Source organism: Centropristis striata, chromosome 7, assembly GCF_030273125.1.
Source record: "Centropristis striata isolate RG_2023a ecotype Rhode Island chromosome 7, C.striata_1.0, whole genome shotgun sequence".
Taxonomy (NCBI): domain Eukaryota; kingdom Metazoa; phylum Chordata; class Actinopteri; order Perciformes; family Serranidae; genus Centropristis; species Centropristis striata.
The window spans coordinates 29638613-29877748 of NC_081523.1; the positions used below are offsets into that span (position 1 = coordinate 29638613).

The 239136-nt window shown below is 41.0% G+C and overlaps 3 protein-coding genes across 10 annotated transcripts; all 3 read left to right on the forward strand.

Annotated features, from left to right (window-relative positions):
* The first annotated feature begins 43117 nt into the window (after nt 1-43117).
* sema4c (sema domain, immunoglobulin domain (Ig), transmembrane domain (TM) and short cytoplasmic domain, (semaphorin) 4C) lies at nt 43118-154323 on the forward strand. Of its 2 annotated transcripts, XM_059336981.1 has the most exons (17): nt 43118-43645; nt 79532-79658; nt 100067-100275; nt 120565-120719; nt 126573-126635; nt 129627-129725; nt 130188-130284; nt 130848-130970; nt 133510-133661; nt 136669-136844; nt 140483-140627; nt 141217-141430; nt 145045-145160; nt 147253-147410; nt 148468-148559; nt 148789-151361; nt 153120-154323. In XM_059336981.1, the coding sequence occupies exons 3-16, from the start codon at nt 100152-100154 to the stop codon at nt 149682-149684; spliced, it is 2610 nt and encodes an 869-aa protein (XP_059192964.1). In that variant the 5' UTR covers nt 43118-43645; nt 79532-79658; nt 100067-100151; the 3' UTR covers nt 149685-151361; nt 153120-154323. The 2 variants fall into 2 exon arrangements, with proteins under 2 accessions (XP_059192964.1, XP_059192965.1); XM_059336982.1 differs by lacking the exon at nt 79532-79658.
* Nucleotides 154324-157730: 3407 nt separating this feature from the next.
* cdca2 (cell division cycle associated 2) lies at nt 157731-171464 on the forward strand. Of its 5 annotated transcripts, none has more exons than XM_059336217.1 (15): nt 157731-158118; nt 159352-159541; nt 159644-159777; nt 162533-162698; nt 163115-163272; nt 163705-163848; nt 165426-165555; nt 166085-166413; nt 166572-166623; nt 166735-166809; nt 167216-167364; nt 167564-167629; nt 167867-167938; nt 169357-169522; nt 169725-171464. In XM_059336217.1, the coding sequence occupies exons 1-15, from the start codon at nt 157885-157887 to the stop codon at nt 170606-170608; spliced, it is 2949 nt and encodes a 982-aa protein (XP_059192200.1). In that variant the 5' UTR covers nt 157731-157884; the 3' UTR covers nt 170609-171464. The 5 variants fall into 5 exon arrangements, with proteins under 5 accessions (XP_059192200.1, XP_059192202.1, XP_059192203.1 ...); XM_059336219.1 differs by having other exon boundaries at nt 169728-171464; XM_059336220.1 differs by having other exon boundaries at nt 167870-167938.
* A 23903-nt stretch (nt 171465-195367) lies between these two features.
* kat6a (K(lysine) acetyltransferase 6A) lies at nt 195368-229336 on the forward strand. 3 transcript variants are annotated; one of them, XM_059336687.1, is made up of 17 exons: nt 195368-195507; nt 196867-198323; nt 209132-209240; nt 210936-211051; nt 212226-212307; nt 212598-212712; nt 212986-213302; nt 214915-215027; nt 216439-216554; nt 217424-217565; nt 219333-219494; nt 219948-220041; nt 220182-220413; nt 222127-222322; nt 222422-223144; nt 223265-223526; nt 223626-229336. In XM_059336687.1, exons 2-17 carry the CDS (start codon nt 197637-197639, stop codon nt 227000-227002), a joined length of 6843 nt encoding a protein of 2280 aa, XP_059192670.1. In that variant the 5' UTR covers nt 195368-195507; nt 196867-197636; the 3' UTR covers nt 227003-229336. The 3 variants fall into 3 exon arrangements, with proteins under 3 accessions (XP_059192670.1, XP_059192672.1, XP_059192671.1); XM_059336689.1 differs by having other exon boundaries at nt 223268-223526; XM_059336688.1 differs by lacking the exon at nt 195368-195507 and adding an exon at nt 195719-196042.
* Nucleotides 229337-239136: the final 9800 nt, after the last annotated feature.

Here is a 239136-nt window from a genome sequence, read left to right on the forward strand (position 1 = left end):
TGGACAGCACTGACAAAGTATGAATCAAGACTTTTTATTTTCTTTTTTTTTTTTCGGCATCATGCTCTAGTTGTATGTCCGCAACCTTTTGATCCATCTATTGCAATTAAATCACAGCAAAAACGGTTTATTTTGGGTACATAATGACTTAATAGTGTCATACCAGCAGTCATCCAGACACAGTTCGAGAACAAGGTGGTGAATTTCACAGAATGTATCAAATTTAGAATTCAAACTGATTTTTTTTTTTTTTTTACTTTTGTTTTGTTTTTAAATATAGCTACACTGTAAATTCTGAATTTGGTGCATTAGCGTCTCAACTTCCTTGGAATTGGGGTTGAATGTAATCACAACTCCTCACTACGTGTGCAAGCAATTTTCCTGGATATCACTGAAAGTATAGCTCAGCCTTTTTTGAGAATTTGCTTTCTTGCCAATAGGTGGATAGGAAGGTTGATACCATAAGAGCCATAAGGCCGTTAGCTAAGCTAAGCATAAACACTGGAAGCAGGAGGAAATAGCTAGCATAACTATTTTCAAAACTGAAAAAAGACACCTACACTCTCTAAAGCTGCAAAACAGCACATTAAGGGGTGAATTCACAATTCACTGGTGATAGCGCAATGAATTGCACATCATTTGCAACTGCTATCTTCCTCGTCTTAATGACTAGTTCACAAAAGACAAAGCGCTAATGATAATGCGGAACGTCCATAAAGGTTTGCATCTGAGTGTAATTAAAAGTGAAGTATAAATCCCTGAAAATATTCTGATGCGAACACATACTAAAGGTCTTCATGTCAGACCTTTACATTCTAAGTCAATTCGGGCTGGGCTTGTGGTTTTGTTTTTTTTATTGACTGGGCTCAGCTCTTTAAACTGCAGCAGTAACAGTATGTCATAACAGTAAGTTTCATTTTTACCACAAAAAAAAAAAATCAGAAATATAAATCTTGCTTTTGTCTTGTCATCACCAAGAGGTGAGGTAACCAGACACCCGGAGAGGACCTGCTCAGCCTCTGTTGGCTGAGAATCATTTATCACAACTTGTCATTTTGTCAGTTTGCACACAGATCCAACATCCATGTTAATTAGTAAGTTTTTGGTAGATGTAGTTTTGAACTTACGAGAATTTCAGTCTCAGTCCTTCTCCATGTTTCCAGGCAACGTGGTGAAAGCAACAGATTAGCAGCACAGCATCAATCCATTTGTGTTTTGATAGCGCTTAGAAATCAGAACTAAAATTACCATGTTAAACAGAAGAAATATGCTTTAAAAACTGGTAAAAAAAAATGCTTTGGATTGTGACTACTTGCCTAAACTATGAGTCAAACATAAGCTGTTATGCATTCTGTGTACAGACGATTTGATTCTTGAGCACAATCTTGATATGATTGGTCAATGTGAAATATAGCTTGAACCCCTCCTCCCACAGTAGTGTCCTTAACATCTGTTCTGTGGTATAAATTCAGTTTCAATTTAACAGATGACTGATTCATTTATAAGCATCTAACGAGTGTGTTTTTGTATCATATTCTCTTATGATTGTGTAATGATATTTACTGGTAGCATATGTGATGCTGATGGTCTTCCTGATGAAAGAGAAGCTAAATTTATACACACGTTTACATGAATCTTTTGATTTATTGTTCACAGTTAAGTGGGAAGGATTCATGCACAACTTCTCCGGGTAATATATTTAATTTTCTCTTGATGTTTTTTCTTTCGTTTTTTATTGCAGCTCTGCGTTAATTAGCCTGCTTACTTGTCTTTATTGTAAGTATTAGTTTTGCCTCCCTAAGAAGTTTTGCATTTATGTGTGTGTGTGTGTGTCATAATGTGTGTTTGACCTTTGACCCTTTTTTATCTCTTTGCAGCTTTATAAGTCACATGTGAGTTAACAGGCTCCACATCATCCCCCACCCACCATGTGCAGCAGCAGCATATTTCATGACGTGCTAATAGCAGCTCACTGCAGTGGCAGACATGAGACAGTAACACCACTTACAGCCAGCCCTCACAGCTGGCTAACCAGTATCCGCAGTGCTATCATTTCCATGTTGTCACCAGTCATTCATTGTCTAAGCTCTGCTTAAGCAATCGCAGCCGCTCGGCAGAAAGGGCCCGTGGCGACGCGTCCCGCCAGCGCTGCCTGTTAACTCAAATGTAACACGGTGTCCTCCGCCTCACCCCCACCAAGCTGGGACTCGGAGGCAGACACATAAGATGCAGCCGAATGGCTTCAAGAACTGGCAGGTCCTCAGTGGTTTTTCAGCCAGACAGAGAAATGGAGCCAGAGGAAGAATGAAAATGAAGAGAAAGAACTCAGAGGAAAAAGGTGCTGCGGTAAGAGAGTAAAGAACGGTAAAATAAAAAGAAAGAGGACAGTTTGATTAAGAAAGAGTCATGGTAATGAGCGGATCGCCCTTCCCCGGGTTGCCTTGGTGGATAGCTGCCATCTCCACGTGAATAGCCTGGCTGATTAGCCAGACAGACAAATGGGGGAGATCATGTAACGCTACAACTGAAGACGAGGCTCCTAGAGGAGAACTAGCGACCAAGGGTATATGCAAGAGAGATGATAATGTTCAAAGTTGAGTCAGAACCCTGTGGCGCACTCATTTCTTCCTTAATTAGATGGCAGTCTGAGCTAAAGCACCCCCTCTCTGACTGAGGGAATGCCATAGGAGCAGATTCTGAAGGTGTTGATCTTGGATGTGTAGACTAAACAGTATGTGTGTTTGCTGGGCATCATTCTTGAAACATTTGGATGAACAGATTTTAATTTAACTTGTGCGTATGCAAAAATTAAAAGGTTGGTTTTATTGAAATGTTTTTCTCTGGATTCTTTCTCTTCACAAATAGTTTTTGTGAAGAGTAAAGTGCTGCTGATTTAACCATACAATCACAAAAGTAGTTGGTTCCTACCCTTTCAAGAAACCACAGTTTCAGCACCCCTACGGGTAGTAGGAAATAAGCACGTCCTCATCTCAAAACATTCATTCAGTCATTGTTTTAAACACATGGTTAACGTTTTCAAATGGTCGCAGTTTGGCTAAGTTTTGGAAACAAAGTTACATAGTTAGGTTTAGTGGAAAAAATATCATGTTTAGGTTTAGAAAACATTCCATGGTTAAGTTTACTGGAAACAGCTACATGTTTAGGTTTAGGAAACAAAATGATTTAGCACAGTTTGGTGTAAAATAAATACAGCCAGACATGAAGTAGTTGACGAAGTTACATGTACAGTTGAGTTACTTATGTAGGCCATGTCAAATGTGACATCGGTCCTTACATAACTTAAAATAACAATTTTGACCTTTGGTCTCCTGGGTGAAAGCCATGTGTTTGTTTGACCCACAGATCCTCCCACCGTCAGTTTTAGACTGTAATCTCACCTCTGCTTTGGCTTCCATCCTAATTGCTACGGCCTCCAGGGGGCACTGCCTAACAATAAACGTAATGTGGGTCGTAACATTAATTATTCAATACTGCTGTACAAGCAACACGGGAGGTCATTTTCAGAAAGAGGACAGTCTGACATTTAGACAGGTGTCAGCATGCTAACATTTGCTAATTTGCAAAAAAAAAGTACAACTGTGGCTGATGGTAATGGCATTCACTTTACAGATGTTTAGAACTGGACATATTCCCACATCTTGTGGGATCCACTAATGTCTTTACCAAATGTAAAGTCAGTTCATATTGCAAACTTTTACGCTGTACTAAAAATGTTAACCTGCTGATGGCACGAGTGTAAAAGTCAGTGGGTCACTAAAGTCACTGCTGTAGGTTTCATCCTCTGAGAGAAATGTCTACATGAAACAATCCGTCCAATAGTTGCAGAGATGTGTGAGTTTGACACAATGGACTGACTGAGCATCATCGCCATCCCCAGGGCCAAAACACTAGCTTAGATAATTAAAATAGCAGTTAAATCAGGCCTGACTGTATGATTCCAGGATATTAAATTGTCCTAGGAATAACTTTAGACAGAATTTTGAACACAATAGACCGATAATTTAGATGATTACAACATGACTTTGATGTCTGAATAGCAACACACCTGACCTTGATGTCTGCCTGTCTGGAATTGGTAAGTTTCTTTCAGTGCTGATTGGGCCAATGCATAGGAGCACTACTGAATGTACAAATTCTACAATTATCAGTCCAGTGAACACATTGATTTCTGCTCCTCATCTGCCACCACCTCCAGTGGTCTTACAGCCAACAGATGCTATTTATTTCCCTTTTAAACACCATTCCTGGCTTTATTTTGCCTTACAACAGCTTAAAATCTTTAACCCCATTTACATTTTGTCACCTCATGAGTCTTGGGCGGATTAGATAGCAATCTGATCTCAAAAAGGCAAATGCATCACAAGTAACATCCAAGACGGATTAACATCCAGTTGCACGAACCAGCTCCAGAGGTGGTTCTGTCAAATACACTGCAGGGTTCATTTGATCCCTGATCATTTCAACCATTGATCTGTATGCGTCAGAGATCAGAGCGAGCTAGAGGCTGTGAAGAACATAAACTTTTATCTTGAGATCTGTGACCTGGTCAACAGAAATGAAAGTGGCAGAGTGTGAAACTTTTCCTGTTTTTGTGTAAATGGGGCCTTTGGGTCATGTATTAGGAAACGTTCCACTGGGATCTTGCAGAGTTTTGGTGTAATGTTAAAGCTGAAAACATCCACTGACAGTCCCAGAGGGGTTTTGAAGTGCTGGAGACTCAATCTGTTTGGTACCAGTGATTGATTTATGTGGCTTTAATTGCTTGTCTTGACCGTAAGGCAGTAACTGAAACGGTGTGTGCTTCACACTAAGTTATGCTTTATGTTGTCAGTCCTGGCCATATGGTTTACTGTCAGCAGTGAGGAGTCTATAAACAGGGAGCTACACCAAAGTCACCAGTCATGCAAGAATACATACTCTGTACATAAACCTGATATGTGTTTGTGAGTATTGTGTGTGTGTGTGAATGCTTGTCTGTGCACATAGCATTCTCAGGCTCGGCCACTGTGGTAATGATGGTGGGAATCTGGCCGGACAACAGCTTGTCGGTAACAGAGACCCATTCAGAGTTCAGACATCCTTCCCAGAAGCCCCCTGAGAGCTCCACCAAGAGAGAGAAGAAGAAGTCGGAGAAGGGAGGGGGGGCTGGACACAGGAAGTCATTACAATCTGCATAGAGATTGGTTTGACCTCAGCATCCACCCCCTCACCACTCTGCCCAAAGCCTGACTGGACACAACAGATGTTAGAGGAGGTGGAGTCAAGGGATGGAGGGGGGGTAAAATGACAGCTGTACATTGTCTGTCCATTCCAGCCATTGTCTGGAATGGGGGAAAAGGAGAAGAAGAGGAGGAGGGAGAAAAAGAGAGGGAACTGTTGATTACTGGTGTTTGAAACTGCATTTTGTGCAGCACTTTGGCAGAAATGCCAATAATGTGATTGAACTAATGGAAGAATGAAGAGAGATGGAAAAAAAGGAAAATAGGAGAATGAGTGAGGGAAGAAAGGGGAATAAGAAGGAGCCAAACAGCTATTGTGTGGAGTAACTGGCTGCTCTGTGGACGCAAGAGTCCTCAGAAATAATGGAGTCTGAGGCACTTCAAAAAATATTAGAAAACCTTTGTTCTACTGCCCATTGATAATGGAAGGTCAAAACTGCTTCAGAGTTATTTATTAATCTAAACCTGTTTCACCTTACCACATTAAATACTGTTCCTGGCAGAAGGTTAATACAGCAGTCTTGTTTTCGTAAATATTCAGTATAATGGGTACAATTTGACGAAATAGCAGTTGTTGCTGATTTAGAATGGAAGTAAACATGTTTTTGGTTATTTGCATGACTATATACACTGTTATTTGTCAGTAAAAAGGAAAAGGTTTATAGGTATCTAGTTTTCTGTCTGGTAGCTGTGAAAGTAGATTAATAGTGCTCGAAACTGATGAGAATAAAGAAAGAAGGAAGGATTAACAGAGTAAGAGAGACAGAGACAGATGGGCAAGCATACTGGATGGTGGACAGCCAAGGCTGACAACTTGATATAGGACACACAAAAAAACTGCTGGGTCAGACAAGAAACCCCAAAGGCGAATGAGAAAAATCATGACTTTCACATCACATCAGCAATATCAATTTACCAGAAAAAAAAAAGAAAGCAAGGCATGTGGAGAGATAGGGCAAGGAAGTATATGAGGAGTAGGAGGGAGAGTGATAATATTAGAAGAAACCCAAGTGTAGAAATATCTTTTCCAAATGGCCCACTGCTACAGCCAAGACAGGGGAAAAAGCCAGCAGGGCTCCTATCGATGCAGCAGAGGTCTGGAGAGATCGAGTATGACACAGCCAGCCTTCTCCCGAGGGGAAAAAGTGACGAGAGTTGTTCCAAAGTCAGCTGTGCAGACACCAGTTCTTCACCAACACAATTAAAATAAGAGAAATGGCAGGAGTCAGCATGTCCCTTTTACAGAAAATGAAACTGAGAGATTAATGTCAGGTTACGTTACTTTTAGACAGACAAATGTGTGTTGAAAACACAAAACTCAGTCACACACCGAAATGCATACAGAAACACACACACACACACACACACACACACACACACAAAAGCACCACTTCTTACAGCTGCACTCATTTTATTTCTATTTTAACAATCTGTTAAATGCAGCGTTTTCCCAAAGTTTGTGGAAGACTTTTTATATTTTTATATTAAGAATATACAATTTCACATCATACTGGGCCATAGTTATTACCAGATCTGTGTATAAACGTTTGGAAATAAATACAAGCTTGGCTTAAGAAGTCCACTTGGGACCAACTAGAACTACATGTGGAAAAAGTCAGTTAATTTTGATGTTCTTCATATTGATATTACATTCATTTGGCTTTGGTGCTGTGCCTAAGCCAATTAATGCCTGGCTTGGTGTAAGTTGGTTGTAGAGACAGACACAGCTTGCAGTTCCCCTCAGCTCTGTAGAGCATTTAAGCATCTTTCAGCTCATTGTTTTTGTTTCACAGCACGCACTTTACTGGCTTGTTTCACCGTCACTGCTCTTATCAGGCACAAAAATGAACATCATTAACCCATTTTATACTACTTTCCCAGTACCAAACAATAAAGTTAGCCACTACAACCCCAATAAAGAACGTACTCTGTTTAAGAATTTATCAGTTTGCATACGAAATATACTGTTTTTACAGTTTTCATTGGAATATATATCACAAATGATTAGCAAAGTATCGCTACAATTAGAGTTGTAGCTGATGAACAATGTAGCACATTTCCCTCAGAAGTTGTTGGAGAACATAAAGGAGCAAAAAGGTGAGTGAATATTGAATTTTTCTTTTTCAAGTGGACAAAACCATAACTCAAAATAAATGCTAATGTTGCTAAATAAGCATCTGTTGGCATCAACACATTTGTCATATCAGTAATGATTTACCCATCTTGCCAATATACCAAAACAACAAAAGGCTCTTTGGTTGTTGCCTTTCAAAACCAGCCACATGACCATTACACAATGATTCGTACAGGCATTTCTTGGTCTGTCACCTCTGAAGTTGATAAGTGTGTTTCTTAGACAACTGAAAAGATTAAGTTACGGTTTGTATAAGATGAAAAGCATGGTTAAAAGCTTAGCTGGCTGTTGGTTGGAGACTGGATGCAAATGGAAATGTCTGGTGTCAAAGACACACACTTGGTAAGCTACAACCATCCACTCCAGCTTCCCCCTTAAGAGGTTTTGTATCAGTGTTTTTTAAAGTCATGCCCCAGAAAATGTACAATCCTCCACAATTTTCCTGAAAGCTGCTCTTTTGACAATCTCTATGTCTGATTATTTATATAGTCGCTGTCGGGCGGAACCCTCTTATTTTCATTTTTTGCCAATTTAACCACCCTGCCTTAAATAAAGTGCAGTGTACAGCAGAACTGAAAATAAACAGTGACAAGGCAACTTTGACAGGGGTCAAATTCCCAATAAAATGTTTTCAAATTAGCCTTTTCTTAATATCCTGAAAAGTAACAGTTTTGGACATAAAAGGTTTGCACCCAACAGCGATGACATTTGCTCAATAAAATCTTGTCAATCATCAGTTATTGCTCAGCTTTATCTAAAGAAATCCCTCCAGTCAGATATTAGTAGTGTTAAAAGTTCTGGGTGAGACCTTTCCACAGCCTTAGTCAACTTACTGGTCACATCTCTTCCTCGCATTTTATTGCACACTTTATTGAACCATTATGCCTCTGCGCCACAAACAAAATAAATCCAGAGAGAGAGAAAGAGCAATTTTCTAGATTTATTCTCTCCTGCACTTTTCTGTCTCTCACTCTCTTGTCTTCCAGCCAAATGCTGTCCGATGCTGCCCGGTCGTAAGAGTCAGGTGTTCATTTCTGCCTCAGGTCTAATGCAGGGCAACGATTGCGCATGGACAATATTAAATATTTACAACTACACCTTCTCAACCTCTCCAGCCGTCTGTTCTCCAATAGTCTGAGCAAACAGCCCACTAGCACACACATACTTCACACACACACACACACACACGCACACACAGACACACAGACACACCCTCAGACACACACAAACACACATAAAGGATAAAGGAAAGGTTAACTTGTAGTGTACCTCATGTTGTACACCCACATTTACTTGTAACAGTGACAAAACAGGATACGCAAATAACCTGAATTATATTTCAATTTCTATCAAAAAATAAATTATCTGTGTTTATTTTGGTTGTTTAAAAAAAAAGTGAAAATCTAACAAGTGGGGCATTTAATCAACACCTAATTTGCATCTTCTCACCATTTTTCTATTTCATGAGTGGAGCTCTGAACTTTATTTGAGCTGTCAAAATAACAAAAGCACCTTCTTTGCTGTAAACTGTAGTGATAGGGTCCACTTGCAACAGGAATCACAGAAAATTTAGGTATGTAGGGAAATTTAATCTGGGTGAAAATCAGTTTAAACTAATCTGCTTCTTAAAGATGCATTGTGAAATTTTCAGAAATAGGATTATCTGCACGTTAGATGAGAAGATGATACTACTCTCTCATGTGTCCATGAAGTGTTGAACATATGTGACGCGCTCCATCGAAATGAGTCGGAAGTCGCAACCACCCGTTCTTGTAAAAACACGTTTAAACATGAAAAAAGTGATTTTGGGCTGTTTTGGGGTTTTATGCGTTTCTGAATAAATAAAGCATCAGCTTTAAGACAATGTTAACATTAATATGAAATTCAAATGATAAGTATAGTTTTTAAGCTCTTAAACGTAACGTTGTCAGAAAGTTTTTCGCGGCACACAGCTGTTTACAGACAGGCTGGATGACGTGGTTCAGATAGTGGTGAAGATCGCTGGCTTAACTAGATGGATTAATGTGAGGAGAACATTGCAAAACTTTTAAATTTAATCAGAGTCCGATGTGCTACATGTGATGATAACTGGACAGAGTTAATTACGGACTATTTCACCGCACCGGTAGGTGAGGAGAGAGAGAGAGACAGAGACAGCGGGACCTCCGACTAGGACGAGGATGGCCCGGCTAACGTTAGCCAAGATAATGCCGGAGTGATTGAGTTGGAGGAAGATGAGGAGGAAGATATTGCACTGATGGATGAGCCGATGGTAGCATACAATGTCTCTGACTGTAGTTTTCTAAACAAGGACAATGTTAAAGAGACTGCGATAGCTCGGGAGTACAAGTGGAGCCGCAAACTTCACAACAGCGGGCCTGCTAGCTGCTGTTCACCGGAGGAGACATGAGAAGACGCCACCTAGTTAAAGAGATGACTGATGGTAAGTGCTTATAGTTTATCTACGCGATACTCTTTTTCTCTGTTAGTAAGGGCTAATAAAATCACTAGAGCAGGCTAAGGAAGCAGCTAAAAATGCTTGATAACTCAGTACACAGTGTGTAACGTTAGCCCAGGTGTGGGTGTGTGTCTCAGGTGTCTACTGTCTCCTATACATTACATTTATTAACATAATGAGGAAAATCAGTGTTTCATTCACTCAAAAAATTGTTGTTTCTGAACATAATCCAAGCAGTGATTACCTTATCACCGCACAACTGAGGCTAATTATTAAACAGTAATATACAAACGTAATTTGTAGGAGACAGGTTTGCTGTGAGACACAAAGGTGAGGAGATCTTTAGGCTATAACAAAATAAACAGCCAAAAGTATGGTAAAAGTATAGTAAAAGTATTGTTTAAAAGATCTGATACGGTGAATCATAAACTGTATGGTGAATATGTTATGTTATGTATGTCTGAATATGGGGCTGTATTAAATCCTGTGCTGTCTATCAGTGAATGCACTGATCATATTGAAGCAATAATACAGAAATGATCAGACCTCATTCAACAATGATTCAATATGATTTAGCCAGCCCAAAAGGTTTGTGATGATGACTGCATTTTTTATTAATGCTATCTTATTTTATAGATGAAAAACATTTGGTCCATCTCGTGAAGCTCCATGCGACTCTGTCAGAGGATGTAGTGTGAGAAGCAGCAACACCAGGACTGCCTACTTCCTTGATGCATGTGACAGTTTAATTATGAAATAATAATAAATAAATATGAAATAATATAAAATATATTCTGCATTATTATATTAAAAGGGCCATTGTCTGTATATATATTTTTAATTGTATGGATATGCACTTGTAAGTAACTGTAAGTACATGTGTGCACGTGGCTCACTATTTAATATTTTATAAATATTCTTTATATTAATATTTTTAAAGTATTATTATATTTAAATACCCATCATATATTCTGTATTACATCATATGTACAGTATATTTGTTCATATTTTATCATTATTGTATTCCATGTGTTTTGGATACTTATCTACATGGGTTTCTAGGCCTGTATTGTGTTGTGTATGTGCTCGTGCACGAGGTCACGTGCACGTGGTCACATGCACGTGTATGTGTGAGAGTATGAGTAGACTACACATACAGATGTGGGGTATCACCTTTGACCCAAAAATATTGTGTTCATTTGGACTCTAGTCTTAATGAATGTGTTTTAATCCCTGTGAAACATGGCGGAATCTGTATCATTTTCTTTAAAGCCCTTTTTCTCAAAACTAACTTTTGATAACAGTCGAACTTTGGATGAGCATATCTCATGGAATATTTGGCGTAGAAACATAATGTTGGTATTGACATGAAGCTAAGAGTCTCCTCTTTACAGACATATCAAAATCTCAAAATGTGTTTCGGGGTCAATGTGACTCATTTTGATGGAGCAGGTCACATATTGTGGTATGTTGTACCACCAGAGGGTCACTGCTCCCAACCAAACAAGACCCAATTTTTTCAAAATGTAGCACAATATTTTTCCAGGGATTTCCATTTGAAAAAGTAGTGTTCTTATTATTTTGAAATACGCAATGTACATAATCAGATAGAGAAAAGTGACTAGATAAAAAGGTGGGATGAACCTGCACGCAGCAAGTCAGAAAATTAAAACTCATATGGCAAATTTCTAGTCGCTTTGTGACCACTCAAAGCGCTTTACACTACAGACTGCGCTCATTCACCCTTTCACACACACATTCATACTGGTGGCAGAGGCTACCCTAAACGGTCCCACCTGCCACCATTGGGAATTATTTATATGAACACAGCATCGGGAGCAATTTGGGGTTCAGTATCTTGGTCAAGGCTGCGACAGTCAGGGATCGAACCACCAACCCTTCGGTTGGGGGCCAACCAACTCTACCAACTGAGCCACATGTATGGATATGACCCATACAAAATAAAGAAAAGCTAGTTCAGTCATCTGAACCAAAGTAGCATTGATTAACTGCTTTTGGCCGGTCGAGTAAATAAGCTTGAGAATTGCTGTTTTTTTTATTAGGGAAGCACAAGTACACCATTATCTGTATTTATGGCTGTATGTAAGTCAAGGATCCTTCCTTTGGAGTCGTGTCCTGCAGAGACGAGGCCAGAGTCCTTCCTATCACTGGTATAACCATAAATGGAACAGCCATCCCAGTGTGCAGGTGTGCGTCATTGCGTAATTGAACGGTCCTATTTAAATGCAGTGCTGCAATTTCAAAACTAGTTGAATCTCCATACCATTAAGTAAAAGCCACACTGAAAAAAAAAAAAGGGGGGGGGGGGGGGGGGGGGTCTTAAAACAAGATAAAAACACAAAATCTGAGGGAAACTATCTTGCTGCATGGACAAATAATATAAAATAATAATATAAAATAATTTCCGTTGACAAGATTTCTTGAATTAACATTGTTAAATCCAGAAATAAGCATGTTGAACACTTAAAATAAGAAACTAACTCTTAAAACAAGATACATTCTCGAACACTTCTAATCTAAGTTATTTTATCTTGATAAGAAACAAATAATTTGCAGTGCACAAAGTGGATTAAGCCTGAATATTTCAATTATCCTGGCTGAAATTGACCGCTACTTAGTTTCATTAAAGCAGCAGTGCATATAACTCACCATTGAGATGTGTTCTGTTTCTCTTCTTTTAACTTTACAGTACAGTACAATAACAGTTATTTATAAATAACAATAATGGATAATAGAGGACTGTCAGTTCCTGTTGTGTGACACAATAAACGAATAACTTTCTGAATGGCATAGCTGCGTATACACATAGTACATCATCAGACTCACACATATATATGAATTAACGATTAATAACTGTAGCCGATTAAGATGGTATCAACTGCCTTCATTGACAACGTATCAATATGATGTTTATTATCATTTAGTAAATATATGGCTTTTGTTGATGCATATGTTTCGCAGAGGATACACACACGTTGATGAGAAGTTGCTTTATTTCTTTTTTTAATAGAAAAGTTTTTACAGAACAGAGACAGAATTGAGCTTTATTGCAACATTATTGAGATCAAGAGTCAGAAAACTATTTACAGACTATAGCTATTCTCCTTCATCACAAGTACGTTGTAACGGGCTTGACACTTTGAAATGAAGAGGGATCCCAATCAGAGTCATGGCTGACAAGTAATGATTATAGAATAGAAAGAAAAAAGCTCCATCAAACCATACAAAATTATAAAGCAGACAGCAAGTAGCAATGAAATACACATCACCAAAAAACAGTTCAAAACAGTTCACACCCCATCAAGTTCACAACCACACAAAAAAGCCAACTCAAAAGTCCACCCTCCAAATAAATCAGGATACCAGAAGAGAAACAAAGTGTCTGTATTGGCAGTTCAGTAACGGTGATTATTTACAAGACATGCACTGGGAACTTAGTTTACCCACAATCATACAGGCAGGTTTGCAGGGTATAGCTCTGCCAAGAGTTTCCTGGAGAAACTCAAATGAGTTTGCACATCCACTTGAATATTTCTGCTCCTGACACACGCTCCAAAGCTTGGCAACTCCTCTACTGGAGAATCTCTGGGAAATATAACATTTCATCCACCGGATTATTTCTCCTTCTGACACAGTCCAGAGACCAGGCTTGTCAGCTATGATGGTAAAGTTTGTGTTTCTCTCCTTCACTGTGTCTCTGGGACACACTAAGTAACTAACTAATTAATTTCTTAGAGGAATTGTGGGCGCGAGTTGTGTGAAGTATGAATCAACTCTTGACATGTCGGCTGCTGGCAATGGTGATGTAATTCTGACAGCTGGTCCAAACAACAGACATTGACAAAGTTGGATTTCGACCCAACTCTGTTAAAGGCATTCAAGCAGCATCGGTAGCATTGTCTCAGAACCTGCCTCCAGCTGCATGCTGTCCATCTGGAAAGTGTGTCCATGTTTGCAAAGAGGTTGTGGGTTTTGGTATCATGGCTAATGGGATAGTTCACAATTTTGGACATTAAGTTGTATTAAATACTTGCCAGTAGTGTTGTGGATGCAAAGCTAGTAGCTTAGTGTCGGAGTTCTGACCAGCTCCAATCGTAGAATGGAGGGTTCCAGATAGCTGGCAGGACCACGAAACTACAAGCTCTTACTCTACAAAACTACTTGTACACGAAAAGGTCACCCATCCTCATGCGTATCAGAAACCAATTTAATTTTGTTTTCATGAAAAAGACAGTAAATAAAGCCGGTATAGCATACAGGCCAGCTGTACCGCATAGAAATATTACTACGCACCATTGAATTTACTGGCTGCTTCAAGAAATAACAGTGAAACCAACTTCACTAGGCTTTTGATATGCACGACGACCATTGTTTTATGGTGGACTGGGTGACCTTTTAGTGTATATGTAAGGAGTGGGATTTGAAAACAAGAATGAATGAAGGAAATTATCGTTGGGTGCAGGTTCTGAGTGATATCGGGGTAGAGCACGCTGTCGGTAATGTTGATAACAGAGGGCGAAAATCGACAGATGACAGTGCAATACAATCATTTATTACAAGATTCTTTTTGTACACAGGGTCAGCAATGCAACGATAAAAACTCTCTAAACGAGGGTTAAAAAGCTAGCTGCTTAAAAGTCCATTAAAAGAGAAGTCTCTGTTTCTTAAAAGACAGTTGCGGCACATGGGATCCAGAGGAGGAGACTTGCTGTGGCGTCATGTTTCTCTGGTGCCTCGGTTGTTCCAGCGTCCGGCAGCCACCTGGAGAACACAAAATCACTGCCAGTATGGACGTCCAATAAAGCTCAATGCCCTAACGTAGGGATGCATACATAGTGTTACTAATGGCCAGAAGGGGTAATTACAAGCCAGCCAGGGCGATTAAGCTCTTCCGTTTCGCCTTCGACTTCCTCTCTGTGCCTTGTTTCCCGCTCTGTCTTTTTCTGACACCCTCTCCTTTGCCACTCTTCCTTGACGCTATTGTTCATTTCTTTTTCCGGTTCAGACCCCGTCCCTCCACCGTTGATTGGTTCCTGTTGGGGACAAGGGCAGAACTTCCAGGTGCAGAGCATTCAACATTTTACGATGCATTCACAGGCAGTGGGATATTTCTAAAACATGCAATAAAAACTAAAAACACACTGGTGAATAAAAGCATGCAAAAACTCTAAAAATATACAATAAAATATGATTAAAATAACAACAACAATTTACACAATAAAATGATCAATAAATAAACCCAGTCCCAACTGCCATGTGACATATATGTGGTTTTGTGTAGTTTGGTGACCCTGCCAGCTTCCCGTTACTCTATTCTACGATCCGATCCAGACACAACTCCGACAAAGGATGTAAGCAAGTAAGCTAATAGCTTTGCAACCACTACACTACTGGCAGGTATTTCATACAACTTAATCTCCAAAATCCCAAACTGTCACTTTAAGACCAATGAGCTGTCCCTCTTCTCCTGGTTTTGCATCAATCTTCTCATCTAACTTTTTTAGATTGAGCTCATTTCCTAAAATGTCAAAGTATTAGTTTTAAAAACTGCAGGCATCTGTTCAAAATCTCTAATCACAAAAACAATGAACCATAATGACATCTAACTAACATGCTAAAAGGATGCCAACAACATACCGTACAGACATAATTACACGCTCATATTGTGAAGAGAGCTGAAAGGGTCAAACAAGCTAAATCTGTATGCAGCCATTCAAACGGACATACATTTTAACACAGTAACTCACACACACACACACACACATGCACTCCAGAGCCCACAGCTCCCGCCCCGCCCATGTATCCACATCTCGGGGTGCCATTGTGCGCGGCCACTCAAGCAGGTAATTCACTGACAATGAATAAAATGAGATGTAATTATTTTCAAGCAGTCACTTGTTGAGCAAGGCTGAATGGGCTGAGAAACATGTGTTGCTCCCGAACTCCATTATTGTCGTGCGGCCGTGCATTTTACAGTAGCCAGACAGAGGTTAACGCTTCGCAATCAAATTGTATGCCAGCATGTGAGTGAGTGTGTGTGCCACTGAGTGGGAGAGGGGTGGGCAGGAGAGGAGCGATGGAGATGGGAGTGTGGTGGAGTCGGTGATTGGAGGGAGGTGAAAAATAAGCCTCTGGCTATCATCACAGGAAATGGCCTGAGACATCCACTTCTCTGTCTCTCTGCCACCCACCCTCCTCACGCTGTCTATCTCTCGCACTGTAGCTATCTTTCTTGTCCATTCTACCTTTTTCTCTCTCCCTGCCTCTTGAGCTTTCTTTTCCTCTCCATCTCCTCCTCTAGCCGTCTTCCTCTTTCCTAAGATAGCCCTCTCATTCACTTTCCGTCTCTTTCTCTCTCTACGTCTCTCTGCAGCCATTATCTGTTTTTGCTGCTCGTTTCCCTCCCTGTGGCTCCTTCTTCCATCTCTCCAGACCTCCAATTTTTTTCCTTTCTTTTTCCCTCTACATGTGTCTGTTCAAAAATCTTCCTGTCCTTTATCTCCTCCTCACTCTTTTTATCCCCTATTCTCTCATTCGCTCTGTCTCTATATCTCCTATGCTCTCTCTATCTCGCGCTGCTCCCTCCGGTGTACCAGAACAGGTGGAGGACAAGCTGATAAGTCTCAGTCTGACACTTTCTCACCAGCAGCCATCATTTGCTCTCTGATCTTGTGTTAGCTAAAACCCACCTTTACTGTTATCTGTGTGTATATATATGTGGATCCCACCATATCTTTGCATATATGTGGCTGCATTACAGCCGAGAGAGATATACCCACCGCCTTTGAACTGTTCACACAAAGGCTCTGCCTCTCCCACCACACCAAAGGAGCAATTCTAGTCAATTTCATCCAGTCCTGTCTCACTTATTTGCATCCTTTTTCTCAGCTGCTTTCTTTTTTTCCATCTTTTTCTCTCCCTTGGCTTAGTGTCATTCATCTTAAGGCAATGCTCATAATACCCACACATACACAGAACTCCTGTCACAGAGACATCCACAAGCACACACATCACACTCTCATATCTCTTATTGCCTTGGCTGGATAAGGCTGAGCAGGACCCGAGTCAGATCGTTTAACATATTACCGGCTCCCAGGGGTTCCTGTTTATGCCCGCTCACTCCAGAGCAGATGAGTGGGATTCCAGTAGCTGCCGTGCATTTAACAGATCTCTGCAGCTCCAGAGGGCCCCCGAGGGCCTCCAGATGCGAAAAAATGCTCATAGTGCTCAGAAACATTAAAAGATATTCACAAATTTAAGCTTTGGTAGAGATGCAGACACATGCCGACATGCAGATGGCTTGTAAACACATGCATAGTCATGTGCAGTTAGGAGGCAGGCAGACATAATATAGTGAGTTAATGCAGCATGTAAAAAGCCCAGTCCTCAACTGTGTAACCACAAGATAAATCTATGTACATAAATGAGACAGTGAGTTTGACATAGATTAACAAGGTTAAGTCTACAGCCATGGTAGCAGATCAGATCAGACTAAAAGCTCAGTCTGAGGGTGATGCCACAGGAAAGGCCATGATGGTTAAAAAGAAAATGTTTTAACACATTTTAGCCATCAGACTCAGCTTTGTGTCTTCAGATTTGGCCCAACTTTTATTAGTCTAAAATACACGGGACAAAGTTACTCCCCGACATGTAGGCAGGCTGATGTCTTTGTATGTGGCTGCTGCCAGCTTCACTGTGAGCATGTTTAGTTTTGCCAAGTGAAAATGTGTGCAGGGTTTTGTTACAGAATTAATTAACTGGAACATTTTAACTACAGGATCATAGTTACACATTGATCTGATTAATTGATTTTAATATGAAATGTAAAACGCCCACTGTGCTGCAAAGCATTGCTTTTGTACAATGAGGTATTTATTTTAATCATTTTTAAACAGATTGCACTTGTTGGTTTGACACATTTTTACACAGTTAATACCTGCTGGAGGGACATGTGGTCGCACATAAGGACAAAAAAAAGCCAGACGCGTAAAAAATAGAGATTAGCCATGTGAAACTCACATCGGTGCTCTCTGCCTCTGGTGAAACCGCTTAATTTATACATTTATTGGGCAGCATCCTTGTCCCATGTATTTTTCTCCTTGGTGTCACATTTTTATGCACTGGGTGGCCCTATGGTAGCAGGATTTTTAAAAACAAAAACACACAAAGAACGCACATGACAACATATACAGTGCCTTGCAAAAGTATTCATACCCCTTGGAATTTTGACCCTTTTGTTGCTTTTACATATGAAATCAAGGTCGATATAATTTGGCCTTTTTAAAAAGAATTTGCAAAAAAACCCTCTTTAATATCAAAGTGAAAAAAGATTTTTACAAAATAGTATCAATTAATTAAAAATCTATAAGGTAAAATAATTGATTGCATAAGTATTCATACCCCTTAAAGTAACTAACTAATTCAACAAAGTTCCAGCTAGTTGATGCAGCAGTGTCACAGTTAGTGAAATGGAGATCACCTGAGTTCAGTTGATGTGTGTCAAGTGATCGTAGTATAAAAAAACATGTGTCTGGGAGGTCCAGTCTCTGGTCCATCACTATTCCTGCTACAATTGCAACATGAAGACAAAAAAACACTCCAAGCAACTCAGATCATTGTAAAGTATAAGTCAGGAGATTGCAACAAAAAAATTTCAACTCACTGGACATCCCACAGAGTTCAGTTAAACCATCATTAAGAAATGGAAGCAGTATGGCACTTGTTTAAATCTGCCTAGAGCTGGCCGTCCTCACAATCTGAATGACCTGACAAAAAGAAAGAAAGAAAGAAAGAAAGAAAAATAGAAGGTGTTACATCACATTATGTGGATACAGAGCCTTAGAGAAATCAGGTAGCTCATTGTACAAAGTAGAAATAGTCACATCCAAGAGAGGGCACCGGGAGGTTTTCAGTCCACAGTACAACATCCCCTCCATACTAGTTCTGCTGTATTCACAAGGAGGTAGTTTAAAGAAGGTGCCCACATCTTTTCAAAGATCTCCTCATTTCCCTTCGAAACTGAGCTCAAATGCTCCATTGGCAGAATTTTAAAGATCTCCCCATACCACTGGTTGATAGTGGGGGGTCTGGGCTTAATCCATTGAAGTAGAATGCATCTTCTTGCCACTACTGCAGTTTTAAATGCTGCCGTACCATTATTCTGCCACCACAGTGGTCCAACAGCCCAATAGACCAAAGAAGTGATTGTCTTCTAACCCAAAGTGTTTTTTATGCTCATTTTCTAAGTAGCATGTCGACATTCACTGTCTCCAGTGCGTTTTTTTTGTTTTTTTCAAATATGAGGCTGTCTGATGCATGTATCTATGCATCCAACCAAAGGGATGTCGAGCAGTCATGTGGTTAACATCGCAAATTCAAACAAAACAACTTGGTTAAGGTTGGGGGGGAAATCGTGGTTATTAGAGTAAGCATGTTTGCTCTGTAACTTAATGTGATGTATGTTAAGCGATCACCAAAATGTTGATTTTTGGTTTGTCATGTAGTACATGAGACATAAACAGCAGTCTCATGGGTTAAAGTCTGGTGTTTGTTTGACCCATCCAACCAACACATCTCTCTGCGCCAGCTGACTTCCCCCTAGCTCTGAGCACCTGACATGCTGCAGGTTTGAGGGTTTACTTTAGAGATACTCAAAAGCCCAATGCATCCCATACAGACTGTGCCTAGAGAGTGCCTTGCCTTTAGGAATCCATCAAGGGTTCATTTGTGATTCATTTTATAGGTCCTGAAGTGAAAGTGGCAGTGACATTTTGGTGTCACCAGACGCAAAGTCAGAGGATCTCTACTCTATGGACCAATTTAAATTATATCCATTCAGTAGCTTCTGAGGTATTTCATTATGTAACCAAGGTCAGAGAGAGGTTTAAAGGCAGACCAACTGACTGATACCATCCTTATAGAGCTTTGCATAGCTTTAGTCACATGCATGTTTCTTGTCTGATTGCATGCTCAGACTGTTTTTAGTGACAGTCCTGAAAAACTTATCACAGCACTGGAAAGCTGTAGAATTCTTAGATTGTGTTGTTGTTAAGTGTAACTCCCTGTATTAAAAGAGCTGTCAATCAATGTGTGAGAACTTTTTAAAAGGATTGTATTCAACATATATTACAAAACAGTGTAATAAAATACAATACCCTCATCGACTTCAAAAACTACCTTTGTGAAGCTAAGTTTGTTTTGATATGTGTCAGAGAGAGATTGATTCAGCTCTGTTCGAGACGCTGTACTTTAGAAATACAAGGTTTTTGAAAGACCATTTTGACATAGAACTATTTTGTTCTTTGAAATTCTGGCTTTCTAAAGCATATTTTGATATTTCACTTTTATATGTAATATTATGTAAATGTTCTTGTGAGATGTGAATTCTCTATTTTCTGTACAGTTATTATAAAACGCAATTAAGGTGACTGACAGACACATACTGCACTGTAAGTATCTAATATATCCATGCCGTCCCACGCAGAGACATACAGTATGACTGCGTGCAGACACTCACACAAACTCAACTCTGTCAGCGCAGGCCGACCTTGTTACAGTAACGAGTCACATTGCTCACCACACTCAAGTCAGCAGTGCGTTCACATGCTCCTCAGTACAACAAGGCCTCTATGCTGCTGCGTCCGTTGGGAGACGGGGTTCAAAATGTATCCAAAGGGCTCCGGCTGAGACAACAGAGGCCCGTGTTCTCCTGCTGCTGCTGCTCTGCTCCTGGCCTGGTGGAGGGGAGCACAGGGGCTGCTGATGGAGAAGAGTTTCAGATTTCAAAAGGATTTTTTTTGCTCCCCTTTTCTACCCAACTGGATCAGGGCAAAGACAAACAAAACACAGGGGTGTGGGTGTGTGTGTGTGTGTGTGTGTGTGTGTGTGTCTGCATTGCGGTGTGTGTTTATTGTAGCATTTCGAACAGAATTAAACTGTTCACAAAGCGCCCAGTGTGTCTGTGCTGTTAATATCCAGGTCGCATGCTCTGTTCTCATCACCACCTGATCCCACCAGAGTCTGTATGACAGCAGATCGCTGTGCGTCTGAACACGTGTACTTGTGTATACACAGTATGAAAATGTGTATATGCGCATGGTAGAAAAAGTCACATGGAGCCGTTATGTCACACAGTCAAACACACAATTCGTCCCATATGTGCTGTGTTATTCAGGTCTCTGCTCTTTGAGCTACAATAGCAGCCTGCTTTTTGAAAACACCAGCACAATGTGCGTCGGTCACGTGGTGAAACCCAGCCTGGTCAGGGGATAACACCCCAGGGAGTGACGGAGGGGGGATTTAAGTTCAGAACCAGGAAGTGTTTCGATGAAAGCAGCGGGGCCTTGGGGGAAGTTTCTCCACCCCTCCTCCTCCATTTTACTTTCCCTGCCAGCTTAAACACATCTGTCCTGGCCTGACCACCCACTCCACTCCCATATCCCTTCAGCTGGAGCCTCTAGCCAGTGCCAAGTTCAAGTACTTTAACTTAAATAGTGAAATTGGATTTGATGAAACTTATTTGGACATCAGAACAAGGCAAAACAGTGGAATATATGATTGGAAACTGATTGGATATGAAAGTGGGATTAGTAGAGTAGGATAGAGTTTCCTCTGAAGCCTGAGCCTGGTGCTATGTAATGTAAAAAAGCGTAAAGCAAAGAAACCATGGCAACAACTGCCAGTAAAAGTAATTGTTTAATTACAACAGATAAAATGCATCATTATTTGTGGTTTATGGTTCTGAATTCTCAAGGTTCCTGTTCTAACAGCAGTAAAGAGGAGAGGAGCAAATTTCTTACAGAATGTTATCACACATATTTTTCATCGTGAAGGAACAACAAGCTGTGGCTTTTAACTCTTTGTCAGATAAACATGCGTAGGCCGTACTAGGACATGATGTTGGTATAAAGCTCATTTTGTTGAAGGAAATTTTAAAAAGCAGCTTTCAGTAGCTTCAACTGTACAACTACTTTCCTTCTATGCCAATAGGATCCTTGTAGTTGTTCCTCTGCCTTTGTGAATCTATTCAAACCTTTTTTTTGGTTGTGTTTGCAAAAGCACATCGCTGCCCTTATGAACAGCTTGATAGGAAATATTGTCAGCCGAGTATTTTGCATTTTCATGTCATTTATTCAGCACACCCCTAGACTGTAAAGACCTTTGATCTGCCTGTAAATCGTTTTTTTAAAGTTTTTCAAAGTTTTTCAAAGTTAACTGTTAATCTTTGTCTGTATGCATTCTCTCCTAGTAGCGCGTAACACTTACACTCACCCGTTAGCTCAAACATCTAATCAGCCAATCACATGGCAGCAACTCAATGCATTTAGGCATGTAGACATGGTGAAGACGAGCTGCTGGAGTTCAAAGCGAGCATCAGAATGGAGAAGAAATGTGATTTAAGTGACTTTGAACGTGGCATGGTTGTTGGTCTGAGTATTTCCCAAACTGCTGAACGACTGGGATTTGCACACACAACCATCTCTAGGGTTTACAGAGAATGGTCCGAAAAAAGAGGAAATATCCAGTGAGCCAAAATGCCTTGTTCAGGTCAGAGGAGAATGGAAGAAAGGCAACAGTAACTCAAATAACCACTCGTTACAACCAAGGTATGCAGAAGCATCCCTGAACATACAACACATCCAACCTTGAATCAGATGAAGACCCCTACACCACTTTATTAGGTACACCTCGCTAGCTAATAAATTGACCAGTGAGCATGTTAGATGTGTTTGTATTAGACATGTGTACTTGAAATTTACTTTCATAATGTATTATCACAAATTCCATATCCCCACCTACAAATAATAAGGCCCCCAACCAGCCCCAGCAAGAAAATGTTTCTGGCACAGCTGTGCAGAGCAACTGAAGGCAGTAAACTCATAGTGCCTTACCACCTACTAACCATCTCCTATTTCCAAGATTATGCATGCATCTCTGCTGAAAGTGGGACAGGTCTTGCTTTAAAGAGGCCGTTTCTACCTTCAACTGCTCCACATAAACTCTTCCTTACAGCTATAAACATGACTTACAGTGTAACAGCAGTCAAGTCCTTCTGGTTGAAGAGAAATTACACAAGAGCGAAAGTAAACTTAAAACAGCACACAGGCACTTTGGCAACATAGATGATAGAAGTGTGAAAAATACAATTGATGATATGTAATTAAATGAAAAAGGAGACAAAAAATAAGCTTCCTCATACAGTATTTGCCAGGTCCCCTGTTTTATTACTTCCTAAAGGTTACATCTCTGCAGCTCAGGCTACCATATTCAATGTTCTTCTTATGGGCCTGACTTAGAATTACAATATTTCCACCAGCATTTGAAGGCAGCATAATTACTGAAGCGGTGCTACCCAGCTCCCCACACCCCCTGTTTACCCACGGCCCAGCCCTCTCAGGGTCTTACTGGGAGGGTTGTTAGAGAGCTGGTTGTGTTTTCTTTGTGCGGCCAACCCTCGCTATCACATTACTGCACACATGCTGATGCAGCAGCTCCCGCAGCCCCCATCATCCCAACCCCGTCCCAGCCTTTTTCACCGAGCCAGCCAACAATGGAGTGAAACAAATTACTATTTCAATTTAAGTAATGCCACATTACAGTTTCCAATCACAGAAATAAGTCGTTACTTTTGTTATCACCACTTCTAAATATAAGATTAAAGTTGAATTATCCAGGAAATACATCCCACCCCCCAGTCGCCCTGATTAATTTTCATAGAATTAGTCATCGTCCCCCTCACACATCGCGCTGAGCTCAGATGAAAAAAGTTGGCTTTGCCTGGAGGAAATATTCGCTCAACTTTGATTTTTATCACCAACAAGGAGAGGAAGGAAAATTAACTTGAGTCCCACTTTTGTAGGATAAGAGGATGCAACTGACAATTTTATGGCTATAACCACAAGGTAATATAGTGGGGTAAAAATATTTTTCCAAGCAAGCAATAAGCAAATTAATATAGCACTTTTTGAAAGCAGTCCAAGATATTTTGAGTTACATTACCTGGCAGATTAATCACACTCTTCTTTGGCAGTTACTTGCTTTCACTGTCAAAGTGTCCAATAACTCTACTGCCTCTATTGTCGGTATTTAGGGAAACCAAACAGATTTGGCAACCAAAGTTACTGCAATATGTTCACTCAATAAAATTACGGACTGTAGGAAAGATGATTGGAGTGCGCTGAATATTAAGCTGCCAATATGCTTTATCATAACTGCTTGTCAGATGGTCTAACAGCTTAGGAAACCTCCATCTCCCACACCCTTTCAACATCAGACTGGGAGGGTTGTGTACAACAATCCCTGGAACTTTAAGAAACTGGCAATCTGACATTCACAGTAGGGTTGGGCCTGTGTAAAAAAAAATGGTTACGAGTCTTCTCTGAAGGCTAACACTGGACCGTTTTGGTATACCAAATACTACCACTAGGTGTCGCACTTGACTCAACAGCAGATCCCAAGTGAAACATAATAAAACTGAGAGCGTAGTGAATGAGAGTTTTGCGAATTCAGTCTACTTGGTGGCTTTAATGCATCTCTAAGCTGCTTTGCCAACTGCCAATATACACTAAAGAAAGAAGAAGAAGCAGGGAGCCCATGTCTTGTCCTATCCAAGCCCCCAGGAACAAGCAAAGCTTTGAAGCCAATTTGACATAGTGGCCAAATGAAAGAATAACAACAAACTAGATTTCCCAATGACTTGACATTGGGAAAGAGATGTCTGTAAATCAGACACATTTTTTTAGGTAAATTAACTTCAAAGTTTGAATGCTTAAATAGCCCTAAATAGTCCTAAATGTTGATAAGTTCAATATTCACCAAATTCAGATTAAATTTTTTTCTTTGTCTTTGCATTCGAATGAGCCCAAAACTTAGCGGCTGGGAGGTGGGGTTAACAGGAATGCTAGTGTGCTTGCTGTATGGGGCCATAGCGCAGAAAGTCAACTTTCATAGTCATGAATGGGGCCCCGCCTCCAATGCTGTATTTGCTTCTCTTTGTACATCCATGGTCTCATCCCCCAAAAAGACACATGACATTCTAGTAAACACACATCGGATGCCCTGGGCATTTTCCCTCCTACCTCCTGTACTGAAATTTGATCTGCTTCATGATGCCAGCCTCGGCTTGGCTGTAAACTCCACACAGCCTGTCATACAGTGGCTCCAATGGACCATATTTTTAGTGGAGCAAGGCGGAGGGCTGCTTCTGGGCTTCTTCTAAAAGGCACTGCGACAAGTCTGCTGGAGTCACTAACACTGTTTAGAATGGTACCTGTTGGAATCGATCCATTTATGAAATTGTGTTTATCATGTTGAAATATTGCTTCCTACTTACACAATATAGTTAGAGTTGAATCTGATGTTGATGAAGGCTGCTTTTTCATTTGCCAGAACGACTCATAATAACAAATGCAGCTGGTTTGCATATAATAAGTCATGGTTTGAACCCCTCTCTTAAGTTTTTGTCCATTATCCCCGTATTGAAATCATTATTGCATCTCTATGACCACTTTGCCTTGGAATTGGCTTTTTAGTGATAATTTTCGGATCATTTAACCTGGGGACCTTATAATAAAAGCAGTTTCTATTGTAACTGTAGTAGTAAAACTGAAATTGAAGCTGTTTGGATTTGTGACAAGCAGTCTCCCAAGATCCCCCATTTTCTGCCACACTCTGTCGTTGTAGACAGGGAAAAGCTCTTTAACTGTACAAACACATCTGAACTTGACCTTTCCACATGATAAAGATGATAGTGGACAGGACAGGAAAGCCACCAGATCTGGTGGGGAGCTGTAGCTACAGTGGTTCCCTCTGTAGCGCCAGACTGAAGCAAAAGAAAAGGAAAAAGGATCAGTCAGGGTGTTTATTTTTCCTCCCAGCAGAAAAGGCCTTCATTGATGGTTTTGGATACGCTGCCCTTTTGGAGACATAGAGTGGTTTTGACCTGGCCTTTCTTTCCTTTCCCCTCTCTTTCCTCCCCCCTCTCTCTCGCCCAGGAGCTGGAGCTTGTAAAGTCAGCAGCCATACATTGTGTTATAAAAATAATCCAGGTTTTATTGGGATTGCCATGGGAAGGTGGCATAGGGGGGAGTGAGGGTTAAGTGGTTATACTGCATAGTTCACCTTTCTTACTAGAAAGAAGTACACTGTTATAGACTGTACTGACTGCTCCATACACTGGGAGACAGAGGGGCTCTTGGATATAACAGTAGTGATGTCTTAAAGATAGAGCACAAAGGTAGGAGTGTTGACGTGTGTGCGCGTTTCCGTGTGCATGTGAGGAGGCAGTATGTGTGAATCAGCGTGTGGGGGTATTAACAACATGCTGGTATTTAAACTGCTCCTCTAACAATGGGTCTTAAGTCTCCAGCCAGTGCCCACAATCTGTCTGCTAATGGTACCAGTCCACTCACTTACCCAGCAGGATGGAGACACTCCAATGGCTCTATGGCGTGCCAGGAAATGCTAAATATCCCTAAACAATCCTATGGAGCCCCGTATAAATGCCACATCTGCCTGTAAACATCGCATTGCTGCCTGTGCAGGAGTGTCTAATAGAGATTTCCAGGAGCTTGACAAGCTCGATTTGCAACGGGGAAGCAGATATGTCAGGTTGAACTCTGGGAACATCTCACTCAAGGTGGTTTTGGCTAAAGGTCATTGAATAAATGTGTCTGAGCAAGTTCAAACACTGTGCAAGGCATTTTCAGGGCGATACAATCACAGCTGCATGCAGCCAGGCCCACATGCGACACTCGGCTTGAAGGACAAAGGGCTTGAGAAGAAATTGATAGATTAGAAAAGGGCACAGCCAGTCATTTGTCTTTTGTTTTCCCTATCAGAGGCCCTCAGTGTTGCCGTGTTGCCCGGGACAACATTATAAAGCATGAAAGATTGCCTAGCTTATAGGCATTTATGGCAAGTGTAAGTATTTCGACTGTTTTTCACGGCTGAGCGAGTTGCCCTTTAGGATTGCAAAGATGCCTCGGAAAGGCATTCCTACACCCAGGCTCCAGAGAATGCAAGACGTGGCGTAAGGCTGGGGACTTTGGCAGCCAGAGAGAAGCTCAGTGTCTGTCTGTCATTGTCCAGACATCGGAGGGGCCACCCGGGGTCACAGCAGTGGAAAATGCCCTTGCCGGGATGGGTAAGGGTGTGGGAGGCGGTATCGGCTGTCTGTAGAATTCAAACACCGTCAACCCTTCATATCTGTCTCATCCTTAACAAGATGAACCTGTAAAATTAGCCTGCTGAAATGGGTAGTAGTTACGGTGGCAGAGGGAGCGCCGTGACAGGGGTATTTGTCAAGAATTGGATTAAAGCAGATGGCTTTCTGAAACCTCAAACCAGTGTGATTAGATTTTCTCCGTTGAACACTGATTGAAGGATGATTGCATTAGATGACAGTGAAGCGGAAAAATACACACAAAAACAAGCTCGATATGAGCAATGTGGCAGGATCGTAATCCGCTCTGCCCTGTTGCTTGCACATGGATGTCTTTACCAATTGTCCTCAGTGATCAAGAATATATCTCAATGCCATCTGTCAATGTTGCATTTTATTTCCTCCATATGCCACTTGCTACATTTTAGGTGGGGCGCTTGGGATTGCAGTCTCAGCCTGTGGGTCTGTCATTTGTGCCAGACTGAAATACCTCAACTACTGCTGTCAAAATGAACTTAATTTTTTGCATTTTTATAAAAAATATTTCCACGCAAAATAAAATTTCAGAAATAATAAAAGTGACATAACGCATTCCAAAGTTATGCTAAATTCTGGCATGGAAAAATTGGCGTCGCTATTTTCAAAGGGGTCCCTTTCACCTCATGATATCTGAATGAGCATGGCTTCCTTGGCGACTCTCCTCTTTACAGATAAATATCCATTATTACACAAACACACACACACACACACACATATATATATATATATATATATATACAGTACTGGCCAAAAGTTTGGACACACCCATCTCATTCAATGCGTTTTTCTTTATTTTCATGACTATTTACATTGTAGATTCTCACTGAAGGCATCAAAACTATGAATAAACACATATGGAATTATGTACTTAACAAAAAAAGTGTGAAATAACTGAAAACATGTCTTGTATTTTAGATTCCTCAAAGTAGCCACCCTTTGCTTACTAGAATATAAGACATGTTTTCAGTTATTTCACACTTTTTTTTAAGTACATAATTCCACATGTGTTCATTAATAGTTTTGATGAATTTACAATGTCAATAGTCATGAAAATAAAGGAAAAACATTGAATGAGAAGGTGTGTCCAAACTTTTGGCCTGTACTGTATATATACAGTAAACGCATATATACAAAAACCTCCTCAAGCACCATCTGTTCCCCAGGGCTTTTGGACTCAGTTCACTGCCCACTTTTTCTATGCCTATGCCTATTGTAAAGCATCCTTGGGTTTTTTTGAAAGGCGCTATATCAATTTAAGTTATTTTGTGTGCTTGCTTGCAAAAGCAAACTAACTACTATTCACCGGGCTTATTTTGTGTGCTTGCTTGCAAAAGCACACTAACTACTATTCACCGTGTCTATTTTTATTATTCTTCCGTTTCTTCCGTGTTGTTTTTCCGTCGACTACTCCTCCCAGAGTTTTGGTCGCACATACACAAAAAAGGTATCAAATCGACCGGCTCACCCATGACCAGTGTGCTATGACTTTTCTAAGGGTTTCGACGACTTTCAGCGGTTTTCAAATTATTGGGCAAAAACACGTCAAAAAAATCCCCCCAATGCAACCCTATGGAGAGTCTAGAGTGGTGATGTCATCAAACAGAGTGTAGAGGGAGAGAAGAAATTGTCAAAAAATAAATTTGAAAACTGCGCTCCAGGCCGCAAATTTCACTCTACAGAAATAATTTATACATAGAAACGTAGGAAAATTTGTCCTCTCACTCACAATCCTCTGGTAAAGCTGTCAGAGTTTGGGCGCAGGACGCACAGATGCGCCACCAAAACCCAACAACAGCCTCATTGGCTCCCATATTAAAAACGCACGATGATATCTCAAAAAAGGAGTTGTAAGAGTTTTTTTAATTCGCTCTAACAAAGCTATTTTTTCATTTTTCTTAAAAAAAAATATATGTAGACGTTGAGGAAGAACTCAGGACGCTTAAAGTGAAGTCGGATAAGTGATAGGTATTATGGTTTTGCCAAAAATGCTTTCTGTTCAAGGCCAGAATTTTCAGTTTGTCCACCTCTGTCTGCGGAACTGTCTCCAACAGCAGTTAATTTCAGTTGATTGCTCTGCTCTTATTGGTCGACGCCACCTGGTTGCTTAGCTACCAAAGCCTCCCCCCTCCCCCCTCCCTCCTCCAACACAGACATTCTAACTGATAATAACTGTCAGTTTACTCTAAGTGAACAGACTTCATAAAACATGAGACCTTATAACTTGACCATACATTGTCCAATCTTCCTCAAACTTGCCAAGCATGATGATGGTTCATCACTGACCACTTATACGTAACAATGTTTCATAAATTCCCGCCCTTTTTGATTAGCCACGCCCCCTTTCATAACTAATGAACCGTTTCTCCTAGAGACTTGTATGAGGTGTCTGTGAACACAGGACAGAGTCCCTGTTTAACTGCTGATTCAAGCCACACCCCCTTTGAGTGACCACGCCCCCTTTTACTAACTTGTGAACCGTTTGTCCTACAGACTTGTATGAGGTGTCTGTGAACTCAGGACAGAGTCCCAGTTTGACTGTTGATTTAAGCCATGAGAATGATGGTCCAGAGGCAAGCACACAATCAAAATTTCTTCAGAAATTTTCTAGTTTTTATATTTCTTCCGTTTCTTCCGTGTCATTTTTCGGTCGACTACTCCTCCCAGAGTTTTGCTCGCACATACACAAAAACGTTATCAAACCGACCGGCTCGCTCATGACAAGTGTGCTATGACTTTTCTAAGGGTTTCGACAAACGGTTTTCAAATTATTGGGCAAAAACACATCAAAAAATCCCCCCAATGTAACCCTATGGAGAGTCTAGAGTGGTGATGTCATCAAACAGAGTGTAGAGGGAGCAAACGAATTGTCAAAAAATAAATTTGAAAACTGCGCTCCAGGCCGCAAATTTCACTCTACATAAATAATTTATACATAGAGACGTATGAAAATTTGTCCTCTCACTCACAATCCTCTGGTAAAGCTGTCAGAGTTATAGTTTGGGCGTATGACGCAGAGATGCAACACCAACACGCACAAACTGCCTCATTGGCTCCCATATTAAAAACGCACGATGATATCTCAAAAAAGGAGTTGTAAGAGTTTTTTTAATTAGCTCTAACAGAGCTATTTTTAAATTTTTCTTAAAAAAAAAAATATGTAGACGTTGAGGAAGAACTCAGGACGCTCAAAGTGAAGTCGGATCAATGATAGGTATTATGGTTTTGCCAAAAATGCTTTCTGTTCGAGGCCAGAATTTTCAGTTTGTCCACCTCTGTCTGCGGAACTGTCTCCAACAGCAGTTAATTTCAGTTGATTGCTCTGCCCTCACTGGTCGACTCCACCTGGCCACCTGGTTGCTTAGCTACCAAAGCCTCCCCCCTCCCCCCCCTCCAACACAGACATTCTAACTGATAACTGTCAGTTTACTCTAACAGTGCGTTCAGACCGGACGCGTAGCGAATATTCGCGTCGCGTTACTCGCGCGAATTGATACGCGCGAGAATTGAATTTAATTCGCGTCACTCGCGCGAGTAACGCGACGCGAATTTTCGCCCAAGAGACTATTTAGCGCCAAATAATTGCCTCCATTTCATTCTGTCATCAACCATGGCTGACATTACAAGCATAGCGTCCCTGTACCTGCTCTGCCGTCGTGTCTGGGTGAGTGACATCATCCGGAGGCGCACTCAGCACGGAGAGAGGACCGCAGAGTACTTCCACCTTTTTCCTGTCCCTCCTGCCGACCCACTCCTCCTTCCTGCCTCTTTTCTGCTCTCTTTCATGTATGTATCTCGGACACTATCGTCCAGAATCTCAACGCTGATAGGCTGTCCCGACACAGCGTCACGCGAATATTTCGCCAAAGTTGAATTTATTGAACTCACGCGAATTCACGTTGTTTCATTCGCGCCGCGAAATTCGCGTCAATCGCGGCATTCGTGTCGCGCAAACCCGCGATTCGCGTCGCCGGCAAAAATTCGCGTCTATTCGCGTGTTTGCATTGACTTTGTATGTAATCTTGTCGCGCGAAATATTCGCTACGCGTCCGGTCTGAACGCACCGTAAGTGAACAGACTTCATAAAACATGAGACCTTATAACTTGACCATACATTGTCCAATCTTCCTCAAACTTACCAAGCATGATGATGGTTCATCACTGACCACTTATACATAACAATATTTCATAAATTCCCGCCCTTTTTGATTAGCCACGCCCCCTTTCATAACTAATGAACCGTTTGTCCTAGAAACTTGTATAAGGTGTCAGATTACTCGGCATAGAGTCCCTGTTTAACTGGTGATTGATTACCCCGCCCCTTTTGATTAGCCACGCCCCCTTTCATAACTAATGAACCGTTTGTCCTATAGACTTGTATGAGGTGTCTGTGAACTCAGGACAGAGTCCCTTTTTAACTGCTGATTCAAGCCACGCCCCCTTTGAGTGACCACGCCCCCTTTTACTAACTAGTGAACAGTTTGTCCTACAGACTTGTATGAAGTGTCTGTGAACTCAGGACAGAGTCCCTGTTTGACTGTTGATTTGAGCCACGAGAATGATGGTCCAGAGGCAAGCACACAATCAAAATTTCTTTAGAAATTTTCTAGTTATTATTATTATTATTTATATTTTTTATTATCATTATATACAGTAAATACATTCCAGCATATTGTGTCATTAATTAGTTCAATTTTTTTAACCAGCTGACAGCCCTAATCTGAAAAAATATTGGATTATGTTAAAATTTGATATTGATATCCATGGTGCCCACTGGTTGAACACTGCACTTTTTCCATTTGCATTACCAGCAGGTCAGGGTTTTCACATATTTTTCACAAAATTGTAAATACATACATGGTTCCCAGTGTATCCTTATGACTTTGATAATCCTCTAAAAATAACAGCTGTTCATGTCCATTTGTTATGATTAAATTACTTCTTCTAAAAATATCCAGTCGACAAATTTGCTAGCAAAGCAAAAATCAAGAAAACACCAGAAATGGAAAGCCAGATGGAGGTTTACTTATATCCAGCAGCCTCTTTCTCAGCCACTTTTTCTTTTTCTCCACGTTTTCCCCAAAAAGGGTCCTATGTTCCCCTGTAGCAATACATAGCATAGAGAGCATAGGACCCTTTTCCAGAAAAAGGGTCCTATGCTCCCCGCAATCTATCAATCTTTATGGTAGACTCTCAGCATGGCCAGCAGGCCTACCGTCGCATGGCCAACCTTAGCTCAAGCAGCCGAAATCTTAAATTTTCACAGCAGCTACTTTCTGGTTACTTTGCAGTTCATTTTTTTGCTTTTTAAATCTAGGATTACTCGTGTTTGTATATTCCCACCCCTAATCATATTGTCTTGCATCAAGGCTTTTTCCTTTTAGGGCTAGGGTTAGATTATTTGCATATGCACGTCAAACAGCCCAAATAGGCCTACATAGGCCTATTTGCCATGGAATTTGGCAGTAATGGTGGAAAAAGTTACATAGGGTCAACATTGGACCCTTTTTGGGAAACACGGGGAAAAAGGGTCCTATGTTCCCCAGTCTCATACAAAGAGGGGAACATAGGACCCAGGGACACCTTAGTGCACCTTAGGGCTTAGTGTTAGCTTTACTTTAGCAACAAGTAAAGCTTTCTGTTCATTAGGAAACTCCATAATCACAGGAGTCACACAAGAGTCCAGGCAGGCAGAGCAGCCGAAGGACATCTGAGGAAAAAACAGAGAACATTTCTCTCCTTAAAATTTGATCGAGTTTCACCAAAATCTTTGACAGAGTTGGTGGTCTAGAGCCACATCTCCCAGGAGATCGTTCTCAACCACCAAAGTTTAATTGGTGCAGGAACAAACGTTGGGCACCATTTTCCCGATAACAGTTAGTCGGTGTAGCATCAAAAGGAATTTGAAGCTGTAATTTATTGGAATCATACACCCATTATATATACTATGCAAATTGTCTTATAGTGTTGCAATTATAATACTCCAAAAAACATTTGATGTTGCCATGCAATCGTGCAAAACGTGTCATATCGTGCCTGCCAATTACATTTCACAAATAGACATCAAACTGTTTTTCCAAGGATTTTTTGTTCTCTTGGGTGTTCACAAAGCCCTTTTATCACCGCCCACAATTTGTTTTAATTTTCTGCAGCTGTGAGTAGCTTCTCCATTTCCTTTGTGCATCGCATTGTGACAGAATAGTGTCTATTAACAACACACTCAATCACATGAATCAGTTTTTTTTAGTCTGAATACTGACTGTTTTTCTGCTCAGATTTATGTATGGTTGTGTGGGCACTGCTTTAGTGTTGTTGTCTGATCATGTATTCAATGGATAAAAAATGCACAGTCACAGAAACTTTTTCTCAGTGCTGGAATTGGTGGAGCTTGTTGTACTCAACATTCGCAGCAGCTTCCTCCAAGCAAACAAGTGGACACAAATGATGTGCATTCATAGCCAACCCCAAACAAGCCTGAGGCAGAAAATGGCCTTTTAAAAAATGGCTCCATATTGTTAAACCAAGGATTATTTTTTTTATTCAGATGCTGGCCGAACTTTTGGCATCCCAAATGAGAGTATCAAACTGCGGACATAACCAGAGCTATTTTTCTGCAAAGGAACAGAACAGTGTAGGAGTTAGACTGCCCATGTATAATTTCTCTCATGTTTGCCAGTGTGTTTGCATATGCATAACTGCCCAAGAAGATTCATCAGGCACACTTAACAGCAAAGAGAGTGATGGAGTTGTGTGGAAGTGAGGGCGCTCAGTGCTGTTTATTATAGTTAGCCAGCTAGGGGCAGGGGCGCAGCGGAAGATAGAGACGGGAGGAGAGATACAAAGGTCCCAGGGGCCCCAACCCTGCCTCCCTCAGCAGTTTTTCCCACTGCACTGACAGGCGGCACACTCTCGCTTGGGGACTGGTGGATCCCCGCTTTTACAGTTTCCAGTAAAATTTAATAACCTCCTGAAGCCATTCCTCTTTACATAAGATGGTAAATTAGCATGCTGTTAGCCCATCAAGAGAGAAAGAACAGCAGTGAGGCAATCTATGCAGATATCCAAATTAAACAGAGATCCAAGACTGATTTATAGGCTTGGCGACTTTCTGAAATTAAGTGAAAGAAACTTAGGGCTGAACCAGTGGTTTATCTCTGTCATCCAGCTGATCTATCACCCCGACTTTTAAGAAAATTAAGCTTCCCGGTGTGGGAAAAACACTCTAGTGAGCTGAACTACCTTGCTTTGATGAAAGCAGACCCTATTCTCTCCTTTCTAATCAAACACCACAATTTCAACTGCAGGTCAGATAAAAAAAGATGAGGAATGTTTATGAAGCGGTAATGAAAAGCAATTCTCAGACGGTTCATTTTTTATCTCTCTAAAACTGCTCTGATTAAAACCTTGCTTGTCACTTCCGATTGCCCTTTAATGAATATACAAGTTGAATGAAATGATGTTCTGTTGAGCTGTAATTTCCTTCTTCCATCAGGGGAAGGAGGGAGCTACTCATCATATGGGGCATGCTTTAATACACTCATCTCAATAGATATTAACCACCAGGCGATTGCAGAGGCAATGAAACATTTGGGCCATTCATTTCAGATGAAGACAGGAGATTTCTCCACTTCGTTCCACAAATGTTTACCCATGAAATTGCAATGAGATGAAATGTGACAGATCAGCAGCGGCTGAAAGCGGTTTTCTGTCAAAAAGCTAACGTTGCGAAAAGACCTTTAGATTGATTATGACAACTTTGGTTCTCCGCCGTTTAGAATCAAACTGCCACTGCTGGGTGTTAAAACCATTCATTACTTTTCATTTCAATCTCTTTACAATCCAGTTGAAGGTTTAGTATCCTAATTCTGTTATAAGATCAATTCTGCCTACTTTAATTGGACTGATATCTGTCAAGTGCATATCTATTAGATAAAATGTAAATATTTTAAGTGTAACAGGCTCTAAATGTAAGTCTTGCATCTTTAACGTCTTCCGCAAGTGACAATAGAGTTGTGCAACACATCTACCATCCACCTGTTAGGTTGAAAAAGCTGTGAAGTTCTCTGTACTATAAAAAACTCGAGCTGACAATGAAAGGTAACATGAGGTAAATGAGGTAATCGCTCAGAATAACTGTTTCCCAGCTCTAACAGTTCCCCTGTATAAATTTCAGCCAAAGTAAACCCTGAAGTCTCGTAGTGATGGAAAAGAACAAACAGAGCAAGCCAAGAAGAGCGATGCAAGGAGAGCTGAGGCTCACGGGAGGTGACCTGTGTTCTGCCTCATAATGAGACTTTACCCCACTTTCTCACCGCCTGGCCTGCTTTCTACATTTGCCAGACATGTGCTAAATAATGTTCATTTTGCTGCTTGTCACTCATACAACCTTGGTAGCACCAGTTCTGAGACATGTAAGATCTTGAAATGGAGCAAAACAATGATTTGAGTCCACCAGTTGAGGATATATAAAAGGATTTTTTTGTTCTGACTTGAAGCTGAAGCTCTTTAGGGTTTAGTTCCCATCAATACCACCAAAATCTCTTTCTCTGTTGTTGCCGGGCAAGATTGACCTGAATTGTGAATCAGTTAATCCCTCCTACGTTTACTATACGAAGGGCTGGATTTCCCAAGCCCGCCTCATACAGACCATCCTGGAAACTAACAGTGTGGATTAAACTGCACTCTGCATCAGGCTGAAGTCTGCTGCTGCACTCTGGATGTTTCATAATTTGATTCAGTACTGTAACAGGGGACAGGAACAATGAAACTGACAGATTCATATGTAATTAACAAAGAAAAACTTTATACACAATAACACAGCATAGTTTCTACACACACACACACACACACACACACATATATACACACCCCGTGTGTGTGTGTGTGTGTTAAAGGTAGCCTTACTATTATGTTTTTCAGTCTGACTTAAATACCCTGATAAGATGTATATTGGGGAGTGAGAAACTACAGTGTTGAAGTATTCAATGTATGTTGTGGAAATATTTTAGAGTACCTGTTTGGTCTCCTTTCTTATGTGGGAGGGCTGTGATGACCCCTCCCCCTCTGTGTGTTGTGGCATGTTGTATTTGTCTTCCTTTGTAGGAGGGGCCACAGGTCAGGCCACTCCTCCAATCTGCAGAGGCTGGAGGAGGCTGGAAAAGCACACCTGAATCCAGTCTCAATCACTGAGGCTATATAGAGGAGCTGAGGTCTCAGTTCTCCTCTCTCTCTCTCTCCTTCACAGCCACCACCATGGTCTGTTTTAGTTGGTCTGTTTTAGTTTTAGTTACTTTCAGCTTATACACCTGCATTTCAACACATCGCATGCATGCACACACCTCACCACTGATATACTGACTCACATAATTAAGGTTCTTTGTGTTTTCAATTACTTAAATAAACATTATTTTCTTATAACTTGAATACATGTGTGGTCTCCCTTGTTTTGTCGTGGTCTATGAACCGGTTCATGACAGTACCCTGTACCCAGTAACTGCCAAACCCTCCCTAAAATATCTGAAATAATTTAATGGTATTGAGATGGTACAACTCATTTCATTGTTGGTAACAACAAGGGACAAAGAATTTCAGTTAGTGTTCCTTAATTTTCACCTAAATGTCTTAATGGAACAATAATTTTAACAAGTAGTTGCCAAATTTGTGGTACAGAAAAAAAAAGCAACCGCTCTATTTTGATAAAGAGCTACTAATAAGCAGTTATTATAGCCTCAGAACTGCAACTGCAAAGTGGCAAATTATGAGAACAGAGATAATTTAGATAATGTACAGAATAACATAAGATCAAACGGCTTAGTGTCTCTATCATAATGTCAAATACATGATTTGGGGGCATCAGTTTTTTACAAGCCAATCAGAACAGAATGGGCTTTCGCATGTTCTTCCTGTCTCAGCGTGGGAGCATGAATGGTTGTCTGTCTCAATGTGATAGTCTAGTGGGTACATTGCAGCCAGAGGCAGGCTACACCCTGTTCAGGGTGTACCCTCACCCAATGCCCGCTGGGATAGTCTCCAGCACCCCGCTACTGGATAAGCGGCTAAGGATAATGGATGGATGTGTTTGGCTTGTTAAATGCTGTTTTTCCTTTTTTCTGTCATCATCCGATCTGATATGTGGGCATATGTAAGCTTCATTGTTATTGTTAGCTGACAATTAGGTTTTTGTTTCTTTTAAAGCAATGAGTAATGTTTCATACATTACTTTTTTTAACATAATGACCCCAACACTGCTCATGTTCCGGTGTATTAGCCTACTAAAAGCTGTTTTGCTTGAAGGGACTGACAGCCACAGGTATAACTGATGTGCGACTGTCAACAGCTGTAGCATTCAGTCATCGTCCTTCTCACTACTAAATCCATGTGCTGATCATGAACTAATGTATGGCCTGCATTCATATATCATTCTGTAACCATGGTAACACATATGAGGAGCAGTTTGTGGGATTTACATGCATCACATCATTAGGAGAACAGGGGTTATATTATACTATATATTATTAAAGCATGGATGTGTTTCATGGTTGTCCATGGTGTGTCCATTCATTTCAGCAGTTCACCAATTAAAGAAAATTTCAAAAAAAAAAATTCAATTACGCGCCCAATAATGACTGAGTCATCAGAAAAAAATGTATAAATTAGGGTTTTCTGTGTTGCAGCTTAAGTCATAGGGAATGAGAAGAAATGGAGCAAGGACAGTCACCTGTGCTAAATGACCACCCCTGACACGTGGCCCTGTCATCTCATGCTGTGGTCGGTCTGTGAGGTAGTTAATAGAGCCTTACCTGTCCATACAGGGTTATCTTACTGCAGTCTAAGGCACACAAGTTAAGAAACCTATGATTTATTTAAAGTTGCTAGCATGTATTGCAGCTCTTGTAAAGCAAAATGCAAATCTGTATCTTTTTATCCTCTCATATTAATTTAAAAAAAAAAAAAAAACATGCTACTGGAATGCTGTAATTACTCGCATATCCTTGTTATTGTTTATCAGATGCTGTGAAAAACAGAGTAAGCGAGAGCTCCGAGCTGCTGACTCGCTATCAGACGCTATCTTTCTTTGCTGCTCTGTCAGCCATTAGACTATAATTTATGCTTTCACACTCTCAAGGCCGTATGCTCAAAGCAGCGGCATTACTGTATGCGAGAAAGTTTTCGCTTTCAGTCTGTTGATGGTTGTACATTGACTGATAAACAAAAACGCTGACAAATTGAGTGCTCCTTCACACCAACTGCAGGTGTTAGAACAAAAAACAAAAAAATGGAATAAAAAAACTCCCATTGGAGTTGAGGTGCGAATTAAACTGCAGTGCATTTTGCCATGCAACGTGATACAATTTTAAAGGTTAGGGGGGGAAAAAAGAGCCAGACAGACTCTGAATGAATTATGATAGACAGTTCAAACAGACATTTCTGACCATCTCACTAAAAACTGAGGCCAAAGAATGAAGTTAGTGGAGCTGGAGTTGCTTTCTGGACAAATTTAAAGATTCTGAGCATGGCAGAAAGACTGCAATATTGTCCAATCAGCAGCATGGATTTCTAAAGTGAGATCTGAGTGGCTTTCAAAGGCCTGGGGGGCATTAAACTGGCTCAGCATATAGGAAATTGAGAAAGAGAACAAGTAAAGACACAATATAAAGTTGTTGGGCATACTGAAACTCTTATTTATTCCATGCCGGCTGCTGAATAGGCAGCACAGTACATCAATATCAAATTGAACTTGGGGGCAGTCATGGAACTTCACACATGACTGCTTCTTTACATAATACATCTGAAGTCTATTTTATCCAACCTTGGGTGCGAATAATCCGTACAAATTAATTTTCATCACAGTGTTTCATTTTGAAGTGTTATTGACTGGTAGACAGAGGAAAGGTCAAGGTCTCCTTAGGACTCCTTGTTTAAAAATGCTTTCTTTTCATTTTAATTCCTAGAAGACCATATTCACCGTACTAAGCACAACTTTCTAGCACCAAAACCCACATTTTCTCAACAGTGTCTCTTGATGTGGCCTGAGGCCCGTGCTACTTCTCCTTCTCATCACTGAGCTGTTTTTAACACACTGTGGAATGAGAGTCTGACTCCAAATTAGTGTCCCAAATCCAAAGTCATTAACTCTCAAACCAAACAAATCTCTGCCAGAGCGTCTACAACCTGATGTGTGTGTGAGATTATGAGCATTATAATTCAGCCTTGTTTATTTGGTAATCTGTCTGTGTGAGGATTTGGGCAACTTTGTTCACAGCGGTTCCATCAGACGGCGCAGACAGTTTAGCATCAGGCTGCAAGGTGCTAGACACACGCTTACAGACAGCAGTAAACAGCCGATAAAGTGTTTAACGTGGTGTGAATAAAATGACAACGCATACATAGCTGAAGATGTTTAGCCTTGCCTTAAGGAAATCATCTTATTGTCTTATCGTTTTATTGATTTGTGCTGATGTTAAAAGGCCCCATGCTGTCTGCTGCTACATCAATACTTACACTGAGACAAAAATAATGTGCAATATTTTCTGTGCTAATCCATAGGGATTATCATTCTAATATTTGCCTTCTAATCTGCATACTTAATCTCTGGATCATAATCCCATGTCTTGTGCTTTATTTTTATGTTTTGTCTTCTCTGCTCAGGATTATAAATCTTATATCAGATATTTAGTCTCCTCTGTAGAGACTGCACACTCATATTAATAGCAGTTGTTTGCTGAAACAATCAATAAAGACACACTGATAAAAGCATGCTGGCATTGTCTTATTTTATTTTTAAAATTATTCATTCTTGCATTCACACTGAAATGAGTCGTTTGGATGGGTTTACATTGGAGCATCCAAATGTAGGCCTGAAGGGAAGTCTCCCAGCATGCACTGGGGTAACAAACGGACAAATGTCTCATTTTATGTGTGTTCCTGTATTCTTACTAGTGTTTTCACATTATGATCTACAATGTTTCCACAGTTTCTATGTTGTTTACAGTTTTAAGGGGAATTCCACCAATTTCACACTTTTAGTTCAGCTCACAAGACACACCGAGCTGTACTCAGCATGTGAAAACAGTTCAGTACAATGTCTGCAGTGGCTGTGGAAAGAGCTTGAAAAAAAAAACACCATGATGACATCACTAGAGTTATCTCAGCTTGGGCTTCAAAACCCAACATTTAAAGCCTGAAGTACAAACATGACGACATGAAGACATGGCGCGTCTAATGAAAGACACTATTGAGTAACATTATGTAAAATGTAGTATTGACCAATCCTGAGCACTAAAAGTCATTATATTTCAGCCTCTGTTGCTTTGATTTAGAATATCCTTCGTCCACCAAATTAATGAGTGCTATACTAAATCACTGGAGTACCCCTTTAGGAGAACTGAGCAATATATACAGCGTGAGCAATGGTGTGTACATGATTGGTGACTGGCTCCCCAATGTGATTACATATAGTAGAGTGACTTTGGCTCAAGAGTAGAGTGGACATTAATCTCAGAGTTGATAGAAAAAAAGAAAAAGAACCCTGATTCTTCCTGTTATCCTCAGTCAGGACAATGAACATGAGCCATGGGTTTGAAAACATGGAAATAAGAAAATAGGAAGTAGGAATGACCTATCCTAAAACCAGCGCAAAAGCAGCACACCTTAACTGTCATTGCTAGTTTCAGCCTGATACAGTTATTTTCATGCCAACTGCCTACATTGTGAAGGTAGCAAATGTGCTTGCACCAATAAATGCACCCTGGGGCAGTAAGTCTTAAAATGAGGTGAGGCCAGGCACATTGTTGACGCATTGCTATCTTGAGGCAGCAGAAAGTCATTGTGCCATTGACCAACAAGAACCTGGTCTAAAGTCAATGGTGCAGCATTTTCCTGCTACTTAAAGGGCAAATTATTCAGACACAGCTGGCTTTTAAAGAGAGTGGAATGACTCTCTGATTGGTTTAATTAATTACGCAGAAAACAAATCTCTGATTAATTAAGAGACTAAAAACAACCTTATGCTCCATGCACTCATGTGCCCAGGTTATGTACCATTTAACTCGCCAAAGTGGACTAGGACACACCCTAAATGCACTTGTGCCATACACTTAAGACTGTGTGGTATAAATAATTCAAATAGGGCTCCAAGTGTTTTAAGAAACATAAATATTATTTGGTTTAATTATTAATTTGTGTCAGATGTGGTTTTCTCACAAAGAAAGATTGAAATCACATCTACTCCTCTTACCTTGATTCACTGAATATAATTGTCGGTTCACTTCAAGTTTTCACATCACATTTGTGTACTGGACCATAATAGGCTTGTGATGTCACAACAACACTTGCAGGAACATGTTATTCTTTCGTTCTTCAAAAGATGAAAGTGAAAATAGTCTTCTTTTGTCAAACTTTGCACAGTGAAGCTCAAATCCAAGTGAAATTACAAGATTCAAAACACATTTTGAGCAGAGGGGGGCTTTAAGACAACATGATGAATGTGGGACTAACTTGTATTTTAACAGTGTGATATTGCTGCGATTACTCATGAAAGATCTCTCCACTGATATTATATATTTGGTATCTTCTTTCAGGGCCAAACATGTATCATTTTAGCAGAAGATAAGAAGCAATTCATGTTTTGAGATCAAACAATAAACACTGTGTATCATGAAATACATAAACACAGAGATCCCAAATGATGTCATGTCAAAAAGACAGACATGTGACTCTAGTCATTTAGTCTTGAGGTCTTCAGAAATGTAACGTTGCTATCATTTTATTTATCTCAAATTTCTATAATAGTGTATGACTTATGTGTAATGTGTGCCCGCGCACACACACACACACACATAGGAAGATGGAAGAAAGGAGGAAGAAGGGAAAGGAGAAAAGGAAGGAAGGGAAAGGAAAAGGGAAAGAGGAAAGGGAAAAAACCAAGCAGCTTCTCTCTTTTCTCTTTTGTGACTGCTTATTTCTTTTATTAATAAATAAGAGATTGTACATTTTATTTTTTAAATTAACTTGAGTTGTAACAGGGTAGGCGTAATAAGCTATGCTTCAGCCTACGCCTTTTCAGTCCAAATGTCTATTGTCAATTTTCTTTCTCTGTTTACTTATTGTTTACTTTGATTAATGTTTTCTTTTCTGGTTTGTTACTTTACTTTTAATGACATGTATTGACCAAAATAAACGGAAACGAAATGAAACATATGCACACAACAATATGAAATGATGTATTTCTGAACAGGACTTATACTGGTATGAAGTCATTTAATTTCAAGTCAAGTTGCAAGTCAGCATACTTGAGTCATTGTGAATTGCAGTGACTTACAATGACTCAAGCAAAAAGGGGCTTTAAACCACAATCCCTCCATTTATAAACCTGATCATTGATCTTTTTATGAGACAATGAAAACATCAATACAATACAAACTATAAATATTCAATTTGGTGAAAAGCTTTATCTGAAAAGAGATCAAAGATAAAAAAAATAATAATAAAAAAAACAGATGAGTTTTTACTCGTATTACTGTATTTTCAGCTCAGCGCAATAACATAAAGGCATGATAATATCACTGTATTAATGCTGTATTGATCTCTTGTGAAACAGTTTCTCTGCCACAGAAAGGGCAGAGAAACTGTCCCCAGCTGGGGTACTGAGCAGGTTTTGAGCCGGTGCCTTGCTCACTGGCTCTTCTGCAGGACAGGAAGTGGTGAGGAACCAGACCCTCCAGTCTAACAATGCCCCCTTTAAGAGCCCAGCCACCCTGCTCCTCAGCCCCGTTAAAACAGGACCTCTGAGTGTCTCAGGTCAGACTCCAGGTTGGGAAGCACTTTGCCAAAACAGACCTTCACTTTCCACACAATGAAAGTGTCTTAATCAAGCAGTGTAATGGCTGCTGGGGGGCCCCACGTCTGTGTCGGGGCCCTTGTTCACAGAGGCTAATGGGCGGAGACCTGTTTGTGTGCCTTTTTTGAAATCCTCCCAGGTCCCTGCTGTGATGCGTACTGCAGAAGTAGGCTGGGGGCGCACACACGTTGCAGCGCCACACACACACTCTAACACACACACACACACACACACGATTTCCAGTGGAGACTGGCACAGACGCAGCGCCACGAACACTCCGGTTTGTCTGTTTGCTACGGACCGCTGAAACTTCTGCGCAGAGAGGCGGATAGATCCATCCAGCTCGTCCCAGATAGTGGATTAAATTCACGCTTTCTTTTCTTTTTTTTCCTCCTTTCCTCCTCCTCCTCCTCCTCCTCTGGTTTCGTGTTACAAAGCCTTGGGAGGGAGTTGCGCGGAGAGCCAGTTCCTCTGTGTAGAAACTGAATGACAGGATCATATGGCTTGATTTTGCCTTATAGTCCAAGCATTTAAAAAATAGCGGAAATAAGAAAAAGAGAAGAGAGGAAAACGGCGGTCCAATTCATCAGAAATTGATAAGGATGTGGAATAATTTATAACTGAGATTCAAGAACAAATCCGGTATAACGGAGAAAGAAGAGAGGGGAAGAAAAGGATACTGTCGGCGGAGAAAGACGGAGAGGAAAGCGCAGGACGCGTTGCTTGTGATCATCACCACCATCACCGGAATAACAAGGTAAGTTTGGAGCCGTTATTTGCCGTAATGGTGGTTGTGCAGTGCCGTGAGGCGGCTGGATTAAAAGTAGACGAGGGAAGCAGAAGGTAGATCCTGATCCGGAGTCTCTCCGGATCTCCAACTGTTGCCATGAAGCCCCCCTTTTTCTTGGAAATAGGACGCAGTCTGATACAGCGCGTGGTCCACACGGGTCCTTTAGGTGCTGTAGGTTGTGCTTTTTGGGGCTCAATGTGATGCAACTTTATCTCCATTCCGCGCAGTGTAAACACAGCGCACTGCGGTCAGGAGCTGCTGGAAGGGAATCAACTCACTGTAGTCTGTATACCTATACAGTACTGTATACTGATTCACCATCACTACTGTAGTAATCTATGTTAGTGCTGTAGTATGCCATTATTATACATGCATGTCTCCTTAAAGGGGAAAATCTCATATTGTTATTAATTGCCTGCAATATTCCTGCATGTGGAGTGCCTGTGGTGCCCTATAATGAACTTTTTAGTAACATTTATTAGCATAATAGTGCTTTGCATACTCTATGACATCTATATAATGTCCCATTAATACTCCTAACTTACTTTGTAACTTCTGTTGGCAGCCTAAAGACAGACTTTTACACTTAATAGAGTTGTTGTGGGAAATAAAGTGCTCACATAGCATTTTACTAAAAACTAGAGAGATTTTAATGTTTCATATTCACATAGTAGCTATATATGACAGCCCTGATTCACTTCCAGTGCCATAAAAGCAATGAGTCGGTTAAATTGCTGCCTCTTTTTCCCGCTTGCTCAGCTGACACTCAAAAATTAAGCTCTTATGGTGACAATAATCCACTGATTTGAGATATTACTTTGGAGTACTTCTGATTTTTCTCCCCTTAATGAAGTAAGTATTAGCTTCAGTTGAGTGATTATTGTAATTACTGAGGAGGAGGGCAGGCGTCCACACTGGACAGCAAGGATTTGTGTAAAAAGGTGGTGGTTTAGAAGGAGTGGGGGGTCTGCTTGCTTTTTCTTGTCTTTATTTTTTACAAGCTGGATGGTGCCACTGCCAGTTAACTCTCAGACAGTACAGGGGGAGTACATGGTTAAGTTAGTGGAGTCATGTTATTGCCATGTGGGATGGAGGATGACTTTATAAGATCCACTTTCTGCTTTGATATTTGTGTAATATTCTCATGAAGTTTGTCATTGGATTTCTTCTTCATAAGGCTTGTGTGACTGTGTTTGTGCATGTCAGCGTGTCATTTGCAAAGACTAATGAAAGTAATATAGCGCTAGAATTCAATGTTTGAGTTGCAAGTTGACATTTGCAGTGTTAGTGAGGGATGTAGCGGAGGATAATCCTGCCAAAATTCACTTTACTCACCTTTTAATTTGTAAGATAAAGTTCACGGACCTTAAAGACATGTCATAATCCATGATATTAATACATGGGGAAGATTAAACCAGACAGAAGTAGGTTATGCGGAGATAAGGTAAAGAAATTCAAAAAACAAATTGGTTGTTGAAGCATTTCTCCTGACATCTGACATTATTCCCAGTCAGAAAAAAAGCCTTGAAAATCCAGTTTTATCCAGGGCAGTTGCAACAAAGACACACACACACGCACACACACACACACACACACACACACACACGCTGCAGCCCTCTGGCCCCAGATGTTAATGCCTCCATTGAGAGAGCTACAGGACTCCTGCCGACTCGATCTCTTCATTGTCGGACAGACAATGGACTCCACATCCTGACGGCCAGTCTCCTTCCCATCTTCCTTCACACACTTCTCATGCTCCTCTCTCACACACACACACACACACACACACACACGCACGCACGCACACACACACACACACACACGCACACACACACACACAATAAAACAGCATGCAGCCATGCAGACAAAGGACCACATGCATCATACATACATACATACATGCTTTTAGAGTCAAGTTCAGGCACACACGTGGGCAGATTCGCGCACTAAGCAGTTTAATTGAATGGTTTATAATATTCTATTTGGGTACACTTTAGATAAATGTGGATTTTTTATCTCTTATTTACAGTGTGTGTGTGTGTGTGTGTGTGTGTGTGTGTGTGTGTGTGTGTGTGTGTATTTGTGTGTGTTCCCCAGCCATCCACTTCACTACATTGCTGCAACAAATGATTATTTTCATAAAAGACTTCTCTGCTGTGTTTTTTTTTCATTGATTGATTCATTCTTTTATCTATAAAATGTCAAAAAAATAAAGAAAAATTCCCACAAAGAGCTCAAGATGACAACTTCAGATATTTAGTTTTGTCCGACTCAGTCTAAAAGATTTCACTTTCACATAAAAGAAAGAAAAGCTGCAAATCTTTATATCTGAGAAACTGGATCAAGCCATTTTTGGGTATTTGTGTCTGCAAAATGATTTAAATGAATCAGTTATCAAAATAGTTGCTGATTAATTTTCTGATTAATTATGCAATCACATCAACATCAGCTGCGTCAGTGTATGTGTTTGCCCATCATCATGCATGTGTGCACATACGTGACATAACTGTGTTTTGACACCAAAGGGCCAACATTGCATCATAGCCGTTACACCGTCACTGCACCAGATGTCTCCTCTCTGCTGCATGTGTGTTTGTGTGTGTTTAATTGTCATCCACATCAATGCAACGGATCCTGCAGCCCACATGTTGAGCAGCTGAATGCACAGTAAACTCCCGTGATAACACGATGATTTCTGATCATGTAACGCAAAAGATTTGCAGGAACACACACACAGAGCATTCAGGCACACGCTGGCAGTGTTGTTGTAGGAGTGTATAGATCTGAATTTGCTAACGATAATGTATTTCTGATGGTGGGAGAGGTTGTTTTTTTTCACATCCTCCGCTGAGCAACAGTTGATGTGCCAGCTTCCCACAGTAGGCTTTTTCTTTTTAAAATATCCTTTTTCATTCCACCAACGATTTAATTCCTTCTTCATCAGCCTTAAAAGTCTCTTTCAGAAGCAGATTTGCTTTTGTTTTTGCAGTTTCAAACTGCTCTGTGTTTCCTGCTGAGTTGAAGGCAGTTCACATCTCCGGCCGTGCCCCCTCTGTTCTGATGTTGCACAAACACAATCGGCCCAACTAATTTTTTTTGATGCTTCGCAGTGTGTGTGTGTCTGTTTAAATGTGTGTTTGTGTTGAACAGAGATATGGTTCATGGCAGGCCAGATGCAACGTCTGGAGAGCAGAAGCAGATGGGTCGTGTGTGTGTGTGTGTGTGTGTGTGTGTGTGTGTGTGTGTGTGGAGGGGAACACTGGGAGGCGGGGTTGGGGCTGGACATACTGATGTTTAGAGAAGAAGGAAGGGAAGAGGCATGTTTAGAACACCATCAAGGTAAATGGGTTCAGCAGGGTGCGAGGTCAAAGTGATATAAACTCTCTATTTTCATGTTTATGTTATGCTTTCTGTGCCTGTATTAATGCTATCAGTGCATTATTCAGGACCCTATTAGTTATAGAGGCAAGGTAATGTGTATGTGTTGAGAGAAGGTGTGATATGTGCACAGCTGTGTGACACCGGAACGTGAAGTCCGGCTTGCTAAATCACACTCACACACTCTCACATTAAGGATTTTTACACGTTAGCACATCATTGGCACATTGATCATGCTATGTCCTGCCTAATTACCATCATCAACCCCGAAAAGACTGTTAAAGTTTAGCAGTTTTTGTCAAAATTAAGACAAAGAACCATGTTCCTTCCTCTGACCAGGATGTTGCCTCCCAAACCTCCTGTGATGTGCTCTTATTTCTCTTTGTCTTTCCTGCAGAGGATAAATGTGTTGGAAGGCCTTTTTTGGGGGTTGTTTCTTTGACCTCCATCCCCTTCCACCATCTGCTATTTTTGAAAAAGTCTTCCCTCTTCTATGACAGCACTGTCTACTTCTTTTGTGCCTTAAAGCAATCTTTCTTTGTGCTGTAAATTAATAGAGGTGGAAATATGCCGTGGCCAGGATAACACACTGCAGTTTAACGCTTCTTCATTAGAATATTCCTTGGAAAAAACAGCTTTTTAAAATACGGATTCTGAAAGCTGAAGATCTTAGTTTTTCATAACAGTGGTGGAAATATTGGTTGGGGGCTCTCTGGATTAAGGTGAATGAACCAAGAATAGACAGTATAAACTTTAAATGTCAACATCTCTTTTATTGTTGGTTAATCTGTCATAGGTAGACTTCCCTCATTCTGTGACTGAATGCCTGTTCCAGTGTGGCTTGGAGAAACTCTCTGATCACGCTAGCATCAGGGGCTTTGCTAGATCTGCTTTGTGCTTTGCGTTAACATGATTTTTCAGGCTTCAAGTACTCTGACTGTACGGATATTCCTTAATGTGAAAGGTGCACAGAACTCTGCTCCTATCAACAATTCCTTCTGGGCCAAGCAACGTTTCCCCGTCTGCTTCCATCCTGAGACATGCGTTTCATTTTTTTTTTGACACATTATTTTTTTAGTAATTAATTAACTGAAATTAAGGTGTAATTGGCAGCCCGAGACAAAGCGCAAGCAAATTAAGAAACACTTTCAACAATTAGACATAATAACAGGACGTACTGTAGAGAAATACTGCAAGTCATAAACAATATAAACCAAGTGAGTTTTTGGGTGAAACTAAGATTTCAAAGTGCTCTTACTAATATTTGCTTTATATTTAACATTCCATCCATTCTGATATAATTGTACATGTTGGCACTCAGCACACATGTAGCATTAACCTTTTGCTAACTGAGGAGCATGTGGAGTGCCTGAGGGAAGATGGGAAGGAGGCTGGCTGTGGAGTACTATTTCAATCAATCAGTCAATCAATCAATCTATCAATCTATCAATCAAACTGTATTTTATATATCAAAGGGTTTCCCCCAGAAAAGAGGCGGGGTACACCCTGGACAGGTCCCCAGACTATCACAGGACAGACACATAGAGACAGAGCCCCATACACTCTCTCATTCACTTATATGAGCAATTTTAGAGTCACTAAACCTAAGCTGCATGGTTTTGGACTGTGGGAGGAAGCCAGAGAACCCGAAGAGAACCCACGCTGACACAGGGAGAACATGCAAACTCTGGATTTGTACCTGCCATCCCTCTTGCTGTTTCCACTGTAGGTGTAGTTGAAACAACATCCTAAAAATATGTTTTATAAAATCCCTGATGCTTTTACCTGCTGGGGGTCAAATTAAGCCCAATGGGCCACCAGGCCTGCATTACACTGGGGGAAACCCTGAAGTCATACATCAGAATCCAAGTCCAAGTGCAGACCATAAGAAGTGGAAATAGGAGTCATTTAAAAAGAACATGAGTTTAAATAAAAATATAAAAATCATAAATAAAATCTTAATCTGTCTTGCAGTTATCATGCAAAAATGTTGTAAGGCAAAGAGATAGCAAGTGCACATCAAAGGAAATCTATCACAAGGATTTGAAATGTCACTGCTAATTAAACCTCTCAATGAGAAAGTCAATGTTTCCACTGATTTAATACTGTGAGTAGCTTCTCCATTTTCTTTACTGTGGAGTCAGCAGCATATAAAAAAATATCAAGGCCTATTTTCATGCAAAGTAGACACGTGTGACACATTTTGACACATGGATGGAATTATGACACAGCAATGACTTGCAGCATTTCTGTGTCAGGTAGTGCTGTCTGAATTTGCTGAGTGTTTCTTCTTCTGCATGTGTTGTAACATTCCCCAGTTTGTGTTAAACATATGTAGAGCATTTTTTCTAAATTTGACATATATATGTCAAAGCGTTGATGATTTTTCTTAATTTGTGCCGTGAGCTCTTCCGACTCCTCCCGGCTCATTTGTTTACAGGAATGTTTCTAATGTCTCAAATATAATGCAGCTATAATTTATTGATGTTAAAATACTACCGAAGGCTCCATGAATATAGAACACACACACACACACACACACACACACACACATCAGGCTGCACACTGCATAACCTCCAGCCCCCTCTCAGTGGCTTAAGGCCTGTTGAGAAGTTTCCATCAGGCACTGAAGATGGATCCAGAGGGTTTTGGCAGCGGCTGTGATTGCAGTTGTTCCGAGACGAGAAGCTTTTGCTCCTCTGCAACTTAGCCCATCCCTTTGAGCTCTCTCCCTCTCTCATCCTCTGTCTCTCTCACCCACTTACGCATACATATTCTTTCCCTCTTCCTCTCTCTCTCGCTCGTTTCGGCTCAGTTCGAGTAGCATAATGAGGTCATTTTTGCATTGCCAAAGTGTAAGCACTACCACTTATATAGCTCAACTTTAATTGAACAGACAAGTGCATATTCAGCCCATTGTGAATGAAAACTATGCCCGGATAGAGGAAAGTAGTATAATCCTTTTGGTGGCTCTAATAGTAATGCCAGCGCCCGCAACGCCTCGGAAGCAGCCCTTATGGATCTTTCAGCTCAAATCCATTCAGTTAAATTAAATGAAGTCAAAAATTAACAACATTGCAAAAAAGCAATACTCTCAGAATATAGAACACAAGGCAGTAATAAATATTTGTCACAATGTATGAATGATGCAGCCCCCTTTGGGGTGATCAATAAATAAATAAGCCCTGAAGGAAGAGAAGTGTTTCCAGGAAAGTCAGGCTGGTGGAAAATTCAATATGGTGCAAACTGACGTTCCTGGAGGCAAATCTGTAAAGCAAGTACACCACCAACTCTTTTCATTCTTGCAATGTGGAAGCTGTGTTTATCAAAGCTTTTCATTCTGACCTCTAATTTCCCCCCTGCCAGGCAGATCAATGTCATTTTAAAAATGTCAGAATGCAGTGGTGAGAGGCATCAGCCAAATGTAATCACTGCTGTCTGAAACAAATGAAGGAACAGATGGAGAGTAAGCCTGAGCTCCCCGCCATGACATAAAGGTCTGTGCTTTTTCTTCTGCACAACAAACTCTCTATCTGCCTTTATGTGGCTCTGGAGGTCTTTAGAAGAAGCTTGGTGGAGCTTCTCTGGGTGACTTGTGTCCTCTGCATTATTTATGAGCGGTAGAATGGAGGTGGAGGAGAGCCCTGACCTGCTTGTTTGTTACCAGCTGACCACTATTGGCCATCTGCTGTCGCCAGCCCCTCTCTCTCTCTCTCTGTCTCTCTCTCCCTCTCTGTCTATCATTACCTCTCTCTCTCACTGGCTATCTCTGTGTTGCTCTGCTCTCTGTGGATGTGTCTATCAATCACTGGCTTTCCATCCAAGTTTTTATGTAAAACAGAACACAGAGTTAGAGAGGTTAAATTGATTTTTTGCTTACTGGTAAGTGAGCTGGGTTCAGGAAAAATAGTGTCATAAAAGTGATGACGACTCAGTATTTCAATAAATATTACCATTGAGTAGGTTTGACAGTGAGCAGTTGTGAAGGTGCAGGTTAATGCTTTCTGATTTCAATATTATAGTTAATTGAATCGAATATGAAGCTGGAGTGAGGAAACATTTTGGCAAGCTTAGCTAAGCTCAGACTCCAGCTACAAATTTACAATACAGAGTGAGATCAGTCTTCTCATCTAACTCTTGCCATAAACACAAATAAGTCAGAATGTTGAACAATTCCTTTAACCCTTAAATACCCTCATGGATGCATTTTTAGTCTTTCTGGGGCGGAGGCAAGGGGATATTGAGGGGATGATAGCAGGTCAGCAGTATTTGCCACATATAAGTGGTGTACACCATCTGCAAGCTGGAAACCTAAAGCTTAAAGCACTATTATATGTCAAGTTTTTCTTGTCAAAAATCTTTAATAAATATTGTGTGTTTTTGTTAGGCGCCTATTCAAATTCTGACAGTGAGTGTATAAGGGTTTATGACAGGAGTATATGAAGGGCATTTCCATGATCAATTATGTATCATAAGTTATTGCAGCAATTTTTGAGTCAAAATCCTTCCAAAATACCACATAGAGACACCGAGACCTTGAGGAACACATTAGAAAAAATCCATATGATTTGGTATCAAAAACTTAATTTCTACAAGAATTGCATTTTTTGGGATTGGAAGGTACTTCTGTTGTGATGGGAAAGCCAGACATCCTCTTAATACTCTCTAGTTTGTAGTTTTAAAGTTTCATGAGGCTGTGATTATTCTAGAGTTCCCAGCAGCTCATTTTATACAGTGAGGTCAAGTTTCATAAAATGTCTCACTACACTGAAATATTACCATGGGGACTTCACTTGAGCTCACTGAATCACAAGAGTGTCAACTTTCTTGTGATATCCAATTTATGCATTCCAAAATAACACATTTGCACTACATGAAAAAAACTGCAAACTGCATCCGATAAACATAAATTGAGCATGTCTATATAGATGAGTCTTGCAAGTATTTTAAATCAGATACCTTTAGGTCAGAGGTCAAAGTCAAATGTAACTTTGGAGCATCACTTAGCCCTTGTCCCAACAAGCTAGCATGGCATGAGCCCAATACAGCAGTTTTCAAGACAATAAGTCAGCTGAGATCACTGATCCCTCTGGTTTTTATGGGTTAATGAGTTGCAACTGTAGCAGTATAACTTCTTCCTGCTTAGTCATCACAGCATCTACTTGTATACAGTAGTATCTATCCATTTACAGTGTCTTCTAACACTAGTCAGTGACTCAGGGAAAGAAATCTTCAATCATATTTGAAACTTGTCCAGTAATATCCTCTTCAGATAGCAGCTGGACTCCTCTTTCCTGTTTCATCCTGTTTCCTGGGTCTGCCCATCTCTGGCTGCGGTTGAAATTGTAAAGCTGGATTGGGAAGAGATGTTAATATTCCCGGCCAAAAACCTTGTCAGCGAGCCAACTGTGTTTCGGGGGCACGTTGCAAGGTATTTAGTATGTTTTCTGAGGCCCCCGACGCGCCTGTTCGTCGTCTGCTTGTTGTTTTGTTTGTCCCGACTCAGCAGATGTTTTCTGGCTCAGTCGTCTGCACTGTGTTTTGTGTACAGAGGACCGCCGGAATTGTTTTCTTTTTTTGTTATTCTGGTTTTGGTGACACGTCAAAGCTGTTTGGACCCAGTGTGAATGCAGAGGTTCCTATTGTTTACTGTCAGTGGCAGCGGCGCTATGTGTGTGTGTGTGTGTGTGTGTGTGTGTGTAGAGTATATGACTATGCATATTTAGCTCTTGATTCTTGCTGTTTTCATGCATTGTTTCCTGGATAATGTATGCAAATGTGTATAGGCTACCAACAAAAGATAGCAGTAAAAAATAGTGGCTCATGGACTGGATATCTGAGATTGTGTGTGTTAATGTGTGTGTGTGTGTGTGAATAATGATGCAGATGCAGTGGGCAGTAGGGGGTGCGGAGAGGAAAGTAGGCCCCTACCCTCCTTCCCCGTGCTAACCAGAGCGTGGTAGTTTGTTTTTATGACAGCCTTTTTTTGGCATTGTTCTGGTCCGATAGAGCTCACCCTCCCTACCGTGGGACTGGCCGTTAGTGGGCAGGAAGTGCCGGGAGCGCGCAGCATGAGCACACACACACACACACACACACACATACTGTATTGCAGACTCCAGCACACACAGCCCCTCCCAAGCTATCGCCCCACACTCACACATAAAGTTTTGAGAGGACAATAAAAAGTTGCCCTGCGGCTCGCAGGCTGGTAAGCTGCAGCTTATCCAGGAAGGAGCTGCAGCCGGGCTAATGGCCTCTCTCCAGGGTAGGCACTACTGAGGGGCCCAGGCAGGCTTATCGGCAGCAGGAGGGCCCCTACATGGCTGCTCTCTGAGAGTACAGCTGAGCAAGTGTGTGGGAGTAGCTTAGCTTTTTGGTAGTTATTGGGAGATTGAGAGCTCCCCTTGCTTGTGTCTTGATGTGTTTAGGGTCATCTTGGCCTGCAGGAGAGTTAAAGTCAGCCGTTAGCCCCTCCTAGATGAAAACATAGATGTTTTCCTGTAATTGCAAATTCAAAGTTAACTTAGCGTTGCACTTCCTAATGGAAACTCGGCCCATCAAGTCAAGTCTGTGCTACCCTTTATTGTTGAAAAATCAATGCTAGTCCAGTGTAGCTTTTACTACCAAGCAAGTACTTCTTTTTAATACCATGGGGCTCTTTGGCAGGTGTGAAGTGGACGGTGGACAATGTGTGAAATACTGTTCCAGTGGAGATGTCTCAGTAAAGAGCCAGCATGATTTGTAGAAAACGATTGAAAGTGCGATGTAAAGGAGCGAGACGCCTTGCCCCCTGACTAATCAGATTTCGCCTCATGGATCGTATGGTATGATGCCTCCCGCCTGATCTGAGCCCATGAGTCACTGCTCCTTTTCTTCAGCTATAGTGTAACTGGAACTGAGACAGTGTTTACAGCAGCTGCTAACTATGCTGCAGTGAGGTAACCTGTCACTGTTACTGTTGCCTCCTATGAAAGACTTGTTACAACACAACACTTTTTGGCCTTGAATGTAAAGTAAATACAGGCTGTACAGTATCATTTGGATATCCTGAACCTGCTGTTTGTTTATGTTAACGATGCCACCTCCCCACCTACTCATCTGCTGTATTTCTATGATGATCCAACACGATGCCACATACAGTAAACACTGTAATTGGGGAGGTCTGACTGACATATAAGGACAGTATCTTTATACCAGATGGGAACAGTGCTACAATGTCACTGAACCTGATGCCTTCATGACACAAAGCAATGCAAGTTGTTTTGTTATTAAAAAGCTTTTATTATGAAGCAGAAAAATCAGAAAAGGCTGTGTTTTCATCAGCAGTAACACTCCTATCTGAAAGCGAACAACAGACATGGACACAGGAAAGAACCTAAACTTCAAACCAAAGAGATTCAGTTAGAAGCTACTAACATACTGAGAACTGAACACAGAGACTTGAAAGAGCCTTTCTATCGGCTCCCTTGCATAGACATGAATTGAGTCTCACAACACATGCTTAGTTTTGAGAATGAGAAGGCCAGAATTTGTTTCAACTAATTTGCACTTCGAAAGCACTTTTTTTGCCACAATAATTCCGGCAAACGAACGGATTGATAAGATGACAGACATCCTTTTCTTCAAAATGTCGGATGTAGCTCCCATATGATTTGATCATTTTTTAGACTCGCACAGACGACATAATCGTTCAACGTGATGTTTCACTGGGACATCGTGCTTTGTCAATTTGGTTGACATTGCCCAACCCTAGTGTCAGCCTGCCACTGGTGGTACAATTGATGGTAAAAAGTTGACGGCCCAAGAGCTCAAGGGTACCTCAACAATTTTGAGTAGTGAGAAGCCATTCACAGTCAGAGATATGGCATAGAAGGGATTCTACGCATATAGCCACCGCAGCTTTGCAGTACATATACTTCTGTGTAGTGATATCATCAGGGGAAATCCAGTGCTGACCTATAAATATCCATGATATCTGCAGTGGGACTCCCATTGACCCCCTGCACCAGGTATAAATCCAGCTTTATTGATTCACTTTCTCTGGGTCTGTTGCTACATACCTCTATCAAAATATCACTGCTAGCTTGGCACAAAGTTTGATTATTAGTTCTGGTTATTGGCCCCACCTCGAGTCCAGCTCCAGGATCTCCTTTTAGCCCAGCTGTATCAGCAGCTGCAGCTATAATAGTCCTGTTGTTGAGGTGTTGGTCTGGCTTGTGTGCTGGGGAGGGGGGTGGTAGAGGGAGACAGAATCTGTTTTTGCCCCCTCGCCCGCCCCTATCCTGCTCCAGACTCACCTTTGACCCTGACTGGCTGCACTTACCCCCCACCCCCTCTCATGCTGCTCTTTTCCAGTCTACTGCTCTCTGCATGATGTCTGACTGTCTGAGATGGAAAGAGAAACAAGGAAAGAAAGATGCTCAATGGGATGAGGCCACAGTAATATGACAGAAAGGAGATAAAAGTAGAGAAAGGCGAGGATTGGGAAGAATATAAGGGCTGGCAAGAGGGTAAAAATATAGAAAAGTATATGGGTTGCCAGGTTTGGTCCACTCCTAGAGAGAGACAGAGATTGGAAAGCGAAAAAGAAGCCAGCATGCCCAGACAACAGCCCTGAAAAACCAAGATAAGAGCCGACCAGCAGTCAACAATTACACCATCAATTTTCCAACCTGCCTTCACCTTCTTCTCACTCTCTCTTTCAATCTTTCTCATCTTCTCCTTCTTGGTACTCACTCTTATTCTCTTTTCTCCCCTTTAGTCCCCACTGCTGGGCTCCCTGTGTATCTTTGTAATAAACCTCTCCACATGCAGTCTGTCACACACACACACACACACACACACACATTCTGTATAACTCTCTGATACATACATGCACACACACCTTCTTGCTTTCCATGAATTAATTTAATCTACTAAAGCACTATTCTTCAGTACAGTTATGAGGCACTTGTGCTCAAGTAATTTTAATTTTATGCTACTTTTTTGCATACTTTAACTCCACTGCATTTACTGTAAGAGGGAAATTATATATATATATAACTGCTATAGTATTAAAGGGATATTTCTGATGATGTGGGGTTGTATGAGACACTTGGTAGATGGCAGTCGGCAGCTCTGTGCCTGTGAATTTTTGTGAATGTAGTGAAAGAAAATGCATAAAAGATTTGGGGCAGAAACATTGAGCCATTAGTTGTTCTGTGGAAAATGTTTTTAAGTTCAGCTGAAGCCAAGATGATACTTCAGACATCTGGTAATAAACCTACATGTGACTTACAGACTAACTCATGTTGACAATAAATGCGAAGCAAATTTTTGCTTTGTATTACTTATGTTATTTTTACCGTTATTTGTTTACTAATGTAAGATGCACCGGTGCAGAACAACAACAACAACAACGATTCTTTCCGCTATTTCTTTCTTTCATTATGGCTGAAATAACCACTATTGCAGCTTTTTACCCTTGTGGAAGTTCCACATACGTCAGAAGACCAAACACCACCATGTCTTTTTAATGTGATTTAACTGCAATAAATGAATCAAAAGGATGCTGAAATAACTATGGCAGGATGCTGATATGTAAAATGTATGAATTCATGCTTTAGTAGGTCTGTCATTGTAACAACAAGCAACTTTTAAAATACCTATTTTCTGAATGGAGTTCGGATCAATCAGGGCTATGCAGGAGAACAGTGATAGACTTTAACAGCATAGCATCATGAAAATCTGTTGCTCGAGGTGAAAATTTGTCTTGTATGACTACACAAATGACTTGAGTTTCATAGTTGCATCATTCTTGTCGCATAATTTGCACCTTTGCAAGTTTGCTTCACGTAAGGTGTGAAACTTGTGCATGGGCATTTTCTAAACTACAATTCTAAACTTCTATATACTCGTATTCTTCAGTTTATCTAAAAAATTGGAGGCACTTTTATGAGCATAGACAATTTCTGTTTGTTACTTTTACTTTTAGGAAAGGATTTGAATACTTCTTCCAATATTCATGCTTTCACACACACACACACACACACACAAACACACACACACACATGCTCTCTCATAGGCTCTCAACCACACACTCGCAACATCAGACAAATATGGATGACCAAAAGCATTTTCTCACACATTTACCTGTACTAACACATTCACACAATGAGTGTCAAACATTTGCACACACGCACACACACACACACACACGCTCACAAGTTCTCTCTATCTTCTCTCTCACTCTTTTACACACACACACACACACACACACACACGCTCACAAGTTCTCTCTATCTTCTCTCTCACTCTTTTACACACACATACACACACACACACACACACACACACACGCTCACAAGTTCTCTCTATCTTCTCTCTCACTCTTTTACACACACACACACACACACACACACACACACACACACTTGTGGCATATGGAACAGTTTATCTCGCAGTGTTATTTTTTTTCTTCTACCTATTAGGAAAAGTCTTTTTTTAGGAACACCAGGGAGGAGAGAAAGGCAAACTCTTTATTATGATTTTTTCGCCTGAGGTTAGACCAGCCGTGGAGAACAGACACACACACACTCACACACACACACAGAAACTCTGAGCCCCCTCTGCTGCAAGGCGTCAAAAAATCAATAACACGTCTCTTTTAAAAAAAGCCTGAAAACTAATGGAAAGAGACAGTAAGGGAGTGAGAGAGAGAGAGATGCTGATGAACCAAACACACACACTCACACACACACACACACACACACACCCTTTTCGCCATTCTCAATTTCTCTGCTGATTGTGCTTTTTCTTCTCTTCTGTCCATTAGTAGATAGATAGATAGATAGATAGATAGATAGATAGATAGATGGATAGATAGATAGATAGATAGATAGATAGATAGATAGATAGATAGATAGATAGATAGATAGATAGATAGATAGATAGATAGATAGATAGATAGATAGATAGAAGCTATACAGTAAAGCAGGAAAAGCAAGAGGAGTCGTGTCAAATTGAACCGACTTAGTTAAATCGCCTTCCCTTTTTAAAATTCATTGACCGTCCATCCTCCATCCCTCCGCCCCTCCATCCCTCCATCCCTCCATCCATCCTGTCCTCTCATATCTCTGCGGCTGAACAGCTCTGATTTGTGTACCAGGATTAAATTCCTCAAATTTGTCTTTCACTCCCTGTGGGAGAGGACCGTACTTTTTAATTAATTGATTTTGAAATTAAGTTAGCTGTTCTGTGTGCGCGCAGATGGGTGTGTGTCTGTGTGGGGGAAAGGGTGTGTGTGTGTGGTTGTGGCAGAGTGTGTCTTTCTTTCCCCAATGCGTAGCTGGGTAGCAGACGGGTGGAGTTGTGTGTTTTGCTGAGTGTGGGCCTCTATTCGTATATCTGTGCCTTTGTGATTATCTATAATCGGAGAAGCTGAAGAAACAGATTGATGCTAAATTGGAAGTGTAAAAATGAGAATTTGTGGTTTATGGAGAGTTATGTAGGCAACTGGTCTATTACAGTTTCTTTACACTTTGGTTTTCGAATAAATATTGAGCCTTAGACATTCGAGGGGATGGATTTTGTTTTGTTTGGACAGAGCCAGGCTAGCTGTTTCCTCCGTTTCCAGTCTTTATGCTAAGCTAAGCTAATCACCTTTTTTTTAAGAATGAGAGAGAGAGAGACAGACGGGATGACATGCAGCCAGACTCAAACCCAGGCCACTGCAGTAAGGTCTAAATGATAGTGTAAACTACAAGGCTGTGTTAATCTAAATGACTGTTGACTGTTGATTTTCTTTTTTATCTTACTCCTAGCAAGAAAGCCTTTCACAAAATATCAAACCATCCATTAAAAAATCTGCATGCTCTTTATTATTGTGTGCCCTAAAAAAGGGACCTATGAGGTCAGTTAAAATGCCAAGGACACTTAAAAGGGAAGGTGTTCTGTTAACAAAACAAAAGCTCATTACCTTAAATGTACATCCTGGCTTTAAGGTCAGGCAAGGAAATACTAAGGCCTTATAACCGGTTGCTCCACCCAGCAGGGCAGGGCACTACTGCCTGCTGAAAAATGGCACTGGTTTTCTGTTAAGACCAGCCTCTGCCTCTAGAACTTGGTCAATGCAGCAATTAAAGATTTACGATTTAGGATTTTAAAATTAATATTAAATGTGAATAAAAAAAAAGATTTATTTATCACTGCAATACCAATAATATTTGACCCAAAGGGGTTTTCATACTGATTGAAAAAGCCTATGTATAAGCTAACATGATATTTATACACGAACATGCCCTTAAGGTTTGCGCAGAGATTTAAAAAATGCTTATTCAAATTGTTGCCTTTCAATGCATCAGCCTCATAATGACACATCATCACATTTTTGTTGAATATATGCAACAGTCGCAGTTAGGATTATCGGTCTTGTGAACAGATAGAGACTTGACAAACAGTGCTGAGCTGCTGTGATAAACGGTAATCAGATCCAACATGAAAAAAGCTCCCCTCAGTGTAATTACATGCCTCTACATCCCTTCACTTAACCACTCTACCTGTTTGACCCAACTTGCTAAACATGTAGCACCTCCAATAGACTTCTTATTTTTTAACTCCAACTGCTAAACGTTTGTTGTTAATAAGAATTAATGTTAATTCCTGTTCAATTCTACTTAATGAAATTTGATCTTGAAAAGTTACGAAATCATTGAAATCTAAAACAGAAAGCTATACATAGTAAATAGCTAACATGTCAACTAACGCATTAGCTAACATGTTAATTGTCAACAAATGATGGTGTCCTACTAAAAATGTACCACAGCCTTCAGATTAAATTGCATTTACATTTGCATTACAATTTTTTGTAAAGCACAAACACAAGTAGCAAAATATCTTTGTATCCTTTCCCGTTATCTAAATTTGTGTTGTGTAAGCTTAAATTCTACCTAGCTAACAGCAGTATTTGTCTCTAGCCATACTAACCATGTTCGCTAGCTGAATGTGTCAGGAGAGATATGAGAGAAATCACCTTCTGGTATTCTTCCTATTTCCAAAATTTCTAATTAGCATTAGGTGGGATTGACAAACCTTTAGACATATCTGACTGGTCCATACCTTCAACAGAATATACTTTATATAACCTCTTTTTAACCCAATAACACAAGCATTTTTAGACCAATTATTTTATCCTATCGCATAACCAAATGCAACCAGTGGCAGCATGAGATAAACTGTAAAGTTAGAGCCATTACTCTTTCAATTCTGGCACCCAACAACACACCAAGATGACATTTTAAGTAGGTTATGTAGCCTACAGTGATCCGTATTTGCCTCCAGCTTTTCCTTAGTTTTGCCTCCAGCAAACACTGTGACTTAATCCTGACGCTGGCACTAAAACTATCCAATCTGAATGAAATTCTGCAATATAATCACAAGCAGGCAAGTCGAGGGTTGTGCCAGTTAACTTTTAGATGTGTTGGTGTCCATACTCCATAATTATCAGCCAGTGTGAGGGTGTGAGCGCACCACATGCCCTGTGTGTTCAATTGTTAGTTGTCTCTTTTGCAGATGCATAGGCACTTGCTTTGTTCCACATAGCTGCTGTGTTTTTGAACGTTTTGAACATATGAAGCGCAGAAAACCGTCTACTCTAGAGCTGCATTCGCCATCTCAGCATGCTGCCTCAGCGATCCAAGCGTGTGAGGGCTGTGTTGCTCATCAGCGGGCCAATGTCTGCGTCAGTGCGCTGGTGCTGGATCTACTTCATGCTGTCAGGCCCGCGTCGTCTGTCGCAGTGTCTTTTTCTGTGCTTAAGCGTGTGTGTGTGTGTGTGTGTGTGTCTATCAGTTTATTTGTGTCTGTGCCTTTGGCTTTCCCTCTTTGAGTCTGTGTGGCTGTTTCTTTGTGTCTGAGTCTTTGTGAGTGTGTGGTAACCTGTGTGCATCTTTGTCTGTGTGTGTGTGTGTGTGTGTGTGTGTGTGAGAGAGAGAGAGAGAGAGAGAGAGAGGGAGAGAGGGTGTGCCTTTGTCTAAGTGCTTTGTGTCTGTATCTCCTTTAGTCTTATTAATTATATATATATATGCTTGTAAGTGTGTGTGTGTGTGTGTGTGTGTGTGTGTGTGTGTGTTACCACAGCTGTATGACAGACAGAGCTCCTGCTAGACTTTATTAACAACATTAACCAGAAACTGCTGGGTTTGTCTAAGCTGGAAGATTAAGATGTACCACACACACACACACACACACACACACACGCTGACAAGACTGACTCACAAAGGCACCAGGGGTTTTGGAAAGAAGGGAGAGTTGGTGTGTGTGTGTGTGTGTGTGTGTGTGTGTGTGTGTGTGGGCGAGCTTTGCAAAATCAACAAACACATGCGCTGTAGCATTCCAACACATTCATACATGCTGCGTTCTCACATATTCTTGTTCTGTCATACATACTGCGTCACACCTCCTACATGCACACACACATTGAAAAAAAACCCCACACACAGGCAGTTTTTAATTTGCGTTAAAGCATGAAATACTTGTAATTATGATTTATTTATGTGTCTTTTCGCACCTGAGCTGTAGCTTATACCTCATGCACACACATACACACCTGAGAAAGTGCACCAAGGTGTTGTTACCAAACTATGAAGACATCAATGTGTATCTCTGTCACTCTCCGTGTGTGTTTGTGTGTGTGTGTGTGTGTGTGTGTGTCAGCAGTTGGAGTGTCTCTATCGACTTATTGGTTCCAGCACAGGGAACGTTGGATTGGTCAATTCCTCATCGTTCATTTAAATGGAGGGACTGCACAGGTAGACACTATTCAGACCAGAAAGAGAAAAAGACTGAGAGAAACAACATCAACTACTTAAAGGAAGAGTTCAATATTTTGGGGAGAAAATAAAGCTGCAGTCTTGTCATGATTAGCCAAGCTTAGCATGATGAAAGGGATAGAACAAATTCCCTCCAATCTATCAAAGTTTCACTAATTAAAGGGGACATATTATACTTATTTACAGGTTCATACTTTTATTTTGGTTTCCTAATAGAACATGTTTACATGCTTTAAAGTTTGTTTTTGTGCCTGTCTCCTAAAGCCCCCCTCCTGAAATGGCCCAGTCGGCTCTAATTGGTCAGCGATTTGGCATGTCTGCACCTTCATTGCAGCCAGGAAATGACTGTTACAATATATTTATATATATATATATATATATATATATATATATATATATATATATATATGCTAACTGCTATCATCATGCTGCTGTATGTATATATAGCATGGCTTGTTTAAGGCCACAGTTTCTGAATAGGAGCTGTGTGAATTTGTCTGTAGATTGAGAGTTACGAGACTTTGACAGTATTTATATGGCACCTAGAGCTGCTTTTTAATTAAAAACTCACTTTTTACAAGATGTGGCCTTTAAAATGTTGTATCATATTTGTTGTTAAAGAAACAGAAATGTAGAGACAATTCAGTTTCTCAGTTGATAACAGCCCAGTGCAATGATCGTGCCCAAAATTCCACACATTTGTTACTATTTAGGTTGCCAAGTATCTAAAATCTGTGTCCAGCAACCATTTCTGGCAACCCAGGCTATATTCAGAGATGCTGCACAAAAGTATGTGGTGGATGTAAAAAGAAATTGTTGCATGTAACAAAACCAAAAATAGAATAAATTTGGACATTTGAACAAAACACATTTTGGGCATAACTAAAGAATTCCTACGCTCAATATGACATAATTTCGCACAAATGTCTAATAGCATAAAATGATGAAGTGAGGTACTTTAATATCAAAAAGGTCAAAGGTCAAACTCACTGTGATGCCATAATATTTTGCAAATACACGTTCTTTTCTTTCTTTCTTTTTGGGTAACAATCTGGAACAGAGGGGGGGGGTTGTGACCAGATTTCACATTTGGTTGGATACTGAATTGGTGACATAAATCTTGAGTGTCCACCTTGATCTGTTGTGCTGCCAGATTCAAGATATATGTGAAGCATCCACGCTTTAGAATTTGTAAAACCATGAAGTGCTGTCAGATGCTGTAATGACTTTTCAATTTATTCTAAGCTATGCTAAACACAATAAGGTGTATTTCTCAGGAGTATTTCTCATTTTCTCAGGACGTCACTGCTCCTGGACAAGAAGAGTCCAAAGAGTTCTTATACTTATAGTTATAGTCAGGCGAGCTGTTTCCTCCTGCCTTCAGTTCACATGATAAGCTCCATTAACCTTCTCCTGGCTTCAGCTTCATTTTCAGTGTACTGACAAGAGAGAGGTGTCAATCTTTTCATCCGAGTCTCTGGAAGAAAAGTGAAAAAGTGCATTTCGCAAAAAGTCATAAAATTCGGTCAAAGAAAAGTGACTGAATAGAGACAGAGACATAGTGTCAGGCAGCTAAATAGACTGGAAAGAGTAAGAAACAAGGAGGCAGAGCGACAGTCCAATGGTCACAAAAAGAGAGAGAGAAAGTCAGAAAGTGCTAGACAGAGCTGAGAAAGAGAGAAAGTGGAGGCTGAAATAAATGAAAGAATGGAAAAAAAACTCGTATAGAGTGAATGGGAGCCGGAGAAGTGTCTGAGGTGATGAAAGAGAATCAGAAAAAGTGAGATAGAGTGATGCCGACAAGAATAGGAAAGAGGCAAATACTGCAGATAAAAAAGACAAAGGCAGAGTGAGATTGTTGTCGTCAGCAGCTCCCTGACTTCTGCTCGTTGACCACAGGCCTCCTCTGCACTTCATTTATTGTCAGACTTTATTTGATTTCTTTGTACTGCTGTCATTTTCCCCCTCCCTGTTTGCCACCCAGACACCCTGCCGCTTTTGTTTTTCCATTGCAGCAACAAAATGGCCTACTTCTTTCCTCTAACCTTGACTTAAAGAGCCAGGGAACGCTCTGTCACTCTCTCTGGAGGTTTAAGCTTCTGAATATTTTTAATAAAATCATTTAGGAGCTGTTGATCGAAGTGCTGGAGTCATCTTTAAAAGTATTTCTTTTGCATGTGTTTACCTCAGCAACTTTTTAAATTAGTGAATTTTAGAACATGTTTTCCTTTGAGTGTCTCAGTATGTGTCCTCATTTTTAGGAAGTGCAATAGAGAAGAATGATAGATGTGTCTTGAATTTGACACATCCTTTTTAAACACACTAATATGTATTGCATGCTGCCAGTCTGTCTAAACAGTCAGCCCACCACTGGCTTTGGTTATGGGCAGATGTGGCTTCAATTTACCAGACTGAAGACATTTTTTCCATCTCAAATTGACTGCTGAGCTTTTGATTCAAGGGCTGACAGCATGTGTCAGCTACCAGTGAGCTTCACATTTATTCTAAGGCAGGTTTGTTTATGCTGATATTATTGAAAATGGTCTGCAATTAGTGACAGTTGATGGAAAGTTGAAAAAGCTTCCTGGTGACAAAGCTGCATGTGATGACAGTTTGTATGAATAAATTACTGGTTCTAAAAGCTGATCTTTATGTTTTGGTTAGAATAATATCAAGGGGATTTTATTGAGTCTCCATCTGTGATTGTGATGTAGGTGAAGTAATGATTTTTCTCTGCTGCTTCTGGGCTGTCAGCCTGTAAAAAGCCTGTAGTGAAACTTGCATTAAGCTGCTAACCAACCTGAAAAAACTGCGTTTGAATGGTTTTTATTGGATGTCACATGACGGTGCAAAAGCTGCTTCAGAAAGTTACCCTCCCCCGACTAGACTAACTGCAAAGAAAGCACTGAATCCAACTCGTTCTTTTGCAATTTAACACTCAGATTTCTAAATCCTGAATATCGAGCATAAGCGCTAACAATCTACAGCTTCACTCCAAAGATATCAACCTTTAAAAGTCCAAATCGAACTCCATCTCCCCTCCCTAAACTCTTTTTTCTCACTCCAACTTGAAAGAACATTACACGGCGAGCATTCTGCCCATATTGAACGGCCGACAACTGCTTTTAACAGGTAGCATTACACTTTAACACGGTTTCTCACTGTCCATTTCCACACCATTGATTCCAGTTAGGCTCACATTGGAAATGGATAAAATGTAAGTGAGCTGGTGTGAGTGGAGAGCTTCATCTCCTCCACCAGTCTTGACAGTTTAAAGCACATCGAGCACTTGGCCACTGGCCCGCTGTGATCTCATGACGAGGTGATATAATCCTCGTTGGTCATGGTGTCTGGGCTGCCAGTTGTTTACCATTTAGTGAGTCACAGAGCAGCTAGATGAATGTAAATGTCTGTAAATGCGTCAAATCACTTCTATTTCTGAACAATTATTGAATTTGCATCTATACATGTAAATGTTAGAACACGTACAAGCACGTTACAATAGTAAGAGCCCTGGATTTTTGACATGATACTGATTTTAGAGGGTAAAAATTCACAGATTACAGAAAAAGAAAAAATAGACATTTGTAATGTTGTGGACTATTTTTACACTGATATGACTGTGTAAATATACTCAGAAGGCAGATAAAGGTCACATAAGGACACCAACATATTGAAGAACACCAGAAAATTCTTCTGCAAGAACCGTTTTATTTGGCATCGGATGGCAGGCACTTATGTTCTAGAAACTTTTGGGAAAACCCTTTTTTCTTCTTATACCTAGGTACCTAGGAAGGCTATACATCGTCTGAATGCTCTAGGTCTCGTGTGGTTGTAAAGTTTCATGAGGCTCGGATTATCCTAGAGGTCACAGCAGCTCATTTTATACAGTGAGGTCAAATTTCTAAAAATGCTCTCAGCAATGAAATGGCTTCTATGTGGAAGCTAAAACATCACAGATGAAACTTTGAAACTTTGGGAGCATTATTTCACCTCTTCCCAGCAAGGTACCAATAGTTTCCTTTGGTCTTAGTCAGAACGCTTAGGGGTTAAGAATATTTAACATTAATATTCATTATACATACATCGCCAATTGGCGGGCGACTGCTCTACCAACTGAGCCACAGCTGATTGGAAGGTCGGTGGTTCGATCCAGTGTGTGAATGAATTCCTGATGGTGGCAGGTGGCAGCGTTTAGGATAGCCTCGGCCACCAGTATGAATGTGTGTGTGAATGGGTGAATGAGCGCAGTCCGTAGTGTTAAGTGCTTTGGATAAAAGTGCTATATAAGTGCAGTCCGTTTGCCAATCAATTTTAGAAATGGAAACTGAGAAAATAAGCAAATAAAAAATAAATAAAAATTTAATAGATAGCTAAATAAATATCAGTACTTTACATTGAGTATTAATCAATTGTTGTTCATTTAAATAGAAATACATTCAAATAGATAAACATAAATTAATATCTAACACCATTTTTAAATCAGCATGGTTTTCTATATCACATATATATAAAAAAGGTTTTCATAATGGTGCATACCAAACAACATACACACATTAATATACCGATATATTTATGATATGCCTAGAGTAGACTGATAAATTGGTCGGAGGATATTTCAGTTCTTTTTTCCTGTGGAAAAGGAACCACACTGTAGAAACAGTGTTTTGGGATGTCCCAGGGCTTTAGAGTTCTAAACTGTATAACTCGTACCAACAACACAGTGTGCTGAAACTCAGCTGGCAGCGTTCGTGTTTGTTCCCTGTCTCTGACTGTCTTTGCCATCTCTCCGCTTCTCTGCATCCAAAAGAAGCACAAATACCATAAAACAGCTTCGTTGAGGTGGAAAAAGAAATTGCTTTTTAACCGAATGTTAAATGCAGCCTAACCAGAGCGAATGGTGAAATTCACCAGCTGTTCTGCATTTACAGAGCAAGACGATCCTCTGAGGTTGAAATGTGTCACATGCTCTGAACTCCCTTGAAGATCGAGCATGGCTTGTGATTAATCTTGTCACAAGATGTACATTATGTAATATATATCAATTATTACATACAAGAAAAACTTTGTTTAATGGTAGGATTCATTCATATGATAATTTACCACGCCCTTTGCAAACTGACACAGCACAATAGTGATTAAACATATATTCAGTTCATAAAACTTTTACTTGTTTGTTTTACTTGAGCATTGCTGTCGTAAACACCCCGTGTTATGTAATTCATTCCCATGAAGAATCCTCTGGAACAAGCAGCATCATGGGATGTACTGTGTCTTGTATTTGGCAGCAGTAACAGCAGTTTGTTTGGAATAACTAGAAGAGGATGCATCTTGTTTAGCATCAAAGTGACAGCCGTGTGGCTTGAAAAGGAAGAGAGTGCCTCCTACAGAAGCTTAAACTACAACAGAACATCCAAGCAAAAATATATCATTAGCTAATGATATACTAAACAAGATCCAACTTAGACATTAGCGCTGCATGGAAAAACATAGGCTTTTTATTCATTGAAATGAGAACAGTGTTTTGGCACAGCAGGGTCTGGACACAGGAGGCTTCGGCATAAATAGATGAAGGGTCGCCAAGCAAAATAGATGAACCTGGCTCTAACAGACTGTCAAGCTCCTAACCTGAAGGCATTACTCTTGATTTACGAGTGGATTTATGTTCCAGACTTATGCTCAGTAATGTTTGTGTAGAGACAGAACGATTGTTAAATTAACTGCTGAAATTAGTTTACATAGCTCCCTAAATGCATTCATGCCTGGGATCACCTGTTAGGGACGGACATAGGGAGTCTTCAGACAAAACTGTTCTGGGGACTCCCTGAGAGGAACTTCCCACTGGGGAGCTCCCCTGAGAACTGCATACATTCAAGGGCCTTTCTTCAGTTTCTTCATTAGGAACGCGAAAGAGACGAAAAGAGCCAGCTGGTTGTTGTTATCGTAATAATTTGATGAGTCAGAATTGCATTGTAATTTTCCTGTTGCACCTATGATCAGTCAAACCTGGACTTCCTGGACTGGTTTTTCACATGGCTAATTGGTCTTCAACCAAACGATGTACGGCTACGTCACTTAAGGTTCCTCTTTGCTGGGAGAGATCAGCAAAACATTTCTCTGCGGCCCAAAAAGCATTTTTCCCATTGAGCACCATTCTAAAAAAAGACATCAGAAAAACTTTTGACAAGACACCTTGAACTGTAAAGATCAATTATGACTCTATTCATTATTGATTTTTGATCCATGAAGGTTTCATATTTGTAAAATGTTCCTTGCACCAAGAAAGGTCAACAAAAAATGGTGACATTATCGCAATGTCATTTCTAAGGGTCGAACAGAAACTTGCGGGTGGAGCTAGTGCAAGACTGCTGCACAGATTCAGTGGACTGAATACTGTGGAAATAGATCCAGAAGCCAGAAAAGTTTTGCGGCTTATTCACCAGATAAGCAATTCTTATTGGACTGAACCGCACCATCTTTGGGTCCAGTGTCCAGTTCTCGGAAAGAAAAGAAAAAGTGTACCTACTCTAATGAAAAGTCCCTTGAAACAGTGTTCTAAGAACTTCTATCAGTCCTAGATTATTAGGTGCGTAAACAATTAAAAGGCAAGTTCTGTTCTGAGGAAGAAGAAAAAGTTCCTCAGGTTCAAAAAAACAGATTGTATAAATCAAATGCTTGTGATTCTGTTTAGATGCTGTTTTAGATACATGTATGTGTTGTATTCAAGTCACATAACTAGGGCTGCAAATAGATGATCCATGTCGACCCTCACAGACATGGCCAAATGATAACATGTATCTCTTGAATGTATTCATCACCTGGACCCTTAAATCTGCAAGGATGTGGGAAGCATAAATTGGGTTTCAGGGACAGACAATAAGCTCAGACCAACAGAAAGAGCTCAGAGTAGAACTGCTTCTTCGTTGGATTTAAAAAAAGGTCCGGTTGAGGTAGTTCGGGGCAGCTGATTAGGACGCTTGCCTCTTTCTGGAGATGTTCTGGGTACGTCCATCTGTTGAGACCACAGGGCAAATCCAGAACATACTGAAGGGATTATATATCACATATGGATCCATCAAAAAGGAAGGGCTGCAGAAGGGCTGCTTTCCTGCTACCGCCATGACTGGGACCTGGATAATCAGTGGAAAATAGATAGATGGATTGCTCATCATTCGGCAGTGCACTGTGTGCATGCATTGTTTGGCTGTTTGATCAAACCTTTCTTCATCAGGTTTGATCAAAAACACAGCCACCTGTATTGTTTTAAGAGAGCTTTGTTTTTGTCTGAACACCAGCTTGCAAACAAATGAAAATCCACCTGTCCTCATGCTGTTACTCAGAGTTTCTTGCTCAAGGGCACTGCAGCATGCCAGATGACTTGTGCTGCTGATACCACATGAGGCCCTAATGTTCCATCATACGCCCTGCAGGGCACAGCTACACTCAACCCATCACAGAGCAAACAACACACACATACTAAGAAGTGGATTAAATCAATTCCGCACACGTGCAAATTTAAACACATGCTTTCTTAAGCATTAATTCAGATTTTAACTCTCTTCTTCTTCTCTTCCCCCGACTCCCTCACGCACACACACACACACACACACACACACACACACACCTGTCCTCCTCCCTTAGGCATGCCTCATAGAGAACTATCCCTCTACTCTGCTGTCAGTGGGAACAAATGAGCCGGGGCATGTTTCTTAGTGTGTCTGTGCGAGTGTGCCGGGCAAACTTCCTGTCTCTTCAGGCCTTACTCTCTTTTACTTACCCCCAAAACACACACGTACATACACACACACACACACACACACACACACACACACACACACACACACACACACAGACAAACACACACATACACACCTGTTCTGCGCTGTTACCCTTTGACAGATCACTGACATGCCGTCTCTAGGCCATCCTGCATTGTGTGTGTGTGGTTACAGACAACCCCCACCCACTGTGTCAGTCTGGCAATTGCCATTTCTCAAGGAGCTAAGGAAGGGAGGGAGTGTGGGGTAAGGATGAAGGGAGGGCGAGGGCCTTGATGTGAGTGTGTTTGTTGTCAGGGGGTTTATTAATAAAGATGACCTCAGACAGAGCTGCAAAAAGGGTGTGTGTGCGTGTTTTTTTCTTCCTTTCTTTCTTTTTCCTCTCTTTGTGACTCCTTCATCGAGTCAAATTATTAGTACTTTTGAGGATAATAATTCAATTTTTATGTATTCATACATATTTTCAGTGCCGTCTCCTGTCTTCACTCCCTCTCCTTTGTCATTTTGAGGCAACAGTCTGAGCTTGTTGTGCTCTGTCTGCGTCGACTCGTAATGCATCTTTGCGTGCATGCAGACTCATCTGTGTGTATGTGTGTGTGGGTGTAACGGGGATAATCCGTCTTGATATAACTCCTTTGTGTCTCAGCGTGCATGGATGTGATTATGTGCTTCATTATGTCGGGCTAAACAGGTTGAGTCCACTGTGTGCGTGTGTGCAGACGTCAGTCACCTGCTGTGTGTGTGTGGAAGAACAGATGTCCTCACAAGACTAGAAAGATGAGTAATTTCCTTTAAAGTGCCGGGCATTTCTGCCTGTCATCACTCTGAGTATGACTTGGTTAATAGTTAAAGGGTCGGTTCACTCAAATTGTAGAGTCCTATTTTCTCCTCTGTTGGCGTCTGGCCATGGAGACAATTTTGTTTGTTTGATCAGTGATTTCACACAATGATATAAAAGCGAGTCATTTGCGCATTTGCTGCTGTCTGACCAAATCTCTAAAAAGCCCAAAAATGACTGATACTGATGCTGGGAGTATAAGCTGGAAGAGAACAGGCAGTCACTTATATATATATTCTTATATATTATTTTTTTTCTGAATTAATGACATAGTTATCGCAGAATTCTGAGAGATTTCTTTTTTTTTTTTTTTAAACATAATCAAATAATTAAAAAAAACGAGCAGAATTTTTTTATTAAATTAAATTCTGAGGCAATTTTTTTAATTAATTCAGAAAAAGTGAGATAATTATCTCGTTATTTTATTTTTAAAAAGTCAAACATTATGTTTAGTTAAATTTTTTCTCCACTAAACTGCATTATGAGAAAATTATCTCATTCATATAAAGAAAACTCAGATAATTATCAGAAAAACAAAAAAAAATTATATTTAATTTAAAAAGTTTTCTTAGCACTCAAGATAATATCTTACCTCTATAATTCAGAGAAGCAGGGCAAATATTGTTTTCTCAAGCAAATGCATTACATCTCTGTAATACAACACATCTGGTACACTAAAAAGTAGACTTTAAACACACCTGAGAATACCAGAACCTCCAGGTGGTAAAATACAGCACATTTGCGTGCGTTGATTTCAGCCCCTGTTGTGACAGGATTCAAACAGCAGAACTTTAGAGCTGCAGCAATATACTGTATCCCTAGATAGTGTGTTTGTAATTTGAGTGGAGGATTAGCAAAATGAGGCGAGTTTAATAGACTGTATGTGGAGTCAAGTTAGGTTGAGGCAGACATGGTCAATAGTGGGAGGTGATCTCATTTGTTTAGCTGTTGTTGAGCTCCCCTTTGCATCGGTCCCCCAAGGCTGGAGCTGGAGCCTGAGTGGGACAGCCAGCCAAGCAATGGGCCCCCAGGGGTCTTGGCAGTTACCATGGAGAGGGGGGGGCAGCTCTCACTTTGCCCTCTGCCTGCCTCAGCACGTTGAACACAGAGGCCATTAGGGACAGGGTCCTCCTGCAGCCTGGGAGAGCCTCATAATGACATAATTCATGGAACTCACGCTGTTACTGTCACCTACACACACACACAGACACACACACATGCACGTGCAGGGGCAGATGCGCATGTGCACAAACTAAGCTTTGCAAACACTCAGTGGAAATATGCATGTGGTGCAGGAAAACACACACTCACAGGAGTAGATGCATGAATTGATCCACGCTCACATATATTAGTCTTTAACCTTCCTCTCTGCCAATAATCGGCCCATGTAAGGTTCCTTGGCTATTTGCTATTTCAGCTGCGGCTCCGACCCTCAGCCGGTTACATTTTGTTGGACAGACAGCAGCAGCAGTGAGAGGAAAGCTAATGAAACAGGATATCCCTGCCTCTGGTTATTCCACAGGAGAAGAAGAAGAAAAATCACTCTCTCTTTGACCTTGAATGAGTCTATAAAATCACAGACTATGCAGAGAACAACTGTATGTTTACTTATTCACTGGCAGGCGCCATTGTTCTTTAGGGCCCACGCAAGACCTGAAATGTTGCGTACTCCTCCATAATGGTTCAAGGTCTTCTTCAGGGAGACATTGACTCATACCAGTTAGTCTTCTTTGGGGAGTTGAATTGCATATAATGTCAATAATTACAATAGAAATAAGCACTTTTTCAAGAGCACTTTTAATGGATGCTTCTTTTCTGCTGTATGAAAATAAAAATGTTTTCTATTAAAGGCCCAAAGGCCATAAAACTTAGCTGTCACATAAATGAGGGTCAACCTGCAGTTGTATAAGAAAAGAATATGTGTTTGTGTAAGGGTTTAATGACGTAGACATTAAACATAAATGGAAAATGGAGGCTAAAAGAGCAAAGAAAAAGGGGCCACTCTCATATCGTCAAAGTTCCTGCAAGTGTTCTTCATTAAATTAAGAGACAAGACATACAGAATAACAATAGAAGCAACTTATCAAACATTTGATACAGACACACAAGGCACCCTTCAGTGTGAGACACTCTGGGCTTTCCATTAACTCCATTGTAAACCCATCCTCTGCATTATTATACGCTGAGAGTAACAGATTTAGTATAAAGAGCGCAAAGGTCCTTTTAGCACAGGTACACCCACCTGTGGTGGATGTGTCAAAGGTGTGCCCAGGTGCCCAGGCTTTGATCCAGGTGGCTGGTGTTTGTATCCAATGTGAAACAAAGAGTCACTGTACCCTAACCTTAGTCAAGTTTATGAAAGCCAACCGTGAGGGCCGTGACAGCGTCCTAACAAGTTGGGATAAGAATGCGTTGTCTGATCTAACAACAGGTGAGGAAGGGGAACATTGAACAACATTAGCATTCATTGCGGATCATGGTTCTGGCCAGCTGACAAATATAAGTCAGTAGTCACTCTGTAACTCTGTTTTGGTCTCCACCTAAAGACCTAAAGAAACACCTTTAAGCTGATGAACGCTCCACTATATGTTCTCAATAGCTAGTTTTTAACTTTGTCTGCTGTTTGGTGCTGAGAAGAGTAAACCAACATGGTAAAGTTGACGGCAGCACTTTTTCAGCATTTACACCATTATCTGACATTTTACTCAGTGGAAAAGCTGACCTGTGGTTTGACACCCATAAAGAGTGTGTGGTGAGAAAAGCAGAAATCAGAAATGAAAGTGGTCCAGCGAAAAGCCCTGCATGGAGCGTTGCAGGATTTGTCAGAGGGAGCCTCTGCAGGACGGATTTGTTTGGCTTTTCTCCTTTATGAGACAAATATTGGGATAAATCTCTTCACCGCCCTGGGCCTTGTTGTGAAAAGGCCAGGGCCCAAGCCAGTGCTTTGCCATCACATCCTCCCACTTATGTAAACAGATGTCTCATACAACACACTCACACATGCATGCACGCAGAGACCTTCCAACCAATGCACTCACTCCACTCAATTTGCAGGGCTTTCCTCTTCACAGGCACATTATACACCTTAAAACCCAAATATACTAATGCAGCTGAATGAACTGTCTGCCCTTATGAAGTGATTTCAACCCTTTTAACTTTCAAAACAAATCAAACCCTGCGAGGTATGTGCCTGTGAGATAAAGCACTTGTGCGCGTGTTGTGGAGATATTGACAAATGTGAGCATTTTCCCTCTTGCGTGTCCTCCTCAGTTTAGCTCACACACCAGGTGCTGCTCAGTATTTTGTGTCCATGGTGGCGCCTGTGTGTTCTGGCACAGTGAGAATAATAATCACAGCTCCTCAGCTCAAACCAATATCTGCTGCCAAAAGCACCCAACGCAGGCAAACACAGGAAATGAGTGGATGATAGTGGAAAGGTCCCACTTCACTGAAAAAATCGCAATCACTTTATCTGTCGACATCAACAAATGCAGAGGGATTTTTTTTGTTTTTTTGTCACAGTGTAGAGACAATAGGACGTTGAACCCTCTTGTCCACGCTGCCAAAAAGTTGGTTGATGCGTTCTGACCGACTGCAGTGCCAGAGGCTTGATAGCATCTGTGCTGTGGACTGCAGTTATAAGGTTTGAGGCTGAAAAGCGCGTATTTTCCTCTTGTGGTGAAATATAAAGGCGAAAAGTTTACTATCCATCTTAACAATGGGTGCAACCATTCTCAATTTTTTTTTCTAACAGATAGATTTTGGAGAGAAATGAGAAGCTTTGAAGGGCAAATAAGCAACTATACATTTTTTTTTTTTAAGTATTTAATGAGTTTCATGACTAGTTCACACTACACAACTTTATCCAATTTTCCACTGACAGTTTTTGGAGCTCCCTGACAAAAGTCCAAGATCAGAGGCAAATCGGTGTTGACTATGTGTGAACTGTTCAAAGACACGAGCCAAGAGGTTTACCACTGAATCACAGGCGTATTCTAGAACTCTAGCAAGCTAAATATCAGGACCTGTAGCGGAATCAGTTGGAGGGCTACAGCCAATGAGAGCACAAGACGCGAGTGGAGGGGAATCCTGGGCGAGGGGTCTTCTGTAACTATAAGACCTTTACAGTGTTGCATTTGCATTATGGATCAAAGTTGTTGTTGCGCCTATAGTAATAGGAAAGATGCATGGAAACAGAATATTTTATGAACACCTGCCAACCATGCCAACATAAAAAACCATGATGACATAGATTGCGGTGGATTGCTTGACAAAAACTCTTGCCTCATGCATGGTACCTGTTACCGGTCAGTCATGTACAAGCAGAAAACTCTGGGAAAGAATTTAGTCAACCTTTTAGTGTACAAATGGCAATAAAATGTTTCATTGATGGGTTGGCAACACAATGCACTGTGTATTTTCTTTTTAGAACTTTTCCCTTTCCCCAGTGCGTTTTTAGTATTAGTTTTTAATCTAGCGTTAGCTTATACATAGCATCATTCCAGCTCTGAGTCTGTTCTGCAAATGCTCTGGTTGAACAAAAACAATAAAGCGATGGGCTTACGTGGTCATGGTCAAATAGGGTGAAACTACAAGACTTGTGATTAAAAGACAGAAAGTTGTGTAGTGTGATTAGTACAGCCATCTGATAACCTTGTCACATGGTGTGGACTAGACATTAGTCTCACAGTCTCATGAGTCAAAGGCAATATGGCAACCCAAATGTAAAAGTTCTTTTTAATGGCTTATACCTGATGTAAGTTTAGAACATTTCTTATTAACATTAATAAACCTATGAATTATGACTTAAAGAAGTGGTGCCAAATTATCCAATTTAAACTATAAAGAGAATGACATCAACCATCTTTGTTAAATGTCAGTAATAATCTTTAAATCCACATATCTCCTACATCCTATAAAAGGAACAGTAAGAGAGCAGACGCAATATTTCACATACAGGGCAAAGCATGAAGAAGATGAATGCTAAACCGTTAGCTGTATATCAGTCATTTCTACTGCGCACTGAATAATCGATCCTTCAGTGGAATATGGATGGACGGCCCTCATGAGGGATCTCAGTGGGAATTGACGTGCCTCGGTGCTGATAATGGCCCCAGAAAATGGCGGCCACCTCTAATTTTAGCTTGTAAATCACAACCCGCGAGTAATGGGCTGCACTTAGAGGGGTCAGAGTTTACGACCAAATCACTCATCGAGACTGTAAAGTCAAGCTTTGCAGCTGAAGCGCTTTCTTTTTTAAAGGGGTGCGAGTGGTGGTGGTTTTGGAGGTGTGGGCGGGTTGATAAGGGGGTTTGCAGTTGGCATTCATTGCTCTGATCTAACTCTGACCTTGGCCAGATGTCCACTAAGATGGAGTGTGGGTGTGCATATATACGGGTGTATGTGTCGTCAGCCACGTTTTTGGAGAGTGCTCGGCTCTAATAGGGACTGGCAGGCATTTTGTTGGGCTTTATTGCCACATGCCTCTTCCAATCCTGCCACTGATTAGAGCTGCCATTACTGGCACACACACATGCGCGCGCACTCTTCCGAGGCAGACCCACACACTTTGGCACACGCTCAAAGCTCGGTCCTTTGCATGCCATTAGCATCCCATTGCGTTGTCTTGTGCTGCGATCAAACGGAGCACAGAGTTGTCCTCTTGTCGAGGCAGATTGGAGGAAGTGATGGGTACATCGTCACTCCACTTTTATTCTGCTCATCAGGGGGCTGTCAGCTTAGACAATGTCAAATTTGGTGCAAAGCAATTAAAGGCCTGGGCTGTCACAATTGGGCCTGATAGGGAAGGCTCCTATAGTGGCACCACATCAACACATATTCAGTCATGGATCCACATTCTGCTATGCTCATACACGTGTGTATACAACACCTCCACCCACGTGCACACACACATACATATACAATAAGCATGCAGGCGATTAGCTCAGAAAGTGCAGGTTTAAACTGTTAGTCATTGCTGATTCATAAGCGGCTGGCTGGCTTCCACACAGCCACTCACTGTGCTGCCTGTCAAACACACAGGCAGCCAGCAGCTGGAGGTGTGTGTGTGTGTGTGTGTGTGCGTGTGTGTGTGTGTGTGTGTGTGTGTGTGTGTGTGTGTGCGTGTGTGTGCGTGTGTGTGTGTGTGTGCAGGTGTGCTCGAAATCCTGCTTTTTAACCAGAGCCCTCTACTCCCCCTCAACTCCGCCCCTCGTCCTCCTTTTTAGCCTTATGTGTGTCTCTGTGTGTGTGTAAGTGTTTAGGGAGTATTTGTGTGCACATTGGTTTGTGTGTAGACGTGCGTGCATATTTGTGTGTGTATGTGTGTTTGTGTGGAGCCTTGCAGGCTTTTGGCTGCTGTGTTCTCCTGGATGAAGCCAATGGAAAGCTGAGGTCTGGATCACTTACTTATTTAGGAAAAATCCACCAGAGATGGCCAGTATGCTGCTGTGCTGTCACATAGTCGTGTGTGTGTTTGGGTTCATCCAGTCCTGTAGGTAATGCAGCCAGTGGCCTCAGTAGCAGCAGTGTATTTCATTTTTTCGTAGAGATGTTTTTCCTAACAGCCTTTAAAGTTATCCGGCTGCTGTAAAAGTTTCAGCAGACACGCTGCCGGTTCAGCCCCAGGTGGAGACACTCACCGAAGGGTTAAACGCTCTACCAGAAGCAGTTAACACACACACACACACACACTTGCGCTCATATGGTGAGTTACTCACAGCCGTGAGGTTCCTCATTAAAATCTAAATTCACTTTCCAGCCTATTTAATTAAACTAACTTGATTTTGAAGGACTTGGCATCAAATGGAGCTTCAGATTTTTACGTAACCTTTTTATTTTCAAGCAACCATCAAAAGAGGATTTGTCCTGTCTCTTCCTTTCTAAAAGCAAGCCAATAGCACATTTCGTATTGTTCCTGCCATGTAAAATCCATGAAGGATTAAATGATCTTTTATGGGTGGAGAAATGTTTGTACTTCTTTGGATAAATAATCCATTTGAAATCCCATTGGGTTGTCACAAAGATTAAAACAGGTCTGTTTTAGTTGACATTTAGGAGAAACATGGTTTTCACGGAAAACTGAAGAATTTACATTCAGGGGCATTTTAGATTTCTTTTTTGTGAGTGTGGTCAAGGTTTGTGGATTTCCTCGTGTTCAATCAATAAAGTTTGATGAACGTCACAGCTTTTCCAGTCGATATAGTGCAGCACAGTGTGTACAGAGTGTAGCAGAGTTTCCAGTGTCTAGTTTATTGACAGCAGTGAATGAACTATGATGGTGTTAGAGGTGTTGGAGTTGCCTTTGTATGCTCCCTCTGTGTAACACTAGCTGGCCCATACGTTACTGACACTACCTGCTTGGCCACCGGCACTCTCATCGTGATTAGTGAGCCATTGATGTTGACATGAATCTTAGCGTCTTCACACACACACACACACACACACACACACACACGATCCACACACACAGACACTGGCTGAGACTTGGCAGTTAGGTATGTGATCTGCGGTGTGAGTCAATGAATGTGAGCCTTAAGGGTTCAGGTGTGTGTGTAGATGTGTGTAGATGTGTGTAGATGTGCGTCAATGTGTGTAGATGTGCACTTAAATTGGTAACTTTAACTTTCCCATCATGTTCAACTTGTCAGTGAACTTTGCATGAATTCATGCTATTGAGCAACAGCAAGCCTCGTGACAGTTCTGACCTTGAAGAAGCTATCATAGCTTTTAGCTCATTAGCTTGCACGTTGAATCATCCACTTTTATACTGACCTCCTTAATATAATATGCTCCACAAGTGAGGAATGATTTTCAGATAGTTTCAACAGCAACAGGAGTTGATTAGGACTACGTATTTTCAATAAACCGTGTGAACTTAGCAAACAAGCTAGCTAGGTCAGGGTGACTTAGTGACTCTTTTTGCAATGAAATGATGTACAAGCTAGAGGTCAAAATGGCAGGGCCAATGAGTACACAGAGAATAAATGCATAGAACCTCACCTCAGGGTTAGCTTTTGCTCCACTAGCATCTGTAACTCAATGCTATCTCTTATTCACCATGTATTTTATTGTCTGTGTGTATATGTATTGACATCTACTACAGCACCTCATATTTACATTTTAAACCTTCATGCTAAAAGCATTTTACTACTGATGATTGAATTTACGCTCTAAAATCCATAACAGTGGTGTTACTTTGTGAAGATAATCTTGCTAAACAAAGCAGTAAGTATCATACACTTTTGTTTGCCACAGAGCTATTCGGCAATAATACAAAATTCCAATCCCATTGGGTGTATATATGTATAAAAAAAATTAGATACTGCGTTGGAGGTGTGGCCTGGTTTATTCCTATGAAATTTGCTCAATGGTGGATGAAGCCAACATCCATGTATAAAACAGCAAGTGCTCTTGAGACTTCCAGTTAAGAGCTGTGCTTTCCAAATACTATCGGACCAAATATATCAAATTTTGATATTGAAAGGAGTAATCACATAGGTGTTACATAGTATGTTACGCAAAAAAAAATGTACCTGCTGATTTACAGACGTCTCTTTCCCAACGCAAGTCTACAGGGAAAAGTCTTTTTGTGTCCGATGTCGTAATGTGACAGACAGAAGTTGTAATTCCATGGTTTGGCCAGTAGGAAAACTGGCCTCAAAGTCCTGCGCTCCTCCTGGGGGCTGTAGGGAACCAAGGAAATGCTAACTTCCAGGTTGGCCTACAAAAATTCATCACCCCTGCATCTCTCGCTTGTGACCAACTAGGGCTAGCATGTTTCTGTCTGGCTAGCATATTAGTGGCTAGTTTGAAGGCTATAGTAGTTCACCAACTGTCTCTGTACGTCTGAGTAGAACAGTTGTTTGTTGGTGTGCGTGTGTGTTTGTAATTGAATGTGTGCAGATGGCTGCCGGCTGAGAGAAACATTAAAATGATTAAAGCAGCCTTGCCAATCACACATGGACATACATGTGAACACACACAAATACACAAACATCCACCCCCGTCACTCATTACCACTCTCTCTTCTTTTCCACTTCTCCTTCAGACCAATGTGACCTCCATCTCAGTCAAGTGTCTCTATTCAACATTCACGAAGACGAGAGAGGCGAAAAAACTTGAAGGGAAATAAAGAAGAAAGCACACAGACGCACGAGGGAGGAGAAGAAAAACAAGTAAGAAAATAAAAACAGAACAAAGGGTGGAGAAGAAAAACAGCAGCATCTTTTCTGCCTCCTCTGAAATCTTCCTCACCAAACAACACGACTGGCAGAGTGAATGAGAGAGGAAAACAGAGTGAAGAAAAGAGGAAGAATAGGAGGGCATGTAAAATGAGCAAAGAATCAAAAGAAATAAGAAAGTGAATATGAGATGGGAAAGGAAAACCATGCAGGAGGGGGGAGGATGGCGGTTGTCAAAGCAGGATGTGGAAATTACAAGCATTTTCAGGTACTCCTAGAAAGAAATTAGACTGGAGCGAGACAAAGAGAACGTGGAGAGAGATGCATGAGCTGGAAGATAAGAAAAAAGCTAACAAAAACTTGAATTTGAGGAGGATATTGGATTTCAGATTTTAGAGCATTTTGTTAAAAGAGATGCTGGAGGTAATGGGCGTGAGAGTGTGTGTATGTGGGGTGCTCATACCTTTCATTGTGTATGTGAAAGTGAGGCGGCCATATTTTGCCTGAAGGGTAAAAGTGAAAAACAAGGAAGATAGAAAGAGAGGGAAAAAATACATTTATGGATTGCAAAGTGAATATGACTATGCTCAGAATTTAAAGTTAATGTTTACTGAAAAATGGATTTCATGATTTGTGCTTGGTGAACTCAATTATCTTTTCCATCAAAGTCCAAAGTTATAGTCTGATATTACCCTTTATGTTGATGTTTTGATTTAAGATCCCAAAAGACGCTATAGCTGAAAATCAATCAAAAAGATGAAGCAAAGAATCTGTCTCAATTCTGAATGTCTAATACTCATTTTCAACCAATGCTAACCTAGTTCTAGTGCTGGTACTGGTTCTCAGTTGGTTCAACTTGTGAACCTTCTCAGAAACCCTAACCCTGGAAATGGTCAACGCTTGCTACAAAGTGACAGCACCGTTTGCTTTTGGTTATTGCACATACACCTAAAATTAGGTTTTCATTTCTGAAGATGATCTTGCTAAACAAAACTTTTTAAGGATATTTGAAGCATCCTTCATCCTAAAAATGACCATTTGAACCACTCTACCTTGTCTTGTCTTTATTGGGAACGGAGAATTTGGAAAATGGCAGCAAATGTAGTAAATTCCAGGTAAGATTGGGTGAGTAATTGATGTATAAGTAGTCCTTTAAGTAGCATTAACTATTGTTTTCCACACAGCTTATTTTCTGCAATAATCCAAAATCCAATGGAAAAATCCCATTGGCTTTTTGTCGAGGAAACCAACTGTCGGCAGCACTCTATGCCCTTATCAAAACAGGAGGCTGGATATCACCATGTGTGTGATGTGTGTGAGAGCGTGTGTGTAGCCATGTTTGTGTGTGATAAAGGACTCTCATTTACAACCAGTTGTCTGTTTGATCGAGTGACTGGGAGCTCCCCCAGACTTTAGTAAATTGCCGCCAATAAAAAAAGTCATTTGTAAACCGACATCTACCTGCAGAATACAGAGACGCATAGGCCCGAAGAGAGATGCATTTAAACACACACATATACCATGACGACAACAACAATCGAGCCGCGCACACTCACTCACACACATAAACACAGCGGCGTGAAAAAACAGCCTCAGGCAAAAATTCTCAATCCGTATTTTTTCTGCAAGTGTGTGCTTCTCTCTCACACACTGTCACAATGCACTTATCCCTCGTTCTCTCTAATAATTCTGGATGCGTCTCTCTCTTTCTCTCTTTCTATCTATGTCTCTCACAGTGTGTGTTTATCTCAGTGAGGATATTGGTTGCTGATCATAAATAGCTTTTCTCTGACAGGGTGCCATCACAGACAGCGAGAGCTTAGGGAGAAAAGGGGGGGGGGGGTCAGGAGGGAGATGGAGAGCGCGATAGAGGGAGGAAGAGTTGGGGGAAGGAGAGGAAAATGCAAGGAAGATGGAGGTGGAGGTTATGTACATCAAGGTTTTTTGACAGGTGTCAGGTATCCACCGATAAATGTACTGCACTTATATTCACACTCAGTACACACCGAATCACAATGCAGCAGCTGCTGCGTTGATGCACACTAACACAACGCTGCACACAGAGACACATGTAATACAACAAGCAACTGCTGTGAATTCTCAAACAGCAGCCGAGACCTGTACACACGTCAGCTGCAGGAAGAGACAGACCTTTATTCCTAATCTTGCTCTTTTTTTGTATATTTTAACATATTTCCGTGACACAACTCCCTGTGTCCCTGCAATGATGTCCCCTGCAGTACCTCAAAGGACATGCAGTTATCCCTTTCCTTCCTTGTAGGCTTTTAATGTTATGCCCAAAGTGTTGAGTTTCAACCAGCACCAAGGTCTTGGTAGGTGGAATTTAACAGAATTACTTATTCGTAAATATTCCAATCGACCCTTCCTAAGTCCTGCACTTGTTGCTGTGTGCGTCAACAGTTGACCTAGCTCAATTTCTGGCATAACCATGGTGAACTTTCTCCTTTTCTGTTATACTTAGATTTGCCATGTGCTAAGTAAAATTAAATCAAGCTGCAACCCCAAGGCCTGAAAAGTGAAGCCAATGTGGAAGTGCCTTAAACCTGCATTCTTTTTAATGACTAGCAGGGGGCAACCCTATTGGTTGAAAGAAGAAGTCTGTTTGTATGTAAGTCAACAGGAAAATGTCCCTACTTCTTCAATACAGCATGATGCTCATTTTGTAAATTATAATCCCTTTTAGAGTACAATTGACAATAAAGCAGGTATGCTGTGGGGTGTGGCTACCATATGATTGATGGTCACCCTGAAAATGCGTTTTCATTTTAGAACTTCACAGTAGGTTTTTCAGTTCATCCACGTTAATCATAACATTTGGGTCACTTAAAATGTGTTAGTCAGTGTCCAATTGGACCAAGAAACACTAAGGAGTAAGCTGTTCACTTTTTTTGTTTTGTTTTTGTGTTCATTTTTACACTGCTGTCTACTTCCTGCAATGTTTCACATTAAAAGCTTTCCAGCAAATCAACCTTTTAATGTGAAGCATCAGCAGGAAATTCTTTATACCACAAAGTACAAATGTAGAAGAGATCAAATGTATTTAGTGAAAGAGAAATGCATACTGCAGCATATTGATGAGCTAATGTATATGTTATGTTGAGATGCTTTTAAGGTTGTTAATCAAGTTAGCCATGATTTGAGCAATAGTTTGAGTATTACAGTATAATAAATTTGTTGTAGTAAACATTCAGGAGGCCTCTGCTGCCAAATTGCAAGTATATGGACACACACACAAGCAATAAATGATGCTTGCCCGAGTGTCCCGGCACACACAGGTTCCCCTCTGTCAGCTCTGATGAGGTGAACGAGTGTGAGCCTGCCGCATCTCACATTCCTCCATCCTCTCTCTCCACGCAGCAGCAGTCCTTGTCTCTCTATCGATCCCAGCTTATCTTCCCGTAAACCTGGACCCCTTTTCTCTGCTGCTCGCCTCACCACCTCCTACCCTTCTCTCCTTCCTCCTCATTGCTATCGATCAGCTCGTGTGTTCAACAAAGTAGAGAGCAGGCAGTGGTTAATGTAGAGCCGGGCCGGAGAGGAGCTGCTCGTGGTTCTCGTATCATCTTTCCCTCCTAATGGTTGCAATCAGGCTCTAATAGACCCCGGGTTGGAGCTGCGAGCCCACCACTCTCTTCTAACTCCTCTCACCTTTCACTTCTCATCTCTTCGACAAATATCTATCTGCACTGTATGTCTGCCAGGTGCATTTTTAGCTGATGGCCGTTGATTTTGCTAACTGATCCGATAGCTGTCGTTGGCAGAATTTCTTTATACATTAATTCATCCAAGGAAGGATTTGTTTCTGCTGAGTATGCACACGCTCCTTCAGCAATGTTCTGCTTTGCATTTTTTTTTTTTTTTTACGGTAATGCACATTCATTCCTGGGAGCTGCCCAGTACAACCACAGTCTTCTAATTTTGGCCACTGGGAACTGCCCAGCACCAGAAGCCTTTCATTGTCTCAGACCTCCCTCAGTCACTGAGCACACTGAATCTAGCTGGGTTAAGTGCCTTGCTTAAGGGCACTTTCTTTGTTAGTAGTTGTTGAGTCAGGGGAACTTGTCTCTTGCTATTTTCCTTTACAGCTTTTGCATGCCTTCCAGGGATTTGAATGGCTTATGAATGAAAAGTAAAACAGCAAAGTAGAAGAATAAAAGTGCAAATGCATTATCGCCACAGGGACGGAGGTTACTATCAATATTAGCAATGACCAGTCAAATGGCTTCAAAGCTACAAGCTAATGTTCTTCCTTCAGTATTTAGTAACTGACTACAAACCACACTGGATGCTCACTGAACTCTGCTTAATGTTGGTGTTCATGCCAACCAGCTGCAGTGAACACAACACAGCTGTGTGCGTGGCTCGTGGATATGTGCCAAAATTGTTAGCCACTCTGTATGCTCAGCACGCCATGTACAGTTGATGTGTCACAGGTGTGCTGGACAGTTTAAATCACAGCATCACTGATACACAGTAACACCGGTGTTATTGCTCTTGATAATCAATGGATAATCAATTGTTTTTCACAAGCAGCAACTTCCAGGGCTGAAAAGTGAAGTGCCAAAGATTGCAATTCGTCAACCTTCCACTTGAGGCTGGCTCCAAAAGTGGATCAACCCCCCTCATAGACCCCTATTAAAATGACCAACTCTACAGCAGAAATAAACATGTTTACAACGAGGGTCTTTAGCTAATTTATCTTTTTTCTTCTACATTTTTATATATCTCACATGTTTAATTTAGATTAAGGCTTAAACTTAGGCAGGGTTTAGGGCATGGCCGCTTTGAGTGACAGGTGGGTGCCCTTGCATGTAGCTCGCTGCAGCATGCAGGCCGCCTCAGCTCACCCCTGCTCCACCTCTTTTCCCCACTATTTTTCAGTGTAACAGGCTGGAGGATGATTTGAGTTTTATTTAGCCACTTGTCTTTTGAAAACTGGGTGTGCAGTTAATTTGTCTAAACTGTGCTAATGTAAAACATTATTGCTTTATTTGAAAATGCTAGAATTAAATTAAAAAAAGAAATAAATGACCATCAGTCAGGCTCTGGAAAGCAGTTGAGGTCCAGTTTTAACCATTTACTTCGATAATACAAACGTTTTTAGTTCGATCATGTGATGAAGAGGTGCTCTGGGGAAATCTTAACATGCTTGAGACAGACAGTCCCTGAACTCACAAATCCCACCGCAGAGCTTAGATGACCATGAACACATATTGAGTGAAACATTCAGATGAATCTAAATGCTAATACAGCAGGCCACTCTGGAGGTAGAGGGAGTGAAACGTGCTGAAAGCAGGTAACGATGTCGCAGCAAGATTGCAGCGCTCAGTGTTGATGCAGAATGAGTTTTTTATGGACCGTATAGTGCAAGGGTGTCAACCGGATCTATGAAAGGGCGACACATCTAAGTGGTAGTGATAGGTAGTGATAGGTGACACTGAACAGAAATATAAATGCAACACTTTTTTTTAAACCAGTTGGAAAAAAAAGATCTAACAGTGTGTCCTAACAGTAAACTTTCTCCACACTGAAGCTGTTAAAATAGCACTTCTAGATCATGTAAACCACGCACCAATCAGCTCTGTGCTCAAGATCAGACTGGAGGCATGACCACTAGAGCCTGATCAATATGGGATTTTTGAGTCCGATGTGATACTGATTTTGGAGAGATAATTGAACCAATAACCGATATTGTGGCTGACAGAGTCATTTTTTGAGCCGGAATGAAAATTTCTTATTGATTAAATAATAATATACAATGTTATACATTATACAAACAATGTATTTCATTGATAGACAACTCTATAAACTATAAATGAAAAATTAAAAGAATAAATAGGAATAAAATTAGTATTTTTTTTTCCTTTTTTGTGTAAAAAGGTTTTTCAATACTATTTTTGTATATATAATATATTATATTGGACAGCATATACACCAATACCGATAGGCCTTTCATAGGCCAATATCTGCCGAAAATATCAGTCAACGGATATATCTGTTGGGCTCCAATAACCACTTCCAAAATGTGTGATTAGCCAACTTGCTTTTGTCCTACATTTGCTATTTTTAATGAAAATTACATACGATAAAGACAACAGCATGTAGGTTGTTGAGACCCCATTCAGTCTCCCTTGAGCCAGCTGCAACTTTGTTTGGATTTTTCTAGTGAAATAAGGAGGTATCACTGTGTTGCTCAAGGTCAGTTAGGACATGCCAACAGAAACAACGCTCCCTTGTGTCACATTCAGTTGGAACACTGTAAGACTTATATGCACACGAGGGCCTTTTTTGCAAATTGTGTTTGCAAATTTGTTACAAACTGTGTTGGTGAGGCAAAATAATCTATAATCCATCCACCTGACAGATGTGGCATATCAAGTCCTGCAGTCACCATGCCAATGGCTCGCAAATTTAAAACCTGTGACATCTGTGTCATTGTGTTGTGTGATTAAACTGCACATTTGAGAGTGGACTTTCATTGTGACCAGCCAGGGTCACACCTGTGGAACAATCATGCTGTTTAATCAGCACCATGATATTGCACACCTTTGGCTCATTACCACAAATTTGAACAATTTCCTGACCAAAATTTGACACAAAAGATGTGTGCATAAAAAAGTCTTGGCTCTTTTGTTTCAACTTGGGAAAAATGGGAGCAGAAGGTTTGACTTTTCTTCAGTGCATGTTTGGATGGAATCATGTCACTATAAAGAAACTTCTAACTACTGCAAGGCTCTTTGTAAAGCAAATGCACTGCAAATCAAAATATAAAAACTGTTTTCCCTCCATTGGCTGTCTGTTCTATTCTATTAATCCATCTGTGTCAGTATACCCCCTCTCTTACCATTGAGGTGTGTGGGCTGTTTCTATAGGAGTCCAGCTAGGTGTAACCTTTCTACCCCGCGGCACCTCACTGGGATCCAGGGCTCTGGGCTCAGCGTGAACTTCTGAACTCCTCCCGAAAGAAAAAGCTCAAAAAACAGACCTGAGGAGCGGGGAAAGGACACAGAGAGTAGGAGGGAAAGCGAAAGAGTGCTACTGGACAATTAGCCCCCCTAGGAGCATAGTAGGCGGTCTCCCCAAGCCAGAATACACTGTGATTGTTTCAGACACTGGCAGCCGGAGAGTGAAACCAGAGCGAGAGGGAGATAGTGTGTGTACGTGGGTGTGTGTGTGTCGTGGTGTTTTGCATTCACACGCCCAGCGGTTGTTGTTCTGAAATGAGACAGTACGTCGGGTGCCTGCAGGCGTCAATACGACCATTTCTATTATTCAGAGCTGATTACGGCGCTAAATCGTACAGCGGTGAATGCTTTTTAATGAGCTTTGAAATACAACAGAGAAAGTTTGTCAGCTTTTTTGTTTGTCTGAATCTGGCCGGCGGGGAAAAAGAACATATTTGCAGGAGTGATTTGATTAGTGCGCTGGTGTGTGAGGAGCAGGTTGCAACATATGTTCGTGGGGAGATGAAGATCTGTATAAGACACGTGATAAAGCATTCCCTGTGCGTACACTGTATGTGAACACGTACATGCAAAAGTGTGTGTGTAGTAGTCCATGTGCAACAAATATATTCAGTATGCACCAAAAACTAGTGTGTGTTGCCCTGAGCAAGGCTGATCGACCTGTGACCACATGGTGATCGTGCTGCAGCACACACACACTTATGTATGTGCATTGATGAAAGGTCAGAGCGCTATCCCAGCATCCCCCAGGCCGGCACACGGGGCAGGCAGGTCGAGGCAGGGCACAGTGCACGTGGGTTTCACCGTTTCTCACTGCACTCGTGTGTGAGCATCAGACACAACATACGGCGGGGCTGACAGCACAAGGTCGACCAGAGGAAAAAGGGGGGAGGGCGGGAGGCCCAGATAGAGAGAGGAAAACACAGACAGCGTGTCTGCTCGCACATATGTAACCTTGTTAATGTTGGGTTTCTGTGGTAATCTCATTACTTACATCTCGAGTAAACCAAAACCTGGTTTCTACAATCAGGTTAAAGGATTAAGAGAAATCCGGTTAATGTAGCTGGAGAGTATGTCTCACTGATGTAAATGTATTGTCATTGTATTTTACAATGGTCACTAATTACACTGAGAACAGCTACAACTAATGACACCTACGTAGATGATAATCACTTAGCTTAAAGTCAAGTCTATACATTAGTATGATCAAGATTATGAACTTCTAATTCGCTAGATAATCAGACTGAATTTTACGGAGATGTTAACACTTTATTGTTTGGAGGTTATTTTAGTGTATTTGTTTGGGATTATTTTGTCGTAGCCATGTCGGTGGCAATTGATATCTATATTTATTCATTACACATCACATACTCAAAATAACATTAAATTTCAGCTTTAAAAAACAACAACTTCAAAGATGGGGTTCACTTTAAGGAGCCAAAGCCATATATAAATGTGCTGATTTAGTGCATTTTAAAATCAGTCTCATCCAACCTAATTTTCATTTCTGCTGCCATCTTTCCTCCTCTGGATCAGAAAGATGAGATCCTCTTTCTTTATACCAGCTGCAAAGTATTTATTTTTCAGTTTATCAAGATAAATGTGTCAGTATATAACTGGAAACATGGAAAGTTTCAGAGACAAGAGTTCTATAAATAGCACACGACTAGATCTGCTCATTTTACTGATTAGCACCTTTAACCTAGAGGCTGATACACTGAGTGAAATGAGTTTCTGCAGTGATTGGTTGAAATTAAAATCACGGACCTTCTGGGCACAGGGTTGAAACCCAATCATTAGAAGCATCTGTGAACAGAAAAAAAAACTCCACTCAAACTAGTGACTTTCTATAGTGTTGGTTTTTAGCACCTCAAGGGAGATAAAGATTCAGAGATTCAGCCGGATATCTCTCAAATTTTGTTGATATCTGATTAGCAGGTTGCTTTCTACACACCAAGTGGACATTTACAATGTGAATCAATCGCAATTCTATCATAGCTGTATCATGATGGCAGATGATTTTCTCAATTAGTATATATTATTAGTTTTTATGAACAAACATCAGCATGATAACAACTACCTAAATTGAAACCATCTTTGGTACAAAAAAAAACTAGAAAAAATTCCAAAGATTCAACCTGAACATTCTTGATTGGCCCATGTCCTGTCTGTTAACATGGAGAGGGCAGATTTATGACCTATACGGCAACCAGCCACTAGGGGGTCATGTATATGTTTTAGCTTCACTTTTGGGGAGCTGTTATGTTGTATGAAAAGGCTCAGTCCAGGGAGAAATGCAGACAGCCTGTATTCAGAAACTGTGCCTTTAAATGAGGTGTCTGAATTTCTTTAAGTTTGCGATGTCACAACTGTAAAGATCTGCAAACAGTGACCAATCAGAGAGTTTTTTCATGGGGGTTCTTAAAGAGACAAGTGCTTAAATGGAGCATTTTAGACTGAGGGTGACTATAGGTTTATTCAGACAGGCCATAAGAGAAGTTTTTTTAGGGTTTTTTTTTTACAATAAAGCATGTAAATGCATTCCAGTAGAAACTCAAAAAAGCCCTATATGTCCAATTTAATATAAAATATTCATTGGTGCAGCTTTAATATCTGATCAGAAGTTTCACAAATGGGTCAAAATTCTTGGGTTATGATTTTATCCTGGGAATACTGTCAAGTTAAAACAATGTCAGGGCCAAGAACACTGCTCCTGGCTTCTGCATCAAAAGTAATCATATCAGTCAAATTGGGGGTTAATCATTATTAAAGCTTTGTAATGAGAGTTCAATAATTGTAAAATATCTCCCCATGATGTTTGAAGTAAGACCTGACTCCAGCCGGTGTGCGTTCACCGCGACAGACCAAAGCCACCTATGGTCTCGCTGTCCGATTAGCTGGACGTCAGTCTCTCTGGTTTCATCTCGCCTGCACCTCCTCTTCTATCGCTTCCTCAGGTCTGAGCAGGTGTTTGGCCCGCAGTCAGAGTCCAAATCAGATCCATTTCATCTGTAATCAGCTGGAGCCCACGGCACTGATGGAAGAGATCAGAGCTCCGATCAAAGAATTATAAGCCGACCACGCCTGGCCGGCCAACCATGACACGGACAAGGCGAGGAGGGGGCGAGGGTAGGGAGGGAGGTTGTGTGGGCAAGCAAGCAAGAGCTACAGTAGGGATGAAAGGAAAGAAGATGAAGATTTGAAGGCCTTAAGATTCTCCCAGGGGAGAGACATGAAAGAGCAGGTTTCTAAGGGGGGAGGCAGCAGTAAGGGAGGCAAATATATTACATCGCAAACTCTCATGGGATTTTTTCTTTTCTTTTTTCTTTTTTTGACATTTCCATCAAGTGCAAATAGGTTGTTTAAAGCAAAAATGTGTCGCTCCGTTCCGCTTCAGTTTGAAGTAATTAGGATGGGAGGTGAATTCCAATCACCATGTGAAAGGAAAGTCAATGACATTAACTTGAAGCAGTTGAATTGCTTGATGCCCCGCTGCTGGTTAGCAAATCATTAATTGTGTGCAAATAAGGGAAATCATGTGCTCAGGTGCATGAAATTTGATGAGTGGCTCACATATTGATGGCAGCACTTTTAAAGTAGCATTTCCAACACTTTTTAGAAGACGTTAACATCATGTTTCACATTAACGCAACTGCAGGCATGATCACACACTTTTGCATTCATCTTCTACATTCATAAACATGCCGCATGCAGCTGATCAAACCCCTCTTTGATTGTCAGTCTTTCATCTGTGCCAGCTCAACACAAACATACTGCACAATCTTCTAGCACATCACCCACACACGCAGCTGTAAACACTCTTTAATGTGAGTCGGTCAACATAAAGACTCCCATTTGTTCGCAGCTGTACGCTAGTTAATGCTTAGATCACTTAGATGCAGACTTACTCATGCTTAGTATTGCTTTAAATCGTGTATTTAAACCTTGCAGTGTTCATACACAAACACACACTCTCCTTGCCCTAAGTGTCCACCTGTGTCTTTGTGTGAAGACTCTCAGGAGCTGAGTATGGTGTGGGTGGGTAGGTAGCTGTACTTGGGATGCACTGTCAGTCGAGTGTCCATGTCAGCTTCATTAGCTGCACACTCTGAATAAAAGCTCTTTTGTTTTTATAATTCTTGTCACTGTGTTGCAAAAAGCTTCTCAGTTCAATGTAGAGCTGTTGAATAAGTGCGAAGAAATAGCAAAAAAAGGAAAAAGAAAAAGCTGAAGTCCTTGTTGACTTCTCTCACTTCACATCCCACAAGTCATCAATTTTGCAGGCGGTGCTGTAACATGATAGTTTTTCATTCCCAATTCTTAGCTATTTTGCTCTAGACTTGACCCGAACCTTGAAATCTCTGCTTTGATGAGTCGTCACAAGTGGAGCCATTGTATATTTTTACATTTATATTCCAGACATTTAGCAAAAGCTTTGATACGGAGTGATTTACAGCCTCTGATCCAAATCGCCAAAATGGTTTTAGAGAGACTTCCCTGTATCTTCCCTGACCTCTGATCAAAACGTTTCAGCTGTGTAAAATCATCTAAATTGGTGAGATTATCATACGATACATCTCTTTCCAAGCTGTGTGGTGGGTTTACAAGCTCTCAGATAACACTCTGAACCAGAAGAATACTAGGTGAACTCAGGCTACAAATGATCATTTAGCAATGAATCCTTTTGTGTGGAAAAATATCATGTTTTGAGCACTTCTGTAAGAGCCCTCTGAAATTTTAAAAAGCTGAACCGTGGCACCAATTAAACGGCTCCAACTATAGGATCCACATTTTTCTTTTAAAGTGACATCGACTGCGTGTGTGATGGAGAATCCTCCCTGATCAAAGGTAGTAAAATACCATGGCACTATCAAGTGATTCTCTAATGTTTAGTCTTTAAAGTCTATTTTAAAAAATCTAGTGAAATAACCTGTCTGTGCAGTGGGGCTTTTTTTTTCAATATTTTTATTTTTAAATTCAATGTCATTCTCTGTTTTTGGTACAGTCGGCTGACACTCATTTATTTCCAAAAAACAAGTTGATTTGTATAAGAACCAGGTTCACTTCATCTTTCCTCTCTGCCAGATTCTCACTACAGCCATGCTATATGCTCTGCTTGGCTGTACTTAGTTGTGCTTTGAGCTAAATGCTAACGTTAGCATGCTAACATGTAGACTGCCACAAACATGCAAAAGAAAAAAATGTCTGTCTTTAATTTAGCAAGTTCACCATCTTAGTTTAGCATTCATGCAAACATATGCTAATTAGTAGGGCTGTAAATATTGTATTGTCAAATTACGATATTTGCTCATATCATAAACTGCCACAATACAGATTCAATTCAGGGGCGATTTGAGAGGATATCAAATCTGTACCAAACTTGATACTTCATACTGCTCAGTGAATACACACACATATATAAGTATATAAAACAAATGGGGGTTGCTATAAGAAAAGTCAAAAGATGGCCAGAGTCAGATGATTCAATCTCTGGAGACCCTGAATTCCTGTAAAACATTTCAAGGCAATCTATCCTCTAGTTGTTATGCATGTAATTTTTACTGGTCAACGCCACAATTCATTTTATATCTTACTCCATTCTAGGCTATACTGAATGTTGTTCAGCTTCTGTTGAGGTTTTTGAATGAAGCTTTGAATGTCTTCCGTCATATTTTATGATGTCATCACCCGAAAAGGAATTTAAAATCCTCAATTCGAAAAGTGATTTATCAGATCGGATGAAATTAACTTTCTCTAATTTCAACTCTAATGAATAGATGTCAGATTGCTGGTAGACAGCTAGGTAAAAACATGTGCCTGCCTCCCTTTGCCTTTCACTTTAATATCCTTCTGGATTGAATGTTTGGATCACACAAGTCAGAAACAATCCTACACAGCCACCACTGGAAACTAATTCTACAAATAGGATAATACTTATAGTATTAGTGTAACGTCATCTTTATCTGCAACTGTGCAGAAATACTGGGTTTAAGCATGAGGAATAGACATGCATATTGAGAATTCAAATGTCAACATTATGAAAGAAGTTTTGAACTATTTGATACAGCCCTACTCCATTCTGGAGGTATTAGTGTTGGTTTTTGGGGCAATCCTTTTCATTATCTTTTTCAAATGAATGAATGTTAAAAACCCGCTATCAGCAGCCTCAGAAACCAATACATGTCGCACCATTTATGCACCAGTGCTGCTCCAACCTCCCACTATGATGAATTCAAAGCGAGAGCAGCGCTGCATAAAAGTCCTGGAGCCGCTCTCATCCCTCCGTCCACAAGGTGTGAAATCGTTTGATCCAGTTTGTTCTATTTAGGTGAAACAGCTTCTGTGTGTGTGAGACTTTGCACTATTTGTGTGTGTGTGTTTTTCAAATGCTCCCAGAGCAATGAAAAGGTGGAGGGAAAGGGGGAGGGGACGGGGCTGCAGGAAGGAAGGAAGGAAGAGAGCTGACGGTAGCTGCTGTGTTTGTTTTGCAGGGAAGCGAGAGGGGAGATGAAGGGTGGGAGCAGTCCTTTAGTCCATCCGTCCATAAGTGTGTGTGTGTGTGTGTGTGTGTGTGTGTGTGTGTGTGTGTGTGTGTCTGTGTGTGTCTGTGTGTATGTGTGTGTGTGTCTGTGTGTTTAGGGCAGTTACGGGTTAATGAACATTAAGTCTGTTCCAGTGTGAAAGTCGGAGTGGAGGGCAGTTGGGGATGCACCCTGGCTCTCAAACCCACAATAGGGTCAGAGTTCAGGGTTAGAAGTCAAACAATGCCTGGAAGGACTAGCAATCAGCTGGGACTGTACAAGAGGTCAGTTTGTGTGTAAAATGTGAGGAAGGGTAGGAAAAGGCTGACAGGAAAGGGGAGGTGGGGAAAATGAAGGGCAGAAAGAGGACAACAGAAAACAGAGACACAAAGCGACGAAGAAAAGAGGACGGACAGATGGGGGTTGAAAACGCTCTTGTCTTTTTTCCCCCGACATCCGCTCACTTCGAAGAAACGACCCCGGTTTGCTTCTCCCTACAGGGACTCATCTTACCTCGCAATACACTCTGACAAATCACATACACAAGCACACATTCAGGCAAAAAAAGAAGAAGAAAAAAAACACCCACACGTGTGCGCGTAGAATGACACAAATCGACAAGCACAGCCAAAACACACACACGAGCTCACCAAGCTAATCAGAACATGTGGCCTATTTCTCTGTATGTTTTAATGAGCTCTCCATTGTGGAGTGCTGACTGATATTATTAGGCTGCCGCGTCTCAGCTCATTAGCTAAACCAGGCTCAACAACAACACCAGCAGCTAAAAGATGATTTGATACCGCCTGCAGAGTTATGTGACACCGCAGGACCTTAAAGAGGCCACGGTGAGAGACTGAGCAAGTGAGTTAATTTGGTCATCAGGGGAGAGCGAGGCTCTATCTCGCTTCTTACGACACAACGAGGGATCATCAGAGTCAGTTTGATCGAAAAGAAACAGAAAAATACATCATAGACTGACTTCAGCCGTCTCCCCCGGCGTTCATAAAGTTCCCCACTGATGTCGCTTGCAGATTCAGTGTGCAATTTTCACAGCGCAGTGGTGACAAGTGAGGAAAAGTAGTCAACAACACTGAGTAGAAAACAATACTGCAGCTAGCTAATCTGTTTTTAGTTGATTGTTATTGCCCTATGGTGAATGGCCCAATTTTCTATATTGGCACTGTATGAAATCCCTCTGCTACATGCTATTAAAGCAGCAAAATGGATCACACTGAACTAAAGACTATGCCTTTGCTGCTTTTTAAATTGTTTGTTCACTTTTGCTGAAAAACAACTACTTTTAAATGCAACAATCTCATTTTTTCAGTCCCTATACCAATACCCGGGCTTAGGGTATGTGCCGATACCGAGTATCGATTTGTTTTCAATTACTAAGCTGTATGTAGAGCTGGACCAATATGGGATTTTTGATTTTGATATATGTATACCCAATACTAATACAGTAAAAATTAAATTATAACCAATATGGCAGCTGATTAATTTTTGAGTTGGAATGAAAATAGACCTTTTCTCTGTGGGTTGTGCACCAATTTACCATTAATGTGTACATTATACAAAGTACAACGGCATATAACTAAGATTTCACATTATTATAGGCTACATTAATTACACAGCTGACATCATTTTGAAATTTACCCCAAGCCTTGTCCTTTTTGCCATTATATACTGTGTAAAAAACATTGTGTATTGAGCACATATTGGACAACATCCACGTATAACGTTGATACAGATGGATGCCAATATACTGATTGTTATTATAATATTAAATTGTGCACCAGCAACTTGGAAAAAAAGGAATCACCATTTATTATAAACCTATTACTTAACCTTACCAAAATTCTAATTGTATTTACAATTATATATATATATATATATATGTATATATCGTATTCATACAGAATTTAATTGAAAATAGATGAGAAGGGAACAGTTCAGCATTAGCCCGATATCAGTATCTGTATCGTTGATCCCTACTTGTACCAGGTCCTTTTTTAATTGGAGTATTGGAGGTAGGGATACACAGATCCGATAGTAAGTATCAGTATTGGGCTGATACTGACCACAACCACTGGGTCAGATCCTGGTAGAAAAAGTATAATCCGATACAATCCATTAGCCTAAACTATCGGGTAAATGCTTAACTAACCTTTGAGCAACGTGCCATAAAGAAAGATGTGTCACACGTAACGAGAGAGGCAGCTGTTTAAAAAGTTCAAATAAATAAAAGCAGCAGTATTGTATAACTGAGTCATGTTGTGTTCCCTCCTTTAGGGGAGTAGAATAATTGTTTCATAGTTTGAGCATGGTGTTTTTTTATGTCTAGGTTAAGCAAAGTGCATCATACAAATGTGTTATTAACAGCTTTGTTTTTGAAGAGGGTTTGTGTTTATAGTGTTTTTTGTTTTTTACAATCATATTCTACTATATTATAGTCATATTTTAATAGGAATTTATTAAGCAAAATTACATTTGTGTTTGTTTTACTACAATGGCATTGAGCTGCTCTTTATTCGTTATCTAAGTATTATCCCAGGCAGACATCCTAAACAGAGTTTGTCTTTTATTGTATCACACTGTATGTATGTTAATGCAACACTAATACAAAAACTGGAATATGATTTAAATCAAAGCGATCCTTGTGATTGTAATACAGCCTGGTCAGCGTAGTGTTGTAGTGGTGCTATCAGTAGGTGAAATCTGACGCTGAAACCTACACCTAAGGTATCTATGAAGGCACTATACTGTTAACCCCTTACTTCAATGGCTTCAGTGAACTAATAGACTAGCGAACAAGTCTACAGTTGAGTAGTCCATTGTCATGTGAGCCGTGCCTTGCAGGTTGTAGCAGTCTCTTGAGAATCTCTCCTTTTTCTATACCCACTGTTTACTGTTATGTCCCAGCATGCACTCTGTGCACAGGTGGACTCATAGAGGGGGCAGGGGAGGCAACAGCCCTCCTTGCTGCCACTATGTTTAAAAAAACAGCAAAGTGCCCTCTTGGAGGACACAATTAAGCTGCTTAAAACAAGATGCAGTGGCCCTTCCAGTGAAGAAAACAAGATGCATTTCCTTTACAAACATGATTTCATCCTACCCTATTGATGATATTTATTTCAGATTTTATAAACCATTGTTTCTTGGTTTTGAGAAGCAACCGCTTTGGCAACATTGTTAGTAACAAACAGTTTTGGCATTAGACTGGCAGAGAAGAGGCAGCAGAGGGAGATGAAATTAAAGAGAAGCAGTGACAGGTAGCAAACAGAGGAAGAGGCAATGACAGCGAGCTGTACATTGAAGATTTTTAAGCTTTTTCTCGGGTGGAAACCTTGTTTTTCAGTCTCTTCCACTATCCTCTTCCTCCTCATCTTCCCCGGTAGTGTTTACATGCTGCCTCTTCACTTAATCCGGCCTTCAGGATGCCCACTTCACTTGGTTACCTCTGCAAGGATAGATGTTGAGGGAAGAAAAAAAAAGGAAAACTGTAAGCCTTCTGCAGAGTCTCCAGATGTGTTTTTTCTTTCACGGTGACTCCAATTCTCTCATTCCTTCAACCCTTCATCCCTCTCTCCCGTCCTCACCCCCTCCATCGCAACCTCTCAATCTCAATCTCAATCTGGGCTCACTCAAGCGTTGGCCGGCGAAGCCTCCAGCATCGATCCAATAAAGCTGGTAGCCGGCACTGTGAGGCTTGAAGAGCTTTCACCCAAACCTAGCGTTTAAGCACGCTCATTTAACAGCGCGTCGCCATGATCTGATCTGGGGTTGGAGGGTGGCGAGGGAGTATGGGGGGTGTTTGATTTTTTTTCTTCTTTCAGCCTCTTCTTATTTTCCTCTCAAAAGTTTAATCAATAACAGTCACATTGGTTGGACGTGGGCACACAAACACACACACACACACACACACACACACACACACACATCTCCAAATCTCAATTACCTCTCCTGCCAATCCACCAAATAGGCCAAATGTTTTTTTTTTGTTTTTGTTTTTTGCAAGCTCTGGGATTTTATATTCACATCTGGGAATAGATGAGGGAGAAGGAGTAGAGACCTAAAATGTGCTACGTGTACGGAGGTATTTTCTGTCTTTGTGCTGGGTTAAAGTAAATATAGTTTGATTTTTTGTGCCTGTTTAAAAGTCAATGGATTCCCTTCTCCAATGAGCGTGCATCATCAAAGATGCTATTTCACTAGCTGATATGCAGCAGCAGGTGCACAGAGTAAAGTGTACAGAAAGTGTGTGCGCATTTCTGCAAATGTATGCACCTTTATAGTTAAATTTTTAGGAGGAAATTCGGTCCTCATAAGAATACAAACTTTAAGAAAAATCTGCAGTGGTTAGGTTAAAGTTCAGTAATTGGTTTAGTATTAAGGTTTGAGTAATTAGACTTTAGATTGTGGTCAGTGAGATTGAGATGCAGTGGGTTTATTATAGGTAACCTTTAAATTTAAATTAAAAGGTCAGCTCACCCAAATTGCTTTACAAAATAACCCTTTTTTTCATTTCACCACTCCCAGTGGTATCTGGCCAAGCAGATAGTTTAAGTTTTATGTGCTGAGGTTTCGACATCCTACTTTTGAGATTTCTGCTGCCATTTGGACACAACACAAGTGAAGTGAATTTTGCATGTGGTACTTGCAGCATTTAAAAAATGACATTTAAATGTAACAATGTCATCCATTGTCAGACAGTCTCCCAAGCAGATATTCTAGAAAATCAAATTGGAACTACTTTCCACTCATAAGGAGAAGTGAAAACTGTGAGCACAATTTTGTTGCTTGTTTGCTTTAAACAAAGGTCTTATCATATTATGGAACACTGCCTAAAACTTTCCAATGGCAAAATCATGTGAGGCTGCTTTTGCAATACTTCTGATAATCATGCCCACTATAAGCAATGAATGTCCTCATTTTAATGGATTTTTTCAAGTTCAACACTATGGATGCCGACTCCACAGGTTGGGGAAAAAAATTCAGATTGTAAAAAAGTCCATGAGAAAATGACCCTAATCCTCAATTTATTTACTTTCTCAGTTAACATTTTCTAATAAGTCAATACAGCATGATGTTCATGTTAGATGCTAGAATGTAACCATGAAACAGTGGTTGGGTTGATTTTATTTAGGCATGTGGAGTTGTGGACACTGGTTAAAGTTAGGGTAACAATATCAGACACCAAAGAGGGGTACACTTGAGGTTGAGGCTACCTTTTGATTGACAGTTGACCCTTTCACAGTTTGTGTTCACTTCATGAAAGTTAACTGTAACATTTTGGTCCTCTTAATTGTCTTGTTCAGTGGCAGTTGTACTAAAAAACAGGAGTTGGCTCTTTGTTAATTTTTGCTACTTGCTAACCAAGCTAGCTAGTAGCTAGCCAGCTAACTAACAATTTACCTCCTAAGATGGCCACATCCAAAAACATCTAAAAAATCCAATCTCCTTCAAAACAGTTGTCCGCAAATAGATGACGTTATGGTGGCTACTTCCAGTTTTTATATTCAGTCTATGTGTCTATGTGTAACCTAGTAAGTTTGGAGCATAGCCTACTGAGGCCTTTAATAACATACACAGTTTCTGGATGTAACTGCTGAATTTCACTGCCAAACTAAATTCCATTTACAGACATTGTATAGCAGCATAGCATAGCAGCAGAAATCTTAACAGGCAAATATGTCACAACTTGTCTGTCTAACACGATCTGCTTGATTAGATATCACTAGAGGTAACTGGGAAATGTGTTTTGTAATATGGGTGAATGTGGATCAACCTTTTACCCAACAAATCAGTCCAGATTTTTCCAATAAATATGACCATAAAACAAGCAGAACATGTCAGGTCTTTCTCCGCTGTGTCATCTCCCACTTGGCATAATTGATTATAGAGATTTGTCAGCACAGGTGGCTGCAGCAAATCTACTGATGGCAGCAGTCCAACTTGAAATACATTTTATAAGGTTGTTCATGGTTTATTTTTTTACTTAGTTTGTCTTGAATTAACACATTTATGATACTAAATAATGTAATTGCGTTTTGATAAATATGACTTGTGGTAAAAGTTTAAGGGCTGGCAGGTTAATGCAAGCATAAAAAAAACTTGAGAGTGTGTGATTGTATACGTTTAAGTACTTTTTGAATGTGAAATACCTTTTCTCGCCCTCGCATCAATCTCACCTGCAGCACCATAACAAGTCAATCATCCTGTGCTGTTATTGGACTGTAATGCTGCTCTGTAGCCACACACTTGACATGTTCATTAGGTATAAACCAATTCATTTACAACACAGTGCTATTGGATTGTCCTTGCCTCGACATTCATTTCCCAACACATTGGCATTTGATGCATTGCCAGCACCAATTAACTTTGATAACTCAGCCCCAGTTTAATATACTGTTGCTGAATTGGCTTGACAAGAGTGTGGCGATAAGCTATTTCTGAGCTTTTTGAGCGCTGATAGCTGGATTATCGCTCAGAATGAGGGAGGGACACAGAGAACCTTCCTGCATAACCCCCCCGGCCAAAAGTCATTAAAATGTTTGTTTTCGTTGGCAGACACACACAAACACACACAGAGACGCGTATACACTGATTACAGCTATGTCCTTGTTGGCTTTAATGATTTGCATAACTCATTTCTGTTTATATTATTGTGGAGTTTGATTACTATGTTAAATTTTATAGTGCATGTTTTCAAAGTGAAACATTTATCTTTCAATGCAGCTTGAGTGTGTGAACTGTTTTGTGTGGCTTTTTTAAAAAATGAGCAAGTTGTAAATGCTGTTCAGAAAGAATTGTTTCTGATAAACAACCAAGCCAATAAAGGAAATGAAATGCTGCTTTCAGCTGATGTGTTGGTTTTTCTTTCTCTCGGCAGGCTGCCAGGAGCCGGGCTGCTCTCTCGGGTCCCTCTGATCAACTGATTGATCCCTCGATCCATCACTCAACGCCAGTTCCAACGAATGGGAGCTGACATAGGAGCCATGGGCGGGACGAAGGTCTTGCTCCTGGTGTTTCTGGTTGGATGGGAGAAGTCGATGGGACTCAACTGGAACCCAATCCCACGCAAGACTGTTCGATACCAGGGTGAGTGAGCAGTGTATTACCAGCTGATAGAGGTGTTAGGCCTGAAACGTTTCAGTAAAAGCCAGACTAAAGAATTCCTGGTGGTTGTTTGTCCTTAAAGTCACAGTATGATAAAAAACAAAAAAACATTTACCTGTGTTAATCATTTATTTGTCTCATTACCTGCTAAAATGTGTTCAAAAACAGTTTTTTTAAGTGTTAAAACCACTGTAAAACATAAAAATATTTTTTCATGACTCATCCTGAATTCTCGGACAGTTTTGTCCAATCAAATATGATTTGGAGAAACTAGCTAACTGCACACATCGTATTAAATCGAACTTGACTGTTAGCTTGGATAGCTCTAGCAAAGTTTTTAGCTAACTGGTGTCCTCATACACACCTCAGGATATTGCTCTGATAGCTACCTACAATCAAACCTTAAAGTTTGTTTTTCTATGACAGACGAAGTAAAAATACTCAAAAATGATTTTGTTCGCATATATTTGGCAGATATGAAGCGATAACAGAACAATTAGCACATGAACACACAATTAGAAGCTGTAATTTTATCCCACTGTATCTTTAAAGGTTGCTGTGTTATTGTAGCTAGGATGCTAACTGCTAACATACCAGCTAGCCGGAAATATAGTATACAGTATAAGGATTTTCTATTTTCTCTGTACTTGGCTTTTGCAAGGCTCATTAACTGTCAGTTTAAATCTTGTAAGCTTGGTCGCTAACAGGACAAACACGGTTTATTTAGTGTATTTATAGGCTACCAGTGACATCTGTCTCTTTACTTTCTGACTAACTGCCTCAAACTATTCCTCTTTTGTGGAGCAGTTTATAGTCTGACAAAGGGGTGGTAAATAAAGGTTCATGGTGCACCCAGTCTGTTCTCACTCCCAATTCATCATACCAACGCTGGCCAGGGCCCCTTGGGGTTAGATATGGATGCACAATTAACCCTTTCGCGTTCTAAGGAGATGCACTGGGCTTTTCATTATTCCTATGGAAACCCATTCAAATCTTTATTAGACGCTTAAAGCAACTCTCATAATATTAAGAAAGCTTGAAGGTCCCCAACGTTGGGCGAACAGTGGATGAATCAAACAGAATCCAGGCTTCAACCTCTGTTTTCTCAAAGATCAGTACTATCCAGACAGTTTGCTTCTGGTGAACATCCAAATTTAACTAAAATTGAACCTGACAGAAAACATTTATGCAGATTTATTTTACTTCCTGCAACCAAATCCGCTGAAGTCAGACCTTAAGACGTATTTTATGGCCTGACAGCTGTTGGTAGAATCCTCCTAGTTGGCCCTGGAACAATTTATCTGGTCAGACATCTGATACAAAACCAATAATTGCAAAAATGTATTCCATTACAACAACCAGGGAGGATTTTCCATTATATCAGAGACGGATGCTTTCGGATTTTGTTAAGAGGCGGACATCGACCCCCAGTAAAAACAATACATCAGTCTAATCCTAGCGCTCAACTGCATTTGCACTCTTTATCTGGGCCCTCCTCTGCAGCCAGGCCCGACTTTCTTCACTGAACAATGCCAATTGTTGCAAGCTGAGGAATAGTCTTTTTTAATCCCTCAAAGGGGAAGTGCTGCATTCTCTCTCTTGGGGATTAGGGAAATACTATAAAGAGAGGGAAATATATGGGGGAAAAAAGCTATATTTTCTCACCTCTCTGTACCACCTATTCCACCTTTCATCCCATATCTGTCTCTCCTTTCCCATCTCTTCCTCCTCTTTCTGTTTGCCTTTTATCTCTCCCCTCCCCTTTTTTGCTTTGTATGCTGCGGCTCATCGCATGAACCCGAAATGCTCTTATGGCGTTTTCACAAAGAGCTCAGATTTCAGCCGCTCTTGAGGAGAATGGCGCTTGGTGGCAGTGGGGTGTGGAGATATTTCAAACGCAGCTTTCCCATACCGCTATCACATCCCCCACACCCCTACCCCGCCCCGCCCTTCTCCTCTTTTTTCCATACAGCCCTCCTCTTTTCTCTCATCCCTCCATGCTACAGTCATCACGGGTGTTGTGTTAGGATGTGAGGACAGAGAATTGGGGGAAAAAACAATCGATAGGGCGTCGATACTTTCGGCTCCGATGTGACAAAGCCAAGCCAGTGTTGGCAGTGAGCGGCCCAGATCTCTGCTGCACTTTGGCCAGAACACACTTGTGGTAAAGACACGCCAGACAGGGCAAACAGGGACAGCTGCATGGTCTTATATGGCAGAAGCAAAAAAATTGCCCTACCAAAAGTATCTTATTTTCAGTATTTTTCAGAAAATAACTGGTGTATAAATCTGCATATAGAGACAAGATAACTCCCGTCACTTCTAGCGCAGCTTTAACTTTTTTGTCATGAATGTCTTGGAAATAGAAGCCTTGTCATAAAACATGGGAGAAGGAGGATCACGTCACTTCTTTCATACTTGATTCGAGTGTGGCACTTGAAAGATTCTTGACGTAAATTGATTTGCATTGGAAACAAGTGGGATTATCTTACCCGTTGACAGATTTCTCCACTTGGTTAAAGAAAAATGAGATTTTCAGGCTCAATACTGGGTAAAATGACTTATATGGATGGGTTCTTGCTACGGTGCTGAGGAGGAGATAGGAGAGAGACGAAATGGAAAAACAAAGCTGCAGAAAAAAAGGAGGGGGGGGGAGAAGAGAGGGGAGATATATAATGGAAGGAAAGCAAGAGAGATAGACAGGTGGAGAGACATGGAGAAAGACTGGGAGAGAGAGAGAGAGGCCAGTCACTAACTGCCTTAAAAGGACAGAAAGTAGCTTCACAGAAACGACAGAAAAAGGAAAACACACACTCATGCACACACTGTGCAGGCCGTTCACCCTGTGCTTCATTTTGCATCTCCTCATACAGACACACAGCTTACATATTAACGCAACGGTGTGTGTGTGATTTTTTAAAGCAGCGTGAGTTTGCAAGACAGAGACAAGAAGACAAGCAATGAAAAACCAGAGTGAGAGAAAATGTGGGGGCACAGAGGGCGTGTGTGTTTATACCTATTTGTGTAGAGAGAGTGTGTGTGTCTGTCTATCTAATCCCCCTTTGTTTATATGTGTGTGTGAGTGTGTGTACTGCTTAGGCTGGCAGTCTGAGGGATTTGGAGCTTCGGGCAGCGCGGGAGGAGGTGTGTGTGTGTGTGTGTGTGAGAGAGAGAGAGAGAGAGAGAGACAGAGAGAGAGAGAGAGAGAGAGAGAGAGAGAGAGAGTTGGTGGGTTATGGTGGGGCAGAGAGATGGTTGAAGAGATAATATTTACCCCACCATCACCACTCCCACCCACCCACCAACACCAGCACCCCCGCCCAGCAATTACACAAGGCTTACATGAGGTTACAGAAGAAGAAACACAAACATCCTCTCGCTGTGTTTTCTTCACTATCTATTCACCTCTTTTATTTTTTCTTAAAAGTCACATTTTGACATTTGGAATTTTCTGCTGTTGTTATTTCTCGCCACCCACTTGTCACATTTATGGAGGGGGAAAAATCACAGTTGGCTCTTAATGAGACACTTTATGCACACACATTATGTATGGCTCTCGTAGAGCTGCTAATGAGCGTCGTAAATTGACATACTTTTCTTTTCTAATCACTGACAGTTTGCATGCATCTTGATTTCTTTTCACTTTAATGTGGCTTGTTTTTCATATTTATGTTCATATTATTCTCATTCATATTTTTGCTAAAGGTCTTCCCACACATTCATTTGTAGCCTACTAAATGTTAAAGGAACAGGCTGATGCTATTTCAGTGTTTTCTTACTGGCATCAAATTAAATGAAAAGACTAAAACCAAGAATATTTGAGTCAGTCTCTCTATACTTTCTGACTTCTCTGCCGTTTCTGTGCAAATACATACTATACAAGAGTCATTTCAAGTTTCACTTCACACAGATTAAAACGAACTCATTTACCTTCATAGTTCACAATTTTGAAGTAAGTCCACAGTAGCAAAAAATAAACCACTTTAATTTTTTTAAAGCTTCGACCCGGCGGGCACTTTTTGATTTAAAGGTGAGATTTTTTTGCATTGGAATCTGTAGTGATTTATTCAAAAAGGTTCAGCAGTTTTGGTATAAAGGGTGTTAACTGGTGACTTAGCCAAAACACCGGCTACTGCATTGTGCGAATTGGCAGTAGCACTAGCCATGCAGGTGTTGTGTCCAAATCTGCTTCCTCGTCGTTATGTGTTTCCTACCAGCTAATCTGAAACAAACCTTAGCCCTTCCTCTAGCCACAGAGGAGGGTGTTTCAGGAAACATCATTTTAACTGGAGGGAAACACTATTTAATGAAAGAACAGACTTTGACATGCTGGGTGCCGAAAATCTTTGGTTGCCTGGAAAAAAAACAGTGGGTGGGCATCATTAACTGTTGCAAGGGTTAATGACACTCACATTCACATGTATGAGTTGCAATCTGATACCTTCTATGAACACGCTCTTTTAATGCATTGATGCACCGCTCTGCCCCCAAGCCCATTGATTCTTATCATAGAACCAATGTTTTTTCTTTAAAAAGGTAGTTTGTTAAATCAGCTGGGCATTGTACATTTTAGAAACATCACTCAGACAGACTTTGACTATTTACAGCACCATGTGGGCTTTACTCAAAACAAACTACCTCACCCGTGTTCACTGTAATCTGGGAACCCTGCTTTTTTTGTCTATTTTACTCACAATAGGACCATCATTTACTAAATTGAAATTGCTGTACAAAAGAAGACTTGATTGAAGAAGATTGAGACCATAAACTCAATCAGTAGTTTACATGGGGTAATAAATCAAGTGAAAAGTAGGGTCATTTTACCACTGATTTGCATACAGACTTGTTTCCAACCAATGGAGTCGCCTCCTGCTGGCCATTACAATACGGGGTTTTTTTGTTTTTTTTATTTAGATTGATTTATTTACACGCACTTTCACACTGGCTTTACTTTTCAGGCAGGGAGGATGGTGCCTGAGATCCACAATATCTGTAGTTAGCCAGAGTTAGCTGTCATAAATTAATGGTTAGACCATGTAAGGTTCTATCAGTAAAAAAATGTATTGAATACAGTGAGGATTCATTTTATTAATCCGGAATTTAGTGTTTTTCTCCCATCAAAAATTACATAGTCAAATTGGAGTAGCCTTAGTCTTTTTTTATTTATTTCTTCGTTTAGTTAAGTGTAATGTAAACTCTAGTCTGAGTCATATAACTTTATAAAAACTATAGGTTTACAAACTTAAATTTAAGGATTATTTAATCTTTGTCTCCTCATGGGATTTTTTGATGATAAGAAAAATATATAATATAATTTCTTTGAAGGTTTCAGACTTGTTCCGGACTTGTTTTCCGTCTTTCATCTTTTTCATTCTGTGCCTGACTGACCTGCTCTGCCCTTTTCCCTCCTGTCTCTCACTGAATTGGTCACAGCTGATTGGAGCATCCATTATGTTGTTTTAAGCTATTTTCACGCCCCTTAACCTGGCCCTTTTTCCACAGAAAATACTTCAGCTGATAACAGAGCTGTCTTCTCCCACTCCTTTGTGTGCTTTTTTCTCACTTTCTTTCTCCTTTTTTCCCAGCTTTTTCTTGCTGGGCTCATACACTCTCTCTCTCTCACACACACACACACACACACACACGCACACAAACCCACACATACACTCCTTAGCCCAGCCCAACGACAGAGGCCAGTAAGCCAAAACTATGACAAAATGCAGCAGCTGTGGTTTAACAAAGAAAGGAAGAAAGAATGAGAGAAAGAACAGAAATGGGAGGTGAAGAGAGTAGGAGAAATAGAGCCCTTAGAAACTTGATATGTTGTTTGAAAATTGAGCCAGCTTTGCTGCAGCACATGCATCTTTAAAGAAACGCCAAAGCAAATGCATGCCTCTTGATTTAGAAAGAAAAAGATAGACTGAGCGATGGTGGGAGAGAAAAAAACAGCAGAAAGAGAGTGGAAAAGGGCCGGGCCTCTGACCTCCAGAAACCTCTTCCTCTCAACCTTTCTTTTTTTCTCCCTTCTTTCTGTCTCTCCGTCGTATCTCCCCAAACCCTCCAATTACAGTAATGAGTGGTTGAGAGCGAGGCAGAGAGAGGCTGTGCGTGACTGGGAGGATAAATGGGGGAGAGGAAGGGAGGGATAGAAGAAGGAGATTCATCACTTTTTATCTGCTATGAGTGTCACTCATCCCCTGACCCTGCGCTGATTGGTCAGTGAAGATTAACAGCCGGGACCAGATGTCAGGACCTGAAGAGCTCTCTGTTGTCACACTGACTTTGTGAGAGCTGATGTGTGGGCAAGTAGGCATGTGGATTAAAATGAAAACGCCACTCGAGGCCTGCTCTTATCCAAAGCACCTTCTTGTCGTTGTAGTGACACCATTGACATTATATTAAAAATCCTTTTTCCATCTCAATAAACCAGACAGGAAGTAAACATGTCATACATCAGTACTGAGAAACATGGGAAATGTATGACATCACACATGAAAACAATAATTTAACATGTAATGTCTCATGTAATGGGTTAAAATATGTGGTTATCTTGACATTTCACATGTGGTTTATCTCATGATGACTTCACATGCAGGCACATGGTATTTTTCGGGACACTTAACGTGTGGAACTGGAAAATTACATGATATCAGCACTCTTGATTGTGACATATGTTTCCAGTTAAAACATGAATTTCACAGGTTTTTTTTTCCTTAGTGATGCAACAATTGTTTAAAGGGGACATAGTATCCTCATTTTCAGGTTAATACTTGAATGCTGGATTTCTTCTAGAACATTCTTTAATATGTTCTAGTATGCAAACATTATTTAATATTTAAAAAAAACACATTCAGAAATAAAACACACTCTACTTTCTTCTAAATGGGGCCATTATTTGAACTAGTGTGGCTTTCTCAGCATCAGATACTATCGGTTGAGACGATAGTGTTGTCCTAAAAAAATTCTGAGGTAATAAATCAAGTTTTTTCATTTTGCATTGAAATTAATGGACAGAAATGTTTTTGCAACCACACTTAGCACCCCCTGTTGGAATTTTCGGTAGAATGCAGCTTAAGGCACTTCCTGGTTTGCCTCCCTGCTTAGACCCGGGGGTTGCCGCCTGCACTCAAAAAAATTATTAAGCCAAAAATGTGGACTTTATGTAATTTAATTACATGTAAATTTTCCATGTAATTTCGTTACATACGTTGAATGTAAAAGGTCAAATTAAATGCAATGTTTTTCTTTCATTAAAAAGTAATATAGATAAATTAAATAGCGTTAATGCAAATTTCTACATAAACTTAATGTGTAGATTTACTTAAAATTTACGTATACTTTTACATAAACCTTATGAGTTCATTCAATATTACATATAAAGTTAAAGAGACTTATAAAGTCCATACGAAGTAAAGCATATTAAGATCATAACTCATATACAACAACTTCCTTACTTACTACTAATAAGCAATAATTCTGAGGTTATTGAGGGAAAACTCTTAGTTAATGTCTTACTGGTTGTATAATAAGGACATGCAGAATAAGGCATTAATAACGACTTAATAATGACTAATTAAGAGCCAATATGTTACTTATTTGCATGCTAATAAGCAACTTATTAATGTTGAATATTTGTTCCCTAAACAGTAATCTGTTGCCCCAATTTGGTGCTTAATGTTAATAAAGAAACTTTTTCATAACTGCTTGCGTATGAGATGCTTGAATAAACACATAAGGTTTATGTAAAAGTATACATAAACTTTAAGTAAATTTACACATTAAGTTTATGTAATTTACATTAACGTTATTTAATTTATTTATGTTACTTTTAAATGAAAGGAAAACATTGCAATTAATTTGACCTTTTAAATTCAACGTATGTAACAAATTTACATGGAAAATGTACATGTAATTAAATTACATAAAGTCCACATTTTTGGCTTAATTATTTTTTTGAGTGTGCTTTATATAATATAATTGTGACATCACAACCTTACAGAAGTCCTGACAGTATTTATACACCCTTAACCACCTAGCCTTGCTTTATAAAAAAAAAAAAAAAGACATCTTTACATGATAAACAAGTTATATGAAGAGCCTAGTTGGCAATTTTTCTCTATTTCTCTCTTATACTACATATTAGGATACAAATTGTGTAGTTCATTTGAGGACATGAATCAACATTTCATAATGCAAAATACCAAAGAGATGTCATGTGTCCTAGCCACCAAAACCTGCCAGAAATGTAGCTCTGTAGAGGACCAGAGAAATGCGAGACGAGGAAGAGATCTTCGGCAGTGACGACGACAGCGAGGACAACGAGGACAACGAGATTATACTCCTGCACAGACTACTTATGTTAAAAGGCACAAGCAGAAATCTGGGCTCCTACTTTACCTAGCAGCTTTCTGAATGAACTAGACCACATGTTGTGCCTTACAGAGCTCCACATTTTTGCCTGCTCCAGAGATTGTTTGAGCAGATAATTGGTCTATTTTGCCTGGCACTTACAGTAACTACCCTATGAGTCCTTGTAGTCACTGATGTACTGAGGCTGTAGCTCAGGTTGCCGAACAGGGTTTTTCACTAATCGTCAGATTGTTAGGATTGGTGGTTCCATCCCTAAGTCCTCCAACCCAAAAACCACATAGGTTGTTTGTTCCTACTCCCTAATATTACCTACAGGTGCATTTTCTATATTAGCACCGTTACCTGTCACACTGTCAATGCTGACTTTGGTTTTACGAAAGGACAAAAAAAAGCGCTGCTCTGGATCCAAAGTCTCCCCACTTTGCAGACTTTGTCACTCTTTGTACGATGTCACCTGACTTTCTCCTTTGCTTACATCATAAATGAGGCTTTTCTCAGGAACAGTTCCTCGGTATTCCAATGGAATGAATGCACTGAAATTTGTAGAGATCTTACAAACACGTTCATGAGAAAACGTTACAGAATTGCTATAGCCGCTAGAGGATGCTTACACAATAAATGTAAAATTGGGTTGTAATAAGGTACTTGTGACTACTGGCTTGTGTGAAAGCCAATTCTTTTGTGACTTTTTGACAGTATATCCAGTATGAGAATGTTTTTTATCATTATTATACTGGCTTTCATTTAGTGTCTTAATGGCTTTCCACTTGAACAAGAATCCCCTGTTCTTCTGAATCACCAAATACTTGTAATTTTTAGCTTGTAAATCATTCAGTGAGTCAAACTATAGCAGCGCCATTGCACCCGTTGAGCTCCACAGGGCCCCTTTCTATCTCTTTGTATGTGTGTGTGTGTCATCACCACAACACTGTACAAAAAAGCCTAACTCTCCCCAGCTGGTGCCCGCTGCTGTACCAGTCATACATGCTGAACCATGACGCTGGAATGGAAAAACCTCACTTGTGGCATCAACCAGCTCTTGATTTGTTCTGCTTGTTGTGGACTGCAATGGCGACCCCCCACCAAGTGGGGCTGTTTCATCCCCCCTCCCGCTTTCATCTTCCAACTTCAGCCCCCCCAAAACATCCCCCCACTGGGCTCACTTGTTCCGTTGTTGTGTTAATCTACTTTTACCACTTCCTTCCTCCCACTCTCCCATCCCTTCATCTTGCTCTCTCGATTCTTCTAAATTCAATAATTCCATTGCCATGACTGTTTATGAAAAACTGTGATGCTGAAGCTTTACAGGAAATACAAATGCTCCTTAACCAGCAAACAAGGGCTTACACACTTAAGCCATGCAAAGACGAGTAATTATTCGGCTTAAAAACATGTTTCATCACTGTACTTGTGATTATTTTTTATGGCACATTGATTCAGTCACAAGGGAACATGAATTCCTTGTGTTGAATAATCCTATAAATCTCATTTATTCTTTATTTACAATAGCAGATAATCTATAAGAACATAAATTCAATCCACCGTTGATATTTTGGCAGATCCCACTAGTATAGGCATGTATATCTTTCCCTTTCTTGTCTCTCTCTATATCCATGCTCTCATTCTGTCGTACACCTGACTCGCCTGTGAACTTGTCATCTGTTCAGCAGACAAAGCTTGTGCATCCACGTGGGAGTGTGTGTGCCTTTGTGTGCGCAGTGTTGTTTTTTCCTTCAAAGAGGGTACCTGCTCAGATGAGGGTCTGACGACGCGGTGTGCGCACGCTCGGGTACATCTGCATGTTTGTGTGGGCGCTGCACAATGTCTCTCCCTCCTCTGTCTGTCTCTGCCTCTCACTCGGTGTTTGTCGCTGCTTCAAAGCTCTCCCCAAAATAGGCCTTTAATCATAGTTTGGTGTGTGAGTGGCTCGGCGGTTAGAAGCTATAAGCAGAGGCTGGGTGTATTTATAGCTGGCAGAGAGAAGGAGGCTGGAGCTCCGCTGGAAGGCTGATGGAGGCAGATTACAGAGGCCAGGCCCTGGATCGAGACCTTCTCAGCCGGCCGTGAAGCAACAGGCGCTCACCCTCGTCCCCCTCTTCCTCCTCCTTCTCCTCCTCAGACACACATGGGAGTTCTGTTTGGTTTGGCTTGGTTTGTTTTGGGCTGGGCTCAATGGTGAAGCTGTGACCTGACCCTAAGATACCCTGCGAGGAAGTGCATATGTACACCGCCCCCACTCGCTGCCCCTATGTAAAAAAAAAGTGCCCTCTTGCATGCCCCCATGGTAAATAAAGAATGATAATGTTTCTGTAAATGGAGAAAACATGTTAAAGTGCCCCCAGAGTGCCCTTTCAGTAAAGAAAATGGATTGAAGTGTCCTTCAGGGTGCTTTTAAATTGAGAAAATTTAATGAAATGTCTTCTACGATGCTCTTCCAGTAGAGAAAATGTGATAAAGTGCCCTCTGGGTTTCCCTTAAATGAAGAAAATGAAAAGAGGGTCCTTTAGGGTGCCCTTCAAGTGGAGAAAACACGATGAAGTGCCCTCTGCCATGCCCTCTAAGTGGAGAAAATGGAATGAAGTGTCCTTTAGGGTTCACTTGAATCGAAAAAATATAATGAAGTGTCCTCTAGTGTGCCCTTTTAGTGAAGAAAACATGATGAAGTGCCCTCTAGGGCATCCATAAATGGAGAAAACACGATAAAAATCCTTCTGGTGTGCTTAAAACTAAGAAAATGCATTGCAGGCTGTTAACAGCTGAATAACAAAAGTCCTTGACCGCTTTGAAAAGAATCACACACTTTGGGTTTTAGTTCATTTTTATTCACTATTAAATAATCTCATATAGCCTTGAAACTTATTTCGATAGCTAACCCATCAAAGTTAAATTATTTTGCCCGTGTTGCTGCATTCAAAGAAGCTTAACACATTCAATACACTAGCTGATAAATTACAACCTCTTGTTGTAAGGAAGGACCTATTCACATGACTCTTTCCATTGTGACTAGTTTTTTATATTTTATCATCCTGTTGATAATATTTTGTCTGCAGTTGCATTATTGTTGTGTGATACTGCAGTTTTATACCGGGAGTGTGTGACACTCGTGGGACACGCTGGCAGTTATTCCAAATGGTTGTCCTCACAGCTATATCTACTTGCAATAATGTACAGTTAGATCTGCATTTTTTTTATATAATCTATACCTGTATATACTGCATGTGTAAAGTTGAATCTAACCTATTCTAATCTAAAACCACACAACAACATATCTCTGACAGTGGTGGAATGTTTGGTACACTTCCTTCAGCACTCTAGTACAACTGCAACTGAAGGGTACTTTACTCAAGTACTTCCATGTTATGCTACTTCAATCTGTAATTTTCTTTGAAAAATATAGGACATTTTGCTCCACTGACCAGCCATACTTATTATTTTCTTTGAAGGAATATGACTTTAAAGGCATTATATAATGCTGTTCTTCCAGTTATAGTCAAAACATGTTTAATGATAGCAGTTGTGAAGTAATACAAATTTCTGATAAATACTAATATTTTTAAACATCACATTTAAAAATTAATCTTGGTAGTAAATAATAAGTTTTTCTGTGATCATAACATATACTTTGAATATAAAACAGGTGCTCGAGTGCACTAAAAAAAAGCATCAAAATAGACTTAAAGCTAATAACTGTCCAGGGCATGATCCCCACGGACACCCCTACACAAGTCTGCGCTAAGCCCCCAAAGTCCTCAAGCCCTAGAGAGTACATTTTTATACTTTTTAATAGCACACCTAATAATACACACCTTCTACAGTGAGATCCTACACAGTTGTGTTAACTCTAAAAACCTGTGTAGGCCTACTTTTTTCCACACGGAAGGTTGATCAGGGATCTATAAGGACATTGATTAACTAAAAGTTAGTATGATGCATTCCATGTATTTACTCTAAGCTAAAAAGGTGGAAACCCATTTCTGCCTATAAAACTCAGACATATCTGTATTTAAATGCATGTATTGTTATACAATATATGGTCTACCACTCACCAATGCCTGCCACTTTCTCTTGGTCTCATTTTATTACCCTCTTTTATCACACTCTCACAGCCGTCTAAAGACAAACACCCGGAGCCAGTGAAGAGGTCTTGTAGTGCTGTGATCTCTGATCATTTCTGTTTCCACTGGTACTGACCCTGGTCAGGCCCTCTGAGTATCTATCTTTTGTATTCTGCCTTTCTATTCTGGCTCTGCCCTGTTGTTTGTATTTCTCCTCATCTGTTGGACTCATTATGCCTCCCCATCGTCTCTGCCCTCCATTTCTTATTCGTTTGCACTCTTTTATTTATATTCTCTCTTTTCTTCTGCTGCCTACAAACTGTTGTCTATAAGCATCAAAGGCCTTGTAATTTAACCCAAACCACCCTTACAAACACACACACAAACACACACACACACACACACATACACACACACACACACACAATCCTTGAGATGATGGAAAAGACACAAAACAGCCCTAGTTTAAAGCTTTAAATGGTTTTCAAGTGTCTAAATGCACTAAATACTGAGCTTTGGAGTTCTCAAAAAGATCACTGTATCTAACTGTATTCTGAAACGAATTAGCTCAGTATTTAGTGCATTAAGAGACTTGAAAACCATTTAAAGCTTTAAACTAGGGCAGGTTTGTGTCTTTTATTTGTGTCTTGCTGTTTTTATCCTTTTCTGCTCCGTCATTATTAGAACAGAGGATTACTTATTTTTGGGCCCTTTAGCTTTCCTTACATTCAGCTTTCCACAGCTGTAAAAACATCTAAAGTCAGATTTCTCTTAAAGCTGCAGATGGTGTTTACATAAATTTGAACTCACATGCTTGTCTTTCAAAAAACGTACATACACACTTGTCCATAAATAGTGATGAATCACAGGTGCGGAGAGCCTTGTGTCTGATGACGAGAAAGCCACACTCAGGTTACAGCGCACACACGCACACACTGAGCAGGTAGCCTCAGGGCTGCCACAGTGTGGTGGCAGATGGTAAGTGCTTCTGCCCGTATCGCCTCTTAATGACAGAGCTGCTGATCACTTCAAACAAGCCACTCGGAGCAAAACTTTCCCTCTGTTGGTGGAGAGATGTTCAAGTCACTGAGCAGGTACCCTGGAGAACTATTCAGGACGGTGTGCGTGTGTGTGTGTGTGTGTGTGTGTGTGTGTGTGTGTGTGTGCCTTTTAGCTTCCCCAGAAACTTTGTATATTCAGTGTGTGTTCATGTGTTCAGACGCGCACTGATTTGTGTGTATAGCCACGTACCTTTACATAAGTGTGAGCTTGTGCGTGTGTGTGTCAGTAAAAGTGTGTCAGCTCTGGAGTTTTCTTGCCCGGCTGTGTGGAACACAGCAGATGTGCTCAGTTCTCCCCTGAGGATGCCACCGCTCTATCTCTCTCTCTCTCGCTCTCTCGCTCCCTCTCTCTCTCTCTCTCTCTCTCGCTCGCTCTCTCTCTCTCTCTCTCTCTCTCTCTGTCTCTCTCTCTCTCTTTCTCTCTCTTCACTTACTCTCTCTCTCTTCACTGACTCTCATCAGGCTCCCTCATCCGTACATACCCTCCAATGTTTATACACCGCTGCTCTTCACATAATAAGCTGACTTCAGTACTTATCCCCCTTCCTTCCTTTGGTTACTTATTCCCTCCCCTCCTCTATCTCTCTCCCGCCATCCTCCTGTACCTTTCGCAACATGTTGCCTCTCAGAGTTTTTTTTAACCATAACTTAACCAGATTTTACTTACTGATTTCTATAGTGTTAAACATAGAAGCATGGTTTTAGTGGAAGGGTTTTATGAGGCCATGATGTTTAAAATTCAGTTTTAGAGACTTTTAGACTTCTTAAAAGTATTCTAGAATTAAGAGTTAAAACTTGGAATTTTTGGTAGATGGATAATGTCAGATTTTGCCCTCATTGCATGAGTCAACACCGCTGGCACCCACTCCACCAAGTGGACTGATTGATCTGGCATCATGATATGAGCCAATGGTCAATCAATGGTCAGGGGTTTTGGACTGTTTGTGTGTGAATTGTAAGGTTTATTAGTCAGACTACAAAGGCTCAAGAGTTAACAGCTTTCTTGCAGGGTCCTCGAGACTGCTCTATTGGAACGGCGGGAAGGTGCGCCTCTTTAAATGATGCTGCCACAAGGGTTTGTGAGGCAGAAAATATCTACTTTCCTTTCGTAAAGGATCAGTTACGTAGTTACATTGTCACAGAATTCCCATGATGCAAGGCAGTGAAATTTACAATATTATAAATCTAATCCCCTCCCTCGTGAACATGGTCAGAGTTGAGGTAGTAGCCATGTTTCCATTAAAGTTGAAGCAACTGTGAATTTTGAAAAGTCGCATTAAAGAAAATGTGTATAAGGGATGTTTTCATCATCTGGTTTCGAGAGAATAAATGAAGCTGCATAAATGTACTTCGGTCAGAAGATGGCAGTGTAATATATCGCTGTAGGCTAATCTGTCACCTGTTTCCACTGTCCTCCAGTGGAAACAGGTGATCAGTCATGTGAGTCAAATGTTCACTACGTCAGAACTTATTCTGAAAAAGGGTTTCCATCTCCCGTTTAACGCATTAACTATTTTTCAAAAAAGACAAAAAACTCCTCAAGCAAGGGTAAAAATGTATATGTGGAAGTTTTATCAAATTTCTGTGTTTCCATGAAGCTTTCCTCATGTGAATCTTCAAAATGTGCATAGAAACACAACAATTGTCAGACTGAAGATGGAAGTGGTGCATGATGGGAACTGGCCAGGTCGTTCTCTGATGGTTCAACACTTTTTTACTTTTAGCGTCTTTTGCTTTCAGTAGTTTCAGGTGACTGATGGTACAATGGTAAATCACACTGATGTTCAAAATGTGAAATTAAAGCTCATGCCAGAAAGTGTAATAAAACATAAATAAATTAACTTATTAATCCAAGATAAAGAGAACAGGAGAAAATAGGACTGAAAAACCTTTTGAAATTGTCACAAGGTCGATCTAGAGCTTTGATCCAAAATAGTCAGTTCATTGATGTTTTGCACACTGAAAGCAATGTGGGTTTTCTTTCAAATACCATGCTCTTGTAAAACAAATATCACCTTTCATTTAAAACAAGACAAAAGCCTCCAAAAAAAGGCTTTTGGTACGCTGATGAAGGCCGAGACAAGTAAAATTAATGAATTATATATTTTCTGTAGCAGCCTTTCTTTATAAATGATCACATTTTCATTTCAAATATATGTGTGTAATATCAGCTTTTATCCTCATTGCAGAGTCAAGTGTTCTAAACTCAGAACTGGGTTTAGCTTGAATGACTTTGAGCTTTCAGTAACAAGCTCACTTTTTTAACCTTTTCTCTCACATACTCACAGCTCCATCATCCAGTTCAGTCTGCTCTATGTATATAGAGTAGTATAGTGTATTTAGTCCCAACTAGGCCACAGTCACATGAGCAGTTAGTCACACCATAAATCACACTCGTTCCTGCCGTTCCCTCCCTGGATTTCAGCTGCTATTTTCAGTCGGGGAAATGGCGAAAGAAGGGAAAATATTCATGCTGTAGAAAACAAAAAACGGAATATTGTTATTCAATTTATGAGATCGCATTACGTGCAGCGCTGGGCTGTCGTCGCCTCGCGTTTTGCACATATTCTATCCAGCCCAGATAGAGTCAGAGAGAGGAGAGAGGGAGAACAAGGTGACACTACAAGCAACAAGAGTGTGGATAATGAAAACTAAACACCATCCTTTCGCTTTTTCCTCCTGTCTTTGTCTTGCCTTCTCATCTGCTCTGCACCACTAGTTTGTCTGTGTGCTAGTCAGGGGATTTGAGTGTGTGTGTGTGTGTGTGTGTGTGTGTGTGGCTGTCTTTACGATGTGTGTGTGGAGTGAACAGCAAAACAGTGGGTGCATCATTTTTAAATTTTGATGAAAAAAAAAGTCAACAAACCCTGCAGATGGAAGCGTGAAGAGAACATTTTGTGATTTTCTCATAATCTTTTTGAGATTGTTTGTGTCTGTCCGCCAAACAACAACAACAACAAATATATATGCACCCTGTAAACAAATTAGCCGGCCCTGAGATGAATCACATTGAATTAGCTAGTCAAAGGATCAATAAGTGGGTTTACAAAGAGGCTAATATTACGTGAATACTCTGAGTAATAGCCTAATCAGAGTAAAAGGCCTCACTTAGGCTTTTATTAAAATGCAATCTGCATCAGGATGTGCATCACAGATAATGAACAATCTAATCACACCTGCAGATTTACACCCATTATCAGCGTGCATTCATAAGCATTCTCATGCTCTGCATTCTGTCCACGTCGGATCTCATTTTCCATTTGCAATAAGGTCCAACTCTAAATCCCTGCATTGTTGTGTATAGGCGCAGTGTGTAGCCGGGATTAATTAAGCTGCTCTCTTTTTAATGCTGCAGTGGCAAGTGTAGGAGTCCTCTAACAATCTTTACTCTAAAAGCTGTATCCAATTGAGGTAAAACACAATTTAGGTTGTTTTCCAAAACAAGATTAGCTGATTTTCTCAATTTGAGAATTACCCATCTTAATGGAATTTTTATTGAACAGGCGTAAGGATGCAAAGCTCCTAGCATCTAGCTCAATAACAAACTCACTTTTAAAACTCACATTAAAGCATCAGCTGATTGAAGCTGTTGAAGGTTATTTTCTTTTATAGATAAAAAAGATTTTGATTCTGCAGATTGTGCCAACTTGCAACATTTTCTATCACTGCTAGATTATGGTATCATCAATATAATACGAGTTAAAAGCTCTCGATGCTGTCTTCACTCTGCTATTCGATTCTAACTGCTGGATTTAATGGCGCACATTGCTGCACTCTTCATCAAAACAAGGGCTGGAAGGGCCAAGTGCATCATTGCTTCTTGTTTATTTGTGCAGCTTTTTCTAAATAGAGGACCACCTTATCTCACTTCTGACGTGCAGATCTGGAACTTATCAGACTTCCCTTGAAGACTGGCTTCTGCTCCAGGTTCTTAAAGTAAATACAGAGCTTGGGAAGCTTTCAGTGCAGTCTTCCATCCTGCAGGAGTCATTTACAACAGATCTTGGAGCGAGATATTGCGGGCATACGCAGCAAACTCATTAAGATCTGATGAGTTATACCCGTGAGAGCTTTTTAAAAAAAATGTTTTTTTTGTTGTTGTTATTTGTTTTTTCAGTTTATGTTGTGTTGCCATTTTCCATGTCTTTGTTGATGAGTTGATGAGTTTTAATCTTGAAATAGAGGACTTGTTTCTCAGTGGGTATAAATTGTGGATAAGTGTGAATGCACTGTGGGACTTTACTTACTTACTGGTGGTCGAGAACAGAACAGAGGTGTAAATGGGGTCAAATTGAATCTTGTAGCCACTTGGAATGGAATGAGAGGGTATATTGTCCACTGTCTGCTGAACCAGAGAACACCACAAGCTAGTAGTAATTTCTCCTGCAAAATCATTAAGGTTTAACCAACATTAGTTTTTGGAGGGTTTTGGCCACTTAGGGACAGTACCCTAAACTGAAAACAATTAGAAAACACAGTGTAAACATTTGGATCGGAAAATTAAAGCCAATGTGGAAGTGCAAAAAGCCTCAGATTGTATAGATGTCTATGAGAAAATTACGCTACTTCTTACATGACTTATTACCTCAGTAAACATATTCCTAATGAGTTCATGGTCTCCATCTGTAGTTTTAAGTCTTTTTATAATACAGCATTTATGCACCTTGCATTCCCTTGTTAGCATTCCCTGATAACATTAGCATCATAGCATCCCACAGCTGTCCAGTCTGTTCTATGCATGCATTGTTCGCAAAAAAAAAAAAAAACAAGATGGGTAAGCCCATCTCAAGGCTTCAAACTTGTGAGTTGGGAGTTACTTGATACTGAAAAAGACCCAACATTGTCATTTTTAACCCCCTAAGAACTGGAAGTCAATTGAGGAAAACAACTTCCACAAATATGATAATGATTGATATCTACTTACTTACACTTTCCAGGAGAAAGCACTTCTGAAGTAAGACAATAGCTGGGTTCATACCAGTTTTTATACCAGTTCTTTGCTTTCGTGTTTTCAGTGGAAATGATAGTACTTGGCTGTTAAACTAGCTTTGTCTTGACTTATTGCAGACATATTTGCCCTCATTTATCAAACGAGCGTACGTCAGAAAGTGTGCGTAAAGTGGGCGTAAGATATTTTCTACGCAAGCCTCGGCATTTATCAATTTGGACGTGAGCGGACGGTACGATCAGATCTCACGTCTGCTCTCAGCTCGTGTACGCAAATCTGAGTCAGCGTGTAGTCCACACGTCTGAGTCGGAGAATTGATCTTAGACTATTGTATCAATGCCTGGAGCTGATAAAACTCTGTGGTGTTTTGATTTTTAATAGTGACAAAGCAAAACATGTTTAGACTACATAATTTATCATTAAAACATAATCCAAAAATAAATAAACCCTGCGATCGTGAAATTCTTTAAGCAGAATACCAGCCGAGGACATTAAATGTTGTTGTCTTCTGCTGTTTACTGTTATCCAGCTCCGACACCAGAGCGTCAGCGTCTCCTTCACCAGCGGTGCTGCCCGAATAGAAACATTTCCAATCAGCGCCGTCACACGCTCCTCTGACTAGGACATCATTATTAGTAAATGTAAAGAGGTGAATAATATCTCTCCATCATAATAATAGCAACATTCGGATATTATATAGATTATTAGGCTTTATATATCACCATTTAATTACTCAAACCTCGCCGGGAGTTTAATGGTCCGCTACTCTGCTGACGGCACCACTGATTTCCTTCTTTTTCACTTTTTATGCTGCCAAACAAAACCAGTTTGTTGTGTTGCAGCTGTTGGACGTCAGCGTTTCACTTTCTGACTGAGAAATTCCTCTTCTTTTAGAATTAAAACTTACTTTAAAACATTGTTGCTGAAAACTTCTAAGCCCGTGCTCCAAATGTAAAATAATCACTGGACTTGTTTGAGTTTATAACTATAAGTACTTTTATTTCATAAACCTCCGTCGCTGCGTATTTCTGTAATATGTCTATATTGCCCCTATTGTTAATTGTAACGGTGCACTTTGCTAATAAAGCTGACTTTAGAGGGTGAAAAAATCCTCCTTTTGGCCGCATTGCGCCCTTCGGTGTCGTAAACTCTGAAGGCGAGTCTTCTGAATCGGGTATGTATTAGGGCGTGGTATTTAAATTACGCTTGTTTTGAGCCGCCACATTTATCAACAGCCGATCATTCTTACGCTGTGATTGGCGAGATACGATCGTTTGATAAATCACACGTGGACCCTGTCCTAAGACGAAATATACACTCAGATCTGCGCTCGTTTCTACGCTCGCTTGATAAATGAGGGCCATTGTCTTTTGATGAGTTTCATGTTCTGTTAACTGATAAGGAAGGCACTCCACTATTTTCTTGCTGTCCATTGATGTAGGGGTTTGGGAATTAATGTTGCTATGGAATATTGCAAGGGGCAGAAAGGGCCTCCAAAACATTCATAGCCGCAGGGCCTTATGTAATATTAAGGCGCCTCTGGCTGTAAGGGTTAAATGGAGGCAGAAACTTGGTAATGGATTGCAGAAATCTCAAAGTTCATGAGCAGATGTGGCCACAAGGTTAAAACGTTAAGGAGCTCTGAGAGGTTGTGACTCTGAATCTGTGTAAGACAACGCACTAATAAAAAGCAAAGATGTGGGTGAGATGGAACGTATGAGCAGGAAATAATGGTGATGGGTGGTGGAGTTGGCAAGCCAATTTCAACAGAGAAAGTGTGAAATGTTCTTTGCAGGTTTTGCACTGTCTAATGATTCCTCTGTGTGTCTTTATGCAGATGTGTTGGACAGCATGGCGAGGTTCAGCATTCAGGGTGTCTTCAACTACAGCATGCTGACTCTGTCCGACAACGAGAGGACTTTGTATGTTGGAGCACGGGAGGTGTTGTTCGCTCTGGATCCCAACGACATTAGCAAACCGCTACGACATCAGGTAACACACACATTAACACACACATAAACACTTTAAAGGCCGTTCAACCATTTAAGGGGATTACATTTTTACAAAACTTCAATATGAAAAAGATAGGAAGGATTTCAAGAAAAACAATTGTATCCACAACACTGCCTGACTGTCACTGCAATCGCCCACACATTCTGAAAGGCTTTTGTGGAAATGTGAAATTAAATGATAACACATAAGATTTAATATCACAGAGCTTCATGATGGACAGTTCAGCAACAAAAAGCATCGTCTCCTCCACACAGCCTGGTTACTGAGCACTGCAGAGATAAACACACATTTCAAATACTTAATTTAAATACACCAAATTCAATTATGAGATTAACTGTGATATAATTATTATAGAAAAGGTTCAGCTTGATATGCAGGAAAGGGGAGAAAAAGCATAATCTCTGCTTCTGCCACACTTTTTTGCTGCCTATTAATTTAGAGGCTGACCTTATTTTATTCTTTTTTTTGGCTCATTTTTGGACTCAAGGACATTTGAGAACACACACACACACACACACACAAATGTTTTGGCGGAAAATCAAAGAACTCTAATAGTACCATAATAAAATAAATTGAGTCATACTAGTTGTTGGGTATTTCATTGGTCTGGCCTGTTCTTCATTTGTAAAATCTTCAGACCTTGTACAAGCTAATAATTTACAAAGAGTTAAGCAATTTAATGCTGTCTCAAACTGTGTTAGTATCCTCTTGAAAGGGTCAAAAATATCATAAAATATATTCATTGCTGCTGTTCATGTCAAATGTCAACGCAGCGTAGCGCAACGCAACGCAGCGCAACGCAACGCAGCGCAACGCAACGCAGCGCAACGCAGCGCAACGTAACGCAGCGCAACGCAAAGTAGCTTAAAGTAACTAATGTAGCATAACTAATGTAGCATACCTAATGTAGCATAACTAACGTAGCGCAACTAACCTAGCAATGTCACACAGCATAGGGTAATGATAATGTAGTGTAGTGTAACGTAGTGCAGGGTAACATAACATATTGTAACAGAAAAGTATCGTATTGTAAATTAGCGTAAATTGACATAGCGCAACATAATCCTGCACGGCATAACGCAGTGTGTTGAAAGCAGGGTAACGCAGCATAGTGTAATGGTAATGTAGTGTGTCGTAACATAGCGCAATGTAATGTGACATGTCGTAAATTAAGCATGTTACATAATTTGCGTACGTCAGTGGAAATAAGTCAGTGTTGAGGTTGTCAGTCTTTGTTTCACATGACATATGAATGGCCTCCTGGGTGAAAATCCTGTTTTTCTACCCATCCATTACGACCGTTTCACTACAAGGACAAAGGTAGTTAAACCATGAAAATCATGTAAACTTGCTTCAAAAACAGTTTTATTGTAATGATTAATTGCTAATCAGGAAAGGGATTTTTTAACATTCTAAGTTTATATCGTTTGGACTGATTTCAAATGTTTTCTGACAAGTTATTACTTTACTTGGAAGTTATTTATGTTATCTGTTGCTAAAAGCATCCAACTGTAACAGTGTGAGTAAGCTGGCAAACATTAAGATCGTAATATGGGAGCCTATTGGCTCCAATATTTCACTTCTGTCAGCACAAACATATCTACTGTGATTGTGTGGGAGTACGCTGGCACTCTCATGCACCCTTGCACATACACTTTCACAGGCTTTGGCCCTGTTTCTCCGAGTTTATGATGCACTTATTCAATCATCCTTTTTTTATTGTCCTTGTTTTAATTTGTGTATCTTGTTTTTCTGTGAAGCACTCTGGGGCAAATGTGTTTGCTTAAAGCACTATATAAATACCCTTGACTTGACCTGATAAACACACTCACACACATAGAGATGCTAAAGCCTCAGAGGCTCAATCTGGTTTTGCTTTGCTCCCTCAATAATTGGTCCATATTGCAATCAATACAATTACAGCAGTCCACTGAAGGTGTAGTGCGCAGCCTGCAGCGATTTGGGAATTGTTATCTGATTTAGTGCCGTAATGAGCAGTTATTAGATGCACACACACACTGTCACATGCAACACAGGCACAGGCTGTTTAAGTGAGGGTTATGAGTCTTACAGTAATGATAAGACCACCTGTTGTCAGCCCCCAGCGTGCAATGTAGAGGAAAGGAGCCAACATAGAAAAATGACAGCACGAGGACGAGGGAATAGTCCATCCCCTCTGTCACCATCTGCCCATCACTCTCTCACCCCTCCTCTCCTTCCCCTCCCTTTAACTGCACCTCTTTTATTTCTTTGCTGCTGTCTGACTTGCTGTCTTCCTTCATTACTTTCATGTCTGTCTTTCCTCCCTCAACATTTTTTCTTCTCTGGATGTTTTTCTCAGGATTTAGACTTTTTTTTGAGACGTGCAGCTCCCATTCGCGTCTGAAGTGCTTCCTCCTACATTATTCAGTTATGTTCCTTCCCATCATGATTGTTTTTCATGATTTCATTTATTAATTTTGCTCAGTCGTCCCATATCAGACACCACTGATCCAATTTAGACTACATTTGCTGCAGTAATGCACTGTTTCACCTTGCTTCGGCATTTGAAAAAAGTACAAAATGTTGTTGAAATGACATGAAATTCAGTTCACATATACATCTATCCTTGCTCCTGGGTTTGTGTACACTACACAGTTTGTACTATTAATATTTCAACCAGCACTCTGACAGGCTTAAGAACCAGTCTTGTCTTTTATTCATTAGCTAATGGCCAAAGCGTGGGCAGCATTACCTGTGCTGGGAGAAAACATCAGAGATTAGCATGTCTTTCAAAATGCTGAAAAACAAGTGACCGTGTGATAGTGCTAACAACCTTCCCACAGTAAAGCTTTTTGCTTCATTTGCATCAGTTGAGACTTTTTCACTGATATGATTATAACCATGCTTACTTTCCATAGTTATTTGTCACATAAAGACTCTTAAGATGCATCTAATGTGAAAAGAGCTTCTTATTAGTGCCATGTAATGGTGTGAAGTAGAGGGCTTTTACCTTGGCAGATGTGTCTTTGTAGGCTATTAGGCATTAACACTCAGAGCTGCGATAACTTATTTTACCGCCAGATATTTTTTGTAAAGTACCTGATCTGTGTGGAGCAAATGGAGAGTGAATTTCTTCATTAGATAATAAAGTAGACAGTGACTAGTGACTAATGAGAATCCCAGGGGAACAAATTAGAAGCAACAATAAACCACTGGTGTTGCTATGCTTCATTTTGTCCTGTCTCTTTTTAAAAATTCCAGTGCATTAGTTAAAACCACAGATTCTACAGGTGACATTTCACAGACACTGATCCTAATGATTAATTCACTTATTACATATTAAACACTACAACTCTATCATCTTTAAGAATACGATATATTCTAATAAGAATACACTGTACCCTTATTACCATACTATTTAGTATTCCAGAAAAATATTTAATATGTCCCAATACATAGCATGTCAAATGCAGTATGCCAAAAAAATCAAGGATGTCATATTACATTACATTTATCATCATAACCATCATTTGTCATTTTTTTCATTATGCAAGCCAGCATGTTTTATTGACTATTCTGACCCACAATCCTCTGCACGGCATTTATGTGACCAGGAGGATGAAAGTTCAAGGTGCCACATTATAATAGTACTACAATGACGACTCCAAAACAGTTGGGACAAGTTTGCAACCTAAATTCATTTTAATATCGTAAAAAGACAAGATATTTAATGAGCAAACTGTGAAATGTTTATTTTTTGTAAATATAGAGACAACACAAAAGCACAAGGTACCATAAGGTAAAGTAACATAAAGTAACATAAAGTAACATAAAGTAACATAACATAACATAACATAACATAACATAACATAACGCAACGTAACACAGAGTAACGGAACGGAACATAAACTGCGAAACGTTTTTTTGAATATAGAGACTCATTCTGAATTTGACACATTCATATATATATATTTTTTTTATGTTTTGCACAACGTCCCAACATTTTTTGATTGTTTGGTTGTACTATGTCCTAAGTGTATGCATTATGCATTCATCATTACATAATTTGTAAGGGCGGCTGCAATACATACTAAAGGTAAGAAGAAGTATGATTTGAAATGTGCCTTAGAGTGCCATCCACACCAGGAACGATAACCACAGATAAAAGGGATATGGATATGTGAAATGATAATGATAATGATAACGATAACGTTGCTAGCATCCACACTGATGAACGACCACATGTTAACAGCATCAACAAGCTCGACTGTATGCTCCAGCTGTGTCTGAGCCCCTTATGTCACTTGTCTTCTGCATTATTGTGTTCCCTTAATACCATTAATTAGCTTCTAAATAAGGAAAAGTCAGAAAGAGCAGATAAACGTATTATTCTTATTGATAATAATATGAAAAACATGAAAAAGAAAAGACGCCAGACAGAGAAGCATGCTGTTAATTTGAATACTATTTTTACTGTATAGAGTTGAAACATGACGCGCTGTAAATTCGGATGGATTTTGATTGGCTGTCTCGTGGTGTTTCTGTCGAACATCAAATCGCTCTGGAAGTGATCTCAAGGATAATGTTTACCACACGTCGTTTTCTTTATGCACAGTTGCCCATGAACTTTATCTGTCAAGTATAAATCACATTGTCACAATCATTTTCATCACATGGAAAGAGGTAAAAAAAAATGTATTCCAACTTTATAGGCAACCGTGTAATTGAGTGCACTTGAGTTAGAACTATATATCATGGTGTGGGTGGCCCTTAAATGCAAACATTCAGTGTTAGGTAGGAGCTTACTGTGACTTACCAGGGAAATTATTATTGCCAATTATCATATGAAAATGCTACTATTATTATCATATATAAAAGTCAGCATTGTAAGTGTAGATGTTAAAGCAAAGTCCATCTACCAGTACAGTATCTGGCAATAACCCATTGTTTGATTGCTGTTGGTTTAAATCCACTCAAGTAAATCAGAGTTTAATAGTGAATTTGCTGCAGCTCTCTGCCTGTAATGACCAGTGTTATTATTTCTAATGGTGTGGAAACCTCTCAGTAAACATAGTTCATATTTTGGACCTCTGTCCACGCAGCAAAGTTCAGCCATGTGTCACACAGCCATTATAAAAAGCAGCTACTGTAAATAACACTAGATAGCAAAAGTATCCAGTTAAGGGAAGTATGAACATATAAAATGTGAAAGAATGTTGTTTTTTATTTGCCTCCTTCCTACTGTTTCAGAAGAAATGTACCTTTCGGAGGACAAAAGCGTGTTACAGCAGTAGTACCTTCCACAGGTGCATTATGGTACACTTCTTGCCAGTCTGTCTTTGATCCTTTAAACAATGGTATGATCATTAGAGAATTCTGCTGCACTAAGGACCTCAGAGTTTCCTGCCTGCCACTAACAGTGTGTTTGATGGGACGAGGGATTGAACCTGGGTCTCTGCAGCGCTGCTTTCTAGCTGCACCACCTGGGCGGCTCAGTTCTGCCGACTGTTTAAACAGACTTAACTGTATCTTTAGTTCAAGGTGAACTAGTAAAGCTTTGTACTGCAATCTTTCAGAAACCACTTTGCACCTGCTCTCAGTAGGCCCCAGTTATGTGCAAAATGTACACTTTTCAGAACCAGAATATATTTAGATAAAGAAAAGAAAATTTGCGAATCTGTGGTTGCTATAGTTACAGCAGCAAGTGGTCAAGAGTGCAAAACTTCCATGATGTTTCTCTAAATGCTTCCTTTTATTATGGGATGGATTACTAACAGGCCAAAGACAGACAGCATCGTTCCTGTTCACGACATGTTGGTAACATCACATCTGTCTCTGTCTTTTCTCCAGATCGACTGGCCGGCTCCGCAGGATAAGAAGAGAGAGTGTGTTGCCAAGGGGAAGAACAACCAGGTAACATGAATTTTAAGTGTGTGAGTCATTGGGGTTACCTGCCTTGCTTAATGGCACTGAGCAGTAGTTTTTTAAGACACTAATTTATTTTAATTTAAGAGGAAGATAACTCACTTCATTTTCTCTTTCAATTACATTTTGTTGAGTCAGACTGGGGTTTCAAACTGGAAACTATCCAGTCATTACATTAGCACACAGTGAAGTGCATCTCCCAGACAGGGTTAGGATCAGCAACTTTTAAGATGGTCGATTCAGGAAGTGTTTTATCTTGAGCGGGAAAAAAAGTGTCTGCTCTAGAAAAAATCTATTATGTGATAAAAGACTGGTGCTGAGGCTAGGCTGGGGCGGTATCTATATTTAATACCATCATACCTCCCTGGCATTTCACTGGGGTATACATTTTATGAAGGTATTTGTATTTTTGTATTTTGAACCAACCCCCCTAACGTGTGGTTTCAGTTGGAAAATATGTACAAGCTGCGACAAGTTCATTACATTCCTCAAGGTCTTGTCAAGAAAGAAAACATCCTTACACTATCATCTCCATATTTAGATATCAGTGTTCTCATCTCTCATCAGGAAACAATTGATTTATTATACGATTTGCTTCTTATAATAATATATCATAGCCAGAGAAGCATTCTTCAGTGAGATTTAAAAAAATAATAAGCTAATTATCAAATCGCATTATTATTATTTACTATGATATTTAACAGAGGATTAACTATTAACTCATACATTTGCAACACAGATGGTGAACTGGCTACAGCTTTGCACTTTGCACTCAGCAAGATCTTCTCACTGCTTCGACTGCATAATGTACATTTGGAACCAGTCTCGTTTAATATTTTATAGATACTCAGAGCTTTTTGAAATGGAGCTAAAACTTCTCTCATTGCACAACAGTAACCTTTGATGTGGTTTTAAACAGAGGGGGAAATAGTTCACTGGAGTGCAGTAGTAGCAACACTGCTGAAACTAAAATTGACTCAAAGAAAAAATAAAAAGATGTTGTGAAACGGGTATAACGGAAGCTTTTAAAACACTCCAGTGCTTTCAAATACTTCATAAAACTTAATGTGTATTCAAAATTCACCTTCTGAAACGGATAATTTCTCCTTTTTTGTTTATGGTTCTTTAAATACAGTATGATGGCCTGTGATCAAATAGTTGTGCAGAACATTTAGTCAAAAATACAAGCAAAGCATACTTATTCTGCTACTTTAGTCAAAATGGTGAAATAGCTGTGAATGCTTCCATCCAGTTGTATATATATGATAGGAATTGACTTACTATGCAAGAATAACCATATGGTGTTTACACTGCCTGCCATTATACTTAATGATTAGGCTTTTTATGTAATGCTGTGGTTGTGGGCCTGAAAGAGGCCCGTCTGCCAGTCACATATCATCCTGATTATCCTCACTGATTGCAGGAGCTGTAAAAAGGAATTTAAAAAAATCATATTGTCCCTATTACAGCAGTGAGATACAGATATTGTTTTTGCTGCTGCAAAGGCAACATCAAGAGGATGCACTGAATTATTCATTCTTCGAGCATCATGTGCGAGCATCTGTTTCCAATTCCATTCAAAGAGCTTTATTGTTCATCACAGCACAGACATTAAAGGGCACTCGCCATAAAACACTGCATATATTGCACTTTTAATTACGCACATATCTTTTAAATGGAAACAATCTGTCGCTTTTTTTGTTCAGTTTAAAGGTTACTTAGATGATGTGGCTACATGACTACATCATCTATTAAGTGATGTCCTCGATAGGAAACTTGTGTTTAAATTTACAAACATCAAACACAAAAGACAAAAATATTGTGCTTGGAGGCTGCCAATGTTCAGTGTTTTCAAGTTTCCTCACCATGTGTACTCTTCATCCAAAAAAAAGAAAAAAAAAAGTTCCAAAGCCAAAAGATCCTTTCATTTGCTGACTGGTCAACTGACTTCACACATTTTTAATGAAATTATATTGTCAGCAAATGTGATCTAGTCTGAAGGTTATTGAGGTATTTCAGGTAAATGGGGATTTAAAAGGAGTCACATTGAAGCATTAGAGTAAAGCTAAATCTCAGAGGTATGAGCATAACACAAGTCTTTATGATGGAGAAGGCTTCACCTTAACAGAGGACAAAACAGCATTAATTACCCAACAGCATTCTACAGGCCCGTAGATATACACAGTGTAGACAGTGCTGTTGCACTGGGGTGGGCGGTCTGCAGAGACAGTGGGCCCTCCAAATGTTCAAAGAAGAGCGTGCATTAAATTAAAAATGGTGCCATTTGCTATAGAAAAAGCAAACCCATCTCAATTGTGGTTTTCTTTTTTTTCTTTTGGTAAAATATTTGGTAGCAATCCATAATAAAAGTACAGAGTTGCCCATAAAGTTGGAATAATTTTGTTTTCAGACACAATCCTCTGTTAATTATGCTTTCATTTTTGTGATATGTTTGGATGAGATAATTTTTGTGAAGATATACACTTTATCTGTCAAGAATAAATCACATTGTTACGATAATTTCATGGAAAGAGGTTAAAAATATATATTTTATTCCAACTTTATGGGTGACTGTGCATATGCTCCTTCTACATAAACTATGCGAACTTCGAAGAAACCATAACCTTTTCAATTAAATAACTGTCTTATTTTCTTTGGTATTTTGTCATATACAGATATACAATGAAGTCTCTATTTGATCATGCGACAAGGTGACCTTTCTGCTTTCCCAATACAACAGTCTGAGTAACTAATTCAGCTGATAAATATATACACACATATTGGCGTGTTCACACAATGCCCGAGGCAATTCACAAAAAGCTGCACAGGTTCAACAGCAGGACCACATTTGTGTTACTTTTTGTGTGTGTGTTTGAGAGTGGCTGGACACTACATAACTTTTAACTAGCATGCACTGGGGCTCATTGTAACAACCTTACACCACTTGCAGTCTAACAATTCCTGTTCTCGCCTTCACAGACTGAGTGCTTCAACTACATCCGTTTCCTGCAGAGCTACAACGAAACACACCTCTACACCTGTGGCACCTATGCCTTCCAGCCCAAATGCACCTACGTGGTAAGTACATATATGTGTGTGGTGTGTGTATGTGTTTGTGTGAATGTGTTTTTCTCAAGATAGAGTTAGCCGGTGCTGTCAGGTGTCAACGTGAGATGTCTGCCATCTGACCCCAGGCTAAGACCACTGTGTGATAAAATAAAATAAATGCAATGGAAAACTGTTTCTCATGCTGGGTTAGCTCAATGTGTGAATGCTATTGTGTGTGTATGCATTTGTGACACTGATGCGATAGGACAACATGGTGAGGGGTGAAGCTACGGTCCTCATAAGGGACAGGCAGAGCTTGCAGCTGTGTCATGTGGGTCATAATACACACTGACCAAGGAAAATTGTGTTCCTGTGTGTGTGTGTGTGTGTGTGTGTGTGTGTGTGTGTGTGTGTGTGTGTGTGTGTGTGTGTGTGTATGTGTGTGTGTGTGTGTGTCTGTGTGTGTGCTTGTGCTTGTGCTTGTGCTTGCAGAACGCGGCCTCTTTTACCCTCAACACTGCAGCCTTGGAAGATGGGAAGGGTAAATGCCCATATGACCCTGCCAAGGGGCATACTGGCTTGATAGTGGGTGAGTACAAATGTGTGTGTTAGTGTGAGTGTAAACTATACCTAGCTTTATGCAAATATACACTTTTTCATGTGCTCAAAACACAGATTGTATTTACATTTGAGTTGTAAGTGCTTCTGCATGGACATAACGATCATTTAAGGGTTATGTTAAGCCAAAAATACATGATTAGTGCTGAGTTGGAAATGCATTCATATCGATATATCAACATCAAACACACAGTCAGCTCCTGTTGTTCCATCTCAGCAGTCTGTTCAGTAAAGTGAACAGCGCCATGTTTTTACAGCTCTAACAGAAGCATAAAATGTCCATCAAATCTCCACAAACTGCTCCTGCAGCATTTCCCATCTGCTGTGAAACTGTACGACTGCACTGAGAGTCCAGGAGTCCAATTTAACTTTGCATGCTGCATTCATTTCAGCATGAACAGCCTCTCAGAACTATAGGCACCCATTCTCTGATCTTATTTGTGTCTCCCTGCTGAACCAATGTCCTTCTCTCAGGCCTGTCCAATTGTGGCTGAAAACCAGAATTAAACTAAAACTTGTGTTTTGTTGTTACAGATAAGGAGCTGTACTCAGCAACGCTAAACAACTTCCTGGGTACAGAGCCAGTCATTCTGAGAAACCTGGGCCAACAGCACTACAGCATCATGAAGAGCGAATACTTGCCTGCCTGGCTCAATGGTAAGAGAAAAGAGGACATTAGAAAGACAAAAAGAAAAGAATGGTTACTATGACAACTGAAAGGAAGAGGCTGTGAGGGAAGAAAATGGGAAAGAATAGAAAAAAACTCTCACAAAAGTAGAGTTTCCTTTAGAATCGGCCGTTTGATAAGCCCAAACCCCTACTGTTGCTACATCTGTCGAAGCTTTATTCTAGCACGGATTACATTGATAACAGTGCCATATTTACCTCAATTTAAAAGCCGTATTAGTTTTTGCGATATTTTACAATGGGCCTTAATTTCACACAGAAGTAAACAACAGCAGGCTTTTCCTTTATAGTTGACAACACGATTTTGTTGGCTAATATGACGACTGTTGTTAGCAGATTTTTTATCATCTTTTACCAGCTCTAATTAGTTGTTTGAAGGCTGTCTCAAGCTGATTTTTTAATCTTTCCAGTTGGCTTGTGTTAAAACAAATATGAATGGGTTTAATATCTGGTATTGTTAGTTACAGATATGATATAATGCAGAAAGACTGAAGCTAAAATGCTGCAAAAAGTCAGTATATGCTCACAAGTTAATGTTGCATGTAATGGAAATATAGAGCACAATAAAAATACATTTTTTAAAAATCCTGGGATCATCCTGAAATGATCCTGTTTGGATTTTTATTTGCTTTAGAAAAGAACATTTGTGTTTTCAAATAATATGTTGCATTTATGTTGCATTTATGCAAGATAAAAGGCTTTAAGAGGATCTTGGGTAACGGGTAGCTCAAGTTACTATCATTACAAACTGCTAGCTACACAGTTCGTAAGCTAGTGATATGTTTGTACTACTAGCTTAGTAGTAAGCTAGTTGCAGTAAGCTACTAACATAGTTATGTTTTTGTTATTGTTGTGTTTTCAAACAATATGTTACATTTATGGGAATTACAAGGGAAAAGCTTTAATAAAAACTAGCCAATTAATTTGGTAAACGTAATGCTTTCTTGGCTGACGGGTAGCTAATACTGCTAACCACTAGCTACACTGTTTGTACTAGTTAGCAGCTAGTAGTTTTTCTACTATTAGCTTACTGTAGGTAGGTAGGTACCTACTGTAGGTGATAATACTTTTGTTGTAGTAAGCTAGTGGTGGAGGTAGTAGTAGGCCTAAGCTAGAACCTTAGTAGTTGGCTAGGAGTAGTGAGCATATTGTAGGCGGTAGGAAGCTAGTAGTTAGGTTTGCTAATATTTGTAGCTTACATTACAGCAGACCAACACACTTTGTTTGTGTGTGCGTGTGTGTGTGTGTGCGCGCGCGTGTGTGTGTGTGTGTGTGTGTGTGTGAAAAACATATATGTGCAAAATATCTATTTATCCATACTTGTAAACAATTAAACTAAAATAGTCTGCATCAGTTCAGTTAAGATTCTATCCATTGACAAAATAATGTGTATTCAAATAGAATGAATCGCATTAGAGGTTGATAATGCCGGCTTCTTTTTAACAGAGTTTCATTAAAAAAGTAAGAGCCAGAAACATGCAAAAGAACAAGAGCAAAAAGAAATGAGTTGCAGGAAATGAAGCACAGGACTCGTCTACAGCAAAGGATCGTTATCTTTTGGGGGAGGAGGTAGGAAAAGGAGTGAGCTACTTGGAGAGAAATGAAGGGGAGAGAAGAGGATGAAGTCACAGCGGGAAAAATGGCTGATGAAAGAACAGACGTTAGGATTGTTGATGAAAAGATAGAGGGAAAGGTGAGGAGAATGGATGGGGAGGGGGGAGGAACATACAGATGAAGCTGAGGTTTGGATCTATGTGTTCGTTTATTATTCATGCTGATACAGAACTTTTATTAAAAACGAGACCTAGACAAACGAAGCTAGCCTCACCTTAATTTAAGCAGCTTCCAACGAGCCTAAAACATTTAATTGGCCTGGGTTTCAGTGGAGAGTTACAGTGTCCCATGATGGCTTAAAATATTGCTTCAGAGGCTTTTTATATATATTTTTTTTTAAACTATGGAAATGTCGTATCCTTGTAATTCAAAAAGAAAAAACTTATGCATAAAAGTGGTTGAATTTAAAGCCCCCTGCAGCTGGAGTCCAAAAAATGTCTATATCTGCCTCTTTTTTAAAAAAAAAAAACATCATTGGAAACCTAATGAGGGCTGGATATGGAAAGAATCTGAGAGAGACGTGAAGGATGGAAGGAAGTGAGAAACACAAAATGGGCCGCTAATAGGGAGCACTGAAGAGACAGTGAGCGAGAAATGACTGGAGGAGAGATGAGCCGAAGGAAAGAGTGATGATAGAAAATAGGCAGAGAGGTGAGAAGGGAGGCAGGGAATGAGATGGAGGTGTCAAGCTTGTGTGACTACATGTCTGTGTGTGTGTGTGTGTGTGTGTGTGTGTGTGTGTGTGTGTGTGTGTGTGTGTGGTTCAGTCCAAATGCACCTACAGGCTGAGACTGTCTATTTGTTTGGTTGTGATGTATGTTTTTAATGTCATGTATAAATACACTTTCTGATACCACTCCTGTGTGTGTGTGTGTGTGTGTGTGTGTGTGTGCAGAGCCGGACTTCGTGGGGTCAGCCCTTGTGAGGGAGAGCAGCGGCAGTAAAGAGGGGGATGACGACAAGATCTACTTCTTCTTCAGTGAGCGAGCGTTGGAGCTGGACTGTGACACTGAGCTCACGGTGGCCAGAGTGGCCCGTGTCTGCAAGGTAATACACCAGCTGGTGGTCAAAACTGAACAAATTTAATTAGAAATCTTGTAAAATGGTCTTCTTCTCACTCTGTGTATGAGCTGTATCTGTGGAAGTTGTTTTAATTAATTAATTAAGTAAGTAATCAGTCTGCCAGTGACTATGTAAGGTTGCACAGGGACATTTATAAACCCGAAACAAGTTTTGACTGGAAAATAGTTTAATGCATGCTTGGCTTGAGATCAGCTGTTTTCTGTTTTCTCCAGCTGTTTTGGCAGCTGTTTCTGAGCACTTAATAATGTGAGACAGCATTTGCAAACAGTTATTGGCTTACAACAGGAGATGTCCATATAGGGAGGCAACTGGTAGGGTTGTTTAACAGCTATATATTTTAATTAAATATATATTTATATCTATAAGTCTGATAAATCACACTTTGAATGGCCTGACGTTACATATAAATCAGATCCAAAGAGACTTGCTCCACTTTTAGATGGATTTCAATTTAAGTCAAACTTTTTTGGCTTCATGCTCCGCTGAGCAACACTGATTGGAATGAACGGGGCCTCGCCTCCATAGCTGCATCAAGTTCTCTTTATATAGTTATCCGAAAAATATGTTGAGCCAAAGCTTATAACATAATTAAATGTTTTGTATGAGGCTTCATATGGTAGGAAAAATCTTGTAGTTTCTGTAGTTGTGCTTGTTTAGCATTTGGCGAGAAACTGAAACTGAAGCTACTACAAAAAAGAATTTGACTTCGACTGATACCCCGACCCGCTGGAGAGCGGGTGTGTTTTATACAGTTTTCAATTGAAAATATGCCTCAAAGTATTCACAAATAATAGCAACTTTTTTGGAATTGGCGTTGTACATTTCTGCCACATCATTGCAGCAGGGGAATGATTTTAACAGCACTGTCTATCTTTATATTATACATTATTCTATATATGTTCACATCACAACCTTGTTTAAAGGGACAGTTTCTGATTATGGTATTTATACAGCACCTAGCACCTGCTTTATAATCAAAAGCAAACATGGAAATCTCACTTATGACAACATAAAACCCTTAACATTAAAAAACGATTAAAGCTGCTCATGCTCTAAAATAGTTTATATTGAGTTTATAAAAGAGTTTATATTGCTACCAGAATAAAACACAAATAAAAGGATTTACACAGAAAGTAACTGTCCTGTGCTTTAATTTGTCCCACTCTTAATTTCAGCTAAACACCAGTTTACTAACATTTTGTTATTTGAAGACAATTACATTGACATAGAGCTATTTGGTAATTATTCCATTCATTTGCTTAATTAATGGCCTCATTAGGATAACTGATTAGGTTTGATATACCACAGTGATTATAGCCAAACATCAGAGTTGTGCAGAGAGTCTCTAAGTGAGACTTTAGACAGCAGTTTGTTTTTATTTTGTATGTTCTTACCGACCTTTTAGTGTCATGTTACAGTTACGTATGCAGACATATCCTCTCAGATAACCTAAAGAAAATAGAGACCGATTGTTAACAATCTGAGAAGATGTGCGTAATTAAGCGTACAATATATGCACTGTTTTATTGGAAGTGCCCTTTAATGTCGGCACTGTGATGAACAATAAAGCTCTTTGAATGAAATTAGAAACAGATGCTCACACATGATGTGTACCAGAGCAATGAATAATTTAGCTTGTCCTGCTGGTATTGCTGTTGCAGCCACAGCAGCACACTGTCTGTATCTCACTGCTGTATTATGAGCATTAGCATTTTTTAATTCCTTTTTTACAGCTTCTGCAATCACTGAGGATGATAGGAATGAGACGTATCTGGCAGACAAGCCTATTTTCAGCCCACAGAATAATATATAAAGGGACTACTCATCAATATGCATTGTTTATTGTATAATTGAATAATATTATATTATAGTTATCCTGCATTTCAATTGTACATCTCAGGGTCTACATGCTTCTTAAGAAATTTCTCAAACATGGCAACCATTCAGTCAGCTCATTCACATGGAAGAGATTTATTATTATGTAGATACAGAGTATGGGGTTGCTGTTGGATTTAACAAGGTTAAGGTAAGGCTAATGAAATTTAATGGAAGCAGCAGCTGCATAACAGAGAAAGAAAGTAAACAGAGTGCTGCCAGCTTAAAGAGTACCACGTTGATCTGTTGCACTGTACTGACCACACCCTATAGCACCATTCTAAATCATTTCAGCAATGTGGGAAGTAAAAGTACTACAGGCCAAGAAAAACAAGATTTTCAGCTGATGTAAAATTGTTTTTCAAAAGTGCCATATTATTGCAAAGGTTGTGTTGAATATACTGTATGCTGTGTGTCATGTGTGAGTGACACAGCACCATTTAAAATCTCTCCCTGAAGGGGCGTCCCGGTGGCACACTGTTAGAGCTCATACCACGAAGCTTTGTTCTTGTAAGCAGGCGGAGCCCTTTCATGCATGTTCCCCTTGACTCTGTATCTTTCGCTGTAAAAAAAAAGAATTGCCAAAAGAAAAACTGCTGAATTGACTGGGCAGGGGTTTGCTTCATAAAATTTCAAGGGGAAACTTAAAGATCCCCTCCTAACATATTTTACAGCATATAAAAGAGTATTACCGTACATAGATTAATATGTCTAACATGATTTTTTACACAAAAAGGGTTGATGGCTTCATTAAAATTCTTAAAGTGTACATCTAATCATTCATCATTGGAAAATCCCAAATCTATGAAAATTTTCTCAGTTGCATGTAAACTGGGACGAGAACAGAAGTCCTATTAGACGCCAATATCGATTTTTAAGCATAGCTCAATTAAACTTTGCATGTAAACGCACTGTATGTTGAAAAAAAGCACATTTTGGTTAAATTTTGGTTCAAATCTGTGGCTGAGGGACGTTTAGACCTGACACACATATGAATGTGAAAACAGCCTTCTAGTGTCAAAATCTGCTAAATAAAGCATTTACATATAATTGACCAATACAAGCCATTGATGAGACCTGATATGTCCTCTCTCAGGGGGATTGGGGTGGTACCAGGACCCTGCAGAAGAAGTGGACCACCTTCCAGAAAGCCCGGCTGGAGTGCTCCCTCCCTGAGCGTCACGTCTCCTTCAACAACCTGAGGGCCGTCTTCACACTGCCAGGCCAGGACTGGCGAGGGACCACCTTCTACGGCATCTTCCACGCCCAGTGGTGAGTCGGAGCAAGCGAGCTCTGTCAGACACGTGTAATAAAGTCTGTAGATACGGCTCAATTTCAGTGTCATCCTCAGATAAATGTGAGTTAATTACTACATGTTCCATCTGCCGTTGGGGCGAGACACGACATCATTTTGCCAACATGTCAGATACTCTGCTTTTTATTAAAACAGTGGGTCAGCCAGTCACTCTGATATGATGGCTCTAATTATGTACTTTATGTGATTAGGTATTTACTGTGTAATTGGGCTTTTAATATAATAGACCTTTAACTGACAGTAATGCGAGTTATTTTGAGTGGCTACAGCTCAAGTGTACTTGAATCATGTTTTATTGGTTTTATTAGTGATTTAATATCACATGGACTTAATGTAGTTGCAGATGATAGTGAAGCCATTTACTAAACAGAGTCAGACTGATTGAATAAGATCCAGTGCTAAAAATATTCCATCATAAATATAGACTTGTGACTGAGTAATTGGTTGAATCTAATTATTTATATGACTCATAACATATTATATATTTTAATATAGGGATCATGACCCAACTACTTTCTGTAGTTTTGGGAGCAGAAATGCATCATGCATTGGAAGAAACTAAATTACATCTCTTAAAGGGCATATATTACGCACATTTTAAGGTTCATGTTTGTATTTGGGGTTTCTACTAGAACATATTTAAATGCGTGTTTTGATACTTTTGATACCTGATTTAGAATCAAAATAGGCCTTGAAATCTCACTTTTTACAAAATGGGACTTTTATACATTTGTGAGACTGATCAGGGAAACGCTTGATGCCCACTGAAATTCATTTTGCATCAAATCAACTTTTCTGACATTTTTTTTTTCCAAAGAAAATTATAAAATTATTGTGATAAGTGATTGAATAAACTTCAATGTGGTCAGGTGTTGACAATAGTAACTCAGTTTCGATTAGTCATGACTGCCATTTGTTGGACCCCTTCATAACTGTAATGTGTTAATGAGGAACTTATCAACAAAGCAATAGGAGCGAGGGCAGGAGGTTCTCTTTGGGAGGAAAGTTGGAGACTTTCTCCGTCTCGGGGTAATGCCCTTTGATGTGAGTCTTTTGAGTTCCTCAATAAGATATCATATCACAAAGTGAAACAGCTTTGAACTTCAAGCTTTGTTTCTTCATTCAGAGTCCCTACTGCTGCTGGGGGGAAAAAAAGCTTAATCCCTTTTTCTCTGTGTGACTCGCTGGGGATTCCTTAAAGCCCCCTGGCTTTGATACAGATAACATTAAGATAATTGGACATTATGTAAATGATGACTCAGAGTTCAGGCCATAATCTGACTGAATAGGCTAGCTTTTTAACTTGCTAAGACATCAGTGCTGTCCTTTGGTTTCGACGATCACTTTATAAAAGCCTGTGGAACTGCTGCACATTAACAGTACTGTTGCACACTGAAATAGCACTTCCCTTACAGGCAGTGGTGGGAGAGGTATTCAGATCCTTCACTTCAGTAAAAGTAAAACCACACTGTAGAAACACACCACAAATAAAAGTTCTGCATTAAAACCTTCCTTAAGTAAATTACCTGAATATATCCATCAAATGTACTTAGTTCAACAATTCAGTCAGTTCATTGTCATGAAAGAGATTTATTATTATGTAGATACGTAAAGTGTATCTATTGTAAAGAGGTGCTGTTTGGCTTTCACAAGGTTAAGGTGAGGCTAATGAAATTCAATGTAGGCAGCAGCAATAAGTATGAAAAGTAAACATTTCCATGTGCAGTAAAATGTCAGTGTTTTACTAGTACATTATGTTATTGGATAATTATAAGTGCTGCATTAATGTATATGTTGCATTTTACTGCTGTAGATGTTTAAGGTTGGGTAGTTTAATCTATAGCAGTGCAAGTTCTATAAAATCTGCATATGTAAGAGGTGTCTCTGCCGTATGAAAACCACATCGCTCTTAAAAAACTGCGTTTTTCATCTTTTTGGCAACACATTTTCCAGCTGACCCAAGAGTTTTTAAAGAGTTTATTCACCTTATGAAGTAAGATAATTTTCTCAACACATAAATGCACACTTCATTCCTCAGTTTATCATATTCATAAACAACACATCTGGAGATATGTGGTTTTCACTGGAATTTCGGACAAATTAAGTGGAATAAAAAGTATTTACTTTGGGAATGTAGTGAAGCAGAATATAGAAAAATAGAAATAGAAATACTCTAATAAAGTACAAGTAACTCAAATTTGTACCTAGGGACAGTACTTGAGTAAATACACTAAGTTATATTCCTTTCCTGCTTTCAGGACAAATCACAGTATATTAGTTAGATTTTACAGCAGTAGTGGCTCACTCATAATTATACTACTTTCCATCAATATATCAGTGACTCAGTTTGAGAGTGAAATAGAAAAAAAGATGTGTCATTCCAGTGAATAAGCATGAAAATCAAATATATTTGTGAGATGTGGAGTTCAAGTATGACTTAATGTGTCTGGGTCATGCTCCACTACTCAATTTCAGCCCCACTTGGAGTTTGGAAATTGGGTTTGGAAAAAAGAAAAACAAGATCCCACACTCCCAACCTTAACATTAAATGAAATGCATTTCCTGAGTTGCAGCACCAACTGATTAATTTCAGTTCCTTGATAGTGTCTATCAAGGAAGTGTACATGTACATCAATCTGTACATCAGTTTTGCCAGAAAGAGAAAGAGCAGAGAATATATCGTATCATTTCAGCTCACTCAGTTATAATCACTACACTGAAAATATTGTTTAAAAGACATTTGCTCACCTTGATAGTGTTTGCCTATTCTGTTATAAGTTCAGATTCAACAGGTACAGGTTAATGTCCAACAAAGTGGACAGTTATGGACACTTAAAAGCCATTAACTCACTTATACCATGTTCACTCGGCAAATAATAAAGAATAAGACCATTTATGTACATTTTCATGCATTTCACAATCAAAATCTAAAGTTTTTCACAAACCACAAGTCTCCCTGGTAAAACCTGAGAGTCTGACTAATGCCTGGAACAATCAATCCCATACCATAAGGTTCCCGTGCAATGAAAACATTGTTCACTTTTCCAGTAAATGGGGCGAACCTTGGATACGACTTGGCAACAGGAGATTTTCCTAATCTCAGCTCAGCATAGTTGGCTGAGCTGTTAGCGAGAAAGCTAATGTTATGCTAGCAATATTCAATGTCAGTAACATTGCGTACGGTTGAAAAACAGTAAATATTATTCCACAGTATGTTAAAGAGCAAGACTAGCTCGCTATCCAGTCATGTTATTGTCCTCAAGTTAATATCAAGATTTCAAGAACAGTGAATCAACAGTTTAACTGGAAATACTTAGTAGGTGTCCATTTTCAGGGACTAATGGACACCCTGCAGCCAGTCATAATTAAGCATTCTCCAGACCATGATATAAATATGTATATTTGGCTTTATTTTTCCATATTACATTCTATCTAGTGTATCTCATATTCCTGTTTGCAAGTCTGCCTTTATTTGTGCTGCATCCAGAAGCTGTTTGCCACGAAAATGTCACATTTCAAGTGGATGACAGCTAATCCGTCTCTCAGTTTTTCCTGCCACACATCACCAATTTCTCGCCTTGCTACTATGTTTTAGGGGTGACGTGGACGTGTCAGCCGTGTGCCAGTACCAGATCAATGATGTGAAGAAGGTGTTTGAAGGATCCTACAAAGAGTACAGGGAGGCATCTCAAAGGTGGGGACGCTACACCGGTCCTGTCCCTGTCCCACGGCCTGGATCTGTAAGTAACTAGGAGCCCTATACTACCTCGTATAATACATGACGTACAGTAAATGCAAATGTTTCCAGGCAACTTTAGGAAGAAAGAACATAGAATATAATGTTATATTCATAGAGTATAATGTTCTTTTTTTTGTCAAGTAATGCACCACAAAAGGAGAGATAAATGGGCAGAGAAGGGGTAATGAAAGAGGGAGGGAGGAAGTGGGTGGCATGGTGTACTGTAGCGATTGAAGTGCAAAAGACCGAAGGCTGGCAAAACACGAAAAGCTAAGAGCGTAATGAACCAGGACGAAAGGAATGGAAGCAGAGGAAGGGGTGTGATGGCAAGCGGAGGTGAAAGCAAGACTGAAAGAAAGATGGAGAAGAGGAAAGGAAGGGAGGGAAAGAGGGAGAGAGAGAATCATCTCTAAGCCAACTTGCCATGCCAACCTGTGCCAGCTGCAGCTTAAAACTTTCTTCCTCTACCTCTTTCTCCTTCTTGGCCCTCTCGCTATTTCCTCCGTTCTTTTCTCCGTTTCTTTCCTTCCTTCTTTTCCCCTGGTGTCCATGTCCCTCCCCCATCTCTCCATCCTCTGTCTGTGCTTCAGTGTATAACTAACTCGGACAGAGAGAACGGCTACAACAGCTCTCTGAGGCTGCCTGACGCCACGCTCAACTTTGCCAAGAAGCACCCGCTGATGGAGGACAAAGCTCTGGCTCGCCCCCTGCTGCTCACCAAGGGTGTCAACTTTACAAGGCTGGCAGTGGATCGGGTTAGCGCCCTGGACCAGCGGTGGTACAACATGCTCTTCATCGGCACAGGTACAAACCAAATAAGGGTACTGCTGCAGTGGTGTGAAGAATTGGTGCAATTGGGAGGTGTAGTTGGCAAATATTGGCATCTTTTACCTCTTCATACTCATTCATGCTTTCACATGGAAACTTAATACCAAATTTAAACCATGCAGTCACCATTGTTTCAAACCAAAATCAAATCAAGAATCAATCAAATCAAAATGACTTTATTTATCCGAGAGGGGAAATTCATTTGGTCTGTTAGCTCTTCTGTAAATTATTGAAGATATATTTGTATTTAATCATACTAGTGGGGTGCCCGTAGGAAGTATGTATTCATCTGCAACTCCATAAAACACTTACTTTTTATAAGCTCACACCATCCAGCACATACACATTGAACATTGATATTTGCTGGAAACTATTGGAATATTATTGGTAAATCGAACCCTATAGGGCACTTTAAAACTCTGAAAGATAGGTAGGCGAAATAGACTTACAGATGAGATGAGTCAGGCGTGGAGATCCAGAGTGAATTGGGTTACTGACCAGGTGTAGACCTATCACACAATGGGCCGGAGTGCAATGCTGCAACACGTCCTACGTAAATAATGATAATTTGAAAAACAAATTAAAAAATCTTCAAAATCGAGGATGCACACCTTCATGCCATGCGCAAGCCACATACGATATCTTAGGTCAGTCTGACTAACGGTCAGCGAGATATGCCCTAGACACACACACACACACAAACACACACACACACACACACACACACACACACACACAGACGCTTTTATAGATAGATTAGTTTTAAGTTTTTCATTAATTATAATTCAAGTCACATGCTCTTTTCACACCTCACTTAACGATAGCCTCTTACAATATGATGCAGGCCAATAAACATAATCATCAGCTTTCAAAATGAAAAAAGTGTTGAATTATCACAAAAAAAGGGTAGTGCAGGGCTGTTGTAGTGGATTGCATTCTACAGTATATGGTGTTCTTGTTACTTTGTCCACCTTCTGTAGTATGGTGTTCTCTTGATATGGCAGTGAGAATTCTTCCTAGGTACACAGTCTTTGTTCATATTCCCCTGTACCCACATTGTGTGTGTGTGTGTGTGTGTGTGTGTGTGTGTGTGTGTGTGTGTGTGTGTGTGTGTGTGCGCGCGTGTGTGTTGGGGGGAGTTGCACATTTATTGCAGAGATGAGAGCGTACAGGCTGTGGCAGCAGACAGGGACAGGTACTGGCATTAGGTATGGTGGCACAAAACAACATGCCATCTGGCCAGACATCAGCTGGGTTTCAATTAAGGACTTGATTTGCATGCTGAGATCCATCTTCACGCATCAAAGGAAACATCTACGTATGTGCGACTTAATTAATACCTCCAGCCAGTAGCCACCAGGCTGTATGCAGGTGTCCTGTTTTGGCACAGATCTGAAATCAGCCAGCCTTCCCTGAGCCTTAATCCCAAATAACCTGAATAACACAGATCTGACAGTGGATTTTAGAAAAGGTGAATTTGAATGCAGCCCACCTCATGAATGGAGAGAGATTTGAACTACTTAGCATTCAGATCACTGCAGCGGCAGAGTGACTGTGGCAACTGACAGCGCGACAACAGCGGACTCAGGGCTTCTCTTCTGGCAAGCAGGGAGGCCAACCCGGACACACACATGGACACACCAACAAATACACACATTCACGCTCACAAATTGATATACACAAACACACAGAGATACACACTCACACTTCCTGAGCCAAGTGCAGTCATCCCCGCTTGTCGTGCTTCACAGCACAAACTCAACAGGGCCCTTGGCAGACGTGCGCTCATAGTGCCAATTGGGCTGCGGGCTTGATTAGCTATTAGCTGCAGCATAGCGACAGCTGATGTGAAAAAAAGAGAGACGGAGCGCTTGTCGAGACTGTTTTTCTGAAAAACCAGGCTACAGGATTGAGGGATTAGCTTACACTGGTCCCTGACGCTGTGAGAGGCGAGTGATGATATGCCTGCTGCTGTGTGTGTGTGTGTGTGTGTGTGTGTGTGTGTGTGTGTGTGTGTGTACTCGTATTTCCCTCAAGCCTCCTGTTGGCCACCAGGTTAGCTTTTCATATTATCTGTGACAGTCTCTTAATCGAGAGAGTTGCACAAGAAAGCACATGTCAGCACGTAACACTTTTACATCCATAGGTACACACACACACACACACACACACACATCAAGGTCACCCCACCAGCTGTGCCTAAAAACGCCTTTCATCACAGGGGATCTAAACTTGGTCACAATGCCCTACATGAAAGGAGGATCTCCTGTTCCTCCTCCTCCAGTATCAGCTCCCCAAACACATTTTTAAAAGTTTCCAAATGGCTCTGATAATATTACTTTTACCCTGAAATTGCCTGGAACAACATCTCGACTCTTTTAAATTCACCTTTGGATAGATTCTTGCTGAGCTGGACTCAGTTCTGGCAGGAGAAGCTGTTTTCTTTTTTCATTTTCTGTCTTTCTCAGTAGCAGAGTAGCATGAAATTTTGGTGCAGCTGGCGGTAAAGTTTCACAAATTGAAGTTGATGAAAGTTGCAGACAACTTGATGACACTGCAGTGATGTGCATTTGCTTTCATGTATGTGACCACAATAAATGATTGTTTTTCTGTAGAGCTCAACCCATATGGGATTTTTGAGGCACATAGCGATTTTAGAGAGGTTAAATTCATGCCGATGTAGCAGCCGATGTAGTGAATTTTTGAGCTAGAATAAAAGTTACTTTATATTCATAATAATAATAATAATAATAATATTTAACATTTGTGATACATTATGTAAGCCAATTCTAGAAATGAAAACTGGTGTTATATTTTCTGTAATACAGATTTTGATATCAGCACATATCAGAAAACATATATGCCGAAATTAAGTAAAGCAATATGTCTGTAGTAGGCAAATATCAATATATCTGTCCGGCTTTAGTTTTCTGTGGAGAGTGCTTTCTTCTTCTAATTAACAGGATTTATCACAGTAGATTTTTACATAATTACAGGAAAGACACACATATAATTAATACAATATAATTCTGATGATTTTCACAGCTTGTGTTTCAATATTTAAATGGTTATGACATCAAAGGAGAGTGTTTGTTTATTATAATATCTCACCATTAATATTTTAATGAACTTCTATGCAATCACAGGTGCTTGTTTGTGGATGGATTAGTATATCATTAATATTTAAGTAAAATACTGTGCAGTCACAGGTGTTTGTTTGCACATCATTAATATTTCATTTTTACTGGTATGCAGTCACAGGTGTATGGGCAAATGTATTCAATCACATCTTTATTTATCAAATGAACTGGTGTGCAATCACAGGTGTGTGTAAATATATTTAATATCATATCAATGATATTTAAATGAGCTGGTGTGCTGTCAAAGGTGCGTGTTTATTGGGTATTTTGTATCCGGACTCAGCCCAGTGCCAAAGCTATCTGTTTGAAAATATTTTTGCATGCCGTGAAAAAGTGCCCTGAGAGGACAGAGAGAGTCTTCGGCACTGAAGTGAACTTGAATTGAAAGTTTCACTGAACAGAAGTGAAGTGTGCTGAATCCTCTTCTCTCCTTCTCTCCTGATGCTGCAGCGGAGGGCTGGCTGCAGAGGGTGGTGATCCTGAGCTCTGAGGCCCACGTGATCGAGGAGATCCAGCTGTTTGAGACAGCCCAGCCAGTGGACAGCCTGACGATCTCGCACTCAAAGGTAAGGACAAGGGGACAAAGGAGTTAGTTCAAGGAACTTCTGTGTTAATCATAGAGACTCAGCAGGTAAATAATGTATTTGTGGTTTTTGAGCAGCTTTAATAGCTTGAACTATGCATGTTTTAATGGAAAGTCTGCATTACGAGCTGAGTGTATGGAGTTTGAAAATAAGGCCGTTCACCACACAGGGAGGGTCAACCTCTGGGTCTGTGTGTCTTAAAATGCATTTTTTTTTCTAATGGCCAGCAGTTGGTGACTCCACTGATTGCAAAAGTGGGCCCAAATTTATAGAAATCTATGAGACAATGACACAACTTCTCATTTGATTTATTATCTCTAAATGTCTAAATTTTCTGCAATTACTTTATGGTCTCAAATAAGTTTTATGTCTACTTCAATACAGCATGATAAATGTAAATTATGGTCCAATTAAGAGTAAAATAGAGCAGGGTATGCTTTAAGGCTGGGCCTTTACTTCGTGTTTGACAAGTTGCCAACACGATGTTGTCCAGTTTGGGTGTTTTTTGTGTTTGTTTCGGTCACCTAAGTGTCTTATTTTGTGCTGGCTGATAATATAGTTCCAACCTCCTGTCTTCCCAAAAAAAAAAAAAAAAGATGGTGTCGGCCCAAATCTGAGATGGTGACTGCCAAAATGTGGGGTGACTTCCACTTCTCATATACAGCCTATGGGTCTAACCATAAGACATATTAACTGTTTTTGGAGTCTGACACAACTCAACACAACTCGGAAGAAAACATCAGAATACCATCTCCCTAGTTTGAAAGGTAAAAATATTTATAGCATTGCCAGAGTCAGAGGGTTAAGATGTCAGCCATGAACTGCAACTTCCCAGGTTTAAATCCAGCTAAGGATCTTTGTTGCCCATATCTCTCCCTCATTTTATGTCATCTCTCTGTACTATCACTCTATGATAAAGTCATTAAATGCAACAAAAATAAAAGTTTAAAAAGTGGCAGTCATAGAGAAGGGTGTTGACAGAATTATAACAGTTCAGTAAAACAAATGGAGGCAAAGGGGATTTTAATAACAAGAATGCAGATTTTCTTCTTTTCTTTTTATTTGATCATATGAGCTTCCATCTGCTCCTGCTCAGTATTGTAAAGCATACCCATGTGCATGTTATCATTGCAGACTCCAGGATGTATTGTTTTCTGTCTTTTTAAAAGAGATGAGAAATATTAATGAACTCTCAGGAGGAAAAGTTACTGAAAGTTTCTTTGTTGTTTTGGCAGCATGGTTCTGTACTTCCTCTGTGCTTCCTCTGATCACATCCCTCGAAAGTATAGTTCTGGGCTTCCATTAGCTTGCTTTGCTGTTGCATCACTTTTTCATTGGTATTCAGTCATAACAGTATGACTTTGTCTCTTCTGCTGATCTGTTAATACCCTTTTGCCAGACATGTACGATCAAAGATCCTCTGAGAACAGACAGGCAGGCAGCACGGTGCTACTGGCCCGGTGCCACTCAGCAGATGTTTTTATCAACACTGCCCTTTTCCAGATCAAGTGTCGCCTCATGAATCCGAAACCCTCCTCACAATAACAGTAATTACAATCCTTCACCTCAGCTGGGAATTGAACCTCTGACCCTGTTGTTTTCCCAATGTTCCTGCCCCGTCAGCTGAGTCTGTGTGTTGACTCCCGACACGTCCCCGTGGCTCCACAACGGCATGACCGCCGATCGATGCAGTTTTGACGGGGCGTTCCCTGCCCTAAAGCCCACTGCTTATCTCATTAATGCTGGCTTAGCCGCGACCAGGCATTTTATAACAGCTTTTGCAAAAAAAGAACGCAATCCAGATTGGATTGGAAGAGGGTTCAGGGGGGTGAATGTTATTGTAATTGAGAGTGATTATCCCATTATCTCCTATAACCCCTAACTGAGTCACTCTCTCTCTCTCTCTCTCTCTCTCTCTCTCTCTCTCTCTCTCTCTCTCTCTCTCTCTCTCTCTCTATTTATCTTTCTCCTTGTTTTCCATCTCTCTCTGGTTTCTGTCTCTGGATGATGGCTGGATCTGGTCTTTGTCTTCCTCTTTCTCTCTTCTTCTTCGCCTCTCTCTGTTTTTCTGTAGAAGTACTTGTACATCGGCTCTCGTTCGGAGGTTCTCCAGCTGCCCTTGGCTAACTGCAGCCGCTATCAGTCTCAGCCAGACTGTCTGCTCGCCCGGGATCCCTACTGCGCTTGGGACAGCGAGGGCAGGGCCTGCGTCCGCATCGACCTCCACCGCGGGTGAGACGAGAACCTATGTGCACCCACCCATTCATCCATACTATAAACTAAATATAAATAATATAATAAGCATGGTATTGATATTTTTAAAAGATGCTGCTACTAATATTGAATAGGTCCCTGAAACAGTATTTAGATATTGACGCCTAACTAATGAAAGTCTTTTGGCTGGATATAAGCTGTTCTTTACAGAAGCAGCTTTCATTGCAGGTTTTGCAGTCTTTCGCCCTGAAGCTGTTGAGTAAAATCCTCCTGCTTTACATGCTGTGATTCCCCTTGTGAAACAAACATAACTATAAAAATATATTTACAAGCTGTGGTCATAGCTGGAAAACATTCACCAATATTTATGTTATAATAAAAGGCTTATATAGTGTATTTATCTATTTAATCCCTGAACACTATGCCACCCTTTATAGAGAGGTGGGGGACAGTGGATGTTAGGGGGAGATAGCAATTCAACAGTAGAAGCCACATAGAAGTGGTGTGCCCCATCTAAAAGCTGAGAACCTGAAGATTAATTTAGGATGCAGCGCAGTACTGTGTGTCAATAAGGTCCACTCATAAAACTGTAATAAACATTATTTAATTAATCATTTAATTTATTAATGAAATTAATTAATTAGTGAAACTGAGAAGATTATGATGGAAGTATATGATGGTCATTCCCATGCTCTATTATGTCTCATAAGATGTTGCAGCACTTGATATCATTTGTTACACAGATTTGTTGATACATTTTAAAGGTATTTGCATAATATGGATAAAAGGAAGCAATTCTGAAGTATTGTGATAGTTGACCATATAAGTCTTCATAAAATTATTCACAATGTCTTATAGTTTGCTTTAAAGCATTATACATATTTATAAGTGTTTATAACTATAGATATACAGTGCTATAAGCAGATTATAATGCACTATAAGAATGTTTAGAATACACTATAGACCTGGACTTCACATACATAAACACATACACATACTGGATGCAAGGGCGGCTGTAGCATTCGGTGTGACCATTATTGATCTTCCGGTCTGCTTTCTGCCCTTTCCCCTGCAGGTCCACCTCCTCTCTGTCACAGGACCTCATGCTGGAAAGGTTCAGCCGGGGAAAAGCCAAGTTTGATAAGCCCGTCTCCATCCCCAGCCCTGGTGAGTAAGGGGCCACACCTCAGCAGTGGCCTCTTGTGGGAATTGATTGTCAGTGCAGGCCCAAGTCAGTAGCAAAGGAAAGAGAATGGACTTGGACTGAGTGAATACATTTGGATTGAGCTGAATAAATTGAATTAAGCAGAAGAGAGCTTGCTGCTGTATAAAATGAATAGGAGTTTTTATGGATGACACTTAAACACCTCTCCTTTCTCCTCTGTTTCCTCTGCAGAGCACTCCCGTCTGAGGAACGTAACAGTGGTGGTGGGGTCTGACATGGTGCTGCCTTGCCAGCTGGTCTCCAACCTGGCTCAGCCCTGCTGGGTGCTCAACGAACGTGAGCTTCAGCTGGGTGACCCTGAGGCAGGAGGGCCCCGCTTCGACCGCACCCTCAAAGCCCTCGTCGTCCCCGAAGCGGGCCAGATGCAAGCGGGCCGATATGTCTGCTACTCTGAGGAGCAGGGGGTCAAGTTTCAGACTGAGCGCTACCAGGTGGCTGTAGTAGCCAGCGCTCCGGTCTTCATGGAGGCCCGGGCTCCAGACAGCAGCATGGGGCTCTTCTGGGTGCTGGTCATCACCCTCGGAGCGGCGTGCCTGCTGCTTCTTGTCGCGGCTCTTTACCTCCGCCGGAGGCTGAAGCTGGCACTGGGTAAAGGAGCCGACATGAAGCCTCTTGAGAGCACCCTGGTCTACCCCATCACTCTACCCAAGGAGCCACCCACATTTGTGCCCAGCAAGATGCCCAGCGACGAGGACCGCTTCTGGGAGACAGGCGCCAACTACTACTACTCAGACGGCTCGCTGAAGATCGTTCCCGGTCACGCCCTGGGGCCCAGCAGTGTCAGCAGCACGGCGTCGCCAAGCGCCATTCCCGGCCAGCCCATCCACTCCCCCAGCCGTCTCAGCCTCACCAATATTAGAGGCTCAGGTAGCAACGGCTACATCCGCCTCAACCTGAGCACAGCAGGGGAGGAGAGGGCTAGCGGGGCTGGCGCTGGGGGCGGCGGGCTCGGAGGCCTGGGCATGAGCGGGAACGACTACTCCAGTCCCTTCAAGGAAGAGCTGAGACGCACTCTGCAGCAGAGAAGCGTGCTGCCCGACGCCAACCCCGAGGAGTCGTCTGTCTAGGCCTGTCCTCCTCCGTCTCCATTCCCTGAGTTGGAAAAACAAAACAACCAACCTACCTCCCTCTTTTTGAGGATGCCTGCTCTCTCTCTCTTTCAATGACACGCTGTCAATTCCCCAAACTCTCTCTCTCTCTCTCGCTCTGCCAATGCCTGGCTCACTGTTGACATTTATAGCACACAGCATGTTAAATATACACACTCATACACTGTGTTCGCCAACATGCACTCCTATAATTATAATGTCTGGGCAACATGCAGTCATGGTTGTGGCTTTTCCTGCTTCCACTGTGCTATCGCCACTTGTGTAAATTGTGTATTTAAAAAGGCTGAACACAGAAGGGAACACCTCAAGCATGGAAATCAAACAAATGGTGTTACATGTTTTCTGAAGGGCACATTTCTTCGAGTGGACCAAGAGGTATTTTAGCCTCTGTGCTGAAACAAGTTGACGAACGTTAAGTGCAACAGACTGGAAATATCAAACTGATACTCTGTCCTTCTGTTCCTTTGAGACTTTTTTCAGCTTACTGCACTTAAAAACTGGAAGCGTGTCTTCCCTTTTTTGTATTTGTGAGCCAAGAGTGTGAGAGCGGTATAAAAAGACTAATTAATCTCGAAGCAAGACGACAATCACGTCCCCGTAGCAGGAGCTCTGCGAGGGACAGAGAGGAGAGGAGAGAGAGCGAGAGACAAAGAGAGCGGAAATTAAATGGAAAATGAAGTGAATTGGAGTGAAAGACACAACGGGGTTTTTGACTGAAGGACAATCTCTCAAGACTTTCTCTGCTCAATTTGTATTTTTTTTTCCCCCACGTTGTATTTACCCCCAGAGAAAGTCATTGATCCCTTCTACTTTCATTTGTTGTGATGGTTGGTTTGAATTAAGACATTTCTTGTTGTTGTTGTTCTTTTTCTATGTCTTACCGACGACAGCAGTGTTCAAACAGTTATCAAGTGACTAATGGCTCCCTTCTGTGAATGACAATGTGAGGGCAAGCGCTTACATTCCTCGCTCAGCCCTGCACGGTGACCTTCAAACGCACCTTCAAGTCCAATATACTACAAGTGCACTCCAGACGACATTTATTAGAGTCAAAGTGTGTTACAGATATGTGTTTTGGCTGAGCCCTTTTGGACGTTTGTTCATCTCTGTGGAAAGAAAAGGCTATTTGCATTCAGCTCTTAGCAGCGGAACAATAACTGCACACTTAATTCTAAATTGAAGCTGACATGAAGACATTAGGCATGGAGAATGTAGTTGAACCCTCACTGTTGCGACCGCTGTGGATGTCTCAATAAGTGCTTTATATCTTATGTGTATGGTGAGGGTGGTAACTTGCACTGCCAAGAAAGAATCTCCCCTCCCAAATACACACACACACACACACACACACACACACACAGACACTCAAACACACTGTCATCTGAATGCCAACCATCCTGGACCACAGTTTGTTTGTGATGTACCCCTAAACCCCATGGAACCCCTCCTTCTTACCGATGCCCAGAGACTGACCCGGGGCTACTGTGGACTTATACAGAGGAAGAGCACTGTAAAACACACCAACAGAAAAAGGACACACACACAGTGTTGATGGAAGACAGACAGACGGACTGATTGTTGCCGTGCTGACAAACTGCTGGCTCCAGACGGGAAGCAGCCGTGAGCCAGTGAAAGGTATTGTTCCACTTAATTAAATTCATGCAAACAGATTTGAGAAAAGTCCCAACCTTTAACGATTTCCAATTTAGCTTTTTGGCTGCTCAGTGTAGTGTTAAGAATTATTTACTTTATTTATGTGGCTGTCTGTTGGCTCAGCTTATCACTAAAAGGAATAATCAACTTTCTGGGAAATACACTGATTTGTTTTCTTGCTGAATGAGATTAGAAGATCGATACCGCTCTTATCTGTCTGTCTGTTAAATATAAAGCTACAACTATGAGACAATCAGCCAAGTTCGCATAAAAACTGAAAGCAAGGGGAAACCTTAAGCCTGGCTCTCACCAACAGTAAAACAAAGCTCATTGAATAATACACTTTGGGCCCTATTTGAATTATCTATAGCACATGGCACATTGTGAAGGTCCAACTCTAATCTGGGCACAAGATGTAAAATGGTTGTACTTTCTCTATAATTAATCATAAAGTATGTAATATTAATCAGTGTCATCCCTCGTATTTCCTTCAAAAGCAGGGGGCGCCTGCACCATGTGTACAAAGTAAAAGTGTAGCACAGCAGTCATTTTGGTAGCAACTGGAATGTATAGGGACAGCGTAAGAGTGGATGAGCAGTTTATATGAATATGATAGTATACATTTTTAGTTTTATATTTTGAATAGATTAAACAAATGAGTTATAACGTGTGAGCTTTAGAGATGCTGGCAGTTTTATTTTCCCACTAGACAGAGCCAGGCAAGCTGTTTGCTCCCTGTCAGTATGCTTAGCTAAACTAAGCTAAGCTAAACTAATGGTCACCTGGCTTCAGCTCCAGATTTAGCGGACAGGCATACAAGCTGTATTAATCTTATTTTAGTTCTCAGCAAGAAACCAAAGATGTGTACTTCCCAAAACTTAATTTAAATGATGAGACAATACAGATTATATACGGTAACTCCACTTAAGCCCCTTGCAGTGACTAGCATTATCCACATTATCCACAAGACTGATTGTATTGCAATCATGTAGAGGGGTCATATTACTGTATATTGCCTATAGGCTTTAAAAATGAAACACCCAAACCAGCTATCAGAGATATTTCAAATCAGTATCTAATGCCATCATTAGCATTTAGCTCAAAGCACCACTGTGCCCGAGTGCAGCCCAGCACAGAGCTGCTGGCATGGCTGTGGTCTCCTACACTAGTTACATCATGTGCTCTGCACCATTTGACCAGTCTCCTTCTCATCAAAATCTGTCCTTGTGCACACTTTATTAAAGTCTCGAGGGGACAGGTGCATCAGAAATGCTACTATCAACGATAAGAAAAGGACCCGCACTGCCAGAAGCCTGAAGCTGGCGACTAGAAGATTTCATAAACGAGAAAAGTTTAAATCTGACAAGGATCAAAATAAGTTGACCTTAGCAAGACCTTTGTTGGACTGAAATGTCTTTTTAATAACAATATTCTTCTTGCGAGATTCAGACAGTATACAGGGCCTTTTCATACCAAAACGGGCAGAGAACTAAATATGATAAGTTTTACAGTTGCTGCAAATTCTTCTATATATTATTTTTCACCCTCAATGACTCAGTATGTTGGCATGGAGTATCAGACTAATTTATCTAAAATCTGCCCAGAATGTGATGTGTTCCATGGTGATGTAATCATGTCCTAAAAAATGTAGCCTAGATTCTGAACTAATTTCAAGGAAACTTATGTTTGCTGTGACTAACTTTGCATTATTTTGTCCTCTTTCTGTGCTTTGTCCATCAGGCTTGGCTTTTTGTTTTTGGGACATGTCTGTCGGGACCAGAGGAGCACAGCGAGAAGGAAGGGGAGGACAAAAATCCTTTGTTTTGCCCCCACTGTGTACAGAGCGCTGAGAGAGATGTAGAATATCAAAATGATCCCAAGGTTGAAGAGGTACCCAGCCATCAGCACTCCATCCTAGTGTTGCATGATCCTCTGCAAGTGGACTCTTGATATGATCATCCTTGTACAAGTGCATCATTTTGATCAGCCATTTTTGGACTTTTACAGACACTAATATTGTGGAATAATACTGCTCTCTTTGAAAAAAACAAAAATATGTCTGATTTTATGGTTCAAGGGTTGTACAGGAATTCATGGCTGCATTTCAACATGTTTACTTTTTCTGTGCCTCTTCACCTTTGGATAAGCCAAAGTAGACTGCAGTTGCTTTTGTTCTTGTTAAAATGCTTAAATTAATTTTATTTGATTCCAGAAATCGATATTTAAGTCTCAGCAGTCCGTCCACTTCGCTACACTGAGCTGATGTCTGCAACCTTCTGCATATTTTATCTGCAGCTAAATTCTCCCTCAAGCTAAAACTTGCCTCAAGCTTGAGGCCGATGATGGACTTCCTGTTTGCTTCCTGTTTATATGTCAATAATGATTCTGGACCCAAATCTTTATCCCCTTATGAAAGGCTGAGTTATGTACCAAAAGTGTAACTATTATTTAATGTCAGTCCCTGAAAACCAAACAAGTATCTGTTGATTTAACGCAGGTCGGTGTTAGAATGTGCCACTTTATATTATGACATGCCCTGAAGCAGAAAGCTATGTTAGCTCTATACACTGGTACTTGTCTTAATGTACTTCCCTTTTACAATCAGGAATTTTATTTAATATAACATGTTGCAAAAACTAAAAAGATAAAGAAATACAGGTCTCAAGCTTGGAAAAAAATGCATGTGTAATGTACTTTATGTACATTTCTTCTGTTCTTCCGCATAATTATTTGCTCATAATTTCTCTTACACAAGGCTTTAAGTTCTGCTGTTTTCTCACATCATTATGTGTATTATTCTATTATCACCTCAATTTCATTTTGCCCCATTTTTGCTTGTCTGTTTTTGATCTTTTATGTTTGTTTTTAAAATATGTTAAGTAACTTATTTCACTTGTACAAACATGTTGATATTTATTATCATTGTACATATGTCCTTATTTTTTATATGTGTATATATACACAAATAAAAATAGAGATATACTCGAGGTGTGTGAGTTGGTTTGTTACAAACTGGAGGCGACCATTCATTTTGATTCAAATCTGTCTCTTATGAGTCCCCAAACTTAATGGAAGAGCAACACGAAATTTAGGAAGCGACATAAAGGTAAATAATGGATAGTGTTTATTTATTTTAAGTGATTTAAACCAATTATTCCTGACCAGGGGGATCTCAAGGGTGCTTATGCAGTTATGTTTGAGAACAACTCATGTTAAGCAGGAAAATAAACACACAAATAGGATTACAGACTGGTGTGAGGCTGATCTTTATTTACTGTCATAATAACGATGAACTACCAGCTACAACAGACTGACTCCATAACACACAAGTGAGCAGAGAAGTAGAAATAACTGGTTGCAAATGCTGGGGTGTTGGTGCTTCTGCCACTCACAGTGATGGCAGCAGCATACAAACAACACAGAACAGAAACCAATCATGAACATCAACAATTCCACACAATATCTATCTATGTCTATGTCTTACATAAAAAACGAAATGTAATATTATAATAGTATCTCTTTCCAGAAATCATGACACAGTTACTCAAGATTATCCACAGACCTTATCCTAAGTAGTTTCATGGAAGACCTATAAGAGAAGAAAAATACTTCCTACATAAAGCTGATCATAACAAGGTCTAGATTGTTTTTAGTAATCCGTTTTTTGGGTGTTCTGAGCGCCACAAACAAAGTGCCATCTAGTTCCATTATATTAAAGAGAGGCCAGACATCTCTACAGCTGATATCTCAGACACGGAAACTCACACCAGAACCGACTGATCAACAGAACTAAAGGTAAGAGAAAAAATATATATTTTTCCATTCGGGTGTTAACTGTCCCCTTACATTACATTAACTTGAAATAATTTCAAACATACAGCCCAAGGGTCAGAACTGGTCCACCAATGTACCCTTCCAACCTAGTGGATGGATTTGCAAAGTATGAAAATGCAGAAAATGCATTATTACTAATAATAGTAACAGGCCCTATGCTGGATACACTCTGATAAAAAATGCAATACTTTTGTTTTTGTTAAGATTTTCCTGAGCTGAAATCAAAGATCTAAGACTTTTTTTATGTACACAAAAGGCCTATTTCTCTTTAAAATTTGTTTGAATCTGTTAGTGAGCATATCTCCTTTGCTGAGATAATCCATCCACCTGACAGGTGTGGCATATCAGATGTAGATACTGATTAGACAGCATGATCATGGTAGGTGTGGCTAGCTTATAGGCCTGAGGCCACTCTACAATGTGCAGTTTTATCACACAGCGGGGTCACACACCACCCAATCCCTCAGATGTCACAAGTTTCGAGGGAACAGCAATTAGCATGCTGACTGCAGGAATGTCCACCAGAGCTTTTGTCCTTGAATTGAATGTTCATTTCTCTACCATAAGCCATCTCCAAAGTCATTTCTGAACTCACAATTAGCCCAGGACCTCCACATCTGGCATCTTCACCTGCAAGATCATTTGAGACAAGCCACCCAAACAGCTGATGCAACAGTTGGTTTGCATAACCAAAGAAGTTCTGTCAAGGTGTTTGAGTCCATCCTGAAATACCCAGATCATCCGCTACACAAAACCCGTTATGGACCAAAAAAACAGCAGTGGACGGCTCCTCTCTCTCCGTTGCAGGATGGAGGGATACAAAAGATCCTTCACTCCTACAGCCATCAGGCTGTCTCATTCTTCCAGACTTACCAGACTAACTGAATTTCCCCTCGGGGATAAATTAAGTAATTTTGATTTGATTGATTGATTTGATTTTGTGCCTTTGTAGATCTACTATGATATGTAAACTGTACTGCACATGTAATGACAGGGAGTAGACTGACTGAATGTGGAAAAACTGAGACATATTGGCTTTTCTAAAACATCACAGACCGTTCATCTGTTTTGAAAATTGATTGAACTCACAACCCAACATTTTCAGGATTAGTAGAATATTATTAGCAAATATATAGGTTGATTCTAACAAAACTTTGTAGTGAAGTCTCCTGGTTTCCAAAACTTCATATATCATGGTGTTGGTCATTCTATTCTCTCAAAATAAGACAGCAAAATGTAAACATCTCATGTTGGACAGGAACCCATACACACAGAGGCTTATTTCACCTGTGAATGTCTCGAGTGTTTTTATTTCCCCAGCGTGTGCTACACAAGAACAGCAACAGTCAAGCTTCCAGCAACTTGCACAGCCTCGCCTGATGTCAACAGAAGAAGCCACATGCTTCATGTGGCCGACAGTCCCAGCTGTGGAGAGAGGCTCACTGTTGCATCTGATCTTGGTGTACTCAGCTGCGCCACAGACTCCAAAACCTCAAAAAAGAAGGAACTCTGTGTGCATTTGTGACTGGTGTGTGTGCGTGTGTGGGTAGGCTTTACTGAGCTTTTCAAGACTATAGACCACAGTTCACCCACCTGTTTTTGGCTTATTGATTTTTAAGAATGCTTTGAGTTATGCCAAACTATTCTAAAGCACATGAAAATATGGTAACTTATGGTTGAATACATTGAATTTTCTCAAAATTTTGGTTTATGGTGGAAGCTTATGAACATTTTTTTACTTACCACAAATTCACCATTTAAAAAAGAAAAAGAAAAGCAAGTGAACAGATGTAAAGTAGCCAAACTGTTATTTGCTCTGGTAGCCCAAATCTGTATTATATGTGTGAAAAAAGGAATAAGTACAATACAGCATGTCACACTATATAACCCCCAACAAGAAAATACTGATAGCTACCTGCCTGGCTGACAGATTGGGGAAGTTTTAACGTTGAGCATCAGGTCAGCTAGAACCAACAGACTGAGAGAAGGATGCAGTCGAGCTCCAGCTGTTTGGTTTCAACACAGCTAACAGCAGATGGGGCCCTGCAGTCGGGGGAGCGAGTTCCAGTCCAGCTGGATCACATTGGAATTTTTTTTTCTTCTAAATTTTACCCCCAAACATCAAAATGATTGATTTTGCTTGCTTTTACATGCATCTGGGCGTTGGATCAATGTTTGCTCAGTTTCAATTTTAATAAATGGGGAACTGATTTTATCATGCACACTCATAAATCAGTCAAGCCTGTTCTATCTATCTATCTATCTATCTATCTATCTATCTATCTATCTATCTATCTATCTATCTATCTATCTATCTATCTATCTATCCATCCACCCACCCATCCATCCATCCATCCATCCATCCATCTATCTATCTATCTATCTATCTATCTATCTATCTATCTATCTATCTATCTATCTATCTATCTATCTATCCTGCTTTGACTTTTGGAGATCACGTGGTATCTCGTCTGGCATTTCTATTGGCCAATTCATATTAAATGAGTGCCGGTATTTTATATGTGCCCTATGAACACGGAAGTTAGATCCTCCGGACGATACAGTTTCCCAGTCACTGTCGCCAGTTTTTTTTATCAACGCGATTCGTTTTTATTCGTATTTTAAATTTTTAAACAAGGCTACATGATACACAGCGAATGTTTGAAGTTGTATGAGTGTTTGTTTACAAGCGTTGAATACTTTTTCGCGGAGGGATCTAGACGCAGCCGCTGTCTCTGGCGTGGAGCGTGATTTGAATCGCTCTCACCCCGTTTGGTCGTTTTTATCCGATTATACTTTAAATATAGGGGCATGTATTTTAATCTTAGAGCCGTTTTATGACACAATAACCTATACATGTGTTTTAGGTATATTTAGACAGGACACATCCCTATTATTTGTCAAGGTAAGTGTTGCTGTCACTCCATTATCTGCAACACTACTGTTGCTACTGCTAGCTAACGTCCCTTGTGAAGAGAAGGGCACAACAAACTAGTTCCCTAGCCTTAACAACAATTAGCGTTTGTACTAATGTTTGTAGATAACAACGTTACGTCTCCAGCAGAAGTCTACTGTTGTTTAACTGTACAATTCCGTTAATTTATTCATTCGATAATCGCATTTGCTATGAAGCACATGCGTTATGTTTTGAGTTATCCTAACGCTTACTTGGTGTTGGCGATAGCGTATTTTGTTAACTCAATGCTGCTGGAGTATTTAATGCACTACGTTAGACTCCTGCTAAAGTCAGTGAAAAATTTACTTTTTACAACGTTGTGTCCTTTGGCATGAAGTTGTGTTCATACAGAAGGTTGAATTCCTATTATTAGCTGTCATGGCCTTCAAGCATGATCTGAGCTGAACAAAATATTACTGAAATAGAGCCCCCTATTGTGATTCATCTCAAGTGTCCCGTGGTGACTGATAGAGGTGGGAATCAGCAGAGGCCCCACGATACGAGTTTATCTCGATACTTAAGTCACCATACAATATTATTTAGGCATTTTGCGATATGGTGAGTATTGCGATACAATATATTGCGATTTAACTGCATTTTGTGTCCACAAAATTAAATTCAATCAGGAAATTGTTTTGGCAAATTAGAGAAAATTTCTGTCTATTCATTCACTTCACTTCAGTCTTTTTAATCCTCCACAATGAGAGTCAAACCCACAGACTGACCAACAAAGTATTCAGTCAAACTGAACTGAACTGATATCAAACATGTATTGAAGACAACAATTGCAGCATTTTCTCGAACTTTCCTCAACTTAAGGCTTCACTGTTTTTATTTTTTTTGAATGAAACATAAAAATAGCCTAATTTTGCAGCATTATTTCGACACGATATCATGGCGCACATGGGACCAATAGATTCCTTAGATCTTCTAGATTCATATGATACCAGTATCTACAGTATATTCATAAAATTGAAAACAGCGAAAAAACGGACAGCCCGTCGGCCATTGTACAGCTAAATATCGATACTTGGCGGCCATGAATCGATATAAGTTTGCCACACAAAATATCACGATACTATGCTGAATCGATTTTTCCCCACACCATAGTAACTGTGTAAATAGTGTTCTTGCACTTTAGCTGTTCTTGAATTATGAGATGCATTCAAATTGTCTCTGCAGATGGAGACTGTGGAGATGAACACTGCTTGCACTGAGGGACATCAGAAAGAGAAAATGTTGCCCCCCTCAGAAGAGGACTTTCCTCCTGTTTCAAAGGAAACCTCAGACACCCTGAATTTCTCCGACCTGACCCCTTCTCAGTTTGGCATCTCTGTCCAGAGTTTTACTCCAGCATTATCAAACCGCAAAGGTAAGAGGACTGATTTTTATTTGATCCCAAACTGCTGTTGCATTTACATTGCCTTCCATAGACAGAAGTGTTAACTTTGCATTCCTATCGCTCTTTCTCCAGATAAGTCTCGTCTAGCACAAATAAAGGCGAGGCGGAGGTCCAGCATTGGTGTCCGGGGCTCTCCCGAGACAAACTCTCTCATCCGCTTCATGGCACAACAGAAGATGACACCATCGACCTTCCAAACTCCAGAGGTGAGATCCTTGTCAACATACACATGTCACATTACATTGGAGTCTGGGGCGGTATTCAGTCTGCAGTCAGACTTTTGGTGGGTTCTCTGTGATCAATATTGAAACTGACATATATTACCGATACTGTAAGTGACATTGGTCATATGTTCTGTGTGCACCAAATTTACTTTAATTTACGTTAATATGCAGAGGCATACAAGTGAGTTATTATTTTTTAACATAACAATTATTAAATAAACTGTCACTAAGAAATGTTGTCTTGCAAAATGGAGAAATGATTCCAGAGAGAAGCAGACAGAAAAGGTATGTGTTTGAAGGATATATCCTGAATGACAAACTGACTCCACAGCAAAAAAAAAAAGGATAAAAAAAGATGATAGAAGCTTGAAACTTGAACCACCACCACATGAATTGGAAATCCAGACAGAAGAAATTAGGCTTTAGACTGCCGGAAGTCTTAGTCCTTAAGGGAATCTTTACTAATTTTCAGATGAATGGTCTCCCTCCATGCTGCAATGCCTGGAGCTCCCCCTGGCAAACAGTAGACTTTTGTTGGGGTAAGCAGAGGGATCTCTGGGCGCTGCAGCATTCATCTGAAAATGGGCAAAGTTTCCCTTAAGGAGCAATACTTTTAATGTTACTGTAAAGTTTGGTAGGTCTTCATTTTCTGTTAAGACCATTAAAAAGCAAAAGCAGCATGTGAATACATTCAGTATTCCTTCAGAAGCTAGTATAGCATAGAAGTGGTAGTTGATAATGTGCAGTACTCTGCTAACTTAGCTCCACAGGTTAATATATCTCCTGCCAAGCTCTCTGGATCAGGATTATCACTATGATTAATGCCCAGGCACAACATTTAACTATGTCTAGCTAGAAATCCAGTAACGTTAAAAAAATCTGAAACAATTGCTTCAGAACTTATGGAGAAGAATGGTATAGTTGTGGCCAGCGATAAGCTATGATTGGCCAGTCTGTGTTGGAGGAGCGTGAGTTAGCGAAGGGTCAGTTGCTTGTAAATGGTATTGTGTCCAGATATAGACCACACAAACGGCACTAGCCTGCTTTGTGCAGCCATAAGTAACTTGTTAATGCAGCAGGTGAACAGGGCAGAACAGAAAATGATGGAGCTCCTGCTGTGACAGTGCTACTGGAATGACTTTTGGCAAATCATTTTAAATAAAGGAATGTTATTCAATCAATCTTGTTGGTACAAGGGATTGTTGTGGCAAATTCAAGCTTGGCTGCCCACTACATGTGAATATAACACAGCATTCAAACCCCATTTATGTTAAATGTGTTAATCAATTTGCCTATGGTACATGCATTTTAAATGAATGTATTGAAATCAAAAGAAAACAATTGAGGCTTAACATTAAACTATACACAATATAGATGCTGAAATATCAGAAAGAAAAGAGAGATGGGATTTTATCTCATAATAATCATGGAGATGGATATTACAATACATACAATAATAGTTTGTGTTATTAGATGAAAAGAAAATATGTACTGCTTTTAAAAAAGAGAGAGAGAGAGAGAGCTTGGTCCTCCCTGACTTGTTTGTTATTAAAATGCTAGTGTAGGGTAAAACACAGAATGAACCAAAAATGTTTTCTCCACAAAACAAGCACTGATAAGATCACTGTGGAGAGAAAGGTCAAACCATGTGAAAATGTGATATTGCTTAAACCCTTGTTTCTTCTATCATGTGGAAAACATCAACATACTCCAGTACATTACTGCCTTTTTTCACATAAAGTAACAGCCCATAGAGAACTCATTAAAGTGATGCCTTGCTCAACATTTAATTATCTAACACTTACTCCCTAAAGGCTTGAGAGGTTGATATAAAAGTTATTGGTTTTCCACAGTGTCGTCTTATAGTAAAGTCTTCATGGCATAAAAAGCATCATAACATTCACTGACATTTTCAAATCACCTCTGCGACATAATCCACTTCTCTGCTGTCCATCGTTATTCTCAGTATGTCCCAAACCAAACTGTTTGTTTATGATGCTGTGACAGGCTATCAGCCTATATTCTTAGTCATGATCAGTTGCAAAACACACAATGCATTTTAATTATGGATATTGATTTAGCTGAAATCGACATGACAAAACAATTTAGGATTAAGCTTTTAAATACACAGTTTCAATAAAGATGTTTATGCTAGCATACTCATTGCTTTAGAATAGATGGTAAGTGACCAATGCATGATAGGGGTTGGGCACTATAAAAAGCTAAAGCCGATGCCATGAGTCAGCTCAAAGCACAAACAGCTTGTGCTAAAGATTATTAATACAGTAAAACCTATGTAGTTAGCCATAGGTTGGCAAAACTTTGCATGTATGGAGCACAGTGAGCATATAATTGACATGATAGAAGTGCATTATGCTGCGGAAATTGTTGAAGACGTTTCTATTGATTTTCCACTGGGAAAACTTCCAACTGTTAAGTGTGCAGAAGGTGGGTCTGGTACTACTGGGATCAGTTTGGGGTCAAATTTGGTTGAAGGAAAGTTTTCTTTTACTCTTGTGTGAATAGAAACCGAATCTAAAGCATTAAACTTACTGTTAGATGATGCACAGCTCAGTTAACTTGTAATGGTAATATTCCTGGACGGTGTTTGTGTATATGGAGTATGTGATAGATGTGCTGCTTCTCAGTAATACCACTTCCGTAATTTCAGAAGTCTATGACCTGTCAAACTGCATCACTGAGCAGATATGTTTGTTTTTGCTGTCTCGACTCTCAGCTTGTCAAAAGTAGCCCCTTCCTTCCCCGGGTCGCCTCCACGCTGAGGCAGAAGATGGCCTCCTTCCAGAGCCTGATGGATGTGGAAGAGAGTGAGGGCTGTGATCCGATGCCAAGGCGGGACAGCAACACTGGAGGATGCATCAAGACAAGAGATTATCTGTCTGGTGAGGCTGCCTCATTGCCACAGGATTAATAGTTTCATTTCTCAACAAGGATCTATGCCAGTAGGATTTCTTTATGATGTCTGGAGGCACTGTTCAAAAGCACTGGATTAATGCACAGCACAGTATAAGCCTGATTCTGACATCATCTTCCAGCAGTTATTTCTTCTGAGCTTGGTCAGCTTCTTAAATGTTCCAATTTCTGAGCTGTTTACTGCTGAAGAGAGACTTTATCTCCTTTTCTTTGATCGAGTTTTCAGGGTTTTTTTCTGAGTTGTTTTTCCAAGTTATTTTTTTATGATTCGTTTACTTGGTATGTGATATTTGATCTTTATTTAACTGAGGTGTCCCAAAATCCCTTTTGTTTTTGTATGCTTGTATATTGTGTCTTTTTTTCCATGGGTGTTGTTTTTTTTCAGATGAATACAGCTTATATGGAGGGAAGGAGAACCACCCACCAACAACAACAACGCCTGTACCCAGCAAGAGGAGGCGCCTGGGCCCCCTGGAAGGCTGCGAGGTGGAGATTAGAGAGCCCAGCGCTCCTACCCTCCACTCCTGTTTGAAGGAGCTGGAGGTACACTCACTCTAACATGTTCTTACTTGACTGCTTTAAATAATTTAACTAAAAGGTTTTCCCTCTCTGTACTTGGCTTCCATTGAATCTGCTGATTATTTTTAACTCCTCTATGAACATCTCAGTGATACACAAAACTTTTTAAATACAAGCATCCAACAACAGAAAAAGAACTCTGAAGCAAGTTTGATTTAAGTGCTAGGTGTTTATTTATTCATCATTGCATCTTTTTCTCTTTGTTTTGTTTCTTGTTTTTTTTTTTTGTTCTTGTGTCATGTAAAGTGCAATGTCACATTTTGAGTTTTCTGTCATTCTAAGCATTTAGCAGTTTGTTAAATTTGCATTTCTTGTATCCACAGTAGTAGTGTTCTTGCTGTTGTGGTGCTGTGCAGCAGAATTAAAACAGTGAGAATTTTTTAATCCTATCCACAGGAGGAAGAAGAACCAGTGACGCAGGTTGTGAAACAACCACTGCCATCATGTGCGACTGTGGAAGAGGTCCAAGCTGTGCTTATATCTCCAACACTTTCTGATGACTTTGAGCTCCAATGCCGTTCCCCTGCTAAGAACCAACAGGTTAGGTCTCAATCCAGACTGCAACACACACACACACACACACACACACACACACACACGCTCTAAAAAGTAAGGAGTGAATCACAGTAAAATGAATGTAGACTTTTATGATGTAGGTGGTTTCCCCCTTTGATGATGCCACTCAATTAACAGAAAGACTTGTGTGGTATTTGTTCTATGAACTAGCCAAACAATTTTCTGAATCAAACATGTAATGGCCTTTGCCCGCAGGCTAAATATAACACACTTCAGCCGCAACATGGTGTCAAGCAGCAATCATTTGCTTCTTAACTGCAGCCAAACAGCAGGTGATAACAAGGCAGACCTTTATCATTGTGACTGATGATTTCCTGCCTCAACAAAGAACTGTGCTGCCCCAAAGTTTTCAACGTGTCTTTTCATACAGGTAACGAGAGAGAAAGCACCATTCAAGAAATGTTACTGTATAGTTTTAAGTTCTCTCTGGTTTAGAGTGTTTTGCTCCCTCAATAGGTGAACCATGTGGAGGCTTTTGTTAGCTAGTAGCTATAGTTATTGCAGGTTTTGTCACTAATGTCAGTACTGACTGATTTTGTTGACCCTTCACTCAGCTCTGCCCAACTTGGTTTCTGTTGATTGGCTTGGCAAGCTTTCACACATGGCACCAGGAAATAATTGTAAATTTCTGGAATAATATTTCTGAAATATCAGAAAAATGTAGACCGAAATGACTATAATATGCATTTGAGAACTACATTTAATATAATTTGTCGGCGAAATATTGTGAATGAAGAGGGCATTAAAAATCACTTCATTATTCACGAGTGAAAAACATACTGTGTACAAGAACAACAATGTTCTTACATATTATTGTTTTATTTTAAGCAATTTAGTTATGACTCCCTGTAGTGTTGGAAACGTTTAGCCATACGCCATTAGCTGAGTTTAGCGCAACATGCCAGAATGTGAGTCAGTTACAGTAACAAGCACAAATGAAACGACAGAGCTGGAAGACCATCTTGCAGGTTCCCGGTCAGCGACAACAGAGAAAGTTGTGTATAGGACAAGGATGGTGTGTTGTCGTGGTTCTACCGTTGTGATGTGACATTATGTGACTTGAAGCACAGCCAAGCTGCTAACACACGTTTGACAGCATCACCCAAGATGTGCCGATCACCGGGATGAAGAAAAAGCAAAGGCCAACTCCTTACCGCTGGTGCTTTCCAGCAGCTTTTAGACTGTTGTGGGATTTGCAGGTTCCATGTGCCCACTCTTCCTGCTAATTTTTGCAAATCCAGGGTTAACGCGTTAAGTTCTGGTTTCTAAACTAGAATTGGACACTGGCCATTCTAGGGAGGGCCTTAGCAAAGTGTCATTTGGTTTACACAACAAGATTTGGACATTGTAGGCACATTTTTGTCATTGGATCAGTTTTTTCGATACTCTATGAAAAGAATATAAAGGAAACAAACAGTACACTGATAAAATGAGTCAGATTTTCTACATGATAACGTTCACTCATACTTAACAGCCTGTTTTGTGAAGCTCCTTGAACTGCAGTCCAACAGAACGGGGGCTCATGTATTCTCTCTCAACAGGATGGTGTCTTTGAACTCCAAAGCCTCTGCCGACCACCACCTGATGTTCCTGCAGCCGCCTCACCAGCCCAGCCTGCCTCCTCCTTTCACATCCCCTCTCTGCCTTCTCTGCTGGAGATGAAGCCCACGGGTAAACACACAGTGCTCTCAGTGGCCATGCAAGAGTAACCAGCCTTTTATCTTGGATCAACCCTGCCTTTGAGGCTTGCTATACAGAGCTCAGCTTGAAGCAGTGTGTCCAGACTATATATCAGCAGAGTGTATTTTCAGAGAGGAAATTCATGGTAATTAACAGCAGCATTTGAGTTGTCTGTGTTGGAGAACACCATGTGTGTTTGAGCTACGATGGAAGTGTTGATGGTTACATGAAATGCCAGTGTTGGAATCAAATACACCAACATGGTATAAATGTGATTTTGTGGTAGAGCTGAGAATATTCAGTTAGAATATCCGGTTAAAGCCGATAGATGATGCTGTTTTTTAAACTGATGTAATGTAGCTCCTGTGTGTTTTTTGTGTTGTGAGCAATGAGCCGGACTACATTAAGAAAAATGCCTTTTTAAATTTGACAGTCATTTGATAACTTAACTAAGGATTTTTTTTTTTTTTTCAAATACCTGCTTTAAATAAAGGTCTTTGGTTTGTCTGTGCTTTGACAGGAGAAGATGTCTCCAGCGGGACGTCCACAGTAAAGAAGAAAAAGAGGGTGCGCTTTGGTGGTCCGCTCTCCCCTGAGTTCTTTGATAAGAACCTGCCCCCCAGCACACCGCTACAGAAGGGGGCCACGCCAGCCCGGGCACCCACCCCTGGTGGGGGCTTACAGCCGCGCTCAGTGCTGAAGACACCACAGAGGAGTGAATCCCAAACACCAATATCTAAGCCAGATCTCAGCAGCCCCACTGAGTTCGGTGCCTCACCTACACTCGCAATGCCTCGCAATCCCAGGGTGCAGTCTGTGGGAGAGGACGGAGAAGAGAATGATGGAAAGGTACATAAGATGCCTGGATTGTTTTGGTCATGTTTCTGTGATTCTAACATGGTGTTTATACTGTTATGTACATTTCATAAAATAATAGTTACCATATTGGAAGGTTTACATCTCAAACATCCACGATTTTCTCAAGCAACTTTAATCTGTTGTCCTAGATTGTTTTCCCTTCAATGGACGAGATTGACTCTGCGCTGACAAGAGATAAAGGTTGATCATTACAGTTTATTTACCCTGAGAGTTTAAGCTAATTGTCTCTAGAAGAAAGCAGTCAGACTCTGTTTGTATGATAATAGCTCTTTCCATTTGTTGCATTTTCAGAATGTATGTGGGACACCAAGCCGTTGAATTTAAACTCTGCATTCCATGAAGAGTTTCTGTCTCAGATACTGACAGGTGAACTACCGTCATACTTCTCAATTTTTTTTCTTTCATTGTCACTTAACTTTACGTCTTTACCTCTCCTGTTTTCCACTTCCGCCCGTCTCTTGACACATTCAAGGTGTCAAGCAAGAACACTTAACCAAAGTGAAATTTACTTTTATTTGTAGCTTAAAAAGCTCAGGTTTTCTCAAGGCCTCTTGAGAAAGCAAACCGTTGCCAGCCTACAAGAAAAAGGTTAATCAGGGACATGTTAAATCACTGTTTGCAAAGGTCAGAGACACTACAGAACCTTTTTCATTCAGATTCAGCTTTATTAAAGTCTGTGAAATGTATGTTTAGTCCTTTTAGTTATTATTAAACAAGCTAATCCTCCCAATCATTAATATTATGGTTAATTAATCAACAGTCGTCATTTCAGCTTCCTCAGAGTTTTCCTCAGAGTCTGAGACTAACACCAGCACAGCCTCCCAGATGGATGAGCGGACATCCATGGTAGACATGGAGAAAGAACATGAAGCAGGTGTGGAACCTCCAGCTCCAGCCCCGACAAGAAACAGGAGGAAAAAGGTCTGCCATTCCTATAGCTTCAGGGGTTTTATCTACTCTCTTGGAAAAGGTCTTTGTGGGTTCAAGATATGTTTTTAGAACCCCTTTGATTTACTTCTGTTCTGTGACAATCTATTTATCACCATTAGTACCCTCTTTAGAGTTCCACACTGTGAAAATTCAATGTCATGTACTGAAAACTTGTAAATCTCTTCCACAGCAGCCAGGACCAGAGCATGAATCTACCAGCGAGGCTCCAGCTCGCTCCGGCAGTCGAAAGAGAAAGGTCTGCTATTACCACAAACTGCTTTCAGCTTGATCTCACTCGCAGAACTCTCCATTTAACAGACACGACATCTTTTTAATAATTTAGGGGTCATAACATGCTCCCATCTAATCTACTGTTTAATTCCACTGGATCTGAACTAAATCACATCCGAGGATTTCCACTTTGTGTGTAAGAGAGTGCGGCAGAGAGACGTTCTATATAATGTATCCTCATGCCAACTGTGTGTTCCCCCAGCAGCCAGAGGAGAGCGAACCTGTAAAGAGGTCGGCACGCTCGGCTGCCAAGTCGGCCTCTGGGAAGATGAAGGTGAGTTGGCTGAGTCTGCTCGTTTGATTTCTCTTTACACCTCTCCACTGAGGAATCTGCAGACACGTCTTTCTGTGAGGCAGTCACAGAGCCCAGAGCTGCACAATCTAACTACAACTTACTTTGCTTTTCCCCAACTCAGGCACTGTGTATGTGTGTTGATATGCCTCAGTGTTACCCCCACATATTGGTACAGATAATGGTAAAAAGCAGTTAAATCAGGCAGAAAGAACAAACAAACAACCAACCCAGAAGACCAGTGTTTGTGTCCCGTCTGAACCTAATAGTCAGCAAACATCCACAAATGCATAACTACAAAATGTACTTATGTACGGAAGTGAAGTTACATAACAACAAATGTTCTGATTTTAACCCAAGCCATTTTCCGAAACCTAACCAAAGTGACACTTTCACAACGTTAACTACATGTTTAAAACTGAAACCATTATCTTCAGATAAGCCACCGGTAGGGACGGTAATTTCGGAAGTGCTCATTAGAGGGAAGGGAAAATCCACCCATGTGTTCTCAAGGTGTGGAGGGCTTGAATTAAAAATAGATTTCTCAAATAGTTTATAGACAAGCAAGTTATGTGGAACAGAGGAAAAGGATGAAGCTCTGTATACACACAATACATTCATTGTTGGTTTCAGAGTGTTCATTTTTTGTGTATTATTCAAAATACCTGCAGACTAATAAATTGCAATATATGTTTGGATGTGTAGATAGCCTTAACTGTCCCTCCTCACATTTTAACAATACATTTACTGAGCTTGTAGTGTTCAACTTTCTGAAAGCTTTGTATTTGTTTCTTGTCTTGGTTTGGGTATTTTTTCCTAAAAGGTCAGGACTGTGTTTTGGTCTAAATGGGTTTCTGTTCCTGAGGTTACACAGTTGTGCTATTTCACTTCACAGAATGTGGGTGGGTGAGGTCCACTGTAAAGGACAAGGTGTCATTCAGACATGAGCTTAGTAAACAGAGGACAGAACAAATGGGAATTAAAACCTTCTCATAATTACTTGGTACTTTTAAGAGGTTATCGCTGTGGTCCAGTGAAACCTTAAACCTTTTAAAAAAATAACTTAACACATCCCTTGTCTTAGTGATGAAAGAACATTCAATTTGTGAGATTTTTCCAAAGTTTTTCTGAAAATGATGGCTTGATACATGGTGGATAACTAAATAGAAGATGAATAACACACAATTGTACCAATAACAATGTAATATAAAAGTATAATTTTTAGTAAATCTGTAATCCCCAGCCACTGACACAGTGGATACACAATGAGCCACTGAAAACCCACCACTAAAAATATGTTTATGTTTTTACTGAGGGTGACTTATAGGGATGATATAAACTTTCACTTGGTATTAAGACGGTACAAACCTTTCTTACAAAGCCGATTTATCTTTTCATAGATGAGCTCCACAGCAGCACGGCGGTGGAATAGGGACGTGGACCGCTCCCTGTATGGCTCTCGGGCATATGCCTCTAAGAACCCCACCCTGAGTCCCATCACTGAGAGGTTGTCCCTCATCGGCCAGTCTCCAGCAGCCCCACAGACTCCCTCTACGAGCTGCACAGGTAAAACATGCAGGCCATAAGTCATGGTTTATTATGGGTTTTGCTGTTGTTTGTAAGAAAACATTCTTTCCCCCATTTTTCCATACTGTATAACTTCTCAGAAGCTATGCTCGTGAGTCAGAACAGAAAGAACTGGTGGAGGGCAGCAGTGGTCATTAGAAATTTATTTTTCTGCTTGTTTTTTTGTTTTTTTTCCCCCCAGCAGCCCCAAATCATGAAACCCACATGAATCCTAAGATGGCTAACAACCCTGAAGCGATAGGAGACCTCACTTTGACAAATTCGTTGGAGAATCCTTCAGAAGATTCTGTCACATCTCCAAGTAGAGAAAGCACACCTGATAAGGGCAGGAAGCTGTCGGGGCAGAGGGGCAGAGGGAGAAGTCGGAAGCAAAGGAAGGTCAGTGTTGCTGATGATATCCTGCTCAGACAGACTCTGGATCAGACTGGAGGAAAGGCGGAGCAGCACTGTGAAGACCACACCACTACAAGCCTCGAGGCATCAGGGGAAACCCCACTGAACATCACTGTATCTGAACAAGTCGACACTGAACATGATGTTCAGACTGCTGCAGAAACACACTGCACAGGAAAATTAGAATGTCCCACCTCAGGCTGCCCACCTTCAGCTGAAGAATCGTACAACATTTTGCCAGCAGAGCCAGCTCAGAGAAAAGCCAAGCGGGGAAGGAGGAGCTCTGTACACAGCTCAGTGCTACAGGAGCACCAAACGAGCCATGAAGTGGAGGAGAAGGGGCAGAGAGAACAGGCAGCCGGCCAGCAGGAAAACGACATCAGGTCAGGCTCTGATGGCCAGGAAGCCAGCAGAGGAGCCGTGTCCGACCTCGCCCCCTGGCAGGCAGACTTTAATTTTGAGGATGTGTTCAAACCTGTCTCCACTAGAGGGCAGCGTTCAGTACGCCGCAGCCTGAGGAACCAGAGCAATGCAGACAGTGCAGGTCTCGCCTGGCTGCCTCTGACCTCCCCTGAAGCTGGTAAAGAGGCCCGCAGGAGGACCAGGGGTCGACGGCTCAGTGCTGCTCCACCTGTCCAACTCCCTGAGGAGACACAAGACAACGCTTCATGAAACTCCATTACCATGAACTCAGATTTAAGGAAGATAACTAACACATCCATTACATCTTCATATATACCCTATCTTCTTAAGATTAAATGATATGATTTTCCAGAAAACAGGCTGATTGTTTTCTATGAGGTAAAACACTGATGCCTTTTGTTCCCTGTGAATTATTAGAGCTGACCAGTAATTTGTAGCCGGTTTCCCTCCCACTAACCAAGCCAGTCGATTGCACTGTGAGCCCAATCATCTCTGCTGACCACCTTCCAATCAATATCCAACCACTCAGCCGGTAATCACAGTGCATCTTCAGACTCACTCTCCAAAGTCATTGGATCGAGCATCTCTAAGTCAATATCTGCTCTTTGTGGATAGATGAAGATGCCTGTCCTATATTCACCATCTGTCATGCAAGGCTGTGCATGAGAAGGAACTTATAATGATGGAATAGTAATGGGCGGGAGGAAATGTGCGTTATACACATAAATCTGATCAATAGGCAGTTAATGTAACAGTTGTGTTTATTTGTGGTTGCCTGGGTGTTTTTGGGGTTTTTTTTGCCCCAATGATCCAGACTGTTGACATAAAGGTACATGTCCAGAGGAGAGAAGTCCTGTCGTATTTTTAAGCTTTTTAATGTGCTGCAAATAATTGATAGTAATAGCCAGTCAGATCGATATTGTCTTACACCAAGTTTGTTTTGATTAATTAATTTCCTGGATGTCAAAATGTAACTGATTCTGATTAAATGCTTTGGTTGTAAGTAAAGACACCTCATTAGATCAAATTGTGTTCATTTAAATAGATAATTTCGACTCATTTGAAAGGAATTCATCCAGATAATAAACCAGCCACTATGTGATGATCCAGCTGTCTGGTCAGTTCACTTCCTCTACAGCAGCTTTCCTTTCACATAAACCAAAACCTTTTGCCATAACTGAATGCATCGCCACTACGTAAATGATTCTGATCTACAGTTTGAACACAGCCAAATGTCTGGAAGTAAATTGACCTCTAACCTCAGATTCCACCAGTCACCGATTCAAGTCGGTGGCTCCATCCATCTGTCAGAGAGGGAAACGGAGAGAGCAGTAACAAATTGAGTTTCAAATTCAGTTCACATAGGAAAAATTGGCTCCCAGAATGATGCATGGCTGTAATCTATCCATCACGGGGTAATTGACTCGCTCCTCTTACATCAAGTCAGAGTCACTTGGCTGAAGGACACCAGAGGCTTCTGGCTCCCACTGTGTGCCAAGGTCTCCTCTGTATTCCTGCTGGAAGACTGATGGACAGTTATATAGGCTTTAATATAGATCTGGTGGACGCAGTGGGGCTATTGTGCCATCTGGTGGTGGACCTGAGGAGTTGCCAGTTATTCATCTGACAACTTGGATCAACTATGAAAGAAGTCACGGGAACTGATGTTATCGGAAAGACAGGAAATCATTTAGTAGATGCACATTTCTATGTGTCAAAGGGGCTTTTGTTGAGCGCCTCTGCTGAACAAGAATCACTTAAGGCGTGTGTATTTCCTGTTTGTTTTTTTCTTCTTAAATCATGTGGCCATGTTATGACTCCCCCTGTATGAGTTCAAAACTGGGAGCGTCTTTGTGAATAGGCTGTTTTATTGTGTGAGTGTACAGCCAAACTGCTGCACCTCTACACAAGTGGGTGTGGGGTGTGTTTTCTGTGTCTGAGAGAGAGCGGGAGAGTGTGTCTGTGTGAGTGTGAGGGGTGTGAAGCCAAAGCCCCTGTCCCTGGCAGACGGGCATAGTGAAGACGGCTTAACACAAGAACAATGGGGTTCTTTGACCAAAACGACGCCCCCAAGACATGTGGCCTCCTGTCACCGTGGCAACCCCCCATGGGACAGGGAGCGGGCTGACAGCTGGAGAGGAGGACTTACAAAAATGGAGTCCATTTCTTTCCACTGAAGCTCCCCTGCTCTATATCTTTCCCTCTCCTCCCTGTCTCCCCGTGCTCGGGGCCTTTATGAATGTGGGTTACATCTCATTTTACAACTTCATGTGATTGACCTTATGGGTTTGACTCACCACCTACAGCCCAGCCACACAAAAAAGAGTTAAAGAGACAACAATAAATCAAGTCTTTATGGGCTCTCAGTAATAAGAGAGCATTGATCTCATTGACAAATACGAGGCTGAGCCACGAGATTTCACACTCACTGTACACTTGATTTTACGCCTCATTTTAAAACGGATGAGCACTTTCTGTACAGACACAAAGAGGCATAATCAGTTATTTGTACTTCCAGATTTAGAGACTTTTCGTCTTTCAATTAGTTAATTAGTAGCTGAATGGTATTAAGTTGTCCCGCCGTCTCAGTCCTTTCTGTGCTTGATGCTGTGAGCCCTCTATTATTGATGCTCAGAGGCGTGCTCTCTAAGCTCGGCACAGCTCTCCTATGGCGCTAAAGACAGCAGGAGGAGGGCAACAAACAAAGGCAGGACAACAACAAGAGACCCTCTAGCTACTTTCAGTTTGGTTTTCGGTCCCAGTGTGTGTGCGTGCAACAGCTGTGGCTGGCTCAGACCTGCTTCAAACAGCTGCACTACATGCAGGCAACAAGGTGTAAAATGGATTTTTGGTGTTTGATTTGAAAAAGCTGCATACTGTAGTTCTTTTGGGCAGAAATCTCATGTTTATCATGTAGTTTGTAGTAGGTACATTTGCACTATCACACTACTTTTGCTGTACTGGCTCCATGTTGGCCATCAATCATTTTGTAGTTGGGAAGAGATACCTTTTTATCTTTGGTTGTCATTTTCTGCCCTGCCAAGGAGCTTATGTTTTGGGTGCAGGTTGTCTGTTAACAGGTTGACAGAGAATTGGCAATCTTTATGAATCTTGGTGAAATGGTGTTGCAATTGAAAAAAATAGTTTCAAAATCATATTTCTTTGCTTTACGTCGTCACGCAAATACTGGAAATAACAAATGCTCTGAGCAAAACTGTTTCAAAGTTCATGAACACACTGGAGTCGGATGAACGACTTCCCAACTTTGGGAATGGGACCACTGAAGGAGCATGGCTCTGGTCTTGGCAGAGGTCTGTGCTTATACATGTGATTTACTTGCATTTCTAGCATATTAACACACATATTTTAATTCCATGCTTTAGTTTTTCCTTTAAATGATTAAGATTGCCAGCGCAGGTGACTTCTCTGTAAAATGATTCGACCTTACTACAGCAGCACAAGGAAATGTTTTAATGATGGTCTTTCAGTAAGGAGTTCTTTTAATCTCTCTAGTCAAATCTCAATGTAAAATTGAATTCCATTCAACATCTTTTCAGAGAGCTTTGAATGAATGTGCATTTAATGGCTTTTAAAAGCTTTATCACGTAAGGAACGCATCACTCTTCATCATTATTTTTTGTAGGTCTAATACAGGGACGTGATCTAATAGAAAATTCAACTATGAGAAATCCAAAACTGCGTAAAACCTTTATGAATCGAAGTACATGGGGTCATTCGACATGGAGCCATAGAATACATTTGTTTTTAAGAATTCAAGATAACACGGGAGGAGTTATTGATAGAAAAATGGTTATTTGAGTGTAAAATATTTAGTGGGTTTCGTGTGTAAATATGAAGCCTGCTAAATCCTTCACACTGCTCTTTGAACATCAATACATTTATTAATGGTCTCTATTCCTGCTCTGTTCTACTGTTTATCCTCAAGTCTAAATTTATCTGCCTCAGTTTAACCTGCATTTTGTGCAATACTTTTTATTTGATTCATGTTAAAGGGGAATTACACTTATTTTACACATCAAAGTAAGTTAACAGATCTCAGGGAGTATTGCACGTGTGGGGGAAAAAGGCTTTTAATGTCTCCACAGGGAGCTGTGTGCAGAAACTGCCTCGAGTGATGCCACTTGAGGCGGCATCGGTTGATGAGGAGGACTTTGAAAGAAAAATTGAAATAAAGTAAAAAAAAACCCTCTAGTGGTGATGACGTTAGAAAGAAGTGAGCTGACTCTAAACTGTTGATGGTTAAGGTGCATTTGCGAGTAATGTCGGCAGCAGATTTTTACAAGAATGCATGTAATTAAAAAAAAGATATCTCTGGTTGTGTTACTTCGATTATGATCCTTTTTTCCGTCTTTTAGGTCTTGCAGATCAATACATTTGCTCTTACTTAAGCAAAGTACAGCGTACAGCAGGGGGATTCAAGTCAAATTCAAATGTCCGGTTAGAGGAAATGTTCTCAAGCGTGCCATTTATTTATATATATATATATATATATATATATATATATTTATTTCTAAAGCATATATATATTTCTAAAGCAGTGTTGTAAAGGCTAGAAAAGCTGTGCAGGGTAATTAGATACGCTCAGTCAACATTTAATGCGCTGTGGTGATGTCTCGCAGAGAGACACTTGGATACCTATGAAAAGTATAATTTGCTTAGAATCCGGAGATAGTTGTGGTTCTTTGAGGATTATTGGTCTCCAGAGTACAGGCTTGTTTCACTTTGAGCCTCCAAAATAGCTCCTTGTCATAGATCAGGGCAGTGATAATACACTGTTGCCCATAAAGTTGGAATAATTAAGTTTTCAGACACTCTCCTGTTAACTGTGGTTTTAATTTTCATTGTGATATATTTGGAAGAGATTGATTACTAAAGTTTTGGGAAGATATACTCTTTATCTGTCAAGAATCACATACTGTCACAATCATTTCATGGAAAGAGGTAGAAAATATTTTATTTCAACTTTATGGGTGACCGTGTATATATTAACTTGTGCTCAACATTTCACCCTTAAGACAATATTTTGGAAAATTGCTGTCCTACGACAGGCAACAGTGCAATCTTAAGATTAAGATTCCCTTATTAGTTCCACAATGGGAAAATTTAAACTCTGCATTTAAACCATCCTTTTTGGGATGGGTTAAGTGAACACACCATGCTTAGGAGCAGTGGGCAGCACATATGTGCATGCCCGGGGAGCTGTGTGGGGGGTTAGGTACCTTGCTCAAGGGCACTTCAGTCCTTGATTCGAACCAGTGACCTTCCGATTACAAGCCTGATTCCCAGTACAGGTTGTAGTCAAGATAATGTTGTAAATGCCAAGAAATTGGCAAAAAAATTTAAAGTGGCACTGGGCGGTAAGAATCACTCAAAAATAAATATATATTGAAATATGAATAGTTTCTTACACTGATTACATCTGAGTAGGCCTTTTTATTATGTACATGACAGTTTAACTTCTACTGCAACATTGCTTAAATCATGTAGGATTTTTATTTCACAATGCTTGAAAGGGGTCCGTTTGGTTATTATGGTTTCTTAAAATGTCCCTCTAAACAGGTGATTATGGCCCTACAGAAGTCTGGAACTCTACTGCCAAAAGATATTCTGTCATTTAGCTCAGATTGGGTGACATATTCTTAAAAGATTTTCCTTATTTCCTTATATTACTTACTATACATACATAAGGAGAATGCTTTTTGTGTGTAAGCATATTCAGGTTATAAAGGCTTTTTGCTTCATCTGGCAACACATGCAGAAGAGGAGGATACCACTAACATCCTGTTTGTATCAGGAAGCAACAGGATTTATGGTAAATAATGACACAGGTGCTAACAGCACTGCTGGTGTTCTCACTAACTACACTGAACATGAAAGAGGCTACATTAATCCTGACCACAGTCTCAATAATTCCTGAAAATTATGCGCATATTAACGCACCAGGCTAAACTGGGCAATGATATATTGTATTTTTCAGTACATAAAACAGTTTGGAAGCTCTACTTCTAGCACTTATTAATAGGTGCATTATATAAAACAATACAGACGAGTACATGTACATGGAGGAGCAAACGTATAGTGTATTACATGGAGTGAATGTGTGAAAGACTGTGCTGTTAGTATGAAGTGTTATACAGGACAGAGAGCTGCCCACTAACATACCTGCACACATCTCCAAAGTGTCTGGGCATGTCCAAACTCGATTCAGTCTTGACTGATACAATGTGGAAGTGTGTGTCTTTAGATGAAAAGTGTGTCTGCTTGAAAGTATCCAATATATATACTCTGAACTGTATACTGAAAAATACAGAAGAGGAATAGGGCCAGGTAGGAAAAAAAATGAGAGGAGAAAAAGAAAAGAAAAAAGTTGAAATGTCGAGAATATTGTCAAAATACAATCTTGAGGAAGAAATGTCAACTTTTTAGAGTTGGGCAAAGTAGATTGCTAGCTGCAACCTGATTTTCCTCAATTAGTCTAATACTAGTGCAGTGCCCGCAGGAAGTATGTATTCGTAAAGTGGGTGATTAAGTAGATTTTTCAATTATGGCCAAATTAAGTTGTGTGTGAAAGTATGTACAATGAGGTGTATTACGCTTGCGTAGTGTTAATATACAAAGTGTATATTGGGTAACACATGGATGTAAATTGAGATATAAAGAGACACAGAAATAGTTATTTTCAGAAAAAGAAACTTAATCATTCAACATGGTTAGACATATACAGACACGGATATAGGAGGGAATAAGTTTACATGCAGCACAAACAGATGGATGTGAATAACAGAATTTCACATTACATGCCACACTACAACGTCTACAACTACATAAAACACTTACTTTTCATAAGATACATGCACACCATCCAGCACATACACATTGAATATTGATATTCACTGGAATCTATTCGAAAATTATTGGAAAATTGAACCTCGTAGGTCACTTTAAAACTCTGAAAGATAGGTAGGCTAAATAGACTTCACACAATGGGGTGGAGCTCCCCTAAAGGCGTCCAATCGGAAACAGTGCACGTACAGTATATCATGATATTTTAAAAAACAAATAAAAAATTTTTAGGTCGGTCGGTCGGTCGGTCGGTCGGTCGGTCGATCGATCGATCGATAGATAGATACCACCAAGAACAGTTCATTAATGTGTAGGGAGAATTTACCACACCCTTTATATAATCAAATATATTAATATTGTGGTTATTGCTCATTTTATGACACTGATGAAAATCAGGTTGTAGCTTGTAGCTTACTGTTCAGATAAACGCTGTTTCTCTAAAACAATGTGCCTCTGATGACTTTTGACACGGGAACAACCAATCTGTGAATATCTTTCCAACTTTGCCAAACACAAAATTTTACTTTATTCTTGTAATTTCAACTTTTTTTTTCTCTAACTGTATAATGAAAAAAAAATCCTCCTCTCATTATTTTTTTCTCCTACTTGGCCCTAATCCGCTTTCGTAGACAAAAACTACAGATCATAGATTAATGTTAAATCTCAAGGATGGAAAAACATGTAATTTATAAAAAGGTTTGGTGGGATCTGAGAGAGATGATTTTACTCTTTAATGGGAGTCAACTTTACTGAATAATACAATGGATGAATAATTAAAAATATCTCTTTTTCTAAAACAAAAAAGGTCTAATGATGATGTAGATCGACAAACACATGATTTTTATTCTAAATCCAGAAAATATTAAGAGGAGCAGCCATCCATAATTTTAGGACTCACGTTTAGAACTCACTTTTTTTTCTCTTAAAAAAAAATTGTATGTGTTCCTTATGGCTTGTACATTTGTACATACCTTGGTATTAGATTCCACCAGTGTGTTATCAAGTAATACCATTTTTATGTCCACAGAGACACATTAAAACTGCACAAAACATAATTGGAAGTTGATACTCCTGCATCACATCAAGAATTTCCTCCTGAGTGTGAATCTGAATCCACATTTTCCTCGTGTTCACATGGGTTTCCTCCACATTCCAGAAACTTGCATTCCCTCTGGGCGTGGATGTGAGCTATCCCTTTTTGTCTGTGAGTTGTGTAACTGTGCGGTGGACTGGTGACCTGTCCGGGGCGTTTCCCTCCCCTCTGCCTGTTGCATGCTGGGAAAACTTCCAGACCCGCTCCCTCCCTGTATTTAGTAGACACAGGAATTGGGGGGACAAACCACTTCACTGCATGGCTAAATCATAAAAGCTCAGTCATATCAAACTCTTGTCCATCTGAATCATTCTAGTCCTGAGCGAGGAGTCAGCTGAGCAAACATCATCAACATGTTGTCTCCAGAGAAAGGAGGTAGCCTGCGATTGCAACTGGAAAACAAAAACTGTTGCTGTTTTTTGAAGGAATCCCTGAAGGGTAGCTCCATCTTCAACTCTGTGTTCAACGGTGTGAGCATCGAGCTGAAGGGCACTGAAGGCAGCTGCTACATGTTCTGCAAAAGGACCTCAGAGATTTAGCTGAAGAAGAGCTATAAACTAAAGAAAAAAATGTTGCACTCATAGAACAGAGATCTTTACAAGGCACGCATTTTTTAAAGGATATATATTCACTAAGTTATTTACAGGAATAGAGGGTAGTATATATACAACATACAAATAATGATTATGCTGAATATTTTTTAGCCACACTAGTGGAGCATGTACTTATGCATTGCTTCATAAGTGGCTAGGTAGGCCGTTCACATCTATTGGTAAGCTGGATCACCGTAGATATGTTAAAAATTGTGAGGCAGCATTCTCTAGTGGCCGTAGAATTATTATGAAGAAAAGCAGGGAGTCAGGTCATGTAGTATAAAGAGCAACACAGTCTGCATAGGGAGGAGCAGGGCCGGAGTGGGGCCACTTTTCAGCCCGGGAATTTCAGGCCCAAGACCGGCCCACTTTTTCCATGGTAGTGGAAATTGGATAAATGAAGCAACAGTTCAGCTCTTACTATCCTGTAGTTTTTTTTATTAATACCATGGTTCAACAGATAATGTAAAGGTTAAATAATAATCCACTTAAGCTGAGAAGTTAACAAAAAATATTATATATATATAAATATATATATATATATATATATATATATATAAATATATATATATATATATATATATATATATATATATATATATATATATATATATATATATCACTATTCCACAATGATACAGTAGGTTGATAAATTAACAAAAGCATAAAATAAATAAAGCATTTGAAACATATCCCACTCTTCAATAAAGATGCATATTGAACTCCTGTTTACAGTTCAACTCACAGTAGCTACACTATTCAGTTACATTGTGAATAGCACCATTTTAATTTTTCTGCATAGGTATATTATGGTGGTTTACTCCTTTAGGCTACTGCGCCCACATCTGAGCAAATAATGCATATTGGTTCATCATGGACTGTCATATACTGCTCTTTCTTACATTAAATAACTTTAATTCATATTGTTTACTCTGTTATCTTCTCTACCTGTCCCTGTAGTCATGGCCTCCTCATTGCAAATTTCGGGCTCATCATTTTCAGCAGGAGACTGGCTTATCTGCTGCTCAGAAGCTACAAAGAAAAAATAATTTCACTGCATAGCCTACACAGATCAAGTTTGAGTTTTGTTATCAATATTTTCATAATATTTGCAAAGTCTATGAATCGCCATATATCAGGTGATATAAAAAGGCTTATATTTTAATTCAATTCAATATTTTGCTTGCGAATAGGTTGACAACGCTTCAACGATATTAATCACGTTACAACGTTAGCCGAACAGTTACGTTGCATTAAGCCTATGTCTCTCTTTACCAGTTGCCACTTGTGTTTGTCCTCTCGAAAATAAATCTGTAAGCTTGGCACATTTGGCAGCATCCTCCTCCAATGCCTTTCTTTTCTTCAACCTGGCTTTTTCAGCCCCTCCTGGCCTCTTCCTCCCATCCATCCTCCCCGACGTGTATCATTGACATAGGGCTGGCCCAGCTATCAGTAGCCTACCTGAGAAAACTTTTTTGGAAAGACGGCTATGGACCCAACCAACTTTATTTGGGAGGGGAGAACTCCCTCGCATGGTACAACCCATGCTGAGGCTGCGGTGTCAGAATGCAAAACGTGTTTAGCGTACTTTAAGAGAAGATGGACTAACGTGAAAAATGTCAAATAAATAAATAAATAAATTATCGGCCGGCCCAAAAGTGAAGCGGCCCACCGGGAACTCTCCCGATTCTCCCGATTACCCACCCCGGGCCTGGGGAGGAGGTATGGGTGGATGAATGGGTCAAACAAACAGAGGACGTTTATCCAAGAGACCTCTGCTCATGTCCCCATGTCAAACCAAAAAAACTTTTTTTTTTGCTTACATCATGCATGTAATGTACTTAACTTTTGTATATAACTTAACTTCCATAGCAAGCATACGTTTTTCAACCCAATCCCTGACCTTTTCCTCAACCTAAAGAAGTATTTTTGTTTCAATTCACGAACACAGGAATTTCACCCAAGAGACGTCTGTTCATGTCATAGACTGTATAAATGATGAACGTAGTGACTGTGACGTCATCCATTGGTTTGTGGACTGCATGTTTGAGGAATTGAGTACATAATTACACTCGTCGCCATCTTGTGTCGGCATCTTTTTTTTGGAAACGGGGAGCAGACCATATTTGGACTGTGGAGGAACAGAGAGAGATCTGACGACACTGACTACACGCCTCTCTACACCTCAACCTGACTGAGCGAACTGAAGTCGCTGCTAATTTATGTTAGCATTAACTGGAGCATTAACTGGGATGTTGATTTTGGCTAGCAAAAAACAAAAACAAAATGTATGTTACTTACCTAAGAAAATGAACAGCGACTCCTTGGAGTGTCTATAAGTCCAACCAACTGAACCTGAACAAGATATTTTTAATGGACAAAATGTTAAAATAACTGTCATTTAGTGAAAATACAGTGTGAAAGGGTCAAAGTTATGAGACCAAACCGGTAAATGTCCTTTTATTTATATATATATATATATATATCTGGACACTGTTGGGCTGTCATGGTTGACACGCCTCTTCAGTGTCGCGTGGAGGTCTGGGACAGTGCCTGTGGATTGGCAGAGTGGGGTAGCGGTTCCCATTTTCAAAAAGGGGGACCAGAGGATGTGTTCCAATTACCGTGGAATTACACTTCTCAGCCTCCCGGGAAAGTCTACTCCAGGGTGCTGGAAAGGAGGCTCCGGCCGATTGTCGAACCTCAGATGCAGGAGGAACAATGCGGCTTTCGTCCTGGCCGTGGAACAACGGACCAGCTCTTTACCCTTTCGAGATTCCTGGAGGGGTCATGGGAGTTTGCCAATCCAGTCTACATGTGTTTTGTGGATTTGGAGAAGGCTTATGACCGTGTCCCTCGGGCAGTCTTGTGGGGCGTACTGCGGGAATATGGGGTACCGGGCTCGTTGCTACGAGCTATCCGGTCCCTATATAACCAAAGTGAGAGCTGTGTTCGCATACTCGGCACAACGTCAAACACGTTTCCGGTGGGTGTTGGCCTCCGCCAGGGTTGCCCCTTGTCTCCGATTCTGTTCGTGGTCTTCATGGACAGGATCTCAAGGCGCAGCCGGGGGGAGGAAGGGATCCAGTTTGGTAACCTTAGAATTGCATCGCTGCTTTTTGCAGATTATTTGGTTCTTTTGGCTTCATCAAGCCGGGACCTCCAGCACTCACTGGGGCGGTTTGCAGCCGAGTGCGAAGCGGTTGGGATGAGAGTCAGCACCTCCAAGTCTGAGGCAATAGTTCTCTGCTGGAAAACGATGGATTGCCCTCTCTGGGTGGGGAGAGAGATACTGCCACAAGCGAAGGAGTTCAAGTATCTCGGGGTCTTGTTCACGAGTGAGGGTAGAATGGAACGTGAGATGGACAGGCGGTTTGGTGCAGCGTCAGCAGTGATGCGGGCGTTGTACCGGACTGTCGTGGTGAAGAAGGAGTTGAGCCTGAAGGCAAAGCTCTCGCTTTACCAGTCCATCTACGTTCCAACCCTCACCTATGGTCATGAGCTTTGGGTAGTGACCAAAAGAACAAGATCGCGGATACAAGCAGCCGAAATGAGCTTCCTCCGTAGGGTGGCTGGGCTCAGCCTTAGAGATAGGGTGAGGAGCTCAGACAGACTCGGAGTAGAGCCGCTGCTCCTTCGCGTCGAAAGGAGCCAGTTGAGGTGGTTTGGTCATCTGGTTAGGATGCCTCTCGGACGCCTCCCGTTAGAGGTGTTCCAGGCACGTCCAACTGGTAGGAGGCCCCGGGGAAGACCCAGAACACAGTGGAGGGATTGTATCTCTCGCCTGGCCTGGGAACGCCTCGGGGTCCCCCAGGAGGAGCTGGACGTTGTGGCTGGGGAGAGGGGCGCCTGGAATGCCCTGCTTTGCCTGCTAGTATATATATATATATATATATATATATATATATATATATATATACATATATACATATATAAATATATATATATATATAACTTTATTGACAAAGTGCCGTGGATACACATTGTTCTGCTTCTTTTCTGATGACGGTTAGCCTTGTTAATGACCTGTCAATCAAAGGTAGCCACGCCCCAAATCATATGATTCTTTATCTTCAATTTTCTTCTAAATGGGACCATTATTTACACTATTAACATCAAAGTGTTTTGAAAAAGATTATTTACTAGCGATTGAGACCACAGTGTTATCCTTAACAAAAAATTCTGAGGTAATTAATCAAGTGAGAAGTTTCTCATTTTGTATTGAAACCCAAATGGTTCTGGAGCCACCCTCAGCACCCTCCTGTTGGAATTTTCAGTAGGCTGCAGCTTAAGGCACTTCCTGGTTTGCCTCACTGCTCAGACCAGGAGGTTGCCTCCTGGTTCATATTCTGTTTGAAACCAAAAGTCAACAGGTTGACTATTTAAACTCACTTAATCACATACTTAAGTACATAACTTGAGTTTCGTGACAAGCCTATTTTTTCAAGATGCAGTTTGTCCATTAACTTCAATATAATGGCAGTGGTAAGAATTGAATACAATTTACATTCAGGGTCCCCAGAGGATGAATCCTGAAGACTTTGGTGGTGGTGATGTCTTATTTCCAAGCCTGAGCAAATGTAACCAAAACTATAATTATTTCGAGATAACGCTTCAGATAAGATAGACTGTGTGATTTTTGTAATTTAATTATCTTCCCTAACATAAGAATGTACTCCCCTTGTTTAACAAAAATGAAATTAATTCTATCTGGCCTATTATTCAGATCCACTTCAAAATTGAATAGTTTCTTCCATGGCCAATGATACACCTTTCCATGAAAACTGGCCAGTAGTTGTTCTGTAATCCTGCTGACAGACAGACAAACAGAGAAACAACAATTCAAACATAAGCCTGGTGTTACCTGGTGTCACCTATATTTCGATTTTTTGGTCCTGCAGATTAGAGAAGTTACAGTGAAGTGAAGTAATGTGTAATTGAGATATGGTTAATGTGACATTTCACCTCGAAGTAGAAAGAAAAACATTTTTTGGAAAGAGTTGGCCCACGGGAGCCTCTAGATCACCTTCATTGCCTGTTATTATAGATTATTTATGTCTATGGAACTTTATTGCAGGGTGAAAAATGTACATTCTTGTAAAAGATGCTCCCTCATTTGTTATTGTCAGATTGTCCTCTCCCCTAAAAATGACCCTGTAGGTCGTTTACAAGCAGCTTATTACATCTCATATTAATGTTTATGTTAGGCGCTAACCTCTAGTGGCTGAAGTAATTATGATGGGAGCAAAGAGTGTCAAAGTCGTGGTGTGTCCTGTGTGAAAACAAAAGTCAGTGTTGTGTTATTATAACTTACATACTGTAAGTAGACTTACCAGCATACTTCGGTAATATATGTAATGTAGGTTAACTTTAGCCTACTATGCACATAACATACACAACAAATGTACTTTGTACTTATTTTAACCCAAAGCATTTATCTTTTCCACAGGCTAGAGAGCGACATTGGTGGCAACGACATTGGTGGTACAACACATTTGTGCTGCTCGTCTTGAATGCTAAGTTCTTATTAACACTGAACATAAATTGGACTGTTGTTGTTAGACTTTTCGTAAGCTAATGCTCACCCACTAACACTAGCCTGTATCAATCACATTGCAGTTAAACAAATAAAATAAAATGAATGATATTCGTTCCCCCAGCACCTGACGTAGGCGGTTTGAGGTTCAAGACCAGCAAAGAGTTGGTGCCTCTCTGTAACCAGTTTTCCTGGCCGAGATCCGGTTCTTTGGCTGTTGAAAAGCAAAGAATTGGTTCAAAATTAGGCACCGGCTCTGAACCGGCCCTGGAACTGCCTTGGTCGAAAAGGGGTATAGTTTTGTTGCCTTTACCTAACCAAACAGCAACCATTTCACAATGTTATGATACATTTTAAAACTGTGACCGTTATGTTAAGGTATAAGGACATTTCAATCATCTGACATGAATAGAGGCACTAGCTTAGGACAGGCTTGTTTTGATCAACTAGAGGATAGGAACAAACCAGCTATGTGGTTGTATGGTTTGGATGACTTGTTGGTTGTTGTGGTGATGATGGTGGAGGATATCTGGTAACTGGGAAAGACATATGATTCATATTATTATCATTATCATCAAACCATTCAGTAAATTATCGCTCCCAAATGGAATCATCTGCATTCATTATGTTTGGTCACTTATTTATTCAGCTTTCTCCTTTAATGTCTTACAGCCATAGTGCAGATAGCAGAGTGTTTCAGTTTTTAGCTTTGTAATGACAAACAGAGTCTTGTGCACTATGAAGCGCCAATCAAGACAGGATTTTACACGCACTGTAGCACAGGCTCATGCTTTTATGGGAAAGAATCCAATAACATTGTAGATGTTGAATGTCGAAATCATAAATGCAATATTTCTGGACAAGTGCAACTAGAAGCAGTCATACTTAATCTAGCGAGTACAATCAAGGCATTTTGAAAGTTTAACATCCATGCATACACTTTGGCAGCATCCAGGATTTTGCAATAAAAAAGCCAGTTATGGTACAACCATGACTGTGTAAATATTTGCACTTAACTCTATGTGTTTTCTGTGTATCAATATACTCTCTGAAGCCCTCTGAGAGCCGGAGGTGACCTGATGAAGATCTGCAGTGACTGGCTGGATCCCCTGTGAGCAATGGGCCAGCCTGACATGTGTCAGCCATGATAAATGAGCAGGTGTTTGGGTCGGTGTTAAGTAAATGGAGTCATTATTGATGACCTCAGAGCTCCTTGTGTGTTGCCTGTATCAGTGATGACTTCCAGGCCTCCACAGCAGTAAAAGGGGATGTTGTGACTGCGTGGGTCAGGGAAGGACTCGCAGCCTCGGGGGCCAGGCTACAGTGTCTGCCATGGCGGGGTTAAGTTGAGTTACTTGGACTGATGACCTCAAAGAGGGAAGTTCACTGGCACTGAAGCTCTGTGGCAGCCACTGTGTGGACTGTCTGTTTTGTGCTCTTTACATAATAGAGCTGAAAGTTACATTCATGCTTTATAACTTTTTTGTAATTTAAAGAGAATTAAGCAGAGATGTAGTGATGAAAAAAGATGAATACAATATGTACAAAGAAACACAGGGTGGCATTTCTTGATGCTTTGCTTTCCTAAATCAAGACTGATCAGTCCCAAGTCCTAAACTTTAAGTTTTCTGAACAAGTCATACATTTTCCATTTTAATGCCATTTTAAAAACAGTTATACTATATTCAATTTACAGAAATCATGAACATTTAAAAAAAAAAAGTTATTCTTTATTAATAGCATTAGCGTTTGCTGATTCAGGAAATTAAGGGAAATTAATTTTTTTGTAGTCCAAGTCAAGCTGCAAGTCTTTTTTAATTTTGTCAAGTCACGTCTAAAGTCACTAAATTTGTGATTCGACTCCAAATCGTGTGACTCAAGTCCACATCACTCATTAGTTAATTCAGATCAATTTGTTCAGTACTTTCAATTCAAAGCTTTGTGCTAACATTCTCATGAAGACAATGATAACATGCTAATGTTTAGCAGATACAATGTTCATCATATTAATTTAGCTTTTTAGCTTGCTAACCTTTGCTATGAAGCAAACACAAAGTACAGCTGAGGGTGATGAGGGTCATGTGTATTTAGGTATGAACTAAAGTGTTGGGTATATTTCAATTTTATCTGATGACGGTGCTGGATGCAAAGTTCACCAAAATCAAAAGCCTTTGTACACATACATTGTATAAAAGCAGAAGAATCCCATTGGTTTTTGGACTTTCATTTTGAAGCCTAGAGCTTATATTGTGGCCATTACCATCTTTGTTTTTTGGAACCAGAACATGAGTAGAACAGATATGGCAGCCGGGAGGATGCTATGTTATCAGCTAACACTAGGGTGCTGTGCATCCATAACTCAAAATGTACAGTCAACTCCTTAGAGTGTCTTTTAGTTCAATCGAACCCTCAACAAGACATTTTTAGGGAACCAAAATATTCCAATTAACTTTTTTTTAACTGAAAACACACTGTGAAAGGATCAAAGTAAAACAAACGAGCGACTTGTCGAACACAAGGTAACCATGCCCTAAAACAGACGATGCTTTATCATCAGTTTCACTCCAAACGGGACCATCATTCACAAAATGAGCTTAAAACTACTGATTGAGACCATAAACTCATTAGGATAATAATTACAGAGGTAGGAATCAAGTGAGCAGTAGGGTCGTACTCCTACTGACTTATCTACAAATGCAGGTTTTAATTACTTTTGCATTGGCTTCATTTATCAGACATGGAGGTCCCTGGTTGTACCCCCACACATCAAGTATTTCTTGTACGCATATCTTTAATCCATCAACTGCAAAAATCATTACCTACAGAAATCTTGGGCAGTGAGGCTTTTAACGGATGAAAAAAAAATATATAATGCAAACGTGATTGACACAATGTAAGGTCATTTGCTTACCACAATTTTGGATGAAAAGTACAGACTTGGTGTGCAAAGGCCTTTCAAGTCACCCATTTAAAGTATGCATATGTCCCAGTTGTAACACAAACAAAGCAATGCAAACAACCATCAATTTATAAAAAACGGTTACACATCCCTTTTATGTATATTGACCAATAAATGAATTGAAATGCATCCCACTTATATAACGGCTAAAAATCTCATTTGCCACATATTTCCCTTCCACTCCATCCCTGTGGATGTCTGTTTCCAGGCAGGAAATGTGTAAAACCTGGATGAATGAGAAATGATATTATCATCACTCTCAGCAGCAGTTTCTGTTGTCTTTCTCCATATGAAAACCACAGCACACCCTCTGTCACTGTCACCTGGGCTAGATACTGTTATCCCAAAGGACTGAAGGTATTTATCACTTCCAGTGCGATATGTATAAGCATCACTTAGTAACACGTCTCTCTGGATGATCTGTGCTTTTAATTTATATCAATATGATTACATAACATGCTCCATCTGTTGCCTCTTAGTAGCACAGGGGGGAGACAAACATGCATATCTTTGCACAGACAAGAATCTAATTATTTAATTAGGGTCCGTATTAAATGACTAACTGATTCACCACAGTTAACATAATAACAACACAGATCATTACTGCCTTTGTAATGCGATTTACGACGACCGTGGAGAGCTCATCATTCATGAGAATGTACACTTTTTTGCCCCCATTACCCTGCTGTAATCTCAGAGTGCTATCATTAATATAAATGAATGTGAACTGAATGGCTTTTAATATATATTGCATGGCTCACGTTGATGAAATCAAGGAATCACATCATTTTCTTTCACTCATCCATTAAGCGACATATCCTTTTTGACATAAATGTCACTCCTGACTTAATGGAATTGATTAAGAAGGTCTTCATGCTCTGTTTCTGATGTGAGCAAATCTTGTTGTGTAAGTAAGCACTTGGTGAGAAGGTGGGGGTAGCCTGTGGTTTGGGGGTGGAGGTGGAGTGGGTGGGGGAGAAGTAGACAAAGCCTGCTGAGCTCCAGAGGTTAAGTCCCCCCACCACCACCAGGCCCACAGGAATGTGTGTGTATGAGAGTCCTGGAGGCTGCATTGTTGTCTGTGGTGCATCCTGCTCTGCAAACACTGCAGAGCTGCCATACTCCAAGACTCTGAGGCTTGGACTTGGGAAAGAGCCTGTAAATGTGGGAGGTCTGGATACCAAACAGCCAAAAGAGGCATCATGTGACATGGTTGATGTGATCCAGTTGTGTAGCCAGATTAACTTTTTCACTCTGAAGAACAGTACTTTGATGCTTAAGCAGGGTGAACACTACAAACCTCAAGTACTGATAGAAACTAAAAGGGCAAGGCCATGGCCATCCCCATCTTTTAATTGTCCTCCTCATCTTTAGTGTTTTCACTTTCATTGTATCATGCACAGTGCTTTGAGTGTGTGTACAAACCCTGTTTTCTTCTTCAATGTCTGGACTTGTCTGGTCTGTTTTGTTGGTAGTTTTTTTGCCTTTAACCACTGCTGGTAGTGCCTTGGAGTACAAAAAGAAGAATAAGGCTGCCAGGCTGCCATACACAGCGCTGGTGAATAATAAAGAAAACAATGGCTCGTGTTACCAGAGATGGGATCAGGACTACAATAAAGTGGGGATTATTGGAGGCAGGAAGAGAAGACAGAGAGTGAACCTAGTATCCTTCAATCTAAAATAAAAAAGTTATTCAGCTTTACCCTGCTTAAAGAATTTATTTTTGTTATTTCAATATTTGACAATACACCATGTACACCGGAAGTTAAATGAGAAGATTTATACATACTCTTAAATTTGTGTGCTAAATATGAAGCTAGAATCAGGATACATTTAGCTTAGCTTAGCATTTTATTCGCGTTCAGATTGGATTTGGCAAAAATGCAAGCGATCTTATTCACTGGAGTGGAGGTTGTGTGTTTGGACTGCAGCGGTCGGCGCCATAGGGAATGCAAAAAAAAAAATTACAGTGGTGAGAAGTGGGGAGAAAGACCTTCGGTTCAAGAAAGTTTATAAATAGTGGTATATAATATATTTTATTTATTTATTTATAAAAAAATCCTGGAATCACCCCTGGTACAGCGGGCCCGCACTGTAAACAGGGCCTTATCAGAGGGACTCATGCTACAGGCTGGTGTGTAATGATTTAGAAGCTCAGTCAGGTAGCTTGAAGCCACAGGGCCTAAAAACAGACTGAATCAGTATTTTATGCTGTGGTTGCATGTTTGTCTGACTGTTCTGGCTCTGATATCCCTCTTGAAATCTTGATATCAGTGGGACAACCTGATTAAATAATGCCACCTAAGAAATCCTGACTTTAAAACTAAGAAATAGGCATGTTGATGTTTTTTTCTGCTTCAGCACTATTGATTGCTGTGACTTGTTCCTCCTCTGCTGTACTTAATAGTGTTAAAGTCAGAGCTATTTGTGCATCTTAATGGCCTTGTCACAGGCCCCTGCTTGAAATGTACGTCCACTTAAAACAACTGTTAACCACAGCAGGACAATTGATTTGTCAAACAGAGCAGTTCTCCACATTTCCCTCCCTGACTCTCCAACGCTCATGTGTGGTGTACAAGTGTACTCTGCTGCACTCTTGAGCACTCCTGGGTTCAAGTGAAGGAGGTGGTGTTTTCAGGGAGGAATGGAGGGAGCTTGAGAGGTGTCTGGGTGGACTTTCAGCTCAGCGCCAACAAGCTGCACTTCACCTTCCAGCTGCTCTCTGTCCCTTTGGATTCAAGGCAGGGTAGGGAGCAGGGGCCACAGGGAGAGAGGGTGGGAGGAGGGGTTTGGAGGGTGGGGGGGTCACTGGACGGGTGGGGGCATGCTCTTGAGCGGACAGGCCCTGGAAATTTCCGTTGTATGTTTCAGCGTTTTTCAGGTTGGGAGGGGTTTGGAGTTGGAGTTGGAGTTTGGGTTGGGGGGGTTTGGGGACTTGGCAGCCTGCCAGCCACAGCAGGAAGCTTGCTAGTTTCACACGGACAAAAAAAGCAATCCTGGACACTGCCTGGCTATCTGAGCGCAGCACTCCAGTCGTCCCCCGAAAAAACAGGAAATCAGAAATGTAGTCTGCACGGGTGGTGGCACAGATTCACTGCTACTGACTCACAGCTGCACTCAACATTCATGTTCTCTATTTTGTTGACAAAGTAAAAAGCAGCAGCGAGAGAGGATGCATTTCCCGTTTTTCCTTTCAGCTGACTCACCTCTAGACTTTCATTGGAAAATGTCTTATTTTTCAGTTTTTATCAGTTCACTCTATATACACCTGCCAAGAATGCATAGGGTTAATAATGAATAAGTTATGTGTCACAAGGCCTGATTTACTTGGAAACTGTCCCCTCAGCTGAACTCAATATGTAAACATCCGAAACCTAAACAGGCAATCAATCACATCCTATTTTAAGTACATTTCACAATAGGGGATCTGGCATGCAACTACAAAGAGATTTAGAATAAAAACAACAGCACAACCTATTTATAAGCAGTGTGGCTCACAATTAAAAAGGTAGAAACAAAAAAAAAAAAAAAACAGCAACAACAACAACAACTAAACCAGCATGGTAATGTAGCATGAAATGTTTTTTTTAGACCAAAAGGGATGTTGTAAGTTTATTTGGTTTGGCAAAGGTCCAGCTTTTCAACCGGAGGCAGGAAGAAGTGGAGCAGAGCAAGAGCCAGCAGGCCCGACAGCCGGCCTGGAGAGCAGGAGGTGTTGCTGCGCATCAGGTGGACGGGATGTGTGTGTGTGTGTGTGTGTGTGTGTGTGTGTGTGTGTGTGTGTGTGTGTGTGTGTCGGAGAGAGGGGAGGGTTGCAGGGGGCAGGTGGACACTGGTGCTGGGGGCTCAGGGCCCAGAGCAGGTGGATGCTCAGAGAATAGAAATTAAAGGAGGAGGGATTAAGGGGATGAAAGGAAGCTAAGGATTACTTGTCTCCTTTTCTCCAGCACAGATAGAATACAAGCCAAGGGTCCCATACCAAAACATCCATTTGTGGGTGCAGGCATTGCCCAATAATAATGGTTCATTTTTTTTCACCTACTATTCATGTCTGGGAGACCAGAACAGGTATTGTTATGTAATAAGATTCTCCTTTATGTAGTACAGCAGTGGTAACTGGTCCAAAATAACTATTATTTTAGAATATAGACATGGTCGTCATGTCTATATTAAGATATTATAAACATGTATAAAATGTGTTGCAATCTGCTTATGGCACTGTTTAAATTATCCAGTTATACTGGATATATACTAAATATTCACAATATGCATTGTTTTGAGTGTTAACACGTTCAATTACTATGACACTTGACCTTACAAAATAAATTTGAATTATTATGTCACTAACTTAATGGGTCGCGGGGGCAGAAGGCTAAGCAGGGCATTCCAGGCGCCCCTCTCCCCAGCCACAACGTCCAGCTCCTCCTGGGGGACCCCGAGGTGTTCCCAGGCCATGCGAGAGATATAATCCCTCCACCGTGTTCTGGGTCTTCCCCGGGGCCTCCTACCAGTTGGACGTGACCGGAACACCTCTAACGGGAGGCGCCCGGGAGGAATCCTTACCAGACGCCCAAACCACCTCAACTGGCTCCTTTCGACACGAAAGAGCAGCGGCTCTATTTGAGCTCCCTCCGCATGTCTAAGCTCCTCACCCTATCTCTGAGGCTGAGCCTTGCCACCAGCCGCTTGTATCCGCAATCTTGTTCTTTCGGTCACTATCCAAAGTTCATGACCATAGGTGAGGGTTGGAACCTAGATGGACGGTAAACAGACTAGAAGAAGGTAATATCCATATAATTTGAGTCAGTTTAGTGTTTATTGTGAGAATTTCTGGGAAACATTTGTGAAATGTAAATTTCATAATTCAGTTGTGTCAAATTGGAGTTCCTTACCAGTACTTAGTTCATTGTTTGTGATCTGTTATATAGTCACATATCTAAGTAAAGTAGAAATTGTTTCAGAAAGGCTTTTATCTATCATTTTAGTTGATTTTGTGTTTAAAGTGAGTTTTTTGGGGGAATTACATTAGTTAAATGTAAATGTCCATCATTCAATTGTGCATCGTCAAAAGGATCAATAAACAAATAATTTAACTTTAAGATGTTTTGTTTGTTGCTTGCATAGATTTTATATTTTTTCCACTTTATTTCAAACAATGACCACTTATTCTGACTTACAACCAGCTTGTAATGAAATGTATCATATCTGCCTATCTCTCAGGCATTTTATAACTGTACTTTAAAAGACATCACATTATAATCCAATCATGAAGTATTATGATACATGACCTTATACGTCATTATAAATGGGTTTAAAATGTGTTAAGACTATTTTTATAAAACATTGTTAATATCTATGAGTGCTTGTATAATTATAGGAAGCTATAAGCATAATATGCTTAGACATGGATGTCATAGAAAGTGTAACCATTTAACAACACTTAATCCTTTAGGCTTATGAAATGCGAAAGTATTCTTTAAAAGGATTAATAAATTACCAGAATTTGTTCCAAATCATTTTCTGTTATTCAATCAATCAGCTACTTATCTAATTTACAGCGTGTGGTAGTTATTACGGGCTCTTGTGCAAGCTAGTTACTACAGATGTTGCACCTAAACTAACTATGGTATATGGTCTCATCTCACATGAGCAATAGACAACACATTAAATATATATATATATTTTTTTTAATAGTTAATTAATTTAAATTGCTTTACGTGTTGGAGTGTCCCTGTGGGCGGGGTTCAGGCAGCTCCAACACAACAAAAGTTTGTTGCTCTTTAAAAGAGAGTACTTGCATTATTACGCTCTTATATTATTAAGTATCAGTTGATACTAATACATCATCTAACAAAATGTAGGTATTGTAACAAGGGTATTTTATTTATAATGTTAATAGTTGATGTAGAATAAGTAACAACTTCTTTTAATGAAATGACAGACGGGGTTCTACATCCAACACATGGTCGGAGTGCCTGCTCTTTTATGCAGACTTTTATATTGTCCACAATTATGCTGTTAAAGTTATCCCACAACGATTTGTAAAATCATATAATAGATGAGTTAATGCCAATAACAATGTGTAAGATTAAGTTAATGTACCCTGCTTTACATGTCTGCCCTCATTCCTCCAATTACTGGAAAAGTTGACAGCACTCATTTGGAATAAGTAAAACTCTTCAAGCTGTGCCTGTGCCTCTATTTTTCTGACTGAAAATCAATACCATCTTATCACAATTACAGTGAAATGACTCCCTACTCCTCCACCCTCTTGGCCCAACCAGGTTAGTTTGTTTCTCTTGTTGTGTACTGGTGAACATGGCCTCTGCTGTAGATCATGGCACACAACATTATTTATTCATAGCCAGGAACGATGGATGCGGTGCGAGCTTCTCTTGAGTATTGTCCATCTGTTAGCTGGCCTACTGTACACACTAATGTAATATGTGAGTCCTCAGGAGGCGTACTAATAGCCATTCATGTGTTAACGCTTCACACTATTTATCTGTGTAATAACACTACCGTTAATTATAATTAGTGCCTTATCGTTGGAATGTGATTTATCTGTCCCTGAAGAAGTGCAAGACAAACAGCGAGTAAAGTGTGACCTTACCGGTTTTATTTGATCACCACTGTGCTGACAGCAGTTCACCCTCTCACAAGACACCTCTAACATGGGAAAACCTCAGGTCTAATTGCTCCCTATAAGACACTCTATAATCCGTCTCTGAGGACTGCTGTACACATCATTTTACACAAAGCTGCAGATAATTTAATTTCCACCCAGGGAGCTTTCAGCATTAGACTGTAATAGAAAAGGAAGATTGCTGCCAGATTTCTAACACAGGTGCCTCTGTATCACTATGATCATGAAATTGAAGCAGCAAAATCAGTTTTCCTCGATTGATTGCTTTTCTTCTGGATAAGAAAGCTGTACTTTAGTTGTTCAAATTCCCCCATGGCAGATTTAGAAATTACATGGCAACATGTGATACTTTATCAATCATTGTGCAGTAATCTGTGTGTGCTGAGGTATGATTAATAGTCCCGCTTTTAAAGTTTTCATTTTTTTTACAACATACATTAGTCCTAAAAGTACCCATAACTTGCATTTATTAAGTGCAAATCACTTATAAGTTGAGCACACTGCAGATATGAATGTAATACCTTTACATTATGTTGCTTCCATCTGTCACCAGATGTCATAATTTATGTTGCACTGAGAGCTGTAAAAAAAACAAAAAAAAACAACTCCTTTCACTAAACATAAATTAGAAGGAATAGGTGTTAGGCTCAGCTGTCATTTAATGAAATGTAACAAAGTGGATGGGCTGCAGACAGTTTACATAATAATTTTCTTTGGTGGAAACATTATACTCTGTTTCACAGTCTGACGAGCAATGCATTAGCAGCCTACTCTGCATAGACTGATAATAACATGCTTTATCGTGTAGTGTAATACTCCAGATAGCTACACACTGCAACATCTGATCATCTCTGGGGACTGATTTCTGTGTGGCTCTCTCCCCATCTTTAGCTTAAAAAACACACAGCTGCTACAATAGACTGCAGTGTGGAGGGGTGTCTCACTTTGATCTTTAAATACCCTCTAACGTTAAGGCACGCTCATTGGCTTTGATTTTTTTTTTTTTTTTTTTTTTTTTTACAACTGCTGGGCAAAATGCAGACGTTCCCTTGAATCTCCCCTGTAGCTGTAGTACAGCAGAGAATGCGAGAACACCTATCCTCTCTTTTTATTTTTTTCCTTCCTCCAACACCACCACCATCTGTCCCTTTCTTCCATTTCATGTGCTCAAGAAATATCCACACCCCTCTCATAGCAACAGCTCAACGCCGCCGCCCCCCGCGCCTTGCAGTGAATTTTTCTTCCCCTGGATGTTCGCCTCGCACCATGCAGACGGTCCCTTGGCCCTGCCTGACGGTCCACTGTTCCCCCCTCCCCCACCAGCCGTGCTCCTGTTTCACTCAAAGATGGCGTCGGCTCTAGAACCCCTGCTCTGTGGCTGCATTTTTAGGCTTGTTGTTGTCTCCGTTTCGCACGGTTTTGGCACCTTCTCCTCGGCGGCTCGACACGAAATTCCGGTGAGTAGCAGCGGAAGCCTTACGGGGAGACATGAGATTTTTTACACGGTCTGCTTTACCCGAGCTTCCTTCGGAAACCAGAACCGGACCAGCTCGGGCTTTCTGGGGAACCGCGAGAGGACGAGGGAGAGAGGGGTACGGAGGGAGGATGGTCGCGGAGGTGGGTGGGGGGTACGGAGGGGGGAGCCGAGGCCTAGCTGCTCCGCTCCAGCGGCCTTGTCTTCACCGCACCGCAGGCTGTAGCGTTACGTGGGAGGGCGGCTGGTGGAGGGAGGAAGTCAGCGAGGTGGGGACCGCTTGTAGGGACGCGTCTCAGCGGGCAGAGGCTCCTCGCCTGTACCAAAGGCTGAAGGAGGCCGGAGAACATGCAACACTGCACAATCCGCCGCTATCATGTCTTATTTTTTGCACTTGCCCGCTAGCCGAGATGGCCGTCTGCAAGTTGCATTGTGCCTTTTACAAGGCCGCGATCTCACGTTAATATCTGAATGACATTCAAATTGTGATTATTCGCTGTGTTAACTGTGGTGTGATGGTTAGTATTGTCTGAAATGTCGGTCGAAGTAGTTTGCTTTTCTAACCGGAGCGCTGGCTAACCGCTCGTTTCATGCTGTTTACGTTTCGGGTTAACGTTAGTAACATAACCGTAACATTAGCTCGGTGGCTAGCATCTAACGTTAGCTTGCTAAACAACAGCAGTTAGCGGGAAGGCTTGTTGTCATGTAATTAGCAACCTAATATCATATCAGTAAGAGTAAACAGCACCACAGGAAATAGTTTGACAATGCGGCAATTGACTTAACTTTGATTTTTAGCTAGCCTCTCAGCTAATGTTTGCTAACAGTCTGTGTTTTGACTGCATCATGTTTACCTTAGCAACCCAACTAGCCCTATGGTCAACTTGCTAGTACAGTTTTAGGATGATGTTGTATACACTTTTATATCTCATAATTTTTTTTATCACGTTCTGACACTTCTGTGCCATTTCTAGTGGTTGTTAGAGGTTATGGCCATATCTGTTTGTTGTTGATTCTTGTACAGTTCTGGCCATGGTTTTGACTGAGATTTCTGTGTAATAAGGATGGTATGGTTGTTTACAAAATCTATAAGCAAGCTGTTATAAGGTATCAACAAAGTGATCCTTTCTCTTCCAAATTTTCAGTAGTAGCCTCATGGTGCTTTCTAAGGGCATGCATGGCTTTGTTTACACATCTGTGTGAGGGCACTGTATGATGTCAGTGTTCTTTATAAAGCTGTAAAGACTTTGAAGTTTGTTTGTTTTTTTTACATCATCAATTGGTTCCACTTTTTTCTGCAAGGTTCCACTAACCACTGTGTTTTTTTTCTCTTTCTTTACAGGGTTTGTCAGCTACAGAAGTGCAATAGGCATGAAGGTGATCATTTGTGGCTGTTCTCTGGGATGAAATATCTGTTCTGCCCTGAACTGAGAAGCTAAGACTGCGAGAAGAGTAAAAGACATTGTGGGAGAAGAAGTAAAGAGGTGGAATGTGGATGCAGTCCTCATCTTGTGGAATGTTTTAATCCACCAAAAAGATATTTACTGTATTGCCCTCACCTTTGACATTGAAACAGTGCTTTCGCATCTTGGAGACTATTATCATCTTTCACCACTTACATTGAGAATTGGCCAGCTTGCCAGTGGCAGGAAACTGACTGAACAGGTTTTATTGTCAGTGTAGAGGTGTTTTGCGACAGGCAACGTGACAAACACCTTATTCTTTGAAAGCCCTTCTTATCCCCAAGATCTACTCAACCCTACATTGTGTTGTTGGAGTTAAGGTTGCTAACAGACCTGAAACTTCCTCCACTCCCCCTGCTTCTCGCCAGGGTCCTTCACCTGGCTGGGAGTGGGTGGTGGGTGGACTGTATTTTACCGGGTGGAGGGTTGGCTCACGGGGTTTGTGCTATGGTCAGCTGCTTATTACCGTGCTGCTCATACTCAGCTTCTGAGGGACTCTCTGTGCGGCCCCAGGACAAGGGATAGTAAGCAAGCAGAGGGCAAAAAGGAGGAGGAGGCGGCGCTACGGCGCAGGCCAGGTGTGTACTTGGCTTACAGTACCTTTTTTGTGTGTGGTCATTGCGGTAAGGCACCCACCCAGACCGCAACCATGGTGAAACTGGCCAACCCAATGTATACCCAATGGATCCTAGAGGCCATCAAGAAGGTGAAGAAGCAGAAGCAGCGACCATCAGAGGAGCGCATATGCAATGCTGTCTCCATGTCCCATGGTCTGGACCGCAAAACGGTTCTGGAACAGTTGGAGCTTAGCGTCAAGGATGGTACCATCCTTAAGGTCACCAACAAAGGCCTCAACTCTTACAAGGACCCTGACAACCCAGGACGCTTGGCTCTGCCCAAGCCCAAAGGTAGTGGCAGCTCTGGAGGCGGTGGAGGGGGAGGAGGAGGTGGTGGAGGAGGAGGCAGCAGCAGTGGCGGTGGCAGTTCTCACTCCCATTCAGGGAAGAAACCGGGACTCGACTGGAACAAGTTGATCAAACGGGCTCTGGAGGGCCTCCACGAGCCTGGCGGCTCCAGCTTAAAGAACATTGAGCGCTTCCTCAAGTGCCAGGCTGATGTGGCGGCCTACTTATCAGGCAGTGGCTCCATGGGGCCCGGCCTCTTCCACCAGCAGCTTAGGGTGGCCCTGAAGAGGGCCGTGGCCCATGGACGCGTGGCCAAGCAGGGTCCTATGTTCCAGCTCATCAGTCGCAGCAGCTCCCTGGATGATGGGACTGGGACAGTGTCTCTGGAATCACTGCCACCTGTCCGGTTGTTGCCCCATGAAAAAGACAAGGTAATGTTTTTGTCTGTACAACTGCCACAAACACACATGTAAAGCTGTTTGCATGCACCTCTAACTTGCACACATTGATAAAAAAAATATTAAATGACTGGTCACATTCATTTTGGACATTGTTGGCAAATCAAATTATGTAACAATCATTTGGGTGTTGTTTATCACTGTTGCTGGCAAAAGTTTAAGTATTACCCATGTAAAAAACACAAATGGAGGTAAGGCACTTTGGTCTTTTGGCGTCACATGTGTTTGATAAGATCAAGGATATCCTGTTGAAACAACTGTTGTTCAGGCAATTGTGACAAGAAATCTGATGTGCTCCTCAGCTAAACCTTTTGCAGTAACAGTGTGATTTATGATGAAAAACACCCTCCCTGGGTCTTTTTGTGACCCACACAACACTCATTCTACTTACATAATAGCTGCTGCACACCCAGATTTGTTCAGATCCGTCTGCTGGCAATACCCAAGACATTGGCACTGCATTTACTCTGCTTGTTCAAGTTGGTCATGGCCTACAGGGCTGTAATTTACTACAGCACAGTGTGCTCTTTGACTGTGTGAATGTTAGTTGTGAGTTTTCATCCAACATATGGTGTAGTGGTTTACTCCAGAAAGCGAATTTCAACGTTATTTTAAAAGTGGCTGAGAAGAGTTGAGCCACATTTGTAAGATCAGACAGATGCCAGAATAAGGATATTTCCATAAACTGGAGTCTCTGTGTTTAAGATGTTAGCAGTGTGTGCAGGGGAGAACAATAAATGTTAGAAAGACCTCACTGAACGCAGTTTGTCAGCGTTACACTGGCTGGGTGAATATATGAGTGACAGAATCCCAGGTGTGCATGCTCTGTGGTCCAGACTAGCAATACTTGAGTGATACTGGGTGGGTGACTGGTGGGCCAGTTTTCAACAGAGGCGGTCAGGGAAGAGAGTCACATGGCTCCCAGCCTCCTGCAGGGAGTGTGGACCAGCTGCAGGGCTGCTCCCTGTCAGGAGATGGGTGGAAGAAAGAAAAAGGAAGAGAGGGGGGGCATAGACAAGTGAGAAAGAGGTGGTCTGTAGTGGTGCCAAAGGAAGAGGCCTGGATGACGCAAGCTTCAGGCCTCTGTAACCAGAAAGGGAGAGAGAGGGAGAGACATAGAGGAAGAAGAAAGCAAGAGAGACAGAATGAGTTAGAGAGAGAGGGAGAGGCAGACATGCAGGCGACAGAGGAGAGAGGGAACACACCCACTTTTGTAACCTGATCAGAGAGAGCAGCCGGCTGCTAACCTCTGCTTCTAAGGGCCAGGGACATGTGTACGCACAGACTTGCATATAAAACCATTCAACTGCATGCAACGAGAGAAACACAGAATGACACACAGAGAAATAAACACAAACCGAGTGCATTGTGACACTCGGCCACACATGTCTACATCAGGTGTGAAAACATGCATTCTAACAACCAGCATGTAAATAAACCTGTTAGAGCTACACACTACTATCTGCCAGCCGAGTGCCCCATCATTGGCTCATATGTCACTCAGGTTATCAGACAGCCAGTAGATGTGGAGGACACTAGACCAGCCCTAAACACTGTTTTGACTGGCTCCTGGCTTTATCTGGCCCGTGTGTGGGTGTGTGCGTGCAAGTCTGTGCAGCTACAGAAGCTCCTGGTAAGGACGCCCATGCACACACACAAAGCGGGATTAGCCTAGAGAGCAGGCCAAAGTCACATGGGGTCTGCCTAACACAGTGACCTGCTTGGCTGCAGATGGCCCACTCTTAAGACGAACAGAGATCAACCTCCTCTTTCTCTCTGACTCAGCGGCCGATCGGCCTGCTACTCTGCTTCACTGAAGCAAATGAAAACAAACAAAGTAATGCATACCTGAGTATGAAGACAATGTTCATACACTGGTGGATTGTTTATAACATAATTTTACATTGTACAAGAAAGTATTAAATCTTTATAAATTCAAAGTAAAAATTGGCAGAAGATGAATTTAGGCACAAACAAATTTGCTCAAAAAAGATTATGCATCAAACACATGGACATAAATGGGGAGGTTTTGTTTTGTATTGGTGAGTCTCTTCAGTCGAGATGGTGCATGGAGATGCTGCTGCAGCACTGAGGAAATTGACATTTGTGTCTGGCATTCACACAAGCCTGTTTACTCCCCTGCTTCTTGTGATGTTGCTTTCATATATCTCTCTAGAGGATGCTGCGTTATCGCTGCTCAATCGTATGTGTTGCGAGTGACTGTTGTCCTTGATGTATATGTTAGTATGTGTCTGTGCAAGTGGCATATGCATCAAAAAGATAGAAACGGTGCGTGGAAGACGGAGTTGGTGTTGCACGATCACTCTCCTCCGTTCTCCTACTCTTCCAACTGTGCATCATTGCCGTATTGGCCCGCATGATTGCTAACAGTTATGATTTCCCAAGCAAAGCGGGAAGGAAGAGGGAGTGTGTGAGTGAAGGCAAGAGGGGGTAGGAAAATCAAAACAAATGGTTAAGCACTGGCTTTGACCCCATTTGCGGGGAGATTTGTGTACTCAACATGCCGATGTTTGTGTCAGAGTGCTCCATTCAAATGGGATCCCAGACCCTATTTCTGTCTCCCCCCTCCTCACCCTAATAGGGTGCCATTGTCAGGTCATGCAGGGGGAGGTGAATGGGGGAGCGAAGTCAACCAGGGGTCATGGATATATAGATGGCAAACCTCATTGCCTCCCTGAGCGCCCGTTAGCAGTATGAGGCTACGGCCATTAGGTGGGATGGGCTTGATGCCGAGGCTTTGTGTGTATATCCGTGTGGGTATATAGTTGTGTGTGTGTGTATGATGTTCATCCCATCATAATAGGCAGGAGCAATCTCCCTGCCCCGCGGTTGCCCTCTTCCAACAGCTGGAGCGGGGTGAACCAGAGTTCTCGGCGTCGACATGCAGTGTCACGGTGAGGACGTGTGAAAAAAGTGGCCCGTGAACAACATGCACAGAGTCCCATTTTCTGCTCGTACACAGTGTTGTGGTGATTTCCCTCCAAAATGTCCCACTGACCCCGTAACAAGCAGGCATCCTGTAGCTAATAGTTCCTTGCTGGTAGTGGTTGTAGAGCTGCTACATTAGGCACCACTTATTATGAACCATAATGGATTTATTTATCCACTGTAATTCATTCCAGTTTTCCAGTATTGGATCGACCCCCACTTGCCATTCTAACATCACACACTACCTCTGCTTGTGTTGGCTCAAGGGGAAGACATCATGTATCGTCACTCAGAAGACTGTGAATACAAAATGCCCTCAGACATTGATTATATGCCTTGGGTGCACCCTGCTTGTTCGTCTTTTCCCTCTCTCTACCCTTCCCTTCCCATCCCCTGTTGCTGCTACATCATGTTGTGTAGTCACAAGAAATTATTTTTTGTGTTTGCTGGATAGATGGAAACATTCGCCGGGTTAGCACCACACACCACAGGAATGCAGCGAAAATGACTAAGTTGGGTGCAATGAAATGGTCTCCCTTCACTCTTTTGTCAACACGAGTATCAGTTTTTGGACTGATCCATTTTTCCAAGAGGTGGTGAAGCTTGTAGAAATTGTTTATTTCTGCCTCCATTTGCTTGACATGCCTCTGTTTCCATTCTGCTACAGCCCTGGCCTCAGTTGACCCATTATTAGTGCCTAAAGTTGAAAGAGCTTGTTCCACTCTCTGATGGCACTAGCTTTAACCTCATGCTGCGCTTCTACCACAGACCCAGTTCTTGTTTGACATTTAGCATTACACGCCAGCAGAGAAATGGAAAAACTGTGGAGCATTCATTTATTGAAAGGGTCAGTTCACACAAATCATAATGAGCATATTTTCTTCTTTTCCCTCAGTGGAATCTTGCCACTTGTGTTGTGCAGGGTTTTCCCTGTCATCACATGGCAAAGATTTTTTGTGCTGCAGCGTAAAAAAGCAGTATGAACATAAAAACAATGTAAAGAGCATCTGGAGGAGCACATCACAGGGCGTGCTGTAATGTAGCACATATTATTGCCCATGATACCAGGTGGTAACTGGTTGTTTACTAATGCACAATAATATGTACTGATAAAGCAACATTCATCACAGTAATTATGTAATAAATGTGAGTATAATGAATGAAATGTTATTTAATGGTTTCTGAAGCTGCTTTTTGTTTGATTTTAAGGACAAACATTGCCAAAAGAACTAAATGGGATGCTAGGGAGGCCAATTTGGACATTTCTTTCTGACTCACAGTCGACCCTTGTAAACTGATCATTAACAGCTCAGACACACTATCCACACTTTGCGGACAGCTGCAGACTTTTACTGCTTGTGCATCAATAATGTTGCATGCATTGTTGTGGCATATATGTAGCCATGAAGGTCCACCGTTAGTTTAGCTGTGAGGATTTTAGCTGTTTTTCTCCCTGGAATAGTGTATAGAGGCATATATCACATAGCTATTACTATGTTGATGGCTGTCCAGACCAACTTCTGTACGGCACTCTCAACAGAGAGCTAAGAAACAACACAGAGTTATGAACATTTCTAGTTTAGGCAAAGGCTCTGATGTGTTTTAAATAATTGAAATAATCATTCAACTAAAGCAAGTTTTGCATTTCCAGTTTTTAGGCGTTATTTTTGGTAATAATGTTTAGAAAAGGACCTTCAAATTCAGAGGATATGTTGTGACTTTCAGAGCTCTGGTTTATACAGTGGCATATGTCTTGATCAATGTAGTAAAAAAAAAAATCAGTTATCTGGACGATGTCATTTAAAAATAATTATGATTTTAAAACTGCACAGTGAGGGTGTCGAACTGATCACAAAATAATATGTTGGACAGATAGTGTGTTCAAACCATGTTAGTGCTTTATCAGTGTGTAGCCTTAGCACTAGCCATCATTTGTCCTTTCAGTGGAGGTGTTCCAATTTGACCCTGTTGGCTGCAGAGGACCATCCAGGAACAGCCGCTGCGAGCCGTGAGTCTATACAAACGGCATTAGCAGTAGTGTCAGCACCCAGGGGGAGCAGTTACCTCGAGCTCACTAGCGACTGTGATGTGAATGGCATTTGGCACGGGAAGTGTCACTGTGTGAGGCCTTGCGTATGGCTAACCTCACCACCCCACAAATAGAGCCAATGTGTTGAGCAGCTGTGGAAGTGACGGCTGGAGCACGGCCAGCTCTGCTCCGTTTGATGCAGTGATTTAGCTTTGTGCTCCCTGGCTAACCTCGACGTTAATGGAGGGCGATGCTTGGCTAAAGGGAGGGCACGTTGGCACAACACACGGTCTTCCTCGGGTCTTTGTAGGTGTCCCATGAAAATGTAGACCAGTTCCTGAAAAATAATTTCCATGCTAGTAAAGCTGCAGAGATTTCATGTTGGAAATGTCAACTGTTTACAAGTTTACTGTTCTACCCACCAGCTGATTTCACTTAAACATCCATGTGATAATATTTGTGCACTCTGTGCGATGATGGTGTGTTGAGGTGTGTCTCATGACAAGTAGTGTTAAGTGCATCTAATGACTACAAGTGCAAATGTGTTTGTGTGTTGTCTCTGCTTGCACGGTGTGTCCTGTAACAGTGATCAATGAGTTTGTGTTCGAGGTGGGGGTGGCCATAAGGGAAGTGTGGTGGTGGGGGTTGCTGAGATTGGGCTCCCATGTTAATGAGATCCTTGACTTGAGACGAGACAAGGACAACAGCAATGCTTTTCCTTCTTTCTCTTTTCTCCCATTGCCTTTTATCCTTTCTCCCCTCCTCCTCCTCCATTTCTCCCTCGCCTTTCGTCCTTCCTCCATTGTTCTCTCCTTCCTGTCTCACTCTCCTGTCCTCTGTCTTTGGAAAACAGGAGCCAGTTTATAAAGGGGAAACCAGGCCACTGCTGGTTGTTTTCTATTATCTATCTGCACAAGGTCTCAGACAGTGCTGCATCTTGCCTCGAGTATTACTTTCCACCATTTGAAAACAAAACGGAGGCTAACCCTGGAGCCCTACGGGCTAAGGAGTGTGTTAGATGATGTTGTGCATAAGTGATCCAAAAAGCATTATAGCCTAGAGATTGGGTGTGTCACCTGGGTCAGAGTAGGGTACCTTCACCTGTCCGTTAGTGTGTAGGCGTGTATTTACAGAGGAACTTGTAACTTGTAAGACATGTTTGTTTGACATTTCAAGTCCACCCAGTAGATGCAGCTAGTTGCTAACAGTTGCCACAAGGCGTGCCTTTTTGGCTCGGAACAGCGTTTTGTTCCTGAATGCTCCTTACACTGGAAAAAAGAAGAGCACATGCCAAAACATGAACACACAGACTTAAAATAGACACACACACATCCACACACATCCTAAATTGAAAGTCAGCCATGACAGCTAACAGTCAGTCGATGTGAGAAATTTCTAGAGCGATGTTGTGGTGTAAGAGCAGTCCTGGCAGCCAGTGCTGGCTGAGGTAGAAAAGGCTGAAACGGGGAGGAAAAAACGGCTCTCAGGAGGAATTTGAGGATTGTGTTTCACTGTTCCAATATCCCTGTCATGGAGGGAGGATTAGCTTTTCATTTTTTAGTATCTGTTGGGGATTAATTTACAGTGGCAGCCAGTAACTGAAGCCCCACTGTAACGTGCGTCTCTATACAGGGTGTCTGTGAAAGGCGACGCTCGCTCGCGTGCTCTTGGCTCGTGTTTACTCGAGCGCTCGCAGAGCGAGTGGGAACAGTTGACCTCCAGCGAGGAAATGGTTAAGCGTCAGGAATGATTGAGGTGTTGGTCGCACGCAGGCTGCTCAGAGGACTGCTGCTGCAGGTTTTCTCCCTCTCTTTCTTTACACTTTCCATTTCCTTCGCTCTCCTGCCCTCTGGATTCTTCTTTTTGTCCTCGCTCTGTCGTTTTTCACACTCCTCTTTTCCTCCTGACTTCCATTTCTCTAAACCAACTTTGTTGGTTTGTTTTGCAGCACAATATAGCTATATTAATTATGCATTCCGGCCATTATTTATGAGTTGTTTTAGGATCTTTAAGTATAGCCCAGTACATGATCACCATTCCATACACTTTTACCTGTGAGAATGTAAAATGGTTTCAGAAATAGAGAGCTAATACATGTATCTTCAAGTAAGACTCCATCTTCCTCTCTGCACCCTGTGTGTCTGTGCTTATCTGCTTCTCTCTTCACTACTCATTCTTTACAGCCCTCCTCTCTCTCTTTACCTCTTTCCTCCCCTACTCCCTCACTACATACCTTTTGTTTCTCTTTCTTTCTCTGTCCCTGTGCTGTTAGGTGGGTGGGTAGAGGGGTAACGGGGGTGTTGGAAGGAGCCTGAGTCAGAAGGAAATGAACCCAATAAATCAAGCTCTTGTCCCTGTCTCCTCCCTGCCAGGACCTGCTGCATACCCAGCTCTCTGTGGCTCTGTGCATTTACACTGTTGTCCTATAGAAAACCTTGTAGCACCATCTTCACTGAATGTCATGTTGCTGTTTTTCACATTTAGATAAATGATTGGATCGTCTGCTGCGTGTGAAAGTGCACGTTATGGCCTTGCATGTGTGGCTCCATGACAAAGTTTTTCAAGATTTTCTAAATTTCACAGAGACCTATATATTAATCTATTATCATAGGGCATTCATCATGGTCACCAGAGATGTGCTCTGTAGCAAATAATAGACTTCCGTTTGAATGTTTAATTAATAATTGGTGGCTTTCCTATAAATTAATTCCTGGGTACTCAATACCTTAAAAGGCATTGAACGAAATGAAAGATTTCTTAATTCCAGAAATGTAGTAATTGATTCCAGCACCACTGAAATATCATGATTTCCAATTCCTAATTACATACCACTGCAAAAGAAAACAAAACGTTGAATTGCAAACCACCGCAGTTAATTGTTATCAACATATTGGTCATCAGCATGTAATCATTTGGATAATGAGTGGTCAAATGAAGTAGAAAAAAAGGTAATAAAGTTCTCTATTATCACTTTAAAGGTAGTGGTATTCATACTGATAATATTTAAAACAATACCCACCCCTGGTCACTGATCAATCATCAGGTACCACAAACACTGCCTCATAAATGAGTTGGATTGACTGAATCAATAGCTGAAGAAAAAATAACGATCTTCAAAACAAAGTATGAGTAACAGGTCTGTAGGCTGCTTATTATACTGTACATCCCATAAGTGTGAACAATGACCACATGGATACTAGATCCTGAAAGTGTTTAGGGCTGTGTTTGGTAAAGGGATATTTTATACAAAAAATGCTTTATTATGAATTGTGTTAAGTATATTTTGTTTCATGGTTTCAAAAGAGCTGGCTTTACTGTATCTGTAAAAGCATTAATCTACCATGGGCTTTTTATGGTTTATTGTGTTACAACTTTAATCTAATTAATTCGTTAATAGAATAATACATTTTTTTTCTTATAGTGATGAACACAAAACAGTGTGTCAAAGTTGAAACAAATCTCTGAAGGTCAGTCTGAATTGAGCATTGATGTACATAACAAAAATTGTTTCACAATAATCCACTTCCATTCAGTTTAAGTTTAGTTTCTAGTAGAGGATTGGGAATAAACTGCAGGATTAAGGTTTGACTTCTGTCTGGTCCACTCCATCACCTTGTTGTTTTAAGCCTTTAGATTAGGCCATACAGTTCCCCCATGTGTTAGTTCGCTTGTGGATTGCTGCAGTCATGTTACCTGCTACCTTCAGTGGCTGTGCTGCAGAGAAGCATTCCCACAGCAGGATGCAGTATTTGTGCTGACACAAAAGAGTTTTATGATGGCCAAACAGCTTCACTTGGGTGTCATCAGTTCATAGAACCGTCTTCCACTTAGTTTCAGAGTCTCCCACGAGCAAACACCAGCCCAGATGTCATGTGAGTTTTTTTTTGACAGTGGCTTCCTCTTTGCGGAGGATGTGGAAGCAGTCGGGCAACAGATGTCGTATGCACAGCGTCTCCCATGTCAGCCATGGAGCCCTGTAGCTCCTTCAGAGAGCCGATCACTTGTGCTCTTCTCACACAGACGCTCAGTTTTTGAGGACAGCTTGCTCCAGGCAGGCAGTCTGTGTCACAGTTACATCTTTCTCAGATGAACATACTGTGCTTTGGGTTATATTTAGTGCCTGGGAAATGTTCTTAATACTCTTCTCTTGATTGGTACTTCTGAATAAACGTAACTCAGATTTGTTTTGTGATTCTTTGTTTTCATTACATTGTTTTTGCAAATTCATTTTACTTTGCATCCATTGGACAGATGTCTTTAACCTAATGATCTTCATTCAAACCAGTTTGTGACTTCTTAAAACAACTGGCGGTACCAGTGACGATCGAAGTGGCTTGTTGGCATCAGTTATTTTGCATTTTAAATTTTTGGCTGGATCAATTTGAAGAATTGTGTTTCTTAGTTTGATCACTGTCTGAAAATCTTAATTACACCCAACGCTTTTTTGTTTAAAAATAGGATATGAAAAGTTGTAAAGAGTTTTATAGGCAACTTTAAGTGAGATGTGCATGTCTTTTTGTTGTTATTAAGCAGGTCTAGGAGCTTTATAAATGCTGTGAAAATGAAATCACTCACTGAGAAATGCACACAGACTGTATTAAGAAACTGTGCCTTTAAATGAGCCATCAGGACTACCGTAAGGTTGTGATATCACAACTATACTATATATGTAGAGTATATAAGAAGTGCCTCTGCAAGTGCCATTGCAGTCTTTTCCCGGCTGCAATGATGGCGCAGAGATGTCAAGAGCGCAGGTGAACACTGGGACCTGGAAACACTACCAATCATAGCAGACTGTGAAGTATGAACCTGAGCATAATACGCCCCTCCCCTTTAAAACAGTACAACACTATTACAAAAACAGAATCCATTTGATGCTTCCAAAATTAGTTTGTATAGGTGACATTTGTTGATGTTGAGAATATCACAATATCAGATTTTTATGGTTAAAATGTGATCTTATACAAATTTTACTTACTTAGATCCGTTGGAGAAACGGACTGTTTTGCTGAAAATGTCTTTTGGTATACTCTGAGGTAGCAGTATACCACCACTCCCCCTCAGGGCTTCCAGGCTTCACAAACTTTCAAGGAGAGACCCCCCCCCCCCCTTTTGTTTGTGTCCGTGAAGTGCACCTGCAGTGCTTCAGGGATGTGATTTTTCAGCTTTATTGGACACACAAGCCCTATTTGATGTCTAACAACATGCTAAGTGTTATACTGCCTTTTGTTTTCCTGGACACAGAGCTGGCACAGTGTGCATATCTGATAATGTTTGTTCTGCGTCTATTTGGAGTGCACACCTGCTGACACGGTTTGTGATTCGGGGACACACTTAAAGATTTATGCAGCAGCAGAAATTAATGTCTGATGGCATGTTTCAGAATAAGTGTCAAAATGGGACACCCAGCACTGAAATAAAACTCCTCAGCCAGCACGACCAAAGGAAGTGAGATAAAGCTTTTGATCAAAACGCAGAGGAGTCAGCAGGGACACTGACACATGATGGCAGCCTCTAACATGACATGTCGCATAAATTATACAAACTCACTCATCACAGTGCAGCTCTCATGCTCTTCATTATCCTAAACTCTCTGTTCACAGATCCACATGCTCTGTGGTGTCATTGTAGTTTTCAGTCAGCTATTGGCTTGTTAATGCACACAGAAACAGTCATTCACTGTGGCAGGACACACAAGGCCACTTTGTTGTTTTCATTTGTACAATTAAGCTGTTAACTTGACTGACAGTCTCAACTTTCTCTCCTCTCCCCTCTCCCCCCTTTTCTTCTGTCCCTCTGCCAGCCGGTGGCAGAGCCCATCCCCATCTGCAGCTTCTGTTTGGGGACCAAGGAGCAGAATCGTGATAAGAGGCCGGAGGAGCTCATCTCCTGCGCCGACTGTGGCAACAGTGGTGAGTGCTGCTTTGTGAACACTAAGATCTTTGCACCAGTTCAGTCTATAACTTGGTTAAGCCTTTGTAGTTTATTGTAAAAACAACAACAGAAGAAGGGAATACAATCAGCTATCTGCAAAGTATACATTTGATTTACTACAGCTTCATGGCTGCAGACAATTGCATTTAATCTAGTCTTTACCCTCTGTACACTACAACCAGCTGGAGGGTTTGAAAACCATTTTTTAATTCACAAAAAATTACACCATTGATCAAAGCCATAAACTGTAAAAACAAAACATATTGTCAGATTTTCACGTTTCCAACTGTCCTTAATCACATCATGTAGAATTAATTCATCCATCAGCTTAAACCAGTGATATTTTGTTATGCTACATGTCTCATCAGTTCTTTGATCTCCCCTAAAAAACATTAACTTCTGCACTACTCTGTAAATCCATTAATGATTTAGCTGAGACTCATGTGACTGAAATTCAGTAGAACTTTAAGTGAACTGCAGTCTGTTTACATGAGAGGAGAGGACAAGAGGGGTTGTAAACATTTTAAATAGTCCAATATTTATAACATTGGGAGCCCTCATTTTTTTCCCAACAAATGTAACTTTTGTGGGTCATTGGGGAAAATTGTTGCTTATATATAGATTACATTTCTTTCGTAATTTTTGTATAATAAATGATCAAACAAATCGCGTTTTTTTCCTGTTGTATGTGGTAAATGGCATAACTGTAAATGCACTTAATACATTTGAGTTCTCTGTATGTCTCACCTTGACTGTGCTGCTTCCATAGAGGTGCAGGACTTCTATATCGCAGTGAAAAACAAGGCCAATGTGAATAAAATGTGACAGGAGCAAAAACACGCCCTGAAGCTGCTTGGAGTCCAGATGGTTATAAACAAACACAAGCAAAAGTCTAAGCACACATCTTGAGCTGTAAAAATATTATTAAGTGTAATTTTAGGAAGCTGCACACAACTACTTAAAGCCACACACTTCTACTTTTTCTGGTGCTTCTTCTTTTACTGAAATTTAAGTTGATATTGAACTGTTTTCAGTAATAACTTCAACCACCTATTTTCACCAGTTGCATTTAAACTGCTACTTAAACACTTTTTCAGTATTTTAAACATTTTAAATTAATTAACTTATTTTAAGCTGTGAGCGCACTTCCATTTTCTTCAGGAAATTCTTCTGTTCGAGTTATTTTTATAGATGTTCTGTAGTGTTATTTTGGTGACTTAAAAAAATAAATATTTTTGTTTTATCTCTGCACATTTTGTGTCCAGGATGCTATGCTTAAATTTGACTAAGATAAACACAATAGTTGACAGATACTGGAACTGGTCTATCTTTTCAGAGAAACTGGAATATAATTATGGTTTTCCTGCTGCTTAGTGAAAGCAGAGGAGAGATTGTGTTCTCCTCTTTCCTCAGTGGGTTTCTGTCCCAGACAAGACCATCTTGTTTGGTGCTCTTCAAACAGCAAAAGCACAGCTCTGACAGATTGTCATTTATGTTTGAACACTCTCTTTGCAGCCAGGTTTGATTCAGGGAGGGCTTTCAATTCCAAAAGGAGCTTTTTTTTCTCTTCTCCTACACTGATGCAAGTGGGTCACGGCTGTCAGTCAGCAGCGGCAAAAAAAGTCTCTGACGTTGATGCACTTGTTTGTGTATGCGTGTCTATGTACCTGCAGGCCACCCGTCCTGTCTCAAGTTCTCCCCAGAGCTCACAGCACGAGTCAAGGCTCTGTGGTGGCAGTGCATCGAATGCAAGACTTGCAGCAGCTGTCAGGATCAAGGAAAGAATGCGGTGAGTGGATGAGCGAAAATGGCGGACTGGCAGCCTAACACTGTGTGTGAACACTCTCTTCTCTGCTTAAGTGCCAGATAGAGATGCTGATAGACATATCTGTGGACCTGGGATTGAGCTATTTTTGTCAGCATCGGCATGATTTCACTCTTTTCTCTTACTTATCAAGTGAGGAATTGTTATTCAGATGTTTGTAGAGGTTTGACAGTGAAACAAAATGCACAACATACTGCCAAGATACACAAGGAGGGAATATATCTTTGAGGATGGAGAACAAAATGGAAATAAAGAATTTGCTTGACCCAATCATGCTGGGTATTTTCAAAGTACTGTCTAATTTTAAATGGCACATTCATAGTAATTACATTAAATGGTATTTTATTGCACTTTTGTGTATACATATGTAGATCTCATCAAAATGTGTCAGAATGCACCGAGGAGCTCTATCAGCCCTCTGTTAAATTACTTGTTAAAAAAATGGATCATCTGCATTTTAAATCCCACTATTCCCAAATAACTTAACGTCAATACATAAATATGTGTATGTTAAATTTGTCAATCATTTTGACAAATATACACTGCTGCTACATATATACACTGCTGACACTTAATGGCAACATAAAGTAGCAAATACTACCACTATTTTGAACTGGAGTTTGAGTAATGTTTTGGTGAAAGCACTGGATATTCAGAATGAAAGTTACTTCAGTATAAATTCTGCTAATGTCTGCTAACAGGTTTAAGTCCCAGAGCTGTCAAGTGTGTCTTGCTCAAGGGCCCTTCAGTCCTCGACCTGTCAGCCCTGGGATTCAGACAGACAACCCTCCGGTTTCAAGCTCGATTCTCAAACCTCTAGGCCACAGACCGCCCAATTATAGGCTTTTGAAAAGACGAGCATGCATTATTAAAAAAGGAGGAATAAAACTGGGGTAAAATGTGTCAGTACTAGACCTACCGCTAAATTATATGAGCAAGTGCTGTATTGTATTGTCAAGGTTCTGGAAATGATTTCTTAAGAGTGTAAACCCTAATTGTTCTTGCTTACGTGTATGTTTATCACTTACAATCATGCACTATCATGCGTCAGAAATTATTTTGGCTATTGAGGCTTAATTTGTCTGCCACACATCTAAAGCATTCTATAATCATTAATACTTGTTTGTTAACTGTCCAGGACAACATGTTGTTCTGTGACTCCTGTGACCGGGGCTTCCACATGGAGTGCTGTGATCCTCCCCTCACGCGAATGCCAAAAGGTAAATAAACAGAATGGCTCCTTAACTCATCACCAACCTCTTCATTTCCTGTTTACAGCCTACCATGAATTCTAGTGAAAGAATACATAAATCCCGTACATTACGGCTGTATAAGACCATTATGGTCACACTTAATGACTGCTTGAGTTCTCATGAACCACCTAATGCTTCACCATTAAGTGCTAATGTATTCGATATGTCCCAGAGCATGCTGGTATCTGCACTGAAGCTCAGCTTGTCTAATCCACCTCAGGGTATGTGAACCTGTGCTTTGCTTCTTTCTCTCCCAGGCATGTGGATTTGTCAAATCTGCCAACCCAGGAAAAAGGGAAAGAAGCTTTTACATGAAAAGGCAGCACAAATCAAACGGCGCTACAACGCACCGCTGGGGCGGCCCAAGAACCGGTAAAGAACTGCCTTAAGCTAATGTCGTCTTGTTCAGTGTTGGCCCAGTGGACAACGGCACAAGATGTCATGTGTCTGCAGCCATAAGGCCTACTCTCTAAAATGAGCTTACAGCTATTTTTGCTTTTATTGCTATTTCTCCTCCATATGTAATTTAGGATCATCTGTATACATGTGTATATGTACATATTATATTATATGTAGGGATTTCCAGTAAGTACATATGTGGTCTCATAAGCAGAGTTTTAAACATGCTCCTTTTTGCCTCTGTAGGCCGGGGCGGCCCTTCAAGAAGCTGGGCGGGCGTGGTCGGCGGAAGCGCTCAGCCTCGGCCAACTCATCCTCCAGCTCCTCATGCGAGGGTTACCCCGGTGACGACCGGCTGCTGTTTTCCATGCGGGACGACGACGACATGTCGCAGGGCAGCTTACGATTCAACAACAAGACTAAGGGCCTCATCGACGCCCTCACAAAGTTCTTCACACCGTCGCCTGAGGGCCGAAAGGCACGGCAAGAAGTGGTAGACTATTCACAGCAATGCCGCATCCGAAAGAAAGCCTGTCGCAAAGGAGAAGGAGATGATAGAGGAGGTAAGGATCAGCTGAATTTTCTCTTTACATGGCTTCACTGCCATGGCATCATGACTTTAAACCTGCAGATTTTTAATGGTCCAGTTATCACAGCATTGTGATATTAAAATACAAAACAAACTTCCCATCACTTTAGCAGACTGGATTAGCGGTTGTCATCTAAATGGTTTGCTAAAAAACAGGCTTTGTGATGCGTAGATGTTGCTTCAATGTTCTTCCTGTTTAAAAAGGGATCCAGGCCTGGTACTTATTTGGAAATTGTAGACTGAGGGTAAAATGGAGTGGAATTGATTTGTCAATTTCTGTTTGTTGCTTATGCATCAAAATAAATTGCTTTGTGATATAAAGTGGCCACCAGCAGTTCTTTTTCACTGAACTTTCCGAAGCCAAAAACGCATCCAGAGTCACAGTAGAAGATAATAAGTGGTAATTAGACTTCAAGTTTCACTGGCACCAATGTCTGTGTTTTGACCCACTTATAAGCAGCTTTATACAACCTGTATAAATCCAGATTGTGACCAATCCAGAGTTTGTCAAAAGACAAGTGCTGATTTGAACCCTGTTTAACCTACATAAAAATAAAAAGCCACAGCAGAAGGTTTATAACTGAAAATGTGTTTGCGTATGTGGTTATATGGCTTAAATATAGCCATCTATGATGTATTTTACTTTCGGGTTGGGAAACACACCAGTATATAGTAAATTCATCTTCAGTGGTCAACATAGAAGCCTAAATGAAGTGAGCACTTTGTGACTTTGTGTTTGAAGGCTGACTTTCATCTTACTCCAGTTGCACTGTTTAGTAAATACAGAGCAGAGGATGTGCTAATGATGATGAAAGAGCAAGGTGTGACTCATGGATGAAATATAAACTGCATGTTGGTCTTGTACCAGATGCCCTTTAATAAATTAATTTCCCCCTACTCTAGAAAGAAAATATTGTTTGATTAACAATGTAGTTTTTAAGAAAACTCTTCATTATGTATAAATGCTGGGAGTGAACAGTATATAATGCAGATAATGGCAAATTTATATTATTAGGTATTATACAATAATGAAATTAGGACTGATAAATGAGCTGTTAATATGAGGCCAGCTTGCTTTTATTGAACCAACACGTGTAGCATCTGCATACTCCCATATAGTAGGTTGTAGTAACTGCTCACACATTATGAGTATTTAATACATTTACTTGTCTGACAGATTATGTCAGAGTATTTAATTTGCATTATTTAGTGAAATTCTCTTCCAAAGTCAGAACTGTTGTTTGTTTTTGTTACGTTAACCGTGATGTCAGTTAGATTTGGTTAGGATGAGACCTGGGAAATATTAAATCAATCATCTTTACTCACTACATCTTACTCTTTCCTACCCTCAGGTGTGCATAAACATATTTTTTAAATATAAAAATGTGAACTTATTGGTTATTTATCTATATTGGCCACGAAAAAACTGGTAGCTTTTGTGCCTCCTTAAGATACATGCCATAAAATCTGCTCGCTGTGGCAGTAGCACCATAGTAAAAATCAATCGGCGCACATCTTGACACTGTCGTCTAGCAAACTTCTCACTAGATTTGCGTTAATGTCAACTCTTGTGCTTCAATCCCCAGACAATCAGGATGGCAGCGACTGGCGTGACGAAGATGAGAAACTGCCCGGCCACGAGAACCTGACAGAAAAAGACATTGAACTGTTCAGACACATCCAGGAGTTGGCACTGCAGGTACACAGACAGAGAGACAAAAAGTGTGTCTTGATTATATTGTAAATGAACAGGCATGTAGAGAGAGACAGCATCAGAAGGGTACCTGGGAGGGACATATGAGTCTATGACTGAGGCCACCAGGCTGGAGTCATTGGAGGTATTATGTAAACCCACAGTGTGCAGTGGGGGAGCTGGATGTCAATGATGTGAGAATGTGGTCAAAAAGAGCAGAGTCAACAACAGCCTGGCTGTAAAAGATGAAGTCCCAGCCTCAGATGAGGTCCGTAGGATGTCTCTACAGGTGTCTTGAGTGACCACTTGTGATCAGATCTTACTTCCCCGCTCAGTATGCAAATGAACACAGAATGAACACATGCCTAATTGCAGAAGTGCTTTGAGTTATATACTACATATTTGTGAATTTAGGTACATTTGATGAACCTTAAAGAGGTTATTGTGTACTGGCTGTCCCCAGGGTTCTCCATGCTGCCAAACTGCATCCTTTGTGGCGCACAGACATTCAGATCTCATGGACAGCTGTGCCATTGTTTTTATGTTTCATAATTGGTTTTATGCCCTGACAGCTGTCATTCACACCTTTTATGTTATTCTTTAAATCCATAGGCTGCATGGAATCAAGTTTAACATAATTGCCTTTTTTTTGTTGCCATTGATCCTGCTTTTGATTTCAATTATTAAATCGATTCAGTAATTAAATTCTGACGCACCTGTACTTAGAGCTTTCCACTTGTGCTTGGATCAACCAGGATGCATGATAATTCCAGGTGTGATCAGGGCCACAGGTAGGAATATAAATTTAGTGTTTGTGTTTCATGGAGTAAATATTGAGCTGGGCAGCTCTAATGACAGTACCTTGCACTGACATGTAGTTACAGACAGAAAATGTAAATGAGCTACGCCCTTTTTCATGCAGCACAGCAGTAAATGTCCCAGCTGGAATATTACTAGGAGTAGTAAGCCTTAATGATGTGTGAAAAGGGCAGATGTGATTATCTAGGTTTAGTACATGATCCTCATAAACGAAAGGCAGAGATGTCCAAACTGACTTTAAAACTCTGAGACAACAGCTCCACTAAAAGCTCCATCGTTATGCAGGTAGCTGTCTCTCGGACAATCCCAGAGTAATAAGAAGTGGCTTTTGGTCACAGACTTAATCGATTGTTTTAGCTCTATTGTTGTCTTCTTTTGGGCTCCACTGAATTACCTGTAATGCTGATGTGCTACTGATGACACCCAGTGCCCTGCCTCTCACTGTTTAGTGTAAAATCCTAAACCAGTATGCCATGGTGTGTAATCCGTCTAATTGCCCTGTGATCTGCCGGTGACTCCTGCAGTAAACCTGGACTTAACCTTCCACGTCTCTCCCTCCCTTTCTCTCTTCCTTCATCTTTGTTGCTTACCCAAACAGAAAGTCGGGGTGACGGGTCCACCAGACCCTCAGATGCGTTGTCCGTCAGTCATCGAATTTGGCAAGTTTGAAATCCAGACGTGGTATTCATCTCCCTACCCCCAGGAGTACAGCAGGTAAGCTAATGACTAGAATGAAGCAGAACAGCATAATGTACTTAGCGCTCAGTCCTACTAGTAGAGTTGCTCTCCTGGGATTGGATTTTATTAGGTATTTTAAATAATGGCAAAAGTGAAAGAATACTGCCATTGAATAAAAGCTATCCAAGCCGTATCAGCGCAAAAATATTTTTATTCAGGCTTTGTAAAAGTAAAAATAAATATTTGAATTCAAATACTTTCCTTGATTACTTGATTTGCAACATTATCTGGTGTTTCACTGAAAGAATCTCATGTAAATCAAAAATATTTAAATATTTTATAGGAACAATTCTGTTGTCTCCTGGCATATTTAAAATGAACAACTGCTTAAATAAGTAAAGTGACAATATAGTGTATGGGTAATATGTGGGTTTACAGGAATTCTATTATCTGTATTTTTCGCAGTGGCATTTATTGTAACAATTTAGATGTGATAATTAAGGCTTTGGAAGTTTGGAATTGTTTTATTGAGATACCTTGAAAAGCACTTGAAATTTTACCTGTATTCACCGATAGGCTGGGGCCATACAGCCTTGGCATTGAAACCATAGTGAAATGTGTAATGTTGCTGGCATGATGTCAGTATGACTGCCGAACCATCATTTCATTGTGTGTTATTGCTGAGACCAGCTTTCTTGAAATAGCTTGCAAGAGGTTCCACGACGCACTGCATACGTAGCCAGTGTGACCTGTCCCTAAAATGTTAATTACTCCTTTGTTGCAATAATTTTTTTTATTATTAATTCATTTACCAATTATTTCCTCAGTTAATCGGTTAATTGCTTTTTCTGTGCCTTTTACAATTTTCATCTTTCATTGTACTCCTCTCCCCTTTCTCTCTCTAGACTACCCAAACTTTACTTGTGTGAGTTCTGCCTGCGCTACATGAAGAGCCGGAGCATTCTCTACCAGCACATGAAGAAGTGCAACTGGTTCCACCCTCCTGCTAACGAAATCTACAGGAAGGATGAAGTCTCTGTATATGAGGTGAGGAACTGTCCAGAAAGATGGACTGAATGATGGAGAGAGTTGATGAACTGAGAGAGCAGAAGAATGTTAGTGAGTGATGGTGGATGACACTGTAACAGAGAAACCTGTAATCCACAGCACTGCTACAGCCACATCCTTCAGTAAAGAAGTCTGTCTTCTTCTCTCTTCTCTACCTAGTGTCCTTACAGCCTGGTAGTCACCTCAGACTACACACAGTGGTCCTGTGTAGTCACAGTACAAACCAACGACCTTTATATGCTTTCCATAGATTTTTACCAAGACCCACTCATTGCAGAGCTGAATCATATACATGGTGCACCAATTCTTACTGAATAAGTATAAGTACTGAGTGTTGATCAGTCTGATTTCTAATGGTAATAAATTGGCATCCCTACCTACTATAGAATTACTCAGACCCTTATAATAAATACTCCATGTAAACACCTCAGTCTCCAAAAAGACCCTTGCTGGCTAAAACCGCTTCTGAAAGGGAAAGGATCGCACTGGGGCACTTGTTGGGAAGCTACAACGATGGCCTAGCAGAGACAATTTAAAGCCTCTACATTGCAGCGTTCCAGAGATATTATAAAAATAGTAATTAGAGTAATTTGATTAGAGCCTGAGCAATATGGGATTTTTGAGACGTTGCTGATACTGATTTCAGAGGGGGAAATTCATCGATAACCGATATAGCTGGAATGAAAATAGATCTTTTTTATGTGGATTGTACAGCGATTTTTCACCACTCTGCCAATGTATCCAGAGAGCTACTTTCTCAAACATAATGCTTTATTAGATAATATTTTAACATTGTTATTACATTATCATACGTTATACAAGCAATGAGTTACATTGTCAGCCGTTCTATAAATGATAACTGAGAAAATAAAGAATAAATAGGAATAAATTAATAGGTAAATAAACATTACTGTTCAGTTTCAGTCAATTGCTGACGATTAAAGAAAAAATAATTTAAAAAATGAATAGTTAACACCATTTCTAAATCACGCCAAGCAACATTTTCTGCATTATATATTGTTGTAATAAGTTTCCATAAAGCATAGCAGACAGCATATACACTGATACCGCCAATATCGGCCAAAAATATCAGTCAACAGATATATCTGTTAGGCTGTACTTTTGATGTGGTAAAAAACATCTTAGATCTTACATCTTTACGACAAATACTTTGATAAACAGAAGATAATTATCCATCATATCATAGCAGATCAAACGTATAATTTGCCTCGGTGCATGTAAACACCAGGTTGTATTAGATCATATCTCATGTAAACAGTGGACCTGATATGTTTATTCTTTCTTCAGTCAGGAGGAAATAAAGTAAGCATCTAACTACAGCTACTGTTATTATTAGAAGAACTCCCAATTACCAATTTACAGTAAAACTTTGTTGTCTGCAGGCCATGGCCACTGCAGCTCCCATTTCCCACTCTGCAGTCCATCCTCACTCGGAGAAGAGCAAAGATAACTGGCAAGCTGCCAGCCTGAACCTCCCTCCTTCTCTTTCCCTTTACAGCTCTTTGTTTCCCTCCTCCACCCTCTCTATCTGTCCAGGTCTCCAGAGACACAGCTGAGATCATTGCCTGACACTAACTTCGACTCTATTCACCTTCACTTTGTTGCTCAGCTCTCTAACAGCAGCTTTAAGATCTGGACAGTTGTTTATCTGGTAGTCATTAAAGAGAACTTTCTTCTTCTTTCATCGTGTTGTACTTACGCGTTCCTTCACTAATCCCACAACAGGTTGATGGGAATGTAAGCACAATCTACTGTCAGAACCTGTGTCTGCTGGCCAAGCTGTTCCTGGACCACAAGACCCTCTACTATGATGTGGAGCCCTTCCTTTTCTACGTCCTGACCCAGAACGACGGCAAAGGTTGCCATCTTGTTGGCTACTTCTCCAAGGTATGACCACGATGCTTCAGACCTCAACCTTCATGTCCTCTTTCCCACAGAATCCCCACAATCCCTCTTACATTTTTCTGGCAATATGTACTTCTGTAAATTCTAAGCACCTAGCTCAACCATACCAAAACAACATGAACCAGATAGATATAGATATATTCAGACTTAATTGAAATGCTAAATTGGTATCACCACACACAGGTGCATTCCTACACTAAACTCATGTTGTGTCTCAGTTTAACACTGGGTGCTGTGAGCTCCGTTGGCCTCTGTGGAGTGTGCAGCCGCAGGTGCTCCCATTAACATGCCGCCTCGCTGCCAAAGCACAGCAGTTAGTGAGCGGACACGGCACCATCAACGCCCTGCTGTACACCCACACAGGCCTGCTCTGTGATGTAGTTTCCATTCTGTTTTTTCTAATGGAATGTGTCCATGTCTTTCCCCCTTCACCAGGAGAAACACTGTCAACAGAAATACAACGTGTCGTGCATCATGATTCTTCCACAGTACCAGCGCCAGGGCTACGGGCGCTTTCTCATCGACTTCAGTAAGTGTTCAGCTCTAAGAAAAAACAAATGAATCTGTTGATACCTCTTTTGATAGACTACACTAATATATGTTTTTTTTAAACAGTGCTTACATCTTTGTCTCAAACTGTGTCCTTGGTTCACTCCTCCCTATCTGCAGGCTACTTATTGTCGAAGCGCGAAGGCCAGCCAGGATCTCCAGAGAAGCCTCTGTCGGACCTGGGTCGACTGTCCTACATGGCCTACTGGCGAAGCGTGGTGCTGGAGTGTCTCCATGAGGTCCGCGATCGGCAAATCACCATACGACAACTAAGCAAACTGACTGGGATCTGCCCGCAGGACATCACCAGCACTCTGCACAGCCTCAACATGCTGGAGCAGCGAGGAGACAGGTCAGATACAGAACAGGCTAAACTCACAAACACACCACATTATTTGTTACCTTATTAAATGGATTAAGGGTGCACTCAAGTGGATCACACTGTAGTCACACACAGATGAAAGTTCCTCCAGATTGCATAGTGTTCCAGGTACATGATGACAACAACATTGGTATAGTGGCATAATGAGTGGAGGGCTGAACTGTGAAGCAAGAATAGTGTATTAGCAAGCAGGTTGAGCTGAATGCCAACCTGGCTAGATCACCATGGTAACTTATGCTGCAGAGCTAAACTGGTCCAGTTATTTTCAGAGTTTTGGATTGGAATCGTTAAAAAAGTGCAGTCATCAACTCCTTTGGAAACAGCGTCACTCTATAGTCAATAAATAATAATCTATGAGCTCTACAGATTCTCAGTTGAGGGAATATCTTATATATAAAAACATGTTGAATGAACATTACATTAAAATGAAATTGAACAAAGTTGGGTAGTTATAGCATTGCTTACTGTATGCATTGCGGGTTTTTTTTTTTCAATTTAAAAAAACAAGCAATTATTAAAAATAATTTTGGACCATTATTATAACTATATATGTGTACAGTTCATTCAGCTTAGCTGGTGCCCAAAATGTCTTCGGTGCTGCTGCTCAGCCTCATGATGGCAGGGAAAACCCTGGTGTTAGACCTGAATGCAGCAGGTCAGAGTGTGAACACTCAGCCTGGGAAAGAAAACTTGGGTTAACAAAGCAAGTTGATGTCATCTCTGATGAGGTTTAGGCTAGGTTAGGTTAGCTCAGGCAAAGAAAGCATTGCTTTGTAGTACACCACTCTGTACTTGTTTTATTATCTTCCTACATTAGCAAATTATATAACTTACTATGGTGCAAAGATGGAAGGAGGATATGGTTGCCATACAGTACTCAAAAAGCTTAATCCAAATGAAACAGAAGATGGCTTGTTGCCAGGTTACACCTAGCATGTAAACAAAGTTGGGCTTTAGAGTAGACTTAAGTCAGATCAGTGCTTACACAGTCCTTATAATAGTGGATGCAGTCTGAAGTATTTAAATTCTACTTACTATCCCGTATGTAGGTCAGGTGTCCTGCTGCAGCTTTGAGTAAATTACTCCTCAATTGTTCTTGTTCTGCTTTTTGACGCAGGTGTTATTGTTATCAACCGTGTTCAGTTTAAAACCCTGGTAACACTTTGTTATGAATACAGCTTATTTAAATGCTGGAGCAGCCATAGCATCTTGCTGAGGCGTCCTACTGTGACTGTAATACACTGACATGAATTTAGACGCCAAATATTGGCAACTGTACAGTTAAAAGGGAAGCATGATCGGCAGTCTGTTTTTATTTGCACAGTTTATGAGTGATTCATTTCACTGTCTGACGGTATTGACCTAGGAAACTGGGTTTTTGGGTGACAATGATGTGAACAAAGACAAAAGTCAGTGGCAGCACCAGGATCAAGTGGCAAAATGCCAAATGGTGACATGTTTAAGCTTTGGTTTAAAACGCAAATAATGAAGAGGACACATAGACGGTAGTAGTCTTGTAAAAGTGTATGCACATAGTTACCTGCTCAGTGCTCTAACACCAACACACAGGTGTGACATGCACAGCCAAAGTCTTCTAGCGTCTATGCTTAGAAGCAGTAAATCATACATACAGAGTTGGATTGTATCTAATGTCTCTTGTTTTGGCTCCTGTGGTTTGATCAGGCTGGTCCTGGTGCGACGGGAGAAGCTGGTGTCTAACCACATGACTCGCCTCAAGGCCCGGCCGCGGCAGCTGGATGTCGACCCCGAGTGTCTCCGCTGGACTCCAGTCATTGTTACCAACACTGTGGTCTCTGATGCCGAAGGAGATGAGGATGATGATGAGGATGATGAACCAGAGGAAGAAAACCGCAAGGAGGTAAATACATTGACTGTGAAGAAAAAAAGTTCAATTTAAAAGTTTTTGTACATTCTTATTAATGAATTATGGATTTAATTTTACTTTTTCTGTGAATAGATCAAACCAAGTCACAAAGTCCCACCAATGTCCTGGCACATGCGCCACGGGAAGAAGAGGGATGAGGAGGACGACGAGGATGACGATGAGGACGAGGAGGAAGAAGAAGAGGAAAGAAAGGGCTTCCTGGGGTTTCCCATTAGCCAAAGCTCTCCAACTTCCCCTCCCATTCGCTTGCCACCCTCTGTCCCAGAGCCACCACGCCCCCCTCCCTCAACAAATGGAGAACGCAGACCACGGGGGCGTCCACCCAAAAACTGGCCTTGGGGCAAAGTGAAGGACAACACACGAGTGGGACGACCACCTAAGATCCGCCCAGCGGAGGACGAGGATGATGAAGAGGACGAGAGAACAGAGGGAGGAAAACCCACAGGCTCTGCCAGCAGCCCCCCCTCCCTTTTCTCCCTGGACAGACAAGCAGAGTCCACAGCTTTTCACTCACTGGACATGGCCAGGCACCCCTCCATAACCCCTACACGGAGAGGACGGCCCCCACGGAAAAAGAGAGGCCCTAAGCCCAGATTGATGGAAGGGCCTGGAGAAGGGCTTTCACAGCTTCCTGTGGTTCCCAGGTTAAGTGAGTCTTTGCCTGTCAGGAAGAGCTGCTTCAGTGAAAGTAGCGAAGAAGAGGAGGAAGACGACGACGATGATGAAGATGATGATGAGAGGAGGGCATGCTCCCCACCCATCCTCACCAAGCCCGCCATGGGGCTCAAATGCAAGGTGAGAAACTAACAGTGTTCTGTTAACAATTAAAAATGTGTATTTTTGATTTTGAGGCGAACTGTCCCTTTAGGCTAAATTTCAAAGGCACACCTAATGACCTGTCCTGTTTCTACCTAGAAGCCACTGAGGAAGCGTCGTTTTCGCCAGCGCAGCCACCCTCACAGCAGCGTGGTGACTGAGACCATTTCTGAGACGACAGAGGTGTTGGATGAGCCTTTTGTAGACTCAGACTCAGAGAGGCCGATGCCCAGGCTGGAGGAGGAGACGCCCCTGGGTCACCCACTGCACCGCTACCCCCCATCCCGCTCTGCTCTGAGGTTGTCTGACCCAGCACCCAAAAGGGGCCGGCACTCCCACCTCACAGATTCAGAGGAAGATGGTGAGTAGAAACCATTTTTATACATTGCTGTTCTATTTATACTCAGAAATGTGTGTTGAGTTTTATCTAACACTGACTTATCTTCTTGCCTCCTCTCAGAGCTAACACCTGTACTGAAGCCTGTGGCGGCTATGCCAGCAACTCCATCTGAGACCCTCACGACCAACCCTGAGGTCCCAGTCAAGAAAAAGAAAGGCTGGCCCAAGGGAAAGAGCCGCAAGCCACTGCACTGGAAGAAACGAGGACCTGGAAAACCACCCAGTGGTGGGCCTGACCAGCATCCAGGCACAGACAGCCAGGCTCAAAGTGGGGATCCTCCACCCCCCAAAATCAAGATGAAGCCCGGTCGCAAGCCCCGGAGCTGGTACCTGCAGCGAGCCCAGGAGGAGGCCGAGAGGCAGGAGCAGGAAAGACAAAGGCTGTTGGAGCAGCAGCTGGACACAGATCCTCAAATGCTTCAGTCGGATGAGCGAAACAGCAAGCGAGTCTGCAGAACCAACACTGACAGCAAACAGAAAGACTCTGATGAAGAAGACGACTATCTCCCAAAGCCTGTTGAGCAGAAGGTGCCCAAGAGGAGAGGTAGACCGCCCAAGAACCGTGCCCTCCACCCTCCACCGCAGCCCACCCCGAAACCACCTCCCACCTCTGAGCCAGAGGAGGAAGAGGACGAGGAGACCGAAAGAACCTGGGAGGAAGACAAACCCAGCCGTCCACCGTCACGTCCCCTGCTGTCCCCTTCTTCCTCTTCTTCCACTTCAGGGCCCCGGGCCCCACAGTCCCGGCCTCAGGACACAGATATGGGTGACAGGGAAGAGGACGATGATGACGAGGAGAGGGAGGAAGAGGAATGTGGCAGCATGGGCAGTGGTAGTGGCAGTATCAACAGGCGAGCAGCAGTTACACAGGGGCCAGGAAGCAGGCGTAGTGAAGACCATGATGCAGATGATGAAGGTGACGGACACCTGGAGGACAAGAGTAACGGCAGCAACAACAACAGCAGCAAGAAGAGAAAAAGTCAGGACTCTGAAGATGAAGATGATGATGAAGATGAGGAGGAGGAGCCTGCCTCCCGTGCAAGCTCTCCTCCGGTCAAAGAAGAACCCCAAGGTGGAGAGGCTTTTTTAGACATGGAGAACAGCGTGGCCAGGGACTATGTCAGCAAGCAGGAGGAGGAAGAAGAGGAGGAGGAGGAGCCTGAGGAGGAGGCGCAGGAGACCAAGTGTCGGCCCTCCTCAGCCGACCCGCAGCAGGAGGAGAGGAGGCGCAGAGAGCAGGAGGAGTCTGCTGCAGCAGCTGCAGCAGTGGAAACTGTCACGGCCATGTCTGTTCCCTCTGAGCCTATTGAGCTCCAGTCCCTGCACCCAGACGACAAGGACGTCACGCTGTTGATGGAACCCCAACACACACATCCACACTCCCACCCTCACCAGCACTCTGAATTCAAAGAGGAGCTGGGCCACCATCACTCACACCACCCCCACCATCACTCCAATGAGCTGGACCTGGAGACGATGCAGGCCGTCCAGTCCCTGACACAGGGGGAAGCCCAGGACGAAGAGACTGAGCCCCAGCCACACCACGGGGCCTACCAGGACTGCGAGGAGACCCTAGCTGCCTGCCGGACCCTGCAGAGCTACAGTCACACAGGGGAGGCCGAAGAGGAGGCCCTGGCTTTAGTGGAGGAGTGTGGGGCCTCACAACACAGCAGCCCCCTTCCTAATCCCCCAGTGCCACCCCTGCCCAGTCAGTCTGTGCGCTCGGTGAACAGTCCGGGGTTGCCCTCAGGCATCATGGACACAACCGCAGCTGGGCAGAGGGGAGGAACGCCTGGCCCCACTGGAGCAGGGGGCAGTGGTGGAGGTGCTGGTGGAGGGTACACCCAGATCACGCCAGAGCATCCCAGTTCTCTGTCTGCCCCCTCCCAGCAAAACATGGAGACATCACCCATGATGGATGTACCGTCTGTTTCTGACCACTCGCAGCAGGTGGTGGACAGCGGCTTCAGTGACCTCGGCAGCATAGAAAGCACTACGGAGAACTATGACAACCCTAGCAGCTACGACTCCACTATGGGCGGAGGGGGTAATGGAACAGGGAATGGGGGGAACGGAGGAGGAATGTCTGCTGCTGTAGTTGCAGGAGCTTCCACAACTTCTTCATCGTCAGCCTCCTCTTCTTCAAGCTCGGCCACCCCGTCCTCCCAGTCTAACAGCTGCTCCTTCGTGCCAGCCCCCAGCCTCACATCTTCCACAAGTACAGGAGGATCCCAACTAGCGATGGGCAGCTGCAGCCTCATCCAGCAAACAGGACCGGGGCCCAACAGTGGACCAGGTGCCAGTAATGTAGGCAGTGCTGTGCCGCAGCCCCCACCACCCCCACCGCCGTCCAACACCCCGAGCTGTGGCATTAAGTCTCCTCAAAGCTGCGGTGTGATCGAGAGGCCTCCCAGCACCAACCAGCAGCAACAGCAGCAGCAGTCCCAAAAGAAGGTTCAGCAGCAGCCTCCTCAGCAACAACAACCCCCAAACCCTCAGCCTCCACCGTCAGCACCACCGCCCCCACCACAGCAACAGCAGCAGGCCCTGTCCCAGTGTAGCATGGGTAATGGCTTCGCCTCCACACCCATGATCATGGAGATCCCAGAGAGTGGAGGTGGAGGAGGGGGCCGCACCTTGTATGAGCGCATGGGTCAGGACTTTGGCACAGGGGGCTACCCCCAGCCCTCGGCCACCTTCAGCCTGGCCAAACTCCAGCAGCTCACCAACACCATCATGGACCCCCACGCCATGCCCTACTCTCACTCAGCCTCTGTCACCTCCTACGCCACCAGTGTTTCTCTGTCCAACCCCGGGCTGGCCCCTTCACCCCACACTCCCCTCTCTCAGGGCCAGCCCGCTATGACCCCGCCTCCTAACCTGAGCTCTGGCTCCATGAACCTGGGCTCCCTGCAGCTGCAATGCAACATGCCCACTACCAACATTGGCCTGGGACCCCCGCCGCACACGCAGAGGCTACAGGGCCAGATGGCTACAGTCAAAGGCCACATTTCCATCCGGTCCAAAGCCACTCAGCAGCTGGCTCCGGCCCCGCACCAGCAGCAGCTCTATGGCCGTAGCTCGGGGGCCGTCGCCATGCAGGGCACGCCGCGTACCTTGGCTGTGCAGCGCGGTATGATGCCAAACCTCATGCCCACGCCAGCGCCGTACAATTCCATGAACATGACGCCCCTGAACGCCATGTCAGCAGGCTACAGAATGCCTCAACCCATGATGAACAGTGGTTATCACGGCAATCCCCCTTACATGAATCAGCCAGCTCAGTACCCCATGCAGATGCAGATGGGCATGATGGGAGGACAGGGTTACCCGCAGCAGCCTATGCAGCCCAATCACCACGGCAACATGATGTACACTGGCCCCTCTCATCACAGCTATGCCGGAGTCCCAAAACAGTCACCTTACATGAGCAGATGAGCAGCCAGGAACAGAAAGGAGACATGAGGCCAGAGCTGATACTCGCTGTACTCTAAATGTCCATTACTCCTGTTCACCCTCCCCAGTGCCACGGCAGGCACCAGGGAGTGGAGGTGATTGGAGACAGAGAGGGTCTTTGGGTTTCCTGTTTTTCTATGTTGTCATTTTGTCCCTTTTTATTTGGGCTCGTTCCCCCTCCCCTCCCAGCTGGCTGTGCATGGGAGCAAGTCGGCGGGCTTCCGGGTTTGGGCCGTGTACATGGACCTGCGTGCTGTGCCGCTTCAGGCCAGGCCTACGCAGTCCTTTGTAATGTGATTTCACACAGGCCCAGGAGGCTCCTCCTCCTCATGACGTGCAGGAGGGGAGCAGGGGAGGACAAGAATGACGAGGAAGATACACAGAGAAAGACAATACAGGAGTAACTCGCTTTGTCAGACTGCGAATGAAAAACAGTGGTTAACTGAATATATTCAACCATGCACACAATCTTTTAATTGATATAGGAACTGCCTTACTTTGAAAAAAGAGACAATGAAACATTGTAGGCGGACTTTTGTTTTGTTAAACATAATGTTGAATCTTATTTTTGTTGTCGTTGTTTTTGTTGATTGTTTTTTGAAATACTCGTGTGCAGTCCGACCTCTTATATGCTTTGGTCTTTATATGTGTGGCATTCTGAAATGGTGATATGTCTTCTCGCTCTCTCAGAAATACCCCAACATCTCCGCGGGGCCACTCTGTCAGACGGCTTTTCACCTAGTTCCAGAAAAGCATAGGAGCAGGGCCTCCGGTGTTTGAGGTGTCGAGCTGTTTCCAGAGTCTCTGTCTTCCTAGATGGACCTTGTTTTAAACCAAAAACAGCAAAAGACACAGAAGAGACGAGCGCGTTACTGTCATTTAAATGTCCATAAATGAAACAAGTAGCATTATTTTCCAGTTTGCCACTCTGAAACATTTAGATGTAAATATTCTGGTACTTCCCAATATCCAGCACACACACATACACACGAACCACAAACACACACGCTGGCTAACTGTCGCCAATAGGCGGCTAAAACATTCAGCTGGTCTTGTCCACACTCCACTGACAGATGGTGTACTATGTCAGCCTTTTTTTTAGCAGTTTAGGGAATGCAGAACAAACGATGGAATTTCCATTTAACTGCTTTAAGGAAAGTCAGTTAACAATAGCTGACCTCTCCTCTTTAAGTGTTAGTGACCCAAAGGGGTCCAGGAGTCTGCTTTTCAGTGGTGTATTTTGTTAAAACTGTATTTTTTTTCTTTTCTGCAAAATTCTGCACTCCCATTGGCTAGAAATATGGCAGTAGACAGTGAGCCTTTATAAAAGGTGTGCCTGAATGCCTGATCTAGTGCATGGTTTGGCCCTCACGTAGAGGCACGCTCATATAAAAGCAGGGTCGGAGGTGAGGAAGTGTGCGAGGTTCTGTTGGTTGTGGCGTTCAACTGGTAGGGGTGAAACGGTTGACCTTGTTGCTCCATGTACCAGTATTCAAAGTCAAAAGAGGAGTTTTTTTCATTTTCTTACAGACCCGACATTGCATACTTTATTTGTGTGTATTGTTCCGTTCTGTACTTATTTTGTGTTTCGTTTCTTTCTGAATTTTATCAGACTGGGCAGCTTTCTTTTATGACACAAGCTGACTCTTTTTGACTTTAGAAAACCTATTGTAGAGAAAATGTTTTTTCTATAATATAAAAAGGAAACTCTGACATTGATATTGGTACTGTCATTTTTTTCACTTCTGTTTCAGGAAAAAAAACAATACATATTTTTTAGCTCGCCTCTTGGGTAATAATTACTAAGAAATTCAAAATTTAAAAAAATTACCACTCACTTTTAGTGACTTTAAGATGCCTTTAACCTCTCCATTCCATCTCATCTCTAGAGTTTTTCTATCTTTGTGTAGTATATTAATGCTATTTTAAACAAAAGGACTACAAATATCTAAAGGTCACTTGGCATTCTTTTTCTTTTGTTTTTTTACTTGTGTGTGTATAGGATGACTTCCTTACATTTAAGAGGCATGTAAAAAGGAGCTCAGTATATTTCTGTCTGTTTATATCGCTTCCCTTTTTGTATCCTTTGTAATTGTACATGTTGCGTTGTATGCTAAGAGAGAGCGCAAAATAAAGAGAGGAGTGACAGCTGGGCACACAGTGAAGGTTGATTTGCGCTCAGAGGCCTCAACTCTCTACTCTGTCCCTGTATGTATTTCCATTTATTCTGTTTTTTTTTCTTTCTTTCTTAGCAAGTACTTTCAAAGAACTCTGTACATTTTAACATAAAATGAAAATAAATTATGTTGAGCCATTTATGTTTTCCTTGAGCTTTTTAAAGGTCCTATGTTGTATAAATGAGATTCCCATGACTTTTTTTTATAAAGCAGGTCTAGGTGCTATATTAATACTGATTTAATATTGCAGACTGCATTTAGACATTTAAATGGGCTAATTTCCAGCCCATTGAAAGTTATGTCATAGTTTTATTTTAACGGAATCGAAAAAAAACCATATACCTTTAACCTGAAATATATAAATAACTAAATATATCCTTTTTGAGTAACTGCAAAAGGTTTAGTATTCCTATAAAGTATTCCCAGCATGTAACTCATTATAGGAGATGGAGTCTAAGTAGGCCAGTGACACTCCCTTTAAGACAAAGAGCAGGAAACATTGACCGATCTGAGCATGCTGGGTTTTTTCAGGAGTGGGTTCAAAGAGGCCGTGCTACAACAGAGCGGTTCAGACAGTATGAGAAGAGTGTGTTTAATGAGCATTGATGTATGTAGACATTTTCTAAGTATGAACCTGAGCATGAGCATAAGATGACCCCTTAAATATCAGTCGGCTATACAATAAATGGTCAACAACTCCACCAGGTACAATAGATAGATATCTTTATTGTCAATGTACAAGTACAATGAAATGTCATAGGAGCTTCTAGTATGAGAAACATGCCCATATGATGCATGCTTCACTGTCTTCACTGTGTACTGGGGGTTGAATTCAGAGTTTGGGGCTCGTCTCACAAACTGTCTACGGCCCTTGGACCCAAAAAGAACAATTTTACTCTCATCAGTCCACAAAAAGTTCCTCCATTTCTCTTTAGGCCAGTTGATGTTTTCTTTGGCAAATTGTAACCTCTTCTGCACATGCCTTTTTTTTTAACAGAGGGACTTTGCGGGGGATTCTTGTTAATAGATTAGCTTCACACAGACGTCTTCTAACTGTCACAGCACTTACAGGTAACTCCAGACTGTCTCTGATCATCCTGGGGCTGATCATTGGCTGAGCCTTTGCCATTCTGGTTATTCTTCCATCCATTTTGATGGTTGTCTTCCGTTTTCTGCCAAATGTCTCTGGTTTTGCTCTCCATGTTAAAGCATTGGAGATCATTTTAGCTGAACAGCCTATAATTGTTTGCACCCCTTTATAAGTTTTCCCGTCTCCAATCAACTTTTTAATCAAAGTACGCTGTTCTTCTGAACAATGTCTTGAACGACCCATTTTCCTCAGGCTTTCAAAGAGAAATGCATGTTCAACAAGTGCTGGCTTCATCCTTAAATAGAGGCCACCTGATTCACACCTGTTTTGATGACCTCACTGATTGAATGCCATGCTGCTATATTTTTGAACATACCCCTTTCAACTAGTTGCCCAATTGCACAGCCTTAAGAGTGTGCATATCACGAATGCTGGGTCTTGTTGGTTTTCTGAGAACCTTGTTTGCCATGTAGCAATAAAAAATATACTAAAAACCTGGATTAATCTGGTTGGTCACATTGGACTGCTATTATATTGAACACTACTGTACAACAGAGAAGTTAGTGGTGTCAAACGCTCGTAATGTAATGGTAATAGTGCATATTTGTTTAAATGTCCCTTAGCATTATTTATAACACTAATACTGTTGACAAAATCAAAGTCTGAGAATGAACATCCCTAAGAACTCTGCTAATGTGTTTAATCAATGTTCAGTGGCTGTGGTTTGATTACATTTGACTGACAGTGCTGGCAACATAAGCAGACAACCCCACAACTGTCATCAGCTCTGATTCTTACACCATTAAACACAGAAATATGTGACATCCCATCTCTCCTACAGAGCCCTGTTTAAACCAGTCAGAAGAGGAAGGACAAAAATACAACAAAGTACAGAAATCTCAAATCTCAAACACTGTTCAAACTTCACCATAAAATCATGTTTTCTAGCAGAGGTCCATCTGTCATGGTGAAAAGCTGATTGAGAAGATGGTTATCATGATATTTAAATACTGTTTCAAGTTGAAATGTAAGAAAATATTTTAAATGAATGTGGAAAATTCTGTATTCATGTCTTAATCTTAGCTTGAATGTGTGTATACTCCTTGAAAAATGCTTGATTTTCAACATAATCTGGAGTTCCATTAACAGTTGTTCATGTTATTATTCATGATATAATCATGACCAAACAAACAGTCAAAGTCAATTAGGAAAGCTGCTAAAATACACGGTATCAATATATATCATTTGCTGTTGGTATGAAAGAGAATCTTCTAAACTTTATTTTTCAGCATGTATACTAAAATTTTAAAGGCTTCCAGAGTCTTGAAATCTTTACACAACTAGGGCTTAGAGTCCTCAAGCTCTCACAGAACAGTTTTAAATTCATATAATGCTTAAATTCATATTGCAAACCTTTTCTCTTAGAGAGCTTCTCGGGCTCACAGATCGCTTCTTGCTTCAGGCCCTGAATTAATTGAAATATTCACGCCTGTGTTGCTGAACAATTATTTGACTTTTGGATATTTATGGAATTGCTTTGACCACCTGTGGCCACTAGATGTCCCGGTAGAACATGAACATGTCATGTTCAAAAGTATTGACGTAAAAAAGAGTGTTATTTCATTAACCCCTTAAATCAACAAAATCCAAATCCACAGGTTAGGACACAGACCTCTGGGATCACATGTCAGCTCTACATAATGTAAACTACTGAAGATGTCTGAGTGCAGCTAAACTATTGCTTCCAAACATTTGTTCTAAAACATATTTAATTTAAACCAAACCAACGTAATTTTGATCACTGACTGTTACATATTACTATTTTGTATAATAATTAGGGCCTCGGGGCAATCGTCCCGCTACTAGTCCTACAACTTGAAGAGTTGCAGGACAAATTATATATCAAAACGTGCGTTTTGATCGGGATTGGTTTGCTATTACTTTTCTAGACAGAATATGAATTTTTCGCGACGTAAGTCGCGTAAAAACTGCCCAAAATTTTGCATTGAAATGAATGGGACGGCCGACAAAAAATGAGCGAAAAAGAACAATAATTGGAGATATTTAAACGTCTACTTCTCAGGCATAATTTCACCTAGAGACTCCATTTAAACTTTAAACAGTAGACACAAGTCTTGTGTATCGGTGTATTAATCCACGTTTCGATAGGTCATATAGTTTTTTATCAATCCCTGTTCAATGACCATGATCATTTTTGGAGAAATTCTGAGATTATAATGGGTGTGTATTGCACGGAATGTTCGTGTCACAGTGTGTGACATCATCGCCAGAGTGTAGAGGGAGAGAAACAATTGTCAAAAAATAAATTTGAAAACTGCGCTCCAGGCCGCAAATTCCACTCTACAGAAATAATTTATACATAGAAACGTAGGAAAATTTGTCTTCTCCCTCACAATCCTCTGGTAAAGCTGTCAGAGTTATAGTTTGGGCGTAGGATGCACAGATGATCCACCAACATGCACCAACAGCCTCATTGGGTCCCATATTAAAAACGCAGGAAGCTCTGTGAGCTGTCTGAGATTTAACAATTTTTTTAGATCGCTCTAACAAAGCTATTTTTTCATTTTTCTTAAAAAAAATCCCATATGTAGACGTTCAGGAAGAACTCAGGACGCTCAAAGTGAAGTCGGATCAATGATAGGTATTATGGTTTTGCCAAAAATGCTTTCTGTTGGAGGCCAGAAATTCCAGTCCACCTCTGGCTGCTGTCACTCTTTCATTAACAGGTGGTGTCAGTTAATTCTGTTGATTGCTTTGATCTGATTATCTTTGATCTTTGATGTGATTACAGTTACAGATACACACACACACACATGTGCGTAAGCACGCACACTCCTCACACATGCATACACATGACACACACACACACACACAAATTTTGAGGTTAAAGGGCATAGTTTGAAATCTCTGAAGAATCTCATCATAGTGTACACACACCGGCAGTAGCCCCCGTGGCCCTTTCAGAATTTCCCCAGAGGAAATTTTCTAGTTACTATTGATGTGCTTAGTCCTGATGAGGAGGAGGGTCCAATGTTTAATCAGAGGGTCACATTAAAAAACGGCAAAGATGAAATTTAAGCATTCACTGGAGTCACAAGAACTATCTCTTATTGAACACCTCAAAGACTAAGGAAATGATCATAGATTTCCGCAGGTTCAAACCCGCAGGTTCAGCAGGTGAATATCCATGGGGTGGACATGGAGGTGGGGCCAAGTTATAAGTATCCAGGTGTATACCTGGATAATAAGTTGGACTGGTCCCTAAACACTGACGCTCTCTACAAAAAGGGGCAGAGCCACCTCTTTTTCTTAAGGAAGCTCAGATCTGTAGTAAGATGCTGCAGATGTTTTATCAGTCTGTGGTGGTAGTGTGTTGTTTTATGCTGCAGTCTGCTGGGGAGGCAGCATCAGACACAGAGGTATAAGCAAGTTGGACAGACTGGTCTAAAGAACTGGTTCTGTGGTTGGAGCCAGGTTGGACACACTGGAGGAGGTGGTGGAGCGATGCACTGTCAAGATGTTTGAGTCCATCTTGAAATACCCGGATCATCCACTACACAAAACCTTTATGGACCAAAAAAACAGCAGTGGACGGCTCCTCTCTCTCCGTTGCAGGACGGAGAGATACAAAAGATCCTTTGCTCCTACAGCCATCAGGCTGTCTCATTCTTCAAGAGATTCTACCAGACTAACTGAATTTCCCCTTGGGGATGAATAAAGTTATAACGTTTTCATACTTTGTCCCATCTGCTCCAAAATTCTCATGCTTCATCAGAGTCCAGCCCTTAACACTTCTAAATCATAATATTTCATAAAGCCCCACCCCTTATGCTATATCCACGCCCCCTTTCATTAAATGACCACATTTCATACTTTAACGAACTCCTCCTACAGATTTCACCCAATTGTCTTCAAACTTGGTCAGTAGCATCACAAGGCCTTTGGGATCAAAAGTTGTATAAATATTTACCGACGGTCCCACTATGTGGGCGTGGCATGGCGGCAAAATATGGCGTCTCGCCATCTAACACCAGACTGGATAACTTGACCATACATTGTCGTATTGTTATATGGCGAGGTGCAATATTTAGTCGCCATGTCACGGCCACATAGTGCAAGGGTGAGTAAAGTTGTTGATAAGGTTTGTCCCCCAAGGCCTTGTGATGGTAATGACCAACTTTGAAGTCAATGGGATGAAATCTGTAGGAGGAATTGGTTAAAGTATGCAATGTGGTCATTTTGTAAAAGGGGGCGTGGATAAAGCATAAGGGGCGGGGCTTGATGAAATATTGTTATGTAGAAGTGTTAAGGCCTGGACTCTGATGAAGTATGAGAAGTTTGGACCAGATCAGACAAAGAATGGAAAAGTTATAACGATCTCGTGTTTTATGGCGAGACAACATAATTTGCCACCATGCCACGCCCACATAGTGTGACCGCCGGTAAAGCTTTCAATAACTGTTGATCCCAAAGGCCTTGTGATGGTACTGACCAAGTTTGAAGTTGATCGGGTAAAATCTGTTGGAGGAGTTTGATTAAAGTATGCGAGCTAGAAATGGCAGAAAACGCTGAATAGTGCGATATTCAAACCAAGATGGCACACTTCCTGTTGGGTTTGAGGTATGGCTCCAAGAGGCTTTTTGGTGCGTCTCCACATGATTCATATGTGTACCAAATTTTGTGTCTCTACGTGAAAGCTACTGCTCGGGCTAGGCGTAAAACATGTGACTTCCTGTTGCCAGCGGGGGGCGCTATGACTGTGTGTCAATATTGACACGTGGGTGTGTTCAGGGCTGGCCCCTCATCACGTGTGAGAAATTTGGGACAGATTGGACAATGTATGGTGAAGTTATCTAGTCTGGTGTTAGATGGCGAGACACCATATTTTGCCGCCATGCCACGCCCACATATTGTGAAGGTCAGTAAAGGTGATGATAAGTTGTGTTCCCCAAAGCCTTGTGATGGTACTGACCAAGTTTGAAGTCAATGGGATTAAATCTGTTGGAGAAGTTATGTAAAGTATGCAACGTGGTCATTTTATGAAAGGGGGCGTGGATAAAGCATAAGAGGCGGGGCTTTATGAAAAAATAGTTATGTAGAAGTGTTAAGGGCTGTACTCTTATGGTGCATGAGAAGTTTGGAGCAGATGGGACAAAGAATGGAAAAGTTATAACGATCTCGTGTTTTACAGCGAGACGCCATATTTTGACGCCATGCCACGCCCACATATTGTGAAGGTCAGTAAACGTGTTGATAAGTTGTGTTCCCCAAAGCCTTGTGATGGTACTGACCAAGTTTGAAGTCAATGGGATTAAATCTGTTGGAGAAGTTATGTAAAGTATGCAACATGGTCATTTTATGAAAGGGGGCGTGGATAAAGCATAAGGGGCGGGGCTTTGTGAAAAAATTGTGATGTAGAAGTGTTAAGGGCTGTACTCTGATGAAGCATGAGAAATTTGGAGCAGATGGGACAAAGAATGGAAAAGTTATAACAATCTCGTGTTTTATGGCGAGACGCCATATTTCGGCGCCATGCCACGCCCACATATTGAGAAGGTCAGTAAAGGTGTTGATAAGTTGTGTTCCCCAAAGCCTTGTGATGGTACTGACCAACTTTGAAGTCAATGGGATTAAATCTGTTGGAGAAGTTATGTAGAGTATGCAACGTGGTCATTTTATGAAAGGGGGCGTGGATAAAGCATAAGGGGCGGGGCTTTATGAAAAAATTGTGATGTAGAAGTGTCAAGGACTGTATCCTGATGAAGCATGAGAAATTTGGAGCAGATGGGACAAAGAATGGAAAAGTTATAACGATCTCGTGTTTTATGGCGAGACGCCATATTTTGGCGCCATGCCACGGCCACATATTGAGAAGGTCAGTAAAGGTGTTGATAAGTTGTGTTCCCCAAAGCCTTGTGATGGTACTGACCAACTTTGAAGTCAATGGGATTAAATCTGTTGGAGAAGTTATGTAGAGTATGCAACGTGGTCATTTTATGAAAGGGGGCGTGGATAAAGCATAAGGGGCGGGGCTTTATGAAAAAATTGTGATGTAGAAGTGTCAAGGGCTGTATCCTGATGAAGCATGAGAAATTTGGAGCAGATGGGACAAAGAATGGAAAAGTTATAACGATCTCGTGTTTTATGGCGAGACGCCATATTTTGGCGCCATGCCACGCCCACATAGTGTGACTGTGGGTAAAGATTTGAATAACTTTTGATCCCAAAGGCCTTGTGATGGCACTGACCAACTTTGAAGTCAATCAGGTTAAATCTGTAGGAGGAGTTCATTAAAATATGAAATGTGGTCATTTCATGAAAGGGGGCGTGGATATAGCATAAGGGGCGGGGCTTTATGAAATTTTATGATTTAGAAGTGTTAAGGGATGGACTCTGGTGAAGCATGACAAGTTTGGAGCAGATCGGACTAAGATTGGAGAAGTTATTATGATCTCGTGTTTTATGGCGAGACGCCATTTTTTGGCGCCATGCCACGCCCACATAGTGTGACTGTGGGTAAAGATTTGAATAACTGTTGATCCCAAAGGCCTTGTGATGGTACTGACCAACTTTGAAGTAAACTAACCCTAACCCTAACCCTAATTAGGGTTAGGGTTAGGGTTAGGGTTAGGGCTAGGGTTAGTTTAGCCACAACCCTAACCCTAACCCTAACCCTAATTAGGGTTAGGGTTAGGGTTGTGGCTAACCCTAACCCTAACCCTAATTAGGGTTAGGGTTAGGGTTGTGGCTAACCCTAACCCTAACCCTAATTAGGGTTAGGGTTAGGGTTAGGGTTGTGGCTAAACTAACCCTAGCCCTAACCCTAACCCTAATTAGGGTTAGGGTTAGGGTTAGGGTTGTGGCTAACCCTAACCCTAACCCTAATTAGGATTAGGGTTAGGGTTAGGGTTAGGGTTAGGGCTAGGGTTGTGGCCTTCTCAATATGTGGGCGTGGCATGGCGCCAAAATATGGCGTCTCGCCATAAAACACGAGATCGTTATAACTTTTCCATTCTTTGTCCCATCTGCTCCAAATTTCTCATGCTTCATCAGAGTACAGCCCTTAACACTTCTACATCACAATTTTTTCACAAAGCCCCGCCCCTTATGCTTTATCCACGCCCCCTTTCATAAAATGACCATGTTGCATACTTTACATAACTTCTCCAACAGATTTAATCCCATTGACTTCAAACTTGGTCAGTACCATCACAAGGCCTTTGGGATCAAAAGTTATTCAAATCTTTACCCACAGTCACACTATGTGGGCGTGGCATGGCGCCAAAATATGGCGTCTCGCCATAAAACACGAGATCGTTATAACTTTTCCATTCTTTGTCCGATCTTCTCCAAACTTGTCATGCTTCACCAGAGTCCATCCTTTAACACTTCTAAATCATAATATTTCATAAAGCCCCGCCCCTTATGCTATATCCACGCCCCCTTTCATTAAATGACCACATTTCATATTTTAATGAACCCCTCCTACAGATTTAACCTGATTGACTTCAAAGTTGGTCAGTACCATCACAAGGCCTTTGGGATCAAAAGTTATTCAAATCTTTACCCACAGTCACACTATGTGGGCGTGGCATGGCGCCAAAATATGGCGTCTCGCCATAAAACACGAGATCGTTATAACTTTTCCATTCTTCGTCCGATCTGCTCCAAACTTGTCATGCTTCACCATAGTCCATCCTTTAACACTTCTAAATCATAATATTTCATAAAGCCCCGCCCCTTATGCTATATCCACGCCCCCTTTCATTAAATGACCACATTTCATATTTTAATGAACCCCTCCTACAGATTTAACCTGATTGACTTCAAAGTTGGTCAGTACCATCACAAGGCCTTTGGGATCAAAAGTTATTCAAATCTTTACCCACAGTCACACTATGTGGGTGTGGCATGGCGCCAAAATATGGCGTCTCGACCTTAAAACACGAGATCGTTATAACTTCTCCATTCTTAGTCCTATCTGCTCCAAACTTGTCATGCTTCACCAGAGTCCATCCTTTAACACTTCTAAATCATAATATTTCATAAAGCCCCGCCCCTTATGCTATATCCACGCCCCCTTTCATTAAATGACCACATTTCATATTTTAATGAACCCCTCCTACAGATTTAACCTGATTGACTTCAAAGTTAGTCAGTACCATCACAAGGCCTTTGGGATCAAAAGTTATTCAAATCTTTACCCACAGTCACACTATGTGGGCGTGGCATGGCGCCAAAATATGGCGTCTCGCCATAAAACACGAGATCGTTATAACTTCTCCATTCTTTGTCTGATCTGCTCCAAACTTATCATGCCTCATCAGAGTCCATCCCTTAACACTTCTAAATAACAATATTTCATAAAGCCCCGCCCCTTATGCTTAATCCACGCCCCCTTTCATAAAATTACCACGTTGCATACTTTGCCAAACTCCGCCTACACATTTAATCCCATTGATTTGTAAGTTGGTCAATACCATTACAAGCCCTTTGGGAACATAAGTTATCAACACCTTTACTGACCTTCGAATATGTGGGCGTGGCATGGCGCCAAAATATGGCATCTCGCCATAATACACCAGACTCTATATATTGACCATACATTGTCCAATCTGTCCCAAATTTCCCACACCTGATGAGGGTCCAGCCCTGACCACACCCACATGTCATTATTGACACACAGTCATAACGCCCCCCGCTGGCTACAGGAAGTAACATGTTTAACACAGACACGCCATTTGGGACGCATAGGGACTGAGCCCAGAGTGCCACGCCCGACGTGGCCTCCTCCGACGGCTCCACTCTGCTCGGTCCCGTTCAGTCCT

Excerpts from the sequence above, each read along its gene's own strand:
- cdca2 (XM_059336217.1), top strand. The coding sequence starts at position 157,885 with ATGAGTGTTTGTTTACAAGCGTTGAATACTTTTTCGCGGAGGGATCTA. Across the intron at positions 162,699-163,114 it reads GACAAGAGATTATCTGTCTG|ATGAATACAGCTTATATGGA; the intron begins GTGAGGCTGCCT and ends GTTTTTTTTCAG. Across the intron at positions 163,273-163,704 it reads CCTGTTTGAAGGAGCTGGAG|GAGGAAGAAGAACCAGTGAC; the intron begins GTACACTCACTC and ends TCCTATCCACAG.
- sema4c (XM_059336981.1), top strand. The coding sequence starts at position 100,152 with ATGGGAGCTGACATAGGAGCCATGGGCGGGACGAAGGTCTTGCTCCTG. Across the intron at positions 140,628-141,216 it reads CTGTCCCACGGCCTGGATCT|TGTATAACTAACTCGGACAG; the intron begins GTAAGTAACTAG and ends TCTGTGCTTCAG. Across the intron at positions 147,411-148,467 it reads CGCATCGACCTCCACCGCGG|GTCCACCTCCTCTCTGTCAC; the intron begins GTGAGACGAGAA and ends TTTCCCCTGCAG.
- kat6a (XM_059336687.1), top strand. The coding sequence starts at position 197,637 with ATGGTGAAACTGGCCAACCCAATGTATACCCAATGGATCCTAGAGGCC. Across the intron at positions 213,303-214,914 it reads AGAAGGAGATGATAGAGGAG|ACAATCAGGATGGCAGCGAC; the intron begins GTAAGGATCAGC and ends TTCAATCCCCAG. Across the intron at positions 220,414-222,126 it reads CTGGAGCAGCGAGGAGACAG|GCTGGTCCTGGTGCGACGGG; the intron begins GTCAGATACAGA and ends TGGTTTGATCAG.